The sequence below is a fragment of the Peromyscus californicus genome, unplaced genomic scaffold (genome assembly GCF_007827085.1).
Source record: "Peromyscus californicus insignis strain IS unplaced genomic scaffold, ASM782708v3 Scaffold_3__1_contigs__length_106647218, whole genome shotgun sequence".
NCBI lineage: Eukaryota > Metazoa > Chordata > Mammalia > Rodentia > Cricetidae > Peromyscus > Peromyscus californicus.
In genome coordinates, this window is record NW_026294551.1 from 24,103,302 (window position 1) to 24,383,515 (window position 280,214).

Sequence of the window (280,214 nt, forward strand, 5' to 3'; positions counted from 1 at the left end):
CTCTCTTTCCTCAAGAGAAGGTGACTCTGTGTAGTTTTGGTTCCTGTCCTGGATCTTGCTCTGTAGACCAGGCTGGCCTTGAACTCACAGAGATCCGCCTGCCTCTGCCTCCTGAGTGCTGGAATTAAAGGCGTGTGCCACCGCTGCCCAGCTGGGCTCTTTTCTTATTACATGTTCATGTCTTCATGGCCACAGAGCCCAGCTGGCGTATCATCAGCAGGAGAAGTGAGGCTTCCTCTCACACTAGGGATGGCTGTCACCAGGACCTGGGACACTTGGGGAAGGATGCAGCCAGCACTTGGGCCATCACTTGCTTGTACCCCGCATGTCCCTCACACCCACCTTCTAACAACATGGCTGTAAGTGGACCAGTTCCCCAGGCTCCGTCCCACCCACTTCTTTGCCGTTGTTATTTCTGCTTACACTATCCATTTTCCAATAGAAAGAGTTCGTATTCATCCTGTAAGACTCAATTCAGGTCACCTGTTGCTCCCTGGGGCATGTTAGTGACTCTGCCTGCATTCCCAAGGCAGCTTGTAGATCCACTTCTGAAACACCTGCTAATTCACCGTGTTACCATCTGTTCACCTGCCTGTCTCGCCTACTGTGACTTCCCAGAGGGCAGGAAATGGGGCTTAGTCACCTTTGCAGCATCAGCACCAGGCACTGTGTCTGGGAGAAAGAAGGGAAGAGGGACCGTGACCCTGGGAGACACGCTGGGGTGAGGGCCAGGGACCTGAAGGCCACCATCTTAGGGCTCTGTCTTTGAGATCCAGGTAGATCACCTGGGCAGCCAGCAGACACCCCCAGATTATTCTGGTGAGTGGAAGCAGACACATCAGCTAGCCTCCACGGGCCTCACTTTCCTTCCTTCCTTCCTTCCTTCCTTCCTCCCTCCTTCCCTCCCTTCCTCCTCCTCCTTCTTCCTCTTTCTCTCTCTCTCTCTCTCTCTCTCTCTCTCTCTCTCTCTATATATATATATATATATATATATATATGTATATATATTCCTGAGACAGAGTTTCCCTGTGTAGCCCCAGCTCTCCTGGAACTCTCTATAGACCAGGCTGACCTCGAACTCACAGACATCCACCTGCCTCTGCCTCCCAAGTGCTGGGATTAAAGGTGTGTGCCTCCCCCGCCTAGCTGGGCCTCACCTATGTGTGGTATTTGCTGGAGGTAGGGAAACAGGAGGTGCATACACAGGTGTGTGAGGCCATCCTGCCACCTCCATTGTGCTTTTCAGCCCTCGTTCCCAGAAGGGCTTGGATGACATAGGAGAGCCCCCAGGGACCAGATGAGCACACCTGGGCCTTGCTCTTCATCAGAGAGGCGCTCAAAGGGCTACCTCCCTCAAGCCTGTCATGACACCCACTCCCAGTGATATCCAGGGGGAGTTTTTATGGCCACAATAAAAGCTAGGAAATCCCACACCTTTTTGGTCCCAACCTTTCCCCTAGACACCCAGAATGTCCCCCTGTCTCCTCTGCTGTCATTGTTCTTACCAGGGAAGGAGTGATGCTGGGTCCTGTCTGACAGCTGGGTGTGGGGTGAGGGCCCAGAGCTTGCTCTGTCTGTCTGTTGGCAGAATGACTGTCCCTTCCCAGGACAGGCCACTTTATGCCTCCACAGTGTGGAGGCGGGATGTAGGCTTCCACAGACCCTGCCTGTCTCAATGGCTCCACCCTTTTTGTTCCACTTCCAGGAGAACAGCATCAACCTGTTCCAAGTGTGCCCCGCCTTAGGCCCTGGGCCCTGGCCTCTTAAGAGATGAGGGGGTGGGTAGGGAACTGCCAGGCAGGTGCCAGTGTAGGTGTGGATAGCCGGGGTTGAGAGAGAAAGAATGGCAACCAAAAATTGGCTTGTGGACACTTTGGGGAGCAAGGGAGGCAGTGGAAGTTGGTTGTATGTGTATATGCACACCTGTGAGTGTGCTTGTGTGTGTATGGGTGGTAAGGGGTAGATCTCTGCTCTGGTGTCATCATGGTCCTTCAGGAAGCGTGTGTGATTCATCTGAGGCCTGTGGATGTGATAAATGATAAGAAATCCTGTATGTTCAGGAACTACAGACAGCAGAGCAGCTGGGGATCCGCCCTTCATCCTTCTCTGCATCAGCCTGCTGCTCTCCGCCTCTCTCCACTGGTGTTGACTACACAGGCACAGTTTAGTACCAGTATGCACAAATGTCTAGAGCGAGCTTGAATGGCCTTCAGTGGCTCAGCATGCCGTGTCTCTGCCTCTCGAGGAATACTGAATACATGCATATTCATACACAGAGGTGGATCACAGCAGAGCAGCGATGGGAAGCCCAGGACTCATGCTGTGGGCATTCAGCTGTCTCCCCGCGAGTCCCTTGGTTCTGTCTTTATCTTTAGTCGCTGCTTGGAAATAACTTAAAAGAGGACTCTACATGAATGGCAGGTCTCTAGAATATAAATGACTCAATTTACAGCAAGGCTCTATGAAGAATCAGTTTGCTGGTGGGGATGAGGAGATAATCTCAAACTCTGAAAAACTTCTTAAACACTTTATTACTCACTGGGGCGGTGGTGGCACACTCCTTTAATCCCAGCACTTGGGAGGCAGAGGCAAGCAGATCTCTGTGAATTTGAGGCCAGTGTGATCTACAGAGTGAATTCTAGGACAGCCAGGGCTGTTGTTACAAAGAGAAATCCTGTCTTGAAAAGAAAAACAAAACAAAACAACAAACAAAAAAGCCCAAGTAAACAAAAAATAAATAAATAAAAACCCCTTTATTACTTTACTTCCTCAAAACCTCCTTCAACAGGGCCGATGTTCTCACATCACTCTTCCCAAGCAACACTTTGCTTGCTTCTCTGGTCCCCATCCCGCATCCCTTCGCTTCTATCCCTTCCCATCCACGTCATGCCTTTCTGGTACAACTATCAGCCACTAATACAGCTCTAATCACTGCTTGTCGTCAGGCGCCCATCTCCCTCTGGAGAGGCATGGTTGGGGGCTTCGGTGTATGGAATGGTGGTCATTGGTCGTCTGGTTTCTGTCATGTGAGCACACAAGTACAGAAATGTGGTGCATGTGTTGTGCAAACCTGCCTCCCTGACCCCCCAGATGTCTGCCTCTGCCTCTGTCTCCTTGGGTCACTACACTGGTAAGGCGTCTGAACTCTCGAGCATAGTGGGTAGTTGGTGGGGGAGTGGTGTGCAGACTCTTATCCCTTAATCAGCTCTGGGAAGGAAGCCCAACTGACCATTACCTGGGCCAGGCATTTGGGAGGTTCTTCCTAGAGCTGACCCTCCTCCAGTGGCTGATGGCCAAGGTTTCTTGTCTTGTTCATCTTTGAAAGATCTACAAAGCCACAGTTGAGTAAAGTCTCACACGTGTCTGTTCTCCAGAGGACCCGAAGCCCCTGTACCCGTTCTCTCCTCCGGCCTCTCATCTCGCTTCTTTCATTTCTCTGGCCGTCCTTCCTTCATGCCGCTCTCTCCAGACTGACGTCACTCTCCTTGTCCCGCCCCCACCAATTTCTGTCTTGTTGCACCATTTCCCCAGACTGACTAATGGCATTTTAAGCACTGGGCTTAGAGGGCTCAAGGAAGGAAGAAGGAGGAGATAAGGATGTGTTCAGGTGTGTCCCTGGGCTGCTGCCCTGGCCTCTCTACATCCCTGATCTCCTCCTCGGAGTTTGTTTATTAATTTATTATCAGAAACTGTGGTGTGTGTGTGTGTGTGTGTGTGTGTGTGTGTGTGTGTGTGTGTGTGGTGGATAGTCACAGATGTCATGATGCATGTGTGAAGGTCAGAGGGCAACTTGTGGAGCCAAGTAGTTCCTTCTGCTTTTTTGTTTGTTTGCTTTTTGAGACAGGGTTTCTCTGTGTAGCCTTGGCTGTCCTGGATCTTGCTCTATAGACCAGGCTGGCCTCGAACTCACAGAGATCCGCCTGACTCTGCCTCCCAAGCGCTGGGATTAAAGGCGTGTGCCACCGCTGCCAGGCTCCTTCTACCTTATGTAGGGTCCAGGAATCAATCTCAGGTCATTCAGCTTGCTTAGCAAGAGCCTTTCCCTTCGGAATTGTTTCTCCAGCCCCAAGAGTGCTGGCTTATTGTGTTCAAGGGAACATAGGCAAGAATTTAAATTGCATTTGAATGAATTTGACTAATCTGTTAGAATTCTTTGTGTGTGTGTGTTTAGAGTCTGTCTGTGTAGCCCAGGGTGGCCTTGAACACACAATCCTCTTGTCTCAGCCTCTTGAGTATTGGGGTTACACTTGCACTTAATGACACTTGACTCTGTAAGAACTTTTACATTCTTATTTTATTTATATGTAAGAGTGTTTACCTGGATACATGTAAATGTGGCCAGAAGACAGCATCAGAGCCCCTGGGCCTGCAGTTACAGGTGGTTGGGAGCCACCATGTGGGTGCTGAGAACTAAACTCAGTCTTCCTCAAGAGCAATCAACGCTCTTAAGAGTGGATCCATCTCTCTAGCTCCTTTATTTTTATCTTTAATTTAATTATATATATATATATATATATATATATATATATATATATATATATATATATATGCTTTGCCCACATGCATGTCTGTGTACCACATGTGTGTCTGGTGCCCACGGAGGCCTGAAGAGGTTGTAAGGTCCCCTGTAACTGGAGTTGCCGATAATTTGTGAACCACCATGAGAAGGCTGGGAGTCAAAACTGAGTCTTCTGAAAGAGGAGTCGATCCTCTTAACCACTGAACCATCTCTCCAGCCCCTTCATTTTTGCTTTTAATTTTGTATATGTGTGTGGGAGTGTGTATGTGAGTGCCATGGAGGCCAGCCTTGCGGGATCCCCCTTGTGGGGTTGGCATTACCAGAGGTGGTTAGCTGTCTAGCTTGAGTTTTGAGAATCAGACTCAGGTCCTCCACGAGAGCGGCACTCACTCTTAACCACTGAGCCATCTCTCCAGCTCCTGTAAGAATCCCTGAGGCCAAGGACCTGGGGGAGGATAAAACACAGACAAATAAATCCGGAAAAAGGGCTTGGCCCCAAACTGAAAACTGCCTAAATTGGTAGTAGGCATTGATCTTTATCTCCCTCTGGTGGTCAATCCATGTGAGTGCTAGCAGATGCTCATCCCTGATCCTCCGACTGGCATGTCCATACATATATATGTATGTATGCATGTATATATGTATATGTATGTGTGTGTATATGTGTGTGTAGGTATGTAGGTATGTGTTGCTAGTAAATGGGAAAAGGAGGAAGTCCCCCAGCTGCGTGCTCTTCGGGAGACTTGTCTCTTCCTGTCGCAGAGTTCTCTGTGGACAGACACAGGCACAGGACAGGGCTTCATTTCCTTACTTGCTTTTCTTCTCATTGCTGCATTTTCCCTTTGAAGGGGGCCAAAGAGTAAAGTATGAAATCCGACCGTGAGCGTCCCAAATTTCGGGAGTCATAGATCCTGGCAAGAATGGGGAAATCTGGCATCTGGAAGTCAGGGGACGGAGGAGGTGCAGGGGTAGAGCATGCCATGGGGTGTTGGGTGGCTGGAGCAGCTGAGGACAGTGACTCCTCACACAGACACATCCCCAGACCTTCTCAAGAAAAGGAGGTAGAGGATGGAGATGAAGACATGATGGAAAGACTGGGCAGGAGGAGGCTGCCCCTGGGCTGCCGTGTTTATATCTCACACTGGAGGCAGAGAGTTTTGGGGTGCAGACTCTCCTCTCTTCTTGCTTCTGCACCTCTGCTTTCCTCCCCCCCTCCCTGGTCTCCTCCTCTCCCTTCTCTCCTCCCCCCTCAATATATAGTGCAGGCTGGCCTCAAACTCCCGATTCCCCTGCCTCAGCCACCTGAGTGCTGGGATTATAGTTTCATGTCACCATACCGACTGGTTGTGCTTCATCTCTTCCTCTGATATAAACTCAGAGTCTACTGCTAGCATCCGCACCAACTCTGAGACACTCCTTCCATCAGCTGGCCCCCTAATCTGGGTCCCAGATAAGGAAAACTTGGAACCGAAGCTCCCCCAGACTTATCCCAGGGCTCCACTTGGCTTTCCATAGCCATAATTGCATCAGGACAGGACATCTGGAGAGTGGGCTTTGTTGGCCGGTGCCCAAGACATGGAAGAAATATTAGGGGCAAGAGAGCAGTGACAAGACTCTTGGCTTTGTGTCTAGAGAAGCTTGTCTGCTTGTGTGTTTTGTTATGTTAGACAGTGTCTCATGTAGCCTACTCTGACCTCAAACTGTCCATGTAGCCGAGGCTGGCCTTGAACTACTGATCCTCCTGTCTCAACCTCATGAGTTCTGAGATTACAGACATTTGCCATCATGACCAGCTGTCTGCTTATACGTAAAGGCCAGAAAAATCCCGTCAGGGCTTAGTTCCCAGGGTTTCATTCAGATGCCCTCAAGCATCGGATATGAAGCTGGAAGGACCCTGGAAGAAATTCTGGTCCAGGCTAGCCTCCATCTGCATAGTAGAGAAAACAAAACAAACAAACAACGACAAAAATACAACATGGAAAGCCATCAATTTCAGAGGTGACCTGCAGCAAGCATTTTAAAAATTCACCTCCATCTTCATCCTCGACGACCCTCGAGCCTGTGAGTGCTAAGGTTGAGCAGAAATGGACAAGGAGTTAGACCCCAAGGACCTAAGTTCTGTACGGAATTCTGTTAGGGGCATCCGGGGTGGCCCTGAAGTCCCCCATGCTCTCTGGGTGTCAGAGGAATCACCCATGACAACTGGATAAGCTCGAACTCACTTTTGTCCTTGTTGTAATCTAGGCTTATCCTGTAACCCGAGTGCCACGCTAGCCCCATCCATCCGTCTGTCCTTCTGTCTGTCAGGTCTCTGTCTCCAGGGGTGTCGCCAGCAGCTGTGACAGCTCTCAGTCCTGCAGTGGTAAAGGAAAGGGGAAGGTGTGCTCTCCCTTCAGGACTGTCAGATGGTTCTGGAGCTGGGGTTAAGGGGTGTGTGTGTGTGTGTGTGTGTGTGTGTGTGTAGTGGGACTGGGAGCCAATTGACTCCCTACCCCAGGGGAGAATGAGAGGAAATTCCTGGAAGGGAATGTTCCTCTCTCTCTGTTGGAAGACAAATGTGGTGGAGGGGAGGTGGATGGGTTTGTACATTTTCTTGGAGGAGTGGACACCAAAGCCATACTCTGCTCCACCTTCCCTGTGGCGTGGTAGCAGGGGTGGCTTCGTGGGCGAGCAACCTGTGCAGGGCCCCAGCACTGCCCTTGGTTTGATGCTGGACTAAGGCAATCTTGAGTAATAAGAAAAAAACCACATTTATTTTATGTATATATTTATTTAATAAATCTTTCTGCTTTCCACTTTTTTTAAAAAAAATTTGAGACAAAGTCTCTCAACATAGCTTTGGTTGTCCTGGAACTCACTCTGTAGACCAGGCTGGCCTCAAACTCACAGAGATTTTCCTGCCTCTGTCTCCCTAATGCTGGGATTAAAGGTGTGCACCACCATGTCTGATTCTAAAATATTTTTTTTAGATTTATTTATGTTTATGAGTATTTTGTCTGTATATATATGTATATATACATATATGTATACACACACACATACACACACACACCAAGTGTGTGCCTGGTGCCCATGGAGGCCAGAAAAAAAAGCACCAAATCCCTTGGAACTGGAGTTATGGATGGTTGTGATCCACCATGTAGGTTCTGGGAACTGAACCCAGGTCCTCTGCAAGAACAAGTGCTCTTAACCAATAAGCCATCTCTCTAGTTCTTTGAATAATAATTCTTGACTTTTTTTTTTTTTTTTTTTGGTTTTTCAAGACAGGGTTTCTCTGTGTAGTTTTGGTGCCTGTCCTGGATCTTGCTCTGTAGACCAGGTCGGCCTTGAACTCACAAAGATCCTCCTGCCTCTGCCTCCCAAGTTCTGGGATTAAAGGTGTGCACCACCACTGCCCGGCAATTCTTGACTTTTAAAGTATTTTGTCCTGTGTATGTGTGTGTTGGTGTACCCAAGTGCATGCATGTTCACATGTGCCTGTTTACATGTACTTGTGGAGACTTGAGGTTGATATTAGGAGTCTTTGTTGATTGGTCTCTGTCTTATCCATTGAGGCAAGTATGAACTCAGTTGAACTCAGAGCTCATCAATAGTAGTGTAGCTAGTCAGCTTGCTCCAGTGAGACCCTGTCTGTACCATCTAATGCTGTAATTACAGGTAAGCCACCATACCACCCAACATTTATGTGCATCCTGGGGATCCAAACTCTAGTCTCCATGCTTTCTTCTTGCAGCATCTAAACAAATGGTTTAACTACAGAGCCATCTCCAACCACCCCTGTAGCTGAAGTTTTCCTGTGTCCCACCTGGTCTGCAGCCACTCAGACCCAAGTAAACACACAGAGGCTTATATTAATTAAAACTGCTCAGCCATTAGCTCAGGCTTACTACTGATTAGCTCTTACACTTAAACTCAGCCCATTTCTGTTAATCTATATGTCACCACATGTTCCGTGGCTTTACCTGTGTGCCATTACATGCTGCTCCCTGGACAGTGGGCTGGCATCTCCTCACTCAGCCTTCCTCTTCCCAGAATTCTCCTTGTCTGCTTATCCTGCCTATACTTCCTGCCTGGCTACTTGCCAATCAGCTTTTTATTAAACCAGTGTACAAAAGCAGTATTCCACAGCACACCCTTTTAATATTTGTTTTTATTTCACGTGTATGAGTGTGCACCATGTGCATGCAGTGCTCATGGAGGCCAGAAGAGGGTGTCAGATCCCCCCTCCCCCCGAAACTGGAGTTACACACAGTTGGAAGCTGACATGTGAGGGCTGAGGCCACCAAGGGGGTGCTCGGAATCAAACCCACATCCTCTTCAAGAGCAGCAAGTGCTTTTAACCCCTGAGCTATCTAGTCCCACCCGTGAGTTTTTGTTTTGGTAACAGAATATTTTTCCTTGCTTGTATGACAATTTAGTACTTGTTAACAATGTATTTTGGTCATACATTTCCAACCCTCCCTTCCTGCTCGCCCAGCATCCCCCAACATGTCCCCTTCCCCACCTCCTGTCCTTTCTCTCTCCCCCCCTGAGTCCACTTAGCACGGCCCATTGGGATGTTTGCTGATCCTGCTGGCTTAATCTTGTGCAGGTCCTATTTCAGTAATCACAGCCAGGTAAGTTCATGAGCACAATGACATGTCATGTCCAGAGACATTTCAGAGCACTTGTCCCCATGCCAAAAAAAGCCAGAGCTTTTTCGTTCTTTTTACCTCTTCTTCCATGATGTTTCTGGAGCCTTGGGGTGGGGGTTGATACAGATACCCCATTTAGGGCCGGGCACTCAGGAGTCACTCAGTCTGAGCACTTCTACCAACCATGAGTCTCTGCATTAACTCCCTTGAATTCCTCTGGTCCCCTGCCTTGGCCTCCCAAGTACTAGAATTGCAAGTGCACCAGCAAGACCAGTCTAACTCTTTTAAAAAGATGTTTGTTTGTTTTGAGACAAGAGTGTTGTTATATAACTCAGACTGGCTTCAAATTCTTGGCAGTTTTCCCACCTCAGAATTCTCCCAGTGCGAGGATTAGAAATGTATTCCTACCATACCCGGTTTTGTCTTTTTTATTTTTATATTTCATTTATTTATTTATCTATTTATTTATGGTTTTTTGAGACAGGGTTTCTCTGTGTAGTTTTGGTGCCTGTCCTGGATCTCGCTCTGTAGACCAGGCTGGCCTCGAACTCACAGAGATCTGCCTGGCTCTGCCTCCCGAGTGCTGGGACTAAAGGCATGCGCCACTACCACCCAGCTATTTCATTTGTTTTTATTTCACATGTAGGAGTGTGCACCATGTGCATGCAGTGCTCATGGAGGCCAGAAGAGGGTGTCAGATTCCCCCTGGGACTGGAGTTAACAGACAGTTGTGAGCCACTCAGTGAGTGCTAAGAATTAAACCCTGGGTCCTCTGCTGAGCCATCTCTCCAGCCTAATTATTTTTATTTTTGAACAAGTAACTCTGCATTTTCTTTTTGCACTAATACCTACACATTATACAGTAGGTTCTGTTTGGTGCTATTGTACCTATCCTGTAGGCCCAGTACATAGAGGACTGCTCTCCCCTCACTTCTGACCCTGACCACGCTTAGCCCAGCAGGTGGAGGATGTTCCTAGACAGCTGGAAGTAGAGAGTTTGCTAGAAGTCTCCAGTAGCTGTTTAAGGACTGTCACCATGCCTCTCTCCCAAGACCAATTGGCTCCTTAAGATCCCGGGCAGATCAGATCCCAGGCAGATAAGATACTTTTGCAGTTCGAGGAACAGGAAGCTTCCGGAGGGAGGCCAGTGGGCATCCCTTTGGGCGCGATCTCTCACTGAGGCTTAAGATAAATCTCCCATTTAAGGCCTCATTTAAGCCCTTCTCCCGCCCCAGCAGCCCGTAGCCCTACCCTCGTGTGACCAGCCCCGCCCCCAGTCGCCTTAAGTACCCTCTTTGCTTCTCCCCCAGTCCCGGAGTCACCGTCCAGCTCCGCGTGCGTCACCACACCAGTGACGGTCCCCAAAGCTTCCGTTCTTGGCTGCCCGGGGCAACCCAAATGACGCTTCAGCACCACTTCCCACCTTCCTTCAGTCCCACCCCGGCCCCACCCGACCCCTTCTGCGACCCCGCCTCCCGCTCCCTTGGTCGTGGCCCAGTCCCGCCCCCTAATTACCCCGCCCTGCACCACGCAGTCCCGCCCACCCCTCTCAAGCCCCGCCCACCCACTCGGCCTTGGGTCTCTCACCAGCTCTCACGTTGTCCTCAGCCAGTGCAGCCCCGCGCCGGGGCCAGCTTAGCACGTTTTCTCTTTGTCAGAAGTCCGCTAGCGGGATCAAGCGCTTCAGCATTGCAGTTCATCCTCCACCTGAGTTTCTAGCACCCGAAACCCTGTGTGTTCACGCCCAGATTGAGCTTTGGGTACCGTGCAGTATCAACTGGCTTCTATAGGGCTTCACCTTTAGGGTTCTCAACTCCCAGGAACAGAAGCCTGGGCTTTCTGGGGCTTGTCTCGCTTCCTACCTGGTACATACAGGTAGAAGAGGCTAGTTTTGACATACTATGCCCCTCGGAAAAACTTACCATTCTCTTCTCTGCTGAGCCGTAAGTATATCAGCAAGGCTACCCACCTGCTTCACAGGGCCCTTGGCATCCTAGAACCTGTTCTGTCCTCCCTGATTGCTGGCAGAGTTGAGGGTAGGGCTAAAGCCAGGCCACCTTCTCTCTTGCCTCCCTCACACTTCCAGTTCCATCCTTATTAGTTCACAGACTCTGACTCCTACGGTTGACCTCCAATGTCAGGGACCAAGGCAGGAAGAGAGATTGTGTGGGCATGAAGCCCAGTGGGATCACCCCACAGAGAGGAGAGGTGGTGGACAGGGCTCCGCATTCTTCTGCTCCTCAGTGCCATACCACACATGTTCAGTAAAATGAACAGTGAGAAAGAGATCAAGGATGTTCACAAAAGTTTTTTTTCTTTTTAATTGAATTGCTCAGTGATGTTCTGGGGGTCTCTGCTGTACCCCCAAGTTGTCATGTATCCCCAATTCAGTCTCTAAAGGGGACCATCTTTCCTCCAAGGGAAACTGGCTCAGGAAAGCTGTCTGTGTATAAAGGAGAGGGCAGAGGAACAGGGAAATTCTGGGAAAGGAAGTAGGGGACCACGGCGCAGGGGATGCTTGATAGAGGACACAAGGAGAAGCGCCTGGATCGAGAGAGAGGTAAGAAGTGAGGTGGAGGAGAGGAGGCGGAGGGAGCAGAGAGGAAGAGCCCAGAGGCCCTTCTCAATATGGCTGCACCCTTGCTTTTTGTTCGTATCCCCAGATTGCTCCCACCCTCCCCTCACCCGTCTCCACACCCTCTCTCCCACTCCCAAGGTTGCTTCCCACATCTCCAAATCTTCTCATATCACCCTTTCTTTTGTACACTCCCTCTTCTCTTCCCAAAGCCCTCATTCTGGATGGGTGTATGTGGGTGTGTGTTTCCATGGTGTATATACACGTTCATGTGGGCGTCTTTGTGGGTGCAACTGAAGGCTAGAGGTTGACGTCACTGAATGTCTTCCTCAATTGCTCTCCCCCTTATTTTGGGCCAGTGTCCAGTGGCCTACTGAACCTGGAGCTTACTGATTTGGCTAGGCAGGCCGGCCAATGAGCTCCGGGGGTCTGTTTGTCTCTCTCCCAACCCCAGCACCAGGATTACAGACACCCACCCTGTGCCCAGCCTTTAAGAGGGTACTAGAAATCTGAGCTCAAGTCCTCAGGCCTGCAGGACAGACACTTCACTGACTGAAACATCTCCCTAGCCCCCCCCTCAAAGCTGTCACTTTTCTGGTGTCATTACCTACACCTGTATGGTGAGGCCTCTGGGGTCACCTGTAGCCAGGTGCAGGCCGCTCCCCTATGTTCCTAAGCGACTGGCTTCTCCCTCTGAGTCTCCGCACACTGAGATGGTTGTTTTTTCTGCCGCCCCCCACCCCACCCGGTGGATTCAGGAGCTTGGGATTCTCTGAGTCTAGCACAACCCAGGTATAGAAGGAGGTACCCCCAAATCCGGGCTCCAAAGATAGTGCTCTGGAGAAGAAAGAGCAAGAGAGAGAGAGAGAATGAGAGAGCAAGAGCGAGAGAATAAACGTGCACCAGAGAAGGTATTGAGGGAGGCAGGCAGGGAGAGTGGGCAGATGGGGCAGAGGATGTGGTAGGAGGGGAAAGGTTAGCGCGTAGGACCAAGAGCTCAGAGTGCTCCTGGTCGTCAGACCACGGTGCTGAGGGTAGAGGAGTCCTCGGAGCGCACGGGCTGCACAGGAGCCCGCTTGAGGGGACGCCGGGTCTCATCGCGGTTCTGCCACACGTAGTGGATCAGATAAGCCACTACCAGTGTCAGCCAGCCTCCCATGGTGACTAGCAGGGCCACATCGGTGTTCCTTCGGGTCCCACCTCGTCCTGTGCCGCACAGCCCTTCCTCCCTCGTCAGCGGAAGGAACTCCTGTCCCACGAGATCTGGTCGGGCTCCTGGACCACACACGATGCCTGTCCCCGAGCCTGGAGCTAACATCACCTGCCTGAGCACTTCCTGCAGGGCACAGTCGCAGCGCCATGGGTTGGCGGACAGGTTCACTTGGATCTGCAGCCCCACGAAGGCTGCCACAGGCACGGAGGCTAGCTGGTTGGCAGAGAGGTCAAGGTGGCGCAGAGTGCCCTCCAGGCCCTGGAAAGCAGCTCCTGAGAGGTGGACAAGGACATTATGAGACAGGTCTAATTCTTCCAGGAAAGGCAAGTGCTGGAAGGCACCAGCTGGCACGGATGCCAGCTGGTTGGCATCCAGGTAAAGCTTTCGGGTGCTGTTGGGGATGCTGTCGGGTATGGCACTCAGGCCAGCTCGGCTGCAGCGGAATGTCTGTTCGCCAGCTTCTTCGGCTCTGTAGCAGCCCTGGGGCAGTGCCTGGGGGGTGGGCACAGAACCCCCTGTGCCTATCACCAGCAGGAGGTGCAGGAGGCCAGGAGCTAGTAGGAGCATGGTCACAGATAAACATAATCCGTGCGTGGAGGAGAATCTGGGCAGTAGAAGGTCCTAGGAAGGAAGAGCAACGTTAGAATACTATGTTCCACTGAGGCTCTCTCTGCTGGAGTTCCTTGGTGAAGACTCTTTGGGCCAGAACCTCTCCTTTGGGGGCTTTCTCAGCCCTAGGTCTGTCTGTCTATCTGTCTTCAACAGGATTCTAGGGGAAAGAATCCCTTAAGGCTTGAAACTTTTAGGTTCTATTGATTCTGGAAGGTTCATCTATGAGGTCCCCCTGTCCCTTTGCCCTGTTGAAATGGGCCTGGGAGGTTCCAAACTATTGCTTCAGCTTTTATACTAATTTTGCTTCTCGAAATAAACATTTTTTTTTTTTTTTTTTTGTCCTCCACGTACCTGTGTGACTGCCAGGGAGGCCAGGTAAACACCAGGGGGTCTGGTTGGCACTAATGTAAAGACAAGAGTGACAGATTAGTGACAGGATTCCAGGTGTTCAGCTAGACTATTCAAGTAGGTAACAGGGACTTCTGGCTCCACCTTCTGTGCTCAACAGCCCCATTTTCTGGAAGCGTCTGCCCCTCTGCCTTCCCCAGCTCTGTGCTCTCAGCCCTGCTCATCTTCCTCCTCTTCCGTCTCCCTCCTGCCTGGCGGAGTCCTCTCCTGTGCAGTTACCTTTCTCCCCGGAAGTAGTCTCCCTGACAGTGGGCTCTGGAGACCCGCTTCCTCCTTCAGAAGTCCTGTTTGCTTGCAGCAGCTGGGAGCTGCGACCTGGGGCCCAAGTGTATAGAGTTTCCTGGCATGTGACTCTAGGCCCCAGGTGTCAGATACCTGAGCCATGGCCTGGCCAGGCAATGCCAAGAGAGAGCAGATCCCAGACCCTGATGATATGTGTGGGAGAATAGGCCTGGATTCCATTCCTTGCCCCAGGCTTTCCTCCCACAACTCAGTGGTTGCTGTCTTCTATCTGCTGCTGAAAACTGCCTTCCGGAATCTCCTTTTCTTGTCCAGAGTCTAGCTGGCCAAAGGATGGCTGCTTGTTTGCCCAGGGGGCAGAACCCTGCAATTCCATCTCAGCAACTTGCAACACAAGCCTTCCTGCGCTGTTCCGTGTTCTCTGCAGGCCCCATGGTGCCCTGTGTTAGCAAACGTCCCTCGGTGTTTTCCTCAGAAACATCTTCAGAGGATGCGCCTGGATCTTCACGGGACCAACCCTTTTGACTACCAGGGGGCGCTGTGGTTCATTTTCTTTTTGCTGTGTAGATGGTGTTAGGCTAGGCTCTTGAAGCCTGATAGGGTGGCTTATGAGTTTTCCTGCCAACTTTTCTGTTCCGTGATGTTCTTGGGCTCCAAGGATGGCATTTTTGAGTCCCTCTTCATGCCTGTGACCCAAAGATGGCTGAGATGACTTATTTTTTCCTCCAAGGCCTCTTCATCCTAAGGAGTGTTTGCAGACCCCACCACTTCACACCATCCCCTCTCCTGATGTCCGCTGGGTAGTGGGAAGGAAGGATTTGAGGCTGCAGTGTTCTGTGTGTGTCCCTGAGCCCTTGTGTCTGAACAAAGTAGAGCATAGAGAGGCCCCACGAGGTGGAGTGGACAGGAGAGAGCTTGTGGCGGTGACATGCAAATGCTGCTGTTTTCATGACCGTCTTTCAGAACAGTCTGGCTTCGTGATTACAACACCAAGACAGGTTTTCCCGCTCCACCTTACCTCCCATGCTTTGCAGAGGCAGGGGTGACCCAAAGTCATGGCTATGGATGGCTATGTAGACCAGCAGTTCTCAACCTGTGGGTCATGACCCCTTTGGGGTTTCAAATGACTCTCTCACAGGAGTTGCCTTAGACCATTGGAAAACACAGATATTTACATTACAATTCATGACAGTAGCAAAACTACAGTTATGAAGTAGCAACAAAAATAATTTTATGTTGAGGATCACCACAACCTGAGGAACTGTATTAAAGGGTTGCAGCGTTAGGAAGGTTGAGAGCCTCTGATGTAGATGAACCACCCAATACCTTAGCTCATGGGCTTCTCCTGTATAACTGCCTTGACCCTTATGGCCAGCCAGCCAGATTGATGCCACCTCACAGCCTGGTCCCCTGTGGTACCATCTTACCCATACCATCTCCAGTTTGGCGCAGACAAAGCCCAGGACGCAGTCTCATCCTTCTCCAACCACTTCCTATTCCCATTGGCATCTGTCACCCCCAAGCCACACTTAGGTACTTGGTGCTTCTTTGACTATCGGTGATCTTGTGTGGAACTCTCTGGTTCACTCCCACTGGAAGTGGAAGAAAACTGGAATGTGGGGTGTCACAGAGTAAGGGGGAGATATGAGAAGGTACTCTAAGGAGGATGAAGTCAGACTGCAGGTCTTCCAGAGGAGGAAAACTTACTGGGTGGTTATATCATCATCATCATCATCATCATCATCATCATGATCATTGTTATTATTTTTTTCTAGACAGGGTTTCTCTGTGTAGCTTTGGCTGTCCTGGAACTCACTTTGTAGACCAGGATGGATTTGAACTCACAGAGATCCTCCTGCCTCTGCCTCCTGAGTGCTGGGACTAAAGGCGTGCACCACCATACCCTGCCAATTATTATTATTATTGAGACAGTGTCTCACTGTGCAGCTCAGGCTAACCATAAACTCACTGTGTAGCCCAGGCTGGTCTTGAACTCACACTTCTTCTCCCTTAGCCTCCCAAACCTTGCTGGATTTTGTATGAGTTTGTGTTTGATCAGGACCAGACACACAGCTGTAGAGTCTGGTGCAAAATGAAATATGAGGCCTTTTGTTTAAAAACTTACGAATTTTAAGGTAGTAATAGCAGGTAGTAACAGCCTGAGGTTTCTCCAAGCATTGATGTGGGCGTTCCTGGAACTATGGACACTACATGTCATCAGACTGTTCCTGTGACTTATCTTGGAACAAGTAGTTTTAAAAGTGTGGTGGGGTTAGGACCAGATAGTAGGATACCGGCAGTCATCACCTCTGGGGATGTACTCACCTCTGACTCATTCTTGTGATGTCAGCAGGGGCATTTCTCAGGTTCACTCTGTCTGAAGAATCAGATAAACTATATCTTTTTGCATTTGTTCTGTGTGGGTTGCTTTCGAATTAAGGCTAGATGCTCGCTCTGCTACTGAATGCATGGGAGTGCATTTGCAAACCTTCCCATCCTGCTGTTCTCTCACCCTGCCAGGGAGGTGAGCCAAGGCCCAAGGGTTAAGCCTGGCAGTTGCTGGAGAGTTATCTTCTTGGACTAGGGCATCTGCCAAGTCAGAGTGAGACTGGGATGTCCCACACAGCAGTTAGAAGAGCAGCTGGCACTGTGCCCACAGGGGAGGCCACCTGGAGCTGTGGTTGTGCTTAATAAAGGGAGGCCAAGTACAGGGCTCAAGAAGTGAGAGCTCTGAGGGGAAGAACCTGCAGTTAGGACCGTGTTCACTACCGTGTGTAGACTAATAGAGATTAGAGAAGAAATTGTGCTTTGCCATTTTAGAGGATTTACTTTTATTAATTTTTTTAAAAGTGCGTGTGTGTGTGTGTGTGTGTGTGTGTGTGTGTGTGTGTGTGTGTGTGTGTGTTGGGGAATATGTGCACATGAGTGCAGGTGCCTGAGGAGGCCAGAGGAGAACATCAGATCCTCTGGAGCTGGAGTTACAAGTTGTTGTGAGACACTCTATGCGAGCGTTGCGAACTGAATTCTGGTAAGAGCAACAGGTGCTCTTAACCACTGAGCCATCTTGGCAAACCTCCCCCCCCCCACTTTTGGTTCCCTCACGCAGTGAGGACTTCCTGTCAGCCTGATGCTCAAGTGTGTGAGTTAGAGGGTACAGAACAGACCTGGTTCCTAAGGTGCTGTGTCTGTCGCAGTGGTTCTGAAAAGAGTCTACATATTGCGGTCTCTTGGTGATGGCACACACCTATAATCCCAGCACTCAGGAGGCAGAAGCAGGCAAATCTTTGTGAGTTCAAGGCCAGCCTGGTCTACAGAGCTAGTTCTAAGACAGCCAAGGCTGTTACACAGTGAAATCCTGTCTCAAAATAATAAAAAAAAAAATTCATTCCAGGGGTTCATTAAAGTCTTCATTGACTCTAGGCATTAGCATGTTTCCAACTTTGCCCAGGAATTTCTAATGTGAGCCTGTGTTGAGACTTGTCAGTCTAGGAGACAGGTTGACACACGTCTTCTTTATACATTAATCTAATGTCTGCCTTGACTGACATGTAAATGAGGAGCTTGAAGCAGAGAAGATATATAGCAGGATCTGGTGGCTTCCATCTTGGTATCTAGCACTCACTCCCTTCTGGGATAGCCATACAGATTTGGGAGAGTACGTAGATACTCAGTCTCTAATGATGGAGCTGGATTGGTTCTTCAGCTACCCCAAATTCTGTGGCTCACTTTTCCCACCTCCTTTGCAGCTAGAAACAGTCCCGATTGCAGCCAGTGACTTCTCAGGGGTTGGCTAAAGTAATTTCTGGGACAGTCTTTGATTGTTCCTATGTGTCTGTGCTTTGAACAGGGAGGGGCAGTCTAGCCATCTTGTCACCATGGGGCAATACAGCAGAGAGGAACAGTCTCAGTGAGGTGTTGGCCTGGGCATCACTGGGTCACTCAGTCATCATCAGACTTGTGGGGGACACAGAGATTTTTGTGCTCACAGACAAGCACTAGGGAACCTGGGATGTTAAACACCAAGGGTTGTTCCTCCAAGGGAAGGAATGTAGAACTTGTTATCCATCCAGAAGGCCATAGGGGACATGCTTTCTAGTTTGGTGACACTTTTCCGGTATTGGACCCTCATTTAGATTAGATTCTTATCATAAATTTGTTCTTCTCAGTCAATCTATAGAACCCATCTTTATGGACTTTACAAAGAGTTTCAATGTAGACATGTCTGATGTGTATTTAGCTTACTTTTTTCCTCGAGGAGATGATTTATGTGTGCTTTGTTGTGCATACAGGATCGAGTTCATTAGGACCAGAATAGTTTCCATCAAATTGTGCAGTGTTTAAAAAATGACTAAAATAAACCATTTGGAGTCAGACCCCCAAAGTTTGAAACAACACTGGCTACTGAGTCTTGCCTCGATGGCTGTCTCTCTGCTGTGAAGGTCGAAGACACAGCCCCTCCCCTTGCACCTCCTTTCACTATGTGGGAAGATAAGCTCCTCCTTTAATTTAGCTACACAATCGGATATTGGCAGCCTTGAAAACAACTGGTGTGGATACAGAAAATATAATAAGATTTATATAATGGAGTTTTGTTTTGTTTTTTGTTTTTTTTTGCCAAAAGAAGAGTAAAATTATGCCATTTGCAGGAAAATGGATGTAACTGGAGATCTTCATGTTGAGCATATAAGGAAGATTCAGAAAAGTAATTATCAAATGTTTTCTCTCATATGCAAAATCTGCACACACACACACACACACACACACACACACACACACACACACACACAGAGTCATATAAATAAACCCTTTGGTAGCTCTTAAGTTACATCTGAAAAGGTTGCTATAACCCCCCTCTCCTCTCTCAATGAGTGAGATAAATGAGGTGACTTCAGAGAGATTGAGCTGAACTTTAATCTGATAAAGTGGAAGCAGGACAAGGAGGGCTGCACAGGGTCTGGTACATGCCCTTTCCCTGTGCACAGGCTTTCAGGTGAGATTCATGGGGAATCGCAGGCTTTCAGCTGGGAAGGGAGAATGGTCTTCAATGCTTGCTAACTATGCTGGGATTCCCGCTGCACTGTTGTGAGGAGTGTAGACTTCTGGATTGAGGGGGTCCTTTTCCTTTCTGTGTCCCTAAGGTTTTCTTCATCTTTCTTTCTTTCTTTCTTTCTTTCTTTCTTTCTTTCTTTCTTTCTTTCTTTCTTTCTTTCTTTCTTTCTTTCTTTCTTCTCTTTATCATAGGGTTTCTCTGTGTAGCCTTAGATGTCCTGGATCTCACTCTGTAGACCAGTCTGGCCTTGAACTCACAGAGATCTGCCTGCCTCTGCCTTCTGAGTGCTGGGATCAAAGGTGTGTGCAATTTTCCTCAGTGTGGTCTCCTAGGGATAGGCTTCACCCTCCCTCCTATCCTTAAGTATCTGAGGAACCCAGAGGATGGAGTAGTGGGCATCACCTGGGCACTGGGGAAGGCTCACAGTGAGGATAACAGCTGAGTGAGGCTTTAGGGATGACTAGGGGTCTGTTAGCTGGAAAAGGTGGAGGAGGGGGATTAGAGACTGAGGCAAAATCAGGAGAGTGCAGGTGTTCTGGGAAGGAAAGTCCTACTGGGCAACTGGGTTCTGGGATTCATGCGCAGGAACATACTTCATTTGTCAGCTCTGCTCTGTGCAGGAAATGTAAACACACGAGTTAAAATTCGGAGCAAGCAGCCTCAGCCGGGAAGCTGAGCCGAGCCGCAGGTCTGCACAGAGAAAGCCCTTTGCCCTGGAAATACAGCGAGCACCCTACAAGAGGGGCTGGCCTCTGGCAGGGGGAGGAGTGGTGTGGGGGTGGAGGCCACCCAGAATTTCTAGCTAGGTGAGGCCTCCTAGGAGCAGGAACTCAGTTGGGAGGGCACCAGGGCGGGTCTAATCGACGGGATTTTATATCCCCTGTCCTCTGGCTCTGCAAGATATCCGGTGTTCTCAACTGCTTTCATTTGTGAGAAAGAATGTCGGTGGGCCACATTAAAGAATATGCAGATTGAGGTATCTTCCCACCCTTGGTTCCCAGGGAGAGGGGTTCTGGTTCTCAGGCACTGGCTGGGGGCCCAGAGGTCTGGCCAGGCTAGTCTTTACCCTCTGCAGCTCATGATAGCCAACTGTCCAGACTCCATTCTCCCCAGTCCTGGGGTGCCCCACACCCAAACAAAAGCACAAACATACTTACTGCACATAGCTCTTTCCTTCCTTGCACTTCTGAAGGAAGTAGGGGTGAGGTGGGGAGGGGCAGAGGATGGGTGACATTTGTGGACCAGTGCCCGGGTTGACAAGACAGAGCATAGGGGTCTTCACTTCCCAGTGGCCCTCTTCCCAGCATCTGCTCTGGCTTTCTTTCAAACAACGTGCGTACTGTCTACCATCCTGCGTGTAGGCGTGTCTGTCACAATCTGGGCCTCCCCAGTCCCAGATGGAATCACTCCAAGGTTGGGGAATGTGTGCACCTCAGCTGACTGAGCAGCCTGCACAGGGCAGGGAGAGCTCGTGATATTTAAACACATTTCATAAAATATTTAAAAGTAATATCACATTACATAGAGGTTGAAACTTGAGAATGAAAAGATACCCTGAGTCCGTCCATCCTAATATAAGGTCTCTTTCCTTTTGTTGACTTTCCATAGCCTGGTAAAGGCCTTCACGTCATTCCAACCTGGAACAGACTAATAGCAGACCTGCCCTGAGCATTTAGCTCTGTGCCAGGGATGGTCGCAAGTACTCTACATTTATCGAGCCTATTGATCTTAGTAAACAAGGTGGAGCGAACATTACCATCACTGTTTAGAAATGAGGGAACTGAAGCAGAGAGGTTCAGAGACTTGCTCAAGGTCACACAGCTGGTAGCCAAAGGGGCAGAGAGCTGAGCCCGATCCCAGATCACCACTCTAGTTTTGCTTAGCACATGCACCAATTCAGGTTTACAAAATCCTTTTACGATGGGCAATTTCAAACACCAAAATAGAGAAAATAATATGAGGAACCTCATGTCCCTATCACCCAGTTCTAATAATTATCGCTGTACTCAGTTTTAATAATTATCAGCTTATGGCTGTTCATTTTCCTGTGTCTCCAGTCCATATCACTTTGTAGTAAATCCAGCTATTGTGCCATTCCATCCACAAACAGTTGAGAATATATCTGTCTCTGTTTTTTGTTTTGTTTTGTTTTTATTTTTGTTTTTTGAGACAGGGTCTTTCTAGACAGAGTCTCTCTCCTTAGCCTTGGTTGTCCTTGAACTCACTCTGTAGACCAGGCTGGCCTCAAACTCAGAGATCCACCTGCTTCTGCCTCCCAAGTGCTGGGATTAAAGGAATGTGACACCACACCTGGTTTTCCCCTCACATCTGTGTGTGTATATATATATATCATATCTCTGAATAATAAGGTAAAGTCTTAACATGTATATTATTATTGTGTGTCTATGTGTGTGCATGTGTGAATGCCACAGAACACTCTCAGAGGTCAGAGGACGACTTTTGGAAGTTGGTTCTCCCCTTCCATTACGGGTTCCAAGGAGTGACCTCAGGTGGCTGGGCTTGTGTGGCATGGGCTTTTACCCACGGAGCTGTCTCGCTGGCCCTAGATTTTTTTTTTTTTTTTTTTTTTTTGGCCCAGCTCTTGTGTTTCAAGTAGAGCCTTGCTATGTAGCCCAGGCTGTCCTAGAACTCAGTGTGTTCCCCAGGCTGACTTCCAATCTGTGAGCTTCCTGTCCCTGTTTCCCAGAATGCTGGGAGGACAGGCACTCACCACCAGGTCCATGTTTCCCTTGATCTAGATTTTGCTGATGATATACCCGAGAAATGTTTAGTCTCTATCGGCATCTTTTCATATAACCTGGCAACTCTTTTCCCACGCTGGTTACATCTACAGCTGCCACGTAGTTTCTACAGCTATCAATGGTTTCGTGTTTTTCTATCCAGGGTGGGTAGAACATTCACTTTTTTCTTGGGCACTTAGGTTGCTCTCAGGATTTTACTACCATAGACTTTTCTGGGATATACAGCCTCACACACAGAGCTTTGTCATGTACACAGGCCCACTTTCTTAGAATGTGATATGGAAAGTACAATCATGCCTTCAAGGCATGGACAGTTTCTTTCCTTGGCACTCAGTGCCAATTGTTTGTCCAAGGGATTGCATGTTCCCTGGCACCATAGTAGAGTGCTGCCACTCTTTCTGAAGAGTGCTCAGGCCATCACAGCTCAAGGATGTTTGTTGAAGACTTGGTAATTATGAGGGCAGTGAATTAGAGGAGATGATGACAGGGACTCCAGCTAACTCAAGTGGAATGTGATCCACAACTTACCACAAGGGTAGAAAGAGCTGGAACTTTGTCCCTTCTCATTGCAGAAAAACAACACCACCTGATAACAGGAGTTATTAATAGGCCATGACATGTCCACTGACCTTGCCAATGGACTACATTAGTCAGAGTGCCTTGTTGAGATGTAGACCCCGTCTGATCACTGAACTTCACAGAGATGTGAGAAAACTGGCAAAGATCCAGAGCTCAGCCAACTTGATGGACAATGGAAGAATCCCAGAGAAAAATCAAAGGAACCATGGAGGTTCACTTTGGAAAAAATGAACCATTGTTTTGTCTCTAATGCTGAGCAGGTCTCGGATGAGACTTTTTCAACATCTAGGGTGATTATTTAGATGCCAGGATCTAAAGGGCCCCTGGCTCTGGAAATACTTGAGAAGCTGCCTAATTCTACTCTGGGCAGGTCAAATGCACACTCACTCCAGCCTTGAGACAACTTTTCCTGGCAGCTCCCTGAGGATGAGTGGGTGGAAGGAAAATACTCCCCAGGTTGTCTGGGCAGGCCTTCCTTCTCCTTCGCGTCTGTGCACACTCAGTTCATCGTGCATTTACAGCCGGCCAGGTTGGCATCTATTAACATCTGATCCTGTCATTCCAGCCTTGCTAGGACTTAAGGGCACGGGACTTAGAGCGAAGGCAGGGAAGTGGCAACCACTGAAAAGAGACCCTCTCGTCGACGTGGACAGTGGCGGTGGCCCAGAAGAGCTTAAGACCTATTTAGTTCAGTTCCTACAATGTAATAGGCGCTTTATATTACATTCTTTTGAAACATCAAAGCAACCTCGGAGGTAGGTTTTCACAGCTGCGGAATTGAGATTAAGACGAGTAATTTGCCCAGGGTTACACTGCCAATAAAGGCGTACCTGCAGTATATCTACACAGCAGTAAAATCTGTGTCCTTCTCTTCAGAGCTTCCAGACGTGAAAATTGCAGACCAGAGAGAGGCTCACTACCTAAAGCCGCATAGGCTAACTTGAAACAGAAACTTAAAGCTCTTTACTGTTCGTAAGGACTCTTCCTATGACACACATCCCATCTGATATCTGATGCGGGGAGATCCAAGATGCGGCCAGACCCACGCCAGCAAGGATTAAGTGTAGCGACCAGGTGGCCCAATGATGCCCACAGCCTCCCATCTCTACCCTACAGACGTGCACCCCAACCAAGGTTCTGAAAATGTGATCCTGAGTGGGGGAGGGTGGGTGGGTGGAGCTCCTTCAGGGCAGAGGGCCGTGCTTCTCGGCTTCTAGAGTCAGTCTGGGACCCAGGCAGCGATGTTTAGTGGAAAAAAAACTCTACAGTTAAGGTCAGACTCTATCAGCCGGGCGGGCCTTATTGCAAGTTACTTAAAATTCTGAGTCTCTTGGTCTAAAAAACGAGAGCTTGGGCAAACTGCTTGTACATCTCTAGGAGGGCGCAGATGCAAAAGCTGGGAGGGTTACACACCAGAGACTCCACCTGATCTCACTATTGCGTCAGGGTGAGAGGGAGACGTTCTGCCGCGCAGCATCTCGGACGCTGGCGGTGAGCTGGGAGGTGTAGCTCAGGGAAAAAGCCTACAACTCCCAGGAGGCTGAGGGCGGGCGGGTGAAGAGGCAGCGGAGAAACTACACTTCCCAAGAGGCGCAACGTGTTAGGCGCGTGGCAGTGACGTCACGGGGCCCGGCTCAGGGAGCTGATTCGGCCGGAGCTGCCAGCGGGGTGGCTACGGCCGCTGGTTTGTTACAGCTGCTGGAGTGTCCGCGGCCCGGGTTCTCGGGCTCCTCTCCCGGGCCCTCGCCCTCCGGCCCCGCGCGGTGAGTCCTTACGCGCGGCCTCGGAGTGGTGAAGCCCGAAGGCTCCAGGGGTAGGGGAGGCGAGAGAGAAGGTTGCTGCCGAGGAGGCGTCCGCGCAGGAGGAGACCTGAGCTGGGTGGCGGGGGGGTGGAGAGAGTGAGTGCATCAGGCGAAGGAGTGCCGAAAGAGGAAAGTGGGCGCAGGAGGCCGGGGGTGGGGCGTCCGGGAGGAGCGCTTCAGCTGGGGGTGGGAGGCGGGGAACGGCTGGACTTCAGGGATGAAGGTTTGGCTGCCTCCAGGGCCGAGTGAATGCGTGGAGATGGGGGTTGGGCCCCGAACCCGGCCAGGCTCCTAGTGCGAGGTCCCAGGCTGCGGGGCCAAGCGGGAGGCCCTGTGGAAGGCGTTTCCTCGCTCCTTATGAGTGGGGGGGTGCGCTTTCTTTCCAACCCCACTCTGTTGAGTCCAGGAGTCTGGGCCAGCGAGGACAGCCGTGGTCCTGCAGTTGAGGGTGGGCCCGGGTGGCAGAGACCTAGTGTGTGCTGCATGAACTCCCTGCCAGGGTCCCTTGGGAACAGGTTTGCTATGTAAAGGGTCAGCCTTAAGCTGGGGAGGGAATGGGAAGTGCGTGCCGGATGGCTAAGCTGAGGAGTAATCTGGCTTTGGCATGAGTGTCTGACAGACTGGCTGGGCCTGGACGGGAAAGGGGGAAAGAGCTCTAGCAAAAAAAGTAGTTAACAGAACGAGTTGCTTCGGGCTCTGATTTGAGGCAGGTTATGAAACCACATCTGGGCCTGGTGCTGGCAGCCACCTGCCAGCTGTGGTGGCAGAAGTTTTCAGTCTGGCTGCTCCAGATCTTTCTGCCTCTGCCAGTTTCGTATTTCTTCACTTATGGGAGAAAGGTCGATTGTGTGCTAATGGAAGTGACATGGCTTGTACACATAGCCACAGGAAAGTCTCCAAAGTACTTTCTGGTTCCCAGTCTTTTTGCCGGGGTGGGGGGGGGGGGGTGGGGGGGAGGGGGGGCGGGTAGGAGGTGGGAGAGGGTCAAGGGGTCTCACGGTCTCAAGGGCATCTAGTAGCTATAGGAAGACGATTCCCACGGGGTCAGCTAGGTTTTGTGAAATGCCCCGTTGAGCCAGAAAGGGGTGGAGGGTCTTGGAAATCCTGGGATTCAGCCAGAATTTGGCCCTCCTGAACTAAGTGTGAGGGAGTTCTGTCTGTGGCTGTAGGGCTGCCTTATGGGAACAGACGGCAGTTTCTGGTGAAACAACTCTTTTCCCCGCCTTAATAATCTCTCAGAAACTTCAGGTCTCAGTCCCTGCCCTCACGTGGAGGCTGTTACACAGTAGATGCCCCAGGGGCTGTGTTAGGGTAACTGAAGCCCTAAGGTCTGGGGAAGGTAAACAACTGGTTTTCTAGTTGCTTTGGTTTCTGTTGGGACCAATTATCCATCTTAATGGGCCAGAGGTTTGGCCCAGGAGTATGACCTCCACCAGGATACAGCCTAGGACAGCTCGGGTCTGTTTGTTGGAGAACTGCTGTGGGTTCTGTTTCCCCGGGTATCTGAGAAGAGGAGACTTGCTCCCATTATACTTAAGTGTAAGGAACTTATCTGAGAGAATTCTGGCTCCTTTGGAGGAGGCTTGGCCGGAGTCCTGGCTGGGTGAGATAGCATCTGAGTCTGGGGGTGAGGTGGTTGCAGCGGGGTGAGGGAGCTGGTCTGGCACTTCCAGACCATCGCTATCTGCTATTCCTTTCTGTACGTCTTGAAAAGGTGGAGTTGTTAAGCACAGTAATGACCTTGGGGTCTTTATCAGGCGGGACCATAAGCTAGGTAGGTAATCCAGCATACTGACGGCTTCTGTATCCACCTTCTGCTGGTCAGTCGGTGGGCCCTAAGAAATCTGGGGACAGCCAAGCTCCCAGGAAAGGGACAGACCATTCTTCTCCCCTGTGGCCGCTGTGGCTTGCTGCTACCATTGTTTTCTGGGCACCGAGGGCAGCCCTTTTGGTTCCTTATGCTGGAGAGCTTTTACCGCTGGAGCTGGGCAAGCAAAGGCTGTTGTTAACTTACACCCACAAACAGGTGCTGGGAAGGGAGGTGAGGTCAGGTGAGGCCAGAAAGGGAGGAGGGAGGAGGGAGGCCACAGGTAGTTTTGTATCCTTGGGAAGGGTAGGCTGATGTGGGTACCACATCCCACTTGTAGGAACTGTAGATATTGGCTGTGTGCTCTGTCCTGTCCTCTCTCTCTGGTGGGGTAAAGGGCTCTGGTCATTTGGCAGCCTAATGGTAGCACCCCAAGAGAGTTAGCCTGAGCAAATGCCAATGGATAAAACGTCCCAATGGGTCGGTCACTTTGTGTCGAAATGTTTGTAGGTCTGAGCAAAGGCTGTCCTGGCCTGACGTTTCTCTTCCCTCTTCTCCCTGCCCTGTCAGCCCTCCTGGGCCTGGGCTTGAGGAAATCCAGGATTGGAAAAATAGGGGTGGCGGGAACTGTAGCCCCAAAATACTTGATGCACTGTTGCCTGTGCGCACAGGCCTTCCCTGCTTTTGTTCTTTTTGGAAGGGGCTGTCTTCTGTCAGCTCTCCAGCGAGAGCCTGCAGAGGTTATTCTGAGTGAGCGTTCTGAGAGAGCAAGAGGGCCTCAGGGTACTCTAGGGGTTGAGTTTGGGGAATGGACCTTGATTGCCATAGTCTGGGCTGGACACCTCTTGGTGACTTGTCCTCCCAGGCTCTGTCCGCACGTAGTCCCAGTGGATGATGTGTAGGACAGCCTGGTCATAATCCCAGCCCAGCAACAGGAAACAAGTAGCGTTACATTCATGTGGACTTTCTCCAGCCTCTGGGCTTGAGAATCAAAACCGTGGACAGTGGTGTGGCGTTCTCAGGGCAGGAAAGCCTGCCTCTGTGGGGCTCAGGGTGTGAGGGGCTGGGAAAGTGGTGTGACCTGTGTCTCCTGTGGTGCTGGTTTGCAGAGCTGCAGTCGAGAGGGGTGGCAGGATGAATGTGGGCACGGCACACAGTGAGGTGAACCCCAACACTCGGGTGATGAACAGCCGCGGCATCTGGCTCTCGTACGTGCTGGCCATCGGACTCCTGCATGTCGTGCTGCTGAGCATCCCCTTTGTGAGCGTCCCTGTCGTCTGGACCCTCACCAACCTTATCCACAACCTGGTGAGAGCCTGCTTTCTGCCTGCCTCCCACCATATGGGCTGTTCTGGGCCAGAGCTGAGAGATAGGGGGAGCTTGACAGGGGACAGGCTGCAGGTCCTGACAACACCTGTCACCAGAGCCCAGGCCCAGCTCTTATCTCTGCCTTGCCCCCCCTTGGGGGCTGTGGCATACCTACAAGAATCCAGTCTGCACATTGCCTGTGCCTCCGGGATGGGCTCGCTGGTGCATTTGGGGGGCAGCCAACCGAGAGCTGAGACCTTGTTGAGGTTGCCCCCAGGTCCCAGGAATCTAGTGCAGAAATGTTTCTTTCCCAAGTTAGGATCTCCAAGCATGTTCTGTTGACCCTCTGTTCCCTAAAACCTGCTTCCTTGTACCCCACTTTTGAGCAGGCAGGGATCTAGTCCTTCTTCCTTGGCTTGCTCATTTTAGCTGGCACATAGGGACTCCAGTTGGGCTGGAGGGCAGCCGGGTATGCCCGTTCTGTAGCTCATTCCTCCCCTTATGCGGTCCCCATGCTCACCCTGTGGGCTTCTGGGTGCTCTGGCGTCTATGAGCTGCCTGCCTGAGCCACTGAAGCGGAGGAGGGTGGCCGTCCACCTGGAGCTGCTTCTCTGTGGGACAGGTGGGGAGCCAGGCTGGGAGCCGACTTGCCTTCTGTGTTTTCTGATGAAGGTCTCTCCTTTCAGGGCATGTACATCTTCCTGCACACGGTCAAAGGGACACCCTTCGAGACTCCAGACCAGGGCAAAGCAAGGTTGCTGACCCATTGGGAGCAGATGGACTATGGAGTCCAGTTCACGGCCTCTCGGAAGTTCTTGACCATCACACCTATTGTGCTGTGAGTGCTTTGGCTGAGGGAGAGACCAGCGGCCGTGGTAAAGCTGGTGGCCTCAGCTGGGCCTAAACTTTGCCCAGCTCTGGCCCTTGGTGTGGGGGTGAGCAAAGGGAAGGGAGTGATGTACCCTCGGGTCTCACACTGGGCCTTGACCTCCCTGGCCCTGACTTTCCTCGACTCCGTGTGCATGAGACAGGCTCACAGGCCTGGGGGAAGCTGGGGGTAGGTCAGGAGTGCTTTGTTAGCTGGTGAGACTTGTCCCTCCATTCTTATCTGGGACCCTTATTTTCGTATCCCCCCCCCCCTCAGGTACTTCCTCACCAGCTTCTACACCAAGTATGACCAAGTCCATTTCATACTCAACACTGTGTCCTTGATGAGTGTGCTCATCCCCAAGCTGCCTCAGCTCCATGGAGTCCGGATTTTTGGAATCAATAAGTACTGAGGTTGTAGCCCCTTCCCCGGCCAGGTTGGCAGGGGAAGGGTAGAAGGCCTTTGCTGTGATGCTGAAGACGGGAGTCTCTGGACACCGCCAGAGACGGGGGTGTGCCCTGGGCCTGGCTTCCCCCTCGCTTCCCCAGTAGCCGACTTGGAGTAGCTTGTAGTGGGGTTAGGGTGGGGCCTTTGGGCTCTAACCCATTCTGAAGTTTTTGATCTTTTCCTTTTGCCTTTTGAATAGAGATGCCGTGGGGGTGGTCGTGAAAGGGGCTGGGCTTTCCGGCTGACTGTGGACCTGAGACGTTGGGCCAGGAAGCTAGGAAAAACCCCTGTTGGCTTGTTGACCCTCAGGCAGCCATAGCACTTTAGCCCCTGAGAAGGGGGCAGAGGGACGGTACGGCTTCTGCATTGTTTCCCCCAGTCTTTCGGTATGTGGGGGGACTCACCTTTGTAGGTATTGGAAACACGTGAGCTGCACTGCCTCCGTCCTCTAGGTAGAGCAATCAGGCTTTGTGGACTTCCTTGCTACCCCTCCTGGGTGAGCTGTGGGCGAGGGGGAAGATTAGGAGAGGATGATGGGGTTGGGGACACCTGGTGTAGAGGTGGGGGCCAGGATGCTGCAGCCCTGGTCCTGGGGAGAGGGGAGCTCTGAGCAGGGGTAGGGTGGGGTCTTAGAATGGTCATGATAGCAGCAGCCGATACGGATCAGTGTAAAAAAGAAAATCTGGGGAGGAGAAGCCAGACCCAGCCTCCTTTGGGGTGTGGGCTGGAGGGAGAGCTGGCGTGGGGGTTTAATTTACCCACAGAATGACGGTGATGGGCACGGGAGACCTCTGTGGACTTGAAGCTCCTGGCTTGGTATGAGGGGTGCACAGGCTGGAGGAGGCCTGTGAGTCCTCAGCAGCACAGGCCCGGTTCGACACCTCCTCACAGAGTGTGAGGGGGCTTCCACGGGCGGCTTCCTCAGCCTTTGAACTTGTGTTCTCATGTAGACTGCCGGGGCAGGGCCTCTCGTGTGGCACACGTGTGAGGGGCCAGGAGGCACCTCCACGTGAGGTCCGTGGGCTCCACAGTGCTCTAGGATCCCTGCCCAAACAGGGTACTAGTAGGGACAGCTGCAGGCACTGTCCCCTCAGCCCGAAGAGAGGTGGTCACGGAGCCTGAGACGAAGCTGGAGAGGGACTGTCTTCACCCTCACTGGTTCGGCTGGGCATGTTCCTTTGGAAAGGTGTGGTGTCTAAGCCCTCTTCCAGGGGCTGGAGGAAGTCACTCACTTGTGTTCTTCTCCTGACCCTCATTCCCATCCCCGTGTATCATAGGGAACTTTCACCTTCTTTCTAAGCAAAGTGTGAATAGGATTTTTACGCCCTTTGTACAGTATTCTGAAAAATGAAATAAAGTGCAACATGTTCTGTTAACCACGTGTCTGGACTCTGCTTCCTGGTTGGCCCTGGGGAGGGGTGGCCGAGTGGGCAGCAGCTCCTGCCTAGGCAGTGGTGGGGATTCTGGGGCGGCCCAGGAGAGAAAGCCAAAGCGGGTGTGAGGGAGCTGGTGAAGGCCCTGGTAAGTCGGAGCAGAATCCCACTGTGCCTTGCCCTGCTGTTCCTCTGATTGGATTCGACTTCCCAGGCCTAGCTGGAGGAATTGGGGCTTGGTGGCCAGGAAGGTCAGTCCAGACATGGCTTACAAATGGAGTGGGGGAGGGGTTGCTACTGGTACTCTGGCATTGTCTGCCTGTCCTCACTTCTCACCTAAGTCATTCCCAATTAGTTCCTGGTGGGAGGGCTGCCTGCCTATCCTCCTGGCTTTTGTGCCGCCTCCTGCTAGGATGTGTAGGAGGGGAAGAGGGGTCCCCATGGCTTTTTGCTAGCATAGCTGGGGGAGGGAGGAATCCTTATCTCCTGAGGACGCTGGCTTCTCAGGCTGTTCTGTGCAGTATTATCTGTGGTCACCGGCCAGGTACAAAGTTTCAGGCAGGCAGAGGAGCTCCCTTCCCAGCAGCCTGGCTCTGTGGCCCTGGCCCAGCATCATGGTGTTCTTGGAGTGAGGGAACGCCTGATCTACTAGTAGCCATACTGTCCCTCTTCAAATAGGGACTACGATGTTGGGAGAAGTTGCCACTGGGCTCAGTCTTGGGAGTGGGGCCGATCTACTTGCTTCCGTGGCCTTGAAGCCAGTCAGGGTGAAGTACCAGGGTACCTGGACAGTGATCTTTGTTCAGATGCCAGCTCTGCTACTTTTGCCGTCTTACTTAGCTGCTTCTCTGAGTTGATGAGGAGAGTACCTCTCTGGGTGGTTGTGGGCCTGAGCACGGTGCCTGGGAATAGCCAGCAGTTGAGTAACTATATTACAATCAATACCATCGCCACTTCCTTCCGTGTGCTTCTGAACAGAGGGATGGGGAGCCCAGAAGATAGGCTGGGCTCACTCTAGCACTTACCTCTGAGGGAGGAGAAGGTGGATGAAGAAGATGGGGTGGCATCCAGATGAGAAAGGTCTAGGAAGGAGCACGTGGAAATGTGTCATACTGGGGAGGCTGAGTACGTATTGGACCAGCCTGACTCCTGTAGCTGTTTGCTGAGTTAGTTTGGGTTCTTATTGCTGCCTGCATACCATGGCATTTGCTAGCTGGCCCTGAGATCTTTTTTTTTTTTTTTTTTTTTTCCAAGACAGGGTTTCTCTGTGTAGTTTGGTGCCTGTCCTGGATCTCGCTCTGCAGACCAGGCTGGCCTCAAACTCACAGAGATCTGCCTGGCTCTGCCTCCTGGAGTGTTGGGATTAAAGGCGTGCACCACCACTGCCCGGTAAGGCCATTTTTATATCCCGGGTACAGCCATGGCTGTTATCTCTCTTAGTTGGAACTACTCATTCCATTTTAGCTCACTGGATTGTACAATCCATTGCGTCATTCTTTGGCCCAAACTCACCTAGCCCATGTATCTCTCACTTGCTGAGTCCAAAGGGCAAGATGTCTCCTGGCCATGTCATTCCTGTCCATAATTAGCCTGGCCATAATTAGCCTTATCTGAAGGGCAGGGAGGTGAGGCACCCACCCTTATCCAGCTTTCCTGGAAGTACTCCTATTGGGGGCTTTTAGGAACCTCTCCTAGCACCCCTCCAGCCAGGAGCTGTGCAGAGATCTGAGAGGATTCTGACTCTCCATTTCAGGTAAGAAGCTGAGGACAGTGCATTTGAGACAGGCTGTGGTTCTATCTACACACCTAGAATCCCCAGACCAGAAGAGAATTGAGAGCAGACTACTATGCTAAGACAGGATGGAGAAAAGGGCAGTGGGGGGGTTAGGTGCCTCGGCCAGGCATTAGGGACTTAGGAGTCACAAGAGGAAGGACACAGTGGTAATGGTGGTGGAAACCCAGGAAGCTTTTGCTTTTCTCAGGGCCTGGCTTAGCACCCTGAAATTTGGAAAGGGATGGTGGGGAGACCTAGGGATCCCAGCTAGAGCCAAGGGAAGAAATAGCTGTTTGAACTGGTATCCTGAAGTTGGGTGTTCAACACTGGTGAGAGTCAAGCCTTCTTAACCTTCATGCCTTTGGGAATAGACAGCAAATTTGCTCTGAGAAATGTAGAAAGTGGGTTTCACTTTCCCTGTGTGGGGTAATCCCTCACCCCATTTGCCTCAGTAGGTTCCGTGAAGGGCAGAGGGAGATTTGGCATTATGGTGGCCACCCTTACTGTATCACGATTGCCTCACTTCAGTATTCCAGTTCCTAATTGTCCTGGAACTTTGAGCTCCTGCTTGACCCCAGACTGTCAATCATGAGTCAGGGGCTGGAGAGATGGCTCACTGGCTGCTCTTCCAAAGGATCTGGGTTTGGTTCCCAACACCCACGTGGTGGCTCACAACCATCTGGAACTCTAGTTCTGGGAGATCAGACACCTTCTTCTGACTTCCATGGATGCCAGGCATACATGTGCACGCATGTACATGCTGGCAAAACACTCATACACATTTGTAGCATGAATCTTAAAAGTTCTTATTAATAAAATCAAACCTGAGGCCAGTATTGGGGTAAATGCTGGAAGGTCAGAGTACCAGAACAAGCCACAGCTATCTCACCTTGCCAATTTCTCAGCTGGTCCTGTTTCTTCAGACTGGAAGCCTCTGAGTCCTCATCCAGAATGAATCTCAGCTGAACTGTGTTGCTCCAAAGCCTGAAAATTTAACCAGCCAAAATGCTTCCAGTTTCTGGTCCTCACACCTTATAACCTTTCTGCTTTCTACCACCACTCCCTGGGATTAAAGGCTGCTTTCTGGGATTAAAGACGTGAGTCACCATGCCTGGCTGTTTCCAATGCGACCTTGAACTCACAGAGATCCAGAGGAATTTCTGTCTCTGGAATGCTAGGATTAAAGGCGTGTGCTAACATTTTCTAGCCTAAGTATCTTGTGGCTTTTCTGTTCTCTGACCCCAGATAAGTTTATTAAGGTACACAATATTTTGGGGAACACAATACCACCACACACATCAAATAGTAAATCTAAAGAAAAAAGCCAGATGTGGTGATCCACCTGTAATCCCAGCGCTTGGGAGGTGGAGACAGGAAACCTGGGAGTTCCAGGCCATCCTGCACTACATAGCAGGTTTTGAGGTCAGCCTAAGCTGGACAGGACTGTCTTAAAATAAAGCAAAATAACAAAACCCCCTCTCTGAACCAACACATCTGTCATAGTTGGTCCAGGCTTAACGTCTGTATTTGAAAGAGTCACGAGATCTCTGGTGCGAGAGTTGGGTTCTCGAGGGGATATGATTCCTGTCAAGAGTGTGGTTGATGCTGGTGCATTCAAGTGCTGCTATTTGGTGAGAGGACGGAAGAGGTTTGGGGATGGCGCTACTCCAAGACAGACCTCACCCTGGAGGACATACTGGACAAAGAGCTGTTTGAGAGGCTGCTTGTGGGACTCGGAGGTCAGCATGTGGCGGGTGAGGAATGGCTGGCCTGAGGCCTTGGCTGCTCCTCTTCTAGCCCGTGCTCAGCTCCTCATTGCCCTCAGCTTTTGATTTGTACATGCTGGCACACCGCCACCAAGAAACACACGCAAGAGGTGGTGGGCAAGAAGAGGAAAGTAGAGATTTTTGGTTTGCTTTGGTTTTTTTCAAGACAGGGTGTCTCTGTGTAGCCCTGGCTATCCCGGAACTCACTCTGTAGCCCAGGCTGGCCTCGAACTCAGAGGTCCACTTGCCTCTGCCTCCCGAGTGCTGGGATGAAAGACGTGTGCTGCCACCAGCACCCAGGGAGATTTCTTTATATTGGAAGTTTTTCCTACATAGTCTTCCTTTCCTGTGTCTCTCTGCAAGTCCAACCACAGAGCTCTGTGTTTATATTGGTATCGTTAAGCTGTCGGGGAAATGGAGGGAGATGGCGCGGTAGCCAAGGAAGGACGCAGACTTTACGGCTAAGGTTGCCCGGTTTTGAAGCCCACTCAGCCGCTGACCAGCAGGGCGACCTCTGGCCAAGCTGCTGTTTATCTGTGTAAGTTTCAGTGTCTTCACCTGTTAACTCTAAGAGTCAATGGCAGTGCCGGCCACAGGAGGTGCACGCAGGTGCACGCAGAGCCTCCCTCTGATGGCCCTGCTGCTGGAGACGTACTCTCTCCTCCCTGGGCATAGGCTGAAAGAGAACTTGGTGAGCTGAAAGTCCCAAAGCAGCAGTTCTCAACCTATGGGTCACAACCCTTTTGTGGGTCATAACGACCCTTTCACAGGGGCCGCATATCAGATATCTTGCATATCAGATATTTACATTATGATTCATAACTAGAAAAATTACAGTTGTGATGTAGCAATGGGATAATTTTATGGTTGAGGGTCACCATAACATGAGGAACTGTATTAAAGGGTCACAGCATCAGGAAGGTTGAGAACCACTGTTTTAGGGCTTCCTGGAGAAAGGTCTTTCAGGTTAGTATCAATGTGATATTTACTCTGGTCTTTCCAGGTGAAAAGGCTAAATGTCAAGTCCACGATAACACAGATTCAGAGAGAGCCCACAGCAAAATTCCCTGAAGAAATATTTGCAGTTTAAGTATTTGCGGTCCTGCAATTGGAAAGCCACCGTAACACATAGGAAAATAACCCAGTTGTTTGGATTTCCTTGACAACAAGTGAGGCTGGGAGCTGAAGAGATGGTTCAGTGGTTAAGAGCACATGCTACTCATGCAAAGGACTGGGATTGGTTCCCAGCGCTCACATGGGGGCTCACAAGCATCTGTAATTTCAGTTCCAAATCTGATGCTCTCTTCTGACTTCTGTCTCTTGCATGTATGTGATACACATACATACCCTTAGGCGCTTTCACGTAAATAACAATTTTTTAAGATGGGGCTGGAGTCAGGCAGTAGCGGGAAAGAACAAGGGAAGGGTACATTCTGGGCATGGAGGCACCACAGGGGCACCCTGGCTCCTCACCCTCAGGCCTACTGCACTGACCTTCCTTCTCTGGCCAGGCAGGCTCCTAGTTCCCTCATAGCCCTGCCTTCTTCTGGATGACCAATTGCTGTCAGATCCAAAAGAAACCCAGGGCAGGGCTGGAGAGATGGCTCAGGGTTAAGAGCACTGGCTATTCTTGCTAGATGTTCTGAGTTCAAGTCCCAGCAACCACATGGTGGCTCCCAACCATCTGTAATGAGATCTGGCGCCCTCTTCTGGCCTGCAGGCAGAACACTGTATACATAATAAATGAATCTTTAGGAAAAAAAAGAAACCCAGAACAAAAGACTAACTGTGGAGCCTATTAGCATACCAAAGTGGATGCTGCCTCCCCCCCACTCACTCAGTACCTGTGGCTCTTCTCAGCTCTTCACATCTGTCCCCTCCCCAACCTTCTCCAGCCTGTGGGCTTTGCTTCTCTTCACCCAGCCCCTCATTCCTCTATAACCCTGTCATTTTGGCCGTATGCTGTCTTGGTCAGCTTGCCCTCTCTTCTCTTCCCTTCCTCTCTCCCCCAACTCCCCCAGTCCCATGGCCCCGTTCAGTCTACTCTTTTCTCTGCCTGCTCTGGACACTTCCGGATGCCTCTGGCTGCGCGCTCACACACCTCTACAGTGCAAACCGCCAGCCATACCTTGGAGCGGTCACGTCCTCAGTTCATCACTGTGCTTTGGACACATCAGCTGCTGTCCCCAGGCCGCATCCTTGCTCTCCTGCGCTGAGTGGCCCAACCCAGCATTTTGTGCGTGTTTTGCTCTGCCTTGCAAAGCCACAGTTTCCGTGTCATCTGCCCACTGGGTTAGGAGCATCTCGGGACAATTTACCGGCTGTGCTCACCTCTCTGTTGACTCCACACAGTAGGTGGTCAGAAGTAAAGCACCATGAAGTTAAAATAACCAAGCTGGAAATGGCAGCACTCAGGCAAAGGCACCCTGCTGGTTTTGAGGGCTAGTTTGTTCTTTCTTTCTTTTTCTTTCTTTCTTTTTTTTTTTCAGACAGGGTTTCTCTATGTAGCTCTGGCTGTCCTGAAACTTGCTCTGTAGACCAGGATGAACAACTCACCAAAATTCACCTGCCTCAGCCTCCCAAGACCTGGGATTAAAGGGTCAGGCTAGTTCTTTCTTTTTTTTTTTTTTTTTGTTTTTTTTTTGTTTTTCGAGACAGGGTTTCTCTGTAGTTTTGCGCCTTTCCTGGAACTCACTTTGTAGACCAGGCTGGCCTCGAACTCACAGAGATCCTCCTGCCTCTGCCTCCCGAGTGCTGGGATTAAAGGCGTGCGCCACCACCGCCCGGCATAGTTCTTTCTTAATAGAGTGGGCGTGTTTACACTTTTTCCTTTTTGCTTGTTTTTGGAGACAAGGTTTCTCCGTGTAGTTTTGGTGCCTGTCCTGGATCTTGCTCTGTAGACCAGGCTAGCCTCGAACTTACAGAGATCCGCCTGTCTCTGCCTCCCAAGTGCTGGGATTAAAGGCGTGCGCCACCACCACCCAGCACTTTTTCCTTTTTTTGCAAGCCTAAAAGCTCAGTGAGGCTTTGTTGGGCCTTTCAACTACTCTTAACAGCAGAACTGCTCTGGAAGGGTCTCCAGGGATTTTCTAGAATTTCTTTTCTTTTCTTGAATGGATTGTTTCTAGGTTGATGGTAGGTTTCCTAAAGAGGGAGAGGGAGGTCATGGAAGGTATGGAGGGACATCTTCTTTTTTTCCCTTGAGACAGGGTTTCTCCACTGCCACCACCGTCACCACCTCCATCTGGTGGCACTTCTTTGATGGACTTTAGTCTGTAAGTAGCAGAAGCTTTATCAAGCTATTTTCTAGGTCACAAATGAATTTTCTTACGGAATCAGGGCTATCTCATGAGCTGGAGGACAGGCAAAGCAACCAGGTGAGTTCTGGGCACCAGTGCCACGAGCTAGAGTCAGCCCCTTCTCAGCAGTGGCGCCAGCCCTGCCCGACACCTTTAGTGTTATGAGAAAGACATGCTTTGGATTCATAGACCAGGATTTGAGCCACCGCTGTATATTTAATAGCTGTGTGGCCCTAGACTGTTCACAATTTTTCTAAATAAATTTATTTCATGTATATGTATGAGGGTTCTATCTGCATGTATGTGTGTGCATCATGTGTATGCCTGGTATCCAAGGAGGCCAGAACAGGGTTTCATATCCCCTAGGGCTGATGTTACAGACAGTTGTGAGCCACCTCATAGGTACTGGGAATTGAACCCAGGTCCCCTGGAAGAGCGGCCAGTGTTCTTAACCACTGAGTTATATCTTTAGATCAACAAACAAACAAAGAAACAGTTTTTTGTTTGTTTTGGAACAGGGTCTCAACTATTATAGCTCTGGTGGGCCTGGAACTCGAATGTAGAGTTCCAGGCTGGCCTTAATAATAATCCATCTTAATAAGAGTCCATCATACTGGGTGGTGGTGGCGCATGCCTTTAATCCCAGCACTTGGGAGGCAGAGCCAGGCGGATCTCTGTGAGTTCGAGGCCAGCCTGGGCTACAGAGTGAGTTCCAGGACAGGCGCCAAAACTACACAGAGAAACCTTGTCTCGAAAACACCAAAAATAAATAAATAAATAAACAAACAAATAATAAATAAATAGTCCATCACAAGGGGGAATTTGGTAGCAGGCAGCAGACATGGTGTCGGAGCAGAAGCTGAAGCTGAGAGTTCACATCCCTAACCACAAGCAGGAAGCAGAGTGACCTGGTGGTGGCGGGAGGCTTTGAAACCTCAAAACCTTCCCTTAGTGCTGCATTTCTAGTAAGGCCACACCTCCTAAACCTCCTGAACAGCACCACCAGCTGGGAACCAAGACTTTGGGGGACATCTCATTCACACCACCATGTATCCCCCGCCCCCCAAACCAATAAATGTAGTTAAAAAAAAAAAAGACCCAATTCTGCCTACATGATAGGGTTGGGGTAAGAAGCCTCCCACCATCTGTGATGGGCAGGAACACAGGGTAAATGCTAGTGAGTTCCTTTGCCACTGTGCCCCTGCCCCCAGCTCCTAGTGGGTAGAAAGAACTGTGATAGGTGCCATGTTTCTTGGTTTTGCAGCCTTACAGGCATTTACTTTCAAAAGGAAGCTGTTGGTGGCAGGGAGAGGTGTCACTGAGGGGCCCTGAACCTTATCCTTCCACTCGCTCTAGGAGGCTGAAGCAGAAACTTCCAACTTCATTCAAAATGATTAGTTCAGAAGAAAATGTGTATCTAGTGACAGGAACTCTGGAGACAGAACAGGAGGAAACTCCACAAGCAGAAATGCAATATCAAATTTGGAGCTCATTCCTTAAGGGCATTAACCACGAAAACAAGGTTAGTTTCCTGGGAGATGGGTGTGGACCAGCCAGCCTTGTGCCATCCACTGAAGGCCCAGAGGGTGCCAGCCAAGACTCAGCCGTCTTAGCTCCTCCCTCGGGCCTTTTGGAGCAGTACTGGCTGGTCTCTCTGCTTTTCAGTCCAAGGAAGAGAGTGGTGCCTTGTGGAGGAATCCCTTCCTTCCTTCCTTCCTTCCTTCCTTTCTTCCATGCATCCTTCCTCCCTTCCTTCCTCCCTTCCTTCCTTCCCTCCTTCCTTCCTTCCTTCCTTCCTTCCTTCCTTCCTTCCTTCCTTCCTTCCTTCCTTTTTTTTTTTTTAGTTTTTCGAGACAGAATTTCTCTGCTTTGGTGCCTGCCCTGGAACTCACTCTGTACACCAAGCTGGCCTTGAACTCACAGAGATCCACCTGCTTCTGCTTCCTGAGTGGTGAGATTAAAGGCATGCACCACCATAGCCTGGCCTCTTTCTTTCTTTTTTAAATTTTATCTTTTAGTCTTTTGAGACAAGGTTTCTCCACATAGCCCTGGCTATTCTGGAACTCACTATGTGGATCAAGCTGGCCTCGAACTCACAGAAATCTGCCTGCCTCTTTGAGTACTTCGTGCACCAGTACAGTCTATCATTTGACATTCTTAATTACATGGGTATTCTATTCTATTCCTTGTCTGTTCCCCTTTCTAGTAGGCAAGGGGAGCTAGAGTCCCTGGATAAAAGCATGTCTTCAGTATATACTTGTTAAATGAACAGTGGAAAGCAGCATGGGTTTGGTGTCAGACATGGGTTCAAATCTTAGCCCTGCCACTGGTTTCAGCTGTAGGACTGGCTCAGATACTTGCCATAGAGTCTTGGTCCTTCCATTTGTAAACTTAGAATAAAAATGTCCACCTCATAGGAGTGTTTGGGAGATCAGGCAAGATAGCAGTGTAATATCCATCAACATGAGCTCTCTCTCCCTAGAGCCAGAACAAAATCACCATCCCTGCCAACATGATCCTGGCCTATGGAAAGAAGCAGCTGATCTTTGAAAAGGGGAAAATATGTAAGCAAGATGCTATGGGCACAGAAAATGGGGCCCTGAATATGAGTGGGTGGATGTGGATTGAGCCAAGCTCTGTATCAGCCTGGGATGGGTGGCTGGTGAGCACAGAGGTGGGAGAGGAAGAAGGGAGGAGGGAGGCCCAAGAAGGCCTGAGGGCCGTATGGGCTCCGGCCAGACTGACCCAGCATGCACTCACCATGACATCAGCCTGCCCTACAGGATTGCATTCTCAGTCTCCTAACAGATTAGCAATAGTTTTTCTTTCCTTTCCTTGGTTGGGAGCAGAGTGGGGGACTGAGGGATGGAAGGAACCTACTATTTTTTTTCTTTTTTTAAATTTTTGAGACAGGATTTCTATGTGTAATAGCCCTAACTGTCTTGAAACTCTATTTGTAGACCAGGCTGGCCCTCAACTCACAGAGATCCATCTGCCTCTGCCTCCCAAGTGCTGGGATTAAAGGAGTGTGCCACCAGTGCCCAGCAAGAAATTACTATTTTCTTATTCTTTCTTTCTCCCTCTTCCCATCTCCCCTCGGGGCTGGTTTAGCTATAGCCTTCTGGACTGAAGGAAAAAAAAGGAGGTGAGTGAGCCCCTGGGCTACCCGTTCATGTTTCGGGACAGGCAAGGGCATGCTTGTCAAACAGAAGACAATGCGTGGCTGAGTGTGTAGTAGGATGTATTCAGAGCTGGAAGCCACAGAACGGGGAGATGTGCTTGTGGATGAGCAGCCTGGATGCACTGTTGGCTCAGGGCCCCCAGGCTCCTTCCAGGGCAACTGACTGGCTGGGAGCTCTCACTGAAGGCCTCAGCCAGTCTGCTCATATCAGCGCAGGCTGGGATGAAGCAACCTCACTGAAGTAGTCTCAAGTCGAGCTCTGCTGTACCACTCTTGCTCACAGCCTCCCAAGTCTGGAGTTTTCTGACCAGGCTGGAAGGTCTAGGGCTCACTTCCTCTGGAATGCTGGGGTTTTCCCTATATCCCAAGTAGGACAGTCACATTGCCAAAGAGGCCTTGGGAAGAGATGGAGGGCATGCTGTATCTTCTCTGGGTGTTGGCCTCTGCTTGAGTCATTCAGGCACAGCCCTATGGTTGCCTATCTCTGAGGATGTGGGAAGGAGCTTGCAAATATAATTTATACACAGCAAGGGTACAGGTTCCTGACATGGGCAGTGACAGCTCAGAGTCCCGGAACAAAAATGTCCATCGCTGGAAAGAGTGCCCACAGGGGTTAGATGTGACGTGAAGACTCTGAAGACCTTCCTCCCTTTGCAGAGAGAGGACTTAATAGCTATGTGTGAGGACTCGCCTATCTCTAGGCCCACATACAATGGGGCAGAATTCATCTACCCTCAGGTCCAGATGCTGTAACACTACCACTCGGTGGCATCAGCAGATTGGTGTCCGGTGGTGTCTTGGTTGGGGTTACCGTTGTTGGGATAAAACACCATGACCAAGCCGGGCGGTGGTGGCGCACGCCTTTAATCCCAGCACTCGGGAGGCAGAGCCAGGCGGATCTGTGTGAGTTCGAGGCCAGCCTGGTCTCCAAAGCGAGTTCCAGGAAAGGCGCAAAGCTACACAGAGAAACCCTGTCTCGAAAAACAAAAAAAAAAAAAACAAAAAAAAACAAAAAAAAACCACCATGACCAAAGCAACTTGGAGAGAAAATGATTTGGCTTCTACTTTCATATCATTGTTCATCATCCAAGGAAGTCAGGACAGGAACTCAACCAGGGCAGGAACCTGGAGGCGGAGCTTTCTCTTTTCTTCCTCCTTCCCTCACATTTTCTTTCTTTCTCCTCACCCCCTCTTGCTTCATGGCTCTCAGGCTGGCCTTGAACTCCCTATGTAGCTGAGGTTGACCTTGAACTCCCGATCCTCCTGTCTGCTCCTCCCTAGTGTTGGGATTACAGATGTGCGCCACGGGGCTGGGGACCACATTTTGAATGGTAAAAATGAAACTACCAAGCTTATTTCTGGATATGGCAAACTGGGACTAAATGGGGGTGAACCAGGGAAGCCAGGTAAATGAGTGATGGTGGGCATGCAGGGAAGGGGAGCTTCATTGTAACAGAACACATTAGTTTAGAAGACGGCAAAACACAGACAGGTAAAAACAACAGCAACAACGAGTAGATTAAAATAAGGTCTAGCCAGGCACGGTTGCACTCTACTGTAATCCCAGCTCTTGAGGCAAGATGATCAGAAAGAAGGGCCATCCTTGGCTACATAGTGAGTTCAAGCCTGGGTTACATGAGACCTTCCCAGCAGGTGAGAGGGATGCGGGTAGGGGTGGGGCAAGGTATAGTGGACTTTACAAATGAAGCCTGTTGGGCAGAGTGAGTCAGGTTCACAATTTCTGCCCTTTATAGGAATGGCTGTGAGGAGACTGCATGCTATTGGAAATTTTCAGGAGCAGGTACCGGACACAGCGAGAAGCCTCCAGGAACGGAATGAGAAGGAGCGGAAGAATATGCTATACTCTGTCACTTCATGTGCCATCAAGGAAGCGGGGCTGGAGGATCTGGAGCAGAGAGTAAAGGATCCCAAGGAAGAACTGGGGTGGACACAGAGGGCTGTGGAGGGCAGATGGCAGGGTGGGAACCATCTGCTAGAGAACCGTGCTTAGCTTCCCTATCCCCCACCCCCAGGTTTCTGATGTCTTGATCTCTGATGAGACACAGATTGAGGGTCCAGCGGGTCCTCTCATTTGCAGCCTCCACAAAAATGCTGGGCGCTTGGTAAAAGCATGTGCAGAAGCCATTCTGGAACTCTTGGGTGCCTTGCTAGGTGAAGAGGGTCTGGCTATATGCTGGAATGGAGGAAATGCTGACCAAGGAGGCTGGTGGGAAATCAAATCTTAGGGAGTATGCATTGCCCAAATTTGTACACTGTGAAGGGTAGCCCTCGGCATTTCAGAGACTATCAGCCTTTCCCAGGCTGGATATTGAGGGGCAATCACTGTATTCCCTCTGGTATAGTCTATGATGCTCCATATTCTAAGAGGGGAGCAGGAAACATTTGGGATGACTTCCACCCGGCATCCCAGGAGCTCTCTGAAACCCTCTGATGCATATGGTCAGCCACCGGAGCCCTCCCCCAGAGCCCTCCCCCGGAGTCCTCCCCCAGAGTCCTCCCCCGGAGCCACCATGCCCCTCTCCTTTTCTACAAACAATCTTCTTTTCCTGCTTCCAGAGCTGTCTGAGAAATGCAAGCATGTGACCGAAGCACTAGAGAATGGGACCTTGTCTTCAGTGAGGGACCAGGTGAGACACACTGGATGGAGAGGGCCATAGTAGAAACCAATGCCTGTGTTCTGAATGGACCCGGAGACCCCACAGTACAGTCCTTTTTTACTCTATAGTTACTGCCTGCTCATGTCTATGCAGCAGGGTTTTGACAATTCTCTGGACATACATAGAGCTACCAGGACAATTTGAGAGGTTCTGTTGCTTGCCTATGGGCAAAAGAGGGATAGAAAATACTCGTCCCAAGATGGCATCCGGGACTTGCTGCTATGTGGAGAAGGTATGAGGTTCCTCACCTCTGCAGGAAGAATGTCATGATGGATCCCTATGTCTGTCACAGGCTCAGAGTGAAGGGCTGTGGCCAACTGTCATTGTGGTCATTTTTGTTTTGTTTTGAGACAGGGTTTGTGTGTGTGTGTGTGTGTGTGTGTGTGTGTGTGTGTGTGTGTGTGTGTGAGCTCCTAGCTCTTAATCTGGTGAGCTTCCTTTCAGGTGGAGTCGATCCTCCAGAAGAACTGGGTTGAGCAGATTAGCCAGGATGTGAGCTGTGACCCAGAGGCACGGCTTCCTCTCTTCTGCTGCAGCTGAGTCCTAGTAATAAGTCCATTTGTGTCTGTTCCTAACCCAAAGTCGGCCTGGATTCTACGCATGCTCTCTGATTCAAAGTGACAGATTGGGAATAGTCATTTCCTCTCATTTTATCTTTTCTTCCTTTTTGCGTGGCTGGTTTCAAACCTAAGGTCTTCACTACCACTAGACAAGTGCTGTGCCATCGAGTCACACCCCAGTCCTCTTCTTTCTCACTAGATGACATGAAGAGAGACAGCTAGGAGTGATGGCACACCCCTGCAACCCAGCACTCAGGAGGTGGAGGCGAGGGTCAGGAGTCCAAGGTCACTGTACTCGTCAGGTTCTCTAGCGGACCAGAACTGATGGAATCAATATACATATATCATTCATTTTACACATAGGAAGGGGATTTATTAGAGTGGCTTACAGGCTGTGGTCCGGCTAGTCCACAATGGCTGTCTATCAACAGACAGTCCAAGAATCCAGTAGTCATTCAGTTCTTGAGGCTGGATGTCTTGTCTGGGCTTCAGTATATGCCGGAATCCCAAAGTAGGCTGTCATGCCAGTGAAGGGATGGACTTGCCAGCAAGAGCAAGCAGGCGGAGAAAGCAAGCTCCCTTCTTCCATGTCCTTCATATAGGCCGCCAGCAGAAGGTGTGGCCCAGATTAAAGGCAGATTTTCCTGCCTCAAAAGATCTGGGTTAGAAGTGGGTCTTCCCACTTCAAATGCTTTAATTAAGGAGAAAAAAAATCCCTCACAGATGTGTCCAGTCATTTGGGTTTTAGTTAATTCCAGATTAACTAAATTGACAACCAAGAACATCCATTATAGTCATTGTCTACCACTTCGAGATTTTTGAAGCCAGCCTGGGCTACATGAGACCACATCACACAAAAACAAAACAAAACAAACAAACAAACAAAAACAAAGGAAATTCACAAAGCAGTGGGAAAAAAGAGAAACTGGCAACAGGAAAGTTTTTAACACTTCTTTGGAATCCAGAACGCAGTGCAAGCTGGGTAGTGTGGCCAGAGGGTGGCCAGGAGTGGGCAGGAGAACGCTGTCTGCATCACAAGTGTTACAGAAGAACGGCAGAAGTCAAACACCAAAAACCTAGGCTCACCCGACCGCTCAGGCTAATGAAATGAACACAGGTCTTTTTTTTTTTTTTTTTTTTTTTTTTTGGTTTTTCAAGACAGAGTTTTGGCCTCGAACTTACAGGGATCCACCTGCCTCTGCCTCCTGAGTGCTGAGATTAAAGGTATGAGTCACCGGGGCTGGAGAGATGGCTCAGAGGTTAAGAGCACTGACTGCTCTTCCAGAGGTCCTGAGTTCAGTTCCCGGCACCCACATGGTGACTCACAACCATCTGTAACGAGATCTGGTGCCCTCTTCTGTCCTGCAGGCATATATGTAGGCAGAACACCGTACACATAATAAATAAACAAATCTTAAAAAAAGAAAAGTGTTCAACAGCCTTAACTATGAGGGAAATGCATATTAAAACTGCTTCACCAGCCCCTCTTGCCCTAGTTAGAATGGGTAGCATCAAGACAACAAACGACAAGAAATGCTGGTGGCAGTGTGAAGCACAGAAGCTGCATTCCCCGATGGAGGGATGTAACTTTTGTAGCCCTGGGGCGGGCACTAAGGAGGTTTGTCAAACACCTAAAATGCCCAGAAACATACGACCCAGCTACATCATCCCTGAGCACAAGGCTGAAGGGTTCTGTGTCAACGTGGGACATGGGCGTCAATGTGGGACACGGGCACGCGCACACCAGTGTCAACGTGGGACATGGGCACGTGCACACCGGTGTCACTTGCACATGGTGTCAACTGCGCCACTCTTCCCAGGACCTAAGATATGCACCGAGCCTAGATGGCCATCAGTGTGGGAATGGATAAAGAAAACGTGGTACATACACACTACGGGGTTTTGTGCAGCTGTGAAGAAAAGTAAGATACAAAAAAAATAGAAATAAAAATAGCCTGGGTATCACACACCTTCATTCCAGCACTGGGAGACAGAACAGGAGGAGCTCTCCAAGTTCAAGGCCAGCCTGGTCTACAGAGCAGTTCCAGGGCAGCCAGGACTACATAGAGAGACTCTGCTCAAAACAAACTAAACTAAACTAAACACACACACACACACACACACACACACACACACACACACACACACGTGTGCACACATACTCATACTCTCACACATACGTACACACACACCCTTACACTCTGGCACACACACAAACACGTGCACACACATACACACACACACACACACACACACACACACACACACACACGCACGCACGCATGCACACAGAACCTGGCACTGGAGGATGCACTAACTCCGTCTCCCTTCAAGGTGACCATTGGACTCCTACTTTGCCTTGGGTGAACCTAGGGTTCTGGTTTGAGGAGTCTCCTCAATAGGGAAGGCACATATTTTTTAAGTAAATCACAAGTCAAGGGAAAATCCTAATATAAATTAGAAGATTTTTGTACTTAATGGTACTAAAATATACATATAAAATCTGTGGGAATAAGCTAAGACCATTTTTTAAAACAGAAAAATATGAATTGCCCTAGTTATTTATATTAGAAGAAAAAAAAGTCAGGGCTAGAGCCTGGAGAGGTGGGTCAGTATTTAAAGCACTGTCACACAAGCGAGCAACAGGTCGGGATCCCCAGAGTCCGAGCAAATGCCATTTCAGGCACGGTGACCACCTGGATTGCAGCCTCGGAAGGGGAACCTGGAGTAAGCTGGTTATGGAGATCAGCCACATCCATTAGCTCTAGGTTTGATTGGGAGACCCTGCCTCAAAAATGGTGGTGGAAGAATTGATTGAAGATTCTGAGTAATAGCACAATCTAATGTGTGGCCGAAGGAAGATGCAGGTCAGCCTCCCTCATTACTTTAGAGGAAACAGCAGAAAAAAAAAAACCCCAAAAAACCAAAACCCAAGCAATAAAAGAATATATCTTTACTAATCTGGGGTTTCAGTCTGGTTTAACATGGCAGATTTTAGCCCATTCCCAATTTAAACTGGGCATGGTGGCTCATTCCTGTAATCCCAGCACTCAGGATGTAGGTTGGAGGATTTCAGCAAATTCCAGGCCAGCCCGGGCTACACAGAGAGACTCTCTCAAAACAACAAAATAAACAAGGAGAGAAATTTCAGAAGGGAAATGATATAATCATTTCAACAGAAATGAAAAAGTACTCTGTAAAATTCAGTATGTCCTCGTTTCCTAGAAAACCAGGCACACACACTCAGGCACTGCTCTATCTGATCGGAGGACATGAAAACACCCAGTAAGCACAGGCTCAGCAGAGGAAGTGTTTCTATGCCTTCTCTCTGGGCCTCGAAAGATGGGCGGCCCACAGTCTCCACTTCACACTGTAGAGGAGATTAAGCAAGAACAGGAGGCCAAGTAGAGAGCCATAAGAAAGGAGGAGGCAGAGGAGAACACCATATTACTTCAAGATGATCAAATATATGCATCAAAACTGCAGCTTTACAGATAAATTATGAAAATAAATAACAGTATTTTGATATAATCAATATTTACTAAATTTTGAAAATAAAATAACAGTATTTTGATACAATCAATATTTACTAGATAGATCGCCAATAAATCCAAAAGAAAATTTGTACAAAATGAAATACTTAGGAAAGTATCAGACAAAGGGTATAAAAGCTCCACTCCCTTGTTAATATGAGAGATCTTAGAAAAGATGAAATGAAAGATAAATACTGAATTAGAAGACATAATATTGTAAGAATGTTGATTTTTCTTACAGTAATTTACAGATTACTACAATCCCAATGGTTGTCTGTCTGATTTGAAAATGCAAAGGATTAAAACCAGCCATGATATTTAAAAAGAATACTGATTTATTTATTTTTGTATATATGTGTGTGCCTGCATGAGTTCAGGTGCACCATGTGTGTGCAGTACCTATGGAGGCCAGAAGAGGGTGTTGCATTCCCTGGTACTGGTGTTACAGGCGACTGTGGGCTGCCTGACATGGGTTCTTTGAACTGAACCCAGGTCTTCTGTGAACTGAACCCAAGACTTCGGCAAGAGCAGTAAGTGCTCTTAACAGCTGAGTCATCTCTCCAACCCCAGCCATGATAGTCTTCAAAAAGAACAAAGTAGAAAAACTTGTTCCACTAGATTAAAGACTGATTATAAAACTTTAATATTTTAGTGTGACATGGGAGCTGCTGTAGACAAAACAAAAACAGATGAGATACCTCAGAAATGGGTCCCATGTGGACAGGGACATCTGACATATGAGAGAATAAAGACTGAAGATCAGTGGGAAAGGCTAGTGCCAGGACAATAGGACAGCCACAAGGTGATTACTGAGTGTTCATCCCTTCACACAGTATTAACTCCAGAAGCACTTTCAATCAATGTGTGAATGGCAAAAATGTAATTATAGTAACATCAAAACTTCAGTTTCATCAAAATATATCACAAACGGGGTAGAGGCAGCACAGAATGAGAGATGCTATATAAAACAACGCACCATGCCAGGCGGTGGGAGCCAGAGGCAGGCAGATCTCTGTGAGTTCAAGGCCAGCCTGGGCTACAGAGTGAGTTCCAGGACAGGCTCCAAAGCTACAGGGAAACCCTGTCTGGGAAAAAACCAAAACCAAACCAAAACCAAACCAAAACCAAACCAAAACTAAACCAAAACGCACCTTTTGGAGACTGCCATCTAGGACATGGAGGCACTTGTACAGGTAATAAAACAAAACAAAACAAAACAAAAAAAAGACCCACTAGGAAAATATGTGAGGGATTTCAACAGCACCATTTTTATAGTTTATATGTAAAATGTCCCATATGTTCATGTGTTTGGAAACCTCATCTCCAGTTGGAAGAACTGTTTTTGAGGTTGTAAAAGTACTGGGATGGAGGGCCTAGGTCCTGACACAGGCCACATGGGGTAGGGCCTGGAGGGTGATAGTTTAGCTATCCTGAGCCCACAAAATGTGCATATGCCACTTAGCAAATTAAGACTTCAGGGAGGGGGGCTGGAGAGATGGCTCGGAGGTGAAGAACACTGCTACTCTTTCAGAGGCCCCGGGTTCAATTCCCAGCACCCACATGGCAGCTCACAACTGTCTATAACTCCAATTCTGGGGGATCCAACATCCTCACACACAGACATATGTGTAAGCAAAAAACCAATGCACATAAAATAAAGATAAATAAGTAAATAAAAATAAAGAACTTCAGGGAATCTGAAGTCAGTTTATTGCCAGTATATTTAAACACAGTATAATCTGAAAAAGAAGTGTCTTGGTGTAATACAATCCCAGGTGCACAGGAAAGCATAATTACATCAAAACTCAACTCAGGGCATATGTGATTTCTTTCAAGAATATGGAGATAGGCTACCTGTACTAGCTTAAGGGCCTAGGGAAGGAGCTGGCCTGGTCTTGGTCATACAGATAGCTCAGAGGTCAGCTGAGCTATTAGCCACCTCTGACCCTGTTATGGGGGCTTGGGGAGACCCTGGCTGTAAGGGTCCTTTAGATTACTAGCCACCTCTAGTCTTGGTTTGGGAACTTGATATGGCCTGACCTAACAGATAACGAAGACCACGAGGCTGTTAATCACTTGCACTGCCCTGGTACTGGAGTTATGGATGGTTGTGAGCTACCATGTGGGTGCTGAGAATTGAACCCAGGTGCAGGGCAGCTGAGCCATCTCTCCAGCCTGAAATTATGTTCCTCAAAGTTTGTATTCTTCGAAGTTTGTATGATCAGTAGTTTTCTTTTACTTCAGTGGTATTTGCATATGGCCAGAAAATTTCACTCAAGTGTATTATTTGAACTATGTAAATGCATTAATATTTTTAGTGTTTTCAAGCAAAAGCATCCACAAGACAGAAAGCTTAAGCCTTTTAACACTGCAGACAGTCAGACGGATATTAGACCAAACAAATAAGATCCAAATGGTCCTTTATCATTAATAATCTACTAATGCTGGAAAATACCTTTTTGGCAGTACAAAGTACAAAACATTATGTAACAGTGACGTTTGGTAGGTAACAGGTATGTGACATTTGACTTCTAAGCCCTACAAAAGGCCACTTACAGACTCAAGATGAAAGACGGCTGGGACTTTTCCAATACTACACTGTGAGGATAATGTTACAGTATCTGTTTTTATTGAGTAATGTGAAGATGTAACTTTGTTGCCATTTCAGGACCTTTTAATGCTAATGAAAGAGAAGATGACCGTTACTGAACTTAATTACTGTTTTACCATTCAACATACCCTTCATATTTTGCTGTATTCTATTTAAGTGGGTTATTGTGGATTAGGGTGTTGTGGGTGGGGAATGTCACTCAGTAAACCACCAGGAAACAATTCAAAGCTCAAAATAAACAGTGAGTAGGGGGAACCAAAAGTTTACTTCTGGATGTAGACTCAGTTGCTTTAATTCATTATAACTATCAAAGTAGGGGGATTCAGGCCTGGCATGGAGGCACACACCTGTAATCCCAGGATTTAGGAGATAGAGGAAAAGAGGCTTAGCAAATCAAAGTAATCCTAGTTACAAGTCTGAGGCTAGCTTAGGCTACATGAGACCATGTCTCAAAAGATCAAATAACATCAAGAAAAACAAAGGAAAGATGGCTAAGGAGATGTCTAAGTAGGTAAAGTGTTTGCTAATCAAGTAAGAGGATCCTAGTCTGGTACCCAGAACCCACATAAGAAAGCTCGATGATGGTGGTTGGGGACACGGCTCAGTGGTTAGGAGCATTTGTTGGTTCCCAGAACCCATGCTGAACGACTCACAACTGCCTGTAAATCCACTTCCATATTAGACAAAGAACGCCCTCTTCTGACCTCTAGAGCATCCATACTGACATGTGCATGCACACACAGATAAAACAAAACAAACATCTATAAATACATAGCTGGGTGTGGTGGCATGCGCTTGTAATCCCAGTGCCAGAGAAATGGAGACAGGAGGATCCCTGGGTCTCGCTAGCCGGCCACTCTGGTTGAATTGGCAAGCTCTAGATCCCAGTGAGAAGATGTGCCTAATAGTGCCACTCGCTTTGGGGGCCATTTTCTTTCAAACCACCACACCTACTATATATGAGACATTGGGTTCTATCCCTAGCATTGCCAAACAAACAAATGCTATCCAAAAACAAACCAGACCAAACAAACAAACAAAACAATGAAGCAAAACAATTCCCCAATTTTCCCAAACCCACAATACTACTGTCTTTTGAGAAAGGCAAAGTATTTAGAGAAAAACTTATATACAATGACTAGGAACAGTTTGATCAACTACACAAATCTGATCCAACATTTGGAAATTCTGTTAGGAGAAGGTTTGAGACAGTCTCCCTCTGTAGCACAGGTTGATCTGGAATGCATGTGTAGCCTAGGCTGGTCTTGAACTTGTGGTAATCTTTCTGAATGAATCTAATTAATCACATTAACAGGCTAAAGGAAAATCATATGGCCGTATCAATAAGTGCAGAATTACTAGTAGAATACTGAAGAACACTAGTCCAATTCGGCTGTGATTGGTACCCACGAGTCAAGACAGCACAGTACTGACTAAGGACAGACAAGCGGACAGTGGAGCGGAGATTCATTAAAATGAAAACTTCTGCTCCGTGAGCCAAAGTGTGAAAGGAATGAAGCATCAGACTCCAGAAAGAGCAAAATCTCTGTAAAAGCATCTAAAACTCTGCACCCAGAATACACAGAGAAATCCTAGACCACAACAGGAAGACAGACAATCCAATTAAAAAATGGCAAAAAATCTGGACACCAAATAATAACCAACAAACAGAAACAGAGATCAAGTGACCATACAAAAAGACGCTAGGTATCAGACGGCTTAAGAGATTTAAGAATTTGGGAATTAAAACAAAAAGGAAATACCCACTCCCTGTGTTAGAGTAATCATTCCCCACCCCAAAACTGACAGTACCAAATGCTGGTGAGGAGGAGGAACAAGACCATGAAATGGTGACTTTGGCTGCCAGTATTCTTGTCTCTTACAAAACAAGGCATGTCGTACCATCTTAGCCAATCACCACTTTTCTAAGTATTAACTGAGCTGAAACGATATCCACACAAAAATTTGCACACAGATGTTCATGGCAGCTGTATTTATACCATGGAAGAAATTACTCAGCAATAATAATAAGCTATCAGGTCATAAAAAAACATAAAGGAACCTAAAATGCTTAGTGATGAGTGCAAAGAAGCCAATCTGAAGAGTCAATGCATTGTATAATCCCAACTACATGGCATTTAGGAAAAGGTAAAACTATAAAGACAATAAAAAGATAGCCAGGTAGTGTTGTGGTGGTGCACGCCTTTAATCCCAGCACTTGGGAGGCAGAGGCAGGCGGATCTCTGTGAGTTCGAGGCCAGCCTGGACTACGGAGTGAGATCCAGGACAGAGAAACCCTGTCTTGAAAAACAAAACAAAACAAAACAACAAAAGAAGATGCTGATGAGGAGAGTCAAGGACTCAGGATGGATGGAGGGAGCAGAGAGAGGAGCGAGTGAAGCATAGTTTATTTTTAGTGTGGTGAAACTATTTTATATGAAACTAAATGTTGAATACATCACTACACCTTTGCCCAAACCTGTAACATGAAGAATAAAACTTTAATGTGAACCATGGATTACAGCGAATAGTAACAGGGGGGATGTGTGGGGGAGGACAAGTGTACATGGAGGGATATGTGGAGCTACATATCACTTGTTTCATTTTCTGTAAATCTAAGCCTGTATTAAACATGATTCTATGAATTATTAAAAAATAAAATCAAAGAAACTAAAGTAGCTTGTTTAGTTCTAACTTCAAAAGTACTATGGGTGCTGGAGAGATGGCTCAGTGGTTAAGAGCACTGGCTTTTCTTCCTGAAGACTTGGGTTGGATTCCCAGCACCCACATGAGGCTTTACAACCTTCTGTACCTCCAGTTCTGGGGGATCCAATGCCTTCTTTTGGTCTCGGAAGGTACCAAGCACATATCTGGTGCACGGATATACATGCTGGCAAAACAAACATACACATACAATAAAGTAAGTCTAAACACTTTTGTTTTCTTTTCAAAACAGGGTTTCTCTGTGTAGCCCTGGCCATCCTGGAACTTGCTCTGTAGACCAGGCTGGCCTCAAACTCAGATTCACCTGCCTCCACCTTCTGAGTGCTGGGATTAAAGGCGTGAGCCACCATTGCCTGGCATTAAAAACAAATTAAAAGGGATATTCTGTATGTCTTGATAGAAGTCATTTTAACAAATTAATATATGGAAAATAGAAATTTTTATTGTATCATACTTTGCCACTCATTTTGACCTTACTATAGTACCAAGTACAAAGCATGTCTTAGTTTGTAGACAACAGAACATATTTCATTTAAAGCACCCACTAACACTTCACTTCCGTTCATACACTGGGGACACTGAATTAAACTCCTTCTCAGAAATGCCATGTCGATGCTTTTCTGTTGTTTCTAAAACGCACATTCCCAAAGTTTTGCCCTTACAGATCTTATTTATGGATGTATCTATGATGCTCTCAGATGTGAACAAATCTTTGTCCCACCTTCAGAGGCAAGTAACCATGCTTTCATCTCTGGTCTTGAAGTTTATGGGCAAGATTTAGCTCCGTATGAATGGACAGAAACACAGATCTGACAGGTGACATCGACATCAGGACTGAATGTTCCAGGACTACAGACCACTGCAAGGGAAAAACACAAGCCGTCTGTCAGTCAACATAGTTCACAGATACCGCAGATCAACCATACAAAAGCATCTTCAATATTACACCTTTCCTACATAGGACACCCACACTAGTTCAGCCAATAAAGTTGTGAAGATTACCTCAAACTTTGTAATGTGATAACCTTAAAAACGGGAGTGTTGTGGACTATGGCTTTAACTGTACAAAGATGTGTTATATCTGTTTATGCTGCAGAATGTTACTTTAACTATGTAAAGGTGTGTTGCACTTGTTTATGCTGCATTTGTTTAACAATGTAGAGATGTGTTGCTCTGCCTGCCTGAGGCACCCGATTGGTCTAATAAAAAGCTGAATGGTCAATTTAGTTAGGCAGGAGAGGGATAGGCGGGGCTGGCAGGAAGAGAGAATAAGTAGGAGGAGGAATCTAGGCTCAGGAGAGAATGAGAGAAGAGAATGACGGAGAAAAAAAGAGTCGCCTGGGACCAGCCAGCCAGGCAGACGCCAGCCGGGCAGACATGGAGTAGTAGGTACGGAATGAAACAAAGGTAAAAAGCCCCAAGGCAAAACAAGATGAAGAAAAACAGGTTAAAATAAGTTTTAAGAGGTAGTGGGACAAGCCTAAACTAAGGCTGAGCATTCATAACTAATAATAAATCTTTGTGTCATTATCTAAGAGCTGGCAGTCTAAGAAAGCCCGCTACAGGGAAGAGTTAGAATACTGTATTTCCTCTTTTATCAGTATTCGCAAGACCTTCTCAGCGCCTCATTTATAAGAGCCTGCCTTCAGTTTCTACTTTGTGTCCTAGCTCTGTGCTTTCCAGGCAGGACCATTCTGCTGTTCTGCACAGAATAGTATTGTATGTCAGAACATGTAAATGTGTTGTAATGTAAGAGAGAACGGTACAAAGAACATATATTAGGATAATTATATTTAGAATTTGGGCTTTAAAGTTTTTGACTTCTCTTTTCTATGAAAGAATCAATGAAAAGATCCAGTATGCCAGGTGGTGGTGGCACACGCCTTTAATCCCAGCACTCGAGAGGCAGAGCCAGGAGGATCTCTGTGAGTTTGAGGCCAGCCTGGGCTACAGAGTGAGATCCAGGACAGGCACCAAAACTACACAGAGAAACTCTGTCTCAAAAACAAAACAAAACAAAAAAAATTCCAGTTCAATAATCCTAGGTGAGTTATTCATCTTTTCTCTGGAATATACAGACATTTAGGTATTTATATTTTATAATTACCGCAACAGCTAGCACAATTGCTGTGTAGACCTTCATTTTTCCCAAAGCCTGGTCGACAGTTATCTATTCGTACTACTTGAAAACTGTGGTCCACAAAATGCATAGCTGGTATAGTTTTATTAAAGTGATGGTACAAAATGTATGCTTGGCTCCGAAAAAATTCTTCTATCCGATCTCTTGCCTAAGATTTAGAAATACCAGAGAAAATTACAATTACTAATGCAATAACCAAACTCCTTTTCATGAATCACAGGCCATAAAATGTAGCAGAACTATTTCTTGCTCATGCATTAGATGAAGTCCTAAAAAATCTATGTTAAAACCTAAAATTAGTCTAGCTTTGACTTTACTAGTTATTGCTAATTTATACATGAGGAGGTTAAGGAAAACAGTTGGGGATAGCTCAGCTGGCCAAGCACTTTCCTTGCCTGTCATCCCAGTGCTGGGGGGTCAGGAGAGACAGGAAGATTCCTGGGGCTTGCTGGACAGAGAGTCTAGCCTAATCAGGAAGAGACCCTGTCTCAAAGGAGGAGATAGTGCTCCTGAGATTGACACCTGAAGTGGTAACTCTAGCCTCCACACACACTCATGGACCTGCGCTCATGCGCATACACACACACACACACACACACACACACACACACACACACACACACACACAAATTTGTTGTAATATCTTTTTCATACATAGATTAAACATGCTCTCTAATTATCTATGATCATAAAAAAAAAAATAGCCGGGCGGTGGTGGCGCACGCCTTTAATCCCAGCACTCGGGAGGCAGAGCCAGGTGGATCTCTGTGAGTTCAAGGCCAGCCTGGGCTAACAAGTGAGTCCCAGGAAAGGCGCAAAGCTACACAGAGAAACCCTGTCTTGAAAAACCAAAAAAATAAAAAATAAAATAACATAAAATAAAATAAAAACAAAAAGAAAAAGCCAAGGTGTTGGTTCAGCAGTTAAGAGCAATCTCTTCCACGGGATCTAAGTTCAGTTCCCAGCACCCACATGGCAGCTCACAACTGCCTGTAACTCCAGTTCCAGATGATCCTATGCCCCTTCCTGGCCTCCTCAGGCACTAGGCATGCATATGGCACACAGACATACATGCAGTTAAAAACTCAAACACATAAAATACATAAATAAAATTTTAAAAAGAGCAAAGTAAAATAGAAATCAAGGCTTTAATCAGCATTACAAACTAATGTGAATCTGGCTTTGGGACAAACTACAATAATAACTAAGCCTAAATGAGTACTTCTTATACATCATCACATTACAGGCATGGACTCGGGAACAAGACAGGAGAGTGAAGATACTTTTTTTGTTGCTGTTGTTTTTCAAGACAATGTTTCTCTGTGTAGCCCTGGCTGTCCAGGAACTCAACTCTGCAGACCTCACTGGACTCAAACTCAGAGATCCACCTGCCTCTGCCTCCTGAATGCTGGGATTAAAGGCATACACCACCAGGCCTGGCTCGAAGACATTTTTCGGTCTGTTCCCTCAGCCTCTGGAGCCAGCAGTGGGGAGAACAACTACCACATTTCCTATAATGTGATTTTGGAAGTGCCATAAATTAAACCTACGATAATTCGATTGTGAGGCTTAACCATTTAGAAAATGAAGACCAGGGATCCACCTTTCTGCTATGAATAAAATACATAATATGAGCCTGGGAGCTATCTAATATTCCAGAGGTACTGTCTTAGCTAGAGTTTTTACTGCTGTGAAGAGACACCGTGACCACAGCAACTCTTATAAAGGAGAACATTTAATTGGGATGGCTCACTTACAGTTTTAGAGATTTAGTCCATTATTATTATGGTGGGACATGGCAGTGTGCAGGTAGACATAGTGCTGGAGAAGCAGCTGAGAGTCCTCCATCTTGCAGGCAACAGGAAGTAGACTGTGACACTGGGAGTATCTTGAGCATAGGAGACCTCAAAGCCCGCCCCACAGTGACGCACTTCCTCCAACAAGGCCACACCCACTCCAACAAGGCCACACTTCCTAATAGTGCCACTCCCTTTTGGGACCATTTTCTTTCTTTATTTCTCTCGATTTTTTGTTTGTTTTTTGAGACAGGGTTTCTCTGTGTAGTTTTGGTGCCTGTCCTAAATCTCACTCTGTAGACCAGGCTGGCTTCAAACTCACAGAGATACACCTGGCTCTGCCTCCTGAGTGCTGGGATTACAGGTATGCACCACCACTGGGGACCATTTTCTTTCAAACCACCACAGGTACTATCACAAAAAAAAAGAAAAGAAAAGAAAAACCCCACAACCTACTGACATAGCAACAATCTCTGTTCAAAAGACCAAAGCAGCTTGCACAGCCTTGGTGATGTGGGAAGGGGCTTGGACCTGCCTAGACTCAGTGTGCTGGGCTCTGCTGACTCCCCATGGGAGACCTCGATTTGGGGGATGTGGGGATGCGGGGTGGCTTGGGAAAGAGGGCTGGGCGGTGGGAGGAGGGAGGTGAGGGGGGTCTGTGGATAGCATGTGGAGTGAGTAGAAAATTTCTTAATAAAGAAAAATGAAAAAAAAAAAAAAACAAGACCGAAGCAGGCTGGTGAGAGGGCTCAATGGGTAAATGTGCTTGCCATCCAGCCTGATGACTGAGTTCATCCTGAGACTCATATAATGGAAGGAGAGAACTGACTCCAGCAGTTTGTCATGGAATTTTCTCTCTGTGTTGTAACTATTTCTTCATAATAAAAACATTTGAGGGTCTGTAGAGATGGCTCAGTGGTGAAGGCACCTGCCAAGAAACCCGATGACCTGCTCTGATTCCTGGAACCCACACGGAGGAAGAAAGAGCCAATCCTGCAGTTATCTTCTGACCCTCACATATGTGCTACAGCATGTGTGTAACACACAAACAGCAGTGTTTTCGAGACAGGGTTTCTTTTGTGTAGCCCTAGCTGTCCTGGAAGCTGTCCTCTGTGGACAAGGCTCATCTTGAACTCATAAACATCTGCCTGCCTCTGTCCCCCAAGGGCTGGGATTAAAGTGTGCACCACCACTGCCTGGCCACAAACATAATTTAAAAAATTTAAAAGGAATAAACTTAAATTATTCTCTAAAAAAATAGAGCAGTATTGCTGTTTCATATGTATTGATATATACATATATGCACACACACTATATATATATATTGTGTGTGTGTGTGTGTGGGTGAGTATGCTCGTGTGTAAGTATACATATGTGGGTGCGTGCATACCATGGTTTGCATGTGGAGGTCAGAGGACAACCTGAGATGGATTCTTGAAGAATTTTTTTCTTTTGAGATAGGTTTCATGTAGCCCAGGCTGGCCTTGAACTCACCGTGTGGCTGAAGATGACCTTGAACTCCTATTAATAAGACAAAGTATTGACCAAAAGCTTTCCACGTCACTCAAGTGCTTCCCCTCACGATGAGCACTCACCTTGAGGATGTTACGGTTAGTGGCATCTTCACAGTCGGAAGAATCGTTGCACACACTTTTCCAGCCTGGTGCAAAAGGATTCACTGGAGGGGAAAACACGACAGGTACACACCGGCTTGTGAAAGTGTTGAGCACTCTAGTAACGCCCCAAATGCTCTGGCTGGTGTGCAGGCACATGGACATTTAACCCAGCTATCTAATCAAATAGCCAAGTGAGGTGTGCAGTTTGAATAACCCGTGCACTGGGACTTTACTCCATCTGGGGGCTAGTGGAAGTACTACAGGACTTGAAAATGGAAATAGATTGGGTTTGGTTACTCCTTCTTTTATGTCCTCAAAAATAAAAAACAATAAAACATCATTTCTAAAATTGCATAGTTAAAGGCTATGTTAATAAAATGGTACTGACTTTAAATTATAAACAATATAATATTTGAAGGTAATCGACTACTCTGCTGACTTTTTTTTTTTTCTCTGTGTAGTTCTGGTGCCTGTACTGGATCCCGCTCTGTAGACCAGGCTGGCCTTGAACTCACAGAGATCCGTGCCTCTGCCTCCCCAGTGCTGGAATTAAAGGCGTGTGGCACCACTGCCCAGCTTGTCAGCTGACTTTTAAAACCTCAACCAGGCAACAGTATATATTAATGCTTAGCAAACACCTTAAACCTGTTATTTATGAGACCTCTCATATTTACACGGCAATGATTTTTATAATCTATCATGGTTTTCAACTACAGTTATAAAATTAATGTCATAAAATTGTTTCACCTTGAAAGGCTATGAATAGCTCGTACACGAAGTCACGGTCTGGAATTTTAACAGAATGGCACTTATATGATGGTTCTATGACATGGCACGACAAATCAGAGATTAAATTATCCAAGATTTTCTTCAGCACTCTAAAGAGCAGGTCATTATATCTTCCTACACAAGATTTTGTGGTAAAACGCACAGCCATGTGATAAGAATAATCAGGTTCCCGATAGGCTTTAGAAAAAGGTGAGAATAAAAACAATTGTGCCTTGCATTAATTTCTGCTATTAAAAAAATTCAAAAACATGTAATACTAAACATCATTAATCTTGCAAATCAGTTTAGAAAATTTACTTATCTAATAAAATACTCCATAAGTTTGTTTACAAAATACATACAACTAATAATTTTTTGTTTTTTTTTTTTGAGACAGGGTTTCTCTGTGTAGCTTTGGTGCCTGTCCTGGAACTCGCTCTGTAGACCAGACTGGCCTCGAACTCACATAGATCCACCTGTCTCTGCTTCCCAAATGCTGGGATTAAAGGCATGCACCACCACCACCCGGCATAACTAATAATTTTAATGAAAAAATGTCAGTGTCATTTAATGTCTAGCTACTTAGTAGAAGTGGCTTCTGTGAGATGGCAATACAGGCAAGTTAACATATCAAGGAAACACTGGAGGAGCTGAAGAGATTGCTTAATAGTTAAGAGCTGTGGTGCCCAGCACCCACAATCAGGTAGCTCATACCTGCCTATAATTCCATCTCCAGGTCATCCTTTTCTGGACTCTGCTGATACCTGTACTCATATGCACATAATTCACATACATACACATACACATAATAAATCTTAAAAACGTAAGAATGTTTTTGGGGACCTGGAGAGATGGCTCAGAGGTTAAGAGCACTGGCTGCTCTTCCAGAGGACCTGAGTTCAATTCCCAGCAACCACTTGGTGGCTCACAACCATCTATAATGAGATCTGGTGCCCTCTTCTGGCCTGGCGTGGAGACATACATACAGGCAGAACATTGTATACATAATAAATAAATAAATCTTAAAAAAAAAAAAAGAATGTTTTTGGGGGACTGGAAAAATGACTCATTTGCTTCTACAATTATTATATTATATTATATTATAAGTATATAATTATATTGTTACCAAAGATCATAAAGTCATATCTCTTCTTTATTGTAGTTTCTTCTTGGGTTTCTGCTTTGATAGTCTTATATGAAAGAGTACATGTGTAAAGTCCAGACAATGACTCCATAAAATCTTTCACTATCAGTTTTCCTGTGTTTGTTACATTTATTTGGCCATTCCCTAAACAGAAAGAGGGAATTCCTTGGTTACTTAACAGGTAACTTAAACATTATTCAGTAAACTCAGGACTATAAACAAACATGCCAAAAATAAAAATAAAATTTAATAGAATATTCCAACTTCAAAAACCCAATAAAAATTTTTTTAAGACAGGGTCTCACTGTATAGCCCTGGCTGGCCTTGAACTCATGGAGATCTGCCTGCCTCTGCCTTATGAGTGCTAGGATTAAAGGTGTGTAGCACTATGCCCAATAGCACAAAAGAAAATCTTAACTGTCCTATTACTCTATGGAAAAGTTACGCAAGCTGGGTATTCTTGTGAAATCTATGTTAATTTATTTGTTGGCATCTAGTTTTGACTGATTTATATCAGTAATTCAGTAAATTATATATACACATATATATTTACATAAGACACAAATTAATAATGCTGATATCCCAAGGTACTCTTCTAACATGAAAAATTACATATTATCTCACATTACTGGCGTTTCATGGGTAAACTTTAGCAGTTATGAAAAGTTTTGAGCAGCTTTGGGAAGTGAGGTACAAAATTATCTTCCTGAGGGTAGGCAGCACAGTGGAAGCGTGTGCTTGAGAGGGAGACTCTGGATTCAATTCCAAGCACTGGGGAAAAAAAATAACAAAAAAAACCTATCTCTTTGGTTAGCTCAGGCTACCTTCAAACCTGTAATCCTCCGGTCTCAAGCTCTTGAGTATTTCGCTCACAGGCCTGTGCCATCCTTTGGATCTGCTTTAGTTTTTGCATAGGAACAATGTAAGTCATAGGCCAAGAAAATTTCAATTTGTCTACATGTTGAGCAAATTTAATTACAGTTAAAATTACATTTGTTGGGGATGGGAAGTTTGCCCAGTGTTTAAGAGCACTTGTTGCTCTTGCAGAGGACCTGAGTTCTATTCCCAGCACCCACAGGGTGGTTCACAACCATTAGTAACTCTAGTTCCATGGGATCCAATACCCTCTTCTGATCTCCAAGGGCATCAGGCATGCATGTAGTACACATACATTCATGTAGGCAAGAAAATAAAATACACATAAAAATAAAATAAATTTAATAAATGTTTTTTTTTTTTTTTTTGGTTTTTCGAGACAGGGTTTCTCTGTGTAGCTTTGCGCCTTTCCTGGGACTCACTTGGTAGCCCAGGCTGGCCTCGAACTCACAGAGATCCGCGTGGCTCTGCCTCCCGAGTGCTGGGATTAAAGGTGTGCGCCACCACCGCCCGGCTAATAAATGTTTTAAATTCATTCTTTTCAACAATGACAGCACTTTAAAAAAACCGACGTTCACATCATTAAAATACATTAAAATAATTTACCTGTTAATGTATTTTCATTTGGCCCAATCCATAAGTAGGCGGGGTCCACTGTTTCTTTACTAGCACGATTAACATCCATACAAACAAGGACAGGGCTATCCTGATGTAACTTTACATATATTTTCACTGTGACAAAATAAATTTTTGCATAACTACATCATCCAACAAAATAAAGAAACACACTCCTATTGCTTTGTCCCAATGACACCAATTTATTCTTTCTGGATTTCAGTACTTAAAAAGCGGTTATAACATGTTGGTTGCTAGTTGTCATTTAGAAATGAAGTCATTTTTGCTTCTCATAGTAAGCTTTTAAACTGCACCTTGTTGGTCATTTTATACATATATATATATATATATATGCACACACACACACATATATATATACATATACGCACACACGTATATAATTCTGACAGTATATTGAAAAATGTATGTTAGTTCCTTACAATGTACACATTCATAAATAGCTCCAATAATTGTTTGAAGGGATCGTGGAATTAATGTTCAGAGGACGTGAGCTTGACTGACAAACTGTTTCAAAACTGAAAACGTGGTATTTCACCTGCGCTTCCTGTTGTCCCGTGAAGAGTTTACTAGGAAGGTGTTCTGCCGAGATCGATGCTGACTCAATTGGTAGCAGCAGTGACAGTGATCTCACAAGAGCTTTATTTTAAGACCCAATCATTGCAAGAGTCTGAATCTACAAAGGCTATCGTACAATTTGGTGGTGTAGTTGTGGCGCTAGGAAGGGAAAGGCCTTAATTAATGCGGAGACGTTCTAAAAACAATACAATGAAGTGGCTCTAAGTTATCTCAAAATTTTTCCTGTAGGCGTGTGGGAAAGTTAAACTGCAGAGAGTAGTAACAAGGGAGCTGGGGCTTGATGAATGAGTGAGTAGAGCTGGTTACAAGGAGAGACGAGCCTTCCAGAGGGACGTCCACCCCGCTAAGTGGCTTCACCCGTGACAAAGCCGAAGTATTTGGAAGAGAAGTGGCATCAGAGCACTAGAACCCGCGATGAATACTGGGATAGAAGGCTAGCGTTGCTTTGAGGACGAAATGACGCAAACTTCCCGAACTGCAGGGTACAGAGCAGACGGCACACTGGCTCTCTCCCTTTTCCCCTCCAGGGAAGAACCTAGGCTGGTGCACGGCATCCCCAGCTCTGGGGACCGGCCTTGCGTGGGAAGAGGCACTTATTACCTGGGCGTCCTACCGTGCCGTAAACAATGCCTTTGTTACTGAATAAGGAAGGACGTTGCGATCCAACTGCGGAGGAAAGAAAACCTCTGACTTATTAGTGTTTAGAGGACCCAGGGTTGAGCAGGGAGCAGGGCGAGGGGAGGCTGGGCGGGGAACTTCAGGCAGAGGGGAGGAGCCTGCGGGCCAAGCCCCACCTCCTAGGAGAGACCAGAGCAGCGCGGAGAGGGCCCACGCGAGCATCGCGGCTCAGGCACTGGCGGCGACAGCTGGGTTCCCTCCTACCTCAGGCCAGGCCCAACGCCTCCCCATCGCTCCTCTACAGAGCGAAGCAAACCGCCGAGGGCATTTCCCCTACCGGTCCGTGGCTACCACGGGGGCGGCTGCGCCCGAGGGCGCCTGCGTGTTCCGGCTCGGCGCGAGGGGCGGGGCGAGCGCGCGGAGGGCGAGCCCCCGCCTCCTGGCGCACGCGCAGTTGCCGGGCGCCGCACCGGCCGAGCCTTTCGCCCCTCGCGCCGGGTGCCACGTTCCCGCGCTCCGTCTCTAGGGGGCCTGGTGGTGTGCAGAGCGAGTAAAGGAAACGAGCGCGGGACTTCCGGGGACTCCCTCAGGCTAGGGGCTCAAGGAACTGACGCGAGAGCACAGTGGGTCCCTAGGACCGTGGTGGCGCCGAGCAGCCCGAGGATGCTATCGCTTGGGGATCTGAAGAAGGGCGAAGTTTGTGAGAATTTCCTAAAAGCGGGGGGGCCCAGCTCGGGAACTCCCCGGGCTGACATAAAAGGTAGCGTTGCCGGATCTGTCAAAGCTTCACACACTGCGTTCTTCTGGCACACAGAACCAAGATCGCGGAGAGCCTTCCGTGCACCAAAAGGGTGCCCCCAGACCTTCCCACGTGGAGGAAGGTTGGACCTTTATTTTTCAGCTTAGGGTGTAAGATGAGGTAGAGGGACACCCCCTTATGCAAATTTGTTCGGAAGTAACTTTGCTTTAGAAAATGGGCCCCATCGAAAGGCAAGAGCGTATGATCTTTTCCTCAGCTGATGTGAGATAAGTCAATATCAGGGAGGTCCGAAACAGTTTCAGTTCTTCTCCTCAACCCCATGCTGGGACCAAACCCAGGGCCTTCACTGAGCTGAATCGTCAACCTCATCGTGCGTGGATTCCCATCTTGACTACTGTTTAGGTGACCTGAAAGGCCCCATGTATTGTTTATTTCTTAGCAGTAGGACACCAGCCTCAGTAGTGGTTTTGAGTAGGTTGGCAGGTAGAGAGCCCAAGGTTCAGATAGGGTGCAGAATGGTTATTTGGGGTGAGATCAAGGGTTTTCAGTTTTATTTCCTTTGAGCCGAGTCAGTATTTGGACTGTCTCAGATGGTCCAGGAGCAACCTTTGTCAGTAATTTCATTTTTAGTCACTGTTAATTTTATCTATATAGCACAAGCGTGAAATGTGAGTCAATGAGTCAGATCCACCCACTGTCAGTTACTACGTCTAGACTCATGGTTTAGTCTCAACTGTTAAAACTGTGCATGTCTGTCTGTGCACTACAGGCATGCACTGCCCACCGAGGCCAGAAAAGGGTACTGGATCTGGAACTGGAGTTAAAGATGGTTGTGAGCCGGTCTTTGGATGCTGGGAATCAAACAACGGTCCTCTGGAAGTGCAGCCAGCGCTCTTAAGTGCTGAGACACCTCTCATTTCAGATTTAATCAAAGCATTTTCCAAATGTACAATGTGTTATTAACTTCCCACTTATTGCAACGGATTCTTACAAACTTTACGTGTTAAATTTCAACTGCTATGAAAATTTTAAGAATTTTTTTAATTTAAAGAAATTTTTAATTTTTAAGCTATTTTTAAGAAGAGTCTTAAAAATAGAATAGTGGGGCAGGAGAGATAGCTCAGTGGTTAAGAGTTTCTCTGCTTCTCCAAAGGTCTCCAGTTCCAGTATCCAGTTGGACAGCTTACAACAATCTATAACTCCAGCTCCAGGGGATCCAATGACCTCTTCTGGACTCCATGGACACTTGCATTCACTGATACATCCCCCATCCCTCCCATATACACATAATTAAAAAATAAAACTTTAAAAATAGAGTAGTGGTTTGTGTATTGAAAGTATCTGTGTACTCTTTTAAAATAAACTTTGTACTTTAAAAGTTTTATTTATTTGCTTATTTTTGAGACAGGATCTCTCTGTGTATCCTTGGCTGGCCTCACGGAGATCTGCCTGCCTCTGCCTTCTGAGTGTTGGAATTAAAGACATGTAGCACCATGCTCAGCAAGCCTAGAAAAAATAATCTTAGTTGTTATATTACCCTCTGGGAAAGCTACATGAGGTGGGAACACTTGTGAAATCTATGTTGATTTTCTTTATTCTTGACATCTAGTTTTGACTGGTTTATGTCTAATTCAGGAAACAAGAGAGACATTTTATACAAGACATAAATCAATAATGCTGATATCCAAGTTACTATTCTAGCATGAAAATTACGTATTCATACTTCAGACAGATGTATACTCCAGCAGTCTTTTTTTTTTTTTTTTTTCGAGACAGGGTTTCTCTGTGTAGCTTTGCGCCTTTCCTGGATCTCGCGCCGTAGACCAGGCTGGCCTCGAACTCACAGAGATCCGCCTGCCTCTGCCTCCCGAGTGCTGGGATTAAAGGCGTGTGCCACCATCGCCCGGCTTTTTTTTTTTTTTTTTTTTTTTTTTTTTTTGAGACAGGGTTTCTCTGTATAACAGTCCTGGCTGTCCAGAAACTTGCTTTGTAGACCAGGCTGGCCTTGAACTCACAGAGATCCACCTGCCTTTGCCTCCCAAGTGCTGGGATTAAAGGCGTGCACCTCTCTCTATGCCTGGCATGATATAGTGTTATTAATTCAAATTCATACTTTATTCATATTTCCTTAGTTTTCACCTTAGTGCAGCTGGACTGGAAACACAGCCAGGCTTCCATATTACGTTTGTCTTGTCTCCCCAGGCTCCTCTGGGTTATTGACAGTTTCTCAGATTTTTCTTTTTTTTTTCTTTCATTCTTTGTTTTTTGGGTGGGGGGTGTTGACTTTGACAGTTAACAACTGCTTTGATGATCCTGACTTAGCCTTAAATGATGAGGTGTTTTGTGGAAAGCCTCTCTACTGGACTTTGTTGATGTTTCTTCTCATTACTTTATAGTATTGTGGATTTTTGTGAGGACAGCAGCTGTAAAATGACATTCCCAGTACGTCGTATCAGTGATAGTACTAACATCATGCTTTATCATCTTTGATGTTAAATGTGTTCAGCTGGTTGAAGGAGCGGTTGTCAGGTTTTCCCACTGTAAGTTACCCCCTCCCTCTACCTACTTCACTGTTTGGAAGGATGGCACTATGTGGTCCTTACACATACAGAGAGAGGGGAGATCGATGCTCCACCTACTTGAGGGTGGAGTAGCTAAATAATCTGATTTTTATTTATCCCTTCAAGTATCTGTAGTCTGGAATAATCGTGTACAGCAGATAACAGTTTACTGTTACATATAGAGAACATTGTAACACAAAGTGTTAAACAATGTAACACAAAAGTTTCTAACTTTTAAACAACCAATTAACTATTCATCCTTATCATCCCTGTGAAAGTTTACAGTTCCTCTTCTGCTACTTTTGATGTGCTATTTTTGCTTTTAGAAACTAACAAACAACAAATTTCCCCTTTCAGTACTAAAATTAAACTAGTGTTTAGAGTATTTCTCTGAACTCCATATTTTCCTGCAGAACTCTAACTCATATGTCCAACTCGATGCTGCTGTGGTTCTGTGATTGTAAAGCCAGTTCGAGCCACTCATATGTTATATATGCATATGTGCGTAAACATAGAATTCCCACAACATAGTATATATATACATAATGCAGACTGCCTATACCAAGGCACCAGTTAACATGAACTTAGGTTCACAAAACATCAGTGTGCTCACTTAACTCACGAGTATGATTTTTGGATGTGGATAACTGATGACTGATGTACAAATCCTCAACCTTAAATCTCACATGAGTGTGTGTATGTGTCTTTTTCAGACAGGATCTCTCTCTTATGCAGCCCCTGGCTGTTCTGGAATTCGATCTGTAGACCAGGCTGGCCTGAAAATTCAGAGTGCTGAGTGCTGGGACGAAAGGGTTTGCCACTACACCTGCTTCATATGTATATATATATACATACATATGTTTGTATAATAACAATATAATTTTCTAGTGAGGATGACAGGGGAAAGTGGGATCATTCCTTCAACACTATTGGGCATCATCCCTCGAAGTGAAGTGCCCATTTGAGAGTGTCATTTTAAGGCTTCAGTGTGATGGTGATGAAACACTCTGCTTTGAAAAACTGTTGTTACTTCTCCTTCCCCTCCTCCAGTCAAGTGTTTTCCTCTCTAAAGTGCAGATGATGGGAAACGGTGTTGACTGATAAGTCTCTGTGAGCCAACACCTCCCCTAGATTTACTTCAGCCACCCCACATAGCTCCACTCTTTACTTTTCTGACACATCATATGTGTATTTTTGTAAAGTGTCATATTTAGAAGAAAGAAGATTCGTAGGAAATGAACACATATGTAGAGCTGTCTTTTTTGAGCAGTGGCAAATCAACCAGTTCTCAGAAAGGACAGCAAAATGAGAGAATTGTTCCCTCAAGTGAAACAGCTGGAGTGCTGTAAATGCCAAGGTACTTTTGAATTATCTCTATAAATCTGGGCCGAGGACTTTTAAAGTTTTGTTTTCTGAGAAAAGGGCTCATACTGTAGTCCAGACTGGCCTGGATGGACTTCATGGCAAGTCTCCTGCCTCAGCCTCTCAAATGCTGGGATCACAGTGGTGGGCTACTCCATCTGAAATGAAAAAACCCAAGGGTGGGGAAAACCTCCATAAATAACTCAATAAAGTGAGTTCTCATGGACAGTTTTCATGACTCTCATCCCCGGAGTCTAGATGAAAAGTTCCCGATCAGTCCGTGTCAGGCGAATCTGGAAGGTGGGCTTTGTCACACCTCTCTCCCTGCGACAGCGCCCTCCTCCCCGGTGTGTCTGAAGGAGCGGTCCAGAGACCATCACGGAGGCACTGTTTCCACCCGGTCAGGGTTCCTCAGGCTTGACATTCAAAAGTGGGTTGAGGGTGCGGAACCCGCGGGCGCTCCGAGCGCGCTTTAAAGCGGCCGCCAGCCAGCGCCGCTGTAACCCCGCGCACCGGCTGCTGGCCGGCTCCCGAACTGCAGCTGCGCCGACCGACGCCACCGAGCCATCCCCCGGCCTCCCCGCGCCCGGAATCTCCCGCCGGCCGCGCGGGTCCCCACGGCAGGAGCACGTGGAGCGGCCGCGGAGCCTGAGCGACAGCTGCAGCCCGAGCGACCCCGGCCGGCGACATGGAAGGTGAGGTCCGCGCGGCTGCGCCGGGCTCGGAGCAGCCCCAGCGAGCGGTGCGCGCAACGGCGCGGCTTCCTCCTGAATCTCGGTTTTGCTTCTATTTATTTCTTTTTGTTAATTTAAATGCGTGTCGGTTCTCAGACACCCCCTCCCCCAGCTTGGGAAAGTGCTAAATTCTCTTCAGTTCTATTTCTTAGGGGTTGCGAGACGACGGGTGTGTATGGGTCGCCTTGAATCTTCAAAGGAAGGGCACTCTTGAGGCGTCCCTGAATTTGGCACCGAGCCTGAGATGTAGTAATCTTGTTTTGGGACCACGGCCTCAGTGTCCATAGGAATTACGTTCATCAGAGTTACCCGTGGCTACTTTTCTGTAATGTGACTTTTCTGTGAATTCTGTCTTAGGGGCAAAGGGCTCATTTTAAAGTGATGGCACTTGTACTTAGTTAGCTTGGAACTCAGTTGTCTCTATGAACTTTTTAAAAAGCCCAAAACAAAAATAAGACTCATGTTAAGGATTTCATTTCGGAAGTTAAAGCTTTGCTTCTCGGAAGCTCCGCAGTATGAACTTCCTTAAGATAAGTGCAATTTCACATTTTCAACAAGTGTTTCTAAAACTCTGAAGATGGAAGATTCGGCTCAACCTTGCGGGGAGGAGAGGTGGTGTTTAGAAAATCAGAAGTTGAGCAGTACATTCATCAAACAAAGAGGCTGACACTGAACTAATTAAATGGTGATCTGATAAATATTAGGAATATCACAGATGTTTTCTTCATAATGGCTGAAGAACTTTTAAAATAGGAGACTTGGTCTTTGGCATCTTCATTTAGTTCTAGGGTATGGGAAGCTATGAAATATGATTGAATAGTTTGGGACAGTTACGGATGGTAAAATTTTTGTTAAATGTGAGCACACACAGCCCTCAGTTCTCAGTTTCTGCATGGGTACGCTTGCTGTAGTGCTGTTTGCTTCCTCCCCCTTCTTCTTCTTCTTCTCCTTCTCCTTCTCCTTCTCCTCCTCCTCCTCCTCCTCCTCCTCCTCCTCCTTCTTCTTTTCTTCTCCTTCTCCTTCTGATCATGTAAACATATTTTTTTCTCTCAGTAAAATGACAAACTGTAATGCAGTGAACAGAAATTTTTAAATGTCCACTGTTCGATGATGCTTCAAACATTTTCTCTTGTGAAAAAAAAATATATGCTTCTAATGTTTTTAATTGTCAAGGCTTAAAAAAATAACACCAAAGTTTTTGACATTGGAATAATAATCTATGAAGTGTAATTTTTTACATGTAAAAGTTTCTTTATTCAAGAACAGAGAAAAAAGTTGGTATTGTGTATATTATGGGAAATTTTATTTATTTATTTATTTATTTATTTATTTATTTATTTATTTATATTTGTAGTTTTTTGAGACAGGGTTTCTCTGTGTAGCTTTGTGCCTTTCCTGGATCTCGCTCTGGAGACCAGGCTGGCCTTGAACTCACAAAGATCTGCCTGGCTCTGCCTCCCGAGTAGTGGAATTAAAGGCGTGCGCCACCACCGCCCAGCGGAAATTTTATTTTTTTCCTCTTTTTTTTTTTTTTTTGGTTTTTCGAGACAGGGTTTCTCTGTGTAGCTTTGCGCCTTTCCTGGAACTCGCTTTGGAGACCAGGCTGGCCTCGAACTCACAGAGATCCGCCTGGCTCTGCCTCCCGAGTGCTGGGATTAAAGGCGTGCGCCACCACCGCCCGGCTGGAAATTTTATTTTTAAAACAAGCTCTCATATCTTAATTATTACACATAATCTCTTTTCCTGAAGTTACTAGTTAGCTCTCCAACACCATTTTCCTAGTCCTAACCATGTCATTCATTAAGAATAATGTAAACCCACACTGGAGTATTTCTGTGCAAATGTTATTTTCTCATTAATTATTCAGGATGAAATACAGACACTATCTAAATAATGTATTTTAGGGTATGGATGTCCTCCCAGGCTTTGCAATGAGACAGGAAGACTTTCTGAAGAAGAAAGTAATGAAAACTCGTATAACTCAACATTTGTAGACTATATGTAGGAAAAGAATGTATAGACTATAGGTTAGTGACTTAAAGAAGTTGTAAATTTGGGTGGCTAGATTAAGATTAATAGGCCGAGTGGCGGTGGCACACTTTTACCCAGCACTTGAAAGGCAGAGGCAGGCGGATCTCTGTTAGTGAGAGGCCAGCCTGGTCTAGAGTGAGTTCCAGGACAGGCTCCAAAAGCTACATAGAGAAACCCTGTCTCAAAAAAACAGACAAACAAAAAATTAATAGATACATTGAGATAGATGTCATATAGTATATTTAATACACAACTTAAGCATTTAGATAAAAATAAAATTTAAAAGGTTAATAGTGTGAGCTTGGCCATTTTAACGTTAGTTCCTTGAAGACAGAATAGTTGATGTAGTAAAATAACTAAAGATAATCAATCTCTACTAATTAGACTAATCTGGCTAATTTTGATTGTTTGTTGAGACAATGCAGGGTTAGCCTTGAACTCACTATGTAGCCTAGGCTGGCTTCAAGCTCATGGCAATCTTCCTGCTGTAACCTCATGAGCGGTGAGATTACAGGACATGCAGCACCACATTGGCTCATATTTTTTGATATTTAAAATAAAATGCTTTGGCCAGACGGTGGTGGCACACGCCTTTAATCCCACTACTCGGGAGGCAGAGCCAGGCAGATCTCTGTGAGTTCAAGGCCAGCCTGGTCTACAGAGCGAGATCCAGGACAGGTACCAAAACTACACAGAGAAACCCTGTCTCAAAAAAACCAAAATAAATAAATAAATGAAATACTTTGTGCTATTTTGATATTTGGTGTTACAGAGATTTGGCCTGTACCATCCCTCTCTCTCACTAATGTAAGAAGTAAAATGCCTTAGGAAATACCTTTGTTTCTGCCTAATTTGGTGGTCAAAGTAACATACTACAGTTATTGTGAAATGCAAGACAACACTGTCGTTCTTCCAGTAGATAAAGTTACTCTTTCATTCGTTTATCTTTGCGTTCATCAACGGATGTTTTTGGGAAGTTTTCTCTGTGTGAAGATGTCAGATGAAATAAGCCTTTAAAATAGGAATCTTGGGCTGTATCGTCTTTTCATAAAAAAGAAATCTGCCATGTAATAATGAGGAGTTAGTCTGACTAAAGTTATAACATTTATTTCCTCACAGTCAGTGACTTCGCTATCTCCTACCCCAGAGCGAGGTATCACTAATTGCGTGGCTATTGGTGACTAATCCTGCAACAGCATCTCTTTCATCTGGAGTGGTTAAGAGAATAGGCGATTCACAACGGGGACTTTCAGAAGTAATGGTGGATCCCTCACTTAATATAAAGCCTTCACTTTAACCATATGGAAAGTTTTTTTTTTTTTTGTTTGTTTGTTTTTTTTTGGTTTTTTGAGACAGGGTTTCTCTGTGCAGCTTTGGAGCCTTTCCTGGAACTCGCTCTGTAGCCCAGGCTAGCCTCGAACTCAGAGAGATCTGCCTGGCTCTGCCTCCCGAGTGCTGGGTTTAAAGGCGTGCGCCACCACTGCCCGGCTGGAAAGATCTTTTTGTTTTGTTTTTTTTTTTTGTTTGTTTGTTTTTTGTTTTTTGTTTTTTTGGTTTTTCGAGACAGGGTTTCTCTGTGTAGTTTTGCGCCTTTCCTGGAACTCACTTTGTAGACCAGGCTGGCCTCGAACTCACAGAGATCCGCCTGGCTCTGCCTCCCGAGTGCTGGGATTATAGGCGTGCGCCACCACCGCCCGGCTGGAAAGATCTTTTTAAGTGTGTGTCTTTTAGGCTTATTTATTTTATGTGTATGTGTGTTTTGTCTTCATGTATGTATATGTACCACATGCATGCCTGGTGCCCATGGTGCTGATGGAGGTCAAAGAGGGTATTGGATGCCCTGGGACTGGAGTCACAGGTGGTTGTGCACCAACAGAGGGGTGCTTGGAACAGAACCAGGGTCCTCTGAGAAAGCAGCTTGTGTTCGTAACTGCTGAGACATCTCTTCAGTCCCAAGTGTGTGTACTTTAAACAGCTTCCTGCTTTATAAAGAAGGTGCAAAGCAGAGAACTAACTATCCCAGTACCTCTGGGTCATGCCATAGGCTACTGGGCATTTGTTCTATGTTTCGCTCTTATGGGGGATTTTAAACTGCACGGAACTCAACGCCCCTGCACTAAATAGTCCCTTATTATGCAGTTTTTTTGCTGCTGGCTTCTGTTGCTTAGTTCAGTCTATGGATTTCGTGGTAACCATTTTTTTAGTCCTTTTCCATGTTCCAGATAGTAGAGGTTAATAGAGACTTGGCTTCTAGGTGGTGTCTCCTTGCTCTGTGTTATGAGTGTATCGAGGTTTTTTTTTTTTTTTTTTTTGGTTTTTCGAGACAGGGTTTCTCTGTGTAGCTTTGCGCCTTTCCTGGAACTCACTTGGTAGCCCAGGCTGGCCTCGAACTCACAGAGATCCACCTGGCTCTGCCTCCCGAGTGCTGGGATTATAGGCGTGCGCCACCACCGCCCGGCAAGTGTATCGAGGTTTTAAGCAACCACAGCCATCAAAATGTCATGGGCTTCTGGTAGAGTGTAATTTTAAAAATTCTGTTTGCACTTTCTATAATCTAATAGTGCATCTCACACTTCCACATCTTTCCTAACACCTCACCCCACCCTCACTGGTGGACTCGGGTCTAAGCACTGTCACCATAAAAGTCCCACTGATAACCTCCTTCCGATGACTCCCCCCGACCAGTACCTCACTTCCCTCCACTTGTGCCGAAGCCATCTCCTTTCTGGAGATACTTCTACTATAGTGTGTGAAAATTATGATTGCTTTAGCCTTCCTGTGGGCTTTAGTGTTTTTGTTGTTGTTGTTGTTGAAAGAGGGTCTCACGGTGTAACAGAAGCTAGCCTCAAATACATGATCCTCCTGCTTCAGCCTCTTGAGTTCTGGGATTGCAGATGGTTACCACACTCAGTGAGAGACTATTTTTACTTACTTATTTGTTTATTTGTGTGTGTGTGTGTTGTAGCATGTGTGTGGATCTGCATGTCCACGTATGTGGAGGCCAGAGGTTGGTGGCCCATGTTTTCCTCTGTGATTCTCCGCCTTATATTTGAAACAGTTTCTCACTGGACTCAGCTGGAGTGGCTGGCTGGAAAGCCTTAGGGATCCTCTTGTCCCTGCTTCCACACTGCTGGGGTTACTGGCACACACTGCCCTACCTGGATTTTTATGTGGGTGCTGGGGTTCCAAACTCTTGTCGTCTTCCCGTCCCTTTGTTTCACTCTTGCGTGACCGTTGCCTGGTTAGAAGGCTATCAGAGTTTGTTGTGTTCAGTGAAGAAACCAGTACTGAAGACAGTTGTTTATGATGTTTATTTAAACTTCGTATTACATTTATTTGTGGGGGGAGCACATACATGTCCAGCACACATGTGGAGGTCAGAGGATAACTAATGGGGGTCGGTATTCTCCCTCCACCATGTGGCAGTGAGTTCTGTAGCAATTATGGTTGTCTGATATTAGGCCCCTGGTCCCCAGAGCTACATAACTTCCTTTGTTACACACAGCTTCCTAACTCCATCTTGGTACTGTGGGTGTTATGCTCTAGCAGTCAGACTTTGAGAAGTATATGGACCAATAGTTTGCAAGAAGCATTTGTCTAAATCAGTTATGTGTAGTAGAGTCAAGGGAGCCAGGAGGGAGAAGCTATTCATAACCAGAGTAAAGCAACATTCCTCAAGCTTTCCTCAAAACCCCTTTCACTCGAGAAACTTTTAGGTGTGTATAGATAATTCTATAAAATAAGTGTACAAATCAGACACAGGATGATCATAAACCTGAAATAAAATTATTATTTTAAAATAATTGTTTAGTATTTATATAATTTTATCATTTATTAAGATAATGTTAAAATTTTCATATTAATGAAATGGATTTTTTATTTTTATAAAGAAGTTAAATCTTGGTCAAGTATTTAATGTGGCAGGACAGAATACTGTCAATGTTTTTCATACTTGATTGATACTTTTCTTTTATAGTTGTCAATACTGAGAACACTGCTTTATATAAACACATAGAACAAAATGGCCAATGTGTATTTAGGACCATTTTAGAAATTATTGTCTAATTTCAAGTCTAAATTTACTTAGTGGTTTAATTCAGCAACTTAAATAGCAATTTTACAAATTTTTATCTTTATTTTTTAGTGTGTGTGTGTGTGTGTGTGTATGTGTGTGTGTGTGTGTGTGTGTGTGTGTGTGTGTGCAGTACATGTGGAGGCCAGAAGAGGGCATGAGATTCACTGGAGCTGGAGCTACAGGAGGTTGTAAATCACCTGATGTGGGTGCTGGGAACCAATGAACTGTGTTCTCTGTGAGAGCAGCAAGTGCTCTTCATTGCTGAGCCATCCAACCCTCAAACAGCAATTTAAAAAAACCTTGCATTCTAATACAATCCAATTCAAAGATATACCTACTTATCACTTACATCCTGGAGATGATGGTAGGCAAATATTAAAAGTCTTTATTTTTCATAATTAAACCATTATATTCCCATAAAAGGAGAAAATTATCTATAGTTAAAAAAAAAGCCATGTGGTGGTGCACACCTTTAATCTCAGCACTCTGTAGGGCAGGTGAATCTCTGTGAGTTCGAGGACAGCCTGGTCTACAGAGCTAGTTCCAGGACAACCAGGGCTACACAAAGAAACCCTGTCTCAAAAACCAAACCAAACCAAACCAACCAACCAAACAAACAAAATGAACAAAACAAAACCAAATCCACCCTGCAGCAATTCATAGTCTACATAAACTCTAGTTTGACCCAGGGTATTTCAGGTAGCGTCGGTTGGCATTTGTGGCTTGATGGTATACACAATGCCAAGTGCCATGTGGTAGAACCAAGAATGTCTTGAGGTTTCATGATGTGACACAGCCGAGTCCTGCCACAAACACCAAGAACTCATTACGTTTCCATTGTGACTTAATTTGTGGTCATTACACATTCAGAACTGTTTTGCTGTTGCCAAGGTCTTAGGGGGCCCCACGCTGAGTTATGTGACCCACTGTTTAAGAAGCCATGGTGTGGAGTGGCTCTTGCTTTGTGAGTCTTTGCATCAGAACAGGGTATTTTGGACTGTCCTAACAACACACGTCTGCATGCTACTGTTTATCTATTTTACGTGTGTGGGCTTTTGCAACACATGTGTGACTGGTGCTTGAAGAGGCCAGAAGAGAGCAGCAGATGGATGCCCTGGAACTGAAGTTGTAGATGGGTCTAAGCCAGCATGCTGGTGATGGGAACTAAACCCAGATGCTCTGGAAGAACAGCCAGAGCTCTTGACCTCTTAGTCATCTCTCCAGCCCTTTTCTTCTGCTCCTTCTTTCTTTTCTTCCTTCCTTTCTTCCCTTCTTCTCTCCTTCTCTCCCTCCCTCCTTCCTTCGTTCCCTCCCTCCTTCCTCCCTCTCTCCCTCCCTCCTCCCTTCCCTCTCTCCTTCCTCCCTCTCTCTCCTTCCTTCCTTCCCTCCCTCCTTCCTCCCTCTCTCCCTCCTTCCCTCCCTTCCCTCCTTTTTTCCTTCCTTCTCTCCCTCCTCCCCTCCTTCCTTCCTTTCCCTCCCTCTCTCCTTCCTTCCTCCCCTCCTTCCTTCCTTTCCCTCCCTCTCTCCTTCCTTCCTTCCTTCCTTCCTTCCTTCCTTCCTTCCTTCCTTTGAGATAGGACCTCACGTATACTACACTGGCCTCGAACTGTCTCTACCTCCTCTGGATTACAAGCATGCTCACCATGCCAGGTTTACTGGGTTCTGGGATGGAATGCAGGCCTTCATGCACACTAGGCAAGCACTCTGCCGGTTAGCTCCATCTTCAGGCTGTTTGCTGTTACTAAAATAAAATTTCTCTGAATAAATGAGAGTGTATCTCTGAGTAGACAAGAGGATTAGGATAACATTTTAACATTTTCATAATTCTAGAAATGAAGTTAGGAAATTGATAAGTAAGAATGAAATATAAAAATCAACCCTTGAGGCTGGAGAGATGGCTCATTGGTTAAGAATGCTTTTTGTTCTTGAGGTAACTGGAGTTAGAGTCCCAGCACCCATGTGGGGTGACTCACCTGTAGCTCCATCTCCAGGGGATTCAACGCCCACTTTTGGCCTTCACTGGCATCTGCATGTGTGTGCACTCAAGTGTACATACACACATCCAAATAAAAAGAAAATAAGTCTTTCTTTTTAAAAAAATCAACCCTTGTATTTAAAAATGTAAGCAGTTGCTTTGATTCTGTAAATTATAATACATATAAAACATAAGCCATGATAATTTGCAAGTATTATGATTTATGGATGTAAAGATTTAAGTGGAATAAATCTTACTTCTCAAATTTGAATTAGTAGGGCTAGGAGACCAGAATATACAATCAAGTACACAGCTTCAAAGCATGCCAAGCCAACAGGATGGCATACACAGCTCACTGAAAGGAATTTGTGTTTCTCAAAGGACTGCACAAAGAGCTGTTGCAAACATCAGTGACCTAATATGATCCTGGTTGACTCTAAATTAAACAGCTGAAAAATTAACATGGGATGGGCATGTAAGGACTATAACAGGACAATTCTTATAGATTGTGTGTGTGTGTGTGTGTACGCGCGCACGTGTGTAGTTGTTTTGCTTTGAGACAAGGTCTCATAATATCCAGGCTGGCTTCAAACTTGCTATGTGGCTAATTGTCCTTAAACCCCTGATCTTCTGCTTTATAGGGTGTGCCGATATACCTGGCCTTAGATTTTATTTTTACGTATTTTTTTTTGTGTGTGTGTGTGTTTTGTTTTTTGAGACAGGGTTTCTCTGTGTTGTTTTGGTGCCTGTCCTGGATCTCGCTCTGTAGACCAGGCTGGTCTCGAATTCACAGAGATCCGCCTGTCTCTGCCTCCCGAGTAGTGGGCTTAAAGGTGTGCGCCACCGCTGCCCAGCCTTATTTTTACTTCTTAGACTTCTTTTTATTATTTTTTAATCGTGTGTGTGTGTGTTTATGTGTGTGTGTGTGTGTGTGTGTGTGTGTGTGTGTGTGTGTGTGTGTGTGATAATGTGAGTGCAGGTGCCCTCAGAGGCCAGAGGTCTCCGGTCCCCTGAACCTGGAGTTATAGATGTGGGTCTGGGAACCACAGTCAGGTCCACTGGAGCAACAAACACTCTTAACTTCAAGCCATCTCTGCAGCCTGGAGATTTCATTTTTTGACAAGGATCTCATTGTGTAGTCCATGCTGACTTGACCGTGACCCTTCTGCCCCAACTCCCAAATGCTGGGATTGCAGGCCTGTGCTTGAGTATCTGTGGACTGTATACCTCTCCTCTAACTACCCTCAGTGTCACAGTTCAGCAAGAATTACCACTGGACACAACAATGAGACATCACTCGTATTTAGCAGTGGAATGCTTTTTTGTTTTGTTTTGTTTTAGTTTGGTTTTTTGAGACAGGGTTTCTCTGTGTGTCCGTGGCTGTCCTGGAACTGGCTCTGTCGACCAGGATCACAGAGATCTGCCTGCTTCTGCCTCCTGAATGCTGGGATTAAAGGCGTGCACCACCACCTGACAATTACACTCTTTTAGTACAGAAGTACAGAGGCCCAGATGTGAGTGTGTTGTCCAGATGAGAGAGGGAAGGAGTAAGAAGACACCATTAGGCCTACTTTCTCCCCACCCCCAAGTCCATTTTGAAAAGAACTGATTGAGAATGTCACATGCTTTCCACTCCCGACTGGTAACCTTGTCTCTAGACTTACCACTGTTAACTTATTTTGAGGATTGCTGCCCCAATGATCTACCCACAATAGCAAGTTAATCTCCTACCCCAAGCACCTCACAATGTAGCTTCTGGGTGTTCTTCCAGTGACTTATTCTGTCTTCTAATATTGCCACTCTGGACAGCTAGTGCCCCCAGAACACACATTTTCTTTCCCAATCGCCTATTTTTCTAACGCTTTTCTTCCAACTCAGCAAGTCCAAAAATGAACTCATCCCCCGACTCCCTCACACCTAGACCAGCTTTCCCTGGCTTCCCAGCACTGTTGCTAGCACCCCAGTCATGCTCTGCGTCCTCGTCATGCTCTCGGTGGGGCTCCTTGTCCATCTGTTATGGTCCATCCATTATGGTTCCTCCTGGACGCTCTCCGTGAAGGAGCTGCTGCTCATGCCAGGACTCTCTTCCTTAGCTCAAAGCCTAATTTCTTGTAGACTCTCGCTGCATTTTATGTTTCATTATAAAGTGTTTCTGCACAGTTTGAGTACACTGGTTTGTCTAGGATTGTAGCTACCATGCTCATTGGGCGAGGATGCTTTTTTTGTTCCGCTCACAACACATAGTTTTACCATTATCAGTGCGCCTGTAGCCTTCTGTATGGAGGTGTCCCTTTTCCATAGTTCTTCAGATGCGTTGGTTGCCTTGTCACTCTGGTTTCTAGAATAAATGCTGGTGAATTTACACTTTGAATACAGATTATGTATCTTGTTATTAATTTCTTTTACAATACAGTTGGGACTTATTTTTAAAAGAAAACTTACCTGTCAGAAGGCAATATTTAACCACAACAATAAAAAATAAATTATAAAAATACTTCTTCTGAGCCCGGCGGTGGTGGCGCACGCCTGTAATCCCAGAACTCAGGAGGCAGAGGCAGGTGGATCTCTGTGAGTTCAAGGCCAATTTGGTCTACAAAGCTGGTCCAGGACAGGCTCCAAAGCTACACAGGGAGACCCTGTCTCAGAAAAACCAAAAAAAATTTTTTTTTTCTTCTGAAGGAGGGCACTAGGTCTTGGTAGGAGTGATTGATCCAAAAAAAAATCTTTCAGATAAATAAGAGTTTATTACATCATGAGAGACCATCCAGCCACAGTGTAAATAAGATAATGTATATGAAATCGGCTTAATAATAGACATAGAAGCTGGGCAGTGGTGGCGCACGCCTTCAATCCTAGCACTCGGGAGGCAGAGCCAGGCGGATCTCTGAGTTTGAGGCCAGCCTGGGCTACAGAGCGAGTTCCAGGACAGCCAGAGATACACAGAGAAACCCTGTCTCGAAAAGACAAACAAACAACAAAAACCCCAGAAGTCACAGACTCAGGGGCCAGCTAAGCAGTGTGCATTAGTTCACACATCCTTTACAAGGATCTCAGGGCCTTGCGGGTAATCTTGGTTTCAGGCTGCCTTTAGTTACTGTTCTATTGTGACCAAGGCAACTTATGAAAGAAAGCGTTTTATAGTTTCAGAGGTTAGAGTGCATGACAGCAAAGGAACAGCTGTGGCATCTTGGTCCACAACCACAAGGCAGAAAGAAAGAGGGCTGAGAGTGGTGGGAGTCTTCTGAAATCTTAAAGCCCACCTCAGTGACACACCTTTTCGACAAGGCCACACCTCCTAATCCTTCCCAAACAGTTCTACCAACTGGAGACCAAGTAGTCAAACATGTGAACCTATGGAGGCCATACTCATTCAAACCATCATGTAGACCAGAGCATCCTCATCAATTGTATCATTGGGAATTGTTGCAAGTGCAGTAACTTGGGCTAGACATACTGAATCAGGACCTTTACCCAGATCCCTGGGAAAGCCTTGTGTGCATTAAAGTCTGACAGCATTGCTCTAGGCTGGACTAGTATCAGCAAAACCTATCACTACTTCCCTAGCACGCGTTACAGCAATGGAGGACTTATTGTTGTATACAGTTTAGCATATCGTTTGTTTAAATGCTGATTTTATTTTAATTTTGGTTTTTCCAGACAGGATTTCTCTGTGTTGCCCTGGCTGTCCTGAAACTCCTTCTATAGACCAGGGATCTTCCTGTCTCTGCCTCCCAAGTCCTGGGAGTAAAGGCGTGCGCCACCACTGCTGGCTGATCAGCTAGATTTTAAAAACTTCCGTATTGACTGTCTCTTACCTGTCATATATGCAGAGCACTGGTTATACAGTGAAGAGGGAAGACAGGACTCTAGTTCTAGTCGGGAAAGGAAAAAAGATTTTAAGAAGAGGGATTAGCCGGGCGGTGGTGGCGCACGCCTTTAATCCCAGCACTCGGGTGGCAGAGGCAGGCGGATCTCTGAGTTCGAGGCCAGCCTGGGCTACCAAGTGAGTTCCAGGAAAAAGGCGCAAAGCTACACAGAGAAACCCTGTCTCGAAAAACCAAAAAAAAAAAAAAAAAAAAAAGAAGAGGGATTAGCTGGGCGGTAGTGGTGCACGCCTTTAATCCTAGCACTCGGGAGGCAGAGCCAGGCGGATCTCTGTGAGTTCGAGGCCAGCCTAGTCTACAGAGCGAGATCCAGGACAGGCACCAAAACTACACAGAGAAACCCTGTTTCAAAAAAAAGAGAAGAGGGACTAATAGCCAGAGAGGCAGGTGGATCACTATGAGTTCGAGGCCAACCTGGTCTACCGAGCAAGTTCCAGGTCAGCCAGGGCTACACAGTGAACCTGTCTCAGAGAGAGAGAGAGAGAGAGAATGGAATTAATTAGAATTATGCTAACTACTATGCAGGAAATAAAATGAGTGAGTCCTATGGAAAACAATGGCAGAGGGCAGGTCAGGTGGGGAGGAGCCTAGCTAGGCTAGGGATTTGGTCATCTTCAGCACATCCATAACATTTAAAGAAGATTGGAGAATGAACAGAATCACCTGAGAGAGTGGGGCTCAAGATAAAGCCCCCACAAAGAGCTCATGTGGTCATAGTGGAGGTTAAAGAGAAAAGAGACAGCAGACTGAAGGAAGGAGTCCAGTGGGACTTTGCTGGCTGGAAACGCGGCAGATGTGACTGTCTACTGTGATGGATACATGAGGCAGGGCACAGATGTAAGGGGAGGCTTAGCTAACTCACAGTTTTGTATGCTTGAAGTTCAAGATTCGGCAGCACCATTGACTTAGACACAGTTGAAGGAGGTGGACGGTGTCACGTTGTGGTGGGCTGTATGAAGAAACAGATGGGAGAGCGACAAGTCCTGCTGCTCTAACAGCCCTCTCTGAATTCACTGTAGACAGTGTTGTGGGAAAAACAAAACTCTCGTAAGAACTGCCAAGGGAGCTGGGTGGTGGCGGCAGCACTCGGGAGGCAGAGGCAGGTGGATCTCTGTGAGTTCAAGGCCAGTCTGGTCTACAGAGTGAGATCCAGGACAGCCAGGACTGTTACACAGAGAAAACCTGTCTCAAAAAAACCAACCAACCAAACAAACACACAAAAACAAAACACAACAAACAAAAAAATTGCCAGAGGGTATGGCTTTAGAGATGGCTCAGCAGTTAAGAGCACTTGCTGCTCTTGCAGAGGACCCGGGTTCAATTCCCAGCATGACAGCTAACAACCTTCTGTAACTCCAGTTCCGGAGGGTCCAACGTCCTCTTCTGACCTCTGAGGGCATTGCATGTGCATGGTGCACAGACATACGTGCAGGCCAAACACCTTACAGAAAGGAAAGAAGAGAACTACCAAGGGATCCTGTGAGAGCTGCTTTCATCCCTTTTCAGGGCAGTGCTCTTAGTGACCCAAGGACCTTCTGCCGAACTGCAACTTTTAAATACCACCCTGAGAACCAGCCTTTTACACACAGACCCTTGGGAGACTCGCGGGCTCTATCCAGACCATTACCATAGGTGAACCGATTCCTCGTTATGAGAATTTTAAAGCCCCTTAGAGCATTTGGTAGATGATTGGTGTGCAGTATAAAGGTTATATAGTAGAACCCTAAGAAACCTTTGAACGTGGGTGTTTTCTCCTGTTGGCTTTGTCTTTCGAGACAGAGTTTCTCTATACAGCACTGGCTGTCCTGGAACTTCTGTATTTTTTTTTTAATTTTTAATTATTTGTTTTTATTTTATGTACACGAGTGTTTTGCCTATATATGTGGACGTGCACTATGTTAGATTTCAGAGCCTGGAGGAAAGAGACAAAAGGCAGGAGAGAGACCAGAGTCTGACCTCTGCCGATGAGCCTGTTCATTAACACACACAGCAAAGGGGCAGCCTCTCTCCCACAGGAATGGAGGGGTCTGTGAAGGGAGAAAGCTGCCTGGGACCTTCCATAGAGGTAGCCGACTGCGGGAATAAGGAAGCTGATGCGGCTGTAGGGGGCTACCTGTGGCTCAGTAATCCCTCCGTTCTGGAACTGTTTGCTCAAGCAAACACAGACTATCTCAGAAGACAAGCTGTCTCAGCAAATATTTCTCAGTGTAGCTGACAGGTAATGGTTGAGCAAGGCTAGCTGCAACCTCTTAGGAATTCTGTTTTTACGACTGGATCACCCTATTACGCTGCATGTGTGCCTGGTGCCCGCAGAGGCCAGAGAGGGTGCTGGATCCACGGGAACTAGAGTTACAGATGGTTGTGAGCTGCCACCTGGGTGCTGGGGGCTGATTCTGGGTCCTCTGCAAGGGCATCGAGTACTGGCTAACAGCGGCCATCTCTCCAGCCCTGAAATTCTATGTTCTGTTCAAAGTGGGAAGTTTTTCCTGTAATTGTGTTCCTGAGGTTCAAGATCTGAGATAGTTGGGGCTGTTTTGGTTTAATAGATTTAACATTTTTTTTTTCCTGGAGCTGAGGACCGAACCCAGGGCCTTGTACTTGCTAGGCAAGCACTCTACCACTGAGCTAAATCCTCAACCCCTAGATTTAACATTTTAAAAAATGACATTTTATTTATTTTATGTGTGTGTGTGCACATCAGTGTGGAGGTCTGAGGACATTGTTTGAGGTGGTTCTTTCCTTCCACCAAGCGAGTCCCAGGGATGAAACTCAGGTCACCAGACTTGGCAGAAAGACACCTTTACCTGCACAGTCATCTTGCTGGCCCCTCAACAAATTTTTAAATGAACATACAATAAAGTACACACACACACACACACACACACACACACACACACACACACACACACATGCACACGCACACACAACCTTCTAGGTCAAAGTATGGACCATTGATCCCAACCCAAAATGTTTCCTTGTGCCCATTTATAGCTAATCTCTCCCTTTATGCTCAGTTAAACAACATTCAGGTCTCTGCCATATAGATTAGGGTTGCTTGTTTTTGAATCTCATTTGAATAAAATCATGCAAAACATGGTGTCTTTGTTCTTGGCTTCTTTTTCTTCATATGTTTTTGACATCCATATATGTTATTTATATATATATATAGTATTTCAGCATCTTTTATTATTGAATAATATAAACTATATACATACAATGTCTTAGTTAGGGTGAAGAGACACCATGACCATGGCAACTCTTATAAAGAAAAGCATTTAATTGGGGCTGGTTTACAGTTCAGAGGTTTAATCCATTATCATCATGACGGGAAGCATGGCAACACACAGGCAGACATGGTGCTGGAGAGGAGCTGGGCCTGGCTTGAGCATCCTGAAACCTCAAATCTCCCTCCTTCACTCCGTGACACACTTTCTCCAACAAGGCCATAACCTACTCCAAAAGGGCTACACTTACTCTAAGACCACATCTCCAATAATTCCACTCCCTGTGAGCTTATGTGGGTTGTCTTTTCATTCCAACCACCACAGACAACAATTTAATTCATCTTCTGTTGATTGTTTCTAGTGTTTGATCATGGACATTCATTTATATATATCTTCTTTTAGATATATACACTCATGCCTCTTAGATATATATGCAGACCTAGCATTTCTGGGTAATAAGGTGGGTGTTTAGTTTTGACACATGCCTCTAAATGTTTCCAAAGATGTTGGAGCAATTCACCCTCACACTACCAATACCTCAGAGTCCCACTTACCCTGCTTCTCATTGACACTTGGTACAGTCAGTCAACTTTTTAAATTTTAGACATTCTGCTGTGCATATTAATAGTTCCTCATGGTTTTCATTTGTATTTGCCTTATGAGTAAGGGTTTGGGTTTTTTTTCTTATGTTTATTGGTCACTCAGATTTTGTCTTTCCTGAAATGGATTTATTTCTGGCTTTTAATCTATGTTAAACTACACTCATTTGTTTATTCCTTTTATTTGTTCTGTGTGGGGAGAGGGAACGCATGCCACAGCACATGTGTGGAGGTCAGAGGATAACTTTCAGGGGTCCGTCCTCGCCTTCCACCACGTGTGTCCCAGGCATCCAACTCTGGTCCTCAGCCTTTACCCACTGGGCCATCTCACTGGCCCTCTGGATTTGTAATTCAACAAGATTATGAGCTTTTGAAAATCTTTTAGATAAGGTCTTACATATCTTAGGCTGACCTCAAATTGCTTATGTAGATGAGGACAACCTTGATCTTTTGATCCCCCTTCCTGCCCCTCCAAATGCTTGGGTTATAGGCTGTGCCACAACACCCAGTGTGGGGGCTGGGCAAGCACTCTGCCAACTGAACTTTATCTCTAGCCTTAGTCTGTAAGCATTTTTTAATATTTGGAAATGTGTTAGAGGTAGATAACAAATAATTCCTTCTCTTCTGTAACTTAGTCACTTATCTGCTAAGTAGAATTCCTATTTCATTTAGTTGTTATATAATGACAATATATAACAAAACAAAATTAAGTTGTTTAAAAAGCCAGTGTTTTTTATCATATCGTAACTTGTAACATAATTCATATCTCACAACTTTTTTTTTTTATTAGATAGAGTCTTCCTATGTAGCCCTGGCTGGCCTGGAACTCTTTGTGTAGGCTAGACTGTTTCAAACTTATAGAGATCACCTGTCTTTGCCTTCTGAGTGCTGGGATTACAGGCATCCACCTCCATATCCAGCCTATATTTCATGTATTTGTACAGGAAAAGTTTGAGCATGCAGGAACCTTAGAAAGAATCCTGGTGGAGCCCAATAGGCTAAAGGTATGGTCACCATTTCCTGTACAAATATTTAATGTAAAGTGTTAAATGGAGCACTGTCTCAAAGACAGTGGAAGTTTTTGTTATAATTTTTTTTTTGAGACTAGCTCTTACTCTATCTCCCAGGCTGACCTTGAAATGGCAATGTAGTTATTCTGACTCTACCTCCCAAATGCTAGGGTTACAGGTATGTGCCACTGTGCCCGGCTCTTACACTTTAAATTATGCTGTTACAACGAAACCTGGCCTTTTATGTTTATAAAACAAAAGTCTCATTTTAAATACAATGGGCTCTGTCATTTAAGCATGAAGATTTTCCTTTAAGTAGCATTGACATGAAATGCCTGTTTTTCCATCTTTTTCTTATACACTCTTTGGTGGCATGTGACTCCCAAGAAAATTAGTTAAGAGCTATAGCAACATAGAAATACACACAAGCACACGCATTACAACTTTAGGGTAACTAACTTCTCAAGGAAAGCTGGCCTAGACATTAAGTTTGTTGTTTTAGTGGTAATTGTCAGCAACTCTTCTGTGGCCCATAGTGTGTAGTTTCCTCATTAGACATTTAATCTAGGGGAAAATTGAACACTTTATATAAAAGGGCAGGGGAGGAAGAACAGCTACAGAGGCTGTATTTTATCTGTTTTTCTTAAACAAGAAGACTTGGTATTTCTTATCCTTTTACCTTAGTCCTGGGGATCAGGGAAGAAGAATTACTCTAGCTTTAAGGTGTGCTCTTTTCCTTTTTCTTTCTGTGTTTATCTGCAATTATGCAGTTAGTCAACTGGGGTGTTTGAAATAAATAGAACCTGAAAATCTCTGCTCACTGTCCCCTTCAGAGATTGTAATCCATGTAGGGAGCATTGAAAAGCACGAATTAAGGCCCCCAAAACAAAATGAAAAAATGGTTTCATATTGCTAGGTGGTGGTGGCACATGCCCCAGCACTTGGGGCAGAGGCAGGTGAATCTCTGAGTTTGAGGCCAGCCTGGACAACATAGTGAGTTCCAGGACAGCCAGAGTTTCACAAGGAAACCCTGTCTTGAAAACAAACAAACAAACAACAAAAAGTTTCATTAGAAAACACTCGCTGAGCTGGGCAGTGGTGGTGCACACCTTTAATCCCAGTACTCAGGAGGCAGAGGCGGGTGGATCTCTGTGAGTTCGAGGCCAGCCTGGTCTACAGAGCAAGTTCCAGGACAGGCACCAAAGTTACACAGCGAAACCCTGTCTCGAAAAACAAAATAAAACAAAACAAAAAAAACCCAAAAAACAAAAATAAAAACACTTAACTGTGATCGGGGACTGAGGGGTGGCATCTGAGTAATGACTTAGCCTGCATGTCCCCCCAAACTGAACAGGACCTTAAGCGGGCATTTCAGGAAATCTGCTTAGATGTGTTTAAGGAAGAACACTAAAACAGACAACAATGAAAACCTCAGTGTTGTTGGAAGGTCTAAGCAGAGACTGTAGCATAGGAGAATGCTGAAGGACATGCAAGCATCAGGTGACAGGGAGGCGGTGGGGGAGGACTGATGAGCTACTGAAGACAGACGTCCTGTTCTGACCTCCTCATGTTTTTGGCTTTGGGGGTCACTTGTCATCTTACGGTGACATTCCAGGAATGCCAGTGGGTGGTGATAAGGAGAGCTGGCAGAGGGCTTTCTAGAAATGGTAGCTGCCACTCCTCTGCCACAATTACAGTCCTAAGTATGAATTTAATTTCCGAAGATTTATCTAAAAAGCACAAGTGGACATTTTTTAGAGAAGAGAAAGTAATATTTTGAAAAGAGGCTTGGTGATGGAGAGTGTTGGTTTACATTTGTAAGGATGAAAGAAACCCGGCACGGAGATGGTCTTCTGGCACCTTGGAACGCAGCTGGCAGCTGCAGGGCTCAGTACAGGTTCTATTTGGTTTGCCATTTTGCTCTCCTGTAGCAACCACATCTTCTGCCAAGTAAACCAGTGGGTGGAAACCCACTCTCTGAAAAGGAGAATTCTGTTGACAAGTGGTCTTTTTAAAAAATTTTTATTTATTTTTATTTCATGTGCACTGGTGTTTGCCCGGATGTATGTCTGTGTGAGCGTGTCAGATCCCCTGAAACTGGAGTTACAGAAAGTTGTGAGCTGCCATGTGGATGTGGGAATTGAACCCAGGTCCTCTGGAAGAGCAACCGGTGCTCTTAACCGCTGAGCCATCTCTCCAGCCCTCCCAAACGTTCTTAATTGAGTGATAATTATTTAATACTATCAGACATAAAGGTGCGTTTATAACCAGCTGAGTAAACTATGCTCACAAATCTTGTTTTTGTTTGTTTTGGGTTTTTGGTTTTGGCTATAGTAATTTAGGGCAAAGAGTTGCATGCTCAGATGTGAGTTTTGACATCCCAGCAGACTCCTGTCATTTCTAGGTTTAAATTTTATTTGTAATCTTTCGCCTTCATTTTGTAGCACATAAAATACAGAAAATGTGGCATCTTAAAAATTCTTTTTTTTTTTCTCTTCAAGACAGGGTGTCTCTGTGTAGTTTTGGTACCTGTCCTGGATCTCGCTCTGTAGACCAGGCTGGCCTCGAACTCACAGAGATCCGCGGGGCTCTGCCTACCAAGTGTTGGGATTAAAGGTATGTGCCACCACTGCCTGGCTTAAAAATTCTTAAAACATGAAAAATTTTGCAAGTCATCTTTGGCAGTGAAAAGATAATCAAAAGGGATGATAAATTAAAATTAAAATTGTCATCTTTTGATTGGTGTGTAGCTCAGCCGTGGAGTATTTGCCTAGCATGTGTAAGATACTAGGTTCAATCCCCAGTGCTGCAAAATTGAAATAAAATGGGAAAAATGTTATGAAATTATCATCTCTCGGAGTGTGATGATGGTCTGTGTTCAATACTCATAGAAAAAAACCTTGAAATTGCTAACGTAGCCTTGAGTCACTCACAAGTGTAAACTGCTGTGGAAACAACAAAAGAAACATCCTTAGTGCTCCTACCTAGTGTATCTATCAACTGCCTCCGTCAAGACTTGTACTGACTTTTACAAGACTTGCCATTTAAGAGACAGAATGTTAAGAGAAAATAATGATCAGGACTGGAGAGGTGGCTCTGTGGCTAAGAGTTCGTACTGCTCTGTCAGGGGACCAGAGTTTGGTTCCCAACACCCACACAGAATGGCTCAAGCCTCCTATGACTCCAAGTCAAGGGAGTTCGACACCCCATTCTGGATTCTTCGGGCACCTATGCTTGCTTGCATCTGGGCTCAAGTACTTGCGCTTGCATGCACACACACACATACACACACACACACACACACACACACACACACACACACACACACATCACCCATACCCTCCTTTCTGTCTCTCCACAATAAAATCTACTTCTCTGAATGTAGAGACCCTTTCTGGTTAGCTTTCCGGAACATTCTGTCCAAACATTTTAAAACAGTATTGCCTACCTACACATTTAAAACACCCCGGTAGATCCCATCAATGGAAACTTTTCATGGGGCTTTATTTTCACTAAAATGTAGAGAAATTATAAAATGATTGGTTAAAAACTATAAAATTTTTGCTGAATTTAGAAATACCTAAAAAGTTTCTGACCCTCAGTTGGAAATTCCTTTATCACCTACTGTATTTTAATGTACAACGTGGTTTTTTGAAACCTTTAGATGTATGGAGGGAATGCACTTCATTGTATTTTGTCTTTACGTGTCAAGTATTGTCTTTGTATTTATTTGTTTATTATTTTTGTGTGCATGTATTTGCATAAGTCAGAAGACGGCTTGCAGGAGTTAATGTTCTCTCCTACCATATGGATTCCAGGGATCAAACTTCGGTCATCAGGCTTGGGAACAAGCACCTTTACCTTCTGAGCCATCTTAATACCCGGGGAAAACATCTGTGTGGCCTGGTTTAGGTGTTCCAATGTCTCTTTGAGGTTACTGATGCTACAGCAGTTGAAAATCTCCCCTTTCTCTTTGAGGCTGTACTCAGTTACCTGTGCAGCTGCTTACAGTGCACGTAGGGTGTCTGAAAAAGGGTTCAAACCAGGTTAAATGTCATCGTCAGAGAGTTTAAAAGGTTTGGGGACCAGGACTCTTTGCCTTTAGACCACCAAACCCAGAGCGACCTGGTTGTATGGAACTCAAAGATGTTGCCACAAGACGGTTGCTCGGTTGCTTGCTAAGCCTTTGAACTGGGTTTTCCTCCTTTGTTCCCTTTGAGTATCCTCCCAGCGCACAGTTGAAAGTTTCACAGCTAGCTATTTTTTTTTAAATTAAAGAGAAAAACACCATCAAACTCACAGAAAAGTTGCAGTATAGTGCAAAAAAAACCTTTTTTTTTTTCCGGAAAATTTGAGCATAAGTTGCTGACTCGATCCCTATCACTCTGAACACTTTAAGTTTATGCCCTATCTCCAGCATAACCACAATACAGCCATCGAAACCAGGAAATGTGAACATTGATAAATTACTACCAATTTATCCTCTGCCCCATCAGGCTTCTGATTATGTCTGTAACACTCTTTCCCACAAGAGGATTTACTCCAGAGCACACGGCGCCCCTGTCACGTCTCTTCCCTCCAGAAGAGTCCCTCACGCGGTCAGGACTTTGACACTTCGAGGATCAGGAGTCAGCTACTTTGTAAATTCCCCCTCAAGTCAGGTTGATTTGCTTTAGGGCATGATTCACGGTCTGTGATTTGCCAGGGGTATCCCAAAGGTCAGGCTGTGTTCCGTTCGTTATGAGGGTGCACACATAGACGACAATGGCGGCTTGTGGTTCAGCCCTACCCCTGTCAACCAGGCTTCTCCACTGCTTATCTATCCTTCATCTTCAGACTTCACAAGTACTGAAAAGAAGAACTTTGGGGCCTGGAGAGAGGGCTCAGCTGTTAAGAGCACTTGCTGCTCTTCCAGAGGACCTGGGTTCAGTTGCCAGCACACGTCAGGTAGCTCACAACCACCTGTAACTCCAGCTCTGAGGGGTCAGACACCCTCTTCTGGCCCCCCTCTGGTACCTCCGCACACAGGGAGTCCATGGACACAGACACAGACACATGACTTAAACTAACTCATAAGTATTTTGAAACTATGTAAGTAGCCCATTTATCATAAGATTTACTTTCTTAACTTTTTAAAAGATGTGTTTATGTTATTTCACATGTATGCATGTTTTGCCTGCATGTATATATGTGTACAGCCTGTGTGCCTGGTCCTCAAGGAGATCAGAAGGAGATACTGGCCCTAAGTGAACTGGAGTTACAGATGGGTTGTGAGCCACCATGTGGGAGCTTGGAACTGGAATCGGGTCCTCTGCAAGAGCAACAAGTGCCCTCAACCCCGGAACCATCTCTCCAACCCTTTCGTCAGACTTTCAACAGATTATAATCCAATACCGTTTACTTCAATGCTTACTAATCCCCGTTTAACTAGGAGACACCCTTTAATGATGACTTCTGTGTCTGAGAAGAGTCCCTTCATTGCTTTCTGGCATCAAAAACTGTTCCCAACTCACCTTGGTTTTTCCACAGTCTCAGTCATTTTTCCAAGGAGCCTGGTTCCTTCAAGAGGAGAACGATATTTAGAAGTTTCTGTCTGGAGGCTGGGATCCATTTGTGCTTCTGTGCCCAGATGATGGTCCAAGAGAGCTGTACTTTTTTATGGGTACTCATGTACATACAGTTATGCGTCTTTTGTATCTCTTTAGATACAGCAGGAGCCAGGGGTCCATGCCTATCTACGCCTTCAGTTCCAACACAGCTGGCTTATGTATTCAGTATTAACGCGTCCCTTTCGAGGACAGCCCTCAGGTCCCTGCATTGTGAGGCAAGCACTCTACCGTTGAGTTTATCCCAGTCACGGATGCTCTCTGTTAAATATTCAGGCCTATTTAAAGGGTTTTAAAGGTTCAAGGGAAACAGGGCTTTTTGTTTGTTTGGGTTTTTTTTTTCCCCGTATCGGTCACCGAATCAAAGGCTATCTTGCTGTATTTAACTAAAAGATGTTCATTCTATATGATAGTTGCTCACGAAACCTTTGAACTAGCCCTGTGTTTTCCCCCTGTTGAGAGTTTTCAATGTGCAGGTGAAAGTTTCACAGCTGTCTGAGAATGACCTTGAACTCTTGATTCCACCCCCCCTCTACCTCTCAAGTGCTTGGATTTTGATACCTCATGCCAAACTGCCAATTTTTAAGCTTTCAAATTCATGTGTTTCTTATGCCTTAAGTTTTGTTGCCAGCATCTAATGGCTGACAGATTGAACTTTCTCAATTATGATAGAATGTAAATAAAGTGATTGTATTTTTTCAAACCCAAAACTGGATCATAACCTGATTGCTGTCTGTGCTATGAAATATGAAGTGAGTATTGCCCTGAACAGTTTTGTGGAAATTATTACCATGAAAGTAAGGGCAGGTCCATGTTTTCCAACTAGAGAGGAGCTAGGGAAACGTTATACCCAGAGAAAACAAATTACAGATTCTGGACAAGATGTAATTTAAAAAACCTACCACCTTGCCAGGCAGTGGTGCCACATGCCTTTAGTCCCAGTACTCAGGAGGCAGAGGCAGGTGGATCTCTGTGAATTCGGAGCCAGCTTGGCCTACAGAGTGAGTTCCAGGACAACCAGGGCTACACAGAGAAACCCTGTCTCAAAAAACTCAAACCAAACCAAACCAAACCCAAACCAAAACCTACCACCTGAAAGGCATTAGAAACAGCCTGTTTTATGGTTTTGTTTCTTTGTTTATTTCTTGTTGTTTTGCCTTTAAAAACAGGCTCCATTTCAAACCTCAGAATTACTAAAGTTTGAATACAAAATCTACAGTCTTACTTAGTTAAAACAAAAGAAACAAACAAACAAACCATAAGCAATAGAAATAATGGTGGGAATCCTGGGATGGAAGAAGCCAGAAGGGAAGTATGAATTCTCTGGTTGATTCTTGAAGTAAATGTGTGTGTGTGTGTGTGTGTGTGTGTGTGTGTGTGTGTGTGTGTGTGTGTGTATGCATGTGTGTTTACATTCTACCCAATCTGAAATTTAAATATGAAATTTATGTTTCTTCAGGGTGACCAAATCATTCAGATATCCTTGGAATTATAAAATGTCTATGGTACCTTTGGTCACTCTAGCTGCTGCTCATCACAGGTCAGGCAGAATGTGAACTTTAACCCAAATAAGTTAACTACATGTTTTATAAAGTGAAAAACAACCACAATTAATGCTCCTCTCAATTCCTGTATAATTCCTGAAATACAGTCCAAAGGGGTTGGGGTCATACAAAGGAGCAAGAAAACGTGATACTTCCTTCAGAGAAATTGAAACCAGTGATGACTGGCTCTAAATGATGTAGATATTGAGACTAGAGCAAGGATCTAGCACAGCTGAAAATATGCTCAAAGATGTAAAGGAAAATATGCAAACAGTGAGTTAACAAGTGGGAAGTGTCAGCAAAGAAACTATAACAGACGTGAAAATTCTAGAATTTAAAATTTCAATATCTAAAACTCAAGGAAGTCTTTGGATGGGTTCAAAAGCAAATTAAGATGAGAGAGGTGTGGGTAAACGGGATAAGGTGGTGCATGTCTGAAATCCCAGCACTGAGAAGGTAGAGGCAGGAGGATGGTGAATTCAAGGCTAGCCTAAATGACATAGCAAGTTTCAGGCCAACCTGAGCTACACAGTCACAGCCTGCAATATAAATATATATTGCACACACACACACACACACACACACACACACACACACACACACACTCACACCACTGTGAATATTAGAGGTAAAAACACTAGGATGAGAAAGGCCAGTCTCCGGGAGGTGTGGGAAACAGGAAAACGTCTAACACTCATGTAACTGAAGTCACAGAAGAAGAACAGAAGGAACAGAAAAGGCAGGTGGAGAACTAACTGCCAGCTGAGAATGTTTCGTGTTTGTTGAAGCCCTAACTTCACAGAAGAGTTCAAGTAGGAAAATGCAAATGAAATCACATCTAGTCCTGTCATGGCCAACTGCTGAAAACCAAAGAGGAAGCAGCCGAGAGAACTCTGAAAAAGGGAACACGTGATAAATGGGACAAGAACACACTGCTGACTTCTCATCAGAAACCCGAGAATCTAGAACTCAGTGCAGCATTTAAGGGGACAGAAGAAAACAAAAGCTGTCAACCTAAGATTCTTTTGCTTTTGTTTTAGGTCTAGGCTGCCCTGGAACTCACTATAGAGGCCAAGATTCAAACTCATAGCAATCCTCCTGCATTGTCCTCCCAAGTCTTGAGATAACAGGTGTGAGCCGCTGTGCCTGGCTCAGTCCAGAAATATATATCTGAGACAGAGTCTCACAATGTTGGCTTGGCTGGCCTGGAACTCATTATAGAGGCCATGCTGGCCTTAAATTCAGAGATTTTCATGTCGCTGCCTCCCAAGTGCTGGGAATAAAGGCGGCATGCCCGGAATCAGAATTTTGTGTCTAATAAGATTTCATTTTAAAATGTTTTAATTGTTTTTTTTATGTGTATGGATGTTTGTCTACATGTATGTCTACATGTATGCACCGTGTGTATGCCCAGTACCTAGGGAGACCAGGAGAGGTTGTTGAATGTCCTAGAACTGGAGTTACAGATGGTTGTGAGCTGCCATGTGGGAGCTGGGAATTGAACTCAGGTCCTCTGGAAGAGCAGCTGGTGCTCTTAGCCACTGAGCCATCTTTCCAACTTCCTAATAAACTATCTTATAAGCTTGAAAGAAAAGTAAAGACATATCCAAATAAGTGAAAGTTCAGAGAAACTGTCCCCCTATAGATGCACTATTATAAATGTTAGCTAAAGTTCTTTAAGCTTTAGGTAAATGACATTAGACAAGAACCAGACATCCACGTAAAAAAGGAAAAGCATCAGAAATGCTAACTATCTGGGTAAAGCCAAAGTAAAATTTCCTCTTACCTTCTGTAAAATAAAATGTGACTATCTGCAGTAAAAATTAATAATTGTCTCGTGAACTTTGTGGTATATTTAGACGTGACACACGATAACTAGAGGGTAAAGGTTGCAGAGTGGAAAATGGTTCAGATGGCTGCACGCCGTTGTGAGCTGGTGTAACCGTAATGGAGCAGACAGGAAAACGGAAGGTGTGCAGTATGGCCTCGAGGACAGGCAGGAACAGACAGGTGAATGATAGGAGTTGAGCCATTAAAGAGTCTTCTTTCAGCAACTGGACAGCTAGCCAGACAGGGGTCAATGCACGGAAGAGGCCAATGACACCCAGTTACTTTGATCTCATTGACATTCACCAGCCACTGCAGAACATACGTTTTCCAACTACATAGAGCACGGTCTCCCCCAGAAAACAAAAGCATCCTCATGACTTTAAAAGCACTGAAATTGGAGGTGCTTAATCCCAGCACTCGGGAGGCAGAGGCAGGCAGATTTCTGTGAGTTCAAGGCCAGCCTGGTGCTTACCATGTAGCTCCAGGCCAGCCAGTGTTATACAGTGAGACCCTGTCTCAAAAGCGAAACCCATCCTGAAGTAAGTAAGTAAGTAAGTAAGTAAGTAAGTAAGTAAGTAAGTAAGTAAATAAATAAATAAATAAATAAATAAATAAATAAATAAATAAATAAATTGACTGAAAAACGTAGACTTTTTTTTTAACTGTAGTGGAGTAGAATTAGAAATCAATAGAAATCTTTTTACTTTTTGTTTTGCATTTCACCTTTACAAAGAAGCAATTGAACCCTGGACCATGCACATGCTGGTCTACCACTGAGATATCTCTTGCCCAGAAATCAATAAAAGTGAGAGAACAGAGAACTCACTAATTCTACTAAATACCTACAAATTAAATGAGCATAAATAAAATAACCTGTGGACTGAAGAAGTCCCAAGAAGACTGTAACTAGACTACGGTGAGAATAAAACATCAAATTCGTAAGATGTAGCAAGTGTTGTCCTCAGGGAGAATGTATAGTGTAAGTGTTCACAACTAGAAAGTGGGCATTAAAAATGTTTGCTGCGGTTTCGCCTTAACGGGTTAAAAAAGGAAGAGATTAAGCCCAGAGTCAGTAGAAGAGAGAAGTAATGCCGAGCACAGAGTCAGAAGAGAAAATTAACCAAGTCAAAAGTTGACTCTTAGAGGTCCGTCTCCCCAACAAGGGAAAGAGACTGTAGATCATCAAAACGGAGAAGGAGAAAACACAGAGATGACGGGAGACCGCAGGAATCTCATCCCGATGAGTTTGACAATTAGAAAGATTAGGCAAAATCTTTGAAAAGTAAAACTGTTCGAAACAAATGGGATAAAAATCTGAGGGGTTGGGGATTTAGTTCAGTGGTAGAGCCCTTGCCTAGCAAGCCCAAGGCCCTGGGTTCGGTCCTCAGCTCTGAAAAAAAAAAAAAAAAAAACTGAATTAGCCCATATCTGTTTAAAAGATGAGGCTGGTAAGTTCAGATCTAGAGTGCTACTTTAGATGTTACTATAAACATTAAAGAGGAAATACAGGGTAACATGACTCTTTTTTTAAAAAAAGAGGGAATGCTACAAAATAGCAATAAAATCTAATGAAGAAATTAAAGAAAAAAGCTATAGGCCTGAGCCATCCACAAGCATAAACTCAAGAATCCTTTTTTTTTTAAAATAATTTATTTAACTTTATTTTATGTGCATTGTTGTAAAGGTGTTAGATCCCCTGGAAGTGGAGTTACAGACAGTTGTGAGCTGCCATGTGGGTGCTGGGAATTGAACCCAGGTCCTCTGGAAGAGCAGCCAGTACTCCTAAGCCCTGAGCCATCTCTCCAGCCCCATGAATCCTTAATGAACTATTTAGTGCGGGTCCTCAAGCCACACCACAGCAGTTACGTCATAACCAGGCAGGGTTTTGTCCCAGGAATGCAAGGAATGTAATCTTAGGAATTTATCTCACTATGAAATCAATGTAGTTCATCCAAATTGATGGATCAGATACAGGAAAATCATAAAATTTCAAAAGGTGCCTTAAAAATATGACAAATATCTACCTGCATGCCAGCATTTGGTAGTGAGCTGGACACAGGAGTATCACAAGTTCAAGGCTATCCTGGGCTACATAGTGAGTGCCAGGCCAGCTTTGGGCCTGTAGTGAGACCCAATCTCAAAACAAACAGAGAAAAAGAGAAGAAAGTCTATCTCTCAGCAAACCAGGAATGGAAGGGAGGTTCTTGGGCTCACTGGAAAACCAGTGGTTAAAATAATTTATGGTGAAATATGAATCCCTCTTCCCATCAAAGACAGGAACAGGACATAGACACCTTTGTCATCGCTTCTGTTCAATTGTTCTAGCAATTCTAGGCCATGAAATACAACAGAGAAGAAACTGAAGACCTAAAGGTTAGAAAGGGGGCTGGAGAGATGGCTTGGCAGTTAAGAGCAATGGCTGTTCTTCCAGAGGACCCAAGTTCAGTTCCCAGCACCTACATGGCAGCTCACAACTGTCTGTAACTCCAGTTCCAGAGGATCCTCTGGGATCCTCACACAGACATACATTTAGATGAGATACCAATGAACATAAAATAAAAATAAATCTTAAAAAATTAAATAAAATAAATTAAAAAAATAAATATAAAGTTTTGAAAGGAAGACATAAAATGCTTCCAATTTGTCAATGATGATTAGTTATGTTGAAAACCCTAAGGAATATGCTGAACCACTAAAGTTAAGTTACTGTAGTAAGATTTCAATAAACAGTCATTATGAAAACTGGATACGTATTTTAAGATTCTTTTACATTTTACAAATTTGTGTGTGTGTGTGTGCATGTGTGTGCGTGTGTGTGCGTGTGTGTGTGTGCGTGTGTGTGTGTGTGTGTGTGTGTGTGTGTGTGTGTGTGTGTGTGTGTGTGTCACAGCCTACATATGGAGGTCAGAAGAAGAATTTCAGAAGCAGATTTTCTCCTTCCAGCATGTGGACTCCAGAGATCAACTTCAGGGACTGACAGCATACCTACTGAGTCACCTTGTCAATCCCTAATTATATCACTTAAAATAAATGCAGAGAGAGCACACAGGACTTGACCAGATACTTTATACAGGAAAATGTGTAGGTAAATACATGAGAAGAGATACTATTGTTAGCTTTTCAGGGAAATATAAAATCAGATCAGAAATACTAATATGCATCTCTTAAGACGGCTCTCATTTAAAATTCTGATGATGGGGCTGGAGAGATGGCTCAGCAGTTAGAGCACTTGTTATTCTTGTCAGGGAAGAAGCCAGTTTTGATTCTCAGTCCTCACATCTGTTCCAGGGGATCTGAAGCCCTCTTCTGATCCCTCCTGGCACCAAGCATGCACGTAGTGCACATGCAGGGAAAACACTAACATGAATAAATCTAACAAAAGAATTTTAAATGGTAACTTGTGGGTTGTCTCAGCTAAAAAACAATCCTGATGATATGCTCGATGTGATGCTGCAAGCATGTAATCCAACGCTGAGGAAACTGAGGCAGGAGACTCCAGTTTGAAACCAGCTTGGACTACATTGTGAGACCCTGTCTCAAAAAGCAAAACCAACCAAAATTCCAACGATATCAAATATGGGCGAGGAGGCAGGGCCGCAGGAAGAATGCATATTTTGCTGGTGGCACAACCACTTTTGAACAAGTTCTGGCAGTTTCTATTAAAACTAAACATATACCTACTCCATGACCCAGTAATTCAACACCTGGATGTTTACTCAAGAGATATGAAAGCATATGGTCACTGAAAGGCTTTTTACAAGGATCATCATACCACAGTCTACTCCTGAGAAAAGCAAACACATCCCAGCTGAAGGACAGTCTCTAAAATACCTGCCTGTCTCTCAAAACCGTCAAGGTCACCCAAACAAATAAAGTCTGAGACACTAACCAACCAGGAAGAGCCTAAGGGGACATGGTAACTAAAGTAATGCAGGCATTGGATGGAGAGGCAGGAAATCTGAATATTTACTATAATGACTAGATGTCTGTACATGGCTTAAAACAGATGTCCCACACTGACAATAAGATGTTAATTAAGAGAAGAGGCTCAGTATGAAGTGTGTGGCAGCCCTCTGTACTCACCTTCACGATTTTCCTATAAATGTAAAACTATCTTAAAATTTAAGTTTATTATTTAAAATGTTTAAAGATCGATTTTATACTATCTTACGCGTATGAGTGTTTTGCCTTCATACATGTGTTTACACCACACATGTGCCTATTGCCCTCAGAGTTCAGAAGAGGGCATCATATTCCCTGGAATTGCAGGTACAGGCAGTTGTCAGCTGCCATGTGGGTGCTGGGATCTGAACCCAGGTCCTCTGCAAGAGCAGCCAATGCTCTTAACTGCTGAGCAATCTCTCCAGCCTCAAGTTCACTCTTTACAAAAACTAGGGTAGTAGTTTTGTTTAAAATAATCAATACTAGAAATATCTGGGTATGATGGTACACACCTTTAATGCCAGGAGGCAGAAGCAGATGGCTCTCTATGAGTTCAAGGTTAGCCTGGTCTATGTAGTGAGTTCCAAGCCAGCCAAGACTACATAATAAGGCTCAAAAAACAAAAACCAAAGCCCAACAACTACAAAACTAGAAACAGTTTAAATGTTTCTCAAGAGAGGAGCCGATGAGTGGTGGGCTCATAGAGTGGGATACTACCTCATTTCAAAAATGAACTATTGAGAGGCACCACTGAGTGCATGGGTCCCAAAACATTATGTTAAAAGAAGCCACAGACAAAAGCATTCGTATCACATGTCTGTAAGATTTCATTTTCACACAGTTCTAGAGTAAGCTAAGCCAGCGACAGTGGAAACGGAGTCTGGAGAGTGAGTGAGGACTGACTAGGAAGAGGTTCCTGGGGAAACCCTCCTGAGACGATGGAAACACTGTCTTTGATTCCTCTTTGTCACCCTCCTCCCCTCCCCTCCCCTCCTCCCCCTCTTCCCTTCTCCCTTACTATATCTTCCCCACAGAGTCTCATATGTAGCCCAGGCTGGCCTCTAACCATAGACCTCAGATTCCTGAGTCCTGGGATTTATAGACATGAACACCTACATCTGGATATTGATGGGAATTTGCATTACACAGGGATATGCACTTTTGAAAAGTCATTAAATGACATTTAAAATATAGGCAATTCCCTGCATATAAATTTTACCTTAGAATCTTACAAAAACATAGAATTTTAGTGTTGTTTATGATGTTATAGGGATGAGATACACTGATACCTCTAACTTTTTTTTGAGATTTATCTGAACTGATGAATGAATAGAGGAACAAATGGGGAATGGTGTGTGATGAAATAAAAACAGTATCTAAGCCGGGCGGTGGTGGCGCACGCCTTTAATCCCAGCACTCGGGAGGCAGAGCCAGGCGGATCTCTGTGAGTTCGAGGCCAGCCTGGGCTATCAAGTGAGTTCCAGGAAAGGCGCAAAGCTACACAGAGAAACCCTGTCTCGAAAAACCAAAAAAAAAAAAAAACAAAAAAAAAAAACAAAAAACAGTATCTAGTCGCAAGGAGTCTTTCTCTGTCCCGCCAGCTCCCAAATAATGACATGGAGGCATCTTATTAATTATGAAAGCTCGGCCTTAGCTTAGGCTGGTTTCTACCTAGCTCTTATAACTTAAATTAACCCATGTCTATTAATCTACGTACTGTCACGTGGTTTGTGGCTTTTACTTCTCCTCCTGCGCGTGTCCTGCTTCCTCTCCACCTCCTCTAGCATCCTCTTCCTCTCTCTCTGCCTGGAAGTCCTGCCTAACCTCTTCCTGTCTAGCTATTGGCCATTCAGCTCTTTATTAAACCAACCAGAAGGTGCCTTGGCAAAGACACATCTTCACAGTGTACAAAAAAAAAAATTATCCCACAACATCTAGTATCACAAAATTGTAGAATCCAGTTGGCGATTAATGAGCACTCACTGCATGAGCTCATTGTGGTGTCTGCCTATTCTCCCTTCCTTCTCCCTTCCCTCTCTATCCCCCCATTTTCTTTTATAAAAATTTTTATTTTTAACCATGTATATGTGTGTGTCTATGTGTGGGAATATACGAGTGAGCTCTGATACCCTCAAAGGCCAGAAAAGGGTGTTGAATGCCCTGGAGTTGGAGTCACAGGTAGTCCTGAGCCACCTGATGTGGGTCCTGGGAACTGAACTCAGATCCTCGGCAAGAGGAGTGTGTGCCCTTAACCACTGAGCCATTTCTTTAGTCCCATTGTTAGTTCTGTAGCCCTTTCCAGACTAGAACTCACTGTATAAGCCATGCTGGGCTCAAACGCCCAGCATCCCGCTACATCAGCCTCCTAAGTGCTGAGGATACTGCAGTGCACCGCAGGCCAGGCTGGCCTTGAACTCACAGAGATCTGCTTGGCTCTGCCTCTCGAGTGCTGGGATTAAAGGCATGCACCACCGCCGCCTGGCTCTGGGTTCATTTTATATTTGAAAATATTCTGAATAAGATGTTTGGAGGAAATTGGCCATGTGGGCATAGATTTATAATCTAGCTACTCAGGACTCTGAGGCAAGAGAATATTGACTTTGGGGCCAGCCTGAGCAGCATAACTCTCCCCGTCCACCTCCCTCTCCCCCCAGATCCCCTCCTGTCTCTTTCAGAGAGGTCATACAGATCACATAGATTCTAGTGTGGATCACTGGGGTTTGGTTAACTTTTTTCAGCTGACTGGCTTTGATAAAAACAAATCATGAGTAATATAGCTTGGGTTTGAAGAATATTGCTTCATTCTATAGCAGCAATCAGCAAAATTATGGAAAATGCATGGAAAACAGTACAGGATATCTAAAATTCTTTCTGTGATAACCCACCTTTAAATTTTATTTAACTTAACTTTTTGAATAGGGTCTCACCATGTAGCCGTGGCTGGTCTGTAGCCCAGGCTGGCCTTGAACTCACCAAGATCCCCCTGCCTCTGTCCCGAGCGCTGAGATTAAAGGCGTGCACCATCACGCCCCGCATGACCCACTTTTTCTCATTCTTCTTAGTATAAGTGGGTCTCCGATGAACGTTCTTAGATGCTGCCTGGATAATTCCTTCCATTCTCCTTACTGCACCGTTAGGGGGAGCATGGAGAAAGCTCTGTCCTGAAAGAGGAATTCTGCTGCTAGGCTTTACAGAGTGGTGTCCTCACTCAATTCAGAACACTCAGATCCTGTCGAAAGGTGTCCTGTGTAGCTAATACCTATACCCCTTTCTTTTTAGATATACAACCAAATACGGAGCTGAAAGGCGCCGAGGAGCAGCCTCTGACCACAGGTAATGCCAGGTCTTTGCCGTAGAAGCACGCTTTTAACCAAAAGCGCCAAAGAAAGAGCAGTGCTCTTATTCTGGTTACAGTAAAAATGCAATGGGAAATGAATACAGTTCCTTTTGCTGATAAAATACCTTCTCCACTAACATCATAAAACAGTTCCTTTTGCTGATAAAATACCTCCTCCACTAACATCATAAAAATGTGCTTGGGGTAGGAGACAGCTCTGTGAGATAACTTACAAGGGCCTAAATTTGGACTCCCAACATTGTATAAAAGCCAGGTGTGGCAGCATGTACCTGTAATGTCAGCACTGAGGGACAGAGATAGGTAGATCCCAGCGAGCTCTAGGCTCAGTGAGAGGTCCTGTCTCAAAAACTAAAGTGGAGACAATAAAGGAAGGCCTCCATACACTTAGGCATACACCACACACACACACACACACACACACACACACACACACACACACACACAAACACACACACTCACATACACATACACACACACACACCACACACACACCACACACACATACACACACACACATACATACACACAACCACATACACACACAACACATACACACACACAACACATACACACACACATACACACACACACGCTTTAGCACTAGAGTCAAACTACATTCCAACTAATGTTGATCATTGGACTTTTGTTCACTTAATTGATTTTTTTAACTAGGTAATTCTGGTAAAGACAATAGCTTGAATTTGAATGGTTTAAGCTTTACTTTAGACCAGTGGCCAGCAACCATTTCAGGAAAGGACCAGAAATTCATCATACAATCTCTTCCCTGCATCCTTTGTTGTTGTTGTTTTTAATAACCCTTGAAAATGTTGAAGCCATCCTTCCCCTGGACCTGTACAAAGCAGGTATGATCAGGCCATAGTTTGCTGATCCCTGCTCCAGCTTAGTCAGGAGGGGCTTGATTGAATTCAGATCAGCATAGACTATATAGTGAGCTTGAAGCTAGCCTGGGCTACACAGGGAGATCCTGTTTTTAAAGCACCAAGAAATGAAATGAACGAACGAAGGAACTTGAGTTCCATCATGTTTTGCATAGAATTACACTTCCGATATAAACAGAAAGAGAAAATAGGTTTGGCATGCAGAAGTTTCTAGGTTTCCTTTCAGGAAAGCATTTCTCTCAAATTGGGTTACATCCATGTGCTCAGGCTCAGTATCTCTCAATACTACACATTAATACTTGTTGGGCACAAACAGCAATAGCATCCTATCAAATATTGTGAGATACACCAGTGAAGAAAGAATTGCTGTCTAGATGGAGCGTGAGTTCGTTATAGCGCAGGTGGAAGCAGTATTCACAAGAATTGTTAACAGCAGAAGGATGCATGAATCTCATTCACAGTTCTAAATTTGAGAGCTTCCATGTCTACTCCCTTGGGATGAGCGAAGTGGGTACTGCTTATCAGTACTGGAAGCTGAGCCTGAGCATTAGTGGGGGATGCTGGCTACCACTGATGGTGACCTTAACGTCGAACTTAAGGCAAAGTTATACAAATCTCTTCAAGTGGACTGCATCCTTAAAACTCCCTTTGTCTTTCAGAAAGCCCAGAGGCCTTGAGTGACTACAATTTAAGCAAACCTCATGAAATAGAAAATGTGGACAGTACCGAAGCCCCAACCAATGAAGATGAAGATGCAGGAGGTAAACCACATGATGCGGTTAAAACTTCATGGTTACAGATAGAGTTAAGGTTGAGGGTGAAGAAATCGGCTTGCCAGTGGAAACATCTATATGTGGGTTCAGATTAACTCATTTAATATATATTTAATAGTTTGTTGCCAGATGAAACCAATATTGGGGTAGGGAGGTGAATCAGCAGGTAAGAAGTCCTGCTGCCCTTCCAGAGAGTCCTAGGTTGGGTCCCCCCAACCCATGTTGGGTAACTCACTATCACCAGTAACTCCAAGTGACCTTCTGGTCACCATGGGCACTTGCACACACATGGCATATACACATACAGTCACACACACACACATGTGCATGTGTGTGCATATTACACCAATATTTTGAAAATTTAAGATACTCATTCATTGTTTACACTATGATAACTTTGCTTTAAGGCTATTTATTTGCCAGGTTTGGTGAAACATTTCTGTAATCACAGCTCTTGTGCAGCTAAGGCAGGAGGATCATGAATTTAGGGTCATTCTGGGCTATATAGCCAAAGCAATGTACTGAGACCCTGTCTCAAACAATGCAAAAATGAAACATGTTCATTTTACCATTTTCCATTATAAAAGTAACACACGTCCACAGTTTGGAGTATTTTCCAACAGCCAGTTCTCAAGAAAATAACTGGGTGGCCAACAATTCAATTCTTTTAAAGTTGTTATTTATTATTATTGGGGGTAGAGGTGTATCTGAAGGTCAGAAGACAGCCTGTAGGAGTCAGTTCTTTCTCTATCAAACTCGGGATGTCAGGCTTAGTCTCAGTCACCTTTGTCTTTTGAGCCAGCTTGCTGGCCTCTATTTCTATTCTTTCTTCTTTCTTTCGTTTTTCTCTTTGAGATAGGGTATCTCTACATAGCCCTGTCTATCCTGGAACTCTCTCTGTAGAACAGGCTGGCCTCCAATGCCAAGATCCACCTGCTTCTGCTGGGATTAAAGGCATGCCACACCAGGCTGGGCCCCCTAGTTTTGCTTCACAATGTGCTCCAAAGTGGCCTTGCCCTTGTGATCCTCCTGCTTCAGCCTCCCAAGCTTTTGTAGTATACACATGTTTGAGATACTGAAGTTTATCCCATATCTCGTTAACTCCAGGGAATGAGTCTCTTGACTCTCAAGCCCCCTTTCCCTCTTTGCTTTTAATTCAGTTTTTATGTTCGAATTTGTTTCATGTGTTTGTGCTTGAGTGATGTGCCTCACACGTGTTCAGGTGCCTGCAGAGGCCTGCAGAGGGCTTTGGATCCTTTGAAACTAGAGTTACAGGCAGTTGTGAGTCTTCCTGACGTCGGTGCTAGGAACCGAACCCAGGCCCCTTACAAGTGCAGTAAACACTCTTAAGGGCAGATCCTCCTCTTCAACCCCAGTTCGTTTGTTTATTTGTTATTGCTATTTATCTTTTTTGTTTTTTGAGGCAGGGTTTCTGTGTAGCCCTGGTTGTTCTAGAACTCTCTCTGTAAACCAGGCTGGTCTTAAACTCACAGAGATCCGCCTGCCTCTGCCTCCTGAGTGCTGGGATTAAAGGCCAGTTTATTTAATAGTTATTAAAAACCTTAGTGACTAAAAATTATCGAATAGTCATTAAAAACTGTCTACCTTGATGAGATGAATCATTTGACCCTCCCTTCTGTTTTTCCTCGTTTTCTTGTTAATTAATGTAACATTTTTGTTAGCAACTGTGAGACTTGTGGGGGAAAGCTGAAGCAGCGAATCCAATGGATCTTCTTGGACAGCTGCTCAGTTTCACAGCAGTGAAGATACATGAGTGTCCCTGCAAAAGGGTTCTCTGGAGCAGATGCCTTTTCCTAGCCTCTGTGTCTGTCTACTTGATACCCATTCATTACAGGGCCAATTATAGTGCCTGTGTTTTCACACTTCCTGCATTCTTTTTTTTTTTTGTTTTGTTTTTTTTTGTTTTTTGAGACAGGGTTTCTCTGTGTAGTTTTGCGCCTTTCCTGGAACTCACTCTGTAGACCAGGCTGGCCTCGAACTCACAGAGATCCACCTGGCTCTGCCTCCCAAGTGCTGGGATTAAAGGCATGCGCCACCACTGCCCAGCACTTCCTGCATTCTTGATACTCCGGCATTAGGAGTCTTACAGATCCGTGGGGAGACTGCCCCTCTCGCAGGTAGGCAATTCTGAGAGATTATAATGGTCTTGACTAGGAAGTATATCAGCTGTTTTATCTGGAATGTTCCCCTTGGCATTTATAAACAGAGTTACATAGACCACTTCAAGTTAAACAGGCCGTATGGTGGCTCTTATCCAATGATCCAGGATGGTAGTTCCCTCAAGAATAACCTGTTATTGTTCCATAGTGAGCCATGAAAGTAAGATTCAGTGCTAGAGGATTTTGCTCAGGGTAGAGTGTGTACTTATCACATGCAGGGTCCTGGGTTCGATCTCCAGCCCTAGAAAGAAAAAGAAAAGAGATGAGTCAAAATACTCCCCCTAAATATGCCTGTAATCTGCTCTCGTAAGGGTTCTTCAGGAATCTGACGACACTGACTTACAGAATAAGGTCACTCCGTCCACACTCTACCCCTGTTTTCGTTTCTTGGTCTTGTCCTCCCATCCCTGGACCATCTTCTTGATAGCCCAAGTGTGCGTGCGTGTTTGCATTTGTGTGGGAATGCCGTGTGTGCAGAGGAAGCACACGGGTGAATGGAGGCAGAGGTACAGAGTGAGCGTCATGATCGGTTGCTCTCCCTCATGTATGTTGGGGCAGGTTCTCCCACTGAACTCGGAGCTTGCACGTGTGCTAGTCCGGCTGGTCAGTTTGCTGGAGAGATCCCCTGTCTCTGCCTCCTGATGCGGGGATTACAGCTGGGCTACCACACCTGCCTGGCATTTATAGGCGTGCTGGGGATTTGAACTGGGGTCCTTTGCTTGTGCAGCAGATGTTTTAGCCACTGATCCATCGCCCCAGCCCATGTCCAGCTGTATCATAGGCGGCATTTTGTTCCCATGTAATTGTTTTCCCTTTAAGGACAATTTTAGGCTTTGTGTGTATGCACTGAATTTTAGCAGTATGCTTGTTTAAAATGCTCACATATTATGGTGATAATTGTGATGACAAATCTCATCCACTGTTGCTTTATAAATGTCACTCAGATCTCATCTAAAATATCTTTTCTTTAGAGAAGGGTTCCCTGACCAAAAAAAAAAAAAATTTTTTTTTTTTTCAAAACAGGGTTTCTCTGTGTAACAACCATGGCTGTCCTGAAACTCACTCTGTAGCCCAGGCTGGCCTTGAACTCACAGAGATCCGCCTGCTTCTGCCTCCCAGTGCTGAGATTAAAGGCATGTGCCGCCACCACCATCCAGCATTCTCCGACATTTTAACACAATGCTGCATTTTATTCTGTGATGATACCCACCACAGATAACTCTAGACTTTTATTTGTTAATTGTCTTCCGCCGTCCACTCTTTATTGACTGGCATTTAGGACATCTTTTTCACTACTAGATCCCTCGCCCTTAGCAGACGGACAATAAACGTTCATTGCATGACTAAATCAAAGTCCTGGGTTAATTCTGTCTTCGTGTGTCTACATAGTTCTCCGAAGAAAAGTAGTTTCTTCTCAGACTCTTTTTCTTTTGCCTGATTGTTCAAGACCAAGAAATTGAGTTCCTCGCCTAATAGTTCTGAGATTCAAATCACAGCGTTAGCTCATATTCCTGATCTGCCGAGCTATACATTAATTTGTGCCAGTTTCTAACCACAGAGTCAGAAAACGCTGCTGCACAGGATGTGGTCATAAGTGCTGAGGAAAGGCGCATGGTGTCTCTGATTCGGCAGCTTCTTGACGGTGACATCCATCGAGTCACATTCAGGATGAGATAAAGCAGTGGCAGCTGTGCCCACATTTCTAGGTTAGGGCTCCCGAGGTCTGGTAGTCAGCACATTGAGTTTGTGTTTGGGATAATAGCAACCTCTGTCCAGCACCTAGTCTGGTAATTGATAATCATGTTAGAATTTCCCCTGGGTTCAGAAGAACCTCTGAGTTAATACTCAAACATAAACATAAAAACAGATACTATCCATGCAACGATAAGAATTTAAAACATGATTAACACATGCCTGTAATCCCAGTACTCATAAGGCAGAGGTAGGAGGATGTTTGTGACTTTGAAGCTTACCTGGGATAATAGAGAGTTCCAGGCCAGCCTGGGATAGTAGAGAGTTCCAGGTGAGCCTGAGCTACAGAGAGAGTTCCAGGCCAACCTTGGATATATAGAGAGACTTTGTCTCAAATCATATAAAACAAAATAACCCACCCAAATGCTGTAAGCACTCAGCTTTCCCAGTTGGTGGCACCTGGAAATGTCATGCAGTTCTTGGTGGAGACTCTAAGATATGACCAGTTACTGTAAATAACTGGGAACAGGGGAGAAACTGGGTGACCACCCTTAAAACTCTCTTAGAAAGAAGTTAATAGGGTAACATCAGTGTTGAAAGACTCTTCCATTTGTTCATGATTAACTTTCAAACTGACTAACAGACGAATAACGTCAATACTGTGAGAATTTGCCTTTGAGAAAAGGTGGTTACCAGGGCATACTGCTTTAAAAAAGAAGCTGATCAGTATGTCCAAACTATATGTGACAAGTTATAACACAGAGCTATAACCCCAGAATTTAGGAGGTGCAGGCAGGAGGACCAAGACTAACCTGGACCTCATGATACTTTATCTCAGATTCATTGGCTTCATCATCATCGACATCATCAACAACAAAAACAGTGCGTGACAAGCCAATGTTGAAGCTAGAGTTAGGACTGTATTTACAAATTTTAATTAGGGAGATGTAGCTGTAATGCCGTAACAACGATGGAAAACGTGCTTAGAGAACCCTGTATGTTTAAATTTAAGGGGAACATCCTTTTTTTGAATGTTTGTTTTGTTTAGTTTTGTTTTTCCAGGCAAGGTTTCTCTGTGTAACAGTCCTAGCTGTCCTGGAACTTGCTTTGTAAACCAGGCTGGCCTTGAACTCACAGAGATCCGCCTGCCTCTGTCCCCCCAGTGCTGGGATTAAAGTCATTCGCCACCACCTGGTATGGGGACATTCTTTTAAATGTTCTTTGAAAGGTTGTAGAAGCAAAGACCTATCTGGTGTGTGTTAAATTCAGACTAATTATAATTGCTTTTAATTGAGAGCTTAAAAATGAAGTGTTCCTCTTTTCAAGTTTTCAGATCTTAGTGTACAGTCTCACAGACACTTGTTTCTCATTTCACAAACAAGAAACCTTTTTGTTTGTTTGTTTGTTTGTTTGTTTTTGGAGACAGGGTTTCACTGTGTAGCGCTGGCTGTCCTGGCACTCACTTTGTAGACCAAGCTGGCCTCGAACTCAAGAGATCTGCCTGCTTTTGCCTTCCGAGTGCTGGAATTAAAGGCATGTGCCACCACCACCTGGCCATTTTTTTTTTTAAACAATATATTCTCAGGAACTCAGTGCGGAGGTTGGCAAAGTTATTATCTGTAAAGGGCCAGATAATAAACATTTTAGGCTTTGTGAGCCATATAACCTCTGTTATAGACTTCTTAACTCTGCTGATAAAGTGCAAATCAATCAGAGAAGATATATAAAGGAATAGGCATGGGTATGCAACCAATAAAACTTTATTTATAAATACAGATTGTGAGTGGAATTTGACTTGCAATCATAATCTACCAGAAACTGTTAATGTAAACATTTTAAAGAGACACCAGTAAGGATTATAACTGTTATCATTTCTGAAATTAAAAAATATACATCCCTAATAAATGTAGCTCACACCACTGTAATTTACATAATTAAACAAAAATAAAATCTCATGTAGATTAAATGTTATGTTAACATTTGGTTGCTTCCTCCTTTATTCCTGAAGACATAAGTCTCTCAGCTAACGCACTAGTACATTTACGTCATCTCAAGTTACTTCTCCGACGAGGCCTTCTTACATGCCCAGCTCTCCCACAGTGTGGTCTTAAAACTGAGTTTCTTGGAGTATGTTTAATTAGTAATTGTTTACATGCCTAATTTTATTTTATCTGAAATGATTTGCATATATGACAAAGTTTAACCCATTACATCATAAACCTAAAAAAAAAAAAAAAAAAAAAAGAGGCGCCTAGGTACTAGAGAGCTGGCTCAGTGGTTAGGATCACTGGCTGCTTTTCCAGAGGACCCGGGTTCCATTCCCAGCACCCACATGGTGGCTCACAACTGTCTGTAATTCTGGTTCCAGAGATCCATGCCTTTCTCTGGCCCCCAAGGGCACCCGCATGCGGGTGATGCACAGATGTACGCGCAGGCAAAATACCCATACACAGAAAATATTTTTTTTAAAAGAAGTCTAATTGCCAAACATACATTTTTTTTGAGATAATGTCTCACTGTATACCCCTGGCTGGCCTAAAATTCACTGTGTAGACCAGGCTGGCTTTTAACTCACAAAGATCCACCCACCTCTGCCTCCTTAGTGCTGGGATGAAAGGTGTGTGCACCAGATCCAGCAATTCACACCCCTGTGAAATGGTGAGATCCAACTGGATTGAAATGCACAAAGAGTGAGAAGGTTCAGGATTATTTTTACAGCTTGGTCATTGGTATACAAGAATAATTGTTGCCGGGCAGTGATGGCACACGCCTTTAATCCCAGCACTCGGGAGGCAGAGGCAGGCAGATCTCTGTGAGTTTGAGGCCAACCTGGTCTACAGAGTGAGATCCAGGACAGGCACCAAAGCTACACAGAGAAACCCTGTCAAAAAAAAAAAAAAAAGAATAATTGTTGGGGCTAGAGAGATGGCTTGGCAGTTGGGAGCACTGGCTGCTCTTCCAGAGGACTGGGGTTCAATTCCCAGCACCCACATGGCAGCTCACAACTGTCTATAACTCCAATATCTGACACCCTCACACGGATATACTTGCAGGCAAAACACCAATGCACATAAAATAAAAATAAATAAATCATTAAAAAAAGAATAATTGTTATTTATCTCTTCTTGATGTCCAGTTGCGACTGTTGTCAGACTAATCTTGAGCAGTGGAAACAGCCCTGTTCAGTGTCCCATGAATGCATCTCAGCCAACTCTCAACACAAAAGACACTGGGATCCTCCTTGTAGATCTGAAATGCCAGCAAGATATGGTGAGGAGACAGGGTCATGGTGGATGTTCTTAGTTAAGACGAGGTCACACTGGGTTAGTGAGGCCCTAACTCCAATGGCTGGTGACGTCACAGTGGGTTAGTGTGACACTCCAATGGCTGGTGAGGTCACAGTGGTTTAGTGTGACCCTCTCATGGCAGGTGAGGTCACAGTGGGTTAGTGTAGACCTAACTCCTATGGTGGTGAGGTCACAGTGGGTTAGTGTGACCCTCCAATGGCTGGTGAGGTCACAGTGGGTTAGTGTAGACCTAACTCCTATGGCTGGAGTTTTTGTAAGAGGAGAGGAAGCAACATAGAGAAGAAAGTCATGTGACAGGAAGTAGAGATCAGAGTTGTGTTGCTACAAGCAAGGAATACCAAGAATTGCTGGAGCCTTTAGAGGGACTACGGTCCTTCCGACACCTTCAGATCTGTGAGGGAGTACATTTCTACTGTCACTTGGTGTGAAAGTCCTGGGGAGAGGACTGGAAGCACAAATGTGCAAGGCAGGCGGGGTGAACAGCTGATGTGACACATGACTCCACCTGTTTGCGTGGCAGCTGCTCAGAACACGTGACTCGAGTACACGCAAAAGTTGTATTAGTCAGCTTTCCGTTGCTGTAACAACAATGTCCAAGAACAGCAACTTAAAATTAGCCGGGGGGGGGGGGGGGGGGAGGAGTGAGGAGGTGGGGGATGGTGGGGGGGGCGCACGTCTTTAATGCCAGCACTCGGGAGGTAGAGGCAGGCGGATCTACAGAGCAAGTTCCAGGACAGCCAGTACTTTGGGTATATGTCGTGGCTCCCAGTTGAGTCTTTTTATGGGATTCCTGGGTGTGCAAATGAACTGGTCTCTGTTTCCAGTACCTTCTCTCAGGCTCTTTTCCTTCTGTTTGTTTCTTCTCATTAGATGATATTATTATCCCTTAAAAGCCTGTTTGTTTCTCCTGAGAGAGAGAAAGGGGGTGGATCTGGATGACAGGGGGACGCGGGGAGGAACTGGGAGGAGTAGAGGGAGGGGAAAATGTAATCAGGACATATTATGTGTGATTAAAAAAAACTATTTTCAATAAAAGGGGGGAAAAGAAAAGAAAACTAAAAATAAAAAGAGGAAAGATAGCACATGCCTATAATCCTACCACTTAGGAGGGAGAAATGGGAGGATCAAGAGTTCAAAGCCAAGCCAGGAGGTGGTGGCACACACTGTAATCCCAGCACTGGGAGGCAGAGGCAGGCGGATCTCTGTGAGTTCGAGGCCAGCCTGGTCTACAGAGCGAGATCCAGGACAGGCACCAAAACTACACAGAGAAACCCTGTCTCAAAAAAAAAAACAAAAATCCAAAGAGTTCAAGGCCAGTCTTGACAATGAAATAAGTTTGAAGCCACTCTGGGCTACTTAAGACCCTGGCTCAACCAAACCAAACCAAACCAAACAGTAAGTGGAAGGTGGACCCCAAGTCCAGGACTTGGGCTTGCAAGTCCTGAGGTCTCAGACCATGGCTGCTTTGCCCATCACTGTGGGCCCACAGCAAAATAATCATGGTGGAGTCTACAGCAGAGCAAAGCTGTTCACTTCATGATAGCCAAGAAGCAGACAGAGAGAGAGAGAGAGAGAGAGAGAGAGAGAGAGAGAGAGAGAGAGAGAGAGAGAGAGAGAGAGAGAAAGGGATGGGGACCTTTATAAAAACTTCACGGACTCCCCAGTGACCCACTTCCTTCAACTAGGCCCTCCCCCTGAAGTTTCCACTACCTCCCAGTAATGCTGACAGGTTAGCAACCTAGCTTTAGCACCAAGTCTTTGGGGGACTTTTTGGTTCCTAATCATAACAGTGGCTAATAGGGACTCTAAAAATGAGGGGTCAGTAAGACAAGCAATGCAGGACATTGGCGGCCTAACTCAGACTCCGTAAATTTCCAAAGATGGACAGTCTAGGTAAATGCATCTAGAATCACAGTCTCCTAACCTGCACGCTCATGGCAGACTCCTTCCGTTTCCTGTGGGAAATGGTGGAGATGACCATTCAGTTTCAGATGAGGAAGGACTGGGGGCTCTGTCTTGGCCCTTCCACACTCAGCAACACACTCTTTCTACAGGGCCTTTGTTGGGAGGGCTCTCCATGCCCTCAAGGTCTCATTTCTACCCCCCTGGTACCCCTGGGCACGCTGATGTCCAGTGTGATCCTGTTCCAAGCCCAGTTTTCAGAGACTTCTGTTGTATGTGGGAGTCAGTTCTTTGCTTTCACTATGGGGATCCCAGGGATCGAACTCAGGTCGTCAGGCTTGGCAGCAAGCACCCTTGCCTGCTGAGCCATCTCTCTGGCCCTCAGTGTATTTATTAAGGTCTTGCCTGGTTCCAAGAGAAAATTCGCATTTGATACTTTGTTGGAAGGCCTTAAATGGTCTTCATAGTGACACTTTGAGCAGAATAGTTTAAGATAACTAGAAACTTAGAAAGTTTGCTGGAAAAAAAAATCCTTTCTTCCTCAGAAAACACAGCTCCATGCCTCCGTAGCTTTCCGTAGCATAGTTTCTTGTTTGGAGTTGGGAAGGATTGGAAAAGGGGTCCATTGTAGTTCAGACCAGCCAATAACTCACTATGTAACAAAAGTTAGCCTTGTACTTGTGGCAGTCCTCCTGTCTCAGGCTCCTGAGTGCTGAGATTACAGATGACATGCTTCCGTCCTGATCCTTTTTGATGTCTACAATCATCTTGTGCTCATAAGAAACATTAACACAAGCTGCTTTGATGCTGCCAAAGGGAGAAAAAGCAAGCCGCCTTTGCGGTTCATGGATGCTCATTATGCTGCGTGTAGATGTGTGGGAGGGACGGCTGGGGCAGCTGGAGAGACCGAGTCAGCCTCTGTCTCTGTGCGCCAAGGCTCCGCGGTACAGCTCAACACACGTAAAAACCTGCTTCGAAAGGAAGTGCCACGTTTTTATCAAAATATTACATCTCTTGCGCCCAGAGCAAGGCCTACTGCTCATGGGATGCAGGAGTTGCAGGAGTTATCTTTCGACATCAGCAGTGTGCCACTGCAGAAGTTCTCTCTGTGTGTGTGTTTAGATGGGCAGAGAGTCACAGCTCCCCCTGTCCACTTGTGGCTGTGTTGATGATAAGACCAAGATGTCGCTCCTTGAGTCTTCTTGACAGAAAAGAAGCATCACTGGTTTTCTTTCTTTCTTTCTTTTTTTCTTTTTTTCTTTTTTTGGCCAACCCACGATGCAGAGTGAGGTTAAAAGAATGTGTAGGCATGCAGGAGAATCAACAATTGAGATGGTTAGAGTAGAAGTCAGCCCGCTGTTCCTGGTGGCTCATTGGAGAGGCTGCTGCCTCCTTTCACAGTGGTCTCTGAGGTGTGGTGGTGTTGGCGTCTCTTCTTGGTCAGGCTTATGGGCACACGAAACACCCACAGGAGCCTGCATCTCACAGCAGCTGCTCCTGCCAAGTGGATTCTGGGCTCAGATGAAGTTTGGCATTAGCCAGGGCAATGGGGCATGATGGCTCCTGGTGCAGTTGGATACCACATGAAGACACCCTACTGAGGGACAGAGGGAATCCCAGTGGTGTGCCAGAGCCAGCATGTAAGTCGCTTGTGAAATTTTCAGGAGTTGCATGAGCTGGCAGGCTTCACTGGTAGCTCGAAACTGGCGGTGTGGAGTATTTATAGCACTGAAATGAACGAGATTTCCCAAAGCCCATGTTAACTATTAAGCATTCACCAGCTCACTGCTAGACTAGGGACTGAACAAATTCCTACCTGGCTCACAGTGCCATTTGTGTGTGGAGAGGGGAAGTGGCATGCTACTTATTTCTAATTATTGTAAAGGAGAATGATGTGAGAGATGAAATCTCTCTCTATATGTAGTAAATAGGATGCAGAAATTATAAAATAACTTCACATTATTGTGCAGTTAATGAATATAGTTGGTATGGGTATGCGCTATCACAAAAGGCACAAAGCAGGAACAGAGGCGTTCAGCCTGGGAACAGCTGCCATGACATTAAACTCAAAAATCTCTAAAGCCGCCGGGCGGTGGTGGCACACGCCTTTAATTCCAGCACTCAGGAGGCAGAGCCAGGCGGATCTCTGTGAGTTCTAGGCCAGCCTGGTCTACAAAGTGAGTTCCAGGAAAGGCACAAAGCTACACAGAGAAACCCTGTCTCGAAAAACAAAAACAAAACAAAACAAAACAAATCTCTAAAGCCTCCCATAGCAATGGCTTCCTACCCACTCCCATGGGATAAAGGCCAATGACCACCATGTTATAACTCCATTTTGATTATAACTGTTATGGCAGGGGCCTACTGCAGTTTATCATGCCCTAAAGAATCATCATCATCTTCTAATTCTCCTTCTTCTAATTCTCCTCCTCCTCCTCCCCCTCCTCCTCCCCCCCTCCTCCCCCCTTATCCTCCTCCTCCCCCCTTATCCTCCTCCTCCTCCTCCTCCTGCTCCTCCTCCTCCTTCTCCTCCTTTTCTTTCTTTTTTTAAAGCAAGGTCCCAGGCTGGCCTAGAACTCACTGTGTTATCCACAGTAACCTCATACTCAAGTGATCTTCCCACCTCAGCCTCCCAAGTGCTGGGATTATAGGCACACACCATGAACCTATTTGTATTCTTTAATATCAGAGTTCTGGACAGATAGTAAATGTCCATGTTTGTTACTTTGTTTCTGCCTTTCCATCCATCCATCCATCCATCCATCCATCCATCCATCCATCTGTTCATTCACCCCTGCATTGTCCATAAGTACTTAGTAGACAATTGTTTGATTGAGTGAAGAGCATGTGAGGATGTTTTGGCCATGTGAACCTTAGTCTTTAACAGCCCAGCCATTTCTCTACTCTGACCACGTGATCTTTGTTAGCAGTGATCTTCAGATCTCAGATGGGTAAAGGTGATTTTAAGAGAACTGATTTCTAGGTCCTCAACTTTAATGTGTTCTTTTCCTGGTCTAAACTGGTGGCCCATGTGGTTGCGACTCTCCTTTTCCAATGAGACTACTCCAACTCATGAAAGAGAGGCTCATTCATCTTTTACCATTGTTCAAGTGACTACTTTCAGGATAACAAAAGGACACTTAAATCATTTCTTTGACCAAATTTCTGCAAGCTGTATCCCTCTGCCCTTCTCAGGGGCATTGCCTGAACATGCCTGCAGTCCCCACATTCTGGAGGCAAAGGCAAGGGAGTGTGAGTTTGAGGCCAGCCTGGGCTACATAGTGAGTTCCAGGACAGTCAAGACTAAATAGAGAGACCTTGCCTCAAAAATAATAAAAAACAAAAATACAAAATTCAATGTATAATTTGTTTACATGTGCAACCAAAAAATGAAAAACACATTTTCGTATGTAATTTTAATGAGGAAACATACAACAGGGTGTTTATAGTGTAGGTACAGAGCAATAGAAGAATACAGCATGTGAGAGCAGCTCATGAGGCTAAGGTTTTATGGGGAAAGCACACTGGAAAAGAAGTTCATGGAGAAATCCTATATATAGTTTTAAAAAAGCTTATTTATATATTTGTTAATTTATGGCAGGATAAATCACATGACTAATACTGGTGTCCAATAGATACTTTTTTACATCTATTAATTCATTTACTATGTGTGATGAGAAGGTAACTTGCCAAAGCTGACTCTCTTTCCACCAAGTGGGTTCTGAGGACTGAGCTCTGGTCATCAGCCCTGGTGGCAAACACCTTTGCCCACTGTACCATCTCACCAGCCTGAATACTTTTAAAAAGATGTAATAACAGTTCTGGGCGTGTTCCATCTGGGACTGATGGGCCACATGCACCCCAGGACAGCTATGAATATAGCCCAACACAGAACTCTAAGTTTACTTACAACTCTGAGGCATTTTGTAACTTTTTTTTTTTGTAACTCAATTGTGTGATTCTTAAATGTGAACTTTGTAGGTGACAAAATTACATCACAATATTAAAAGATTAGACACACCCAGAACCATCAGTATTTATAACAAAGAAATATTTGTGGATTTGTTTAAGAGTAAACTATGCTGGGCAGTGGTGGCACACACCTTTAATGCCAGCACTCAGGAGGCAGAGGCAGGTGGGTCTCTGAGCTCGAGGCCAGCCCGGTCTACAGAGTGAGTTCCAGGACAGCCAAGGCTACACAGAGAAACCCTATCTTGGGTAAAAAAAAAAAAGTAAACTATGATGAAAAATTATAAATGTCAATTTAGTACCGTCTTAATGTCTCAGTGTATAAGGGAGAAGCATAATATTTCCAATTTCCTTTAGGGACACTTGTGAGAAGATTTGAATGCCAAACTACTGTTTGTACAAGGCGTAGTGTAGAGGCACCTTTCATTTAAGCCTGAGCTAATTTAAAGGTCTAGGGCAGAATTTCTCAGCCTTCTATCTCAGGGTTTGAGAAAAATCTCTTGGTAGCTTGTTGTTCCACATTGCTCGGCATATATACATTTTAAGAGGTCCACAGCTCAGAAAAGATTAACAGGAGCTAACCAAATGTTTTGAAACATTTTGAAATGTTACTTATTTTATGTGTATGCCTAAGTGCGTATATGTGCAGATGCCCATGGATGGCAGATGACAGGATGTCAGATCTCCTGGAACTAGGGCTACAGGCATTTGTGAGCCCCTGATGTGGGTGCTGGGAATGGAACCCCTGTCCTCTGGAAGCCCAGCAAGGGTTCTTAATTACTGAGCCTTCTCTCCAGAGCTCTTGATGATGTTTTCATGTTCCAACATAAAAAAAAATCTTGTTTTCTGCTTAGAGAAGAACAGGGCCAGGCGGTGGTGGCTCACGCCTTTAATCCCAGCACTTGGGAGGCAGAGGCAGGCAGATCTTTGTGAGTTCGAGGCTAGCCTGGTCTACAAAGTGAGTTCCAGGAAAAGGCGCAAAGCTACACAGAGAAACCCTGTCTAGAAAAACCAGAGAGAGAGAGAGAGAAGAGAGAGAGAGAGAGAGAGAGAGAGAGAGAGAGAGGAGAGAGAGAGAGAGAGAGAGAGAGAATAACAGATGGACATGCCCCTCCTTCTTTTCCTCCCCTCGGTATCTGGGATTGAACCCAGGTCCTCTGGCATTCTACCCATAAATGCCTTCTCCAGCCTGTCCTTCTTCCTTCTGTAGTAAACCCCAGGACAATCTTTTAACTTTATCTCTTACTGATCAAGGCTGTTCATTTTTCTTAATTGTGGTGGAAGAATGTTTTGGGTGCTTTATCCATAGGAAAACAATGGATGGAAATTTGGAGAACAATTTAGAAAGGAAACAGTCATCTTCCCCTGACTGTTTTGTTATGTGGTCTTTTCTAGCATTTAACCGGAGGCCCAGCAACAGGCTGACGGAGTATTCAGGTTCAGAGTTAGCAAACCTGCATTTAAAGGTGACTGACTAGCTTCCAGGGCTTTGGGTTTTCAGGTGTCTCACCCATGGCAGAATGAATAAAGACATCAGAGGCAGGCCTGAAGGAGGACCCTGGTAATCCAGCCCTTGGCGTATAACCTTCAAACACCAATAAACAAGATTAACTGGGTTTAACATGTGACCTTTCTCGTTTTGACTGGTACGCACAGATGTTTTCTCGTTTAGCTGCCTAGTGGAAGCTGCCCTGGCTGACTGCAGTGGGAGCTAGATTTGAGGTTGCACGGATGACAGTCCTGAAAACTATACTCTTCAGCGAGTGACGCTGTCTAAACAGTAACATATGGAGACCCACAGTTTAATAATTAAAAATAATGTGTGACCTTACCCATAATAAATTTGTTAATTATGTCAACCGAAGAAGTAAAAACGGGATCATGATAGATATTTCGCTATTTTCGTCGGTCTGGTGGCATTAAAGACAGTGACAAGATTTGTTAGAGCCAGCCCTTCTGCACCTGCTCCTGCCGAAAGAGAAATCCCAGCCAAGCCTTTGTTACCCTTTGGTATTCCTTGAGGAAGTGTGGAGCAGCCCTGGAGGAAATAGAAAAGGCCTTCATTAGCTTCTCCTAAGTCAGTCTAGGCTTGTGGCCATACTTCCTATCCACCGAATTGCAGAGACTATTGTGTGATCCTTTATTACCTCTTTATTGATTGAATTCCAGAACCATGTCTGGCTTTTTGTTGTTGTTGTTATTTTTTCAAGACAGGGTTTCTCTGTGTAGTCCTGGCTGTCCTGGAACTTACTCTGTAAACCAGGCTGGCCTCAAACTCACAGAGATCCACCTGCCTCTGCCTCCCGAGTGCTGGGATTAAAGGCGTGTGCCACCACCACCTGGCATCTCTGATATTCTTATATGACCTGTTCCTTAGCTGGCCAGCTTGCTCTTCAGGTCCTCCAGGCTCTACTAGCCCTCTTTCTGAGGCCTTCCAGAAAAGATCACTCTGTTTGCTTCTTTTGTCTTCTGAGAGCACTAAGCCCACATTCCTGGATGCGCACGTGAAGACTTGCTCACGTGTGTTTATCCTTCTGCTGCCTTGGGAGCCAGGGTTGGACCCATTAATTAACAACCATAGTCAAGCAAAGCACACTGAACTATTAAGGAAGCAGAGAACAAGCAAGTCTAAGAAGCTGTGTGCCTGTGGACTGTGGCATAATTTAGAAAGAGGTTAGGCTCCGTCTGTAATTGCTAATAACATAACTAAGCATGGAGGTGTCCTATCAACTTTGAATAAATTGTGTTAGTCTATTTTCCTATTGCCAATGAGGGGATGTGCTTTGTGGTTTTTAACCAGGTATACATTTATTGAAAAGGACAGGGAATCAGTTATATAGAAACAAAAGGAGTTAAGGATAATGTTTTGAGGATCTGTCATATGGGTCTGATCATAGCTCAGAACAAAACAAAACAAAACTCTCGTCACAAAGTGTCTCGTAGCGAATGAGAAGTCGAACTCTCCCCTTCAAAACAGTCATTATCAAGGCAGCTGCCTGTCAATTTAGTTTTCTTTATCCATTAGTTATCTTTACCCATCCAACTTTAGATTTCCTTATTTTAATACATTTATTTATTTGTTGTTGTGGTTATTTATTTATTATTGGGGTCATGCCACACTGTACGGAGGTCAGAGAACAACTTTATTGAGTTGGTTCCCTACTCCCACCTTTACCTGGGCTCTGGGGGTGGAATTCAGGTCACCACGTTTGTGTCGCAAACACCTTTACGGGAGGAGCCATCTTACTGGCCTCAAAGATTTGTTTCCAACGAGCGAAGATGGCAAAGGTTGGTCCCAGGCGTCACTTCTGTGATTAGGTTAAAAGATGGTCACTGGGCCGGGCGGTGGGATCAAAGGCATGTGACACCACTGCCCAGCAGTTTGCTTATTTTTAATTTAATATTTTATTTTAGTCAAGCTAGCCTTGAACTTGTGATCTTCCTGCCTCAGACTCCTGAGTGCTGGAATGTGACATCATTCCTGGCTCCGTACTCGCTTCTTTTTATAACTGAGTAGGATTCCATTGTTCATACAAAACATTTTGTTCAGTTCCAAATTGGTAAATATAATGTTGCTATGAACACTTTAATATAAGTCTCATGTGAGCATATGTCTTCATTTCAGGTAGATATTTAGGAGTGGAATTCCAGGGTTGTTTGGTATATTTATGTTTAGTTTTATAAGGAGTTTCCTATATTGTTTACCAACTGATGTGTAAGAAATTACCAGCACTTGGAAGACAGAGGCAGGTGGATCTCTGTGAGTTCAAGGCCAGCCTGGTCTATAGAGTGAATTCCAGGACAGGCTCCAAAGCTACACAGAGAAACCCTGTCTCAACAAACAAACAAAAAACAAGAAAAATTACCACAAACCTGGGCAATTTGAGGACAATACAAATGGTTGTCTCAGAAATATAGACGGGGCATCTCTGACTCCTCTGCCTCATAGTCTCTCCCAAGATTCCGATGGAGACATTGACCTGGACTGTTGTCTCCTCTGAAGGCTTGACAAGGGAAGAGACAACCTAGAACTCACTAATGGCCATGGTCAGGAGTTAGTCTTAACAGTTGTTAGACCAAAGGCTTCATTTTTATCCTGGAGGCTGGCTGGGCACTGGCTCCAATTCTTTGCCATTTGAGCTATCCAACAGCTTACCTACCTACCACAGAAGCCCAACCATCAGGAAAGGGTGGGATATAAACAAAATCCAGTCACCAGCTTTTAACCTAATCACAGAAGCCACACCTGCGACCACTTTTGCCAACTTCGCTCGCTGGAAACAAATCGTCTAGGTCCAGCCCACATTTAAGGGGAGGGTAGACTACCAGGTAGGTACTAAGAAGCAGGGACCACTGGGAGCCATGGGGGAGGCTGCTTGCTACAATGCCAAATGGTCTTCCAAATGGCTACCCCATTTCATATCCCCACCATCCATCCATGTGAGGGTTTTGTTTTCTCTGTGTCTGTCTTTGTGTGTCTTTTCACTTCCTCTTCCAGCAGGTGTGAAGAGGCATCTTGTAGTTTTAGCCTACATTTCTCTAAAGACTGCTGATGACTATCATCATTGGCCCGTTCACCTCTTCGGTGAAAAGTCAGTGCAAATGTGCTGTGTGCTTTTTAAAAATCTGTTTTGGTGGTGCTAAGAACTGAATCTAGGGTCTTGTTTACGCTAGGCCAGAACTCTACCATTTGAGCTATGTTCCTACCCATTCGTGTGCGTTCAACTGGGCCGTTTGTCTCCTTACTAACTTATGAGACACTTCTGTTTATGAATCAGGATTTTAGTATCATATCTAAGAAATCTTTGCCTAAATCAAGGTCATGAATATAACACATGCTAACAATTACGCTTGGACTGTGCGATATCTTGATTAATTTCGTGACTGTAAAAACCCTGTGAGATGCAGATATTATCTTTGCCCAGATGAGAAAATTCACAGAAGTCAATTTCTCACTAAAGTCATAAGCTGGTTAATGCGAGGCATTCGATCATGTTTTCAGTTGGAAAAAGAGAGTTAGATTCTACATTATCTTTTCCCTGTAGCTATCAGGACCTGTTCTACTCTTTGAATACGATCGGTGGACACCATCTCTATTCGTGACCTTTAGGGATTTCCTTGTGATGTAGAAGAGACGCGGACGCAGGTTGATGGTTAGCTTCTACTCTGGTTTCATTCGGCTAGACAGCGTTCCCTCCCCAGTTTCTGGCTGAGCTGGAATGTAACTTCGCTGGCAGCCTTCCGGTGTGTGACTGGGCAGCTGTTAAGCGGTTGACTTCCGCCTCTAGGGATGAGCATGTTCCAGTGACGAGACAGCTTATTCCCCGGAGTGCTTTAATGATGCACATTCACCTAGAAGCCCGGCAGGCTCTCCCGGTGACTTATGCTCTCATCCCATTATCTGAATGTTGAAAAGGGGGGGAAGACAGAAACAAGGGCTGGAAGTTCAATAATGTTACAGATGGTCACCTTGATATTCTTTTTTACATATTTTGTTTCAGTTAATTTAATGTTCGAAAGAAAAAAAATCTCTGAAATTTTCATCTTTGTTACCACCCCCCCCCCCGGTAGAGTTCTTCGCATACTTTGGGTCTCATTGCTGTACCTTTACTTAGAAGCAATTTATTGTTCCCGCTCTCTGCTAATGTGCTAGCTTTAGGCAAAACTACAATCTGTGCAATTTTTAAAAACACCATCAACCCTAATTTTGTACTTCAGGCAAAGAACAGAACAATCGTTCACCCTTCTTCCCTCCTCACCTCCTTTCTTTGCTTCGGTCTGTTGCTTGGCAAGCACTCACAGATCCCCACCGAGCCCGGCATCCAGTGTCCAAGGCGCACCTGTAACCCCAGGAGGCTGAGCAGAAGGACCACGAGTTCCAGGACAGCCCGAGCTATGAGGAAAAACCCTGTCAAGGGCCAGGGGTGGAGGGTGATATAGTTCAACTGGTAGGATGCTTGCCCCGCATGCTCAAAACTCTAGGTCTGGTCCTCCAGTACTGTCGACTGAATGTGGTGTCACTCTCCCATAATCCCAGCACCAAGGAAATGGAAGCAGAAGAATTAGAGGTTCAAGGTTATCCTGGCTACACAGTAAGTCCAAAGCTGGTCTAGGATAAAATCTTAAAAAAAAAAAAAAAAAGGAAGGAGCGAGGAGGGAAGAAAATATATATACACACATTACACGTACAAGCATAGGAATCAAGCAATGCTATGTAGAGGAGAAAGAGGAAGAGGATGGGATGGGCAAGCTTGGAAGAAGAGGGAAGCTAATGCTCCAGTCCGCTGAATGTGAATCAAGTTTGGAAAACCAGGAAGCGATAGACCGTGTCTCCGGGCTCAGCGGGGAGATGCGGGGTAGCGGCAGGCTTGGCACTCAGCAGCGGGTAACAAGTTGAGTGAGAAGAGAATACAAAATTAAAAGGGGGAAATGTGCCGGGCGGTGGTGGCGCACGCCTTTAATCCCAGCACTCAGGAGGCAGAGCCAGGCGGATCTCTGTGAGTTCAAGGCCAGCCTGGGCTACCAAGTGAGTTCCAGGAAAAGGCGCAAAGATACATGGAGAAATCCTGTCTCGAAAAACCAAAAAAAAAGGGGGAAATGTTTGGAAAACAGACTCTTTCTTCTTTGGCCTGGTTGTTGTCAGTGAATCGGTTCAGGCTACCTGAGGAAATCATTCATTCATCAGTTCCTAGAATAACTGAATTCTGCAGGTTCTGGGACAGCCTTGAAACTACTCCTGGTCTGTAAAGGAATGACTGTGTTATCTGACCCCCCACCCACCACATAAAACAGGAACTGTATGTGCTGTGGCCGTGGAAGACATTTTGGTTTGTTTGTGACCCAGAGTTTGATATTGTGATAACCAGAAGTTCTTTAGCAAATTTGATTACATTTGCATAACAACTTTTGAATTTTTCTAAGAATTACTAAGAATTATATTTTAACATGCTTTAAACATTTGAGATGAATGCTGTGTGTGTGTGTGTGTGTGTGTGTGTGTGTGTGTGTGTGTGTGTGTGTAGATAGATGTTTGTATATGTCTGCATGTGTGTGTGAGGGTTCGACGCATACTCGTGTCTGTGTCAGATGTCTTCCTCTATTGATCTCCACCTTAGTTTTTGAGACAGGGTCACTCACTGGGACCTGATGCAAACTAATTCATCAAGACTGGCTAGCCTGTGAGCTTTGGGAATCTCCCTCTGTTGCCCCGGTACTAAGACCACAAGTGTTACCACCGCATGCACCTGACTTTTTACATGGATACTGGAGATCCCAACTTAGCCCTCAGGCCTGTGCAGACAGCACTTTACCAACAGAGCCCTCTCCACAGCCTCTAAGTGAAGACTCTAATAATAATAATAATAGTAATAATAATAATAATAATATAATAATAAAAAGATGAAAGCCAGTCATGGCAATGCACTCTTGTAATTCTGGCACTTGAAAGTTCAAAGTTATTTTGGGCTTTGACACAATACCTTGTCATATATATATATATGTGTGTGTGTGTGTGTGTGTGTGTGTGTGTGTGTGTGTGTGTGTGTGTGCCGGGCATGATGGCGCACAATTTAATTCCAGCACCTTAATCCAGGAAGCAGAGGCCGATGGATCTCTGTGAGTTCAAGGCCAACCTGATCTACATTGTGAGTTCCAGGATAGCCAAAGATACAGAGTGAGATCCTGTCTCAAAAAGGGATGGGAGGCATTCCCTGGAACTGGAGTTACGAATGGTTGAGAGCCACCATGTGGGTGCTGGGGATTGAACCTGGGTCCTCTACAAGAGCAACAAGTGCTCTAAACTACTGAGCCATCCCTCCAGCCTGTATTTTCATTCATTTTTATTCATAGCAGTTACAGATCAGAATTGCAAATACCAAATAATATATAGATTAAAACAATAGGTAAAGTAATCTTTCTACATTTATTTATTTTATGTATATGAGTGTTTTGCCTATATGTATTTATATGCACTACATTAATGCCTGGTGCCCTGAGAAGCCAGAAGAGGGCATTGGATCCCCTGGAAATGGAGTTACAGATGGTTGTGAGCCACCATGTGGGTGCTGGGAATGGAACCCAGGTCCTCTGTAAAAGCAATAAGCGTTTGTAACTACTGAGCCAGATGAAGATGGCCTTTATGTTGGGCAGAAATAAAACAATGCCTTAGACTTACAATGCTTTGTGGTTCAGAGAGAACGTTCATGAACTATGTTCTTCACTGCTTACATTTTTTCAGTGAAGAACTACACCTGGTCCCAAGGTATTTAACAAGCTTACCTGAGCCAAACTGCTGAAACTTTACCTCCTGCTGGGTGCAGTGTATTCCTGATGCTGGGTGCAGTATATTCCTGATGCTGGGTGCAGTATATTCCTGATGCTGGGTGCAGTATATTCCTGATGCTGGGTGCAGTGTATTCCTGATGCTGGGTGCAGTGTATTCCTGATGCTGGGTGCAGTGTATTCCTGATGCTGGGTGCAGTGTATTCCTGATGCTGGGTGCAGTGTATTCCTGATGCTGGGTGCAGTGTGTTCCTGATGCTGGGTGCAGTGTATTCCTGATACTGGGTGCAGTATATTCCCGATGCTGGGTGCAGTATATTCCCGATGCTAGGTGCAATATATTCCTCTCTTTTAAGTGGGAAGCTAGGAAATGTCCTGAAGCCATTGAACAAAATTATTCAGTGTTAATATTATGTGAGTGAACTGTGTTGATGGTCAGAAAATAAGGCACAGATTGATGTCATTGGTAAAATTGAAGGGGGTCTTTTGTAACTGTTAAATTGGGGGGTGCGCTAATCCTCTTGTATTTGAAGTGGTGTGATTTACCCCTTATGCATGTAGATTCTTACAGAGAAGTTTAAATGGACAATGAGAACGAGTTTTAGTGAAAACCTAAAGCAATCAAACATTGCCCAAACCTTTCCATCTTCTCTCCGGCATTTGAGATAGTAGTATCCCATCTCTTTGCAGATTGATTTGCTTTTCCCAGTTTTTTTCTTGATCTTAAAATAGCCATTTTAAAAATTAAGAACTGTCCATCATTTTGTCTTTAAAGGCAAGAAAAGAGAGATCGTAACAGATCCTGCAAATCATTGACCCGGAGTTCCATTGGCATTGGACTTTATAGTGTTAGCAGTTAAATACCCAAACTCCTTCTTGTTCTTGGGTTCTCAAAATATCAGAGGTTTTTCTCTCAAATTCCTTTCTACATAAAATTGTGAACTCGAAAATGGAAATGACCCATCATTTCAGTGTTTCCATTCCCGATACAAAGAGGCCGTTGTAGGAAAGATGTATAGACATTAACTTTATAAGGGATCTGTTCTAGGTGTCAGTGTGTGTGAACTGAGCAGACTGTGTAGACGAGACACCTACAGAACCTGTATCTCCCATTTTGCTCTCTCCTGCTTCAAGTTTCTAAATCCTATTAACAGCTGTCAAAACCTGGTAAACTATTTAGGTGCGTTCACAATTTGTTTAATTGGATAGTTAGAAAATGGCATGCTAGAAAATCCCACCCCCCTTTCTTTTAGCCTGGCTGAACATCTGTAGCATTAGGGCCTCATTATCTCTGAATTGGCATAGCAAATCAGTGGCATCATTAAAATGCCACATTAAGATGATTAAGTGTCTTTGTTATCCAGTTGACTTCTGCATGTGCCGAAGATTTCATGATTATGACCCTCCATCCTTGTAAAACACTTGAACAACATCACCCTTTTCTGACTTCCCCATCTAATAGTCTCTGTGTTGTTCTGTCCCTTCTGGCCGCATCCCTGGCAAACCTCGGGCTAATTACTCCACCTCTGTCCTTCTTGGAGTTGGGTTCTGAGATCTCATGGTCCAGAGTGGAAATTCAGCACCTCCTTTTAATACTTAGATGTTCCTTCTAGCAACACGCCACTCAAGGAACCCAAGTTGCCTGTTCTGTGTGTCTTTGATGGGGTCTGCTCTCCAGCCGAGCATTTTATGTGCCTGTAAAAACAAACCGAGGCGCAGTTGGCTGGGACTGCTCTTGCCCCTGCAGGATTTCCATGCTGGATCCTTTCCAGGACCCATTGCTTTTGCAGTGTCTCAGGTGAAACCAAAAAACGTCTACTCTGGACTACAAGGCTTTCATGCGATAACCGTCACCCCAGGAAGTGAAATCATGTGCATCAACCCCAGCGAGCCAAACCTTTGTTCTTTTCAGCCTACAAAATTCTCTCCAGGGGGTGTGCACGTTAGAGTGTGCCATCTTCCTAAGCTGCCTCCAGAACACAGACAGAGATGGGAACAATGGTCCCCCAGAGCAGCTCCTTCAGAAAGTTCAGTTTAATCTAATTTCCTATGGGTTAGATTCAATTTCGACATCTTTCCCTCCCTCTGGGGAGGTATAGCAATTACTTTTATCAGCAATTTGTGGTTTGCTGTGTTCTTTTCTCCACAAGTTCAATTATACAAAATTTACTTAGGAAGCCTTTAATATTTTTTATTATGAAATAGATCATACATACAAAAAGGCAGATTATAATTAAATTTACAGTTTAAAGAGTAATAATCAAATGAGTGTCTAGAGACCCACCTCCTGACTTACAAAATAAAATCTTCCTCGTGCCTACAGAGCTTCTGGGTGCTGTTTGAAGAGCCGGTTCAAATTGTGTCTAAGAAACCTGATCTAATTATAATAAGGTTAGAATTTACAAAACCAAGTGGGAGATTGTTCACGCTCCAAACAGCTCATTCCGTTTACAAAAGACTTCAGACTTCGGCTGGAAAAGTAACTCAGTAGGTAAAGTGCCTAGCTTATACCAAGCCCTGGGTTCAATCCCCAGCACCCACAGGGTTGGCTCCCCAGCACCCGCATGAACAGGAAGTGTAGTAGTACTTGCCTCTAAACCTAGCTCAGATGACGGAGGCCCTTCTCCCAGAGGAGCAGATCAAGGTGAGACTACCAAAATGTCTAGGTTTTATTTTGTTCTTGGTGGGACATAGGAGGTGAAGGGGCACTCATGCTCCAGTGCTTGTATGGAGGTCAGAGGACAACCTTCAGGAGTCAGCTCTCTCCCTCCACCGAGGCTTCCAGGAATCGAACTCGGGTCGTCAAGCTTACACAGCAAATGCCTTTACCCACCGAGCCATCTCACCGGCCCCACAGTTTCTGTTGCAAAACCGTGCAATCCCAGGTCTTTTGAGGTTTCTTTGTTTTGCCATTGCTGTTCCTGTGTTTGTTTTGTTTTGGTTTTGATTCAGGGTACCACTATGTCATCTTGGTTGATTTTACCATCCCCCTGCCTCCACCTTTAGAGCACAGGCGCTGTTACCGACCTGTAGCACCATGGTTGGCTAGTTTGGTTGTTGTTATTATTTGGTTTGGGGTGTTTTTGAGGGGAATTTGGGAACTGGAGAGATGGTCCAGTAGTTAAGAGAATGGGTTGCTCTTCCAGAGGACCTGGGTTTGATTCCCAGAACTCACAACTGTTTATAACTCCAGTTCCAGGAGATCTGATGCCCTCTTCTGGCCTCTACAGGCACCAGGCACACAAGTCATGCACACACATGCAGACAAAATGAAGTAAAATAATTTGTCTTTTATTTTGTTGTTCTTGTTTTTGAGACAGGGTCTCTCTATAGCCCTGGTTATCCTAGAACTCACTCTGTAGACCAGGCTGGCCTCAAACTCACAGAGATCCGCCTGCCTCTGCCTCCTGGGTGCTGGGATTAAAGGCATGTTCCACTACACCCAGCTACAAAATAAAATAATATTTAAAAGGAGCCAGACAGTGGTGGCTCACGCCTTTAATCCCAGCACTCGGGAGGCAGAGAGAGGCAGGCAGATCTCTGTGAGTTTGAGGCCAGCCTGGGCTACAAAGAAAGTTCCAGGACAGCCAGAGCGGAGACAGAGAAACCCTGTCTCGAAAAAACAAACAAACAAACAAACAAACAAATACACGGAATGTGTTTTTCTATTTGGTTTTGTTGTTGCTGGTGCTGTTTTTGATATGGAGTCTCATTAATATTGCCCACAACATTCTCAGGCCCATGAGTTCTTGCGGTCCTTCTACCCCAGCTTTCTGAGTAGCTGGGACAACAGGCATGTACCGTCGAACCCAGCACCTCAGCTCCTTTTTTTTTTTAATGTGTGTATGTGTGCAGAGATATTCCTGTGATTCCTGGTGCCCACAGAAGCTAGGGGGAGTGTTGGATATCCTGTGTCTGGAGTTACAGGTGGTTGTGAGTTAACCAATGTGGGTACTGGAAACAGAACTAAGGTCTTCAGCAGGTGCTTTGATCCATACCACCATTCTCTAGTTCAGCCTTCCTCTGCTTTTAGTAGATACTGGCTAAGTGATGTCATAGAGAATGCTGAGTTACACACACACACACACACACACACACACACACACAGAGCCTGTGTGGCTTCTGTCCTCAACTACCTTAATGGCTGTAGGGAATAAGAGTTTATAAGTAACCTAGAGGAAGAAAGAGCAGGCTATTTTCCAGCTGAGGGAATTGGGGAAGACATAGGGAAGAAATGGCATATTAATTTGGCTTTAGAAGATGTGTAGGATTTGGGCTTGTGGCAATGTTGGGGAAAGACCATCTAGTACATGGAAATAATATGAATAAACCAAGGACACTTAGATGTTTAGTTGGATAAAGATGTCTGTAGTAAAAGCCAACATCCTAAGGATAAGCTTGACCCAGATACAAAAAGCCCTTTTAGTACTGCTTCTGCATTTGGACTTTATCTTGTTGTCAGTGGAGAATATTCAAGGGTTTTGGCAGGGCCATGATGTGACCAGAGCTATAGTCTTAGGACAAACAATAGCACATAAGATGAGCTGGAAAGGTGAACAGCATGGAGGCTACAGATCACAGAAGAGGAGAGGGGCTTGGAGCAATGGACATAGGGAACAGGGAGTGGAGATTAGGTAAGGACTAAACTGATGAGCCCTCGAATGTGGGTCCCAAACAAGAAAAAGAAAAGATGATTGTGAAGCTTATAGCTTGAATACTGAGAAGAAATACTTTGACTTTAGAAGATTTGGAAAGAGGGCTGAAGAGAAGGAAAGAGTCCCACGTGGAGCTGTATAATCTGGAGATTAATCATGTGAGGCGTTGGTTGGAGCCTTTGAGAATGGATGAAATTGTCATAGAGAAGTATCCAGAGGGTTAGTAATAGTAATTAGGAGGTAAACATGGGGAAAGGAACGATCAGAAGAGGTACAGTTTCAGTGAAGACTTAGGAGCAGAGAATGGTGGCTGGTGTCCAGGAGTTCCGGGGAGCGACATACAAGAACACACTGTATTTATGAATGAGCAGATTATTGCAGGGGACAGAGTCGATGCGGTTTGGAGGCAGAAGCCAGGTTACAGGCATTTTGAGGCAGTAAGTGTTAATCTGACTAGAAAGAGATTAGGAGAGAGAATGTGCTTAGGTTCCTTGTGATGAGAGGCCTGCCCAGACCGCAAAGAACACGGAGAAAGGAGTTTGCCCTAAAGAATCTGAAGCCTGGGAGACGGGCTCAGTGTGGAGTTTCCATACCAGTGTCCAGAGTGGAAGACTGAAGAAGAGAGGTCACCTCTTAGGAATCAGTTTGGAGTACTGGTGCGATAGTGGGCAGGCTTGCTAGGATCTCCTAGGGCTGTTGGTAGAATTCCTTCCTTCCTTTGGCTCCAACAAATCTTCCTCCCAAAGTATGGAGTGAATCTCTTCATTAGGGGAGTCCAGTGTCTTTCCTGCTTTGGATTGTAGTGGCCCATGTTTAGAGGCTGGGGGTGAGTCCAGTGGTCTCTCAGGAATCTTATTCATGCCTTTGGTTCTGTGTATTTGAGTTTGCACCTCTGATTGCCTTTCCATGATAAACCATAAAGTTGCCAAACACCAATAAGCATATAAAAGGCTCCCCAGGTCATTTATCTAAAAATAAATAGACAACCATACCAGGAACTTTTCTGGTGTAGCAGTCGAATACACTTCTCCAATGCCCCATCCACGTGACTTTCAAGCTTTCTTTACCTCCCCCATTTTAAATACCGCCTTCCTTGCTCTACAGCTGAGGACTTAAAAGCCAGGCCCTGATAGTGAGCCTGGCTGGGGTGGTACTGAGTTCCAGGTCAGGCCTCCACAGCCAAAATCATAACGAAAGAAGCAGCTGTCCTCAGTCCTCTGTTCAGAGAAAGACCCCACACTCGGGTCTCACTACTTTCTAACGTCAATGAGCATGCAGTGGCCTGAGAGCAGTCACGTTCATATTTTCTCTTTCTTTCTTCCTCTTTTTTGTTTATTTTTTCCAGACAGGGTTTCTCTGTGTAGCCCTGGCTGTCCTGGAACTCGCTCTGTAGGCCAGGCTGACCTCAAACTCAGAGATCCGCCTGCCTCTGCCTCCTGGGTTCTGGGACTAAAGGCGTGCGCCACCACTGCCCGGCACGTTCACATCTTCTAACCCAAATGAAAAGGATTCTTTTCTGCTGGCCCTTTCAATCTACTGGTTTTGGTTCTCGGTAGAAGAACTTTTCCGTTGAGGTTCTTTTAAACGCCTACATGCAAACTGAAGTGCACTCAAGCTTTGGTGGGATGTCACCCACAGCTGGAACGGCAGAGGCAGAGAGGAGGGCACCAGCTTCAGGCCGCTCTTCTCTTAAAAAAGTGAAAAACAGCCGGGCGGTGGTGGCGCACGCCTTTAATCCCAGCACTCGGGAGGCAGAGCCAGGCGGATCTCTGTGAGTTCGAGGCCAGCCTGGGCTACCAAGTGAGTTCCAGGAAAGGCGCAAAGCTACACAGAGAAACCCTGTCTCGAAAAACCAAAAAAAAAAAAAAAAAAAAAAAAAGTGAAAAACAACAACACTCAGGGAAACAGATTCCATGTGAGAACAGGAAAGATCCATCCAGGGAGAGAGAGGAAATTAACCTCTTCCCCCGGAGGACACCGAAATCAGTTCCTAGCTAGCCAAGATGCTTAGGGCGGCAACTGCGGCCTGTGTTGAGCTGGTTCTGCAGCCGACCATCGCTGCAGTCAGGAGGTTGTGAACCATGACCTGTGGTGAGCAGTGGAAGAGCGGCAGCCGGGCCCTTTCGGGTGGTTAGCTTTTGTCTTGCTCTGTTAAGCAAACACAGTGAATACAGATGAAAGGTAGGTAGCCTTGGTAGAAGTGAAAATGGAAACTGGGGTGGAAGGCGGCTCGCACAGCTGCTCTTCTGCTTCCTCCTGTGGCAGCGGGATCAACACTTCTGATGTGTTTTGGAAGGGATGTAGTTTTTAAAAATATCATTTTTTTTTCTCAGAGTGTTTTGGGTTTTTACATCCACCCCAGTGAAGGAAGGGTGTGGAATGGAGTTGTGAAACAGCCACCTAGACATTTTTTTTTTTATATGAGTGTACGGGGTCAAATCCAACTAACTGAGAGTTTGAGTTTAGTTTTTTGTTGTTATTGTTTAGACTTTTATTTTATGTGCATGAATGTTTTGACTGGAAGTATGTTTGTGACTACCTGTACTCCTGCGGAAGTTAAAAGGGAGCGTCGGACCCTCTGGAACTGGAGTTACAGATGGTTGTGAGCTGCCATGTGGGTGCTGGGGACCAAACCCGGGTTGTCTGTGAGAGTAGCCAGTGCCCTCAGCTGCTGAGCCAGCTCTCCAGTGCTGGCCTGGAGCCAACTGGCTGGGTAAAATTGGGAAAATGACTGAAAGTGTCTCTGCTTCCACATTTCCTGTCTGAGAAAAGGAAAGTTGAAGCAACTGATCTCTATATTCTCTTTTGCTCTCAATTCTATGGATGTGTGTTTCTTTGTGGAGAAGTAAAGCTTCCAATGTCTAAAAACTCGGTATTTGAAAAAATAAGCACTTACACTGCATATTTTATACATGGAAATCTCTTACAAACACTGGTCTCATGAGACAAACTTTTTAGGGTTTTTTTTTTTTTTGGTCTTGAGGTGGGGGCCAGGGTGGCCTGGAACTCACTGTGTAGACTAAGCTGGCCTCAGACTCACAGAGATCCTCCTGCCTCGGCATCTCAAGTGCTGGCACTAAAGGCGTGTGTTACTACGTCCAGCGTGGCTTCCACATCTTATGTTATTCTTCTTAAAAGAATTGTAGAGGGTGTAGGCAGTGCCTCAGTTTACCATACATGTGTGTTTGCCACACAGGAAGACCTGAGTTTGGCCTCCAGCAACCAAATGAAATGGCAGGTATGATAGCAAGCCCTTGTAATCCCGGCACTGAGGAGGTAGAGACAAGATGGTCCCCGGTGCTCACTGGCTGGCTAGTCAGCCTAGCCTGACCACTGAACCTCAAGTCCCAGAGAGAGAGAGAGAGAGAGTCAAAAACAAGGTGAACAGCTCTTGAGAAGTGACGTCTGAGTTGACTTTGGCCTACATACACACACACACACACACACACACACACACACACACACACACACACACACACAATGTAGCATGACTGGAGAGGTCGCTGAGACAGAATGTGTGCCTAGATTCTGAGTTCCATCCTTCTGACTGTCTCCACCTGCAAAAAGAATGCCCAACAGTGCAACAGCCTTTTAAAGAATGATGCTTAGTCATATTAGTCATAACTTACTTGGGCTGGTGCCCCTCTAATTAGCTGGTCTAGGGTCCTGAGTTTAGTCCTACTGGGATTAGGGCTAGCCTTCTCTTCCCCTAACCGGTTGAACCGGCTCAGCCAGATCCATGGAAGTGGCTCCTCGGGTTGAATTAAAGCATTACTTCTCCTTTTGTCTTTCTTGACACTGTTCATGAGCACCAACACTTCCTCTGCCTTCAGTGCTATCTCTATGGCTTCCGAGAGAGAGAGAGAGAGAGAGAGAGAGAGAGAGAGAGAGAGAGAGAGAGAGAGAGAGAGAGAGAGAGTTTTTCCCATAGTTCACAAGGAAGGAAAGAGGCAAAACATGGCTTCAACTCAGAAAAACGGTTTTGCTATTCCACTCTCAACCTTACCCGTCTGCCCGGAGGCCTTTGCAGCACTGAAACGGCATTTTCATCTTGAAACAAAAAGAGCATGTCCCACAGCCTGTTTAACTGCAGCCACCAAAAAAGACCTGTGACTCTTCCTTCTCTCCAAGGACTAGGGTCGGGTGTTCAAAATGTTGGTTTCGTGGTCTCTTTGGATAGTCACAGCTAAAACTTGTTATCTCTAATCTTCTGGATGGCCTAGGACACTGCGCTCTCTCTCTCTCTCTCTCTCTCTCTCTCTCTCTCTCTCTCTCTCTCTCTCTCTCTCTCTCTCTCTCTCTGTGTTGCTCTAACTGTGGTTCTGAATTCAAACAATGAGTGATCGCCCTCTTGGCGCTCTCTTGCTTTGTATGTCGACAGTGTTCCCTGAGCCTCCTCTGCATTCGACCGCCAGGTAAATGTGGGCCTCTTTGCTGAGCTGCTTCCCAGCCTCAAACACCATCATCGTTCAATGTCTCGCATTTCTGTCCCCTGCAGAAGACACAATGAAAGTGAAAGATGAATACAGCGAAAGAAATGAGACCATTCTGAAGCCGGAGCCCGTGGGAAATGCGGAAGAGAGTGACATTCCTTACAGCTATGCGAGAGAGTATAATGAATATGAAAACATCAAGCTGGAGAGACACGTGCCATACGACAGCGGCAGACCGACCAGTGGGAAGATGAACTGCGATGTGTGCGGATTATCCTGCATTAGCTTCAATGTCTTGATGGTTCACAAGCGAAGCCACACTGGTAAATAGCCTCCTCTGTCAGCTCTCAAGACTGTCCTGGGCAGCCATGTGAGGGCTGAAGAGGCGGAGTCTGGGTCTCTCTTTGGATTCCTCCATTGCTTTCTGCGATAACTTTGATATTTCTTTCCCTCTTTCCATTGCCATTTCACCCCTGACTCTTGGTTCCGCTTCACTATGCATTTGGCAAGCACATTGTAAATACTATGAATAAAAAGAGACTAACGAAGGCCTGGTGTGGTGGCGCATGCCTCGAATCCCAGCACTCGAGAGGCAGAGGCAGGTGGATCTCTGAGGTCAAGGCCAGCCTGGTCTTCCAGGGCAGCTAGAGTTGCATTGTGAGATGAGAGACAGAGAGAGAGAGAGACAGAGACAGAGACAGACAGACAGACAGAGAGACCAATGAAATCAGCTATCAAGGTTAGCCGAATAGTTTTTCTTTTCCAAGTGTTTTTACATGGCACATTCATGAAAGTGGGTCCCCTTACTGTGATGGGTTCAGATTTGATGGATAAAAGGATATGGGTTTTATTGTCGGTTTTAAATACATCTAGTAAACACGGAGTCCGTAGGAAGGCCTCTGAACAAGTCACAAACTGAGTCCGTAGACTTCATCTGGTACAGGGACTCTAAAGTGAAAGACTGATGCCTTGCTTGACACCTTACATCTTGCATCTAAGCGTGCCTCCATGGCTCAGTTCCATCACTCAGGAGACTGAAACAGGAGGACCATCATGAGTTCCCTGCCATCCTTGGCTACAAAGGAAGAAGCCCTGTCAAAAAGAAAAAAAGAGTAAAACCACCTAACAAAACAAAGACCTTAATCCCAGCACCAGCACTCAGGAGGCAGAGGCAGGAGGATCTCTGTGAGTTTGGGGCCAACCTGGTCTACCCAGTGAGTTTCAGGCCAGGGCTACTTAGTGAGGCCCTGTCTCCGAAATACAAGAAGGCTTGAATCTCTGAGTCCTTCCTCAAAGGCGACTGCATTCAGACGCCAAGAAATGGAAAAACCTCTCGACAACTCCTGAGGCTGCTCGTGTCCCTTGGCACTGACTCAGGTTAAGATAACTAGGGTAGCTGTACTGAGCGGGAGTGTTCCTTCTTCAAGGAAGAAGATTCCACAAGTCTCTGAGCCTGACAGTGTAGCTCCCAAGTGATCTCTCACTGAGGGCAAACCCACCCCAGAGACGGGCTTTTGCCACAGGCATCTAATCTGTGCACACGCTTCTCCGCCTGCCTTGTGATCAGCGCTCTCCTCTCTCACCCTCTCTGAAGGCGAACGCCCGTTCCAGTGTAACCAGTGTGGGGCATCTTTCACTCAGAAAGGTAACCTCCTCCGCCACATTAAGCTGCACACAGGGGAAAAACCTTTTAAGTGTCACCTCTGCAACTACGCATGCCAAAGGAGAGACGCGCTCACGGGACACCTTAGGACACACTCTGGTAAGTGAGGGACACAAGCGTTCCACACCTAGTGACTGTGGAAAGGAGAAAGAGTTAAGTGTGGCGGCTTCCATCTGTCATTCGCCCTCAGAAGGGTGGCGTCAGCAGAGACCTCTGGCGCTAACTGCACTTCCATTAAGGCACTAATTGCTCTCCGTCTGCCTCAGTGGAAACCGTCTCCAGCATCCTTGCGTCTGGAGAACCGCAGACGAATGAAGATGCCTTTGCAATTTGTGTGAGAAAAATTGTGGCCATCAGTATTCTTTTCCTAATGTGCACACACCCAGTTTCCGGTTTTCCACTCAGAAAACTACAGGAGCAAACTATGTACAGCTTGTAAATTATTCCAAAGTGTAGAGCAGGGGTCTGAAGAGGTGGCTCAGAGGTTGAGAGCACGTATTGTTCTTCCAGAGGGTCAGCGTTTCATTCTGGACACCCACATCTCTTGCCTCACAGTCAACTTCAACTCCACCTCCAGGAGGTCCGATGCTTCTGGTCACCACAAGCTCTTGTACACCCATGTACATACTCACACAACAGATATCACATAATTTAAAATCACAATAAAAGTGTAAGTCAGGCATAAATTATTATTTGAGATTCTTTTTGGTTGTGCTGGGATACATTTTTTTATTCTTTTGTTTGTTTGTTTGCTTGGTTTCTGTTGTTATTGTTTTGTTTTGTTTTTTGAGACAGGGGCCCTGCTTTGTAGTCCTGGTTGAACTGGAATTCACTGTGTATACCAGGCTAGCCTCAAAGTTGTAGCCATCTTCCTGCCTTAACCTCCTGTGTGCTGTAATTGCAGGCATGCACCGCCTTACCAGCTGCTGGCTAAATTTCCTAACCCCAACTTTCCCCTTCCTCACCCCACTTATTTTTAAGTTCTAAAAGCAGCAACAAGAATTCTTAAAAAGCCACGTGCTGCCTTGATCTTTTTAATCCTTATTTTGAACAAGCAGGATGACACTTTTTTTTTTAACATTTAGAATTTCCCTCTTAGAAAAATAAGGCGAGTCTTATTTTCAAAATTGGAACCTCATGTTCTTGATGTTATCTGGCAAATTTTTTAATTTAAAGAGAGAGAGAGGTTTGTTTTTATGTCAGTCCTCATTACTGCTTTGACTAAACCCCAATCTCAAAACTACTCACAATTCAGAGCAAGATTAAACAAGCCGACCTCAGCAAAACCCACGACAGGTCATATGTGGCAAAGAGGGTTTCTCTCTCTCTCTCTCTCTCTCTCTCTCTCTCTCTCTCTTTCTCTTTCTTTCTTTTTAGCTTATTTGTCAATGTAACAAATTAGGGATGGGTTTGATGGAAGGAAAGAGGAAGAAAAAGATTTCCCTCTTATTACCCTGTTTCAAGCATAGCACCAATAAGTATTTCGAGACAGATTCCAGAGCACCTGAGTTTTACAGAAACATAACCTTTTTAGCCATTGCAAACCTGTGCTTTATTTTGGTATGAAATTTCATAAGGATCTTTTGAGGAAAATTTTACTCCCAAAGCAAGAGGAATTGGAAAATAAAACATTTCATGATGGAGCCTGATGACTCACACAAGGCTCCAGGTTTGACCCCCACCATAACAAAAAAGGCGGGGGGACACATTTCAGTCTCTAAAATGATGACAACTTTTTAGGTTGAGTTTTATCAAGAGATATGGGCAAACGTATGAGGAAACTTTTGATTTGTTTTAGAAAATTAGTTGAAGTCATTTTTGCAATTCATTCTTTTTGTTTGTTTGTTGTTTGTTTTTTCCAAACAGGGTCTCACTGTGTAGCCCTGGCTGTCCTGGAACTCACTATATAGACCAGGCTGGCCTCAAACTCACAGAGATCCGCCTGCCTCTGCCTCCAAAGTGCTGGGGTTAAGTGCATGTGCAATTTCGCCTAGCTACTACATTTCATTCTTAATTCTATTATTAAAAATGTTCTTTGTTGGGGCTGGAGAGATGGCTCAGAGGTTAAGAGCACTGGCTGCTCTTCCAGAGGTCCTGAGTTCAATTCCCAGCAACCACATGATGGCTCACAACCATCTGCAGTGAGATCTGGTGCCCTCTTCTGGCCTGCAGGGACACATGCAGGCAGAAAACTGTATACATAATAAATAAATCTTTTTTAAAAAAATGTTCCTTGTTAATCAGCCCTGTCTTTGGCCACACTTGTGTAAAGCCACTTGACAAGAACGGCACACACACACTCAGGATGGCACACACACACTCAGGATGGCACACACACACTCAGGATGGCACACACACACTCAGGACGGCACACACACACACTCAGGACGGCACACACACACTCAGGACGGCACACACACACTCAGAACGGCACACACACACACACACACTCAGGATGGCACACACACACTCGGGATGGCACACACACACTCAGGACGGCACACACACACTCAGGACGGCACACACACACTCAGGATGGCACACACACACTCAGGATGGCACACACACACTCGGGATGGCACACACACACTCGGGATGGCACACACACACTCGGGACGGCACACACACACTCGGGACGGCACACACACACTCGGGACGGCATACACACACTCAGGATGGCACACACACACTCAGGATGGCACACACACACTCAGGACGGCACACACACACACTCAGGACGGCACATACCCACTCAGGATGGCACACACACACTCAGAACGGCACACACACACTCAGAACGGCACACACACACTCAGGATGGCATACACACACTCAGGATGGCACACACACACTCAGGATGGCACACACACACTCGGGATGGCACACACACACTCAGAACGGCACACACACACACTCAGGACGGCACACACACACTCAGGATGGCACACACACACACTCAGGATGGCACACACACACTCAGGATGGCACACACACTCAGGACGGCACACACACACTCAGGATGACACACACACACTCAGAACGGCACACACACACTCAGAACGGCACACACACACTCAGGATGGCACACACACACTCAGGATGGCTCACACACTCAGAACGGCACACACACACTCAGGACGGCACACACACACTCAGGATGGCACACACACTCAGGATGGCGCACACACACTCAGAATGGCGCGCACACACTCAGGATGGCACACTCACTCCACACTTGTGGTTGCTGGATGAGTCGCTGGGCCCAGTCCTAATGCCCACAGACTACCTGGTTTCTTACTTACAGTTAGATGGACATCACAAAATAGGAAGAATGCCTTCCCGTTAATTTATGTGAATGAGTGCCTCCCCTGCATACACGTACCCAAGGATATCAGAGGAGGGCATCAAATCCCCTGGAGCTGGAGTTAGTACGGATGGTGGCAAGCTGCCATGTGGGTGCTGGGAACCAAACCTAGATCCTCTGCAAAAGCAAAAAGTGCTCTAACCATTGGGCAGCCTCTCCAGCCCCAGTAGTTAAGTGATCTTAACTGTTGAACCATTGTTCAACAACAAAAAATAATAATTTACTTTGGTTTGGTTTTGAGTTAGGGTCTCGCTCTGTACACCAGGCTGGCCTCAAACTCACAAAGAGCCTCCTGTCTGTGCTGGCCCCATTCACTCTTAACACCACACTACCCTCCTTGAAGAGTAAAGGACCCTGCTCACTCTGTCTCTGTCTCTGTCTCTCTCTCAACCTTTATTTTTATTTATTTTTTTTTTTTTGGTTTTTCGAGACAGGGTTTCTCTGTATAGCTTTGCGCCTTTCCTGGAACTCACTTGGTAGCCCAGACTGGCCTCGAACTCACAGAGATCCGCCTGGCTCTGCCTCCCGAGTGCAACCTTTATTTTTAACTCTAGGTCCCCTGGGACTGGAGTTGCAGCCAGTGTGAACCACTCCATGTGGGTGCTGGGACCCACAGCTCTCCAGCCCTGGGACCTGCTTTTTGTTAATCGAAAAGAAACAAGATTTAACCTGGAGCCAGACCCTAAGTAAAACAGCAGTCGCCCACAGCAGACCCTTCCATTTTTGACAGGTGGCCATCCTTTTCGATACACTGGTGTGATAGACTTGGAGGGCTGGCTGGGCCAGCAGCCTCATTCCTAGAGACCAGTCTGCTCAGAGCCGCCCGGGGTCTCGGTGTGCGGGGTCCCTGAGCGCTCTGTGTCTTCTCCCTTCTAGTGGAGAAGCCCTACAAATGTGAGTTCTGTGGCAGGAGCTACAAGCAGAGGAGTTCCCTGGAGGAACACAAGGAGCGATGCCGCACGTTTCTTCAGAGTTCTGACCTGGGGGATGCCGGTAAGCTTCACAGGGCTTCGTTTCCTCACTCGTCCATTTGCCCACCTAGGTGGTGGAGACAGATAGACTAGAGACGGAATGAATAAGCAGAGAGATAGTGGAGAAAAACAGAGCAGAGAGTATAGGGTACGGGGGACCTGGGGAAGGCATCAACCAGGAAATGTTCTGATGGGCCGGGCACTGCAGTGAGCCCCACAGATCACTGGGGAACCACTACATGAAAAGGTCCTGATGCTTCGACTTCTATGTAAATAGAGTCCTGGGTGCCTAGGATAGAATGAGCAATGGCACGTGAAGCCAGCGGGGAAGGGTGTGGGGGGGATGACTAGACCTTATCAGGCCTTGTAGGCCATCGCAAAGACCTTTGAGTGAAACTGAAAATCTTTGCACACAGACAGGTGACATCATCGGACTGCTCATTTGGAAGTCATCACCCTGCTTTGTTCCTGAGAATAGATTTCTTTGAGGACAAAGCTAGAAAGGTCTTGGGGAATCCAGATAGCAATCCGTGGCAAGCATTCAAGCCAAAGGAAACTGTGTCTTGGCCGTGATGGGAGTTAGAGCCCACGGGGTTTCCTAACCATGATGGAATGGCAATGTCGGTGGGGGGGGGGGGGTAGAGGGTGGTGGTGCAGGCTGGGGAGTGGTTAGGGAAGAATCAGTTACAACATGCAAGGATGTCCTTTGCATGGGGCCCAGTGCTGATGTCCTTGTCTGCACACGTGACTTACTGTGATGCTTGTACTTGGCTTTGAGGGGTTTCCTGTTTTCCCCAGGGATTTGAATTATCTACCTCCTGGCCACAGATTGAAACCCTACGTGTATCCTCCTCCGTGTCCAGCGTGGTTTTATTTCCTTCTCATCCTTAGTTGAGTCAGCCTGACGCTTTTCTCGTATGGCATCTCTGGCAGTCATCCTTCATCCCGTGTGACCCTCAACCTGGCCCTTCAGCTTGGGGTGGGGACTTGGTTAATCGGTTATGAGAACCAAGTGCTTATTTCGAATGGGAAGCAGTCCTCGTGATTGACAGCAGTAACTAACTGCAACTGGAACGTTTTGAGTGGCCTAAAGCAGAATGATTACAGGGTGGGACAGAGCAATGTGAGTGTCGTGAAAAGCAGAGTGGAAACCCTGAGTGTTCACCCTGTGGAGTGGAAGGAAGCTTGGGCTTTAGATTAAGCCTGCTTCCTGGGTTAGGAGCTGGCCAACTGAAGCCCGTGGGTCTTGGCTTGCTTCGGCCTTTCATCCTGATGGCATCTTGAGTTTTATCAAGGAGTCCCATTCCTCCTTGTTTCTGAAGAGGGCTGCTTGCTACCTCAAGAAAAACAAACAGAAGCTTGGTGTTTGCCCTCTTAAGTGGCATGCTTAGTGGTGAGTTAGTGTTTGCCCATAAAAGAAACATCTAATCCTACCTTCTCGATTTAGAGATGGGAAAACAAAGACTTGTCAAAATCCTGTGACTAACTTAAAAATCACCAGCACTTTAGTTTGCTTGTTTGGTTTGTGTGTGTGTGTGTGTGTGTGTGTGTGTGTGTGTGTGTGTGTGTGTGTGTGCATGCTGGCACGTGCATGTGCACACATGCATATGTCTGGCAGTATTTTTTATTTTTAAAGTACAACTTAAGATCAATATTCCATAACAGCCAGGTGTGGTGGCACATCCTTTAATCTCGGCATTGGGAGGCAGAGGCAGGTGGATCACTGAGTTCAAGGCCAGCCTGGTCTACAGAGAGAGTTCCAGGACAGCCAGGACGATGTAGAGAGACTCTTTATCAAAAAACAACAATGAAGAATAAATTAACAAATAAATAAAGCTGTACAAGCCGGGCGGTGGTGGCACACGCCTTTAATCCCAGCACTTGGGAGGCAGAGGCCGGTGGATCTCTGTGAGTTTGAGGCCAGCCTGGTCTACAGAGCAAGATCCAGGACAGGCTCCAAAGCTACAAAGAAACCCTGTCTTGAAAAAAAAACAACAATAAATAAATAAATAAATAAATAAATAAATAAATAAATAAATAAATAAAGCTAGCTGTACAATCATTATTATCTAATTTTAGGACATTTCATCACTCCCAGGAGAGACTGCTTGCCTACTCGCAATCATTCTCCCTCTCCAATGCCTGGCAACAACTCACCTACTTTGGTCTCCCGTTGATTTCCCTGTACCAGATATTTCACATAAGTGCAATCACATCATGTGAAGCCTTCTAAGTCTTACTTCTTCTAATAAATGCAATGCTTTTGGTTTCACCTATGTTGAAACTTGTATTAGTGCTTCATTCTTTTTTTGTTGCTGAATAATAGTCCATTGTATGGAATTATCACATTGTGCTTTTCTATTCATCAGCTAATAGGGGATTTATTTTCCACTTTGGGCAATAATAAACTATAGTTTTAGTAATCATATATCATCTGGACAGCAAAAGAAATAAAACAACATATACTGAATAGACACATACATATACTAGTGTGTGTGTGTGTGTGTGTGTGTGTGTGTGTGTGTGTGTGTGTGTGTGTGACTTGATTCTCCTTGAAATGGGAGAGGGAATCAGTAAGTTCTATCCCATATACAATATTGAAATGATTATTTTTGAAGTAACTTTTACTTCACATCCCATGCCATTTTAGGAATTTGAAGTTTAAAAAGTTACCAAAAGAAGTATTTGGGCTGCTCAGAGTGCTGGAGCAGGAGTGCTGAGCAGCCGACCAAACCGATTTGCATCTGTAGGGCTGTTTGATGGATGTGTGCAACATATTGCAAGTCTCAGCAAAAAGCCAGGGGTTAACCAAGTCAGCAAGTTTTGATTTCTTTCTCTTTCTTTCTTTCTTTCTTTCTTTCTTTCTTTCTTTCTTTCTTTCTTTCTTTCTTTCTTTTTTTCTCTTTCTTTCTTTCTTCCTTTCTTTCTTTCTTTTGTTGAGATAGTTCCTCTCTGAGTAGCCCTGGCTGACCTGAACCTCCAGAGATCCACCTGTCTCTGCTATGTGCCCACCATGCCTGGCTTTGATTTTTTTTAACAAATATGCCATAATGGATAAAATCACAGCTTAATTAAGTCTAAATACCACATGCCAGTACTATATTACTGGGTCTCTTATGTTTTAAATAGTGCCTACACATTTTTTCCAAGTTCCGAGTGTAAAGACTTTTTTTTGGTTTTATTTTTTTTATTTTTTTTTTTTTGGTTTTTCGAGACAGGGTTTCTCTGTGCAGCTTTGCGCCTTTCCTGGATCTCGCACTGCAGACCAGGCTGGCCTCGAACTCACAGAGATCCGCCTGTCTCTGCCTCCCGAGTGCTGGGATTAAAGGCGTGCGCCACCACCGCCCGGCTGGTTTTATTTTTCGAGACAAGGTTTCTCTGTGTAGCTTTTGGAGCCTGTCCTGGAACTCTCTCTTTGTAGACCAGGCTGACCTCGAACTCACAGGGATCCTCCTGCCTCTGCCTCCCCAGTGCTGGGATCAAAGGCGTGCGCCACCACCGCCCAACAAGACTTTTTGATCTAACACAAGCACACCCCTCACAGGCACTATTCCTCCTGTGGTCTCTGTTTCTAGTTCCTTCCTGGAACTAGGAGTCCAGTACGGACACAGTGTTCTATTCCAAGCCTGACCAATGCAGTAATTTTCTCCCCTAAACTTGAACTTCTAATTTCTACCTCCACTTCTCTCTGTCCTGGGATTACAAGCATGTGCCACCATGCCCAGTTTGCTGTGGTACTGGGACTAGAACCCAGGACTTTTTGTGTAGACTGGGCACTCAAGCAGCTATACTTATCCCCAGCCCCAGGGTGGTACATCCTAAATCTTTATTCCTCATGTCACTGCTAAAATGCTATTTCAGGGCTCCTGTGCATGGAGCACTCATGCAGCAGGCACATGTTTAAACCAAAGTGCAGGTGAGTGTGGCAACAGGAGGCTGAGGTGGAGGGTTCTGAGGTGGAGGGTAGGATAGCAAGACCTGTCTCAAAAGAGAGAAAAGTAAGTTCAGTTGCAGTGCAGTGTGAGAACCAAGCAGGGACAGAGCTGTCGCTCCTGGAAAGCAGGCCTCCCTGGAAGGCCACCGACGAAAAGGCCTCGGAGTAAAGACCTGGCTCCGAAAGAATGCCAATGTGAAGCAACAGGACTTCTGTCTTGCTGGTCCTTTCTTTTATTCAGACACTGCTGGTTCATTTCTGTATGTGCCATGACCTGTTTGTAAAGATGAGGAAAAGCTAAGCCCCTCCCCCTGAAGAATGCACAGTGCATTGAGTCACTGGTCTAATCATGGGGACACATGAGTTATCACAAGTTCAGCCCAAGTCTCCACAGCAGGTGCCATGAGTGACACTGTCGCAATATTCCTGCTGCCTAGTGGAGTACGGATGGCCAGAAGGAACAACGGATGACCGTGGACTTCATCTCCTTGATCTCTATGATGTTAGCACAGCCTCATTTCACACAAATTATACTTGTAGCCAGATTTTTTGTGAATAATCACGAGTTCTAGCAATAATAAGACTTTTTGTTTGCATTGCTAAAGCTAAAACCCAGGGCCTTGCACATTCTTGAAAAGCACTCTACCGCTGATAATAGCATTTATAAAGTAAGTGACTAAAACCGCATGTGATGGCACACACTTTTAATCCCAGCACTCGGGAGGCAGAGGCAGGAGGATCTCTGTGAGTTCAAAGCCAGCTGGATATACAATGTAGACTTTACATAGACAGTTCCAGGGCTACATAGAGAGACTCTCTCCAAAAGAAAAAACCCTAAGCGAATAATTGATTGTGTTTACTTGTGAGTCTAGGAGTTAAATCTTTTTTCTTTTTTGCTTCACAATGCAAGCACAAGGGTTTCAGGATGAAACTGTGTTTTTTTTTTTTTTTTACCAGTGTAACACACTTTTTCTTCTGAAAGTTAAAAAGCAAACAAACAAACAACCCACCCCGGCTATATTCCTAACAGTTTCATCTTGCTCGCTCCACAGGGCAACAGTTTCACATAGCTTCTTTGTTTGAACCTGCCTTGTCTTTGATAGCGATCTGTTGTTAGACAGTCTTGTTGCACAATGACTCCGCTCTGTTCCTGCCTTCATTAGCTGCTGACCACACCATAGAGGAGACCGGATGCAATGGCTGCTTGAAGCTCCACTTAACACTTCGAGCCCTAATGAAGGATTTTGCAAAAACAAAAACAAAGCACCATCACGTAGTCAAAGTTACAATTACTCTGAGATTAAAACCTGCATCATGGAAGCAGTTCATGGTTAAGGCGTGCGCAGGGATTAAAGGCAATAGATTACTCTTGTAATTGTGGTTTTCAATGATGCTTTATTATTTTTCCAATACTAGAGAATAGCTGTTGCTAATGAAAATTGACACTCACCTACTATAAGGTAGACAAATGATGTAAGGGGAAAGTGATCCAGAATTGCAGGCCTGCCCCTGTGCCCGCTCAGGCGCCAAATGTGTCAGTGTCCACCATCCCGGATCCCCCACCCCCCCCGCCCTGGCAATATTAAACTGCCAAACACCACCTAGGAACGGATTTCCTATTGCGTCATCTAACCCATTATCATCTCCCCCTGCCATCTTGCCCAACTTGTTTTCCTCCACTTACTTTTCTGAGACTCCATTAGCAAGATAACAAGTCTAGACTGTGTGAAAAGACAGTTGAGTCCTCAATTCGGAGGAGGACCAAAGTCAGAAGGTCCTCCTCCTCCTCCTGTGTCTTTTCAGAGTACTCTCTGAACAACCCCAGAGCTCAGCTAACCCTGACAACTGACTTGGTGCCCATTCAGCTAACCCTGACAACTGACTTGGTGCCCATTCAGCTAACCGTGACAACTGACTTTGTGTCCATTCAGCTAACCCTGACAACTGACTTGGTGTCCATTCAGCTAACCCTGACAACTGACTTGGTGCCCATTCAGCTAACCCTGACAACTGACTTGGTGCCCATCCAGCTAACCCTGACAACTGACTTGGTGCCCATTCAGCTAACCCTGACAACTGACTTGGTGCCCATCCAGTTAACCCTGACAACTGACTTGGTGCCCATCCAGTGGTTTTGTACGTTAGCTATCTGACAGTTCAGAGGTAAAAAGACGTGAAGTCTAGGCAAGAAAATAAGAGTGTACCCCATTTTGCTGCTGATTAGCCTTTGTCTGCCCTCTCCAGTTGGAGAGCAGTTAAGTCTGTAAAGGTGAACTCAGTTCCCGGGGTGTGTCCCCGTGGTTGGGAGAGTTGGGGGTCTGAGAGTCAGTGTTCTGAATCACAGATCTGGGAAGGGAGCAGTGGACGAGGGAGGGGCCTCTCGAGCTCTTGCGGGAGGCATTTCTCTCTTAGCAGAGCTGTGGGAATAGGAGAGCCTTCCCTTGTGCCTCAGACTATCTTTCCACCCATGAACACTCCAGCATGTTACTTTCTTAAATGTCAGCCATTTGGTCGCTGATTGACATGGTGAGAGTTCTCTGGAAATGACGAGACCAGCCTGGTGGGTAACCAGGAATGAAAAAGGTGATGTTATCTCAGAAGGCTGCCATTCGGTGACATGCCCTAATTACAGTTATTTAGGTCAATGTGTCCATGCCTCAGCATCCTCCCAAACACGGAGGATGTCGATTGCGTGTGCCCACGAAACTGTCGCTGTGATGGAGACTTTGGTAAAACACGAGCAGGGACTCCTAAGAGATAAGTGGGAAACAGAGGCGTCATGCTTAGGGCAGGTCCTAGGTGTGATTTGGCCATGTGGGGAGGGACTAAAATGGACAAAACCCAGTGGTAAAGTGGGGCCAAAAGTAAAAATTCCCCAAGTGTTTTTTTATCCTCATTTCAACCTGAATCATTTCAACAACAGATACAGGAGTGGTGGCCCTAACCTTCTCAGACACTCTAGAGGACACACATGGCTACCTTTACCCATCCCTTGTGTTGGAAACTGACTTCAAATCCCAGGCTGTCTTTCATCTCTCTGCTCAAGGGGCTTGGGGCAGCGCCACATCTGGCGGTGGTTTGTGTGCAAGGAAATAATATGCGCGATCATTTCCTGTTTGGTCATTTTACCCTGTCTCTGGACTGAACAGAATTCGACCCACTTCACTCAGTAGCAGGGGCCTGTCACCAAGTGCCCGAGTCCAAGGACGTTACCAAGTCTGAAAGCTGCCTAGGCCCTTGGTCCTAAACATAGTGTTTTCATTTACATACGTTGCTGTTGACAGCTGGACCAGAAGTAAGGATGTGTTTCTTTAGAGCCAAGAATTATTTTTGACAAGTCAAGCAATGTTGGTGTTGTCACAATACTTGTTTTTTCACTTCTGGAGACAGATTTCCTTTATGACTGATTTTAAAAACCACACAAAGCTTTACATTGTTTAACACCTGAAACAGAGTTCTTTGGATGATGGTAATAAAGTGGAAAACAATTAATACTTGGAATGATCATTTTCTAATCCGGCATTGACTCTGGCCCAGCCTGACTGTCTTGCCCTGGAGATCTTTCTTGGTCGTTCATTTCTTGCAAAGGTAGCCAGTGTCCTTTTCTCTGGACATGTGTCTGACAGACCATGGAATGTGCGATGGCCCTGTATATTGGAATCTCTTCACATGACAAATACCTCAGACTCTTCAACTACAGGACAAGTGCAGACAGTTCCCAAACCTGTGTGCACACCGGGCTGGGGAATATATTTTTCTGTAACTATCATTTACTTTAAACTAATTACATTTTCTTCTTCTTTAGATGCATTAGAAATGTATGGATTTTCAGTTTAGACTCTCTGAAGTTCTCAGACAAAACAGAGACATGTTCATTGTATCACAATATGTTTGCTAGGGCAGGGGTGTATACACCATGGCCCTCAGGCCAAGTGCAGATAGTAAACTGTTTGTTTGTTTTGTTTTGTTTTCTGAGACAGCTTTTCTTTGTGTAGTCTTGGTTGTCCTGGAACTCACTCTGTAGACCAGGCTGGCCTTGAACTCACAGATCTGACTGTCTCTACCTCCTGAGTGCTGGGATTAAAGGCGTGCGCCACTACCACCTGGCAATAATCTGTTTGTATATAGGACTTTTACTATTTATTTATTGTGTTTGTGTGTATATGTGGTATATGAATGTGTCCACATTTGTGTGTGTACAAGTGTGCCTGGAGGCCAGAAGTCGACTTTGAATGTCTTCCTCAATCACTGTCCACCTCATTTCTTGAAACAGAGTCTCATATTGAACCTGGGGCTTGTTGATTCAGCTTGATTGCCTGGCCAGCCAGCCTCTTGGATTCTGCTGTCCCTGCTTCCCCAGGGGTGGGATTACAGGCTTGGGCTTTTTAGGTGGGTCCTAGGGATCCAAATTAGGGTTCTCATGCTTATATAGCAAGCATGTCACTGGCTGAGACATCTCTCTGGTCCAATTTTTACATTTTAAAAGAGATATAGAGCAGAAAAACACTAATATAGAAAGGGACTGTGATCCCACAAATTTAAAAATAGTTACTACCAACTTGAGTGTAGTAATGCGAATGTGTACTCCCAGTACTTGAGAGGCTGAAGCAAGAGATCCATGCATTTGAGACTAACCTTGGGGCTATGGAACAGAAAGACCCTGCCAAAAAGAATAATGCTTACAAATAATCATACACAGTATTTACTCTTTGGTCTTTTACCGAAATAATTTACTGTTCCTTGACTCCAGCATTATGAAGTTTTAGGCCTTGTGTTTATAGCAACTAGTGGGTTTCCACTCTTTAGGCATGATGTCTCATTGGGTGCTGCTGGCTATACCAAAGTAAATTATATGTGTTCTACTTTACCATTTAAGTGTATTGGCAGTATTTTTATATTCATCTAGTGCACTGAAATTATGTCTGCTCCCCCTTCCCAGAGATTCGCATGGTAGCCTAGGATGGCCTGCAACTCACTGTGTAGCCCAGGCTAGTCTCAAACTCATGGCAGTCTTCTTGCCTCAGTCTCCCCAGTACTGGAATTACAGACACGAGCTGCCTTGTCCTGTTGTAGTTGCCTTCTAACATCATCCAGTGAGCTTTGAAAGCCCTGCTGTCCTGGCCCCTCTGCAGAGTGAAGGGAACCTGCCTATAGATATTTCTTCTGTGTGTACTAGGCAATTAGGCAATACTACTTTGCAGCCAGGTCTGAGAACTCCAGCCCGTGACACTCAGATGTCTTTCTGTGGGTTGATAACCAATCCCCATTCTCAGGCAGTTCCTATTCTCATTTTTTCATTAGAAACATGATAGAAATGCAGTGTACAAATTGCTCTTTAACTTCAAAACAACAGTGTGGCTCAGGGACACTTTAATGGAAACGATTTTGAGATGTGGAGGACATATGAAGCCACACACAGAACCCAGAGAAATGGAATTTGAAAGCTAAGAACTGAGAGAAACGTAGTGAAGAAAAAAATGACTCAGTATTTCAATACCCAAATCACTGAGTAGATTTCTTGCTATCTGGGTGAGTGTATCTATTTTCAAAAGTGCCATTAACATAAACAGAGCAGTAAATCTGGGGCACTGTGCCTTTTTTTTTTTCAAAGTTGTTAAGAAGAATTATATCAGGGTGCAGGTGTCACATGCAGTTACTCAGAATCAGAAAGACGGCTGCTGGGGGCCAAAGGCCTCCATCTATCTATCTTTCTGCAACCAACCACGTCCAAGCTGTTTCTTCAACACTTCCTCTTGCTAATGAAGGCACTAGCTGGGGATGGGTCGGGCTTTCCCATCTCAGCACAAGATTGCAAGATCTGAATGTGCCCCAGAATCGGTCTCACTGACCACAGCAGGTACCCAGGGCAGGAAACCCAGCAGGAACAACAGGTAGAAACAGCCCTGTGCGTCAGCCCCCGGATGCTTCTCCCAGATGATTTCCCTTTCCCAGTCGCCCCATTTACCAATGTGTTCTTCTCCCTCTTCTTCCAAAGCAGCGAGCGTGGAGGCAAGAAACATCAAAGCGGAGATGGGAAGTGAAAGAGCGCTCGTTCTGGACAGACTAGCAAGCAATGTGGCAAAACGAAAAAGCTCAATGCCTCAGAAATTCATTGGTAAGGATGCACGGCCCTTTCTTGCTGCTGCTCGCAGATAGCTTGACTGAGATAACATGTAGATGGTTACCGCACACGCCTTTCCTAGTGCAGTCTGCTAAAACAAGGTTTCCATTGTGTTCTTATTCTCTGTGCTCGGTTCATTTTGATGGCTCTGGGATATAGAATTAAAAATATTAGCAGGGGAGCGTTTGGTATTGTTTCTTAAATGGAGTTGGTGTTAAAGATGCTGTTCCTTCCTCTTTGCTCTGAATGACATCTGTTGCATAGATTTATGCAACTTACACCAGTAAAATGTTCAAGATAGCATCTTGGTAAAATTTTGCAATGATATGTTACAAGTTGGTTCTGTTAGCATGCTCTAACTTTTTTTTTATGTTCTAAAACATATTGCCATATTTTCTTGAATTTGATTGAGAGCTCGTTTTTACAGAAAGTAGTTGGAGAAAAACGTGGATTTAAATAACTCAGTTTGACTTGATCTGCTTGTCTTACTGAAGTTAGTTTTTACGTCTTTGGTTGTCACATTGTCAGAAGCCACTGCAGAATGAGATGACTAAGAGACATTGTGTTCATTAAAGTGTTGGGGACTTACAAATGGTGGGACCATTTCATGATTTGCCCAGATGTTTACACACTTGAGACCATAGTATTTAAAATAGACTTGTAGTTGTAAGCAGCTTAGTTTAATGTGTCAGTTTTATTATAAATTTAAAGTTGGTGGTTCTGAACAAAAATAGTTTTATCACGTGAATAAAAACCTTCCTCAGCACCAATAATATTCTAAAATTTGTCAATATCTTTTTGTAAAGCTGCTTGCTGCTTCCAAATTCTGACTTTAGTCTTCTTATGTTCATTCTTTTCAGTAGCTTTGATACATACCAAGTGCCTGTCTGCTTTTAACTCTAAGATTATTCTGATATAGGTAACAGTTTATAAGTGACATTCAATTGAATTATATATTGAAAGAACTCATAGATCTTGAAATTACTGAAATTGGTATTTCTGCTTATTTATTTTACTGTTATTAGCTGGATATGTTTGGAATGCTTTTAGTCACTTCAAGAATGAATTGTAGCACATATCTTTAATCCTAGAACTCACAAGGCAGAGACAGGTGGATCTCTGGGAGTTTGAGACCACCCTGGTCTACATAGTGAGTTCCAGGCTAGCTGGGGCTATAGAGAGAGACTCTGTCTCCAAGAGACAAGGGTGTGGTAATAGATGAATGAGTTGTAATCCAAGGGTATGGTGCATTATTCCTACATCCCCAGAACTTGGGAGGTAGAGGCCAGAGGATCGGGAGTTTGAGGCTATGCTCAGCACATAGTGAGTTTGGGGCCAGTCTGGGCTATATGAGACACCCTATCTTGAAAAAGAAAAATTTGTCAGTCAGTCAATGAACCCACCAATGTATCATGTCAGATTGAGGTTGCTGTGTTTCTGGTTAGGAAAATTTCCCCCTCCTAATCATTTTACCTCTCCTTGTGGAGACATGTCAAGGGGGCCTGTGGTGACTTCTACAGACAGATTAAGCCCAGCAAATCAATCAGGATGCCGAAGCATTCCCTGTGTGTCTTTGGACCTTACTTGTGTGCATAGACTCCGGTGAATACAAAAGAAAGCATGGATCATCAGTCTCTCCACGTGAATCTTAACTGGGGGGCTGTTTTGACTCTAGAAATTGCTGAAGTTGGGGTGGGAGGAGCATGGGATGAGAGGGGCGAGGAAATCCAAGCAATGAGTCTTAGTTTCAGTCAGTCCAGTTTTAGTCAGTGCACTTGGGATTGAAGAGAACTAAAATTTGAGAGAGGGTACCTAGTCCTCACGGTTGGCTTGAACCCATGGCTGAGGCAAAGCCCTCCTTACTGTGGGAGGTTCTTGTTTGTCTGTTTTCATGTTTCCTATGTCCAGATCCACTTGGCTCTGCTGTTGCCTCGGAGAACCACGCGGAGCTTTTGGACTATAGATTTTCAGAGCACCTCCAGACCCTCTGCAGATGTGGACTTTGGGAGGTCTAGATTCTCCCTTCTCTGGCCATCACATCTTCTAGGCACTAGGATGGTGACTTACTTAGCAGAGTCAGCTCTTTCTGTTCGTTAGTAAAGCTTGTCCTTTAACAGTTTCTTATTCATGTATGTACCTGGCTACTCTCCCCCTCTCTCTCTTATCCTCCCCCCTCCCCCCTCCCCCTTACAGACCCCTTTCCCATATTCATTAGTTTGGTTAGTTTAAAGTCCCGTAGAGTTCATCTGGGACTGTCTGTATGACCCTAAGCTTGGAACTAACTGTAGAGCCCAGTGGGCTCACCAGGGGGTATCAGCCGGGCAGAGCTGCTCTGGATTTTAGCTGAACAGTAGCTTCAGGGCCCAGGATAAGTGAGGGCTTTCTTTTTCCCTTTTTCTTTTTCTTTTTGGTATACGGTAACATAGCACAATCAGGAGAACACTTGCTTGTGTTTCTCAGCTGTTTAGATGAATCACAGAATGCTTTCTGGGCCTCTGTTTACTCATTCATGAATGAGAAAGCTGAATAGATGATGAACTGACCAGAAGGCCCCTCCCATCTACGGGAGATGAATTAGAAATGTCAGGCAGACCCAGCATGTGTTTAGCACAACCTGACTGTGTAAACCTCTTCTCAAGGCTCTAAAGATAGAGTATTTGTGCCGTACACCAGTGTCAAGTTTTGAGATGGGTTGTTTGTTTGTTTGTTTGTTTGGAGGACGGCTCCCAGGGGCCTCAATGATGTGAAGTAAATGTTCTAGTAGTGAGTAGCATTCCCAGTCCTTAAAGGTTTGTGCTGGTTGGGTTAAGTTCTTTTTTACATTTTGCTTTTCTTGAGGAAAAAAAATTATTAAAGCTCAGACTCTAAAGAAAATTGTTACATTTTCTCACATCCATACGTTTACTTAGGATAGCCTGTACAGCCTGTTCATTGATCTTGTGTCCATTCCTTCATCATTCAAATAGTAACCTGGTGTGGGGCATCACTTATGCCTGCAACCTTTGGAGGTCAAGGACATCCTCTCAATGTCAAGGACAGCCTACATGAGATCCTGCCTCAGAAAGCAAAGAAATGATGCTTCTCGGCCTTTTGGCTAAGATCAAGTGTAGTATCTGTTCTTATCAGTTTAATGTCTGATACATCCTCTATCCAAGGACAATATATTAAATGGATTTTTGGAACTAGGAGTTGGAATAGGAGCTTGCTCTGCGCATTCCACCCATTAATCTGGTATTGCTGTACCTCCAGGAACGGTGCAGGGAAGAAAATAGAGAACTTTCTTATCAGACACCCAGCACTCTTGTTCTGGGGCACGCTCCTAATCTTCTAGCATCAACTCCTATCCTAAACCTTTCTTAGGAAATTTTGTAAGACCCCCTGGAATCAGACAGATCTCTGTGTGTTCCAGGCCAACCTGTTCTGCACAAAGAATTCTGGGCCAAGTAGAGCTTAATAGTGAGACCCTGTCTCGGAGAGGGAGGCGGGGCTGGACAAGCGTGAGGACCCATTCATCGTTCACCCCGCTTCCCAGAACCCACATAAAAGCTTTTGTAATACCATCAGGAGACAAGCAGGGCTAGTTGACCAGCCTGTGGAGCCAAACGGGAAGCTCTTGGTTCACAGAGAGACTCTGTCTCAAACAATAAGAGGGAAAATGACTAAGGAAGACACCCAAGGTGGACATCAGGCCTTACTTGCATATAGGTACACACACACACACACACACACACACACACACACCAAAAACAGAAAGAAAAGTCATTTAAAAGGGAAACTCCTTGGATCATTTAGCTGAGCCAGCCCTTGTGTTAGACAGCAGTGACGTCAGGGGAAGGAAAACAGGGCACCCCTGTGGCATGGCATCACATGGGATGCAGCATCCTAAGGCCAGGCTAGTGTCCTCTCCTCTCTTCTCTCTCCTCCCTCTCCTCTCCAAGGCACCATTTTCTAAAAAGCTCCTGCCGCCAGGGAAATGGCACTGAGTGGGCTGTGATGAATGAGTCACTCCCTCTAATCCTTGCTAAGAGTGAACACACAGCTCTCACACCAGCCCTTGCTGGCCTAGCCTCTTGAACTGTAAGGGCAAAGGTCAAACAGAACCCTCGGGTTAGCTGACCCCTCCCCTGGCAGGGGCAGCGTGGCTCATCCACATCAAGGTGGTTTCTTTCCAAACGACACGACGGACTTGCTTCTAGCATCCTAACCTAAATCTTGTCCTGCCATAAACAGGTTCGGCCATCCTCTGGGTCCGGCTAGCCTCAGACAGTTGGCCCAAAATAGGAGGAAAAATGTAACTTGTTCCTGAGTTTTATTTTTTCCTGCTTTTCATTTTTCTTGGGAATGGGACTCACCACATCTCCTTTTGAAAAAAAAAAATTGCATGTGTTACTTTTTTAATGAAAGTTCCCCTGTTGAAAAGAACATGAAGAAAAAAAAAGACTTTTTGTGTCACTGGTGGTAAACATGTGAGTGAGGTTTTGACACTTCTGCAAGCACCATCAGCTTTCTCTGTGAGGTGAGGGAAGGAAAAGTCACCTACTTTGGTTAACAGAGCAGCAGGAAGCAGTTTTAACACCCGGTAAAGAGTAGCAGGCGTCTTTCCTGCCAAGGCTTCCCAAAGTCTCGGTGCCCCTGGTTCCATACGCATTATGGTGTTGACACATTTTTAAGGATGTTGGGAGCCTATCAAGAAGCCCTTTGACTCAGGAAGGAGAGAAAACCAAGGCACTGGGAAGACACAGCTAGACAGAGCAGGACCAAACCCTGGTCTGCTTGCTGCTGCAGTCTGGGGTGGCCCTCTTCCCCAGGAAGTCACTAGAGCGGCTCATGGCGCCTGGGCTGAGGGAGCTTCGGGTAGCCAGAAGTCTGGTCCCTGAGAGCTGGTGGCAGGGAAGCCCTGAAGACGGTTGTTGTATGTCCAGAGTATGTCTCCCTGAGCAAAGAGCTGTCTCGGCCTGTCATTCCTGTAATTCCTTGGATGACATCCAAGCAGCACACACATGGGCAGCATGTCGCAGACGGCGAAGACCTCTGCAGCAACACAATGTGGTCTCCAGCTCAGGCTTCCTCCCTGTCGCCTCAGAGTGTTTACTCTCTCCCGTTCCTGCTGCCGTTTGACCATCTCCTGAAGGGAATGTTAGTCATTCCAGTTTCCCTCAGGTTGAGATCAGAAACACCACAAACACTGGGCACCCCACTTTCCTTGCTTATCTGCCTGCCTTCCTGTCCTTCCTTCCTTCCTTCCTTCCTTCCTTCCTTCCTTCCTTCCTTCCTTCCTTCTTTCCTTCCTTCCTTCCTTCCTTCCTTCCTTCCTTCCTTCCTTCCTTCCTTCCTTCCTTCTGTGCTTACAGTAAAGTGAGTAAAAATACTTGTGGGATATAATAGGAGGCAGCAAGAAACACACTTAAAGTCGGATGATGGTGGTGGTACACACCTTTAATCCCAGCACTTAGAAGGCAGAGGCAGATGAATCTCTGTGAGTTCAAGACTAGCCTGGTCTACAAAGCGAGTTCCAGGACATCCAGGACTGTTACACAGAGAAACCCTGTCTCAAAAAAGAAAAAAAAGAAAAAAAAAAAAAGAAAGAAAAGAAACATACTTAAGTAATCTGAGAAACTTCAAGACTCAAAATCCATGTATTTGTGCTGGGCGGTGGTGGCACACACCTTTAATCCCAGCACTCGGGAGGCAGAGACAGGCGAATCTCTGTGAGTTCGAGGCCAGCCTGGTCTACAGAGTGAGATCCAGGACAGGCTCCAAAGCTACACAGAGAAACCCTGTCTTGAATCCATGTATTTCCATTACCCAGCATTGACTGTAATACTGGGTTTGTATTGTTTTTTCTGGAGGTCAAATCATTTTTGCCTTCCTCTTTAGACGATAAAACCCCTTTAAGTTGTTCCCAGTAGAGTGAGATCCAAGGCACTTGCCTCTCCTGCTCTAACAGTGCAGCGCACTCAGCCTCACCTCAGCCTCCGTGAGCTGTGCCTTCTCCACACTTCTTTGGGCTCTTTCCCACTTCTGTACAGCCCTTCCCAGGTTCTGGGTCTGGGTGCCCTCCCTCCCACATCCCTGTCCCTGGTCCTCCCTGTTCCCGTTCCCACTCTGCACTTCAAACCTGTGCAGTACTCTGCCTCTCTGCTGTGGCTGTGACTGTGACTGCCTCCCCCTCCCCCCTCCCCTGCCCCCGATTCCAAGGACACTGGAAGAAGAGCTGCATATGTGCCCATGCTGTATGTCGCACATCTCTGAAGTGTCTCACAGTTTCCTCTCCCACTCTCTTTTCTACGACAAGCTTGGTTCCCCCATGAAGTCAGTGAGGAGGCTGCTGTCTCGTAGTGAAGTGATACAAACACTGCATCTTGTCTGTGGGACTGCAGTGATATCTGTATTTCTCAGGGCCATCGGTAACAACATTAGGCCTTCACTTCATGAGTGCTTGTGTGTGTCGGGTGCTCTGTGAAGCACGCACGGTGCAGACATCACAACTCTGCATTGTAGATGCTTCTCAAATGCATATGCTGATGATTGCAAGAAGAAAGGATAAAATGCCACAGTGGCCACTGAATGCCCTCTGCCATGGCTAGGGTAACTATCCCAGCAGGGTATCTGAAGTCTCTGCCTGTGGGGGGCTGAGGCACCACGGGCAAGAAAGCCTCTAGCGTGTGCTAAGACGTGCCTCTTGGATTGGCCCTGGTTCTCCATTCACCATGGGCAGCCTTAGAAAAGAGAAGCCGCTTGTTTGGGCTCTCAGTTCCTCATCTGTCAGAGATGACAGTCCACCTTAAAAGCTATCAACCTTGAAGGGCTGATAAAGTGTGGCAGTGAGCTAAGTCTCTAACACAACACCCGGTACCGTAGGACCTCAGTAAAAGTCGCTTTATCATTAGGATCTTATACAAGGCGCTGTGGGAAGTGTAAGGACCAGAAATGAATGGATTCTATAGTGGATCTTGACCCTAGACCCTGAGGACGGAGTTCTAAGTCTGCATGCCCAGTCTGTGATTCTAGGCTTCCAAGTTGACAGTCAAAACCAACAACCATGCCCCGCCCCCCATACATCAGTGCGGGTGGGCAGTTGTTCATTGAGAATTACCAAAATACAGGTCGAGCACCTTTAAGAAGGTTTCTAAGGAAGGAGTGGCCCAACCAGGCAGGCTCGGCTTCTGATTTAGGCCACACTGATGCCATCTGTGTTTTTCATCAGAAGAAAACCTCTATTCCGCCTGAATCTGGCATCATGAATCACTCAAAGGTGTGGTTCGAGCTGACTAGATCTGGACCCGAGGCTCTGAGCTGCCTTGGAAGCAGTTATATTCTTGTGGTTTGACTAACCTTTTTTATGAGTGTGTTACTAGAGAAACGTGAGCTATTGGCTTTTCAATTACTGTAGCCTACCCCTTCTGAGTTTCATACACACTGAGTCATCGGGTCTACAGGTGACTGATAATCATCGGCAGCCATCAGGTTACGGTAACTGGGAGATGAGGGGATCTGATCAGGGTGAGCTGTGTGCGCACAAAGATCTGAGGTGCTCTCCTCTCCTCCTTGAACAATGGTCTGTGCTAACCACACAGCTCAGTCACCTGTTTCCATTCTTCCAGTGGCCTCCCTCCCATCCCCCTGGCCGCTTTGCACTCATGCATCCCAGCTGTTTGCTGAGAGGTGCTTCGGGTGGTGTGGAGTGTGAATTCACAAACTTGGGTAAGGAAAACACACTCCTGGGGGAAAGGAGAAACAGAAAGAGGTGGTGATATGCCTACCCAGCCCTGGAAACTTCCCAGAGCCTCTCTGTCACAGGAAAAGAGAAAGAGATTGGACATCTCCTGGTATGTAGGACGTTTGGCAGGACCAGCCACACTGAGAAACCGTGGATGACCTTGAAAAGTCTAAAGAACGAGATTTCATTAGTCCTACTTGTTTCCAGGGGAATGGGTGTGTGTGAACTCAGTGTTGCCGGCTCTTCATGTCACTGCTACAGTCAGCCATCATTCAGGGAGCTGGAAATAACTTTGCCGCCATTGGTTGCTTTGGCAAACGCATCCATTTCTGTTGCTTCCTAGTGAGTGGCCAAGTTAGGGCATTTTTTCTTTTCTTTGTTTTCTTTTTTCTCTCAGATATTAGTTTAGAAAGCAACATGTCTGTAAGGTAATGGGGATGCAAGGTAAACGCATCTGATGGACCGGCTCTCCTGGCTGGCCTTTCTGCCTCCAGCCTGTGTCTGGCACATCTTCCACGTCGCTGTGACATTCACCACGGCCTCTTTTCCTCAGAGGCATTTGGCATTTACTGTGTGGTTGGCCATTCAGAATGTCTATCATTTGACCTACTGTGGGTTTTCAAGGGTGGTCTGTTTGATTGTGATACTCGGCTTGGACCCAGGCCTCACACATGCTAGACACAAGCACCCAACCACTGAGCTCTGTCCCCAGACCTGTGACTTCTGCCAACAAAGATTCACAAAGTTGCCCAGGCTGACCTTGAACTTCCTCTGTAGCCCAAGCAGGTCTTCAACCTGATCCTCTTCCCTCGGCCTCAGGGGTAGCTGAGATCATAGGCCTAGCTCTTTCTTTTTGCGCCCCACCCCACCCCACCCCCACAGATCTTTTTTTTCCCACCATATGGGATGCAACCTGCCTGGAAGTGCACAGGACACTTGTAAACTTTGATCCCCGTGAAGGAGAGCCAGGGCCAATGAGATGGCTCAGCAGATGAGGGTGGTTGGTGTCAAGCTTGGCAACCCGAGTTCAAAACTGAGGTCCCGGGGGCTGGAGAGATGGGCTCAGAGGTTAAGAGCACTGACTGCTCTTCCAGAGGACCTGGGTTCAATTCCCAGCAACCACATGGCAGCTCACAGCTGTCTGTAATTCCACACCCTCATACAGACATACATTAAATAAATAAATCATATATATATGATTTTATATATATATATATATATATAAACTCTGAGGTCCCACGTGGTAGAATGAGAGAACCGACATCTATAAATTGTCCTTTGACATTAACAAGCGTGCCGTGGCACACATATGTACCCCCTATACACAAAGCAACTAAATAATGTTAGGGAGGGAGGGAGGAAGGAGGGAAGGAAGGAAGAGAATACCAGCATGTGCCAGGTGTTGTGTGTGCGTCTGGCGCCGTCCTGAGTGCTTCCCAGTGACCCTGTGAGGAGTTACCATGCTCATTTCACGAAGAGTCACACAACTAGTAGCTGATGGAACCAGAGTTAAACCAGTCCAAACTAGCCCATGTGACTAAAGCCCGTCTCAACCACCGAAGCTACCCCAGGGTGTGGCCATTACAGTGTGAGGCTGTGTGAAATCTGAGAAGCCCCTTACCCAGCATTCTCTTCCTGCCCACGTCCTCTCAGCCTTCATCCCCTCTCCTCCCTCAGACAGAACAATCCAGATCCTGCCAGTTCATCAAGACCCTCCTCAACAGCTAGATTTTTCTAAGAATTCATTTCTTCCCCAGAGTACTTCTGAAATATTTGCATTCCCTTAATGTTGAAATATACAGTTGATACCAAAAGGACTCATTTTGCCTATATGAGATCTTATAATGCCCCCCCCCCCATTTTTAAGGTTTTTTTCATATCCCAACTGCAGTTTCCCCTCCTTCCCGTCCTCCCAGTCTGTCTCCCCCACCTCCCCCCACATCCACTCCTCCGCCGTTTCCCTTCAGAAAAGGGCAGGTCTCCATGTATGCTATCCGGCCACAGCATATCAAGTTGCAGTAAGACTAGGCCCCTCCTCTCCTCTAAAGACTGGATGTGGTAGGAAAAACCGGATAGAAGGAAAGGGCCCCAAACGCAGGCAACAGTGCCTCCCTCACCCCCCCCTTTTTAAACAGAATATGAGGTCCTCCCCCGGTTCAAACCTCAAATGGGGCATTTAGAGTAAAATCACGTGTCTCCATAGCTGAGCAGCACTTCCATGACATCCACACCATCGTTTAGCTCCAGTTTTGTGCCTAAACATCTTGTTTCTGCCCTGCTGGAGTGGAGACCGCTTGAGAATAGACACCGAGTCCCCGGGTCCCTGTGTTTTCTTACGGTGTTGTTTTCTTTTTTCGTTTTTAAAGATTTATTTATTATGTATACAGAAGAGGGTGTCAGATCTCATTACAGATGGTTGTGAGCCACCATGTGGTTGCTGGGAATTGAACTCAGGACCTCTGGAAGAGCAGTCGGTGCTCTTAACCTCTGAGCCATCTCTCCAGCCCGCCATTTTCTTTATTTCTGAACCCTTTTCTGTGAGGCAGTGACAATTTTGGAACTCTGGGATGCCTAGGGAATGTTTCAAAAGAGCACACAAACACAGCACAGCAAACCTCTCCAGGATCCAAAGTCAACACAGTGACTTAGGAGCCACACCCAGCACCGTCCCATCTCCCACACTCTCTCCTCTCTCGTTGGCCTCAGTGCCACGAAACCACCACTGCTGACCGCTCCCTGCCTGCTCCAGGGCCAGAGAGCCTCCTTCTCTTTCCTGACACAGCACTCGGTGTGCTGCTGGTGGCTGACTCTGTTTTCAGAAGTTCTCAGCAGTTTGACATGGGAAATGGAGAGGACAACCACAAGGAAATCTCTTCAGTTAGGTGTGCAATGGGTCCTAAGGATCCAGAGGCATCTAGGATACATCTGTCAAGTGAAAATCAGTTCCAAGTGGAGGCATGGTGGCCGACACTCATCTCCTCATCTCAGCACTTGGGAGGCTGAGGCAGGAAGATCATGAGCTGAAGGCAGACTGGGCGACATAGAGAGACCCTGTCTTAAAACAATAACAAACAAGCCTCCACCCACCCCCCAAAAGCAACACACATTAAGAAATGGGCAGAAGTTGTTTAAAAAAAAAAGAAATCTTTCCTAGGGCCGGGGATGTAGCTCGATCGGTAGAGTGCGTGCCTAGAATGTCCAAAGCCCAGGGTTCCATACGGGTACATGCCTGTAGTCTCAGCATTTGAGGAGTGGAGGCAAGAGGATCAAGGGTTCGAGGTCATCCTCAGCTATATGTTAAGTTCAAGGCTAGCCTGGGATACTTGAAACCCTGTCTGTCTTTAAAAAAGAAAGAAAGGAAGAAAGAGAGAGGGGGGAGGGAGGGAGGGAGGGAAGAAAGGAAGGAAGGAAGAAAATAAATTAGGAGAGAGCCAAGCTGCAAGCTGCTAAAGCTAATCACTGAGACCCCTACTTTTTACAGTACCTAATATTATAGGCTGATTACCACACAGTGAAAGTGTGGAGGCCCCAGGCCCCGGCTCAGTGGCAGCCCACCCACCCCCGCTTGTCCTGATGTCTTTACTTCCTGTGCCCCTCCCCCTTGCTCCAGTGGACACACCTCACAACATGGCCTCACTGGATGACGTCTCTCTGCCCCTCTCTTTTATCCACTGGCTTAATTTGGACAGTTCAAACATGTGGCTGGCGGATAGCACCCCCTGAGATCATCTCCCTGTGGAATGGAGCATCCCCACCATGGCTGGGTGCCAGTGAGCAGCAGCCACAGCTTACCCTTCCTCACTTTGGGAGGACTCTGGAAAAGAACTTTCTGCTTCCTGATACTTCTTCACTAACTTCTCTTCTCATTTGCTCCAGGTGAGAAGCGCCACTGCTTTGACGTCAACTACAATCCCAGCTACATGTATGAGAAGGAGAGTGAGATGATGCAGACCCGAATGATGGACCAAGCCATCAACAACGCCATCAGCTATCTTGGGGCTGAAGCCCTTCGCCCCTTAGTCCAGACTCCACCTGCTCCCACCTCTGAGATGGTCCCAGTTATCAGCAGCATGTATCCTATAGCACTCACCCGGGCTGATATGCCCAACGGGGCCCCACAGGAGCTGGAAAAGAAAAGGATCCTCCTGCCAGAGAAGAACTTGCCTTCTGAGCGAGGTCTGTCCCCCAATAACAGTGCCCACGACTCCACAGACACCGACAGCAACCACGAGGATCGCCAGAATCATGTCTACCAGCAAAGCCACATGGTCCTTCCCCAGGCCCGCAATGGGATGCCACTTCTGAAGGAGGTCCCGCGCTCATTTGAACTCTTGAAGCCCCCTCCCATCTGCCTGAGAGACTCCATCAAAGTGATCAACAAAGAAGGAGAAGTGATGGATGTGTTCCGGTGTGACCACTGCCATGTCCTCTTCCTAGATTATGTGATGTTTACCATCCACATGGGGTGCCATGGTTTCCGTGACCCTTTTGAGTGTAACATGTGTGGATATCGAAGCCATGATCGCTACGAATTCTCCTCTCACATCGCTAGAGGAGAACACAGGGCCATGTTGAAGTGAGCATCAGTCTCCAAGCTCACAATCTAAGGGTCAACATTGTTTCTTAAAACTGATGATAGCCTTACCCAGTAGACTGAACTCACATCCACAGTCCTGCCCAGTTACGTTAGCACTCAGTCCTTTTTACAGGAACAGTCAGGGAAACACTGTCTTCATCCAGAAACTGTTTGCAGAGCCATCATGTTACTTTGTGAAACCTTCCTTTCCCATCAGTTGGATTTGATGGGATTTAAAAGCCAAAGAAGTATCTGGTTCATTATCTTTTGTAGCGATAGCCAGCCATCCGCTGGAGCTTGTTGCCAAGTGGAACAGTCCTCGGTGGGCTGCAGGAGACACTCGCTGGGGTATAGCAGCCATATGTGGAAAAGTCTTTTGATCCTATGCCCAGATCCACACAGTGGAAGAGCTGACCAGCTGCCCTTGCCCTTTGGGCACTAGCACAAGGCAGAAGGGTTAGAACCCAATCTCCTCTCCCTTCCCAGTCTGACAGTAAGAAAGAGACAGCCTACCTACAGTAAGTACCCGCTGCCAGGAATGGAAGAGCCTATCTTCGGAGCTTCAGTTCACTTCCTATCACACAAGCAAAACATAACAGAAGCCTTCTGAGGACCCTTCTGCTTCACCTGCCTGCCACCAGGGGAAACCTGAGGTGATCTGGCCTAAGCCAGCTGTCTGGAAGACAATTTTACTCCAGAGGAACCAATGCTTTTAAATACAGAGTATCACTGACCCCCAGGAGTCGTCCACTGAGGGGAGGTGGTGTTTGTGTCTTTGGTTGAGATTGGCAGAGCAGGCTGGGGACATAGCTTAGTGGTGCAGTGTTTGCCAAGTTCAACCCCCAGCACCAGGGGACAAAAAAAGGAAAGAAAGAAAAAGGGGAGGGGAGATTGGCAGAGCAGAGTGTGTAGGGCACATGGGTTGGCAGTTCTTGTCACCTTTGTGGAGTACTGGTTGGAAACCCAAAGAAGATTTGAAAGTGATTTTACACCCGCCCATACACAGAGGACCCGGAATGTGCCACTTAGCCTCCCCCGCCACAGGAGTGAGATCCAGGGACAGGAACCACAGATGTTCTGATCAGGATGCTCCGAGGTCAGGTTAGGCATGTGTGGCTGTTATTTTTAAAACGGTCCTCCTGCTGCCTAGATGGGCCTCGAGCTCACTACTTAGCTGAGGGTGGCCAGAACTCTGATCCTCCTGCCTCAGCCTACTGAGTGCTGGGGTTCGAGATGCTCACCATCAGGGTTCTGGGTTTTTGCTCTCTGAAATTGGAGCGGCCACAGTCCACTAAGGGTCTTGAAAGTCTGTCTCATTCTGTAGATGGACCAATCAGCTTTGTCATCACACACACAGGCACCAAGACATCAAGAAGACCTGGAATAGAGGTCACAAAATGCATGGGCCAAGCTCCTATCTGCTACTAATTAGTGTGTGCTTTTGTACAAATCATTTAGCTCTAAAAGCTGAATTTCCTCAACCATAAAGTAAGAGTTGGGTTTAGACCTTCTTGATGGTCCCTCCTGGCTCTGATACATGATTATTCAGTAACCACAGGTTATTTTTAAACCTCCTGATGTGTGGGCCTTAGGCAGAAAGGTCCACGCAAGAAAATGTGTTTCATGTCTCTTCGGTGTGAAAACGTAAGTGCGTTAAGTTTTTCCTTCAGCCATTGAGTCACGAACCTGAGGAGACCCTGAGGAGGAACAAGGAACAGGAAGGTGATTTGGTCTTGCCAAAGTGTGCACACGAATTGGCATCTGCAGCTGCTTGCCAGGCCCTTTTCTTTGTTTCCGTTTTAAGAACCGTGTGAGGGAAAATAAGTTCTGCTTACAGGGACAGCTCATGGCGCCTATTTACAAATTAAGAGCTAGCTTTATGAACATTTCTGCCGGAGCCAAGAATCCCGAGTTCCTGGTTGATTAGCATTTTCCTTCTAAAGGGCTTATGGAGTCGGCTCTCACTCAACTCATTTATGCAATGCCAGTAATTAAAACGTTCCACCTCAGACACACAAATGACTTAGCCTGCTTTGGCATGGTGTCTGTCTCAGGGAAAGCGGGTGGGGCGGGGCATGGAATTCCATGGCAACAGTTCTGTGTGTCTGAGGCTTCAGCTACCGGACTGGGTGTCTTTAGCACACCACTGTTTATCAGAGGAGTTGAATCTGAGCTGTGCCACATTATTTATGACCATTGTGAAAGAGGACCTGCCTATTCTGTGCCTGAGATAGTTCACATCCTGTGGACTCGGGGAGGGAAGACATGATGGTAGGAAGAGAGTGAGTTGGAAAGCAGGGACTAGAAGGGACAGATGCAGAGGTGGGCATTTCCTCCAGAGTGCTGTTGAAGTCTGCTGCACACGCGCACGCACACACACACACACACACACACACACACACACGCACGCACGCACGCACGCACGCACGCACGCACGTGTGCTTTGTCATCTCAAGATGGTGAACTACCATTCTTCGAGCCCAGAAACCTCCACAGATGGGACTCTATCCTGTGACCGTGGACTTGCTGAGTGACTTCCATCCCCTGAGGCTACTTTCTGAATGACATGCACACTCCCAGAGCCTTGACCTTCAAAGAATCATTCTGAGCCCCAGCAGAGGCCCTCAACTCCAGGCTCCTGCTATGGCTTGAAGCTCTCGAGTGTAGCAGTTGAGCCTGGTGAGGTGCGGTGGTTAGCACCGACAGTGCATGTGTTCCTTGGGCTACCTGTGGGCCCCCCTTGATGTGGAGGTGGGGGCTGAAGTGAGAAGGGGTAGGGATTTGCATCCTCCATGGGGCTGTGAAGTCCTGAGGAGGGTTCAGCTTTCTCACACAGGGGCCCCCGCCATGAGCCCTGTGGGCCTTTCCTTCCTTTCCCACCAGCCCTCTCAGAAGCAAGCTCCAACCACACACCCAAGGGGGCTGCAAACTGGGGGCCAACCAAACCCACAAGAAGTTCCATTGCAGCCAAGGTGACAGAGTTGGGGTGAGGGTGGAAAGAAGAGCAGAACTAGCTCTCCAAATGCTCCTCGCCATGATTTGAAGTGCTGCACAGAACGCAATAGAAGAATCCTTCCATTCAGCATTCCAGCATTACCACCAGGAGACGGAAAAGCCCACCCATCTTCATACGCCTTAAATCATTGCCCCCAAAGAAACAGCGCCGGGCACTGACAAGCCGCCTAGCCTCGTCTCTCCTGCTCATTCTCAGCCCTTCCTGACTTTGCTTCTGGATTCATCCACGACAAAATGTCTCCCTTTTCTGTGCTCACCACTTTGGGTGGACCATCCACATTCTCAGCACCCCCTGAAGAAAATGGCCCCATGTGTCTTCTGCAAAGGGGAACGTTTAAAGCACAAAAATCTCACTTACCTGAATAATTATGTGACTGACAGATGTCACATTGGCGTAGAAGTTTTCTAAGTAGATACACATCTTTGTTCTCCTCAGTTCCCTTGTCCCCCTTACTAAGTGGGAAGGTTAGTGTGCGGTAAGGGGACAAACCTTACTCCCGGGCTAAGGGGTAGCTCAGTGCAAGAATGCTTCTTTGCCTAGTGCATGAGAGAGGCCCTGGTTTCCAAGCCCAGCTGGAAGAGAGATAGAGAGGTAGGTAGGTAGGTAGGCAGGCAGGCAGATACAAACAGAGAAATCAAACTTTTGAAACATACCCCAAGGCAGGCAAGAAGACCATAAGGATAAAGTTGGTCCATGGTCCTCACTGTAAGGTGCACCCCACTGAAAGATATGCTGGTCTCTAGTAAGGCTTGGGAAACTGAGACAGTTCAAATTTTTTAAAGAGCTTGGGCATCTTGAGGATGCAGGAACCTTGAACTGAGACTTCTGCACTCAGGAAGGAAAAAGAAAGAGCAGTGAAAATTATTTTTTAACCTGAAAATCAGCAACAAGAGCCTCAACAGAAGATGAACAATATATACTGTCACGTCTCAAAGGATAAAGACGCTATTTTATACAGAGGGCTGTCCAGGAAACCTCAGCAGACAGCGTTCTGGGCAACATGATTGGGGATTCTACATTCTTTCTCTGAAACCAAAGGCTGAATCCAGGCTACCCTAGGACTGTTTCCTAAGAAGGCAGGACTGACCCGCCATGGGAATGATCAGTGAACCACTGGTTCTCAAGACAATGGACTTGGAAGGGCCCAGAAAACAGGTATGGGCTTTGACCTAAGGTGAGCTCAGAATGTAAGGCTGCATCTGTCTTACCCCAGCTGTAACCTCCGTGACCCACCAAGCCATCATTAGGCTAAACAGGCTTTTGCACTTTGAAGAAGGTGGATGTGCTGTTCCCTCTAAACATTCCAACTGTGGACTGTCTTATCCATTGCTGTCATATGAACTATTATCTGAAATTGGAACATTAATGTTTTGATTAAGAATGTAAAGTCATAGTGATATCTACCTTCCAGGGTGTTGTGAGGTTTGCTGTGGTCTTGTCTATAGAGTAAAGTAGATTTGGGGGAAGGGTATTATGCTGTCTAGTTATAAATTTTCTGCTGTAAATCCTGTGTCTGGTTAGAAGGGCAGGGGAAAAAAAAAAGAGTCCAAGATCACACTGAGGCCAGTGCCGCTGTGGAGGGAGGCCACTAATGTCTAACAGTTTCTTTATCATTGTGTTGCATAAAGCCAGCGAATGTGCTGGACCTTGGAGCCAATGTGAGTGAGCCACAGAGAACCAGAACAGTAGCTTAGCTTTGTCCCCTCCCTGTCTGTGAGACCACAGCCATTAGCCCTCATAGTCTTCAGAGCTTTCCCAGATGGTCCTCACCTCCATCCTTCCAGTGAGCCCAGAGAGTAACCCCGCTGGACTTCCCACCTTGTCTCAAACACAGCTTTGTTTCTTTGCCTCCCCCCAAAGACACACACATTTTAACATGTTAGGGAAATGGAGCAGCCTTTTAAAATGACTGGTGTGGCTGCCCGTGACTCATCAATATGAGGACCTTTTCCAAGCTGGCAGGCAAAGTTCTTCCTGGTGGGCCTGCCTCTGTGGATTCACGGAAACCAAATTACTGTGGGTTGCAAAGAATTAGCAGGTCATTTTAAAAGCAGACATGCCTTCACCCAGACTGTGGTTTTGTATGCTCAGGTTCTCAGTCTGTGAGCACAGGGGAAGGATCATTTTGGCTACTGGAAAAAACCATAGCTTATTTTTAATTTCTGGTTGTCAAAGCCACCACACGTGTGGTCTGTGGATGACCCTTGTCTGCAGAGTGATGAGAAAGGAACAAAAGGTGGGTTGGGGCTCAGGGAACCCTCACCTAGAGGTTACCACAAGGCCTGTGCCACTGGCCTTCTCCTCTTGCCTGTGTTTCTCAGAAACACCCCCGACCAGTGGTATCTCTCTGCCCTCCTCTGGAGTTTTCCCTGAATCCCACCCTTGGGAGACGGTACCACCCCATAAAGTTTGTCCAAAGTTCACTTTGAGTGAAGCCATACTATCCTCGCCAGAACATAAGGAACGCATCTCCTGTACAAAACAGCTTGCTGATGTTGTCAAGTTTTCTTTACTGTGTTTGATTTTTTTTTTTTTTTTTTTTTTTTTGGTTTTTCGAGACAGGGTTTCTCTGTGTAGCTTTGCGCCTTTCCTGGTACTCGCTTTGGAGACCAGGCTGGCCTCGAACTCACAGAGATCCGCCTGGCTCTGCCTCCCGAGTGCTGGGATTAAAGGCGTGCGCCACCACCGCCCGGCCTTACTGTGTTTGATTTTTACACTGATAATAAATAAATAAAATCCTGGTGTGTTTAAAATTAGTCCCGTTGTACGCTCATCATTTGTCACGGTTGCTGTCAAAAAAAACGGAGGGAGTTCAATCCGCCTTGGGGAATATTTTCATAATTTTGTCTTGGCTTTTTCTTAAAGCCAAAATATCAAAATCAGTGGACTTACCACAGAAGTCAGGAAATTCGCTCCCCAGACGCACTGCTGAGCCTGCCTATGGTGCCCCACTGGTCCCTGCGGCCATAGCAGAGTTCTGGATGCTCACATCCTAAAGCTCACTAGGGATTCCGGCAGACAGGGATCTGGACACAGCAGGATCAGTAAGCACCCTCAGAAGAGTCTCCTTACTCCACATCACTTCACCACCCTCCCCTCCAACTCAGGGTCTTGAGAGATAGGCAGATAAGGAAGTCTTGGCTTTTTTCAACTGTGGATCTCTGAAACAGTGAGAAGCCTGAGTTCTAGTTCATTAAACTCGGGCAAGTTACAGGCAGTCTGTAGACACTTGGGGACTCAAACCTAAGGTGAAGTGGGGCGTGGGGGACTCCCAACAGAGTGACACAGCCTGGTCTTGTTTGCCTGGTATTTACTCCAAGACACCTGGAGGAGTATGAGAAGTCTGGCCTTCTGTAAGCTTCATGTGAGCTCACTCAAAGGCATATTGAACCCAGGCCCATGGATCACATATGGCCAGGGATAACCGTGAATGCAGCCCAACACACAAATCATAAACTTCAACATCGAGATTCTGTTTAATTCGCTTGCACAGTTCTTGGATGTGAACTTTGTAGATGACAGCGTCATGTCACAAGGTCAAAAGGCTGGATACACATGTCTCCCTTGCCCTGTCTTGAGGCTTCAGCAGTTTGGATTTAACAAGCTCAGTCCTTGAGCAAGTTGGTGGTGGGGTACCCCCCCCAACTCTATTGCACCAATATTTTCCTCCCTTTTGCTTTGAGGACTTCTAGCAAATCCTCCCAGGGCAGGAGATGGGAATGGCAGGCCAGCCTGCCCTTGTATTTTAGCATGAATCACTCAGAAGCAGCCTTTCCTTAGTTAACCAGCAGGCATGTATATGGCCTTTTCCAAACCCACTCCCTCCCAAGGAGAAGGAGCTGGGGGAAGAAGAGGAGACAGGGAGACCTTGAACCCTTTTCAAGGAGGGGGGGGGGCATTTCCCTCCAGCCTGACACTTTACGTTCCTAGCTCTAGTGACCAGTGTCACTTTAGAGGGGTTGGTGGCCTCCAGCAAGAGATGCCACCTCACACCTGCGGCCTCCCCCAACCCCATGACTCCACACCCCAGGCCACCTGCAAGGCTGGAGGACCCAAAACTCCACCTGCAGGCAACTGCCACCTGAGGGTAGGGAGGCAAAGGACCGAGTTCCCTTCCCTCCTACCCATCCTTAAAATCCCGGGGCATTAGACACCAGAGCGGCAGACTACCAGGGATGGCCTGAGGAAGATGGTGTAGTGGACATCCCACCCAGGCCATAAATTCTGCCCCTGGAGCATTCCCAGACAGACAGTTGTTTGCATAAAAGCCAAAAGCCACTGCACCTGGCCGGGGAGGCCCTCTAGGGAGGTACTCCTTGGCTTGGGGGAAAGGAGGAAGGAAGGTGTCATGGAAAGTCCCTGAAGGACACGGGTGTTGAGTTTGCTGCGGTTTTGATTTTAACTCTGTCTTGACCTGTGAAGTATGCAGCTGCCTCCCTGCCCCCAAATAACAGAGCGCCCCCCCCATGTATATAATAAGCACATACACAAGGAAAAAGATCTGAGTGGAAAGAACGGAGGTTAGAGTGCTTGCAAGTGATGTAACCTGCCACCACCACCCCCTACTCAGGAGTGAGGGCGCAGGAAGCCCCAGAATTTTTTTTTCCCATCAACCCCCCTCCCCTCTGCCCCCTGGCCCAGAAGAGCAGCCTAGTCAAATAAACCACAGCCCTGGGGGAGGCTGATGGATGGGAACCAGGGGGGCAGGTGCTAACCCCCCCCCACACACACACGTTTGTCCCACCACCAACTCAAGCTCCATCCCACCCCCACTGGAATTACATTCTCAGCCTTTCTTGCAGAGCTGCTGAGTGCGTTGGGGGACAACTTGGTGCGGGTACTCATATTCTGGTCTCAGTCTCAGCCTCGGGACTCTCTGGGTGACCTCCAGGGCCTTACATTCTGGATCTTAGTTTTCCTTGGAGTCATAAATCTTTCAGATTTCTCTAAGCTCAACTTCAACCCCAAAGCTCTAGTAGACACCAGGCCTATCCTTTAACAGCAGAAGCAAACCCAGGAATAGGGAATCCTGTTCCCTTCTCTTTACCTTAGGACTCCTAGCAGGTGGGTGCAGGAGGTGAAGAGTGTGGCCTGGGATTTTCCCAAGATGTCACTGTCTCAACTGTTTGTGAGACTCTGGGCCAAAGAGGTGAGGGACTGAGAGGTACCAGGCTCCTGCCTCTTCACCTGTAGAACGGTGGGAGGCTCTGGATGTGGGTGCTGGAGTGCTCTACACTCCTCCTCAGGGTGGACACTGATTCCCGAGTCGGGGAACCTGGGAGAGACAATGCAGTGGTGGAGGAGAAGGGGTGAGGCGCGAGGTGGGAGCCAAGGGCGTGAGGGAAGGGCCAGCTGCGTTTCTGAGAAACAGCCTGGCGTCCCAGCAGCCAGCAGCTTAACCCCAGGCCTGCGGCTTCACAGCTCTCCCCTCCTGCCGCCCACGCCGCCCGGCGCCTCTCGGGGGTCCTGTAGCCCCGACGGGGCGGCGGCCGCTGCGGACACGCAACAGATCTGGGGACAGTGGAGTGGAGCCTAGGGGGCGGCGGGGAGCGCAGGAACGCGTGGGTCGCGTGACACCCCAGGGGTCCCGCCTGCCCGCAGGTACCGCCCTTGCCGCCCCCGCCCAGGTCCTCCTCTCCCAGCCCCAGGGGAGTGGGATCCAGAAGTGAAACCACCCGGGTCACAGCCCAGCGCCGCCGCTGCGCCGCGCCCCGCCCTTCCGGGCACTGCCGCGAGGTAGGAGCACCCTGCGCCCCCGAACGCAGCTAGGAAACGGGGGAGGGGCAGGGGAAGTGCGCACGAGCCAACTGGGGAACATCGGGAGACGTCGGCCACAGTTCTCGGAATGGCCGCTGGGTGGCACTGCAGCAGCGCGGCTGGAATCGCTTGGGAGCTCGCAGGGACCTAGCGGGCGTCAACACCAGGTCGCGGCTGAGCGCATCCGCTGGCCTGGGGCTGCCCGGGGACGGATTCGAGACTGTGACGTCATGCCAGACCCTAAAGAGGGTCCGGGGACCGACGAGGCGTATTTGGGTCCTCGCTCTGCAGTGTTCAAAGAGCGTCAGGCTGTCGGATCATCGTCGTGAGGGCTGAACTGGCGGCAGGAGTGTAGCCGTGGGCACCGGATCACCTTGCACACACCTGTGTGGGTGGGACCCCGCGTGCATGCTCTCTCCAGCCTCAACCTGGTCTCACCAGTCTGGGGCCTCTTCTTCCTCACTAAACGCACTCCAGACCCCTTCACCTCCCCCTGCCCGGTAAAAAAAATCCCCACCAAGTTCATCCCTAAGATGTGTGGGCTTGGGTGGCTCCACAGCTTGGGAGGAGGAAAGCCAAAACTGTGAATACAGTCTGATGGAAGTTAGAGCCAGGTAGGCCAGAGCTGGCAAGGACTGAATATGCTGGAATCCTATGGGGAAAAGTGAGCAGGTACCCAGAAGGAACGAGGGGGTTCTACTGTGTGCTGGAGGATATGGCGCACGCCCTAGAAACTGGCAGTTTCAAGGATACGTAAGCCTTCCTTATCACATGTGCATGGTGTGCATGCAACACTCCCACTTCCACACAGCTTCCCTCAACTCCAATCACAAGGCCTATTTCCACCACTGATACTCTAGTGGGGTGTACATATGGTGACCCTAAAGGGGAAGATTGGAGGGAAGTAGGAAGACTACAAGGTAGAGGCCAGCCTGGACTAGTAAGACTGATATTCTCTCTCTCACGTGTGTATGTGTGTGTGTCCACCTCTCATAAATACCATATGTATAATATATATATCATATATATGAGAGGTTGGTTTAATTATATTCATTTATTATAATTTATTGTATTTGTTTATTAGTGTGCATGTGTGTGGGCTATGTGCTCATGCAATGAGGTGTGTGTGGTGTGTTTGTGTGTGTGTGTGTGTGTGTGTGTCCACCTCTCATAAATACCATATATATAATATATATCATATATATGAGAGGTTGGTTTAATTATATTCATTTATTATAATTTATTGTATTTGTTTATTAGTGTGCATGTGTGTGGGCTATGTGCTCATGCAATGAGGTGTGTGTGGTGTGTTTGTGTGTGTGTGTGTGTGTGTGTGAAGGCCAGAGGACAATTTGCCACAGTTGGTTCTATCCTTCCACCACGTGGGTCCTGGTGTTTGATTGGCCGGGATGTCAGGCTTGGCAACAAGTACCTTTACCCACTGGGCCCCTTTAAAGCCCTCAAAAGAATTTTTTACCTTTATTTATTTGGAAGGTCACATGCCATGGTGCACCTGCAGCAGGGGGAGTCAGAGGACAACTTGCAGGAGCAGGCTCCCTCCTCCCACCAGGAGGTAGCTGCCATCCTTTCTGGCCCCGTGGCCCTCCAATTCCTCCTCCAGGACCGGAAAGGATGGTGTCCATCGCCTGCTGCCTGGGCTGGTTGTTTCTCACTTTCTCCGTGACCCCGAGTGGGTCACGCGTTCTGAGACTCAGTTTTCTACATGTAAAATGGAAGGCATATAGGTCTCAGAGATTCCGATTGGCTGGTTGACATAGAAGGGCCGTAATCCCCTGTCTAGTACCTCAGGTGCTGAGGAGATGCTGAGTTTTCTGTGGGGGCAGCCTAACTCTTCAGACATGCTTAAAAGGTGACTCATCTTGGCCCCTTTCCTGGGGCCTTGGCACGAATATCTCAGGAGTGGCACTGGGCATCCATGGGCAGTACACTCCCAGTTCCAAGCTTGAGGAGCAGCCAGTAGAAGAGCGAGTTCTGGGGGCCGTGGCAGGTGTCCAGCTGTGCAGGGCACTGATCCTTGCCTCAAGCCCTGCGGAGCAGCGGTGATATCTGCAGCCCTTGTATCTCGGCCACAGAGAGCTCCGCAGGGGAGGTCCCAGCAGGCGACAGGCTGGAGTGTGGAAGGGGTCTCTTGTCTCTCTTTGTCAGGCCTGGCTCCGAGCTCCCTGGTCTGGCATCAGACAAGCGCGGGTTGTCTTTGTCCCAGTCGGCCACCGATGCTGCTGAACTTGGCACAAGTTCCCCTGAAGTGGCCGGACCTTTGAGGTCACCTCAGGCCAACCTGACTGCAGAGACAGGGCCTCCAGAGAGTCTCTTTAGAAAGGCCTGGTCTGCAGTTTAGGACTTCTACCCGAAATCCAGCTAAGGGGGAGCAGAATGTGCCTAGCCCTGGCCCCCAGAGCCAGCGAGACATCCTCGCTGCCCTATAGTCTGCCCTCCCAGTTCATGGGAGAGCTAGGATTTGAATAGGGACAGTGATGTGGCTGGCAAAGCAGCTGTTCCCTTGCCTCGTGCTCAGTCTCAGGTTTAGAAAGGTTCTCTAAGCCAGGCGGTGGTGGCGCACGCCTTTAATCCCAGCACTCGGGAGGCAGAGCCAGGCGGATCTCTGTGAGTTCGAGGCCAGCCTGGTCTCCAAAGCGAGTTCCAGGAAAGGCGCAAAGCTACACAGAGAAACCCTGTCTCGAAAAACCAAAAAAAAAAAAAAAAAGAAAGGTTCTCTGTTTTTAAAAAGTTGTGAGAATTTTCAAGCATATCAAAAGTAATGAGAGCATCAACAAATCTGGATCTTTTGAAAAATGAAGCCAAGCTGGACATGGTGACACATGCCTTGAGTCCCATCACTGGTGTTCGGGGACTGTGGTCATTGGAATGTAATTGGCCCCCATAATGTCATAGGGAGTGGCACTGTTAGGAGGTGTGGCTTTGTTGGAGTAAGTATGGCCTTGTTGGAGGAAACGTGTCACTGTGGGGGTGGGCTCTGAGGTTTCCTATGCTCAAGATACCGCCCAGTGTCTCAGTTGACTTCCTGTTGCCTGCAAGATGTAGGACTCTCAGCTACTCCTCCAGCATGCATGCTGCCATGCTCCCAGCCATGATGATAACGGACTGAACCTCTGAAACTGTAAGTGAGCCATCCCAATTAAATGTTTTCCTTTACAAGAGTTACTGTGGTCATGGTGTCTCTCACAGCAATAGAAACCCTAACTAAAACAAGGATGGGATGGGGATGGGGGTCTGCCAGAGGCAGGTGGATCTCTGTGAGTTCCAGGCTAGCCAGCCTGGTCTACATAGCAAATTTCAGCCTAGCCAGGAATACACAATGAGACCCTGCAGAACAGCAGTGTGAAGTATCTTGGGAAAACCAAGACATCATGTCATCTCACTGGAAATACTTCAAATGAGGGCTGGAGAGATGGCTCAGAGGTTAAGAGCACTGACTGTTCCTTCTGGAGGTCCTAAGTTCAATTCCCAGCAACCACATGGCATTATAGATGGCTCACAACCATCTATAATAGGATCTGGTGCTATCTTCCAGCCTGTAGGCATCCATGCAGGCAGAACCCTGTGTACTTAATAAGTAAATCTTAAGAAAGAAAGAAAGAAAGAGAGAGAGAGAGAGAGAGAGAGAGAGAGAGAGAGAGAGAGAGAGAGAGAGGAAGGAAGGAAAGAAGGAAGGAAGGAAGGAAGAAAGAAGAGAGAGAGAGAGAGAGAGAGAGAGAGAGAGAGAGAGAGAGAGAGAGAGAGAGAAAGAAAGAAAGAAAGAAAGAAAGAAAGAAAGAAAGAAAGAGACTTCAAATGAGTCTCACCCCCTTCTGGGTTTGTATGTTTGTTGAGATAGTCTCACCATGTAGCCCAGGCTTGCCAGGAACTTGCCAGAGCAGCGCTGGGACTTTACCATCACATCCCAGCTAGAATAAGTCTTTTCATGAGGTGGGAGGAAGAACTACCATGCCACTACTATACCTTAAATTTTTTCTAAAAATTAAGCACATTCCTTACTATCATGAGTTAGAATGTCCCCCAATTGCTCGTGAGTGTATTTTTGCAGCGAGTTTGGATTTGAATCATTTGACTGTCACATCTAAATTTCTTAGAATCCAGACACTCCCCATCTTCGCTTTTCTTGTCATTTCTGTTATTATTGAAGTAGAAACTCAGCCATCTCTTCTGTAGTTCCCCAGTCCAGATTTTGCTAACTGTCCCCACGTGTCAATTCTTGTGTTCCTCTAGCCCTCATATTTCCGGTAAACTAGTTATTAAATCCACGGAACAAGAGTCAAGTTTGACTCTTTTTGGCAAAATAATATCCACCTGGGGTTCACTTTCTAAAAGATGTGTCTCTGCAACTCGAGCAAGAGGAACAGGTGCTGCCATTGGAAACACATACCCTAAAGCTCCTGTCAGGCTGGGTGAGGGCACGAGACTCTTGGGAAATACAGCCTGGCTCAGCAGCGGCCAAGTGTGCACTTTGCAAAAATCATTCTGGAAGCTGAAGGCTGGGCTGGAGAGGGTAGTTGGACTCAGGGTGGGGTGGGGTGGGGTGGGGTGGGGTGGGGGGCTGCATAGCCATTCCCTTTCTGGCTTTCTGGGTGAGGGGGACTGCAGGGACAGAAAGCAGATCTTAGAAAGAGGGAGAAGAGGTTGGTGGAAGACACGGGGGCTTGTGGGAAGTAAGCCCGTTACCTCTGCTGTGGTGCTTGTCCGTTTGTCAGGGCTCACTGTCCATCAACTAGTTTAAGACTTGCTGCTGACTCATCTTGTTTTTGTTTGTAGGGAGACGGGGATCTCATGTAGCCCAGGCTTCCCCCAAAATGTTCTTCCTACCCAAGTGCTGAGATTCCAGGATGCACCACCATATCTGGCTCATCTCCAGATACCAGGCTCTGCCAGATCTAAGCTCTGTCAGAAACACCAGTCCCTTGGGGCTGAAGAGATGGCTCATTCGCTAAAGGTATGCACTGCTCTTGCAGAAGACCTGAGTTTGGGTCCCAGCATCCACATCAGACAGCTCCCTGCTGCCGGCAGCTATAGTTCCAAACGATCCAGCGCCCCCTTCTGGCTCCCTTGAGCATTTGCACTCACATGTGCACATACACAGACATAAAACGTAATTTTTTGAAAAAAAAAAAAAAAGAATGAAAGAAAAGCACAGTCCCCTGTTGCTCATTGTCCACTCATCCATTTAACCAGCACTGACTGACTGTGCCAAGGTACTTGCTAGAATATGGAAGCTCCCAGGCAACTAACACCATTTTTGTGCTCAGGGCATATTCTCATTCACCAACACCTTCACCTCTGCTGGCCGTCTTCTCAGTTCTTGCCAGAAGGAACTCATGGGTGTATCAAAAAATAATCTTTATTGCCACTAGTATAAAACAGAGCAGATCAACTGGCCTCTTAGTCTGTACAGAGTGTGGGGCTTGAGACCACCTGGGCTGCCCCTACTTCTCACACAATGCCCCTCACTGGAATAGTGCCTCAGGAGCTCCTGAGGATAGGACCACAAATGCCTCCCTTGGGGACAGGCGTCAGGGATGGACAGGGTTGGGGGATGTTCTGTTGCCTGAGGGAGGTAAAGAAACAGAAGTGGGATGGGAGAGCGCTTCAGCTGTTCATCATCCCACCCACCTGCGTCAAGTCCACTGAATGGAAGGGTAGCAGGCAGCTCCACGGGCTCTGATGGCTCATGTGGCCTCAGAGGGCCACACGGGCACAGCAGTGGCGTAGCACACAGGGCAGGATGCCTCGGTTCAGCTGGTGGAATTCCACCAGCTGCAGCAGGTCTGTGAATCGGGTCTGGCCGTCGTCCATGCTGAAGTAGAGGCAGCCCTCGTCTTCGCTCTGCGGTGTGGCCAGAGGGCAGGTCAGGGAGTGGCCCTGGGTGGAGGAGTGGCCCGCGGGGCCAGCAATCGGCCCCCGTTTCTTGTACAGGGAAAAAGCAGGAGCATAGCAGGGCTTCGAGTCATGTGTCCCCTGGCTACAAGAACCCCCAATGAGGAGTGGGGGGTTACTCACCGGTAGAATGAGGTAATGCTTGACTTTCTGCAGGTGGCATAAGGAAAGGACAAAGCCCTGTGGGTTGCGCTGACTCTCCCGGACCAGGAACACACTTTGGGGGAGACAAAACCGCATTACCAGGGACTCCTGGTTCCACCTGCCCTAGGGCCTCGCTGGTCCCCAGGTCTGTTACCTGACCCAGCCCAGTCCCTTACCCGTCCACCAGTCCCTGCTGTCCAATTAGCCGCTGGCTCTCCTCCCGGGAAATGCGTCCGTGGAACCAGGGCTGGGTACGGTGGATGGCTGGGGTCAGGGGAAAAGATGCTGGTCATTCAGGGAAGGCACCTCGGACCCCAGCCAAGATTGCTCAGAGTAGCAACGCAGCCCATCCTAGGAACTCTAGACCATCACCCACCTGCGCTAAGGCTGGAGCCAGAGGATGGGGTGGGCAGGCTCAGACGGTGGTTTGTCTTCTTCTGCAGTGGGGGACATGGGAGTCAGGGTACCATTGGCAACCGCCGCCTCCCCAAGCCCTCCTCCTCCCTCCTACTCCATGAAAGCCCGTTGGGAGCCAGTGCAGCAGACACACAGATGCACGCAGGCCCTTACCCTCCAGGCCTGGGCCTCCTCCATGGCAGCACTCAGAGCTTCCCGGGGGTTCTCAATGACACGCCCAGCCTGGCCAGAGAAGTCCATGGCCACTAGGGTATTATCTGAAACGCTCCTCTGGGAAGAGGACAGAAGGAGGAGAGAGGGGGTCAGAATAGCTGCCCTGAGCCTGTATCCCCACCTCTCCTAATACCCCTGAGTATACTCACCAAGGGCGGAGACCCCAAGTAGGATAGGCGCAATTGACGAGATTGAGTCTGCTGGTAATTCTTATATAACTGCACCCCATACTGGAGGCAGGAGAAGAAGAAAAAAACAGTTTGAGGTCAAGAGAGCCTAGGAGATGGGCTGTGACACCGCTCAGGCCAGGACTTCTCCAGAGCAGGGCTGAACCTGCCCTTCCTGACTAGTATTCTCAGAAGCCGGGGCTATGGTGACCTCTTACTGGGAAGACAGAGCTACATCGCCTCCCTCAGGCCAGGCCAGCACCCCTGCCATTGCAGGGGTCTCACCTTGAAGAGACGGAAGGCAGCCAGCCAGCAGGTACGGCTCTGCTCATCCTCACTGCAGAAGACGTGGAGCCCCTTGTGGCCATTTCGAAGCTTGTTGGGCTGGGGGGAGAGGAAGTGGGCTGTCCCCTGTCTGATTCTGTGCCCAGCTGCCACGGGGCAGGGAAGGAGCCAAGGACTATCCAGATGTGCAGGTGTAGGGAGAATAGGCTGGGTTTCTCAAGGTGGGGGTCAAAAGCCAGAGGTAGGACACTAGCACAGGGCAGCTCTCGCCCTCCCCCAGACCAGGCCAGGCTTGAGTCCTCACCTTGACACAGAAGCCGAAATCTGTGGGCATCCCATAGAGCTTGCGGCCCTGGGTCACCACATACGCATTAGACTCATTCACATCCGCCACATACTGTAGGTGCCTCGGGTCCTGGGCATGGTGAGAAAGTAGGACTTGGTACAGGTAGGTCTTATCGCCACACGAGTGCCTCACCAGGTAAAGAGATTTTAGGACCAGGGAGAGGCAGGGGAATAACCATGTTCACACAGCAACTAGAGGCTGAGGGCTGAGGAGAGAGCTCAGTTGGTAAAGTGCCTGCTGGGTAATCGGGAGGCCCTGAGTTTGATCCCCAGCACCGACCTAAAGAGCTGGATGTGATGCTACAAACTTCTAATCCCAGTGTGGGGACAGCAAGGTTCTTGGGGCTCTCCTTTCAGTCAGCCTAACCTAATCTGCAAGTTCTAGGTCCCAGTAGGTATCCTGTCTTAAAAAACAAGGTAGACAGCTCCCAAGGAGGTCCACCTGAGACTGACCACTGACATTCACACACACGCACACACACGCGCGTGTGCACAAATACACACACAAGCAGAGGCGGATTCAAGGCACCTGTCTTTTCTACCGCCATTCCTAGGGTAGGTGAGCTAAACAGGGGTTGGGGTAGATAGATGCCCTCATGGCCCGAAGACAGCCAGCCCAAGGGGAAGGAAGAATAGCTAAGGGTCCCCTGGCCCAAGAGTGGAAAGGTCTAGGAGTACCACTGAGGAAGAAGTACATGACAGGCTAGAGCTGACCCTCAAGACCTCACCTTGGAGGTGCCCTTGGTGGAGTAATAGAGACCAGATCGACGCAGAAAGCAGAAGAATCGTTTCCACAGCTTTCGGCCTGACCCCCGGCCGGATCCCCGAAGCTGCAGGAAGCCCTGGATCTCGGGGAAGCTGCCAGCATTCAGGAAGTTCTGAGGACAGATGTGAATAGAAGGTGAAAGGCTTGCCTCCTCTCGGGCTTCCAGAGGAGGGGCAGCACCAATACTGACTGGCACCGTTTCACCAGCAAGGTCACCACGGCGGAGGGAAAATGCCAACAAACACACAGATCAGCTCACACATGGCAGCAGGGGTTAGAAACCCTGGATGACTCTGCGGGGGATTGTGGATACATGGTGAGAGAGACCTCACCTGGATGAGGTCTTCATGGGATACGCCTGTTTGTGCATCCAGACAACTGGAGACCATCTTTTCTGGGAACAGGGTATGCTGGGAAAGAAAGGAGTCAGGGATCAAAGCTCAAGAATCCAGGCTGGGGATGGGGAACCGGTGTGCGTGCGTGTGCGTGTGCGCGCGTGTGCGTGTGCGCACGTGTGCGCGTGCGTGTGTGTGCGCGTGCGTGTGTGTGTGTGTGTGTGTGCGTGTGCGTGTGTGTGTGTGTGTGTATGTGTATACACCCGGGGTCTCACTCACTGGGGGGCTCTTGAACAGTTCATACTTGGCGAAGTTTTTGCGGAAGACAAAGCGACTATCTCCACCAACAGGCCAGGCCTCCTGCACCTCCACCACGAACTCATGGTCCTCCACACCCCGCTCTGAGACCAAGGGTGGAAAGCAAGAGTTGGTAGAGATGAACCAAGCCTCACAGATGAGCCACCTGTCTGGCCCAAGACATCGTCCCACAGCTCCTTGTGCCCCAACTCACCCAGTGCTAAATAGGGGTGACACTCCACCAGGCCCCAGTACTCATCACTCAGGGCGTGAGCTCGCTGCACCAGCATTTCACACACATGGCGAGCTGTGGCACCCGCTGCCACCTCCACAGACCGGCAGGCCCCATCCTCGCTGTACACCTTCACCACCTGTACCCCAGGAACTGCAGGTGACTTGGGGTAAGGCAGGGGGGATTCTACTCTCTGACTTATCCTATCCTCAAGATACCCCAACTGCACTAAAGAGGCACCACCATATCTGCCCAGGGCTGGGGCAGCTCTGTCCCTGTTTTTCCCTTTCCCAAAACAACTCACGTGAAGGCGGCCGCAATCTCGAGGAAGCAACCCCCTTGCACCGGAGGAACCCCCAAGAATGTGTTTCTGTGAAGGTGGGCTGCAGAGCTCAGGGAAGGGGTTGGGGATGGAGGGTAGAGAGGTCGCCTGAAGCTCCTCTTCTCGAAGTTTCCTATGTCAGGGTTGAGGGATGGAAGCCCCTACGTGTTAGCCAGTGCTGGCTTCCCTCCCCGTCCCCAGATCTCTCTACCAATGCAGCCCCACTGCCCCATCCAACCTGCTGCTTGGGATGGGCAGAGGCTGGGACCGCTTCACATCCCCTGATGGAGGGTTATCAGGGGGTGGAGGAGTCTCGGGAGGGGTCCCAGGAGCTGGGCACACATCTTCCGGGGAGCTGCTGAGATGAGGCGGGCTCAGATCCAGTTCCATGGCACCTGTGAAGACAATGGAGCCCTGCTGATGCCATGTGCTGCCACTGACTGACACCTTCCCACTGCAGCTTCCTCTGAGCCCTCAGAGAAGGACAGGACATGCCCACTTTACAGAAAGGGACACTGGGGTCCTGAGAAGGAAGCATGCATGTGCCCAGGAGCATTCAGTCTGGTGACTGGGAGTCCAGTGCCAGCGTTCTTCCTGCAACAAAAGCGGCTCGGGAAGGAACGGGTGGCCTCCCTGCCACGTGCCCCTAGCTGCAGCCACAGGGTCAGGGCAAAGGCTGCTCCTTCCACGGGGCTCTGTGAATTTTTCCAGCGCGGTGTTGTGCCAGCCCCTTGTTGCCAGAAGCAGTTGCCAAGCCTGTTGTGGCAACACCTGGCCTAGTGATGAGTGACACACAGAGAACGAGGCGGTGAGGAAGGACAGGAATCAGAAAGGCAGGACAGTGTGCTCAGGTTGTGGCGGGAACAGAAGGCCTAGTCCGGGGGGGCTCTTAACCCGGCAACCTCCAAACTCTGTGGGCCTTTCTGGGCCCCTCGTCCTGCCTACTCTTCCGGCAGCCTCACCACCTCCTACGTAGGAGAAGTCCTCTGGGACTTGCCACACTCAGCCCTGTGCTGGGAACTCTGCCCCCATTACTGTGCACCTGTTTTATCCCATCTCTGGTCTGAAAGCACCTGGCACACACACCAGAGTCTCACCTATGCCTTAGCGCCCACGGGAGCAGAGGAGCAAGGACAAGTAAGGACAGGTGAGACCAGGCAAAGAGAAGGGGGAGGGAGGTTCCAGCCCTTCTCTGCAGGAACCGGCAGACCCCATGGTGCTGAACCTGGCAGGACCTAGACAAAATGCCGATCCTGGCACCCTGCCTGTTCTCCAGACCCTGCACCAGGACTGTGAGGCTGCCCAGGACATCTGGGAAGGTTCCCGGCACCAGGCTAGGATAGGAAAAACACTTGACCCTTCCGCGAGGGCACGAAGAGATCTGGGGGGCAGGTGAGTCAGGGCGGGGCGGGACAGCTATGCCCCAGGCTCCCCATTCAACTTTGACTCATCTCTAGGACTTCCTGGCTGAAAAGGAACACAAACAACCTGTCTCTGCCCTCGGTCCCGGACTCTCCAACCTACGGGGAGCCTGGGAGCGAGCGCGGGGTGCGGGTTGGGAAAAGATGAAGATGTGGGGAGGAGCAGCCCGAGGCTCCCCTGACATCACCTTTCCCCACCCTTGGCCAATGTCCAGCCCAGGTGGGACTAATGTCTGCCCACCTTAGTCCTAAACCATCAGCTTGCTTACAACCCAGGGAGGTGGGAGGAAATGCCCGGGCTGGATCCAGGAACCTATCAGGATTGGAGGCCACCTCCTGGTGATGTGCAAGCAGCATTCAGCCCTGCCTAGCCTGGGTCTTGAACCTACAACTCTCTTTGCTGTTAACTACCCTCAGGATGTACGATGATGCATTTGGCCTTAGGGACTCCTGTATATTGCTCTGTGGAAGAGGATTTCTGAACACACTCTGGGTTGTCCTGACCAGAAGGGTACCATCAGGCAGTAATGGAGTTAAAACACCCAAGAGGACAGGCAGACAGACCGAGCAAAGCACCCCCAGGAGAGCCAGGCAGAGCAAGCAAACACCTGACACCCACACCTACCCATCTGATTTTTCATTTTAGGGAGAGATGGGGGGGAGGTCTCTGCCGGGGTGCCCCTCCCTCCAAGGCAGAAAACATCAACCCGCTGGACAGCTGTTTGAAAGCAGAGGAAGCAGATTCAAGTCAGATTACAGTCTGATGCCAGAGGCCCAGGTGCAGGCTGCACTAGGGTTAGCTTCCAGATCCCTCCACCCCACCCTTCAGCTGGGGAAGACTAGAAGCCGGCAGGTACCTAAAAGATAAGATGAGGTAGAGGAGCCTGCTGCGGGCCCCTGCCTGCAATCCCTGCCCAAGAGATCTGAGGCATTCAAACTAGAGCCTAAGCAAAGCTTCCAGCGGAGAAACTGGTCCCCCAACCAACAAGTCCTCTCAACCAGGCCACTCTAACTCCAGCTCCCTAGTCTCAGCAGCTCCGGCCCCACCCTCTCTCCTACCCTCCCAGCCGCCTTGTTTACTTCCTGAATGTTGCCCCACCTAGCAAACCCCAAGGCGAGTGGCAAGGCCTAAATGTTTGGGGCCAACAGCAATCAAAGCCACGGTCCACTCTTCCCAGGTCTAGGAGAGGGGTTGGTGAGCCAGTGGCCTGGGCAGCTTGAGGACTGGTTCTGGTCCAGTATACCAAGCCAACTCCCATCAGGACTTGGGGAGGGAAGAGGGGGTCTTAACCTTTAGGGGTACTGGGCCCAGATGAGGAGTTAGGAAACCCTTAGTTGACCCGAAGTTGATGCTCCGCCCACTCCACTCAGGAAAAACCATCCAATGGAATAAAGGGGGGCGGGACAACTCTTTTAATGTTTAATTTGGGAAGAATGCTAGAGTTGCCTGTAGAGTTAATCATTATTTTGCATTTGAGGAGGTGTACAAAACACACACACACACACGGGAGAACAGAGTCCAAGCTAGCACAGACTCACAACCCAGAAGGCATTGCATTCTTGGGGGGGGGGGTGGTCCGGTAAAGATTTTTAAAAAGGCTGAAAATGCTACCATCTGGCCCTCAGGTGCACTCTGTCCCAATCCTGCCATGAAGACCCAGACCCGGACTTAGGTCCTTCCCCAGCCTCAGATTCCAGACAGGCCCACATGACCCGCCACACACTCTCTTCCTGGCCCTGCAGGGCAGACCCTTCTCACGGCACCCGCATCTCCAGCTTTCTTTGTCCACATGCAGCTGCAGCTGCAGCCAGGAGGGATCCTCAGCCCACCGGGCTTCCACATCCGAGGTGGGACAACGGCGTGGAGGGACGGAGTTCCAACCATGTGGGAATCCCTCTCCTCTGCTCCCCTCCAAATGGGAACCCCAGATTGTAATAAACTGAGCTCAGCAAGGTAGAGAAGGGCCACCTCCGGATCCGCCCCTACACCTACACACACACACACACACACACACACACACACACACACACACACACACACACACCTCCAACTAGCTGGTCCTGAGTAGAAAGAACTAGTTTTAGCCGGAAAGTCCAGATTTCCGGAGGTGACCGAGAGACCCTACCTCCCATCCACGAATTCACTGGGAGAGAAGGAAGTGTGAGGGACACAAAATGAAAAACACGGGAGGTCTCGGGGAGCAAGGTGAGGAAGGGGAAGGATTCGAGATGCCGAGCAACAAACAAACAAAACAACGCAGCGAAGCCGCCAGAGAGCATCAGGAGAAGGACGCTTTCCTTAGGGACCCAGACCTAACTTGCGTCCCACCCCCAAGATGAAGTTTCCGCTCGCTTCGTTCCTTACCCAGACCTTGGACGTCGGCACACCTGCCCGAGGCCACCGGTTTAGGGAGAAAGACTCTAGGCCTGAACTACCACCACCCCCTTTCCCCGCCTGTGGCCTGACCTCACCAAGCGAGGACGTTCGGGAGGGGGGGGGTGGGGGGGAGAGCCTGGCAGCCTCCGGGCCATCTACCTGGGCCGCGGGCCAGATCCGCCCGAGGCGGGCACAACCTGAGGCCCTGGTGAGGATGGGGGTAGGAGCAGATTGTCTGAGACCGATCTCGGTCGCCTTACCTGGAGGAACTCCAGCAGAAGGAGCCGGACACCGGGCCCAAAGTCAGGCTCTGTCTAGGGATCCCAAACACTTGGATTTGAGTTCAAATCCACTCTCTCTTCTCTACAGGTGGTTAGGAGGGTATCGCGCCTTTGGATGTTGAGGCGGGAGAATATGGAGAGAACCCTGCGTATCCAGATTCCAGGCTCAGGAAAACTAAAATTATCTTGGGCAGGTGAGGGCGGGGCCTGAGAGGCGCCCTGGAGAAGGAAGCGCTGGAGGAGGGGTGGAGACTCCTCACAATGCACTGCCTGGGATTGCTCTTGCCCTTCCTACTGGGCAGCAGGTGCCAGGGGAGAGAGCAGGTGCCTGGGCAGAGGCGGGGAAGAGTCAAAAAGAGCAGGCTGGAAAGAGAAAAATCTAGTCGGAAGGCTGTTTGTTAGATAAGAAATGGTCCCGCCCACTCCTACTCGTCCCTCCCCCTGGATGGTCAGTTCATTGGTCAAGCTAGGGGGCCGTCTTCAACTTCCCCCCATCCCCCACCCCGGGCCAGGACAAAGGGCACTCCGCTGAAGAGGGAAGCCTGGAGAGATGCTCTGCCCTTTGACCTCCAGCCACAGTCTAGCCACTCAGGCTGTTGTTCCCCTGGCCCCTCTGAGATACCCAAGGTACACCCTCCCTTCCGAGCCAAGTCCAGGGTCTCACCTGCCCCGTTTCAAATCTAAGAGTGGCAAGGTGGCCTAGTGGGAGGGGCCACGGTGATCTGGCGACCGTTGTGGCCCGGGTGCAAGAGATCCCTGTTCCAGCAGTAACTCCAGCTTTCTGGTTCAGCCCTCAGCAAACATCGGGGGATCTGGAAGAGGGGCTGAGAGACCGAGATCAAAGGCAGCTGCGGGCCACCTCCCAGCTTCCTATGGGTGACATTTAAAGAAAAACAAACAAGCCACGGTTGGAAAGAGGTCTGCCCCGGAGGACGCACAGCCTCAACTATTCCCTGGAAAAGCTAGTGTGAAAAGGCCGCTGTGGAGGCGCAGGCCTTTAGTCCCAGCACTCTAAAGGCAGAGGCAGGTGGATCTCTGAGCGCTCTATGCCAACCTGATCTACACAGCAAGTTCCAGGGCAGGGAGGACTATACAGAGAAACATTGTCTCAAAAAAAACAAAAAGAAAGAAAGAAAAGAAAAGAGAAAGGCTAGTATGAATGGGCAAAGCCAAGAGTGAGTGTGAAAGGCGGCAAGGTTGCTTGGGCCAGGAAGCAGTTTGAACAGAAAAAGCTCGGGAGACAATTTACTCAACACTGAGCAGATCCAGGCTTGGGGATACAGAGCAAAACAACAGAAACAGATCCGCCCTCAGCCTGCTGCAACCCAGTCAGGGAGACTGACCTTTAAGAGTCACACAAATACAAAAATGACAAGTGACAAGTATGCCAGGTGAGTGACTCACGGGAAGCAGGGAGGAAGCAGAGGAGGAGCTGCTGGTGACTGGGAACCAGAGGGGTGAGCCATCCCTCGTGGAGGAGCAAACATAGGCGGACACGGAAGGCAGAGCTAAGGGAGTGGGGGTGGACAGGAAAAGCCGCCGCCGCCGTGCAGGTGAGCCTGGGCAGGCTGTGCAGGCTGGGAGGGGTGGAGAAGAGCCTCGCAGTTCTTAAAAGGCGGGAACACAGCCCGCAAGTCTCTTAAGCTGCTATGGAAAACAGATCCTTGGGCCCCTCCTCAGCCACCAGAGTCGATATCTCTGAGGCAGAGCCCCAGGAATGTGTGGTATTGACCAGCCCTCCGGCTGTTTTGCAAACCAGGTTTGGGAGCCGTCCATCCTGTTTGTCCAGACTGGCAGGGGTGGTGGGCAGAAGCCAGACCCTACAGGCTGTATCTGGGCCCAAGGGGAGACACAGAGCAATGGGCAGGGTTCCTGTAGATCCCTCAGAACGTTGAAGGCTGGGCTGGAGGGAAGCCGGACTCAGAGGGCTGAGGGATGTAGGATGCCATTTCTTTCTTTAGTAAAGACTTGTTTTTTTGGTTTGGTTTGGTTTGCTTTTCGAGACAGGGTTTCTCTGTGTAGCTTTGCGCCTTTCCTGGATCTCGCTCTGTAGTCCAGGCTGGCCTTGAACTCACAGAGATCTGCCTGCCTCTGCCTCCCGAGTGCTGGGATTAAAGACGTGCGCCACCTTGTTTTTATTTATGTGTACATGCCTGTGTGTGTGTGTACGTACGTGGGTTCCTGCAGGTCTCCTCCAGCCGAACCACAGGCAGGCAGGCAGTTTGGGTCCTCTGGAAGGTCATCACGTGCTCTTAGCCTCTGATCCATTTCTCTCCTGCCCCAGGATTCCATCCAGAGGAAGTGGACTGTAAGGCCACAGAGCAGAGCTGAGACCTCAGCGGGGAGGCAAGAGGGGCTACCAGTGGGGACAGAGGCTTGTAGGAGCTTGGGCGTCCGTCTGTCTGGGACCTTACAGGGTAGATGCACAAAGCTGTGTGTTTGTCAGGACTCATTGAAAGTTCCTCATGTAACCATTGCATTTTGTTTGTGTGGGGGAAACTGGGGCTGTGTGTCACACAGTGTGTGTGTGTGTGTGTGTGTTTGTCTCCCCCCTTCTGTCTGTCTGTCTCTCTCTGTCTCTCTCTCTCTGTCTCTGTCTCTCTCTCTCTCGTGTGTGTGTGTGTGTGTGTGTGTGTGTGTGTGTGTGTGTGTGTGTGTGTGTGTAGAGGTTAGTGAGAACTGGTTCTCTCCTTCCAACAGGTGGGTTCCGAGAATCAAAGCTCATGTCATCTGGCTTAGCTGCAAGTGCCTTTCACTGCCAAGCCATCTTGCCCATGGGAGATGAACTTTAATTATGTATATAAGTTAATTAGAATTTAGGATAAAAGTCACCACAAGCTGAATATGTAAGCCCAGTCAGTACTCAGGAGGATTAAGAGTTCAAGGCCAGCCGGGCGGTGGTGGTGCACGCCTTTAATCCCAGCACTCGGGAGGCAGAGCCAGGTGGATCTCTGTGAGTTCGAGGCCAGCCCGGGCTACCAAGTGAGTCCCAGGAAAGGCACAAAGCTACACAGAGAAACCCTGTCTCGAAAAACCAAAAAAAAAAAAAAAAAAAAGAGTTCAAGGCCAGACTGAGGTATGCCATAGCAAGAGTATCTCCAACCAAACAAAACTAAAATAAAAGACACACAAGAAGGAATGGGTTTGCTGTCCCTTGTCTTACGATGCTGTTGCATCTAGACAAACCCAGTTTTTATTGTTGCATTGCCATGGTTTTTATTTTTTATTTATGTGTATGTGTTTGCCTACATGTATTTAACTATACTACATTGTTGACTGGTGCCCAAAGAGGCCAGAGGAAGGCATCAGATCCCCTGGAACTGGAGTCAGAGATTATTACGAAGTACTATGTAGGTGCTGGAACCTGAACCCCGGTCCTCGGCCAGAGCAGCAAGTGCCCACCATTTCTCTAGCCCATTTTTGGTTTTCTATCTTGGGGTCTTGATATGTAACCTTGGCTAGCCTCCAACTCCCTATTTAACTGAAGCTAGTCCTGAACTTGTGGCCACCCTTCTGCCTCTGCTGGGGTTATAGACCTATGCCATCATAAAATATCTTGATTTGAAGAAGCGGGGGAGATGGCTCAGCAGGTAACGATGCTTACAGCAAGCCCAATGACCCGAGTTCAATTCTCAGGAACCACATGCTGAGGAGAGGACTCCCAAAAGTTATCCTCGCCGGGCGGTGGTGGCGCACGCCTTTAATCCCAGCCCTCAGGAGGCAGAGCCAGGCGGATCTCTGTGAGTTCGAGGCCAGCCTGGGCTACCAAGTGAGTTCCAGGAAAGGCGCAAAGCTACACAGAGAAACCCTGTCTCGAAAAACCAAAAAAAAAAAAAAAAAAAAAGTTATCCTCTGACCTCCACTGTGGTATTGGTATATCCATACCCACACATACATATATACTCATAATGAATACCTTTATAATTTTAAAAATACCTTGATTAGAAAATGCACTTTATATCTCAACTACAAAATGTCAAAGTCTAGTTTCTATTGACTCTTTATCAAGTATATACCACTGTAAAGTTAAAAATTCAAGGAACCACTTGTATTGATCACTGGAAAGCACTGAGAATTGAAATATAAACCTTCATGTTTCTATAGCAGTAGCTTTTGTTTTGTTTTGTTTTTGTTCTCAATACGGAGTCTCTCTATGTAACAGCCCTGGCTGTCCTGGAACTTGCTTTGTAAACCAGGCTGGCCTCGAACTCACAGAGATCCACCTGCATCTGCCTTCTGAGTGCTGGAATTGAAGGAGTGTGCTACCATGTCTGGAGACAGTAGCTTTTTTTTTTTTTTTCCAAAGATTTATTTATTTATTATGTATACAGCATGTATGACTGCAGGCCAGAAGAAGGCACCAGATGTCATTATAGATGGTTGTGAGTCACCATGTAGTTGCTGGGAATTGAACTCAGGACCTCTGGAAGAGGAGTCAGTGCTCTTAACCTCTGAGTCATCTCTCCAGCCCCAACAGTAGCTTTTTTATAAAGATGTAGAGCCCATTTAATGGACAGATAGGATCTTTTGATACAGTGTGTTGCTATGTTGCCCAGAATGTTCTTGAATTCAGCCAGTCTTCTTGCTGTGTTTCCCAAGTAGTTAAGGCTACAGGCACTGTGACAATTTAATACTTACATACCAAAAGATTAATTTAGCCGTTTACTTCCCATGATGCACAAAAATAATTCTAAATAGATCCTAAAGGGCTATTAGATCTAAATAGATCCTAGATGGCTCAGTAGTTAAGAGCACTTGCTGCTCTTCAGAGAACCTGAGTTCATTTCCCATCACTTACCATTCAAAGGTTCACAACTGCCTGTAACCGGCTCCAGGAGATCTGATGCCTTCTTCTGGTTCCCACAGGCACCTGTATACACATGTACTTGTACAGATATAAACACACACATAAATAAAAATAATCATTAAAAAATCATAGCCACGCACGGTGGTGTATGCCTTTAATTCCAGCACTCAGGAGGCAAAAGCAAGTGGATCTCTATGAGTTCAAGGCTGGCCTGGTCTACATAGTGAGTTCCAGGACAGCCAAGCTATGTAGAGAGACCCTATTTCAAAAACATAAACAAGGAAACCAGAAAAAATAGACCATAAGCCTAAATATCAGAACTGAACCTATAAAATTTTAGATAAAGTCACAATAAAACATCAAAAACATCCGGGCGGTGGTGGCGCACGCCTTTAATCCCAGCACTCAGGAGGCAGAGCCAGGCGGATCTCTGTGAGTTCGAGGCCAGCCTGGACTACCAAGTGAGTCCCAGGAAAGGCGCAAAGCTACACAGAGAAACCCTGTCTCGAAAAACAAAAACAAAAACAAAAACAAAAACAAAAAAAATGAAGGAAATCTGTAACCTTGGGTTAGGCAAAGGATATTTATTTATTTATTTTGGTTTTTGGAACAGAATTTCTGTGTACCCCTGGCTGTCCTGGAATTCTCTCTGTAGACCAGGCTGCCCTTGAACTCAGAGATCTGCCTGCCTCTGCCTCTCAAGTAAGATAAAGTCTTATGCCACCACTGGGCTTGCAAAAGATTTTTTAAAGAAAAAAATTAATTGAATGTATTCATTTAGAATGTATATGTTGCAAAAACCAAGGAAAAATACTTGTAAATTATCTATTTCATTTATTTCATTATAGATACTGTATGTAGACTACATAAAGAACTTTTTTGTTTTGTTTTTGATTTTTCAAGACAGGGGTTCTCTGTGTAACAGACCTGGCTGTCCTGGACTCTCTTTGTAGACCAGGCTGGCCTCTAACTCACAGAGATCTGCCTGCCTCTGCCTCTTGAGTGGTGGAATTAAAGGCCTGTGCCACCATCCCTCAGTTATAAAGAACTCTTAAATACCAATAATAAAGACATAAGTAACCCAATTAAAACTGGGCTATAAACTGAGCATCGTGGTACATGCCTTTAATCCTAGTTCTCAAAAGGCAGAGGCAGGTGTATCTCTGAGTTCCAGGCCAGCCAGAGCTACACAGTAAGACCCATCTCAAAAACAAAACAAAATTGGCCAAGCAGTGGTGGCACAGGTCTTTAATGCCAGCATTCAGGAAGCAGAAGCCAGTAGATCTCTCAGTTCGAAGCCAGCCTGGTCTACAGAGTGAGTTCCAGGACAGCCAGGGCTACACAGAGAAACCTTGTCTTGAAAAATCAAAAATAGGGCTGCAGAGATGGCTCAGAGGTTAAGAGCACTGACTGCTCTTCCAGAGGTCCTGGGTTCAATTCCCAGCACCCACATGGTGGCTCACAACCATCTGTAATGAGATCTGGCGCCCTCTTCTGTGTACATAATAAATAAATAAATCTGTTTGGTTTGGTTTGGTTTTTGGTTTGGTTTTTCCAGACAGGGTTTCTCGGTAGCTTTGGAGCCTGTCCTGGACTAGCTCTGTAGACAAACTCACAGAGATCCACCTGCCTCTGCCTCCCGAGTGCTGGGATTACAGGCATGAGCCACCACCGCCTGGCATAAATCTTTAAAAAAAAGAAAGAAAGAAAGAAGGGAAGGAAGGAAGGAAGAAAGAAAGAAAGAAAGAGAAAAAATAAAAAAAGAAAGAAAGAAAAAGAAACACAGAATGAATGTTTCTCTTTCAAGTAATATGTATGAATGGGTAATGGCTACCTGAAAAGATGGCCAGTAGCATTCCCTAATAGAATAGGTATCATCAACGAGATGGGAAAGCAATGTGTGTAACAGCTATGAAGAAAGAAATCCCTGTGTGCGCTATTGCTGTTGGTAGTGTAAGATGACACAGCCGCTCGAGAAAAACCAAAACAGGTAGGCAACTCCATAAAGAGGTAAATATAAGTTTCCCAGGCAGCCCAGTATTTCTACCCCTAGGAATCTACCAAAGAGAAATGATGGCACACGTCCACAAAAAGACATCCACATTTATAGCAGCAGCATTGTTCAAAACAGACGGAAACCGAAGAAACCCAAATTAATGGCAATAAATCGTAACTGTGCTCTGTCTACACGTGGAATGAAATATTACTCATCAGTAAAAAGGAACTCCTGGTACACCACTGGAGGGAAGCTTGTTCTTTCTTGCAAAAGAAACCATAGCAAAAGCCACATGCTGTATGGTTCCATTTACGTGAAATACCCAGAAAAGTTTGTAGAGAGCGGATCGGTGATCGCTCAGAACTGGCGTCGGAAGCCGGATGGATTGCAAGCACAGAGGACCGGAGCTTCTTAGACTGATGGAAACGTTCTGTAACTGGACACACTGACAACAGAGCTCGACAAACAAAGGTTGAGCAAACAGTGAACAGTTTAAAGAGACACCAGAATGGGTGCGATCCTAAAGTGGTGCTTCAGGGGAGGAAGAGGCAGGGAAGACTCAGATGAGAGGCCTCCGCTTCCAGAATTACAAACTGGGTAACCGGATGAGAGGCTAGGATGAGACGGGTGTGCAAAAGGTGGGTGCCCGTGAGGAAGCCCAGCCCGAGGAACAGACACTTCCTTTCCTTTAGTGCAGGAAAGAGTCACAAAGGTTTGGAAACGACACCACTTGGCACTGTAGAGTCAAAAGAACTAGAGTGTTGGGTTTAACCCGGAAAGACTTTTGCGACAGCGTCTGACAATCTGAGTTCAGTCCCTGGGACCCAGAGGATGGAAGGAGGCCGATTCCTGAAAGCTGTACCCTGACCTTCACAAGTATGCTGTGTGGCACAGCCCCCACCTCCAATACACACTCATACACAAATTAATAAATACATGTAATAAAAGTTTTTTTTTTTTTTTTTTTGGTTTTTCGAGACAGGGTTTCTCTGTGTAGCTTTGCGCCTTTCCTGGATCTCGCGCTGTAGACCAGGCTGGCCTCGAACTCACAGAGATCCGCCTGCTTCTACCTCCCGAGTGCTGGGATTAAAGGCGTGCGCCACCACCGCCCGGCGTAATAAAAGTTTTAAAAGATGCCCTCACATGCACAAATTCATTCACATATATACATAATTATTCTAAAAAGTTTAAAAAAAAAAGCTCGAGCATGTAACTATGGGGTGGTTTCAAATGTCGTTATCATGCTATCGAGAAATAGCAATAATCAAACCATCAGCTACTTCAGCCCCATCCTCAGATGCTTGCCCCATTTTTTTTCTGTCTTTTGTAAACGGAAAAGAGCTCTGCAATCAGAGGCAGTTCGTTATTTAAGCAAATCCATGACGTCCAGTGAGCAACGGGTGCCGAAGAAATGCAGCGCTCTCAAAACCCAGATCAGGGAGGGTTTGGACAGGTTCGCCCATTGGGGCCAGGATACTCGCTCTCCAGCCGCGGTACAGGATCAAGATGTAGTAGTAGCTGGTGACTGCAGGGGGCGCCCACACGCAATGAGCGGTCCGCCACGCCCCTCACGTGACCCTGGCCTGGCGTCACACCCGGAAGCAGCCCTGCAGCGGAGCGGGCCGCAATGAGTGGGGAGCCAGGACAAGTGTCCGTAGTGCCCCCTCCCGGGGAGGTAGAAGCAGGCAGTGGAGTCCACATCGTGGTGGAGTACTGGTGAGCCACTCGGGCTGAAAAGGAGCCCAGTGTTCGCCGGCGAGACGGGGGTGGGCCCACGGGAGGCCCCACCCCCCGGAACCCCAGCTCACCCCACGTCTCTTCTCCCCAGTGAACCCTGCGGCTTCGAGGCGACCTACCTGGAGCTGGCGAGCGCCGTGAAGGAGGAGTATCCGGGCATCGAGATTGAGTCGCGACACGGGGGGACAGGTGAGGTCCGCAGAGCACCTGCTGAGTCAGTCTGTGTTATAAACCCCAGCTCTCCTACCTTATAGAGCTGACACTGGCTACTATATATAACCCCCCTAGCAGTGTCTGGCACATAGTGAAAATGCCTGGTGTGGGTTTGGAGCGAAGGAGCCCTTAATGGCGTGATGGGGGGTTCTTGGGCTGAATGGCTTAAGGATCTAAAAACCGGGTCACACGTGGTGTAGGCGGAGACCATGAACAGTCCTGCTTTACAGTCTCTGGAGTGCCGAGGACCTCCCTGGACTTCTGCCCGTTCTTGGCTCATTCTTGCGTTTATTTCATACCAGGGGCCTTTGAGATTGAGATCAATGGACAGCTGGTGTTCTCCAAGCTGGAGAATGGGGGTTTTCCTTATGAGAAAGATGTGAGTATCTGCAGCATTGAGAGGATGGCTGAGACACACCCTCCTCTCCTATGCGTAATACCGGCCCACGTCTCTGTCCCCTAGCTCATCGAGGCCATCCGAAGAGCCAGCAACGGAGAACCTTTAGAAAAGATCACCAATAGCCGGCCTCCCTGCGTCATCCTGTGACGACACGATTCTTGGAAGCGTGGTTCTGGGGTTCAAACCTTTGTTTCCTTGCGGTTCCCCTAGGAACTCCCTCTGCCTTTTGCCCCTCACTTATCTCCATGTAGCTAACACCCTGACCTCCACTTTGCCCCTTTGGGCACAAAGAGGGACTAGACATTTCTATGGTCTTGGAGGCAGAAAAGAGATGTTCTCTGTGGATATTTCCACTACCACCTCACACCCCTTTCCCAGGATCGGTGCCCTCTGCAGCTCGGCCCTCTCCCCAGCTTGGCAATTCCTGTCGGGTGCCACAGTTGCTGTAACTCATTTCCCCCGAGTCCTGGGCAATGTCAGCTATTGGCAATAAAGAGCTACTGGCGCTCCAAATCTTTGTGCCAACTGGTGTGTGTTTATGTCCAGCCTGCGGGGAGCATGGAGGACAGTCTGGCCCTGTTAGCACCTCCTGGGGTTGGTCATTTCTGGACAGATGCATGTCTCTAAGGCAAGGAAACGGAGTCACACAGACAGCCCCTTCCCCAAGTCCACTTTCCCCCTTGGAGGAGAGGAACTCATTCTGGCAGTAGCCTTCGAATGAGCGCATCCAGTGGAGAATGAGCCTGTCACCAAAGGGTCCTCAGAAAGGAATCCCCCAACCCCAAACCAAACCACCTCAAACTTTTGGAAGCTCTCTATACCCACTCACTCCAGGGAGAACTGTGTGTCAAGTGAGCAGGAAGGCTTAGCCCAGAACCACTCCCAGACAGAGGCTGGGGCCCAGCTATTACACAAATCTCACTCCAAATGGAGAAAGACAGAAGCCGCTCCCTAACTTCTATAAAACAGCCACTCTCCCACGGTGTCCTTATTTCATCTTTTAAAAAACAAAGGTAAAAACAGAACAAAATACACTCTGTACAAGGGTTGGTCTGGATGCACCTCGCGGGATGCACATGGCTCAGTCCTAGTGGCTTGTCCTGTCCCCAAGATATTCCCTTGGGGCCTCTTCCCTTCCAGGCTGAGCTTCCTTCAGTCCGTAGAACCAAGAGGCAGGCCAGGGGAGGAGCCATGGCTGTGACATCCACTGGACCCTACCGACTGTCAGGGCAGAGTCTGGAATCCAGAGGCTGTCCGGTGGGCCACCTCTTCCAGCCAGGCGGCCCCTCTCAACCACTCAGGATTCAAGCAGCAAGGGAGGGTCCGTAGAGTGGGTTCCTGGCATAGCAGACTGCCCTGGATGGAACGTGGCCGGAGGACCTCTCCCTGCTTTGTAGTGATGGAGACCACAAGCCAGGCCTCCTCACCCGGAAGGCAGAACAGGGCCTCTGCAGACATGCCTCATACTGGCACATCCAGGCCCAAGTACTCCGGGTTCTCCGCTGTAGGGGTCCCTTCAAAGTTACTTGGTGGAGACTCCCGCTCTGAAGGGTTCTGGTCCCAGTAATAGAGGTTGTCAAAGGCTGGGCAAAAGGCAGGAGAAGGGTGAGGCTGAGAGGCAGTGCCCCCTCTGGGTGCTAAGTATTCAGGGTTCTCCACGGCACCCCCAAAGGCAAAAACGTCTTTGACAACCCCGTTCTTCCCAGGAGAGAGAGTCTTTAGCATAGCTCCAGCAGGCCGGACAGGAGGCAGAGGACCCTCCGGGGTCAAGGGAGGTTGAGGTCTAACCTCTGGCTGGTTCACATATTCTGCAGGGGAGAAGAGGAGCTGTAAATGAAAAGGAACCAAGATGTCCCTGCCCCACCGCTGCCCCTCAGCGAGTGTGGCCTGAGGGTCCCCAGCTCCCCTCTTCCCAATCTCTCAGGCCTGGATTCCATACCGGGCTGGGGGCTGCAGGCCACAGGTGCAACATAACCATCAGTCTCCGCAGGCAGGGGTAATGTGGGGTCCTCGCTGTACCGCTGTAGAGGGCTGAGGTCATGTGGAGAGATGTTCTGCAACCCTTTGTTTACCCCCACTCCCAGTTCACCATCAAACACATCAGAGCCAGCCCCTTCTGAGGGAGCCAGTGGAGACCTGGGGGGCTCTTCTTCTGCGGGCTCCAGGGCCAGTGTCAGCTCGCCACCTCCACTCTGGGGTAAGAGAGGGTCATGATGGAGGTTACTCAAAGGTCTGGGAGGGGGACCTTGGCAGGGAATGACAGGGTCCTGGGAAAAAGACAGGTCACCCTGGAGCCATGAGGGAGAGAATGGAGTCCCAAGGGTTGGAAAGCAGTAATGGTAATGGAATCTTAAGGCAATGTGAATATGTGGGGGGGGAAGGGACCCTGATAGCTTCTGTTCTGATGGGCACTGACCCTGGTAGATGAGCTGCGGTGTCTACGGTGGGCCGTGCTCCCAGTGCCTGGGGCAGGATCTGGACAGAAGAATCCCTGCTGGGGGACCAGATACTCTTCAGCATCTACCAGGTCCCCCATGTCATCATCCTCCAGCAGTGAACGGTAGAAGGTACTGTCCAAGGGGCTGGATGGGCCCAAGTCCTCATTCTAGGGAGGAAGAAGACATAAGTGACAGCCCTTCCCCAGCTTAGCGTCTAGGTCCCCAGAAAGGTTCACCAAGCTTGGACTAGAGGTGGGGACTTGGGGACTTGGCATCCAGGGATCCCTTCCCTTTCCCGCTCTCTGCAGGAGGGGAGGGTACTGTTGGGTGGGGATGGGGTGGGAAGGCCCAGTACCTGGATGACTACAAAGCGCTGGGGGTCCCTTGCCATGCGGGAGAATTCTGATACCAACTCCCGGAATCTTGGGCGACATTCAGAATCTATCATCCAACCTAGGGCAGGAGAGAGCTCAGCATCCTTGTCCCAGGGCCAGGCTGAGGAACAGCTACCCGGCCCTTTCCTGCTCCCTGTGAGTCTGGCCTCGACAACCCTGGCTCAGCCCAAAGTCCTCACGTGGCGGGAAAGCACAGGTGGATTCTGGGATCTTGAGCCAGAACCCTGGAGCACCTCTCCTACTTTCCCCCTATAAACCGGCATCTCTCCTCTCAACAGCTGTCCTCTCGAGCAGCTAGACCTTCTACTGTGAATGGGATGAAGCACCTTCTGAGGCTCCTTCAAGGACACCTGAGCCCATTCACATCTCACTCTTCCTCCCGCAGCGGATAAGTACCCACACACAGGTCAGACCACCCTTCCTCCACACCTGAGGTTCAGCCCCGCCCACCACGCACATTTGACCATAATCATGTAGACATCGATAGTGCAGATTGGAGGCTGAGGCAAGCGCTCTCCTTTCTCCAGCAAGTCAGGGATCTCCCGGGCTGGGATCCCATCGTAAGGTTTGGCCCCAAATGTCATCAGCTCCCACACAGTCACACCTAGGACAGACAGGCATCAGGAGTGAGGGAAACAGGAAGCTTAGGTGTACCAAGGGAGAGGTTCTGCCAAGAGGTAGGATCTACTGGGCCTCCTCACACCCCAGGTGGCACAGACCCCCCACAGGGTGGACATCAACAGTCCTCCTCCTCCTCCTCTCCTCCATCCCCACCCTCATTCTTCTACCTGTATCCCACCCTGCCATGGCTACTCATCCAGCCCTCCCTATCACCACCTCCACACACCGTAGCTCCACACGTCACTCTGATGGGTGAACCGCCGTCTAAGAATGGATTCCAATGCCATCCACTTGATGGGTACCTGGGAATGCAGAGCAAAAGGTCCTGAATGGATGTGGTAGGGAGGTGACCCTTCTCAAAGTTCTCCCAATGGTCAGAGACCCCCACCCCACCCCACCCCACCCCAGCCATCCTTCCTCCAACCTTGCCCCCATCTGCATGGTACTCTGTCTCATCAATGTCCAGCAGCCGAGCCAGCCCAAAGTCTGTAATCTTGACATGGTTGGGACTCTTGACCAGCACATTCCGGGCAGCCAGGTCCCTGTGCACAAGCCGTACTTCCTCCAGGTAGTTCATCCCCTGAGAAATGGACGTCGGTGTGGAACCTGAGTCTGGATCTCACTTTACTGACACTGCCCATCCCATCCTGGCCCCACATGAAGACAGGGATTTGCATCCAAAGGACCTGCAGAGTCAGAAGCCCCCAAGCACATACCTTGGCAATCTGAACACACCAGTTGAGCAGATCCTGGGAGCCCAGGCGACCTCGGTGTTCTCGGACATGGTCCAGAAGGCAGCCATAGGGCATAAGCTGCGTCACCAGCTGCACTGTGGATGTCAGGCAGATGCCCAGGAGGCGGGACACATATGGAGAACCCACACCAGCCATCACATACGCTTCCTGCAGGCAAGGGTACACTGAGGGGGACAGGAAACCACCTACTCCCACCCACCATACTCCCCTCCTAGAGACCCTCCCCCATCCCTGCAGGGCCTGCAGACCGGGAAGATTGTGAGTCAAGGTTTACGGGCTCCATCTCAAACCCTACAGAAGAGAAAGCGGCCCAGATCTACAGCTAGGGGGCTTCTCACAAGTCCCAAGGGAGAGGGTGAAGGGGCTTACATCTAGGATTTCTTTGTTAGCTTTTGGGGATGTGTTCTCCCTCAACACCTTGATGGCCACTGGGATTTTCACGTTCTCTCCATCTGGGATCCAGATGCCCTGAGCAGAAAGAAAAGGACTTGAATCAGGCCTGTGGTCCAGATCCAGCTGGTCCCCAAGAAGCCATTGAGGAGTAGCCTTCCCCACGCTCCAGCTTGGCCCATTCCTCTCTCTTGACCACGCCCCTCCAGACACAGCCCCCCTCCAGACACCGCCCCCCTCCAGACACAGCCATGCCAGAGCCTGGGCCCTCCTGACCTTGTAGACGGTGCCGAAAGCTCCCGATCCCAGCACCTTCACTTTCCTTAGCTCGGTCTCTTTCAGGATCCGCATCTGAGCCTGGTTGGGCATGGCTCCACTAGGCGTCAGTGGTTCCACTAGCTGAAGTGAGAGGGTGTCAGGGTGAGTGCCAAGCAAGCCGCAGATGGTGGGGGTGGGGGCAACAGGAGGCCCTCACCCCACCTCACCTCAGTTTCCTGCAGCAGCCTCCGCATTGTGTACTTCCGGATCTTCTGCCGCCTTCTCTTGATCAGGATCCCGACAACCACCCCTATGACCAGGAACAACAGGATGCCCACCACAGTCGCGATGATGGATGTCGCCGGGCTGAAAACAGAGCCCAGAGTCAGAGATGAGGACTAGTCTAGGGAGGAAATTTGGAGAGACCCTATGGAGGGACAGGAATGTGCCTTGGCTCAAAAACATCATGGGAAGTTGGGCAAGGTGACGCATGCCTTTAATCCCAGCACTCGGGAGGCAGAGGCACGAGGATCTCCGTGAGTTTAAGGTCAGCCTGGTCTACAGAGCGAGATTCAGGACAGCCAAGACTATACAGAGAAAAACAACAACAACAACAACCAAAAAAAAAAAAAAACAACAACCAACAACTTCATGGGAAAAAAAATCCAACAGAGACCTTGTTGATCTGCACTGTGCTCACCCCAGGGATTCTGCCACACTTGAAATGGAGTCCAGGAATGTGCACCCAAGGCTCTCGGGTACTAGTCTAAGCTTTCTCCAAGGAGCCATGGTTTCCCATTCCTTGCAGCTGTTGCACCTAAGATATCCATTTCCATCTACTTCTCCATGATATATCATCTTTTTATGATTCAGTTCATCTTAGGGCACACAGGGACCCTCGATAGTCACCAGACCTTTTATTTGCTGATTCACTTATTTTTGTGACTATGTAGTCCAGGCCGGCTTTGCACTTATATGCAATGTGCCTCAGTCTTCCAAGTGCTGGGGTTAGAGGTGTGTGCCACCAGGCCCCGCCAGAAAACAGTCTTGTCGTCCTTGCTCCCTTCTACCCCATCTCACTCTGCACAAGGCCTGCCATATAGCAAACATGTCTTGAACGTTTGCTTCAGGGACAAACAGCAGCTCTTTGGAGCATACCCCAGCTTGCTTTTCTCCTTTCCAACGCTCCGCTCTGACAATCTATGGCCCAGTGGACAAGAACTCTACCCTCCAGATCTGGCCGTCACTGCCTCAACTTTCACCCCTCTGCGCTTTATGGTTCACAGCACACACCCTAGAGATAGATCTCTTAGCTACTCTAGACTTGCCTGATCCTCTACCTAAGTGCAAAGGATCCACAGCGCCCCCTCCTGGAAGCCTCCAGCTGCTCAGCTCGAATACTCAGAGGCTCGGCATGCTACCACAGTACTCTGCTTAGTTTATCCCCAGTTCTAGGAGCTTGAACCTGGCCTGTGTCCCTAGAGAAACATCCCCAGGGAGGCTCTTGGTACACTGACCACATTCCCAGCATCCCTTACCCCACAGCATCCTGAGTAGGTCCTCATCCACTTGTTAAAACACAAGTCAATAGAAGAATAGGCTAAGGAGGGAGGCATGTGTATGCGACATGTTGGGAAATCCCTCTCTGGATTACTGACCACCCAGGGCCAATGAAGGAGTCAGGGGCAACGGGGGTACCTCTGGGGCTCAGGCCTACCTGGCTCTCTGCTCTGCTGGGCAGCCTCGTTCATCCAGATCCACACAGCTGTAAAAGAGAGAGAGCCACCCTCAACCCTGGGAACAGCCTCTTGGGGCAGGTGTGGCAGGATTATTATCCCCATTGTGACAAGCAGAAACTGGGCTCCAGGTCACCAATTTGCTCTGCGCCAGCCCACAAGAAGATTCTTTCTTCAGTGTGGGAGCCTACCTCCCCTACATTCCTGTAACTTCCTGTGCTGGGCAGGAAGGGGGTCACTACCAAGGCTGAAAAATCAGGTATTCCCTCCATGAAAGAGGCCCAGGGTATATGTACAGCACAGGAGAGGAGAGTTTGGCAAGACCTATTAAACAGCACGGGGCTGGGCTGTAGCTTAGTGAGGGAGGGTCTACAAGGTCCTGGCATCTATCTCCACCAACCAAGCAATAAAATATCAACAGTTCTGCCCCAACAATTGGCACTGCCATGCCAACACCAGGTCACAAGAAGGCATGCACACAGATGCCCCTTTGTATGTGGAGCTGAATGGTAATGAACTGTTTAAAAAAAAAATAGGCAAGCAAGAGCAATATCCCTCAAACAGGGCTGGTGCTGAGTGACAGGCTACGAACTGAGAAGTTTGTAGAGGGTAGACTGAGATGTGCTTACAGAAAAGGATGCAGAAAGTGGGTGAGAAGCAAAGCACAGACTATGTAGAGAAGAGCTGTATTACATTAAGAAATGAGGGAAGGGCAGAGGGCTGGAGAGATGGCTCAGCGGTTGAGAGCACTGGCCACTCTTCCAGAGGAACCAGGTTCAGTTTCCAGCACCCTTAATAACTGTCTACAACTCTAGTTCCAGGGGATCCGATGCCCTCACACAGACATACATACAGGCAAAACAACAATGCATATGAAGTAAAAATAAATAAATCATAAAAAAAAGGTTTAAAAAAACGAGGGCAGGCCGGGTGGTGGCAGCGGCGGCGCACGCCTTTAATTGAAACACTGAGAGACAGAGGATCTCTGTGAGTTCGAGGTCAGCCTGGTCTACAGAGCAAGTTCCAGGACAGCCAGGGCTACAACAGAGAAACCCTGTCTCAAAAACAAACAAACAAAACAAAAAAAAAAACCAACCTTAAGTAAACGAATGAATGAATAAATACATAAACAAACAAACAAAACAAATAAATAAACGAGGGCAGGAGCGATGATCTTCCAGAGGACCTGGGTTTGATTCCCAGCACCTACATGGTGCCTCGCAATACTCTGTAACTCAAGTTCCAAGGAATCTGACTGCCTCTTCTGGCGTCCGCGGGCACCAGGGGCACACACAGTGTGCATAGCTACAAACAGACAAAAAAACCTGCACTGGCTCTTATGGCAACTTGACGTAAGCCATCGTCATTTGGGAAGAGGGAACCTCAACTGAAAAATACTCCCACCAGACTGGCCTGTGGGCAAGCCTGTGCTACGTGCTCTTGACTGATGGTTGACATGGGTGGGCACAGCTCACTGTGGGCAGTGTCTTTCGGGCTGGTGGTCCAGTGTGCTGTTAGAAGACAGGCTGAGTAGTCCATGAGGATCAAGCCAGGAAGCAGCACTCCTCCATGGCCTCTGCATCAGCTCCTGCCTCCAGATTCCTGTCTGGAGGTCCTGCCCTGACTTCCGTGGATGGATGGACCGTGACGTGGATGTGTAAGTTTAATAAACTTTTTCCCCCCCAAGTTACTTTTGACCATGGTGTTTATCACAGCAGTAGAAACCCTAACTAAAACACACCATTACACATACATAACGTAGTTTTTAGGAAAAAAGAAGGGAGGGTCACATGGTGGTGGTTGGCAAGACGGCTCAGCAGGGAAGGAAGGGCATTTGCAACCACGCCTGATGACTGTGTTCAATCCCTGGGACCCACGTGGCAGAGGAGAGAACCGACTCCCAGAGGCTGTCTCTGACTTCCACATGCCTGTTATGCACACGCGTGCTGCCAAGCACACACACACACACACACACACACACACACACACACACACACACACACAAATGTAATTAGAATAAATGTTTACAATAACACATTAAGATTGTAAATTACCGTGTGAGATACAAAAGAACACTGCTGGCAATTCTCCTGTGACTGACTTGGACTGTTTCCCCTGGTGACTTAACTGAAATCATCAGGCTTTTGAGCAAGCGCCTCTGCCCACCGAACCATCGTGCCAACCCCCGATGTGTTATTTTTAATTTTCTATAGCTGTGTGTGTCTGAGTATATGTGTGCACCTGCAGAGGCCAGAAAAAAGCCCGAGAGCTCCTGCAGCTAGAGCGAATAGAAACCACGCGTCTCCTGGTGGACCAAATTCCAGTCCTCTGAAGGTGAAGCAAGTGCTCTCAACCTCCGAACCACCTCTCCAGCCCCTGATGGGTTATTTTTGTAATTAGAAAAGAAATATACAAATTACATCTTAGCCAGGCAGCAGTGGCACACATCTTTAATCCCAGCACTTGGGAGGCAGAGGGGAGGCGGATCTCTGTGAGTTCAAGGCCAGCCTGGTCTACAAAGCGAGTGCCAGAGTAGCCAGGACTGTTTTACAAGAGAAACCCTGTCTCAAAAAAACAAAATAAATAAATAAATAAAATTTACATCTCGATATGAATGACGGTGGACTTAGCCCCTTTTCACAATAAGAGCTCCAGGGAGGTTCTTATCACGAAAGCCCTCCTTTCTACAGGAAAAACTCCCTCCACTCACGAGTGGGTGCAGTTGATGGGGCACGGCTGGCATATGCCCTCCTCATCCGGGTACTTCCAGATGGGCATGTAGGAGAGGTCTGGTTTCGCACCACTGGGGCAGCGAGCCACACAGAAGGGTGAGTCCTTGTAGTGGGCACAGGCCGTACACTGATCAGCCTCCTGCACAGACAGGAAGGGTTCGTGGGGAGTTAGGACAGCCATCCCTACAGCAGAAGGGTCAGGCCCCGTGTCCCTGACCAATGAGCCACACTGCCTCCCCGTCACTGAGGTAAACATCCCTGCTCCTTACAAGGAAACGGAGGCACCCAGAGACGGACGTGCGTTCTCTAAGGCGTGACAAGTGACAACTATTATGTACAAAGTTTTCTCCGTGCTTGGGCACGGTGCCAAACCCTATTTAATTTCATTCTCACCACACCCCAGCCAGGTAGGAACTCTTACAACATTCTCCTATTATGGAAGTGAAAACCGAGGTTGGAAACAGGGCCCGGATTTGGCCCTCAGCACAGCCGCAGCCAAGGACACAGGCCTCCTTGGGACTGTTTGCGGGGCTCCAGTGTCACCAGCAGGAAGGGGTAGGTAGCTCGGGGTCCACCCACAGCACAATGTGGGCAGCCCCCCCGTTCCAGCCTCCCTGACCTCCCCACCTCCGGCTGTCCCGGTCTAAGCTGAGCCTTCTCTGGGAATATTCTACCTTGCAGCAACCTGCCAGCCCCTCGGTACCCTTCTGCTTGCCCCTCCCCCCCCCCGGCCCAGAGGGCCCTCCTCCCCTGCACCAGCCCCTCACCGATCCAATGCAGGTCTCTGTGCTGTTTTGAGGCTGACACTCGGGGTGGCATGGCAGACAGTGCTTGCCACTCACATACTCCCTAGGGAGCCTGCGAGAGAGGTGGGCATAGTAAGGGGTCTGGGAGGTGTCCCCCCGTGTGCCCCTCAAGCCACCCACTCCTCTGCCACTCATACCCCTTCCGTACTCGGCACTCTTCCACACACTCCTGGCCCCGAAGGAACTGGCTGCAGTTGACACACTGGGTGGGTCCTGGCCCCCAGCAGTGCCCATGGGCACACAGTGGATAGCAGGCCGAGCCCTCGAGACCTGCAGTGAGGAGAAACGCGGCAGAGAGAGGTGTTAGGAGAGGCTCGGGTCTAGCCGAAAGGCTACAAGCCCGGCTCTGGGCTGGAGGGTAGGATGGAGGCTAGGACACTCAGGGAGAGGAAGAAGACTGCGGTTCAAGAAACAGGGAAGGGATGGGTATTTGGGCAGCATGGAAGGACACAGCTGGATGCCATGCCGAAAGGCCAAGCCATCACGGGCAAGTAAAGAACAGGGCTCTAGCGGGCGGCGGTGGCGCACGCCTTTAATCCCAGCACTCGGGAGGCAGAGGCAGGCGGATCTCTGTGAGTTCGAGGCCAGCCTGGTCTACAGAGTGAGATCCTGTCTCAAAACAACAACAAAGGGCTAACCCAGGAGGTTTGCAGGGCCAGAGGCCATGGACACTTCTGTGTACTGGCCCGCCGTGCGCACGGTGCTAGGCTTCCTGTCTTACCACATTCCTCCTCTGGCCGGTTCCCACTGTGCAGCAGGGCCTGGTGGGGGTTCCGGAAGAGCTGGTCCCAAGGCACAGTGTGTACAAAGCAGAGGTGGGTGTTGCGGTGAATGAGTGCCAGGCCGCTGCCCAGCTCCCGCAGAGAGCGCAGCCCCAGCCAGCGGATTCCCAGGCCTTGCAGTGTCAGCGAGTAGGCACCACTGTAGAAACGGGGTTTCCCGTTGCAAGAGGATTCCTACTCCGGGCCCATTCCCGGCCAGCCAGGGGCCACTTTCACCCTCCTCCTGCCTCAGAACCCTCGGCACACTCATGTAAAAGCTACTGTGGTGTCACTGGGGAGCAGGGCACTCGTGCCTCCTAGGCTCCCTCCCCTCACACTTACTCGTGGAGAATTCGTCCCCGAATGCCTCGAAGGTTCTGGAAGACGCTGAGGTCATGGAGGCTGTCTGGCCATGCTGAAATGTATAGGTAACCTGCCGGCAGAGGAGGGGGCTGGGTATGCAGAAAGGTCCAGCCCTCCTGCCCGCCCCCTCCCGCCTCCCCGCACCCCCCACCCCCACCCCTGGAGCAGAACACAGAAAGACAGAGCCCACCTGTGATCTCCTCCAGGGTTTCAAACACCTGAAGCTGCTCAGGCTTCAGGGGGGCAATGCCGGAGGCAGGGTCCCTGGAAGGATCAGAGAGCAATCAGTAGAGCAGGAGGATGGAGGTCAGGAGCCCCAGAAGGCCTTGACACACCGCTCTCCACCCTCAGTGCAGAGCAACATTTGTGCCCTTTGATCTAGAGTCTCATTTGCAGAAGTGTGACCGACTGACAGAGACACTGACTGCCAGAGGCATAAACAAGCTGAACTGTTTGTAGGAGAGGAATCTGAAAATGACCCGAGTAGCCATTAGTGAACAGGGGTGCTGCTACACTAAGCGCTGCCCTCCGCAGGCTCTAAAATACAAACACAGAGAGCGCTCGGTATCTGTCAAGCCCTGTTCTAAGAGTGTCCCAAATATTAACTCTTCCAGACTTTATAACCACCTCGAGGGTAGAGCTACGATGGTCCTCATTTTACACATGAGGGAACTGAGGCACAGAAAGGAGGAGGCAATGAAGCCAATCAGTAGGACGTTGCCATACAAGTGTGAGGACCTGGGTTCAATACCCAGAACCCACGTCAAAAAGTCCACGTGTGATGGCGAGCTTGCAAGCCCAACGCTAGGAGGTAAAGACAGTTCCGAGGACACCCTGGCCAGCCAGCCTAGCCTGTTTTGGTGAGCTCCGGGCCAGTAAGGGGTCCTATTTTGAAAAACAAGGTGGATGACTCCTAAGGAGTCACACTTGAGGCTGCCCTTCAGACACGCACACACACACACACACACACACACACACACACACACACACACACACGGGGTGACGGGGGACGAGTAGGTTTCAAACCCCAGTCTGGACTCTGTTGCCTGTCTTGGCTCCCTCCTGTTCTTTAGCTGTTGTAAGAATGGGGCAGCTTGGGCGCTGAAAAGATGGCTCAACATTTAAAAGCACTGGCTGCTCTTCCAGAGGACCCAGGTTCGATTCCCAGCACCCACATGGCAGCTCACACCTGTCTATAACTCCAGTTCCAGGGCTTCTGATACCCTCACACAGACATACATGCAGGCAAAACACCAATGCACATAAAATAAAAATAAAAGAATGAGGCAGCTCAATAAAAACTGCCATGAGCAACTCCCCAAAGCAAGGGTACATGGCAGTTTCAATAAACCAGCCCCCAGCCGACACTCTCTCTCTGTCCACCAACACACAGAAGGCCTAGAGGAACACACAGAACTTTGAACAATTTTCCCTCTGGGATGGGAGACAACTTCATCTGGATGGTTTGATCACCACACATGTCCATGTCTAAAGCTATTTATAAAAGCAACTTTCAACTCCACGTCCCCGGCTCCTTCTGGCCTCCTACCTGCCTCCTGTGGATTCTTGGTCTCCCACCTGGGGATTCCTCAGAGACACTGCTGCTACCCCTGGGTCATCAGGACCATGTCTTTCCTAACACCACCTCAGGCCACCGTGTACCCTTACCCATCAAAGCTCTCTGGCAAAAATGCCAGGCTCCCGAAGATCTTCTTGCAGCCAGCGAACTCCTGGATATTGGCACTGGTGATGGCCCTTGCTGCTCGCAGGTGCTCCATGCCCAGACCATAGCACACTGGAGGGAAGGGTGGTAAAAGGAGCCATCTCAGCACCACCCGGCATACCGGAGACCTGTCCGCTATCCCCTCCTCAAGTGACGGTCTCTTCCCTACGCTGGCAAGACACACTCAGGAGACTGATTTGGAGAGGGGCAGGGTAGGCAGAGACAGTGAGAGAGAAGCGGTGGAACCCCGGGGGTCTGAGCAATGGCAGGGTGGGCCAGGCTGGGCTGGCAGTCAGGGACTGCAGCTGGTCTTGGCGTGGGGTGGGTACCTCGGGCGCAGGGCTTGCTGCATTTCTCACACCGTTGTGTTCCATCCTCAGCCGTCACCTCTTGGTTATTCAGGGGACAGACCAGAGTGCAGGACCCCACTTCCGTAGACAGGTAGTTGTCTGCACAGATGGGGAAAGCAAATCTTTGTCCCCTGGCCTCCCAGCCCACCCTGAGCAAGGCCACCATGCCCAGGTCTAAGAGGAACACTACCAACCAGTCCCTGGAGCTCCTCTCTGTACAACTGACTCAGGGCAATCATTTACTCCTCACAACACTCCTATTCCGACAGCATTGTTATTTACATTTTGCAAAAAGGGAAATCAAAGCGTGGAGTTATGCAAATCATTCCCGTCATTGTGCTCCTAAGTAACAAAGCCAGAAATTTTTATTTTAAGGCATGGTCACATGTAACCCAAACTGGCCTCAAACTCGCTAGGTCGCTGAGGATGACCTGGACTCCTGATCCCACCACCTCTACCTTCTGAGTGTTAGGGTGACAGGCTTGTGCCACCATGTCCACCTAGGAACCAGGACTTGAACCCAACAATCTGGCTCCCCGCCTTGTCCTCTCACCCTGACCAGCACCTAAAGGCCCACTCCACCTCCCATGAGAGGAAGGAAAGAGGGTCCCCAGGCCCAAGCCCAGTCCCTAAGTATCCATCAGTATTTAGGGTCACTGTCACACAAAGCCCTCCTCTACGCAGACTGTAGAGTAAGACATGCATTTAAAAGAGTATTTAATTAGTACAGATTGGGCATTGTTCTAAACGAGTCACAAATATTAATTCATTCACACATTATATACGTATTAGGATGGGACTATGACTGCCCCTATTATACTGGTGGGGAAACTGAGGCACAGCAAGGGGAAAGCAGTTAAGATTATTAAATGATAGGGGGCAGGTTTCAAGTCCTGCACTTTAGTTCCCAAGTCTGGGCTCTTTTGCTGCCGCCTGCTACGTGTCTGTTAAACAGAATGAGGCAAACACCCAGGGGTGGTGGCACACACTTGTCATCCCAGCACTTGGCAGGGGCAAGGCGGGAGGATCAGAAACTCAGTGTCATTCTTGGCCACGTGATGAATTCCGGGTCAAGCCAGCCTGAGCTACATGAGATCCTGATTTTAAGAGGGGTAGGGGTGGGAGCCAGGCGTGGTGGCGCACACCTTTAAATCCCAGCACTTGGGAGGCAGAGACGGGAGGCTCTCTGTGAGTTCGAGGCCAGCCTGGGCTACCAAGTGAGTTCCAGGACAGCCAGGGCTACACAGATAGAACCTGTCTAGAACAAAGCAAAACAAAAAGGAAAAGGCAAGGCCTGGAGAGATGGCTCAGCAGCTAAGAAACCGGCTGCTCTTGCAGAAGACCCAGGTTCAGTTCTCAGCGCCCACGTGGTGGCTCATGACCACCAGGTCCAGGGGATCTGATTCCTTCTTCAGGCCTCCACGGGCAACGCGCACAGACATGCATGCAGGCAAAACACTCACGCACATAAAATAAAAATAAATAAAAAAATAAAAATAAGAAAAACGAGGCGGCTGGACTCGAGAGTCATGACCAGCCCTCCAACAGGCACATGACACTCACAACACGCTCCCATTTCTGCAAGCCATCCTCCCTAGCCAAGGCGTTATTAATGATGCTCCTCTACCCAGCACTCACAGGGGCAGGTGGTCACACAGCTGGCACCAAAGGTGTAACGACCCTCAGGGTTGGGCATGGACTCGAAGGTGTCTGTGTTGTAGGTGACGAGGGCTGGGCAGTGCAGCTCACAGATGCCACTGTGGTTGAAGTGAAGGCAGGCCTGGCAGAGACAGGCCGCGGGTGGTCACTGGTGTGGCCATGGCAGCAGGGCAGTGCCAGGAGAGATACCCACCCCTTGCTTCCTGGAGGGTTGGCCCAAGGGGCACAGGAGTGAGCGGAACATACCAGGCAATCAGAATGCTTGGGGCCCGTGCAACCTGCAGCACACTGCTCGTGGCAGCAGTCAGTGGGCAGCTGGCCCTTGCATCGGGCACAGCCGCTGGTACAGATGGTGCCAGTCACTGGGGACAAGAGGACAGGGGGAGGGTCCAGTGGGGTCTGGGCGCCAGACCCTCAAGAGCATGGCATTACGTTCTGGGAGACTTCTTCTCCTAAATCGGTCCCCCCACCACTCCCAGCTGTCCCCCTGCCCCAGCCCCACCTCCAGACACCAGGTCTCCCTCAGACTCACAGATCTGACAGTCCTCAGGACTCTCACCCCAGCAGTGATTGTCTTTACAGGCTGGGGCGCAGGGTGGGCCTAAGGAAGGAAGGAAAGGAGACAGTAAGGGAGGGAGGGAGGCAGTGAGAGGAGACGGTGACGGTGAGTGGCATGCTGGTGACAGGGACATGTCAGCTGAGCCCAAGGGCAGATGCACCGTAAGTGGGGGACCCACAAGGGAAAGAGCCCTGGACAGGTGGAGGTCGTGCCTCCAGGCGGGGAGACAGAGCATCAGGACAGGAAAGGGGAGTGGGCAGGGTGGGTGGCTGAGATGGGCTGTATGTTGGCAGTCTGGGTCAGGTGGGGGCTGTCACTGAACATGGCTTACAGTCCCGGAAGCGGTTGGTGTCTACATCTACAGGAGCCAGCTGATTACTCTTGCGGAAGACATCCTTCCACAAAACTGTGTCCTGGTAGCAGAGCTGAGGGTTCCCTTGGATCAAAACTCCTCCCTTCAGGATCTCTGTGGGGATAGGCAACATAGTGAGCTCCCTCCAGGCCTCCCTGGGGCCTCCTACCTTCCCCCTGAGCAGCCACACACGGATATCCCAGGACTAGGAAGAGGGGACTGGGTCGGCAGAGTGGGGATGTTCACATGGATGGGAAGTTCCCCGGCTGCCTTTTCCCTCACCCTGTGCACACTGTGTGGGGGTAAACAGAGAGGCTCTGAGGCAGGGGTATAGCTCAGTGGCAGAGCAAACACTCAGCATGCACCAGAACAAGGAAAAAGTCCCTAAAGTCTGAAACCCCACGTTACCACAGGCTGGCTGTGTAACCTTGACAAGCCACTGATCCTCTGCATGCCTCGATTCTCATCTGCAGAGTGAGAATAACACTGAAGAAGGCTGGTGGCAGCATGCCTGTGATCCCAGCACTAAGGGAGCTGAGGCAGGAGGACTGCTTCGGGGTCAAGTTCAGCCTGGGTGGGCTATGTAGTGAGATCATGGATCAGAACAAGACCAGGAAACCAAAATAAACACAACAAAAACAAAGAAACAGGTCTGGAGAGACGGCTCAGAGGTTAAGAGCACTGACTGCTCTTCCAGAGGACCCAGGTTCAATTCCCAGCACCCACATGGCAGTTCACCACCTATCTGTAACTCCAGTTCCAGCGGACTCGACACCCATGGCAAAACACCAATGCACATTAAATAAAAATAAATTAAAAAAAACTTAAAAACAAAAACACTTGATGGATTAGTAGCAGGACTTACAGGACTGTAGCATGACGGAAATGGGATCCAGCATGCAAAGCACCTGGGACCCTGGTTGGGACACCGTCAGGTCAGGGCTGCCACATGCAGTTCCACGGGTTGTTAACTGCAGACTTTGACATGACAAAGATGGAGGGGGGAAAAAAAAAACAACCCAGCCTGATCCCTAATGATTCAATCATGGATCTGATGCAAGCTGCAACTTCCTGAAGAGGAGGGGATCAAACCTGGGGCCTTGCACATGCTAACCAAGCGCTCTGCCACTGAGCCACCATGCGGCCCTCTTTTTCTAATCTTCATAGGGTTGCAGAGAGAGGGAGGCTTGGCTGGCCTGCACGCAGCCAGAGGGAACCATCCTTCTACCCCTCACCGAGCCCCTCCGGAGCCAGAATGGCCCTAGTCAGCAACCAAGACCCAGGAGAAGCTTGGAATGGTGGCAGAGGTACCTGTGAGACTTCGAAGCTGCAGCTCCCGCAGCCCTTCTGGGGTTCTGCCTGGGGCGGTGGTGGCATTATCCAAAGGATCTCGGTTGTTTAGCACAGCCAGAGCATACTTGTCCTCAAAGAGCTGGGTCCCTCTCACGATGCGCAACCTCTGCAGTGGGACGTGCCTCACCTGGTTATGAGCGATGAGCATGTATCCCTGAACTTCCTGGATGTCCTGGCGGGAAGGGAAAGGGATGGAGGGTGAAGCATGTCTGGGCTTGAGAAGCGCCTGCACCTCACAAGGCCTGAGGGTAACCCAGGGTTGGGGCTATGTCCTGCGAGGCCCCCTGACCACTGAGCAATCCTGCCCCCTCATGCCCGAGATGGAGTCCTAGGCTACTCCCCACCTGGCCTCACCAGATTCTGGTCTGGTTGATCAGGACTGATAAGAAAGAGTACAGGAGCACTCTGGCAGTTGCAAGCCCATGCCCCACCCTCTGCACATCTCAACTTCATCTCTGAAAGGTAGGGCCTGCGTAAGATGGCGTCTGTGATTTAACAGACCGTGTCTGTCCCTTGCAGCCCCCTCCAGGGCCTGGAGAAACAATCCAGGAGGCTGGACTCCTCTCCCTCCTATGTATAACCTTCCCTCAGACATTTTCTCTGGCATTCTTCACAATGGTGGGCCAGGATGTCTGTCAGTCTGGTATATAAATAGAGAAACTGAGGCCTGGAGAAGTTAAAGGTCTAGACCACATTCACCTAGAATTTATACCCCTAAAGGAATAGTGATGGGGACAGTTGGGCCAGTCACGGCAGAGGGAGTCAACTGGGTTTTACATAGTTATCAAAGGCACTCCTGTTTGAGGAACCAGGGTAACAGAGGGAAGAGGCACCTCCTTCCTCACACACCTCTAATCAGGGGGCTCATCAGGACCAGGTCTCACCTGCAGGAATGAGAGGCTGGCATTGGCAGGCAGGTAGGTAAGCTCCAGGTTACCCTGAACCACTTGACAGCCCTCGTAGAGGTGGCGGAGCATGTCCAGGTGGGTCTCGGGACTGGCAGGGAAGCGCAACTTCATGTCTGTGCCGGTGCACACTGGTGGAAGGGAGGATGTGGGTCAGGACGCAGCTCATGACCTTCTCCGATCTAGTCACCTCCTCCACACTCACTCCCTGGAGTCATGTCATCTCAGACAGGGAGAATGCATGGCTGACAGCCTTCCCTCCCACGCCTCTGCATCCACAGGGTCCAGGGCAGAAGAATGCCCTCGTGTTTGGGGGAAAGGCCCCCTTGCAGCCAGGCCACCTTGAGCATCCAGAGGGGCCCCAATGTGTCAGCCCTTTAGGGCTTACCACCCATACAGGGTTTCAGCAGGGGAAGAAAGCCTCCCTTTGTCCCAGAACTGAGGGTGAAAAATCCCCAGAGAAAGGCGATGATGAATCAGACCCCTCTGGGTACCCCCATCTGTCTCCCAGGCAAACCAACTCAGGGCATTCTCCTCCTGCCATTCCAACACCCACATGTCAACTTCCCCACTTGGGACAACTGCCCCACAGTACTACCCAAAACATGGGCAAGGAGTCACTGCTGGACATAAGGGGAGTCCGGGGCCTGGTCAACATTGCAGAGCTCCCTGGAACACATCCACAGGGAGAAGAAAAGCCTGGGACCCCAGCTAGGAGACTGGGCTGCAGATCCTGCCCAGGGTGAGGCACACTCTGCAGGTTCCTACACTGGCTCTCACCCTCACCACCTCCTGGGGCAAGACTCCAGAAGCAGCTGGCAGAAGCTATGCCACGAAACTCCTGCCACCAGGGCACTACGTCAGCTCTGTGTACCTGCCCGGTGCCAACTATCAGCCAAAGGGGTCCCGAGATGCACTACCATCCCCTTGCCAACCTGACCCTCAGGCTGGTTTTCTGGAGACCAGATATTCCCACTAAGGCCCCCAACAGGAGAAGCTGCCCCCCAGCTAGGGGCTCCAGGTAGCAGCTGGCACCAAGCCTACCAGCAAGAAAGAGATTAAAATGTCCAGTTGAACTTGTTTTTCTGCTCGGGTGAGAAGATGAATCACCTGTGCATCTTGCCCAGGAGGTTGGGGGGAAGGCGGGTGGAGGTGTTGCCCTCACCTACACAGGCCCACGGGTGCCTGAGCTGCTGAGAATCCCCATTGGTTACCGCTCCACCTTTCAGTGACTGTGTGCAGATTCAAGAGACCAGCAGCTCTGAGATCAGTCTTCAGGAGCCCTGCTGTACCAGCTACTGGAGCCTAAAGCCAGCTCCTAGTTATCTTCCCGCCTCTGGATCTGGGGAGGGCTTGGGGGCAAGTTCCTGAGCTCCCAGGCTGCCTTCAAAGGCCTCAAGCTGATGATGGCCTTTTAGGAACATTGACAGAGGTCTCTTCTCGCCCCTCTGGGCAGATAGGGAAGGAAGCAAGGAGTGAGGAGGGAAAGGAACAGAAATAGAACCCAAAGGCTCATCTCCTCAATGGAGGGGAGACAATCAGGCCTACTCACCCTATACCGCACCCACTTGTATCCCACCCTCCCTCTTCTCTCTCACCCCCCCCCTCCCAAGTCTCCCAAAAGAAACAGGAGCAAGGGGTGGCAGCCAGGCCCAAAATAACACGCTGCTGCCAGGACATCCCCCAGCATCGCGGCCTCAGCTGCTTATATGCACAGCTGTCCCTAGGCCCCAGAGCCCAGGCCAGGGATGGCAGAGATGGAGTAGGGGCCCACCCCCTGTGGCAGCCCAGCAAAAGGAAAACAACAATAGCAATCGCCATGGTAACCGAGCTGAGTACCTACTGTATACTTCAAAGGCTGAGGCTACTGCCTCTGTTTTACTCGGAAGGAAAACGGATCCTTCCCCAGATCATAAAACAGGTTCAGTGGTATATCATTGCAGAGCATGCACAAGGCCGGAGTTCCAATGCCAGCACCACAATACCAAAAAAACAACCAAAACAACAGCAAAAAGACAGCAAGAGAGCAAGAGAAGTGGGGTATGAATCCAGGTCTGCCTCAGACTCCCTGTTCCCTCCATTAAACCTCAGCGCACACACAAATAACAATGCCACACACCCCCAAAAGCATAAAAACACACTTATTCTCCAGTGTGACCAACAAACACACTGGCGCAGGCAGGGCAGGGTGGCTGGGCCGGGCAGAAGGTCAGCAAGAGTGGCAGCCACACCCCACTAGCCAGTTTGTTTATCTGATTTGTGGTCGGTTTGAGTAAGAGTCTTAAAGTGTTTGCAGACAGGTGGGAAAATTGGTACCCTGAGACCTCCTCCAGGGGAGCTGGGAGCTGCCAGTTGACCCCCCCCCCACACACACACACACACACCACGCTGACATACAGCCAGGAAAGCCTCTGGATCCTTTCCAAGTCTCTGCCTCCCTCCCACACCCCCCTCTTTACCAGGCTTACCCCATCAGCTGACCACGGTCCCCATAACCATCCTGTCCCATGAATTTCAGGGTGGGGCAAAAAGACTCTAATTCTACACAGGGATGCTCTCTGCCTCCAAAACAGGTGCCCTTCTGAAGCCCCATCTTCCAACTCTTGGAGACAAAAGCAGTATGAAGCAAGACCACCCCAGAGCAAGGCCAGGCAGGGTTCATAGTGAGTGCTGGACAAGTATCTACTGACTGACTGAATCAAGGAATGTGGGAATGGCTCTAGTCAAGAGCCTCCGAACTGAAAATGACAAGTATCCATCCCTCAGCTCAGAGCTGGCCACGGCCCTTTGGGTCCCTCCTGCTAGACACTGGTAACTAAGGTTTAGCCCCAGCTTAGGGCTCTCATCCGGGTTCTGGTCTCCCACTGGTCCTCAGTCCCAGCTGCGTTCTTTCTTTCTCCTTCTTCCATCAGCAGTGTTGAGGATAGAACCCAGGACCTCCTGCATGCTGGGCCTCCAGCTGCTACCTTACTCACAGTATGAAAGCCAATACTTCCTTCGGTCTTCATAAACACTGCCAGGAAACTACCTATATCCCCAAAGCTCCCCAACCAGGCCAGAGGCCAGCACTCACTCAAGTGACACCAGGACTCTCTTGCCACACACACCTGCTCTATGACGCTGGTGTCAGAGCAGAGCCTGGGTGCAGGTCCTTTTGTCCAGAACCCTAGCTCAGCTACTCTTGGGCCACTGGGAGCATATATATATATATATGCTCAGCCCTCCAGGGCAGAAGCGAAATCAAACTCTAATCTCTAAAGCCAACAGTGACTGTGACTTAGCTGGCCCCTCGGCGAATATTTACTGACCTCAACAAGCGGTAACAACTCTTACTCCCTTCAGGGGGCCCTGAGAGTTAAAGAGGAGGAAGAGAGACACACGCAGTCTGCAAACATAAGCAAGCTTTGTAAACAGACCCGCAGCAACCCAAACATCGGTTTCAACGACTCACCCACTATCACTGTTGAGAATACCGGTCCACTGGATAGCCTCTGCCTGACTGGTGGTGGCCCAGCACATAACAGAAGGTCTCACTCCAGGAGACCAGAGGAGCTCTCCACCGGTTGGGGACAGGAAAGGGGTCCTTCCTGCCCATTCATTTACCCAAGCACAAGCACACCTTCCCTGGGCCCTCCTTCCAGCCCAGCTTCCACGAGCTCATGTGTCCACTTTATCTGCCTACATTCCCATGGGCCTGTGTGTCCTGGTGGTCTCTGCACTTTCCTGCCCTGCATCCCTGGCACTGCTGAGGGCCCAAGAGCAAAACTAGCATGGGCTGGACAGGAAAGAAGGGATCTCCGCCCCCATCTCGGCATGGGTCAGGGGCCGGGAAGGCCATGCTGAGGAACAGCCTAGCACTTCTTCCCCTGGTGACTGCCTGGCTGCCCCAAGGCTTTCTAACCCATTCCTAGCCGATGACTAAAACTCCGATCACCTCTTAATGCCCCTGGTAAGTCTCTTCATTTCTATGAGGTTTGTTTTTTTCATCTGTACACACACTTCACAGGACAGTGCAGAGAGAGAGAGAGCAAAGCCATCTGCGAAAGGGAATCTGCCGTGTAGGAAACACACAGAAGTTTTTAAAAGGTGAGAGAGAGGCACACAGCAGGAGCTGGGCAATTACAGACCAGAAAAAAAGAGAAAGTCTTTCCATTGGGCTCTGACATGAAATATATATATATATTTTTTTTTCTTTTTCTTGTTAGGGTTTATTTTATTTGATGTGTATGAGCCTGCCCTTATGTGTATACTACACACGTGCCCGGTACCTGTGGAGGTCAAAATTAGGCATCAGGTCTCCTAGAACTAGAGTTATGAGGCTGTGAGCTTGTGTGGGTGCTGGGAATGGAGCCTATGTCCTCTGCAAGAGGAATCTATTACTCCCCTATAGCAAAAAGAGGGAGGGGTTTGGACAGAACCACACTAGAATTAAAATACAAACGAGCCCTGCAAGGTTAAGAATGTGTTCATGGCCTGTCACAAAACCTAGAGCCCTGAGGATCCCAGCAACACCTTGACCGTCTGGGCCTTCCTCAGATCTCCTTCCCCTCACACCTGCCCTACGCCAGTCCTGGGGTGTAATCTGGAGCTAAGGGCAGCTGGATGGTGCTCTGTCTTCTTAACCATTCCTGGCCAGACAAACTGTCTTGTCCCTCTGCACCCAGCACCTGGAGGGTTGAGACTCGGCAGCACCCCCACCCCATCTGGAGAACTGACCCCTCAGGTTCCCACACTACAGCACAAGGCCTCTCCTGGCCAACTCCACTCCCAGACTCAGGAAGGGCCTGGCCTCACTTTTCTCAACAGAAAGTCCAAAGGAAAGGATGCCCTCCTGAGAAACTGAAAGGAGCCCTCATCTGCAGCAAGGCAAGGGGCATCTCCCACTGTTTACAGCAGATTATAGCCTAGTACCTTGAGGGAGTTCCTGGAGAGGGCAGAGTTCATCTTCTGTCCCCAAGTCAGCAGAGAGATTGCTGTTTGGCAACACAAAGCCCCACACACAAACGTACAACCATCATAAACTCCTCAGACATACAGGGGTACCCCACAGAAAGCATAGCAGTGTACTGATGAGGACTCTGGGGGACACACAGATAATACCCCTAGGTTCCCTGGTCTCTGGAGAACATCTACTGCTCCCAGAAACTGCTTTCTGTGTCTTCCCTACAGTGTACTGACTCAGGAAGCAGGACCCCTTCCTACTGTTCCAGGTAGATGCATACTACGATTTCCAATATGTGGCTGGGAGTCACACTGCCTGGGGTCCACCACTTATCCGATGGTTTCTCCAGCCCATGTTTTCACCCTGGGACAAGGCTACTAGTATTTCTACTGTGGAGTTGTTCTTAGTACCGAAGAAGGAATGCATGCGAAACACCCACCACCCACGGAGCCTGGCACAGCAGACCCACACGGAGTGTAGATCAGCTTTTACGCTTATGGTAGAAATGGACATATGGGTTAGTATACACACTGCCGGGTCACCCCTCCCAGCCCCCAACACGAAGACAGAGGCAAGAGAACAACCCTGCTCTCTGTCTACCCCTAGCTGACCTTACTTTCCGATGCCTTCCCCTCAAATGCCCAGGAACCCTTCCCACTTTACTAAATGAAAGCCGGGAAACACACGATCACCCTTCAAGATCCGAGCTTTCCCCGAGTCCTAAAGCACACACTACTTAAGCTGGCTCTAAGAAAATTTGTTCAAAACAAAACCGTGAGGAGTGCAGCCCCGTGGCAGAGCGATTGCCGAGCACGCCCGAGATCGGGGTATGCGGGTGCGGTAGGGGGTGTTCCATCCCCAGTATGGGCGGGGGGGGGGGAGGAGGAAGAAAAAGAAAAGGAAAAACTTGTTCAAAACAAATACCTACACCCCACCCCCGTGCCCCCCCAACCCCAGACACCATCGAGAAGCAACTCAGCCGCGGACCCGCCACTCGGTCCTCCCTGCTCAACAGGACCGGCTACTTTCCCCACCGCCCCCTCCACCGCGACCCCGCAGGAAGCTGGAGTAAGTTACTAAACCAAAAGGGCCGGAGGGGGTGGGGAGGGGGAGGGGCAGGGCAGAGGGGACCCCGAAGGCATCTTGCCCAGTCCAGTCCGGAGGCGGAGGCTGCCAACTGGAAGAGCTTTGAGAAAGCGTGAGGGGGCTCGGAAGGGGGGAAACACGCGCACGCACGCACAGCGCTCCACACACCCTCCGGAGGGAAACTTTCTGGCCGGCTTCAGAGAACTTTCCCGAGGAGTTCCCGGAGCCTCCCCTGAGCTCGGGAAGCTCCGGTGTGGCCATCGGAGGCCGGTCCCGACCTCTAGTGCGGTCTTCCGAGTGACTGCCCCATCCCCAGCTGCTCTGATCCCCTCCGGGCCGCGGCGCCGGCAGCCGGGATCGCCCCATCGCCCCGGACCGCCCGGTTGTAGAGCTCACGGAGTCCCGGGGTCCCAGCCGCCCGTGGGCGCCGCCGCAGCGGCCCGCGCCCTCCCCATGCCAGACCCACCTTGGGTGCCCGCGGCTCCGGGGGGCAGGAGGGCGAGGAGGAGCCCCCAGCGACACCAGGCCGCCAGCTCCATGGTGTTCACTGCGGCTCCGGCCCCATGGCTCAGGCTGGACCAGGCGGCGAGCGCGGGGCGCGGCGAGGGCAGGCACAGGCGCGGCGCCGGAAGGGGCCGCCGGGGAAGGGGCGCTCCTGGGCTCTGGGTCCCCAGCGGCGGGCAATCTCAGCTCCACAACTTCACGCCGCACTTCCTCGAGCAGCCCTCCTCCTCCTCCACCTCCTCCGCCGCCCGTGATTGGGAGCCGCGCGCTCCCGGCTCGCCCCCCCCACCCCTCCAACTGCATTCCAGCAAGGCTGGGAGTGGCTGCTCAGCTTCACTTTCTCCCTCCCGGCGCAGGCCTGGGTGCGTCGCGCCCTGCGCCCCGACGTCTGGCTAGCCGGCTGCAGTTCTCACCCATTTCCTAAAAGCAGAGCATCCCTTTACCCCTCTTTGCAGTCTCGGGTTTTATCTTGACCGTTCCTGGGACGTTTGCATCTGACTCCATCACACTCTTAATATCCAATAATGAGTCTGCGGACACATCCTCAGGTAAAAACGACAGTCTGGGAAGAGGATGTGTTATGTCTAATTGGTGACTTCCAGGAAGCTCTGGGATGTCAATTCGATCCTTTTGGGTATCTCCAGCCTGATCTCAGATAGGGTTCCACAGAACTAGAAGGAGACAGTCACATCGAGGGACCCGTTCGTCCTTGGAAGAACAGCTTCCCCTGCTTCCTTTTTAGTTTTTTTTTTTCTTTTTTAAGGCTTATTTTTATTTCAAATTATGCATGTTCGCGTGTGTTTGCGGGGGCGGGGGCGCAGCAGGGGATCATATAAGTGCAGTCGTCCACCGAGGTCAGAAGAGGGCGTGGGAATCCCCTGAAGCTGGAGTTCCAGGCAGTTGTGTGCATTGGTGCTGGGAACTGAACTTGAGTCCTCTGCAAGAGTAGCTCATGCTCTTAACTGCTGAGCCTTCTCTCCAGCCCCATGCCTGTTTCTTTATGAGTTCCCCCAGTACATAGTTCGTTCTGTGTCTCCTCTGTCCCCGTCCCCTTCACCTGCCACTTTACCCCTGAAGTACCGAGACACCAGTCCTGAGGCCTGGTGACAGTTAGGAAGAGGACAGAAAGGCGTGTACCTTTTGTTGGAAATTCCAAGAACACCCTGCAGGAGACATGTTTACACTAACAAATTACCCGTTGTTTATCTGAAGTTCAAATTGAACATACTATTACTTTTTATTTGCTAAATCTGGTGATGTTAGTTGGAATGCTCCAGTCAAGAACACACCTGTGATGGCCAAGAGGCATCTGATGGGAGTGAGAAATGAAGGACAGTGGCCTCTCTCATAACCTGGTGTCATCCCTGAACACAGTTCCAGGCAGGCACTTCCACACTAGGGCCTGGGAACATGGGACTCTGGGATTGAGATGATGTGAGTTCAGATCTTCACTTGATCACACACTAGCTGTGTGACCTTGGGCAAGTGACTAACCATCTCTGGGTCTTGGTTTACAAATCTGTAAGATCTAGCATACTGAGCCAAGGGCTAAGAGAAAACATTCTAGAAGCACTCAGAAGTGTGGTGCATAACACACAATAACTGCTCAGTACACAGTCCCAGGTTTAGCAGTTCTGGGGCAGATTCGATGCTTGTGGGGATCAATTTGAGGTACTCTAAGAGGAAGGGTATGAAGTTATTAGTCAAAACGAGGCACGAGAGTGAAAATGAAGGGCCTGAAACTTACCCTCCTTACTGAAGTAGACCAGCAGGCCAGAGACAAAGGTTTGGTTTGGCTTGGTTTGGCCTGAGAAAGATCTCATTCTGGCCAGGCGGTGGTGGTTCACGCCTTTAATCCCAGCACCCAGCACTCGGGAGGCAGAGGCAGGCGGATCTCTGTGAGTTCGAGGCCAGCCTGGGCTACAGAGTGAGTTCCAGGAAAGGCGCAAAACTACACAGAGAAACCCTGTCTCAAAAAACCAAAAACCAAAAAACAAACAAAAAAAAAAAAATCTCATTCTGTCGACTAGCCTGGAATTCAATATGTAGAGGAGGCTGGCCTCAAACCTGTAGTGACTCCCCTGCCTCTGCCTCCAGAGTGCTGGCATGCTAGCACTCAGCCTGTTTTTGTTTCTTTAAGAAGTAGAACAAGGCAGTGGCGGCGGGACCTGTGGTTTGGTGATACTGCATGCCCCTGGCATGAATGGGGCGGGGGCATGGAGATGGGGGAGAGGGAGAAAGGACAAGGAATGGAGAGAAAGGATGCGTGCACACATACATCACATGCAGTAAGAATCACATGTGGTTTGTACATATAAATGAGATGATGATGTCAGATGGTTTACTCCTTGGATCGCTGTCCGGAATGTTCAAGAAATACTGACCTGTAGTGTGACATGGCAGCCCTAGAATACCCACCCCAACATTCAACTAGATATGGGGGCTCCTACTTATAATCGCAACACTTGGGAAGCCGAGGCAAGAGGACTGGGTGGTTTGAGGCCAAAAATGTTAATAACAAAATGAAATACACAGACAGACACACTTCCCTATTTGAAGATTATGAAAATTAAGGGTCAAAAAAAAAAAATAAGAAGTTTGTCCAGGACGTTTTAGGGCAATGGGCATAGTTGAGCCTCAGCAAAACCAAGTCCTTATCCTGGCCCCATCCTCCAGCCCAGGACCTAATAACCTATGTGTTCCTCAGCTCTTCTGGGAGATGATATACTGCCCTGGATCTCAGAGTCATTGGTGGCTGTACACTGGCATGCTAAGACCATTAAGGTCAGACTAAAGGTGTCCTCCCCCAGCCCTGCCCCTCCGTGTGTTCTCCGGTTAGCGCGGCTGAGAGAGCTGCTGACGATGGCCTCAGTCGTTGGACCCCCACTCTGAATCACTCTGCGGCCACATCCCTCCTCTCGGGAAGTCCCTGAGGTCCCAGGTATTGTATCCTTATTCTTCATTTTGCCAACGAGGCACCCTGTGATTCTAAAAGGTAAAAGCAACTTTCCAAGGTCACATAGCTGAGCCACAGGAGCACTGGCATCAACATTATCTTCAAGCGAGGGGCCCACGAGCCATCCCTCTCCCCAGACTGCTGTAGGGGAGCTGAAGAGGTTCCTCCGCCAGTAAAAAATCTCTGCTCCCCTCTCTGTCCTTCCTGCAGGCAAGCCCACGTTCTGGGCATCCCAGACCCCAGCGCTGCAGACAATGCTCAGCCCTAGTGGGCTGCAGGGAGGGCGGGGCCTGGGTGCTGAGCCAGCAAGGGTTGGGGGAGAAGGGAGGAGGAGGAGCTGGGGTCAGAACTCACGCCCTGGGGAGGAGGCTCCAGAGGGCTGAGCCTCCCCAAGAGAAAGAGTGCATTGAGAGCCTGGAAGGAAAGGAAAAACCTTCTCGGGTGTTTGACAAGCGGAGAGGAAGGGGGGCAGGGTGGGCGATGCCGATCCGATTCTCTGCTCAACTGTCGCTTCAGCAAGGCCTGGCAGGGAAGCCAAGGAAAGAGGATGTCTGGGGACAAAGAGCGAGGGGGGAGGCTGGGGAGAAGGGGGGTGGGCATTGGAGGCCGAGAGTTTGTGAGACAAGCCCAGTGAGAGAACTTTGAAAACAGACAGGGAAGAAGGCCTGCCCGTAGGACAGAGGACCTGTACTCCACCCAGAAGCAAGGTGCCCAGAGATTCACCTGAGAAGACCCTGGGCAGCAGAAAAGAGGCTGTGGGGGGATCACCAACATGGAAGGGGCAGGGAAGGGCTCTGGATGCTGGAGGTGACCTCTAAGGGTCACTGAGCCAGGGTCTGAAACCAGTGGCCTGTGAAGTGCCGGTCAATGATTGACCAGCCTGGGGGGCACAAAAGGAGTGTGTGTGTGTGTGTGTGTGTGTACGAACTCATGCTCCTCCCTTCTGCCTACCTCACCAGCCAGCCCTCAGGTCAGAGCCTTGAAAACAAACAGAGAAAGGGAGGAGACAGTCTGGTCCACAGTCCGAGGTCCATGCCACAATCTAGGGCCTACTATGGAGCCTTGAGACTGGGGTGCAGTTTTCAAGGAAATGGTCTGTATGGATTAGTTACTTGGAAGGAGTCCTCCAGAGAGGCACAAGGCCTCCCTAGTCCAAAGAATAATTCAAAAGCTTCTGATAGGAAAAATATTTCTTCCTAAAGATGGCCTTTTTCAGCCCAGAGATGATGGCACATGCCTTTAATCCCAGCACTTGGGAGGCAAAGACAGACAGATCTCTGTGAGTTCAAGGCCAGCCTGGTCTACAGCCAGTCCAGAACAGCCAGGACTGCACAGAGAAACCCTGTCTAGGAAGAAAAAAAAAAGGTGGCTTTTTGTTTGTTTTTTTCAAGACAAGAGTCTCACTATGTAGCTCTGGTTGTCCTGGAACTCTCCTATGTAGACCAAGCTGGCCTTGAACTCAGAGATATCTGTCTGCCCCAGTCTACTGAGGGCTGGGATCAAAGGCATGCATGACACTATGCCCAGCAAGATGATCTTTTTTGAATAGGGGTAGTCTAACCAAGACTGATCCTTAGCCCAGATTTATTCCCAGTCTCAAGGACAGTGCCCGATTTCCAGCTGAGCTGACCCCAGGTCTGCCAGTACCTCCTTAGCCCCTCTCAGCTACATTCAGGAATGCAGGCCCAAGGTCCAGGAATTCCTCTTATCTCTCAAACCTGCTTCAGAACAAAAATGAACCCCTGACAGTAAGACTGTGTCTAAAATAAAACACCAAATTTCTGTGTGAGGGCTCTCCAGAATTTTATGCATGTATTAGGTGGCATGTGGAACAGCCATCCTGACCCATGTATGCAAGGCTGTGTGGGCACTGGTCTTCTCTGGGGAGGGGCTGTTTTACATGCCATCTGGAGTCCTTCCTCAGCCATTTAGCTTGTGGTCTTGAATGAGGTTTTACTTCACATCTGAAGTAGGAGGGACTTGCACAGAATCTTCCAGAACCTTCCTGTTTCTGTGACTGTGGAGATAGGATTTTGATATGTCACCCAGTCTGGTCTTGAACCCCTGGACTCAGGCCATGCTACCATCTCCAGGTAACTGGCAACTGCAGCCACGCCTGGCTTCTCATCCGTATTTTAGGATTTGGCATGAAGACGGTGACCCCTTAAACGCCCATGCTTGTCTCCTGAGAGCCCCACTGGGCATTCCCCTCTCAGGTCCAGGATTCCTTGTTTCATGAGCTGGGGGATGTCCCCTACTCCACCATGCAGCTTAGTCCTTTGAGTCCCTAACTTCACCTCCCCAGACACTAGAGTACAGAACACGGGGTGTCAATGAGGCCTCTGCCTCTGGCTTTGGAAAGAGAGAGCTGGGAAGTTTCCAGAGCATATGGCAATCAAGAAGTCCTGCTTTGGTGTTCTAGTTTCAGAATGCTGTCTGAGCCCACCTTGGTTGGGTTCTCTTTCTTTGCCCTTTACATCCATTCATTCTTCCCCTTCCTTCAGTTCTGAGGATTGAACCCAGGGCCTCACACATGGTAGCCAAAGACTCTACCATTGAGCTGTATCCCCATTCTCTTTCTATTTGTATTTTGAGACAGAATCTCACAAACTTACCTAGGATAGCCTTGAACTCACTCTATAGTCCAGGCAGGCCTTGAATACGTGATCGCCCTGCCACAGGCTCCAGAGTCGCTGGGCTCTGTCTTAAGTCAAAACAGAAAACACAAAACGCAAATCACATTTTCCTGTATGGGTGAATGTTGGGTAGAAAATAATTAGATAATGTAATAGAGACCTAGCTGGGAGGGTAGGGGTGGGCAGGTGGGAGGGTAGGGGTGGGCAGGTAGTGATGCCTAGACTGAGGACCAGTGAGTACAAAGGCCTCACGGCAAGAGCAAGTTTAGCATCTCAGCAAAGCCTGGGGAGACAGACAGGCGGTGAGATTGAGGCAAAGACAACCCGAGGTCGGCCTTTGGGGTCTCATGGGTCTGGTGAGGGCTTCAGGCAATGGACAGCCACAGGGCCCTGGGTGAACCCATGGTCTGATTTCTGCTTAAGAACAACTATTTGGCTTTGTAGCGAAAGAAAAAGGATTGTAGGAGGCAGGAGGCTGGTAAAACGGCCCAGAGGAGCAAGGATAAGGGCTCAGGCCAGCGGATGATAGACGAGGAAAAGGTGCCAGGGTAAAGAGGAACTGAAAGTTGTTCGGTTTGGTTTTTGTCTTTATGTCACTAGTTTACTTACAATTTTATTTAGCAATAAGAGGTCAAGAGTTTGATCCAATCAATTTTCAGATCACATCTCTTAGACAATCTTCTATCTGTTACAGGGATGAATTAAATATCCTCATTTTTTTAAGTAGCTGGTGCCTTACTACAAAGAAGGGAGCAGCAGGGGCTGGAGAGATGGCTCACCAGTTAAGAGCACTGGCTGCTCTTCCAGAGGACCCGGGTTCAATTCCCAGCACCCATATGGCAGCTCACAACTATCTGTAACTCTAAGATCTGACACCCTCACATAGACATACATGCAGGCAAAACACCAATGCAAATAAAATAAATAATTAAAAAAAAAGAAGGGAGCAGTAAATCCAGATCCAAAGCACACAGCCATCATAGCCAGCAACTGCCACTTGTGAAAATATGGACCACTTCACGAATTTGTGTGTCACCCCTGAGCAGGGGCCATGCCAATCTTCTCTGTATCGTTCCAATTTTAGTGTACGTGCTGCCGAAAATAGAACTGTTTTCGTTTTGAGACAGGGTTTCTCAGTGTAGCCCTGGCTGTCCCGGAACTTGCTCTGTAGACCAGGCTGTCCCCAAACTCACAGAGATCCACCTGCCTCTGCCTCCTGAGTGCTTGAATTAAAGGTGTGTGCCACCACCACCCAGCTCAATTAATTTAGTTTTTTGAGATAGTTTCACTATATAGCTGTGGCTGTATGTAAACCAGGTTTACTCTGAGCATACTTTTACCTTCTCCTTGAACCCCCACACCTGGCCAGATATACTTGTTAAAATAACGACCATAATAGCTGCTCTTCTTCCTCTTCCATTTGAATAATGTATATACACAGGGATGTGTGTGTGTGTGTGTGTGTGTGTGTGTGTGTGTGTGTGTGTGTGCATTTTTCACTTAATGAAACTATTGTGAAGATTTTTTTGTATGTCAGCACACAACACCTATTGCCCATTGCTATGAATCTCTAGTTCACATTCCATTTTAGAGATCACTTCAACTGACGGAATTCATTGTCTATTGACAGATATTCAGTTCTTCCTTTTTTTTTTTTTTCCTTTCCTTTTTGAGACAAGATCTCACTATGTAGCTCTGGCTAGCTGGTCTGGAACCTGCTAATGTAGACCAGGCTGGTCTTGAATTTACAGAGATCCGCCTGCCTCTGCCTCCCTCTGGAGTCCTGAGATTAAAGGTGTGCACCAGCACGCCTAGACTTCTACCACGTTACACTTGGATGGGTATTCATAGGAGTGGAAAGGCTTGGTTAGATGGTATGTGTGCACTCCAGTCAAATTATTCTACAGAGCAGTTGCACAGCATGCTATTAACCTAGCAGCGAAGTTACTTTAGTGGTTTGTTGACTTGTCTCCCTTCTCTGACCACACACACCATGCCTTGCTCAACCCTCTGTTCCTTGTGCACCATAAATAAGGCACTTACTGTGGACTGTCTCCCAGTGTTTGCTCTAAGAACACAGCCAGCTTGCCTTGAGCCCTCACCACACTGTACAGCTGTCTTTCTTCTCTCTGGACTCAGAACAGTTCTTTTTGAGGACAAAGGGAAGTGCTGAGGATTGAACATAAGACTTTGCATGAGTGCTGGGAACCACTGCGTCCGACATGGCTTGGTCCTAGAAACCTGACTAGGGTAATGAGGGAATGAAGAAAGGACAGACACACAGACACACTTACAGAAAAGCTGGAATCAGGTGAGCTGTGCTTGCTCTGGTGGTGGGCGTGAACTACACAACTCCAAGAAGTTCCTGTCCATTATGCACAGGAGAAGGAGGACTGACTTAGTCTCACCGGAAGGCCTAGGTAGAGAGCAATCTCAGGTTGTAGGCATCTCTGAGGAGGGAAGCCGAAGTTGCTAGCTTTTGCACACACTGCTCAATTATTTGTAAACACTAGTATTTCGACCGGAGAAAAGCTTGGCCATTCTTCTGAGCCTCATGGGGAGGAAGGCTTTGCCAATTTCCAGGGTCTGAGGCATTGTTGTGCCATGTCAACACTGCAGATTCACTCCGAACTTCCTTGGCTCCGTCCACTCCTTACACATTCACTCGGGGCTTACTCTGCTCCCCACGAGGAACCGCTTCAACTCATCACCTTTTCTCCTCTCACTGATGGAATGGCCACCACACGGTAGGGCTCAATAAGCTCAAACTGAAGGAATGAGTCCATGAATTTCCAGCCTGCGGCTCACACAGCAGACCAAATGTGAGTTTGAGAGCAGGCTAAGCTAATGGAATGCATTATGAAAAGGGGCAGGGTTGGGGATTTAGCTCAGTGGTGGAGTGCTTGCCTAGCAAGCGCAAGGCCCTGGGTTCGGTCCTCAGCTCCAGGAAAAAAAGAAAGAAAAAGAAAAGGGGTTCCGGGCTGAAAACCTGAGAAAGGGGCAACAGGTAAGTCTTACCAGGGAAAATGTTCCAGGGGCAACACCCTGCCAACAGACAAAACATCCCAGGGAGAGATGTCTCAGTGGGTAAAGGGACCTGCTGCCAAGACTGACAAGCTGAGTTTGATCCCTGGCACCCACCTGGTTGAAGGAGGGAAGTCCCACACGTTGTCCTCTGACCTCAACATACCATAGCATGTGCACCTCCAAGACAAAATAACGACAAAGTCACTCATCGATCTAACTTGCTTTCCTTCGTGATTCATAAATAGACTGCCCCCATTCCATAAATAGAATGCAGACTCACACCAGTAGTAGCAGAACACAGTGGGTCTTGTAAAGTGGAAACAGAGAAATAGAACAAAGGGGGAAACGCTGACCAGTGGGCACCAGGAAACCCAACAAGAGAAAATAAGGATCGAATCACTTTTCCTTTGTCCCAGTCCTAGGGTTGAACCCAGAGCCTTGGGCACACTAAGCTAGAGCACTGTGACTCACCTACACTCCCAGCCCACTTCTGCTTCCTTTTGTAAGACTCAAAGCAGACAGAGAACTCTTTAGTACGATGACTCAAGATCAGGACCCTCTGTTTTAGTAGCAGCTGGTCCACCGTGGGGTCTATCTGCTTCTCTAAATACTCAGTTTGATGTTATACAGGATTTAGTACGAGTGACTCCATGTTGCCTTGCTCTGGTTTCCCAGAGCCTTATGCAGGTGCTCAGTCCAAACAATGGCCTTCCAGTGGGATAAAGATCAGAAGTCTCCACTGGAATTATTTTTTTCCACCAGGCATATAGGCATAGGTGTTTAGGGTGCTGCAAAAATGTTCACTGAGCTCCAAAATATGAACATAAATTTTGTTTTTTTCTCTTTAATTTTTTTTACAACTTTTATTTATTCTGTTGGAGTTTTGTTTTCCCCCTTTGGGGCCCTGCCACCCAGCTCCCAAATAAATACACGGAGACTTATTCTTACTCATGAATGCCCAGCTTTAGCTTGGCTTATTTCTAGCCAGCTTTTCTAACTTAATTTATCCCATTTCTCTTTAACTATGTTTTGCCTGTGGGCTTTTTACCTTTCTTTATTCTATATATCTTTCTTTCCTTCTCTCTCTGTGGCTGGCTGTGTGGCTGGGTAGCCAGCCCCTTGGCATCCTCCTCTCCTTCTCCTTTCTCGCTCCTCCCTCTTCCCTAGATTTCTCCTTCTATTTATTCTCTCTGCCTGCTAGCCCTGCCTATCCTTTCTTGGCCCAGCTACTGGCCATTCAGTTCTTTATTAGACCAATCAGGTGTTTTAGACAGGCAAAGTAACACAACTTTACGGAGTTAAACAAATGCAACATAAAAGAATACAACACATCTTTGCATCATTAAACAAATATTCCACAGCGTAAACGAATGTAATGCACCTTAAGCTAACATTCCACCACATTCTGTGTGTGTGGTGAGGGCACCTGTGTAGAGGCCAGAGGACGACTTGTGGGAGTTGATTCTCACTGTCCACCAAGTAGATTCCAGGGATGGAACTCAAGCCGGTTTGGTGGCAGGAATCCTCACCCACTCAACCATCTTGCTGTCCCTGTCTTCTTCTTTTTTTTTTTTTTTTAATCTCCATTTCTAACTTTCCATGTGCGTGCTGGGAATCAACCGTGAGTCCTCATAACCTCTGAGCTATCTCTCCAGCCCCCTGTCTTTGTTTTTTTGAGACGGGGTCTTGTGTAGCCCAGGCTTGCCTTCAACTCATGATCCTCCTGTCTCCACATCCCAAGTGCTAGAATTATAGGCATGGGCCACTGCAGGTACTAAACAATAATTTTTTATTAAATGTATATAAATATAGTAATATTTCAATTATTAAGAGCAACCCAACTATATTATTTATGAATTATATATTTAATGTGGAATTTCCCACATTTTAATGTCTTGTATAGAACAGGAACCTAGGAAGCAAGAAATGTAGTTCATTAGTACAGTGACTGCCAAGTAGACTTTAAATTCATTTTAAAAAAGTAAGTCTCACCGGGCGGTGGTGGCGCACGCCTTTAATCCCAGCACTCGGGAGGCAGAGCCAGGCGGATCTCTGTGAGTTCGAGGCCAGCCTGGGCTACCAAGTGAGTTCCAGGAAAGGCGCAAAGCTACACAGAGAAACCCTGTCTCGAAAAACCAAAAAAAAAAAAAAAAAAAAAAAAAAAAAGTAAGTCTCATTTAGCCCAGGCTAGCCCTGACCTATGTAGTTGAGGCAGGCCTTGAACTACTAATCCTCCTATATCCCCATTCCCTGGTGCTGGAATTGTAGGTGTGTGCTACCGCACTAGCTGCAAGCTCTAGATTCTAATCCCAGAACAGGAAAAGAAAAAAATAAATGGAAACTAAAAAGTTTTGTTTGTTTTGAGACAAGGTCCCCCCAAGTAACCCTGGCTGGCCTGGAACTCAAAGAGATCCACCTTCCTCTGCCCTTTGAGTGCCGGGATTTAAGGTGTGTGTGACCACACCTGGCTTCCTTTCTATTTCAGTTTCCTAGAGTGAACTGAGGTGGCACATACCTATACTCCCAGCATTCAGGAGTCAGAGGCAGGAAGATTCCAATTTGGAGGCCACCCTGAGCTATACATTGAGACCTTATCTCCACAAAAAGTAATAATTTCCTCATCCCTACCAACTGGATGGTCAACTTCAAGGACACTATTTATGTTATATTTAAATGGAAGAAGTGCCATTCATAAAAAATATAGGGTGAATGATGCAGCCCTGAGCTGTTTGCTGGGTGAATGAAGATAATCCCATGATAATTCTTGTGAATTCCACATCCCACTTTCATAACCTTTAAATCCTACCCTCCAACCCCAGTTCCCTTTCCAGGGTATAGAGGAAAAAAGACCATGAATGAAAAGAATGGAGATGGGGGCAGGGTTTAGTTACATGACTTCAAAACTACAGTGAGATTTGGATGCTGTTGGTTGGGCAGAGTGATAGGGGTCACAAAAGCAAGCCTCTAATTCCCAAGTGTCTGACTCAGGGTATGTGCATATAAGTGCAGTGCCTGCCGAGGCCAGAAAAGGTCATCAGATCCTTTGGAGCTAGAGTTACAAGTGGTGTGAGCTGCCACATGTGGATGCAGGGAACTGAGCTCCGGTCCTCGGCAAGAGCAATACTCATTGTTAACTTTTGAGCCATCTCTCCAGTCCCTGAGAAATTTTATAGTATTGTTGTTGTGCATGTGTGTGCGTAGTGTGTGTATGTGCGCGTACACACATGCTTATGTACGCGCATGCACATGAATGTCAGAGGACTTTATGGAGCTGGTTCTCTACTCCCACCTTTATGTGAGTTCTGAGGATCCAACCCAGGTTACCAAGATTGTGAATCAAATTCCTTCACTCACTGAGCCAGCCACTTGGCTGGCCCATCCAGACAGGTTTTTGTTTGGTTTGGTTTGGTTTGGTTTGGTTTTTGGCCAGACAGTTTTAAGCTGTTCATTCACTTAAAAAAAGGAAAAGGTGGCCGGGCAGTGGTGGCACACGCCTTTAATCCCAGCACTCAGGAGGCAGAGGCAGGTGAATCTCTGTGAGTTCGAGGCCAGCCTGGGCTACAGAGTGAGTTCCAGGAAAGGCTCCAAAGCTACACAGAGAAACCCTGCCTCAAAAAACCAAAAAGAAAGAAAGAAAGAAAGAAAGAAAGAAAGAAAGAAAGAAAGAGAGAGAGAGAGAGAGAGAGAGAGAGAGAGAAAGAAAGAAAGAAAGAAAGAAAGAGATAGAGAGAGAGAGAAAGAAAAGAAAGAAAGAAAGAAAGAAAGAAAGAAAGAAAGAAAGAAAGAAAGAAAGAAAGAAAGAAAAAGAAAAGGTTCTTGAAGTGTCTCACATGAAGCCAAAGTTCGCTTTAGTGTCAAAGGTGAACAGGACAGGAAAGGTCTCCATGCCTTACAGGAAAAACATGCCACTGCATATTATCCTGCCCGTGTTAACAATCATCCTCAACAGGTGGCCTTTAATTGATAACAGAAAAACAAGCAAGCAAAAGGACCAATGACATGATATAAACCAGACAAGAGCAGGAGGTTCCGGAGACATGGACCTTTGGAGTCGATCTGGAGCAATGGGGTAGAGACCAGCAGGCCAGGTCATGCAGGGTTGAGAAGTTAGTAGAAAATTTTAAGAAAGTGATGGGTCAATTTTGAATTTTAGAAAATGGAGCTGTGATTTTTTTTTTTTTTTTTTTTGAGTTCTTTGTTTTGTTTTGGTCAGCCTGACACAAGTAGGGTCATCCGGGAAAAGGGAACCCCAGTTGAGAAAATAAATGCCTTCATCAGATTGGCCTGTAGGCAGTCTTTGGGGGGACACTCTCTTGATTAATAATTGATATGGAAGGGCCCATGCCACTGTGGGCGGTGCCAAGCCTGGGTAAGTGGTACTGAGTGCTATAAGGGACCATGCAAGCTAGAAAACAGCACTCCTTCGTGGCCTCCACTTCAGTTCTTACCTCCAGGTTCCTGCCCTGGCTTCCCTCAATGATGGGCTGTGATCGGGTCTTGTAAGACAAATAATCCCTTTCCTTCCCAAGTTGCTTTTGGTCATGGTCTTTATCACAGTAACAGAAAATTAACTAGGACAGAAATGTCTACTGGAGAGGACCAAAGTAGGGACAAGGACACCTATTAAGAAGTTCTGCAGCTATTTTAACAGCAGTGTCTTTAATCAAGGTGATGGCACAAGAAATAGAAGTGGAGAGCCCAGAACATTTGGAAACTGGAATCTAAGAGGGCTAGTGACAGAAGGGGCCCGCTTGAAACAAAGAGACCGTGGAGATAGAAGAGAGAAAAATACACTAGTTTGCTCCCGAATACACACCACCCCTTCCCCGTGAATGCTGTGTTAAAAGTAGATAGCAGATTAGAGGCGGGGCTCCCCGCCCACTAAAATCCGGGAACTCTTATTTAAAGTGGGCGGTCGTCAGCGGAGGGTGCAACGATGAACACAGGTACTTCCGGTTGTTACGGAAGTAGGACTTCGCACTCTCCCAAGCTCCTCCCTCGGCGGCCGGGCAGAGTGACAGGATGGCCGAGCAGACAGCGCGGCTGCTGCTGCTAACCGTGGCAGTGGGGCTTGCGTGGGGCTCCCAGGGCGACCGCGAGCCGGTGTACCGCGACTGCGTGCTCCGGTGCGAGGAACGGAACTGTTCGGGGGACGCACTGAAGCACTTCCGCTCCCTCCAGCCAATCTACATGAGCCTAGCTGGTAAGCCCCACCCTCCCCGGGTAAGCCCCGCCCATTGGGTTTCGCCCCGCCTTTTGTGCCCTTCTGCTTTGGAATCTCAGAACCTCAGTTTCCCTATGGGTTCTTTCACGAGTGTTTATGTATGGAACCTCTTGAGTGTGTGTGTGTGGCGGGGGGAAGGTCTTATCAGCCTGTCCTAGCTTTCCAGAGGCTTCATTATATTTTATTCAAACCACCACTTGTTAAACACGGTGTACAAGACCTGAAACAACACAGGAGGCAGGCCTGCCCTTCCGGGTTTATATTCCTCCCCAAGCTGGTGAATAGTATCGTTCACAAAGACAAAATGATTTGAGCCCTAATAGACCCATGCATTAAGCACTATATGCATTTGGAACAGGAAAGAATGGCGTCTGCTTCAAGGGGTGGAGGCAGGGGTCACCATGGAACAATTTAAAGAGGAGGGAATTAATATGAACCGACATATTGAGCCCCCACACTGGACAGGCCTCACGGCAGGTCAGTTGACTTTGACCACAACCCTTTCGGCTAGTGTCCCTAATCTATTTTACAGATGGGAACACTCGAGAGAGATTAAATACCTTGCCCAAGGTCACACAGTCTATAAAGTGGTAAAGCAGAATTTCCAGTTCTGACTGTTTGAACAACAGCTCATCCTCGTTATTACCCTTTCCCTTCCAGAATGAGGGAACAGAGAGCTTGGAGGCCCTGGGAAGATCTGGGAACACAAAGCAGCTCTGTTTACCCAGAGAGCAGGGAGCATGCTGAGTAGTGGCAATAAGGGAGTAAAGACAACTTGGAACCTGAGGAGTCGGGGTCAAGGGTCTGAGCTTTATTTTCGTAGGTTGAGGGAAGACACCTCCCTGGACTCAGAATGGAGAAGTATAAACCCCGGTCCCCATAGAGGGGCCTGTCTGATGCCAGGAGCTTTATCTTGCATAAAAGGAAAAGAAACTATTCACTTTTGCTCCCACCGCCCTTCCCCCTTGTGTATATGCCTACCCTCTCTTCTCTGTCCAAATGGGAAGGAAGATTTTGAGATTTCTTCTGGTTCTCTCCAGCCTTCAGGTCCTCTTGGCCTCCATTCATGCCTGGGCTGCACCAGGCTGCGTATGCCTCCCTAAGCTACGACATCTGCAGTCCTGTCTGTCTGTCTCTTGCAGGCTGGACTTGTCGGGACGACTGCAAGTATGAGTGCATGTGGGTCACTGTCGGCCTCTACCTTCAGGCGGGTCACAGAGTGCCCCAGTTCCATGGCAAGGTGAGTCAGAGAGTCAGGGAAGGTGTGTGCTGGTGGCCGCCAGCCCCCAATGGGCCCAGCAGTCTGAGGTGGGGAGTCACAGGGAGGGAGGGATGGGACAGGTACTTGTGCTCAGAATTGCTTTTCCAATGGTGCCAGTGTGTCCTGCTTCTGAATTTGGAGTAACAATACCTGTGTCTCAAGCCAAGTGTGATGGTGCACACCTTTGATACCAGCACTTGGGAGGCAGAGGCAGGTGGATCTCTAGAATTTGAGGCCCGCCTAGTCTATGTAGCCAAGGCTTCATAGAGGGTCATAGTGAGACCCTCTCTCCAACAAACAAACGCGCAAACAAAAAGGTCTGTGTCCCCTCACAGTAGTGCTGAGCTTCTCAGGGCTGCCTGAGATATCCACTGACCCTGAATAAGGTGTTTTTCCCGTAGCTTCTCCAATAGGAGTCTAGATCATCAGAAATACCCCTTAGATTGGCCAGCTTCTTTGTGCCGTTTGACCCAATGTTATGTTGGCCTGTTGGCAGGAATTACTCTTCCCAGTTTAGCACAAAGTAATCCCACACTCTGAGGACTACAAGCAGTAGTTGAGGAGAGATGGGACCCAGATCTGGATGGCAAGTCTGTATGGTTTCACCTGGCCTGTCTGCTGTCCCCGAGAGTCAGGTTCCCATTTCAATGCCTGCTGACCAGGGAAAGACTCATCGTAACCAGGGACTTCTGGAGCGATTCTCATTGACTTGAGAGGATGTAGGGCTTTGGCCAAAATCCCGAGCTGAGGAACCAGCTGGAGACTTGTTGGTGCAGCTGTCAAGGAAAGGTTGATCAGGCAGGTAGGGGCTGCCTCCCCTCAGGCCTCCTCCTATGCTCCTTTTTCAGTGGCCCTTCTCCCGGTTCCTGTTCATCCAAGAACCAGCTTCTGCTGTGGCCTCACTCCTCAATGGCCTAGCCAGCCTGGTGATGCTCTGCCGCTACCGCGCCTCTGTGCCAGCCTCCTCCCCCATGTACCATACCTGCATGGCCTTCGCTTGGGTAGGTAGCCTGGCAGAACACTCTGCACACCCTGTTCCGAACAGAGGAGCGCTTCCACCCCCAACAATGGGCTTCTAGCGGCAAGCTGTTCTCTTTCCCAGGGCTAACGTGTGTGGTAGTCGGGCACAGTGGAAATGGAAGGTGTGACACCTTCCTTCTTACCAGGCCAGTCTTCTTGGGAAAGAGGGAGGACACACACTCTTGTCCTAAGTGAGAAAACTACAAAAAGACTCCGTCGGGCAGTTTACGAACATGGATGGGAAGTGGGTTGTAGGGAACATGTGCTGGAACTGCTGGTCTTTCCAAGACCTCTCTTGAGCATTGATGTGTCTTTTGTTCTGGCCCAGAGGTCTTATTAGAGCTCAGCCTAGTACTGGTCTGTCCCTGGAGAACTCAGGTGGGTCCATCTGAGTAGGAAAAAGTTCTCAGCCTCACCAGTATGACTGGTCTGAGGAACTAGAATCCGGGGCCTGGGATCATTGGAGAATTGCGGACCTGAGTACAGAGGGGTACCGGGTGCAGTAAGAAGGGGCAATGGATGTCTGTGGGGCAGAGCTTCTCTGACAGATCTTAAGGGGAAAAAACATCCACTCAACTAGCCTTCCTGCTGTAAGAGCCTCCATTTGTGTTCATTGGACACCCGCTGCATGCCAAGTACTTTACCACGTACTGGAGGCCCCAAAACATGTGAAAACACACAGGTCTTGCCCTTCTGTACTGGTCTCACAGTCACACAAAGGATGTCAATGTACAGCCTTGAAGAAACACAGAAAAGGGAAGGAGCTGTGGGGCATGTGATGGGACTGCGCCCCTACAGGGCAACAAGGAAAGACTTCCTGGGATATGAGACAGACAGGAGGATTGGAGGTGTCTGGGGAAACATGAGGAGAGCAGGGGACTCTTCTAGACAGACAGTGTAAAGACAGCAAAGGGCATCTGTAGGCCAGAAGAGCCAGGAGTCACAAGGCAGGACAAGGAGAGAGGGCAGCTCTGGGATCTAGTGGCTGGAGGACTCTGACCATAGCTGATAGCACAGGTGTGCTGAGATGCATAGGCCGAGCCTGCCATGGCAGGGAGACGGACATGGAGGGGGAGGCAGACCTAGTATCTGCCCTTCAGTGGTAACATTAATTGTTAAGGGCTATGGAAGAGCAGCGAGGCGGAGGAGGGGGGAAGAAAGTTAAGAGTTTGGGGCAGTTGGGCAGAGTGATGAAGCCTGTAATCCCAGTACTCAGGAGGCTGAAGCAGGACTTTGAGTTTGATGTCACCATACACTGCATATTTGAGATCCTATCTTTATAATTTTTTTTTTGCAGGATATGGTGACCCTTAGTCCTAGCCTTTAGTCCCAGCACTCAGGAGGCAGAGGCAGGCAGATCTCTTGAGTTTGAGTCCTACCTGGTCTACAGAATGAGTTCCAGGACAGCCAAGGCTACACAGAGAAACCCTGTCTTGAAAAACAAAAAGAAAGCAAAGCAATTTTTAAAAAATTGAAAACAGTAGTTGTAGCTGTACACACCATGATTCCAAGGCTGTCCTGAACTCCAGTGAGCTCTAGAACAGCAAGCACTATGGAGGAAGACCACGTGCGTGTGGTCCTGGTCTTGTCCCCAGCATTTGACCAACGTTTCCTCGTGGGGTCCTTGTCACGTGCCTGTGTTCTCTGAGTAAGATCGGGCACACAGGGCATTGGCCTCAGGTAACAGCTAACAAGTCAGCAAGTAGAGAAGACAGGGCTAGCCTTTGGCACCACACCACTGGGCTCCAGGGTCCGAGTGCTCACTGGAATAAACACTGGCTGAGCAAGAGCCAGGTTCTGCATTTGTGTGACCCAGGACTCCAGAGCAAAGCCTGGGCCTAGGCCCAGTCAGCCTGGAAAGCAGGACTAGATGTACCCAAGAGAGCTCAGCAGGACCTAAGAGCTGGAAAGCAGGGCGCAGGTCCTCTGGTAGGGGACAGATGCCATGGTTGTTGGAACCCCTTCTTGCCTTTATGAGATCTTTCAGGGACACAGGGTCCACTCTGGTTGGATGATCTAGTTTTTCCTTTGCTGAGACAGGGTCTCACTGTGTAGCCCAGGCTGGCCCTCAGCATTCACTCTTCCGGCCTCGATCATCTGGGTGTTACTGTGGTAGGCAGGCACCACCACACTTTGTCTAGTTTGGATTTCACACTTGCCACTGAGTCTTGTGTTTCTGCCCAGAGGGTGGGGCAGCAGACTTTGTCCTGGGCCGGGTCTTCTGGAACAAGTGTGGCCCTCATTTGTGCTGGGGTGTGGATGGGAGGGCCCTTTGCCAGCTCCAGGTTCTGACATGGGCCAGGGGTGTCTTTTCTCTGATAACTCTGTCCTTCAGTGGAACCTGTGACACTTCAGCCCAAGAAGGCGGCCCCTGCCTTGCTATTTAGACCCAGGTGCGGCCTGGGCAGGTACTGGGGAACCTGCCAGCGTTCTGTATGCTCTAGCCCTTTGACTCCATGGAGTGGGGGGCCTGGCCCTCTGCCAAAGCTAGGAGGCCAAACCAATTCCCCACCTTTATCTAGCAGGGAAAGGTCCTCAGGTGTAGCTGTGAGATGAAATGGCGGGAACTGGTTGTAGCGTCTCTGTGGAGGAAGCGGCAAGAGAAGAGACAGGCTGAAACTGTAGCGGAACGATGGCTAGAGTTCAGGAAGGACCTTCCACCTGTCAGACAAAAGCCAGTGAAACAGACAATGTTGAGAAATGAAAAAAACCTTTTAAAGGTATTTGTTTGTTTATTTATTTGTGTGCCTGGGCATGCAGATACACATGCTGTGGCTTGATGTGGAGGTCAGACAACATCTCAGGGGAACTGATGCTCTGCTACTGTGTAGGTCCTGGGATTTGAACTTGGGTCATCAGGCTTGGCACAGGTGCCTTCATCCAAACCATCTCACCAGCCCAGGAATCCTTCTTTGATGATGGAAAAAAGCCCCACCTCCCCTTAGAGTGAACCCGAGGCAGTCCTGCCCTGCTGGACTGTGGCCCCAGGGAGGGGGCAGGAGACATCATATTTAACATTCTGCCTCCCCCACTTCTGAGACACCAAGCTATTTAAAGATCCACTTGTCCCCACCATGATGGTGTCAATGACAGCCCCAAGCACTGGGGCTTAACACTGGGGTCAAATTCCTGACAGATCTGGCTCTCTTGGCATCCAAGCAGTTTCATGGCTGATATTTTTGTCTGTTTTAGTATTTGCCAGCCGACTGAAACAGCCTCCGGCCTTCCTCCACCCTTCCTGTCCCGCCATCCCTACTGCTACTGCCCCCCAGCCCTGCGTCCCCCCCCAGTCTCAGTGTTTACACAAAACTCTCACCTATCCCGCTGGCCCCTCCCACCACGCTGAGTGCAACCAAGGGGTGCGGAACAGTTGTGCACGGGGCCTTCCCCTCCCTGCCTGCCCATCTGTCTTCTGCTCCTGCCTGACTCCAAGCTCTGAAGAGAAACAGCACCTGCTGGGACCGTATTGATGGGACAGGGGGACCATACTCATGGGTCGGTGCCTTGGGAACACGAAGAAGGACTTTTCCCATAGCTGAAGCCAGGGCCCCTGGAGCCCCGTGGTTTGATCTTGAACTTGGTGGCCCTTGAGGAAAGAGAAGTTAGAGGTCAACTAAGGAAAGTGGTGGGGTCAGCCTGGTGGACGTGATGACCGAAACCAAGGTTCATGGGACACCTGTGTACCAAGTAGCAGCAGGAAAATCCATGTGTAGCGGGAAACTGAGACAGAGAGGGTAAATAACTTGCCTGAGACCACACAGGAAATGCTGCCTGTTGTAAAGGCCCTAGATTTGGCTCCAGGGCGTACATTCTTAATGACACTGCCTTTGAGTTTGAGAAAAGGATCTGAAAGACCCCACCCTTCGTGGGACACTCCTTAAGAGATGGGCATCTCGGGGTGCAGAGTCCAGACTTCAGACAGGACTCAGTAAGTAGATGGCCTCTGGGAGGCAGCGGATGAAGAGCCCAGCAGCCCCCACCTGTGCGTGGGGCTTAAGGGCTGGCCCAGCACACCTCTACCCTCTGCTTCCAGAGTTCCAACTGCCACTTAGCTCAGCCCTCTTGTCACCTCCCCCTTCCTGCTGTGGGTGACAGGGAGGCCTGGCTGGCTGCCAGTGCCTGCTGCCTTCCCCTCCTCCCTCCCACACTGGTTCCAGGGCTACCGTCCTCCGTCCTCCCTAAGATGTCCCTGCACCTGGCCTGCCCGGTCCTGTCTCCGGCCCCGGTCACTCCTCACCCCACACTGACCCAGCTCACCATAGGCCCTGTGAGGGAGGTGATGAGGGCCACTCATGCCTGCCCCATCTGAGGAGAGAGGGACTTGTTCTGAACTTGGGGTTCACAACCTGTGTCCCAAGCCAGGGTTGGCCACTCATCCTCAATAAGCCAATTTGAAAAGCCAGATTGAGAGCAGAAAGCAGAAAAAGGAGATGTATTCAGTGAGGCCACATTGGGAAGTCAGCTTATTGAGGATGAGTGGCTGAGCCTGGCTTGGGACATAGGCTGTGACCTCCCCTCTCAGGTTCCATAGCAGGCTGAGGCACAGCCAGGTACCCACAGTAAAGCTGCCTCCCAAGTCTGAGGAAAGGGCCAGAAGAGGAGGCCTACCTACCATGAGACACACCTCAGAGTCCTGTCAAGGCTGCAGAGGCCATTCCTTAGGTGGTCCTTTGTAAGTAGAAGGCATTGTATGGGACTGGCTGGCAGAGAAAGCCGGGCTCCATGGGGGTGGCGGGGGAGGGGGGTACAGAGGACTCCCAGGCCAGATCCCAGCATCAGAGTACCCGCCTGGCTCTAAGCCCTGCCTTGCCTCCGCCCTGCCCTCTGTCGCCATCAGCTCCTAGCATGTGCAGGAACTCAGCTACATCTGGCCCTCCTGCTGTGGGACCCTACAGACTGGCTTCTTGACCTGCTCTGTATCTCCTGACTGGCCATTTGTTGTGGTACCTAAGTGGGCAGCTCCTCCAGGCATGTGTCCCGAAAGAAAGCATCTCTGTGGACCTTCCTGGTATGGCAGGCCAGGCCCTGCTCTTCCTTTTGTGACTAGCTGCCACTGATTTCTCAGCCTCTGTCTCCATTGTAGCCTGCCCTTCCCTCAGTAACTTGGGCCTCTGCTGTGGACGCAGGCCTTGAAGATGGTGTATTTGCAAGTCTGTCTCTGCTCCTTTCCGGGAAGAGGGCCCCCAGCATTCCCCTGGGCCATTCCGCGCTGCTGCCTCTTCAATCCTGCCCCTTCTCCTCCCTAGACTCCAGAGCAGCTACTGGCCCAGCAGGTTAGGCTGGCCCAGCCAGGAGGAAGCTGGGTTAGGTTGGCCACAGTCTTCCTCCGAGGCTAGGTTCCAGTGGGATCTGCTACATCTCCCTCCCTGGATTGCTGCTCCTCTGGACACACCCCAAGCTAGCTCAAGCCCCCCCCCCCACCTCATTCCCGCCCCCAGAAGCTGAGGTCACAGGCTCCGGTGGGCTGGGCCGGGTGGGCGGGGTTGTCATCACCTGGCAGTGGGGGAGAAGGCAGGCCCCTGGGGGCTGTTGTCTTAGAGATTGGGTAATTTGGGAGCTTGTTCTGCCAGGACTGGTCCCCTGGCCAGGCCAGAACCTGTGGAAGCTGCAGCTCTCTTGGCCTGGGGGATTTGGGTGTCGGTTTACAGTGGTGGGAAATCCTCCTGTGGGGACTGGCTAGGTGAGAGTGAAGCCTGGATTTGTTCAGAGGGCTCTTGGGGCACAGGAAACACATTTCCCCCCAACAGAGCCCTACAGGTCTCCTCCACCTTGGGTAGCACGCTGACCGACCTCTCCTTCCTCAGGTGTCCCTCAATGCTTGGTTCTGGTCCACAGTCTTCCATACCAGGGACACTGACCTCACAGAGGTGAGCGCCTCCCAGCCCCCTGCACGAGACAGTCCCTGAGGAGCCCAGGAGAGGGCAGAGCAGGCTCCATAGAGTGAAGGCAGCTCCATCTGCAGAGCCCACGTCACTGCTTGGCACCCCAAGCCTGGCAGCACACGGAGCCTTACCTGGATCTGGCCAGGAGACTTTTGTCATTGGCTTTCTGATCTATAAGGCCACTGAGCCTGGGAGAGATGAAGTCATTTTCCCAGGGTCACCCAGCTAATGTAGTCAGGATTGGGGCCCAAGTCCATCACACCCCAAGTGACACTTTGAATTCCATGGTGTGCCCTCAGAGTGAGGCCCTTCTCGATGGCATGACCGTCTCTCTGCTGAGCCACTCTGAAACGTTTTATAATGTGGACACAGTGAGCCAGCCAGAGGATGGGGCTCCTGCAGACTGCAAGCCTAGACTCTGTCGTTCCCCCCCCCCCCCCCCCCGCCTCATCCCTGAGCCTCCTCTGTGGGCCCTGCCCTGTGCCATGCTCTGCTCTCCTCACCTGGCCCTCCTGGGCTCTCCCCACCCCCAGAAGATGGACTACTTCTGCGCCTCTGCTGTCATCCTGTACTCCGTTTATCTGTGCTGTGTCAGGTGAGTCCCTGGGGCTGCGGGCAGAGAGGGAACTACCCAGAGCTTTCTTCCTTGGCCATAACACGTTTCTACAGGGTTGTCTTGGGGGGGGGATGCTAGGGTTAGCGGGGCTTCCCCAGGAGTTGTGGCCCTTGGTCTTTGGGAAACAGTTGGTGTGGTGGGGCGGGGAGAGGATGGTGGCTTCAGCAAGCCCTCGCCCCTTTGGGTGAGGAGCTCGTTGAAGGAACACGGCTCCATCTGAGTTGCTCTGGGTGGCTGGACAGGACCGTGGGACTGAGGTACCCATCAGTGGCCAGTGCCTTTGGAGCCCTGCTGCTGCTGCTGCTGACAGTACACATCTCCTACCTGAGCCTCATCTGCTTCGACTACGGTTACAACATGATGGCCAACGTGGCTATAGGTGAGAGCTGGGGGGGATTCTTGGGGGCGGGGGGATCCTGGAGAGACTCTTGAGAGCAGGAAGGAGTTGAGATGGGGGCCTGGGGGTGGGTGGAGGCGGGGCAAGGCAGCTAGAGTCAAGGAGGACATGGAGTGAGTGAACGTCTCTGTCCCTGGCCCCAGGCCTGGTGAACCTGGCATGGTGGCTGGCCTGGTGCCTGCGGAACCACCGGCACCTGCCTCACACGCGCAGGTGTGTGGTGGTGGTGCTGCTGCTGCAGGGGCTCTCCCTGCTCGAACTGCTCGACTTCCCACCCCTCTTCTGGGTCCTGGATGCCCATGCCATCTGGCACATCAGCACCATTCCTGTCCACATCCTCTTTTTCAGGTCAGTGCCACCCCAGCCGCGGGATGTCCTCTCCTGCGCCCTTCCTCGCCTGCTGCTAGAGCAGACTGGGGTCCCCTGTGCCCACTTGGGCTTCCCACTTGCCTTCTGTCACCCCACTGTCTGGGCGGTTCTCAGGACTAGGTGACTGCCTCAGTGGGGTCCTCTCTACACCCACAGATTTCTGGAAGATGACAGCCTGTACCTCCTGAAGGAATCTGAAGCCAAGTTCAAGCTGGCCTAAAGACCCTGGGAGGGGTAGATCTGCCTCGTTCCTGAGGCTCCTCCCTGCCCCCCTTGAGATGATTGTTTTTCTCCTTCTAGCCTCTTGAACTTGAACGTGTGGGGTATGGGCTTGGAATCCTAGCCACCTGCCCCTGCCTGGCTCTCACAGGGCAAGACCCCTGTCTTGGGGTGGCCTCCTCAGGTCTGGGGCAGGGAATAGGCAGCCCTCCTGTGCCTGCGGCTGAACTGGGAGCAAGTTTTGAAGTTTTACAGAGAGGAGTGCTGCTTTGGTCTCCTTAGCCTTCTTCCCTTTTCCACGTCACTCACCCTGGTAGTACCACCCCAAGCCACTTACCCCTAAGTGCCACACCCACAGGCCTTTGGGGTACATTGGGGTCTCTTTTTGTCAGGGAGCCACTAGGTGGCACTGGAGGCCTGCTCTTCAGCTGCCCAAGTTTCTTTGTGGGTCTGAGGAACTGAGCTGCTGGGCCGGTTCCAAAGAGGGGTTTCCACCCTGCCTCCTGCACCAGCCATTCTTGCCTTCAGGGCCAGGACCCCAGGGGGCTCCGGATTAGAACCCTGGCTGCTGTTCCGGTTGGGAGTGGACACACTGACACCTAGAGGGATATGGACCAAGCCAAGAGCAGAGATGACCAGATAGTCAATGAGCTGGGTTTGACAGGACTGGGGCATCGTGGGCCTTCACTTAGAGTGTAGAGAGGGGGTGTGTTCAGGAGGCAGGTGAGTGAGGATGGTTTGGGGAAGGCATGTGTCTGAGATGAACATGCCTGGGGAGGCTGGAGTGGAATGGGGGAAACCAAGTCATCACCAGCAGTCATTTGAGCTCCAAGTCTGCTCAGGACCCCAAGTCCAACCAGCTGCTGGTATGTGTATAGGACCTGACGGGGGCTGTGAGTGTGGATGCCTGCCCAATGCCCTTTGCACTCCACTCCAAATCACAGCCCCCCACCCCCACCCACATGTCTTGAGAGCACTCTGCAGAACTAGTCCCTGGAGGGCAGAGAAGGGAAGGGGGAAAGTGCCCCCCCCTTGCCTCCGATCTCTTTACCTTGGCATGGTGTGCCTCCCACTCCAGTACCCCGCTGTAGCCCCTGGTCACAACTGGACTTCAGGGGCATCAGGCAAAGGGGGAAGAGGATGTGGAGCTTTTGTCTGATTGTGGTCTCTGCCCTCCATAAAGGAGCTTGCTCTCCCAGGGTAATTCCAGGGCAAGCAGGACCCATACAGCCTGTATCCTGAACAGTCCATCAGGAAGGCAGTCTGCAGCTGGGCCCTGCCTCTGTCCCCTGCCCTCTTTTTTGTGGGGAGAGTAGCTATGCCAGGGCTCCAGCTCAGACACTTGGGCAGCCTGTTAGGATTTTTTGATACTAAGAACAATTTTAAGGCCGGAGACAGTACAGGACATGCTTAATAAACCAATTCCTGGCCTCACTCACCCTGGTTCTGCTCCTCTGTGTGTATAAAGCGGGCTGGAGGGAAGGAGACATTGCTGGCCAGTGGCAGATCTCTACCTGGGTACATGGGAGTGAGGGTGGCATGGATCCCAGCAGAGCCCGCGCCCCGTGTGTGTGTGTGTGTGTGTGTGTGGTGGGGTGGTGGGGAGCTAGTACCACTGGCTCGTCTTCTTGTTTCACAACCTGTATTTGTGTCTGGACCCGGCATGTGGGGCCCTCACACCTGCACCCCCACCTTCTGAGCCCAGGCAAAGATGCCCTCGACGTCATCTACGCCCGTGCAGAGGTGGGCACTTCAGGCCCTCAGGCTTTGGCTCTTCTCACTCAGGCTTTCTGAGCTTTGCCTGGAGACAAGCTGGCAGGCCCTGCTACTGAACTGAGGCAAACTGACGGGCCACTAGACCCACACAAGTGCCTGGCATGCAGCAGGTGCCGTTGGACCCTCCTGAACTTGACCTTCCTGGGCTGGAGAGAATGGCTGGTACAGAAAACAGCCTTCATGGAGGCTTCTAGGGAGAAAGAAGAGCTAGGATCGGTCCCTCCTAAACCTCAGAGGCCTCTGCACATTCTTTGCTTCTAGGGGAGCCACAAACCACACCGGCACAGCAGGGACTGTTGCTTTATTAGGTGCCACTTTGGATAATAAGGAAATTGAGGGCACCTGGCATGTGGGGCCCTCACACCTGCACCCCCATCTTCTGAGCCCAGGCAAAGAAGATGCCCTTGACGTCATCCACACCCGTGCGAAGGTGGGCAGGCATGATGTAGGTACGAAGGTCTCGGACCTCATAACCGCCAAGGACCAGGGCCTCCCTCACCTCCTCCTCTGACACTGGTACCACAGAGAGCCTGGCCTCCCCAGCAAGGTACCATGACTCCTCCAGGGCCCCAATGAGAAGGAGGTGACCCCCAGGCCTCAGTAGTGTGGTGATGTGATGCAAAGCCCGCTGGAAGCTGGCGTGATCTGGGCTCACAGCCTCCAGGCAGAAGGCAGAGACCAGGGCATCGGCAGGCAGGGGTGCCAGGCCTGAAGCACCCAGGGGCTGGGGCTGGTGCACGTCGATGGGCAGGACTCGCTTTACTCTCGCTCTCAGCTGGCGCTCCTTCTCCTGCCAGGACTCGCTGTACAGAGGGCACCAGGCAGGGCTCAGGACTACCCCAGGCTCAGTCCTCTCTGCCCTCCACCACCCACCCACCCCTCCACAGACGCTTGCAGCCCGACTCTCACCCCTTGCCCTCAATGAGGCAAGCGTGCTGGCTGTACACACTCCAGTCGAAGGCTCCCGGGTCCTCCCGAAGCCAGAGTCCCAGCTCCTGCCGGTTGACCTCCAAGAAATCCGTCATGGTGATGTCCTCAAAGTGGGCACAGGCACTGAGCAGCTGGTATATGGTGGGGCCTGAACCAATGTCTATGAGGGCCTGTCCAGACACCTCACCTGGTGAAGCGGAGAACTGGAGTTCCAGGTAGTCCCTGCCTCCGCCACCCCTCCCTCCCATGCTCTCCCAGCTCTTCCTGGTAGTGTGAGTGCCTGGAGCAAGCGCCCACGGAAATCAGGTTCTACTGGGGCCATCCTGGGCTACCTACATTGGAGAGAAGCTTGGCTCCTCTAACTTGGGTTCCACCACTGAAAAACTAGCTTCAGTGACGATCAAATGGGGAGATGCTAAGACACCTAGCCTTTCCCTCTGGAGTCTCCAACCTCTGCCTCAGCCTTGATCTGTCTCTCTCTTGTACCCCACCCTGCCTGACTTTCAATCCTAAGCACCCTCCCCTCCTAAGAAAATGGGTCTAGCCGGGCGGTGGTGGCGCAGGCCTTTAATCCCAGCACTCGGGAGGCAGAGCCAGGCGGATCTCTGTGAGTTCGAGGCCAGCCTGGTCTCCAAAGCGAGTTCCAGGAAAGGCGCAAAGCTACGCAGAGAATCCCTGTCTTGAAAAACCAAAAAAAAAAAAAAAAAAAAAAAGAAAAGGGGTCTAAGTTGTCTAGTCAGGCCTCCAGTTCCGGGGCTCAAGCGGTCCTCCAGCCTCAGCTTCCCTAGTATCTGGATCTAGAGGCCGGCACCACCACTGAGCCTTGCTGACTTGCTTGCTCTTGATGGCACAAGCTATCCACCTGTATTTCTGCTTCTTGGTCCCCATCTAGTGTACGTTCTTGTTTCCCTCCCTCCCTTTTATTTTTTCCCCATGACTTCTGCTCTCTCATGCCTCAGTTTCCCATGCTCACCCGTGGCAAAGGTTTGCGCCATGCAGCGCAGCTTCCAAGGCCCGACGCCATCAGGGCTGCTCAGGTCCCCACGAGGAGGAGCATAGTTGTTGCGGAGGTAGGCGCGGGGCTCGAAGCGCTGGTAAGCCGAGGCGACAGCTGCCCGGCCAGGGTCCGAGTCAGAGGCCATCCCTGCAGCGTGGTTCAGATCTGTGCCACTGCTCATGCTTCTGTTGGGGCCTCCTATCCCCCAGCTAGCCTCACCATCCCTTTATCTACCACTGTCCCCCCCCCACACGCCACCCTGACTCCCCCCATCGCGAGGGCGGAGGCGGTAGCTGAGAGATGAGGCGCCTGGGGCCACTACATCTCTGTCACCCCATCCATCTCTGTTAGTGTCCGGAGCAACAGACTCATAGGGGCGGGGGGAGTGTCTGGGGGGCACCCTCTAGAACATAGCTTCTGCTCCACCCTCGCTCTGCACTTGAGCTGACAACCCTCCACCCATACACACCTTCCCCTGCTCACCCCTTCCAGTGCTACCCTGCACCCCCAAACTCAGTTCCAGATCCCCTGCCAGGCGCCCTAGCTCCTCTCCAGCCTCTCACAGACACTTCTGCCCAGCATCTCATCCCTTTTCTTTCCCAAGGTTTGGATAGCCCAGGTTCCCAATCCCAGTGTCCTCCCCCAGACCCCCTCCCCTCTCTTGGGGCACCCCTTACAAACTCCCCTTCTTAATAATGCCATCCCTTCCTCCAGGCCTGGATCCCAACTCTCTCCTCCAATGCCCCTTCCCTCCTCCATAAAGGACATTCTGTTCTGGCCTCTGTCTTGGTGCCGGGGGAGTCCTGAGCAGGTAGTTTTCTGCCCTGAGCATCCGATGGTAGCAGAGATAGAAGAGGTGAGCAAGACTAATGCTTTTAGCAAGCAGAACATCCGGGCATCCCCTGCGGGCCTCCGGGGCTGTGCGTGTTGCTTATCTGGGGGCCAATAAGCACAGCCAGTTCAGGACGTTCCTACCACATCAGGACACCAGGCTCAGGTAAGAACGGAAGGAAAAATACTGAGCGCAAGCTTGGTACTGCCATGGCCACTAGAGGAGTTCATGGCACACTTTTGGCATTCCAAGGGTGCAGGTCCCCAATGGTTCTCCCCCAGTCATCACTCCTGGCCCTACTGGGGAGTTGGCAGGGCCTGGCCTCAGGTCTTGCTTGGTGCTCCGGGTAGCTGGCACACAAGCTTCTCCTCTTCCCTCCCATCTGCTCAAAATGGCAAACCACCCTGCCAACAGCATCTCCAGTCTCCCGAAAGCAGAATCCTCTGAATGAAGCCTGTGCCCTCTGGGGTGGGTAGGGTACCAGTCTCTGCTAAGATAGTCCTGGCCTCTTTCGATCCAGTCCTCCTCTGTGCCCCTTCCTTATTCCAAGGGGACAGTCTCCTTGTTAGGCCAGACACCCAGGTTGGGACATGAATCATCATAACAGCTGCTGGGGTCACATACAGGAACCTAACCCTGCCTTCCCACCCAGGCCAGGGAGGGTGGAACACCTGATGCCAGCCAAGGATTGATTCTGTCTGGATCTACAACTGACAGGCCTTTGGGTCATTGACCCCATCCACACCCCAAGGCACAGCCAAGGACAACCCTCGTGCCAGCCCCTTCCATATCCTCCACAGATAGCATTTAAACAACCCCCGATGCCAGCTGGCCTGCTAAGTGCTCTCCAGTGCCAGGGAGTGGACATGGAAGCCAGGACTGGGCAGTGACACAGGAAGGGGGACCAGACAGTTACCCTGTTTACAGCTCTTCCCCTGTACCCCACCCCTAAGCATGGAGTATACCCTCTGGCTGTGCCATATTTAGCTCAAATGCACGGCTGTTCCCAGAAGTGCATGGGAGACATTAGTGCTCATCCCCAACTACAAAGAAAGAGAGAAGCCTGGAACACGGTTGAGCATTTATTGCAGTGCTAATGGAGGGTGCTGGGGGCCTGCCCTGCTTCTGCCCTCTCCACATCCCCCTCCCTCTAGTCTTCAAGCTTCCTTCCCAGAGCATTCCAGATCCCTTCCATGTCCTACTCCGTCTCTGTAACCGAAAAGATCACCGTTTCCAGGGGCCTCATGGCCTCACCAGTATCTCTTGTCCCTTCTTCTGGGGCTGAGGGTGCTCAGCTCTCCACCTCAGCCCACCATCCTTGATGCCCTCCCTTCAGGAACTCAGGACAACTAAGCATCCTGGCCTCTGGCTCCCTCCTCCCATAGCCCCCACCTCTGGGCAAACTACAAAGCAGCCACGGCCAGCAGCTCTCCTCCATGGTCCTAGCCAGGAAGGGCCCAGCCCAAGGCAGACACAGTGGAGCCTGAGTCACAGTCCATCTCAGCCTCTCTGAGCTTCCTGAGACATGGATCTAGACAGGGTTCGCCGCAGGGTCCCGGGTTTGCTGACAGGCACCACAGGGGGAAGCTGCTTGGTGATCTCAGCCACGTCCTGGCGCTCCGCGCACTGGCCGCCCAGAGCGGTCTCCAATGCCAGCAGCTCCCGCAGCTGGATGGGGGTCTCCTCGCGTTCCTCCTTGGCAGCTCCCACCTTGGTGGGGGTGAAGATGGGCAGCGGCAGCACCCGCTGGTACGGCAGCTGGTATTCCTGCAGCCCGCGGCCGAGGATACCCAGGCGCATCACCAGCCAGGGCGAGCGCTGCACCACTGCCTGGCACTGTCCCTGCCTGTGGTAGGTCTCATGCCTCTGTGTATCCTCCTCATGCAGGGAGCATCTGAAAGTAGAGAAAAGGGTGATGAACTCCTGAGAGATGCCGTTCTCCGGTCTCAGGCTAAGTGGGGTCTCCCTGGACGGCCAGGTCCCTGGGGTAGGCGTTTGCACTTTGGTGTGGAGAGGGTACTCTGGGGAAGCAGAGGCAGAACTTCAGAGGATCCATCACACTCACCCCTCTTCCGGCCGGGTGGACAGGGTCAGATCTTTCCACTCAGCCCAGAAGGCTTCCCGGCGTTCCTGGTTCTCCTCGGACACTTGGCAGCTCAGCTCTGAAGTGGCCATGATCCCTTCTTGCTCCCTCTGCTGCTGTGCCTGGCTCCTCTGGAGCCCTTTAAATAGCCCCTTCCCCCCCCCTCCAGGGGCTATTTTCAGCCCCTCTGGCGTCAGATGCTATAAGCAGAGCCAAGACTCACTGGTGGTGGTGGGGCTCTAAGTCCAGGGCGGGGGTTGGGGTACCTAGATTCTGACTGCTCCCAGGTCAGAGGTCAGCTTCTAAAGCAAGGAAGATGCTCCAGTGGGGCCTGGGGTCCTCGGACTGGCACCGCCAGGTATCTGGCATTCTGTAAACGCCATCTCAGACCAGGCACATGCCCAGCCTCGTGCCACCTTGGCACCGTCCTCTGCCCTGCCTGCTCCCCCTTGCCCAGGGAGGAAAGCAGCTTGTCTGTAAACAGAACAGGAGAAGCAGGAACGGATGCCCCCCTCACTCTGCCCAGGGCTGCAGTCTCCCCTTCCTGAGCTCAAGGGCACATACCTTAGTAAGGCCCCTTGACTTAAGAAGGATCATGTAACCATGTCCTCAGGCGTCTACACAAAGCCTGGTTCCTAACCCGCAACATACCAGCAGGAGAGGGGGGTACTATCACCACCCGAGAGCCCTGGGTATGAATTTCTGTGCTTTTATTGCCCAGGGCCAATGGTTAGAGTCGTCTCCTAAGGGCCACGGGTCAGGGTGAAGGAGGCAGGCGTGGGAGGTGGCACTCACCCCGAGGCCTACGTGGAGAGAGAAACGGGGTGAGCTAGAAACTCTAGAGGGTCCATTAAGCAGCAGCCGGGAGACCCAGCGCTCGCCTCAAGCTGGCTGTCTTATGTAACCGGGGAGCACAGTCCCTGTCCTTAAGTCTCACTTTCCATGTTTTTCTGGCCACAGCGGAATGACATGGAGAATTCATGGACTTGGCAGCTCCGTGGTTTACCTGGGAGAGGACTAGCTCTCTCGCATGAAGCAGAGGAAACAGATGTCATGAGAACACTCAAGCACCCAGGGAGCAGTTCATGGTACAAGCTGGTGAACAAGGAGGTGGGCTAGAGGAGAGGGGCAGGGGAGAGGGGCAGGAAGGAGGGCATTGCTGAGGAGTAAGCAAAGGGCACCAGAAGAAGCGGCAGAGGCTGAGGACTCCTGGGGACAGCAGAGAGAGCGCCCAGCCACTATCTGATACAGAATAGCACATTACTGATTGCTGAGGCCTCTGCCCACTCAGTACACCATCCATTTCACAACCCTATGGCATTGGTCCCTTCTGTTCGACAAAGTAGGAAATGGAGGCTCAGGGAAGGTTTGCCCGGGGTCTTGGACCCAGTCAGAACCAAGAAAAATCCACCCGGCTCCAAGCTAATAGACTCCTTTAGAAGCCCGTACAAGAGGGAGGAAGCGGGAGCGGGGACAGCCAGGCCTGGAACCCAGGCTCCAAGCTGCTCCCTGGTGCGAGAGCAGTGGGGCACAGTGACAAGTCTGAGCCTTGTAGACCCAGGGTCTGTGTCTGGGGTGCCACAGGTACCTCAGTAAACCTGAAGCCAGGTGCCACCGTGGCTTGGCCTGCTGTGGCTCTGTGGGCATCTCCCCAGCCTCCAGCACTGGGCCTGTGACCATCTCGGTAGAACCTTTCAGGAAAAGAGAACCTAGAAACCGCTCCCCCTGGGTGCTGGGGAGGGACTGGGTGGTATTTTTTTTCAAGGGCTTCCAGGCTCAGTTCTGCAGTGAGGATTAGGCCAAGGCCCCACAGCAGGCAAAGCTTTTGTTTATTTGCTTTCTAAAAAGTATTTTATTTTCATGGGAACAAGGTCCATCTGTATAGTCCTGGCTATCCTGGAATTTGCCATGTAGACCAAGCTGCTCTCAAATTCAAGAGGTCTACCTGCCTTTGCCTCTCAAGTGCTGGGATTAAAGGCATGTACCACCACAACCAGCATTTTTATTTTTTTAATCTCATGTTTTTTTTTTTTTGTTTTTTTTTTTTTTGTTTTTTTTTTTTTTGTTTTTGTTTTTTTTTTCGAGACAGGGTTTCTCTGTGTAGCTTTGCGCCTTTCCTGGAACTCACTTGGTAGCCCAGGCTGGCCTCGAACTCACAGAGATCCACCTGCCTCTGCCTCCCGAGTGCTGGGATTAAAGGCGTGCGCCACCACCGCCCGGCTTAATCTCATGTTTTTAATTGGCTCAAGTTATTACAAAAGTCCCCAAGGAGGCCTTGGGAGGGGAGAAGGCTAGGGAGAGGCAGAGGTGGAGTGCCATCCCCATCACCTGCCCTTACACACTGCAGTGTGTATGGAAAAGGGTCACAGACCCTTCCACTAACGGTACAAAACCACCCTAGCAGCTGGAATGGAAAGCTCCCTCATCTTCACACTGGCAACGGGCAAGCCCAGGTCCTCTGTGACCAAGTGAGATCCCCTAGGGAAGCACGAGGAGGAGTCTCCTCCTCCAGAAGGCAGGGACTTTGTGTCAACATCGGGAGGCCAGTCCTGGCTCCTCCAGTCTGGGGCACCCCAGAGTCCACGTGCTCAACCCCACAACTGCTCAGGACCATGCTCCACGGCTCAGTGGGAGGGTACAGCCAGGGAATGAGGCGGCAGCTGCTGCTTAGCACATAGTCCTTCATGAGCAGCAGGAAGACCAAACAGTCCCTCTATCCGGCTCCGGAGGCTATGGCGACAGAACCCTGGCCCGCAGGGTGGCGAGGGAACGTGTTCAGGCTCGGGCCCCCAGCTCTCCAACGCGCTGCCGCAGGTGAAAGGCAAATTCAAACATGGTGGCTGCAAGGCTCTGGTGGATAAGGTACCGTGGCAGGCGGCCCTAGGCGAGGCAGGAAGAAGTCATGCCACGGCTAGCCTTCAACGGGGTCTCCCATTAGCAGCCCGCACTAGGAAGGGTATCCTGGGCCAGAGAGGGCCACCCCCCCTCCCCTCACTCATAGAGGGAGGAACATGTTGTACTCAGGTCTTGGCACTAGCCACACAAACAGACCCAGGTGGGGGTGGGCTGGCTGCCAGCCATCCTTGCTGGGAACTTAGGAGTCAGGAGTAAAAAAGGGCATCACGCGTCTCTCACAACTCAGGACTGGAAGGCCATCTGGACCTTGCCACCAATCCAGTAAAGAGGACTAAAAGTGGGAGTCCCCGAGAATGGCAGGGAGGCGCTAAGGTCACACAGCAACCAGGACTCCACAGGGCCTGCCTCCTGCTCCCTGCCATGACCTCACCTTGAGATCTGTGTTTAGAATCCAGACGAAGGTGCAGACTCGGGGGTTGCTGGCTGACTTGAGCACAATGAAGCCTCCAGGACCGTTCTCCCCCCTGAGGAGGAAGTACCACAGGTGAGGGGTGCCGCACAAAGCAAGTCCCCCGGCCACCCCTGCCCCCATTCCTGGCCCAGCTGAACTGTGGAGGAAAAGGGGGCACAGATGACAACCTAAGAACTACCTTCCTGCCTCAGTATGGCTCAGAGCCAGTGCCAGGGGCAGCAGGACCAGCCCTCTACCCACACCCGCCCTTTGGCACTCAAGTCCGTCTACCTCGGCCTGCTGATGCCTACTCTCACCCCACAGGGGCAGGAAGCTCACACTTCCCCAGTCTTATCACTCTGGACAGACTCGGAACGTAAGCTGTAACTGGGACAGAGTGGCCGAGGGTGGCACTTTTCACTGTCCCCATCCAACCCTGGGTGGCCTGGCCTCCAGAAGAGGGCGCCTTCTCAGGAGGCAGCTGGCCCACAGTTCACCTCCCGTGGCCTTTTTGCCGAGCACGCTTAAGCTACTGCCACAGATGGAGTGACACAGAGGACATGGCCCATCCCCGAGCAAGGCCACCGCAGGACCCAGACAGAGCTCTAACCTCAAGTTCTTCAAGAGTGTTCTGCTGCAGCTACCTCTTGGGGGCCTAAGGTCTACCTGGCACCCCGGGAGTCTCTGGATCAGCCATGGGGGGGGGTGTGCTAGGGTAGCACTCCCACCTCCGGCAGCAAAAAAGCCTGAACTCCACTCCCCCTCCACACAGAGGAGGCCGTGAGGACAGGGCGGAGAGGGGGGTTTAGCTGATACAGAAAGGTGAAACCCAGCAGCACCTCCCAGCCCCTCAGCCCATTCCTAGGACCATCTCAGCCAGCTGTCCACTACACATACACCCCCTCCAGCCTCGGTGGCGGTGGCATGGTTCCAGGCAGCAAGATTAGCAGGATTAGGGCTGGGATGGGCAAGGCTGGTAAGCAGGGAACAGAACAGGGCTTCAGGCTCAGACATGGCAGGGGGAGGGACGTTCCAGATGCACACACTGTACCCTGTGTTGTTCACAGTTTGAGGGAGGCCAGACTCACCTGACGTATTTGTGCGTGGGGGGTTTGGCGCAGTGTGTGGTGGCAATCCCAGACGACAGGTAACGGTCTCTGCGCCGCTCAATGCGCCGGACATTCACAAAGTCCCTGGGGGGTGTGGGGGGGGGTGGAGCCAGGTTAGAACAGAGGTCCCAGGTGTGGGAGGCTCGGCTGAGAGGAGAGGACCTGGGTGCTCACCTGGGGGACACAACGCCACCTGCAGCCCCTGAGGACACGTCGTAGGAGATGAGGGTGTTGTCCTCCACCCGTTGCAGGATCTAAAGGCCAACCAGGTAGATCTGAGGTACAGCGGAAGCCCCGATATGGCCCCAGCACCTCAGGACCTCCAGACCAGCCTCCTCCCTGCCAGGGACACAGTACTAAGAGACACTATCACCTACAGGCCCAGGCTGGGTGTAAGATAAGCACATTGAACCTTCCCGCCTCTTGGCCTTCTCCAAAGGAACCACAGCAGCACCCACTTTATAGAGAGAAGCTAGGTCCCCTGGTGGAAAATGGCTATGAGAAGGTGTGACTGTGCCCTGATCCATGGCATCAGAGGTGGCAAGCAGGACTGGGGTGGCTCACCTGGCAGGCGGTCACTGTCTTGTTCCACAGCACCATCCTCTCGGGCTGCAGGATCACTTCCTGGTACACCAGCTCAGCAGGACAGGGCAGAAAGGTCTGCAGGAGGGGGTCAGGGCTGGGTGGTGCCAGAGAAGCGACCCCCTCTAGTTGGGAGACTTGGCAGCAGCACCCCAGATGGAGAAGGTGTCTCTGGGACTCCCTTCCCTACTCACCTTCAAGATGAAGGTCTTGCCGTGGAAGGGAACCTCAATGGTGTACACAGTGTCCCCATACTCCTGTGGCAAGGACAGAGAGTGATGGGGAGGAGGCTGGAGGGCACCAGTGTGGGGGGGTGGGGCTTGTGGTCCAGGAATGGCTGACAGGCCAGGTAGGTTTCCAACAGCCTGAGGTGGAAACTCCGGGAATCTGGGGACATCTGGGCAGACTTCAGAACACGGCGGTTCTGGTGAGCAGGACCACGTGCAGAGATCAGCTCTGCACTCACGTTGAAAGTCAGGAGCTCAGCTGTGACCGCAGCCGTGACCAACCAGAACCACGGCTCCAAGCTGCCAAGGGCTGCCAGAGGAACTGGTCAGCAAGGACCCGGGCACGCTTCCCTGTTTCCCCAGCTCTCGGCAATCTTTTTAGATAATGTTCTTTTGATCATGAAACAAAACACCACACCCGGGACACAGGTTGGCTTCCCCTCAAAACCTGAATCCCAGGAAACCAAACATCAGGGAGACGAGGCCTGGGCTGTGGGAGACTTGGAGACAGAGTCCAGTCCAGCTTGGCCTGCTACTGCATGGCTGACCCCAGGCTATGGCTAGCTCCAACTCTATCCACCACCTCCCTGGGGCAGATTCCAGTTTACTCAGCCCTCAGGTTCACTTCCTGGGGCTCAGAAAAAGGGGTGAAGACTGCTACCACATGCAGATCGGCCAGGCGGGGCAGGGGCTCCTTACATTACTCCTCTCGAACTTCCAGTTCTCTTCCTGGGCCAAGATCTGGTCCACGACTGCAGTGGCTTCACGCCCCTGGCGGATGTACTCTCGCTCCTGAACCCGGGGGGGGACGGAAAGGGGTCAGCTGGGGGCCTGTGCCCTCCCTGCTCCAAGCCCGTTCCTCCCCCACACAGTCCACAACCCTTCCAGAGAGCAGCCCAGCTGGATGTGGGGTTCAGGCTGGTGTCCCTGACCCTGCATGCTGTCTGTGGTCTGCAGGACCGGCTGCTGTTCCTGTGTCCTCGGGCATGGGGCAGGCCAAAGGGCCTGACCAGTCAGTGATGGGGCAGATACTCCAATAGACGGGCACTAACTGGCACTCAGGCCGAGGTCTTTCCTCTGCAGGGAACTCTGTCCAGCCTGGCAGAGCACAGCACCGACCCATTGCCGGGGTCGGGTGGAGGTGGGCAGCGAAATACCTGGGCAGAGCGACTTTTCCTCCCAGGGACGTCCTCCTCTGACTCACTGTCAGACCCTGTGGGAAACAAGGGCAGATGACAATGGCGAGGGGTGGGGAGCGAGAGTAGGAGGTGGTGGGGTTCAGAGATGAGTGCAAGAATGTGGGGGCGCAAAGTATGTGGGAGAGGGCTGCTGGCTTTCCCCAGGGAGCCTGAGCGAAGGAACAGAAAGAACAGACCCAGCCTACCTGGCTCCCCACACGGCCCCTCCCTGGAGGCAGCTCCCCACCCAGCAGCTCTCACCTGCAAAGGATTCTGGGGGAGAGTAGAACTGGCCCTCAGACAAAGCACTGGAGAACAGCAGAGGTCCACGGGCAACCGCAGCCTGGGCAGCAAGATACCCTGCACGAGGAGACATAGGCGGCCGTCATCCCAGACCGAGGGTCCCCAGCTTCAGACTGACTAAGGCGAGCAACTTCCCTCTGTCGGAGTGGAGAGAACCCTCTCAGCACCCAGCCCACCCAGGCCCTGACCCCTAGCACTCACATCTCTCCTCTTCAGCCTCCTGGGGTAGGACTTTGAAATCAAGGAACCAGGTCTCCAGCCAGGCCAGGACAAAAGAGACAATGGGCAGTAGGTAGCCGAATGCCCCTTTGCTGAGCAGCTGAGACAGAAAGAGAAGACTGAATGCCATGGCAGGAGGGCACCCCAAGCCTAGAGGCTCCTCCTGAGGCCACCAGCTCTGTCTCGCCAGACTAGTATACGCCCTATGTCTGGCCTAGCTATTTAGAGACTGGCTATGGCACCTGTCTCTAAGATGAATTATATGTGTGTCAGGAAAAACGGATTTGGCTAGAGGGGGCATCATCTCGGGTAGTAGAATACTTGCCCAACGTGGACAGAGCTCTGGGTTCCGTCCCCAGCACTTTATAAATCAGCAAGGTAGCATGTGCTTGCAATCCCAGACTGGGGTGGCAGGAGGACCGTAAGCTCATGGTTACCACTATATGAAATCTTGTTTTAGTGAAAAAGAGAGCTGTGTGTGGTGGTGCGCTGGGGAGGCAGGGGCAGGAAGAGCACTGTGAGCTGGAGGCCAGCCTGGTCTACAGAGTGAGTTCCAGGACAGCCAGGGCTACATAGAGAAACCCTGTCTCAAAAAACCAAAACAAAAAAAAAACCCAAACAAACAAGAGGGGTGTGTGTGTGTGGAGAGAGAGAGAGAGAGAGAGAGAGAGAGAGAGAGAGAGAGAATAAATTATGGAACCTTGGGTGGCAGGAGTGTATGTTAGAGAAGCCAGTAAGGACGACTCCTTGCAAATAATGAAGAAGATTCCCTTCTCTCCAACATAGCAGAATCAGATACCCCAAACATCCAGAAGAGAAGCCCACCCTCAGGCTAGAGGCCTACCAGAGACACTAGAGCCTGAGCCACTGACCTCAGAGAGGATGACCTTGACGATGAGGAATGCACTGGACACCAGTGTGGTGACCTGCTGGGCAAACAGTGGGGCAAGAGCGAAGGCGGAGGCTGGGGAGTGGGTCCTCTCCATGCAGCCCTCACACCAGCCCCGACCAGGGAAGGCCTCAGAGTTGCCACAGAAGGCATCTTACCGCAATCACCCACCAGTGCCGGAGCCGCAGCACAGCATAGCCCAGGAGCAGGCCAGAGAAGCGGAAGAAAGCCAGAACCTGGTGTGGAGATGGGAGGCATCGTAACATCAGACGCCGGTTGGCTTCCACAGCTCTGCTGCAGGGTACCCTTCTCCTGCTGCCCCTCCAGACCCCGACAGGGGTGCCCACATCTCAGGTGAGGACAGTGGCTCAGTGTTTCCTTGGCATAAACTGCATGTAAACTTCCTGCTCCAAAGCCTTGTCTCCTTGCCCCTGCCTTGGGCTCTCTGAAGGTGGGGCCCCACTTGGGAGCTTTGTGAAGACTCAGGGCTGCCAGAGCTCCATCTAGAGATGACCCTCCCCTACCGGGCTGGATATGGCATGTAGAAGGAGAACCCAGGCAAACTGCACTGTCTTGGAGCCTGAGGTCACTCACAAAGATGTCGAAGAATGAACTCTGAAAGCTGTAGTGAATGATCTCCTGCTCCAGGTTTCTCCGGATGCCGGTGTTGGTCTAGAGAGGAAGACAGAAGGGCTCTGAGGGCAGAACCGAGCTCAAGACTGCCCCTTCTCCAAGAATGGCGAGGAGCCCATGCCAAGGGGACCTGGAGGAGATGATAGGCCACCACCCAAGAGGGCCCCAGAAGCAAAGAGAGCTGAACCAGCAGCCCAAGACCCCAGGCACCGGTTTGGTCCCTCAAGGATCCAGGCAGCCCACACAGGCCAAACTGAGTTCAAGTACACCACCCAGGAAGGTACAGGCCTGGAGGCCTGTGGGCTGTGCAGGAGAGACTGCCTCTTCTATAATTTCATTTCCTTCCCAGCATTCTGGTTCTCCATCTTCCCAGCCTCCACCCATGTGGGATGAGGGGGGCTGGGGTGGGTGGTGGTGCCAGACAGAGCCCCAGGTGGCCGATCAATCAATTAGGCTTGCACTTAATGGGTGAGATTCGTCACAATGCTGCTGCTGCCTCAGGACCTTGAGAAACCACACGGAGAGTCAGCCCACTCGTGCTTGATCCTGGCCCTGCCCAGGCCACCACGGACTTTCACCAAGACCCTTAACACTTGGCTCAGACCTCAATGTCTGGGGATCTGGACAGATTCCAAATGCCAGACTCTATCCCAACTCTTCAGAGGGGATGGAGATGCCAGCCCCTGGGGAGAAGGTAGGATTTTGGTAATGGAACCCAAAAAGACCTTTAATGATCAGCTAGACTGGAGGATTCCTACTCTGGCAGGTCATCTAAATTCTGGAGTGATTTCTTGGGCAAGTTTGTTTGATACAGGGTCTTGTTTAGTCCAGGGTGGCTTTCAGCTCACTATGCAGATAAGGATGACTTTAAAATCCTAGTCTTGCCGGGTGGTGGTGGTGTACGCCTTTAATCCCAGCACTCGGGAGGCAGAGCCAGGCGGATCTCTGTGAGTTCGAGGCCAGCCTGGGCTACAGAGTGAGTTACAGGAAAGGCTCCAAAGCTACACAGAGAAACTCTGTATCAAAACAACAACAACAACAACAAAAAAAAAATCCTAGTCTTCCTGCCTCTGTCTCCCAAGTGCTAGGATTACAGGTGTGTGTCACACCCAGTTTGGGGACACTTGTTAAAAGCTCAGGCCAATATTAGGAACCTTCCAACATTTAGAAATCTCCCCAGTGGGGCCAGCAAGACAGCTCAGTTAGAAAAGGTGTTTGCTGCCTGATGATGCAGACCTGACTGTCTAGGTTGGACCCCCAGTGCACGTGAGAATGGGAGAAGAGAACTGACTCCACAAGGCATGTGCTCCCCACCTTACTCCCCCTACCCTTCAAAATGAGAAAAAAAAAAACACACACCTGGAAATTAATAACATTCCAGCCCGGAGGCTGAGGCAAGAGAATCACTGAGTTCAAAGCCAGCCTGGGCTACACACGCACCTCTTCTCTCCCTCTGTCAAGTGAAATATTGCACTGACTCTACTAAGAGTCCAGTATTCTGAAACTTTTCATTCCATCTGAAAGCCGTTTGTTTGTGGGTTAGAGTCTATCACTTCGCAGGAATTCTCAAAGCTGCACGATGACTGCTGAGCAATCTCGGCTGTCAGCAGAATTTCAAAAGCAAAATTATCAACATTCTCCCAGCTCTTCTCTGGTTATAAAATATGTATTGAATGAGGGTGTGGGTGAGCTGGAGGGATGCTTGGATGCTAGCTGGGACCTTCAAAAGGAAGATGCCTACGACCTCAGAAACTCAGCCCTTTATCAGGAAGATAACCCAATGTCCTCTTCAGTGGAGCCTACGTAGCACCCCACGGGTACCAGCTGCTCTCCGATACACAAGGCAGTCACCCACCCTCAGAGCCCTGCCTTACCCTTCCAGCTCAACATCTCGCTCCTAACTAACCCCTTTCCCAAACTCTTCACTTTTATCAAGAAAGGCAAGCCTGAGACCTGGAAAAAAGATGTCTGCCAACTGTAACTCGGACTGTGAGTCCATACTTCACACAAGGCCCTGGTGACTGATCACAAGTTAACAGTGAAGAACCTGAGCGAGACCAGGCCTGGGACACCCTGCTCCAGGGCCCCTGACTTTGTGTATGTTGAGGTTCGGTCAGATCAGGTCCAAGGGTGGGCTAAGCATTACAGAGGTGTGGACACTGCATTCTGAGACAGTTCCATCTCCAGGCCACCAGGTAGCAGCCCCCAAAACGGGGGCCACTAACCAGGAACTGGGAGTTTTCGCCCCTCTGTATTCTCTGCTTTTAGCATAGCACCTGGGACACCTCAGGGCCTCTGAGCATGTTTGATGAATAAATGGATGAACTTGAGCCAGAGAGCAAAGTTAGGCAGAAAGAAGGCAAAACCGTCCTCTGCTCAGCTAGAGGTGCAGCGCCTCCTGTTCGCAGAGTCCCCCACTAGGGGGCAGCATGGTGCAGAGGCTAAGGGCACAGCTCTGGGTATAGAGATCTGCTCAGGTCTTGCTGGGGAGCCTAGGACAAACGACCACGACATCCCCTCTGGTCCCCCTCCCCTCCAGGTCCCGTTCTCTCTCTATGTGGAAGATAACTGTTCTTACTTCCTGGTCTCCACTTAACGCAGATCAACTCCAGGGGTGAGGCAACCCTCCCAAGGTGGTGCAAGTGGGCGAACTAGGAACCAGGGGCCTCCCCTCCCCCACTGCATGGCCCCCACTCACATTGAGCTCGATGATCCACAGGAGGGAGATGAAGAGCAGGTCAAAGGTGACAAAGAGACAGAAGGTGCGGCGGACGTCAGAGATGGCCCTGCGCTTCTCCAGAGGTGGTGGGATGAGGTGTGATGAAAGGCTCTGGCTGTGGGACAGGGAGGTGCCCAGGGAGGCCAGGGCTGGCAGACTGCGCTCCAAGTCACAGGCCAGCTCGCCAGGCAGCTTGCTCATCCTGGTGGGCCCCCACGTTGAAGTGGGGACAATGTGGCCTCAGCGGCAGGGCTGGGGGCAAGAGGTAAGTGGGCTGTCAGGGTCCCGGTGACCCCAGGAACACCACCCCTTGCCATACCACCCCCAGGGACCCTATTTATTTCACAACATATCTGGGCTCCCCTGTCCTACACCAAGGCCCATAGCTCTGCTCAAATCCCCTCATGAACCGGGCTCCACAGGATGGCAAGACTTGAGCACCCCCTTTGCTCTGTCCTGCAGCCTGCAGGTTCTGGGATCCCCCCACCGGGGCACTTACTGGCCTCTGAATCTTGGGGATATAGCCTGTTCCGGCACAGACTGGAGCTCGGCCTTGGGTCCTGTCCACAGCCTTTGGCCTGCCCCTGCCCCCACCCCCAGGCTCTGTTCTTTGTTTTCACAGCACAAAGGCACATTCCCTCCCGCTGGCCCCTCCACCCCAATCCATGGCCACTGGGAGGGACTCTGGAGCAGCGTCTTGGTGAGTCTGGACAGCAGATATCTGGGTCCCTTCTCTGTAGCTCTAACACCCCACCCCAGGCCCGACACTGTCAACTCCTCACCCTCAACAACCCTCCTTCACAAGGCAGCCGGGGGAGTATTCAAAGCAGAAACCTGCCATTCTCCCACCTACCGCCCTCCCTCGGATCCCCAAGCCCTGGCAGAAGGGTGAGGTAGGGTGGGCACTGTGCCCAGCTCTTCTAACTAGGCAGCACCCTCATCTCCTGACTTATCACAGCTACTTGGGCCTTCAGTCAAGTCCCTCCATGCGGTAGCCCTGTCCGTCTGTGGCCCTTGGATCTGGCCTTCCGTTGTTTGGAATGTTCCAATGTTCCTCGCCAGCCCCAACGCTCTGCCCACGCAGTGGCCCTTCCCAGCCAGCGCCCCCGCTCACGGTAAGGCACCTCCCACCACTTTCCTTTCTTCCAGTGAGCTTACTGCTATCTGAAATCTCGTCTTCAAGCTTTACCCTTTCTCCCACCAGACGGTGACATCCGAGGGCAGGCACAGGGAGGGCTCTGGTTGACTTGGTCACTGCTGTCTCCCGTGACCCTGGCACTAGGCTTGGCAGACAGCAAGTGCTTCATAACTGTTGGGTAAATGGACACTCCAGAAGGACTCCTGGCCCTCGGATCCGTGATGCACAACCAATCTAATCTAGTGTTGATGCCCAGAGTCCACGTGGCCGTGGCCATGTTCGTGCCCAAGCAGGACAGGATGGATCTTCGTATATGTCAGACAGCCAAGACTCTGGGGCAAGTGGATATACTACGCAACTACAGGACTCTAGTGAACTTGGAAGACAAATGGGTCCGGGTTTTTTGGTGCCATGGAGGCCCCATGCCCAGGGTCCCTGCTACACCAGTCTGCTGAGCTACAAGAGGCGCTGGGTGAGAGACAGGAAGGCCTGTAGGCAGAGAGCAGCTAACTCCAGCAGGAATCAACGCAGCAGCTGGGGGGGGGGGGCGGGGGGGCGGGGGGGGGGGGCTAGTGGAGGGGGAGCCCTGGAGATCTGGCCCCACTCACAAAGGCAGGATGGAGTCACCTCCTTTCTGACCCGCTGGTGTTCTCTCTCTTAAGCCTCTTTCCCCTCTACTACCTACTGGATCCTAAAGAGGACCCAATCTGTGGTCAGCAAAAGGTCCATCCCTCTGCCTCTGAGCAAACCCCACAAACAGAAGCAAACTGTTCTCAGCAGAGATCCCAAAGCTACCCGAAGGACCCAAAGACATCCCTGCATGTGATCACCTAGAGAGTGCTGGGGGGAGGCTGGGCTCAGCTCCAGAAGAAAGCTGGAGGATGTGACAGGCCAGGGGCAATGGGACTCCCCAGCATCCATCATCGGCTTGATGCCAAACGGCAGACCCAGCACACCCCTCATTGTGAGGTGCCCCAGCTCCAGGGCTAGTGACATTTCCTTGTGTGCTCCCCGACTGTCTCCCTTCCTCTCTCACTTCATCTCCTCCTGTCTCTTCCACAAAGTGACTTGTGACAGAGCATGCTATGACCAGAGCGGCCTAGAATCCAGTATTGTCTTTCTTTCTTTCTTTCTTTTTCTTTCTTTCTTCTCTCTCTCTCTCTCTCTCTCTCTCTCTCTCTCTCTCTCTCTCTCTCTCTCTGTTTGGTTTTTTGTTTTGGTTTTTCCAGACAGGGTTTCTCTGTGTAGCCTTGGTTGTCCTGGAACTCGCTCTGTAGACCAGGCTGGCCTCAAACTTAGAGATCCACCTGCTTGTGTCTGACTAAAGGCATGTACCACCACCCAGCTATTTTTTCTCTTTCTTTTCAACTTTCTCCCACATGTCTGTTAGCTTGTTTGTTTGAAGGACAGGGTCTCATGTAGCGTAGGCCTATGGAGCCAAGGACAGCCTTGAACTTCTGACCCTTCTGCTGCCACCTCCTGAGTGCTGGGAATAAGGTATGCACTACTACGTGGGTTTATGCTGGGGATTGAACCCAGGGTTTCGTGCATGGTGCGCACAAACACTCCGCCAGCTGAGCTACGCTCTCAGCCCAGCTTGTATAAAAGAGAAACCTGAGCTGTGTAGAGGGATGCATGCCTGTAATCCAACTGAAAAAAGGAGACATTCAAGACCAGCCGGGGATACACAGTGAGACTCAAACTCCCCCTCATGTGCCGCACAAAAACCCAAACCCAAAATGAACTCCATAGGAATTTGGGGTGAGGGCATAGCCCAGAAATAGAACCCCTGGCTAGCACATGCAAGAAGCCCAGAGCTCAACCCCCCGCAAAACAAAGAAGGAAAGAAAAAGAAGAAAACAAAACAAACAATTTTAAAACAAAGAAATATCACGAGCGCCCTGCCCAGCTTTGAGTCTAGAAGTCTAAAATCATGAGGCCAGCAGAGTGGCCGAGGTGTTCGGCTCTCCTGCTTCTGGTGGTGCGTGGCAATCTGGCACTCCCTGGCTGGAGCTATGTAGCTCCACACTGTCCCTGTGTCTCACTCATAAGGACACTAGTCACACAGAACCACTTGTTGGATTAGGGGCCACTTGCTCCTGGGTGACTGCATCTTATCGATGACGTAGCCAGGGATGTCTTCTATCATTTCCAGATAAGGTCACATCCTGAAGTACAGGGGTGTCAGAACTTCAACACATCCCTTTTCAGGGACACAACACACTCCATAACTATACCTTATTTTTAAAATTATTATCCCAATGTGTGTGGGTGTTTTGCCTGCACGTGTGTCTGTGTATCACATACATGTCTGGTGACTATGGAGGCCAGAAGAGGATGTGAGATCCCTTGGAACTGAGGTTGTGAGCGGCCACATGGGTTCTGGGAATTGAACCCCAGTCCTCTATTTTTATTTTACTTACTTATTTATTTAAAAATTTATTTATTATGTATCAGTGTTCTGCCTGGATGTATGCCTGCAGGCCAGAAGAGGGCACCAGATCTCATTATAGATGGTTGTGAGCCACATGTGGTTGCTGGGAATTGAACTCAGGACCTCTGGAAGAGCAGCCAGTGCTCTTAACCACTGAGCCATTAACTGTTGGGCCATCTCTCCAGCCCCTTATTTATTTATTTGTTTGTTTGTTTGTTTTATTGAGGTAGTATCTCACTACGTAGCTCTGGCTGTCCTGGAACTCACTATGTTGACCAAGCTGGCCTTGAACTCACAGAGACCCTCTTGCCTCTACCTCAAGTTCTGGGATTAAAGGAGTGCACCATTATGCCCAACCTGAACCCAGGTCCTCTAAAAAAGGAGACAATACTTTTAACCTCTGAGCCATCTCTCCAGCCGTTATTTCTTTTGGATGTGCATGCATGCATTGGGAACGGACACACGCACGCATGTGCGTGTGCACACACACACACACACACACACACACGCACACGCACACGCACACACACGCACGCACACACAAGCCACAGCATGCATGCAGAGGTCAGAGAGTAACTAGTGGGAGTCGGTTCTTTCTTTCTACCAAGTGGGGACCCCAGGTATTGAACTCAGGTCATCAGGCTCGGCAGCAAGCACCTTTAACAACTGAGCCACCTCATGGGCCCTATTTTGTTGTTTTGAGATGGGGTTCATGCATCCAAGGTTTGCCTTGAACTCTGTACGTAGCCAGGGATGTCTTTGAATTTCTGATCCTCTCGCTTCACCTGCAAGATTAGTGGTATGCACCACCACACTGTGTGTGTGGTGATGGGGCTGAATGCAGGCTAGACGACACTTCAGCAACAGAGCTACAGCCCGTCCTATCAGTTTTATAAAAGACGTCTTCATCTGCTTATAAAACTGATGGTTACTTTTTTTTTTTTTTTTTTTTAAGACTAGGTCTCCCTACCTAGGCCAGGCTGACCTCAAAATCACAATCCACCCCTGCCTCCTGAGAGCTGGGATTAACAGTCAAGTCACCGCATGAGCCTTAGTACCCTATTTATATCCCGTTTTCCCACCCTGTGCTGGGGATCGAATGCGAGGCTGTGCGCGTGCTTGGCAAGCGCTGCGCTGCTGAGCTGTATTCCCAGCCCTCGCCACTGCAGTTGACAGATGAGATACATCTTCCTGAATCCATGTCCTATGAACAAACAGTTAGATTTGTAATTAGCAGAAACACTGCACTGAGTCACGTGGTATGTGTACACTTTCACGTTGCCGGGAGTGTATCTTCCAGAGCAGAATTCCCTAGAAGCAGCATTGCTGGGTCATCCCGCATGCGTGGTTTGGTTAGGCACTGCCAGATTCCCTTGGCAGTTGGCATGCCTAGCGTAATGTATGAGAACGCCTGTTTGCCCACAGCCCACAGGAAACACTGTCGCCCGTGTCTGTCTGGGCCTTCGTCTCCATTTCTCTCCCATTCAGGGGCCTCTCTCTGCACCCCCAGTCACCTCCGGGCCTCTCCCATCTCTTATCTCTCCATCCCCCTTTCTGCCTATCCCACTTCGGAGTGCTGTGGCTTCCCCACTCACGGTCCTCTCCTCTGTCTGACTGTCCCTGGCTCTCCCATCCCTCCCTGGGCACAGGACTTGGGTGGCAGCAGCTTGGGTGTGAGACGCGCTTGGAGCAGCAACTACCCTGAAACTCACACCCAGACATCTTTGTGGAGGCGACAGACTCAGATGGAGCTGAGAACAGAGGTGCTGGGGGGCCTGGGAGAGCTGAAGATGCCAGTGTGGGGGAAACATGCATGGGGAGCTTACAGGATGGCCGGGGAGGGGCTGGCCAAGAGCCACCCTCCTCACAAAAGCAGCTCCAAGTCCCCAGAGGAGACCACAGCCGACTCTGAGCCACAGTGACAAAGCCTATTTACAAACTTCTAAGCAGGAGAAACTTAAAAATAAATAAATGAATGAAATTTTATCTGAATCCTTGATAGATAAAAAAGACAAAAATCAGATTTCCGGTACCCAGGTGTAGCTCAGGGGTAGAGGACACACTTAGCATACACAGGGGCCTATCCTCAACCTACAAAAACCAAACTCCAGTCTGCTATGAGTAGTAGCTGTGAGAGACCCACACATCAGCTTTCTTCCAGTCCCAGCACCCCTGGAGACCTCCTGGACACGGCATGAAGCTCAGTTCACCCAGGTGACTTCAAAAGGCCTTTGGCAGGGCTGGAGAGATGGCTCAGGGGTTAGGAGCACTGGCTGTTCTTCCAGAGGACCTGGGTTCAATTCCCAGCACCCACATGGCAGCTCACAACTGTCTGTAACTCTACTTCCAGGGGATCTGATACCTTCACACCAACGCACATAAAATAAAGTTAAATAAATTATAGTAAAAAGCTACATAGCGGGGGGGGGGGGACCCTAGGATGACTGTGGCTTATAATAAGTTTTGGTTTTACCCAATCACCGGGCAAGCTTCAGTGAAACATTTCACTATTAGGATAAGAATTTGTACTGTTTCAAGCTGATAACAGAATAAATAAATAAATAAATAAATAAATAAATAAATAAATAAATAAAATAAATAAGTAAATAAGTAAATAAATAAAATAAAAATTATAGAAAAAAAAAGGTCTTTGGTAGCCGGATCACCCGAGGGCTCACAGTAAAAACCACCTTGACTTGGGCCTGGCCCTAGAAGTCCTCCAAGCACTTGTCCAGCCCAGAACACAGAGGCTGCCAGCCACCAGAAGAACAGCCTGCTGGAGACAGAAATGAGCCCCTGAAAGCAGCACCCCACCCCCAAGCCCACTGCCTGTTGTCACCGGCCCCTCCCAAGCACCTTCAGAGGTGTCAGGAGGGGAGCAGCACATGTGGCATGAAGAAGCCGTCCGCCCCGGATGGCTGCAGACTTGGCTGACACCTGTGTGCTTGTGGAAGCCGAGCTGTGAAGGCTTGGGAGAGAGCAGGGTGGGAGGGGACCAGAAGTTCTGCCACCCACCCTGGGTCGGAAGAGGAAGAAGTGGGGGATGGTCGTGGCAGGTCTATGAGCACAGTGGATCGAGTTCTGAGTTCTGCAGCTTCCCAGGCGAGGACCTGCAGCCTCACCTGCAGCCTCACCTGCTGCCCAAGCCTTCTCTAACTGGCTCCCAGGACACAGTGGGCTGCTGAGCTGGGCAACAGACTCTGGAGGTGGTACAAGGAATAGATGCAGGATGCAGTATGGTGGAAAAGCACAACCACCCGGTACACATGGACCTGGGTTCAAAACCTAGCACCGTGGCTAGTTATTTTAGCCGAGGATAGAGTTCAAAGCCTGGCTGGCCCCCTCCTCAGCCCTGCGGCCAGGGCAAGGCAGAACCTTTCTGAGACTGTCTCCTCAGCTTCATCACTTTCATTTTCTCAGTACAGGAGAGGGGACCCTTGCCGGGCGGTGGTGGCACACGCCTTTAATCCCAGCACTCGGGAGGCAGAGGCAGGTGGATCTCTGTGAGTTCGAGGCCAGCGTGGTCTACAAAGTGAGTTCCAGGAAAGGTGCAAAGCTACACAGAGAGACCCTGTCTGGGGGGGGGGGGTGCGACCCAGAGTCGTACATGTTGAGCAAGGGCTGCATTGAGAAACTATAGCACAGTCTCTAAGCCAAGAATGACAATGAACTTCTGATGCTCCTGCCTTTACCTCCCAAGTGCTGGGATGACAGGTAAGTGCCACTCGCCTCCACAGCGCTGGGGACTGAACGCCATGCAAGCAGTCTATAACTGAGCTGAGCTGGATCCCTAGGCCTAACTAAGCTGGGTTTTTGTTTTTTATTTGTAATTTGATTTATTTTATGTGTGTGGGTGTTTTCCCTGCACGTATGTCTGTGCACCGCATGTGTCTGGTGCTCTCAGAGGCCAGAAGAGGGCACTGGATCCCCTAGAACTGGAGTTACTGATGGTTGTAATCCTCCATGCAGGTGCTAGGACTTGAACTCAGGTCCTCTGGAAGAGCAGCAAGTGCTCTTAATTGCTGAGCCATGTCTCCAGCCCCTCCTAAGTTGTATCTTTTAAAGCATTTTTTATTATTTATTTATGTGTATGTCTTTGTGGATGCACACACTTGCATGTGGGTACCCTTGAAGGCCAGAAGAGGATGTTGGATCCCCAGAGCTAGAGTTACCGGCAGTTTTGAGCATATCAGTCCTGGGAACTGAATGAACTCCAGGCCTCTGAAAGAGCAGCCAATGCTCTTAACTGCTGAGCCATTTCTCTCCAGCTCACAGCTATAAATACACCTATATATTTAAAGCAACAACACACTTAGCACACCTGGACTACATACTTATAAGTGTTAAAACTGGCAAACTTGGTTACATATTTTATCACACATACCGATTCCTCTCTCTCCTGCCCACCCACCGGCTCCTCCCCATACCCACCCCCAAGTTTTACAGCCTAGCTTCTACAAACACTAGAGGCACTAACATTCTTACCTCACAGGGATGCTATTTATCTAAGCGCCAGAGGGGAGGGAGGCCAGGGTTGGTCAGAGGCTGAGGTGCATGTGTAGCTGAGAAAAGGGAAACAGAGCTTAGTCACTGGTGTGTGGAGACTAATGCTCGCTACAGGAACAGATAGTAAGAGCCACTCTGAAGGGCCTGGGTTCAAAGCCGTGCTCTACAATCAACCTGCTGGGTGGCACAGAGCAAGCTCCCCAGCTCCTCATTCTGGTGCCCTGGTCATACAGAGGGCCAGGTTATTCCATCTCCAGGCAAAGGTTGACTCCCAGGCTAGGGTAGGGGCAGAAGTTGGGGTCTGTCCTGGCTCCCTGTAGAGGGCCTTAGGGAGTGTGCCAGGATGGCTCTTTAGCACTGGCCCTTCCTGTCACCCTTCCATGCAGATGAGGGAAGCAGATAGGAAGACCCCAACTGTCAAAATTAGGCCCTGAGGTGAAAGGGGTACAGACAAGGTTCTTATGGCTCTCTTCCCCAGGCCGGTCAGAGGCCGCGGCCACCTGCCTGCACCTGCCTGCAGTCCTACATCCTGGGACTCCAGCTCCCAGTGGACACTTCCTACCCAGGGCAAGTGTGTGCCATGATTCCTGTGACTTATTGGCTACTGTACCTGCCCACTGGGGACAGTGCTGGCCTTGATTGTCTGGAGGTCCAAGGTCTACAAATAAATCCCAAATACTTCCTGAGGACAGGCAGGCAGTCCACCCCAGGAGGCTCCATGTTCTCCAAGAAATGTGAGCCTCTGGGTTTGACATGGGGGACTCTAACTTGGTACAAAGAAGAAGGTCAGGGGAGCCAGATGAGAAATGGGCACCAAGCTGAGAAAAGGCTCAGACAGCGGCATCTCGTCTTCTGAGCCTTTCTCTCCCTCTTCTGTAGACTGGGACAAGCATCAGTGCCCCCCAGCACGGCAGAGTTGGCTCAAGGAAGGAGGGACCCATTTGCTACAATGGCTTACAACATTCCCGACACGTCTGCCTCTTCTACAGAGAAAGAATCCATGAGTCTTTGGATCAGAACTGAGTGAAGAAGGCACAGGATGCCCAGGTTAAAAGTGAGCAGCAGCTGGGGCTGGAGCCGGGCTTTGGGTATGAAAGAGAGTAGTCCCAGCCTGTGTCCTGCGGCAAGCGCAGGAGTCGGCAAACGGGGGTGGTAGTGGCCCTGGTGCCATCCTGCACACACTGCCTTCCTCACTCACCACACCCGCAACAGGAGAGGTAAGGATAACCCCCTGGGAAGGAGGAGATTGAGTCTCCAAACCTGCCCACTGTTACCGTATAGAAGAGCCCAGCTGACCCACCCCAGGGGCCGAGACCTAGCACATGGGAGGCTTTGCTAGCCCCCAACAAGCTCAGGAGCCATTCAGTCTTCATCTGGGGAGCCAGCCCGTGCCTTCTCACCACATCCAACAAAATCAGGCTCGTCCTTCCAAATCCAGCCAGTATCCACCTTCTTTTCAGTGACTGCCATGTCACCCTGCCTGATGCATCATCTCTCACGGCTCACATCTACCTCCCTCCTTCCTCCTTGTACTGGACCACAGTCTCCTCTTAACCCAGCAACCGCAGGAACCCTGTTAGGTCAGACGGCATCTCCCAAATGCCCAATCCTCAGCGGCTTCCAGCTCAAGCAGAATGAAGGCCAAAGTCCCCACTACGGCTCACAGCACACACCCCTTCTTTTGTCTCTTCCCCTCTGAACTCTCCACGTCACCCACATTGGTCCCTTGCTGTCACATCAACCGTGTTCCAACTCCTAGACTCTTGCCCAGCCTTCCCCTTACTCCATTCTGGTTTCTATGGAAACATCCCCTGGAGAGGACTGCCCTAAGCCCCCTGTTTAAGCTCCACCCCCTTCCTTTGCTTTCCTCTTGGTCACAGCACTTGTTGCCCTAACATGGTCATCTTCTCTGTTTCCTGCCATCTTCTCACACTGGAAGTTAAACTCCATGAGAACACTGGGGAGTCTCTGGCCCCGCCCACTGCTGCATGCCCAGAGAAGCACACCAGGAAATGTGCGGACGAGTCCATCCTCACAGGCTTCTCTCCCCACATGAGCTGGGATGGATGGACAGGGTCACTCACGCCCAGCTCTCAAAGCAACCTTCCTGAAACTGGATCTTGCCCATCTAGCATCCTGCCCTGCTCAGAGCTCAACCAACAAAGGACTCACTTCCCAGGCACAGGTAGGCAGGGTGGCTGTCTAATGGCAGTACAAGGAAAGGGCCCAGGCGAGTTAAATCCCTTGGCTAAGGAACCATAGAGGGAGGAAAGACCCGCGCATTTTTCTCTAGACATAGGGTTTAATATCTGACCCCACATGACTGTGGGCTGCTCCCAAACACAGCACAAGCTCCCCACTTCCTCATTCCAGAATAGCCTCCTCCACCGCCAGAGAACTCCTGCCCTTCAGAGACCAGTTCAAATGTCACCTCCTAGGCAAAGATTTCCTCTACCATCTAGGTTCCTCTGACCTCAGGAGTCCAGGTCAGCACCACCCCTATCTCGTAGCTAGACCTGAGCTTTGGCTGCCCAGGTCACAGCGGCAAGCCACAGGCTATCGATGAAGGAAGCTGCTCTATGGAACTGCAGAGAGGGAGCAGGTCTGGGGTCAGCATAGGACCTGAAATACTTTGGGCTGTGTGTCCTTGACCAAGTCACTGAGTCTCATCACAGTTTCCTTCTCTGTAAATAGACATCAAAAAGTACCTACTTTCCCCCCCTCAAGACAGGGTTTCTGGGGCTGGAGTGATGGCTCAGAGGTTAAGAGCAGTGACTGCTCTTCCAGAGGTCCTGAGTTCAATTCCCAGCAACCACATGGTGGCTCACAACCATCTGTAATGAGATTTGGTGCCCTCTTCTGGCCTGCAGACAGACATACATGCAGGCAGAACATTGTATACTAAATAAATAAATCTTTAAAAAAAAAAAAAAAGACAGGGTTTCTCTGGGTAGCCCTGGCTGTCTTGGAACACTCTGTAGACCAGGCTGGCCTGGAACTCACAGAGTTCTGCCTGCCCCTGCTTCCTGACTGCTGGGACTAAAGACATGTGCCACCACTGCCCGGCTCAGAGTACCTACTTAACAGGGCTTGAGGGAATGAGAAATTCCACCTGCATGGTGTCTGTGCCTAATTAATGAGAGCTCCCCCTACTATTTCCTACCACACAACGCAGCGGGGCACTGCGCCCAAACTAAAGGTCCACCTGACTACTGGACAGGAGGACTCTGTCTCAGGCAGCTTATCAGGGATGGCTCTGTTCGGTGACTCCTGCCCTCAGCCTAGGAGTAACTGACCTCCCTAACCACACACCCACAGAGGGCTAGGGAAGTTCCCTGGCCCTGGGGAAGTGGAAGTTTAAGGAGAACAGAACATACAGCAGCAGCGAGATACACAGCTGCAAACCCAAAGTGGAATCCATTTCCCCTTTCCTCCAGGGTAAGTAGGAAGAAGCGTCAGGCTAGTCCTAGACATGGTTTCTGACCACACAGTAACTGGAAAGTCCAACCACATGACAGGTTTGCTCAACCCCCTCCCCCATCCTGCCCTGCCAGAATGCCCCTAGCTCAGTGACTCTGTGACCCTTGACCCATGCGCGCAGGCTGGTGAGTCAGAATCCACTCGACTCTTTAGGGATACCGGGTAAAAACTGAGGCTGAGGAGGTCAAGTTCCCCAAGTCAGTCTGGAAAGGGCCAGTGTCCCGAATAGGGCTCTCATCTCTCTCAAAAAAAAAAAAAAAAGGCCTGACTGCACAGGCTCCTCCCGGGCCCAGCTCTGACCAGACAAACGCCTCCATTTGCCTCATTCCAGACAGAAAACTTCCAGAGGGACACACAACTGACAAGATGGCACGCTCTCCATTGTCCTCTGTCCCACTGAGGTGCCAGCAGCTCTCTCAGATGCTGGGACAGGGGCAGTGCCTGGGACATAGCTACGCATTGAAATTAAGGTAAAGTCTTTAAATCTCTACTGAGTGGTCTTGAACCATCCTCCCCCCAAAGGCTCAGCTTCCTCCTCTGGAGAATGGAGGCAACAAGCACTCCCGTTCAATGGAAGAAGCATGAGCCATCAAGTCACAGGCCTTCTGGTCATACCTACACTGCAGTCCTCCAGCGAGCCTAGGTGTGTGAGAACTCAGCTACAGCAGGATGCAGGAGAGCTGCAGTGTGTCACAGTGTGTCCCACACTGGCTCAGTCTGTCAGGGTCACCAGGTCCAAGGAGGAAGACTGACAGAGAAATCCCCGCTGGCCCCGATGTGACCAGCGTTTTCAGAAATGAACAAACAAGGACCCGTGTCTCTCAGAGAAGGAAGCCTCTGCCTGGGGCTGCTGAGAGGTCGGGAAGCCACAAGGAGGAGGGACTACCTGGGGCCTACAAGAATCTGCCTCAGGAGGAGGGAAGGGGGATGGGCATCCCTGAAGACAACAGAGTGGAGGGATGTTCACTGGTCCAGAGCACTTGGTCTTGCAGAGGACCCAGGACCCACAATGCCAGTTCCAGATAACCCAACACTCTTCTGAGCTCCAAGGGCATGTGGCATACTCATGATGTACAGACATACATGCAAACAAAACACTCATACACATAAAATAAAATTTTAAAGATCTTTAAAAAAAAAAAAGAAAAAGAAAAGCTGGGCGTGGTTGCACACGCCTTTAATCCTAGCACTTTTGGAGGCAGAGGCATGAGGATCAAGGTCAGTTTGGTCTACAGAGCAAGTTCCAGGACAGCCAGGGTCACACGGAAAAACTTGTTTCAAAACACCAAACCAAACCAAAAATTCTTTAAAAAAAGGGGGGGGGGGGCGGCTGGGCTGTGGTGGCGCATGCCTTTAATCCCAGCATTCAGGAGGCAGAGCCAGGCGGATCTCTGTGAGTTCGAGGCCAGCCTGATCTACAGAGCAAGCTCCAGGACAGGTACCAAGACTACACCGAGAAACCCTGTCTTGAAAAACCAAAAAAAAAAAAAAAAAAAAGGGAGCAACGAAGGCCTAGACATTGGTCTAAGGCAGGACCTGGCTCTAATACATCCAAAACAACCCCAAACACCAGCATTTCAGACATCCTCATGGTATCATCCCTTCCCACTCCTAAGTCAAGGGGACATTTCTCATAGCCAATCGTGGAAAGGAATCACTCCACGGAGGAGGACCCAGCTCTCCTTTCTCTTGAGTTCACTATGGTCTCTATGCTTGGGCTCTTTTCATCCCTGAATCTTTACTTAGTAAATCCAGATTCTGTTCCCAGTACCTTCCAGTCCAAGACTTCATTTAGGACCCAGGGACAGAATGAGAAGCCACGTCAATCATTCAAGCAATGTATGAAATTAAAAGTCATAACCGGGCTGGAGAGATGGCTCAGCCGTTAAAGGCTAGGCTCACAACCAAAAATATAAAAGTCATAACCAGTGAACTAGCGTGTTCTTATATGCCACGTTAACTAATGTGTGCATATTGGGCACTCATAGGCCTCATAGTTTTTTGTTTGTTTGCTTTGTTTTTTTAAGACAAGGTCCCTCTGTATAGCTCTGACTGTCCTGGAACTCACTCTGTAGACCAGGCTGGCTTCGAACTCACAGAGATCTGCCTACCTCTGCCTCCTGAGTGCTGGGGTTAAAGGCATGCACCACCACCATCACCCGGTGACCTGGTAGTTTTATGTTTTATGCATATACTATTTCATTTATCGTCACAGCTCTGCAAGGTAGACACATTTACTATTTCCATCTTTCCAAATGAGGAAAGTGAGGTATTGACTTCATCAAGATCTCAAAACAGTATCAGAACCCAGCAGTCTGCTGCTGGGGTCTATAACCTCAGCCATGATGCTAAGGGCATTCAGGGGACACAAAGGGGCATCCAACCTTTGGGGTAGAGGTAGGTGGTGTGGGGATGGTGCTGTCTGAGCAGGACACTGAAGTACAATTTAGAAGGAAGCCCAGCAGATCATAGAGGAAAGAGGTACTGATGTGCACGGAAGCATGGAGACAAGAAGAACCCTTTGTGGTAAGGCACGCCCTACAGAACCATACTGTTGAGATTTACAGGGAACAACACAATCACAGTGCGCCTTCCTCAATCATTCTAGGGATTCAGCCTTTCCCCACAGGCAACGGGAAGCAAGCAGGGGGCCCTGAGGAAGGAAATGACACAATCAGACTTGTGATCTAACTGTCTGCAAGAGCTAGAGTTTGGAGACTGGGCTGCAAGCCGTTAGGACCTCAAGCTGCTGGGACTGGTGAGAAGGATGGTAACAGAGAAGGCTCGGGGAGTTAGCTATACTGGCAGCTCTGAGCAAACTGATTTGTAAAGGATGTAAGGCAATTCTGTAGTTTGTCTTTGGGATAAGACAAAAGCAGAAGAATGAATTGACAGAGAAAAGATCAGCTCGGGTTTGAGCATGGAGCTCCATCTGAAGTGGAAGTATCCATAAGCAGCTGGACAGCCAGACACTTTGGAGACCCTGGACAGGGATGTGCTGGCAATGTCAATCTGGATAGTCAGTGGACGTGGACCTGAAGCTACAACAGGGGATGAGGCCATCCAAGATGAGTGCAGCAAGGTCGGTTGGGCCAGAGGGAATGTGAAGCGGTACTTCCGACCTCTTGTCAGAGAGACGGGAAGAAAAAAATCAGGAAATATAGGAGTGTCAAAGGGTAAGAGAGCATGTCAGGAATGAGTCAATGGTAAAGAGGCACTTCTGAGGAATCAAGAAAAGTTTAAAGAACCTTTCTGATATCATTAGGAAGTTATTCGTGAATGTTTCCGACCGAAGTTGGAGAAAACAGCGGAGGGCAGAGGTACAGACTATTGCAAAGTATGTTTTTTCTCCTGATTCTGACCCCTTCCCACACCCAACCGTTTCCCCATAATACTCAGATACCGACCCCTCGCCTCTCCTCTCGCTATCAAGACGAATGCTTAGGAAAGCGAGCACAGACGTCTCCCAAGCCCTCCAGGGTGGGTAAGGACGAAAACACCCCCTCCCCAACCCGGCGCGCGCAGCTGCAGCTGGCAGAGAGAAAGGGGGCGGAACCCGGAGCGCGAGGGGCGTGGGAAGGGTCGGACGGAACCAGAGACGGACACCGGGCAGGGAAGCGGATTCCGTTGGCTAGGGACAGCTCTCGTACCATCACCCGGTTCCAGCGACCGCTGCAGGACCCACCTGCTTCATGTCACCACGGCCCCCACTCTTCCTGCCTCAGCTGCAGCCCCGCTCCACGGCCCAGGAAACTCCTCCGAGCGGAAGGAGATCTCCTAGCGGCGCAACTTCCGCCGCTCAGCCCGCCCCCAAAAGCAACCCGGGAAACGTGTGGCTCTGCAGCTCCGCCCCAGTCCCGCCCCTCTCCACCCGGAGCCTCGAGAGACAAGAGCCGGAAGTGGGGCGGCAGCCAAAGTTAGGCTGTAATAGCGTGGAGCAAAGAACTTTAGGGTGTCATGGTTATTGGACCGTACAGGCCTGGCACTGTGGAGTAAAGGGGAATTACGTGAGGGGCGATCTGTGGGCACAGATCCCTTGGAGAAATAACATTTTTGGTTTTTGCGACATAGTCTCAGGTTGGCCTTGAACTCAGAATCCTCTTTCCTCCCCTCAGCCTTCAAGTGCTGGGATCACAGACGTGCACCACCACGTCCATCACACACTTTTAAAGGACTTTTGTTCTTCCTCTGCTTTTAGCCATCTCCCTCAGGAGCTATTATGCTTAATGCTCATGCTTAATGCCTGTTATATGCAGGAAAAGCTCCTGGGGAGGACTGGACACTAGGGTCAAGATCTTGACCCTTGGATGACCACCGTTTTCCCTGTCAGGACATGCCATTACTTCCCGGTCTCTCCTCCCTCCCCTAAAAGAGGAGTCGCAGGACAGTTATTTACAAAGATTTATTACAGCATAGGAGGAGTTCAGGCCTGGAGTCAGGGAAGAAGGGGAAGAGAGCCAAGCAGCTGGAGGACAAGGAGAACCAAGCTCCCCGCACTGTGTGGCCCCTCTAAGGACGTATACTAAGTGGCATTCCTGGCACCAAAGCACAAACGAAAGGCAACAAGCAGCCTCTGCCAGTCCAACTTGCAGGCACCCAGCAGGAATGGGACAATAGGGGAAGACGTTCAAAATGTTGAGGCTGTGGAAAAGAATGTCTGAGGCCTGGACCCCTGGTGAGAGGGGTAGGGACTCAAAGCCCCCCCCCCCCCATAGGAAGAGGGGACAGAGGAGGAGATTTCAGGGCACTTGCAGGCTCTCGGTACCCTCCTTTCCCCAGACCTTAGAGTCCTGCCCTGTGGGTCTCCTGTGCCCAGCGGAGTGGATCTAGAGAGGGGAACTGTGAAGACGGAATATTTGTTTCTGGTCTTCTGAATTTTCCAGTGTGGGCTCTCTCCCCTCCCCCTCCCACCGGGTAAATAGAAGAATGACTGGCAAGGAGAGGCATCGGGGACTCTGGGCTTCAGCCAAAGCAAACATAGATCAGCCTTAGTCTTCTACAAGTCAGAAGCCGCAGCCCTAGCAGGTGAAAGAAAGGGTACAAAGTAGGGTGGGGACAGAGTGGGTTTCTGGGGAGCACTTCCTCCTGGAGATGCAGGACTCTGAGATTATGTACCAGGCTCATGGGGGGGTAGGGCGCTGAGGCTCCTCCCCGGGCTCTGAAAGACAAGTAGAGAGGACTCAAGGCCTGGCTTGATGGACGAGGTTTCCATCCACTCCCCCACCCCACCCTCCAAAGCTCACCACTCAGTGCTGCTCTGCCTTCTACTTGGTCCTCAGAGTTTCCATCTCTCTGGGGCTCGTCCAGAGGAGGGGGACGCTCCCAGGGCCCCTCCAGACCCTGGCCACAAGTTAGTTTCTGCCCCACTGGAAAAGAGGGCATACAAACATAGACTGAGTGCCCATCTGGTGCCCGGCAGCGTGAGTGACGACTGGTGTCTTGTAGCCAGGTTTCTGAGGCATCATCAAATAATGGGTCGAACACTGGACCGGACAACTCTCCCTATGACTGGCCATGTGACTTAACTCATAGGCACTTTTCTGAAGGAAATATTATATAAGAAGATAGGTGTAGATTACCTTAGATAAGATTATACCTGCTGGGAAGCTGGGTGTGGAGACTTACGCCAGGAATGCCAGCAGTCAGGAGGCTGAAGCAGGAGGGTTGCTTTGAGTTCAAGGTCAGCCTGAGATACATAGTTAAGATTCAGGCCAACCTGGATTGCAGAACGAGACCCTACATCAAACAAACAAGGAAACCAAAAAACCCTCTCGAGCAGCCCAGAACTGGTGGTACCCTAGAGTCACCCAGGAGTGCTGGAAATTGATGTTGCTCCTTGGTGGTCCAGTCATGTGACCCAGGGACTTCTTCCCCTTCCTAAGGAAGCATCTCTCATCAATTTTCCACCTGTTCTGGGGGGGGGGGGGGTGCTTCTCAGAGGGAGCTCACGCAGCCTTTGCAGCCCTCACACCCTCACAGCCAGAGATGCAGACAGGAGACCCAAGTCATCTTGTCCGGGCCCAAGGGCTGAACGCTTTAAGTGGGAGACTGCTTGTCACTCCCATAAATGATGGATCTAAGTCAAGTAGTGGTGGCGCACACCTTTAATCCCAGCACTGGAGAGGCAGAGGCAGGTGGATCTCTGTGACTTCCAGGCCAGCTTGGTCTACACAGCAAGTTCTAGGACAGCCAGAGCTTTTGCATAGAGAAACCCTGTCCCAGTGGGGAAAAAAAAGAAAAAAGGTCCAAAAAAGGGGGTCCAAAAAGTTTGATATTTGCACCAGGCGGGATAGACGTAGCATAGCCTCCTGTGGCCAGGCCTGGAAGCTACAACCATAGGAGGGGGTGAGGTCTTTCTGCCCAGTTGTCTCGGTGTCAGTATCTTCTGTGGGTTTTCTGGCTCTGCGGCCTTCTATGTGGGCATTAGGCGCCCTATCTCCAGGCTGCTGAGTGTAAGGGGTGCTGACCAGATCAGTTCTTAAATCCTTGATTCCATATCTGGACACTAGAGGGCACTCTCCCAACCCATACTAGGAAGGGAAAAGTCTCAAGGGTCCTGGAGAGGACAAACCAACCAGCCTCCTGAAGCACAGCAGGGGATTCAGAAATGCAGGAAAGGGAATACTGGGCTCTCTCTTTATCCCTGAACCTCCTCACAATTGGATAGGAAGTTCTTTTTTGGGTCTAGCTTCAACCGTCATGTGCCTTGCCTTAATTTTTAGAAAGAGATGAACCGTGGGAAAAACCTAGTCAGGTGAAGGATTAACCAAGGCTAGGGGATGCCAGGTCTCCCCAAATCTGGCCATAGAAGGACATCACGGGATACTTCTGGAAGAGCCATGCCTGAGCCATGGTAGCAAAACCACAGACCACAGCCCCTTCAGCTTACCAGTTCCCCTGCTGAATTTCAGGACTTCTGCCTGGCTGTCTTCCTCTTCGTCCTCCTCTTCATCCTCATCCTCATCTTCTTCATCATCTTCTCTTGGGTACCCCAGCTCCTGAAGCTCCCCTAACTCATCCTCCTCCTCCGAGGCCTGGTTCTCGTTCAAGTTGCTGATGGTCTGCAGGTGGGACTCAGCAATGCGCTGCACAGCTGGTGAGGGGAGGGACCCAGGGAGACCCAGGGTCAGCCAAGCTGCAGAGCAGCCCATGCATGCAACTGCAGCAGAGACGATGCCCTAAGGAGCCCAAGGTCAAGGGTAAAGGGTCACAGTTCACTTCACTGGGGGAATCAAACTAAGGTGGGAGCAAAAGGGGGTACATTTGATCTTATTGGCTCTTAAGCTGTTCCCAGATGCTGGGTGCCCCCCCCAAAACTGGCACCAGAAAACTCCCCTACACCACAGGACACCTGGCTGGGCAAGACCAGGCCAGCATGGCAGCAGCTTAACATTCTCTGGCCAGGGAACTTACACAGCCAGGTGCCCAGTACTGGAGAGTGTCTACCAGGGCTAACCCCAGGCAGAAAGTGTCAGGCCCATGGGCCAGAGCCATTTTCCCTGACACTGTTCACAAACACCCACCTTGCTGGGCTTCCCTGCCCAATACTGCCGGCATTAGATACCAAACTGCCCCTCTCCCCCAGGCTTCCAAAACAGGAACAATCCTGAGCCTGAGGTCACAGCACTCTGCAGCCAGTAAAGTCCTTGCCGGGCAAATGGACCATTCAGATGCAGTCCTCACAGTCTTGACCCATATCCCTAATCTCCCAGCTCCCTCTGCGGTGACCCAGAAAGCAGCAACAGCCCACCACCACCAGCACCAGGAAGACCTGCTCAGATGCAACCTAGGAAAGGAACAGTGTGGGCGGCTTCCCCAAGATGGAAAGGGGGGGGAGGGGGAAAAAGGGATGGGCTGGGGGTTCTGGGGAATGGCAAGGTTTGAAGGAACATTGTTAGGTTAAGACTGGGATGGAGGGAGCGGGGGATGCAGATCAGTTAGACCACCTGCCTAGCACATACAGAGCCTCTAGCAGAGGCCTATAATCAAAGCACCCATAAGGTAGAGGCAGGAGGATCAGGGGTTCAAATGCATCCTCAGCTACACAGTGAGATCTAATCTAGCCTGGGCTACATAAACAACCCCCTTAAACAAAACAAGACACTAGAGCAGAGTCAGCAAGGGACCAGGGGCTATCAGGATTTTAGAGCAGGTGAGTCGCTGGGTCCACAGCCTCCAGCCTAGACTCTTTGCAGTGGTCAGTGCTTCTTGGCTACCTAATCCAACAGTGGCGCCTCCCCTTAACAGCCCAGGGGGTAGGCTGGAAACCTCCGGTGCAGCAAGCAGGGCCCTGCACTTCTGCCAACTCAGGGACAGGCACAGAGGGCGCATTGTGTGTGCCCAATGCCCCGCCCTGCCCCCAGCTCCAATCCTACCTCTTCCCGCTGGCTGTGGGCAAGCTACCCAGGCAATAAAATCGCAATAAATTGCCCTGCCCTGGCCTTGGGGACCCGGCAAAGTTTCACCTTGAGCCAAAAGAAAGAGCTCTGACCTAGGAGCACCCTTTACAGCCCCCACTCCCCATCCCCGCTCCCCTGAGGCTTAGTGCCGTCCACCCTTCCTGGAGGGCTCTTGAATCCTGCCCTACAAAACCCAAACCCTGCCAGACACTTGCCCTTACCCAGAAAGGGCTAAGCTTGCCAAACAGAACCATCTCGGTACAGAAGGCCTCTGGGCTGGGGGAGAGGAGGTGGCAGGCAGTCGGGGGAGGAGAGTTGGTTCGTGATCCACCGTGATGATAGGTGTGTACAGCACCCGTGCGGCGCCCCGTGAGCTCCTGTTTGCCTTACTCAGTCTCTCATGCCTCGCTGGGCCTTCTAGAATCTACTCTTTCCTTGCCACACTGTCTCCTTCTTTTACCTCTCCATGTCTGGGACCCTAAAATCCCCCTACCCCAAGTCTTCCTTTTCAAAATTCAAGAACCCCAGTACAGCCCTCTCCTGACTCCTCCTTTGTACATCCCTGCTCTCCCTACCCAGAAGCTGGGACAGGTACGTCTTTGGTCATCTTTTGGTACACAAGAAATTTCCTGGCCCTAAACTCCTACCTCAGCACACTCCCAAAGTGCATAACCAAAGCCAGGGAGGACTGAACTGGGGGGGTGTAGCTCTCAACATTACAATGTGTTCCACTTTACAGTGTGGAAGACCCCGGCTCCCATCCCCAGCACCTCCTCAAAAGACTCGGGGGCGGGGCTGCTTTCCACCCAGCCTAGAGTGCAGACCAGGCAGATTATTTCACTTAAGACACAGTCTTGCCTGGCGGAGGTGGCGCACGCCTTTAATCCCAGCACTCAGGAGACAGAGGCAGGCAGATCCCTGTGAGTTCAAGGCCAGCCTGGTCTACAGAGCGAGATCCAGGACAGGCACCAAAACTACACAGAGAAACCCTGTCTCGAAAAACAAAACAAAACAAGAACAAAAAGACAGAGTCTCTTGATGTATCCCAAGTTAGTCTCAAACTCACTGAGCATGATCTCGAACTTCTGATCTTCCAACCTCTACCTCCCGAGTGCTAGGTTTACAGGCCTGTATGTCACCACACTTGGCTTATATGGTGTTGGGGATCGAACCCAGGGCCTCATGTGTGCTATACAAGCACTCTCGTCCCCAGTCTCAAGGCCAAGTTCCTGTACCCGGTCTTGGAAATGTGCCCCTTGTCTTCACGCCTGCTTTCGGTCCTTCCACACGTCCCTACAGGAAGTCCTTTCAG

General features: G+C 48.9%; 13 protein-coding genes and 2 non-coding genes across 18 annotated transcripts in view; 6 read left to right on the forward strand and 9 right to left on the reverse strand.

Annotated features, from left to right (window-relative positions):
- Positions 1-12,612: 12,612 nt before the first annotated feature.
- On the reverse strand, positions 12,613-13,508 carry Lrrc3c (leucine rich repeat containing 3C). The gene has a single exon (XM_052756205.1). The coding sequence runs from the start codon at positions 13,506-13,508 to the stop codon at positions 12,744-12,746; it is 765 nt and encodes a 254-aa protein (XP_052612165.1). The 3' UTR covers positions 12,613-12,743.
- A 10,713-nt stretch (positions 13,509-24,221) lies between these two features.
- On the forward strand, positions 24,222-30,200 carry Ormdl3 (ORMDL sphingolipid biosynthesis regulator 3). The gene is made up of 4 exons (XM_052758307.1): positions 24,222-24,355; positions 27,311-27,509; positions 28,196-28,347; positions 28,654-30,200. The coding sequence occupies exons 2-4, from the start codon at positions 27,336-27,338 to the stop codon at positions 28,787-28,789; spliced, it is 462 nt and encodes a 153-aa protein (XP_052614267.1). The 5' UTR covers positions 24,222-24,355; positions 27,311-27,335; the 3' UTR covers positions 28,790-30,200.
- A 683-nt stretch (positions 30,201-30,883) lies between these two features.
- Gsdmb (gasdermin B) lies at positions 30,884-43,435 on the forward strand. The gene is given in 8 exon segments (XM_052756424.1): positions 30,884-30,977; positions 33,484-33,618; positions 33,621-33,725; positions 34,310-34,388; positions 38,393-38,558; positions 42,251-42,389; positions 42,795-42,865; positions 43,340-43,435. Coding segments are annotated over 8 exon segments (885 nt in total).
- Positions 43,436-52,079: 8,644 nt separating this feature from the next.
- Positions 52,080-62,783, reverse strand: Zpbp2 (zona pellucida binding protein 2). Its single transcript, XM_052758889.1, has 9 exons — positions 62,670-62,783; positions 62,476-62,541; positions 61,270-61,395; positions 59,770-59,931; positions 58,623-58,841; positions 57,855-57,937; positions 54,431-54,611; positions 53,045-53,182; positions 52,080-52,489 (listed from the first exon to the last, which is right to left on the reverse strand). The coding sequence occupies exons 1-8, from the start codon at positions 62,713-62,715 to the stop codon at positions 53,088-53,090; spliced, it is 978 nt and encodes a 325-aa protein (XP_052614849.1). The 5' UTR covers positions 62,716-62,783; the 3' UTR covers positions 52,080-52,489; positions 53,045-53,087.
- A 4,960-nt stretch (positions 62,784-67,743) lies between these two features.
- Positions 67,744-166,965, forward strand: Ikzf3 (IKAROS family zinc finger 3). The gene is made up of 8 exons (XM_052758512.1): positions 67,744-67,871; positions 100,910-100,963; positions 102,547-102,648; positions 133,145-133,402; positions 134,674-134,841; positions 138,983-139,099; positions 149,007-149,126; positions 160,729-166,965. The coding sequence occupies exons 1-8, from the start codon at positions 67,865-67,867 to the stop codon at positions 161,430-161,432; spliced, it is 1,530 nt and encodes a 509-aa protein (XP_052614472.1). The 5' UTR covers positions 67,744-67,864; the 3' UTR covers positions 161,433-166,965.
- Positions 152,207-152,397, forward strand: LOC128123599 (U2 spliceosomal RNA). The gene has a single exon (XR_008222769.1). It is a non-coding gene; the product is annotated as a U2 spliceosomal RNA (small nuclear RNA).
- An 8,620-nt stretch (positions 166,966-175,585) lies between the features above and the next one.
- On the reverse strand, positions 175,586-191,483 carry Grb7 (growth factor receptor bound protein 7). Of its 2 annotated transcripts, XM_052758584.1 has the most exons (18): positions 188,512-191,483; positions 185,887-186,019; positions 184,378-184,583; positions 183,693-184,076; positions 179,873-180,029; positions 179,617-179,767; positions 179,295-179,451; positions 179,063-179,184; positions 178,781-178,858; positions 178,411-178,560; positions 177,642-177,752; positions 177,338-177,436; positions 177,035-177,115; positions 176,826-176,942; positions 176,632-176,692; positions 176,432-176,519; positions 176,235-176,328; positions 175,586-176,060 (listed from the first exon to the last, which is right to left on the reverse strand). In XM_052758584.1, the coding sequence occupies exons 5-18, from the start codon at positions 180,022-180,024 to the stop codon at positions 175,914-175,916; spliced, it is 1,608 nt and encodes a 535-aa protein (XP_052614544.1). In that variant the 5' UTR covers positions 180,025-180,029; positions 183,693-184,076; positions 184,378-184,583; positions 185,887-186,019; positions 188,512-191,483; the 3' UTR covers positions 175,586-175,913. The 2 variants fall into 2 exon arrangements, with proteins under 2 accessions (XP_052614544.1, XP_052614545.1); XM_052758585.1 differs by lacking the exon at positions 188,512-191,483 and having other exon boundaries at positions 185,887-186,247.
- A 611-nt stretch (positions 191,484-192,094) lies between these two features.
- Mien1 (migration and invasion enhancer 1) lies at positions 192,095-193,379 on the forward strand. The gene is made up of 4 exons (XM_052758586.1): positions 192,095-192,232; positions 192,345-192,442; positions 192,769-192,845; positions 192,930-193,379. Exons 1-4 carry the CDS (start codon positions 192,144-192,146, stop codon positions 193,011-193,013), a joined length of 348 nt encoding a protein of 115 aa, XP_052614546.1. The 5' UTR covers positions 192,095-192,143; the 3' UTR covers positions 193,014-193,379.
- A 472-nt stretch (positions 193,380-193,851) lies between these two features.
- Positions 193,852-217,785, reverse strand: Erbb2 (erb-b2 receptor tyrosine kinase 2). The gene is made up of 27 exons (XM_052758421.1): positions 217,517-217,785; positions 211,002-211,153; positions 210,076-210,289; positions 208,744-208,878; positions 208,386-208,454; positions 208,100-208,215; positions 207,833-207,974; positions 206,174-206,293; positions 205,790-205,916; positions 204,312-204,385; positions 204,101-204,191; positions 203,719-203,918; positions 203,135-203,267; positions 202,959-203,049; positions 202,170-202,330; positions 199,441-199,488; positions 197,951-198,089; positions 197,742-197,864; positions 197,445-197,543; positions 197,037-197,222; positions 196,745-196,900; positions 196,547-196,622; positions 196,157-196,303; positions 195,660-195,757; positions 195,283-195,471; positions 194,806-195,058; positions 193,852-194,674 (listed from the first exon to the last, which is right to left on the reverse strand). Exons 1-27 carry the CDS (start codon positions 217,587-217,589, stop codon positions 194,328-194,330), a joined length of 3,759 nt encoding a protein of 1,252 aa, XP_052614381.1. The 5' UTR covers positions 217,590-217,785; the 3' UTR covers positions 193,852-194,327.
- A 6,362-nt stretch (positions 217,786-224,147) lies between these two features.
- LOC128123494 (U6 spliceosomal RNA) lies at positions 224,148-224,254 on the reverse strand. The gene has a single exon (XR_008222677.1). It is a non-coding gene; the product is annotated as a U6 spliceosomal RNA (small nuclear RNA).
- A 6,848-nt stretch (positions 224,255-231,102) lies between these two features.
- Pgap3 (post-GPI attachment to proteins phospholipase 3) lies at positions 231,103-242,599 on the forward strand. Its single transcript, XM_052757962.1, has 8 exons — positions 231,103-231,376; positions 232,540-232,637; positions 233,507-233,659; positions 239,483-239,545; positions 240,094-240,155; positions 240,419-240,555; positions 240,717-240,921; positions 241,099-242,599. The coding sequence occupies exons 1-8, from the start codon at positions 231,196-231,198 to the stop codon at positions 241,160-241,162; spliced, it is 963 nt and encodes a 320-aa protein (XP_052613922.1). The 5' UTR covers positions 231,103-231,195; the 3' UTR covers positions 241,163-242,599.
- Positions 242,600-243,295: 696 nt separating this feature from the next.
- On the reverse strand, positions 243,296-245,045 carry Pnmt (phenylethanolamine N-methyltransferase). Its single transcript, XM_052759741.1, has 3 exons — positions 244,841-245,045; positions 243,847-244,054; positions 243,296-243,740 (listed from the first exon to the last, which is right to left on the reverse strand). The coding sequence occupies exons 1-3, from the start codon at positions 245,043-245,045 to the stop codon at positions 243,296-243,298; spliced, it is 858 nt and encodes a 285-aa protein (XP_052615701.1).
- A 1,720-nt stretch (positions 245,046-246,765) lies between these two features.
- Positions 246,766-249,812, reverse strand: Tcap (titin-cap). The gene is made up of 2 exons (XM_052755774.1): positions 247,762-249,812; positions 246,766-247,590 (listed from the first exon to the last, which is right to left on the reverse strand). The coding sequence occupies exons 1-2, from the start codon at positions 247,869-247,871 to the stop codon at positions 247,197-247,199; spliced, it is 504 nt and encodes a 167-aa protein (XP_052611734.1). The 5' UTR covers positions 247,872-249,812; the 3' UTR covers positions 246,766-247,196.
- A 188-nt stretch (positions 249,813-250,000) lies between these two features.
- Stard3 (StAR related lipid transfer domain containing 3) lies at positions 250,001-274,320 on the reverse strand. Of its 3 annotated transcripts, none has more exons than XM_052755769.1 (15): positions 274,189-274,320; positions 258,925-259,197; positions 256,188-256,265; positions 255,752-255,829; positions 255,577-255,630; positions 254,687-254,804; positions 254,444-254,542; positions 254,162-254,217; positions 253,704-253,796; positions 252,972-253,034; positions 252,760-252,855; positions 252,370-252,449; positions 252,175-252,279; positions 251,066-251,159; positions 250,001-250,659 (listed from the first exon to the last, which is right to left on the reverse strand). In XM_052755769.1, exons 2-15 carry the CDS (start codon positions 259,144-259,146, stop codon positions 250,555-250,557), a joined length of 1,341 nt encoding a protein of 446 aa, XP_052611729.1. In that variant the 5' UTR covers positions 259,147-259,197; positions 274,189-274,320; the 3' UTR covers positions 250,001-250,554. The 3 variants fall into 3 exon arrangements, with proteins under 3 accessions (XP_052611729.1, XP_052611731.1, XP_052611730.1); XM_052755771.1 differs by lacking the exon at positions 274,189-274,320 and adding an exon at positions 259,728-259,751; XM_052755770.1 differs by lacking the exon at positions 274,189-274,320 and adding an exon at positions 259,445-259,657.
- A 570-nt stretch (positions 274,321-274,890) lies between these two features.
- The window catches only part of Ppp1r1b (protein phosphatase 1 regulatory inhibitor subunit 1B), a 9,560-nt gene continuing 4,236 nt past the window's right edge, over positions 274,891-280,214 (reverse strand). The window contains exons 6-8 of the mRNA XM_052755773.1: positions 277,393-277,596; positions 275,747-275,869; positions 274,891-275,661 (exon numbers count right to left, since the gene is read on the reverse strand). Coding sequence (XP_052611733.1) covers positions 275,624-275,661; positions 275,747-275,869; positions 277,393-277,596 — 365 coding nt within the window. The 3' untranslated portion in view covers positions 274,891-275,623. The remainder of the gene's footprint in view (positions 275,662-275,746; positions 275,870-277,392; positions 277,597-280,214) is intronic.

Excerpts from the sequence above, each read along its gene's own strand:
- Mien1 (XM_052758586.1), top strand. The coding sequence starts at position 192,144 with ATGAGTGGGGAGCCAGGACAAGTGTCCGTAGTGCCCCCTCCCGGGGAG. Across the intron at positions 192,443-192,768 it reads GTCGCGACACGGGGGGACAG|GGGCCTTTGAGATTGAGATC; the intron begins GTGAGGTCCGCA and ends ATTTCATACCAG. Across the intron at positions 192,846-192,929 it reads GTTTTCCTTATGAGAAAGAT|CTCATCGAGGCCATCCGAAG; the intron begins GTGAGTATCTGC and ends TCTGTCCCCTAG.
- Stard3 (XM_052755769.1), bottom strand. The coding sequence starts at position 259,146 with ATGAGCAAGCTGCCTGGCGAGCTGGCCTGTGACTTGGAGCGCAGTCTG. Across the intron at positions 253,035-253,703 it reads GGAAGTTCGAGAGGAGTAAT|GAGTATGGGGACACTGTGTA; the intron begins GTAAGGAGCCCC and ends TCCTTGCCACAG. Across the intron at positions 252,856-252,971 it reads GCAAGACCTTCATCTTGAAG|ACCTTTCTGCCCTGTCCTGC; the intron begins GTGAGTAGGGAA and ends CCCCTCCTGCAG.
- Erbb2 (XM_052758421.1), bottom strand. The coding sequence starts at position 217,589 with ATGGAGCTGGCGGCCTGGTGTCGCTGGGGGCTCCTCCTCGCCCTCCTG. Across the intron at positions 208,216-208,385 it reads TCCTGAGGACTGTCAGATCT|TGACTGGCACCATCTGTACC; the intron begins GTGAGTCTGAGG and ends TCTTGTCCCCAG. Across the intron at positions 203,919-204,100 it reads CGGGGACGAATTCTCCACGA|TGGTGCCTACTCGCTGACAC; the intron begins GTAAGTGTGAGG and ends CCGTTTCTACAG.
- Ikzf3 (XM_052758512.1), top strand. Across the intron at positions 133,403-134,673 it reads TCACAAGCGAAGCCACACTG|GCGAACGCCCGTTCCAGTGT; the intron begins GTAAATAGCCTC and ends CCCTCTCTGAAG. Across the intron at positions 149,127-160,728 it reads AATGCCTCAGAAATTCATTG|GTGAGAAGCGCCACTGCTTT; the intron begins GTAAGGATGCAC and ends CATTTGCTCCAG.
- Tcap (XM_052755774.1), bottom strand. The coding sequence starts at position 247,871 with ATGGCCACTTCAGAGCTGAGCTGCCAAGTGTCCGAGGAGAACCAGGAA. Across the intron at positions 247,591-247,761 it reads TCCACCCGGCCGGAAGAGGG|ATGCTCCCTGCATGAGGAGG; the intron begins GTGAGTGTGATG and ends CTCTACTTTCAG.
- Pnmt (XM_052759741.1), bottom strand. The coding sequence starts at position 245,045 with ATGAGCAGTGGCACAGATCTGAACCACGCTGCAGGGATGGCCTCTGAC. Across the intron at positions 244,055-244,840 it reads GGCGCAAACCTTTGCCACGG|GTGAGGTGTCTGGACAGGCC; the intron begins GTGAGCATGGGA and ends CCGCTTCACCAG. Across the intron at positions 243,741-243,846 it reads TGCCTCATTGAGGGCAAGGG|CGAGTCCTGGCAGGAGAAGG; the intron begins GTGAGAGTCGGG and ends CCCTCTGTACAG.
- Ormdl3 (XM_052758307.1), top strand. The coding sequence starts at position 27,336 with ATGAATGTGGGCACGGCACACAGTGAGGTGAACCCCAACACTCGGGTG. Across the intron at positions 27,510-28,195 it reads CCAACCTTATCCACAACCTG|GGCATGTACATCTTCCTGCA; the intron begins GTGAGAGCCTGC and ends CTCTCCTTTCAG. Across the intron at positions 28,348-28,653 it reads ACCATCACACCTATTGTGCT|GTACTTCCTCACCAGCTTCT; the intron begins GTGAGTGCTTTG and ends CCCCCCCCTCAG.
- Pgap3 (XM_052757962.1), top strand. The coding sequence starts at position 231,196 with ATGGCCGAGCAGACAGCGCGGCTGCTGCTGCTAACCGTGGCAGTGGGG. Across the intron at positions 232,638-233,506 it reads TGCCCCAGTTCCATGGCAAG|TGGCCCTTCTCCCGGTTCCT; the intron begins GTGAGTCAGAGA and ends CTCCTTTTTCAG. Across the intron at positions 233,660-239,482 it reads CCTGCATGGCCTTCGCTTGG|GTGTCCCTCAATGCTTGGTT; the intron begins GTAGGTAGCCTG and ends CTCCTTCCTCAG.
- Zpbp2 (XM_052758889.1), bottom strand. The coding sequence starts at position 62,715 with ATGCTCGCGTGGGCCCTCTCCGCGCTGCTCTGGTCTCTCCTAGGAG. Across the intron at positions 58,842-59,769 it reads ATATGACTTTATGATCTTTG|CCTATCGGGAACCTGATTAT; the intron begins GTAACAATATAA and ends CTTTTTCTAAAG. Across the intron at positions 57,938-58,622 it reads GCTATTCATAGCCTTTCAAG|TGAATCCTTTTGCACCAGGC; the intron begins GTGAAACAATTT and ends TTTCCCCTCCAG.
- Lrrc3c (XM_052756205.1), bottom strand. The coding sequence starts at position 13,508 with ATGCTCCTACTAGCTCCTGGCCTCCTGCACCTCCTGCTGGTGATAGGC.
- Grb7 (XM_052758584.1), bottom strand. The coding sequence starts at position 180,024 with ATGGAACTGGATCTGAGCCCGCCTCATCTCAGCAGCTCCCCGGAAGAT. Across the intron at positions 179,185-179,294 it reads TCACCCCTATTTAGCACTGG|AGCGGGGTGTGGAGGACCAT; the intron begins GTGAGTTGGGGC and ends CCTTGGTCTCAG. Across the intron at positions 177,437-177,641 it reads ATTTCGGCTTCTGTGTCAAG|CCCAACAAGCTTCGAAATGG; the intron begins GTGAGGACTCAA and ends CTCTCCCCCCAG.